We start from the raw sequence: 215,823 nt of genomic DNA on the forward strand, positions 1-215,823 counted from the left end.
TGGGAATTTGAGGTGAAATTCGTCGTGCGGCACAGTTGTTTCAACCCTGGGTGTAGAAAGTGGAGATTTCTCAAAATTTTTACAACATCCCTGCATTGAATGTTTGTAGACACAACAAAATGTCAAATCCAGCAACAACAAAATTGACTCGCTCGTTGGTTTGTTGTTTATCAACCTCACGCTAAACTTGTTCCGCTCAAAAATAAGTAGCGGGTTCACAAAATTGGCCCCTTCACATGCAGCACGTTTCCTGTGAAAATAGGTTGTATTCATTATTGAGCAATGTCTTGTAAACCAAAATCAATGAGTAAATTACGCACAGCGAAAGAACGCTCGAAATTCGGAATTCGCTTCCGTTTTTCTTTTGATTATGAAAACATGACAATGTTTAAGTTTTTCAGTTTTTTTTCTATTTTAATATCTAAAGCGGAAGTAAATGGGGAAACAAATTTCGTGAATGTGACCATCTTTCAGCTTTTCGATGAAAAAATTCCCGGTAAGAAATCATCTTACCAACAGTCAACTGTTTGCTGTCACATGGGTGATGACTGACAGTTCTATTTTCAGTGATTTGCATATAGCCAATGGCCAACATGTTTACGTATAGGCTCAAAGAATGTGTGCGAATTGCACAGATTTTTCACTTATTCAGACATTTTGCATTCATTGCCTTATTTTATGCAGATCGAACTCATGCGATGCGTGAATCTGGTTTAGCGTGCTGCTTCTATGCCCTCAAACAGTCACCGAAATCACAAGAACTCCACGAAAAATGGCCGTCCTTGTAGTTGGAATTTAATGATATTCTCAACTTTGAAATCCTTCAGGACCACAACAAATAAACCGCTGAAGCTGCTGTGGTGCACCGGATGATCCGCGATAGGTTCCTGCTCTTTTGTGGTTTTATGGCCGGCGGCAAACTGGCAACGAGGATTTCGGAAGCGTCTCATTTTTATTACCGGATATCCCATGGAAGCCGGGGCAGAATCCGAATCAAATTTATTAATCAAACAGCTCTTGCAACCTTGAAAGCGGCATTGTTACGGATCTCGAATTATGATCAAATAGCTTAAAAGGGTTTATTCACAAATTTCATAACGCCAAAAATAATCATTTTCAACACCCACCCACCCCCTCATAACGCATTTTGTAAGAATATTTTCCGAATTTTGTATGACTTGTAACATCTTGAAGACACCCACCCACCCCCTTCAGCGTTATGAAATATGTGAATGGGCCCAAAGATGTTATGCTGCCACGCTGTGAAATTTTTTGTCGCCTATTTTCCAGTGGCCTTAAAACCAGGAGCGAGTAGCACTCTTTTCGAGAATTATTTAGCTGGAGCACCACAGCAACTTCATGCGAAGGATAAGAAGGGGATCTTTCATCTGTCCACGAAGAATTTCATCGCGACGGCTCTTCCTGATGGTCCCAGTTTCCATTTGTTTGGGGTCTTGGTAGTGCATCCAAACCCGAATATCAACAAAGTTGAGACCAATGTTCTGAATTTACTTTGGTGGCGCAAATCATTGTTGTGTGCCACTTTTTCTTTCTTTTATTTTCCGGCTGACGTCACTATTTGCTCTGCATAAGAATAGCGAAAGAAGAAAAGAGAGAACTAGTGTCACGCATCAATGATCTGCGCCACCTGAGTAAATCTTGATCGTTGCAGTAAATCCAGAAGCTTGAGTGGAGACCGCAGAGGAACAGCTGATCAAAATTCACCACAACGTGGAGATAAAATCATAGGGGAAAAAGGGGCCTGATAAAAATTGGAGAGAAATAATATGTACGGGACCGTGGGGCGAATTGTCGTGCCACCAGTTTTTCATTGTTTTTCACTAGTTAGGGGCTTCAAAACATATGGGTTCCTTAGGAAAGTTTGTCCAGTAAATTGAAAGAAAGCTCATGAGCAAATAAAATTTTTTGACGGAAATGGTCTATTCAATCAGCCATACAAAAGGTGAACGAAAATATTGGCCGATCCGCTCAAGTATTGACAGTAAATGCTAGGAGAGGATTGCCGCGGAAAAACAACTGCTACAACAATAATCGTGGCAACTACTGTAACAACTACGGTAATCGCGGTTACAACCGCAACAGTTACAATAATCGCCAAAGCCGAACGAATTACAATGAGGGTTACAATCAGAGAAATCATTATTCTCCACGAGGACGCGGAAATTTTCACAATAATCGCGGATTTACTCATAATTCGACACAAAATAATCAAAGAAATCCACGCGTTTACTACACTCAGTCTAACCAACATCCGACGAATCAGCAACCGCAGCTCGTGCCCAATATTGCATATCAGCAACCAAGTACCCTACAAACCATCCCACAGTCTGGAGCAATACAACATTTGCAGCCGCACCCTTTAGGCGGAATCTAGGGGCGGGACAGCTTTTGCTTTTGAGCAACCTCTCGAGTGAATTTCAGAGCAACTCTGAGTAACTCTTGTTGCTCGATTTCATGTGTGCATAGCAACCCATGTAACAACTTGTTATCATGTGAAAACCGATTCTGCCAATGACGTGCGTTTTCGAAGCCATTTTTCTTCTTGATTCACATACGAATGGTTGGTCATAAAACCGTGGAATATATTGAAATACTATATTTATCCTTGAAATTTTTAGGCTCCGAGTTGCTTGTCTACAGATAGCAGATACAAGTGTGATGGGTTCATTTTATATTAAACTGCAAACTGGAATAATGGGAGAGAAACATGTTTAAATTCGTTTCCAAAATGTTGCAATGGGTTATCCAGTTTGCTCCTTCCAACAGGCAAAAAGGCATTGAGGGAAGAGCTTCCTTCCAGTTCGCAACCCCCAGATTGAGAGCAGTTGGGTGTCCTTCAGAACATCACACCATTTCCCAGAGATTATGAAATAAATGGATAAGAGTTTTAAACATTGTTAATGATACATTGTTTTATTATCACAACAAATTAAGGATTTTTCTAACACATATGTTATTTACTTAAATGATCCTTTCCCCAGGATTGACGGAATACCACTGCAAAATGGTACTCATGTTGGCTGCGGAAAATTTCAGCACTACACATGCTATTAACATTTGCAATATTGGCTTTATAAAATATAATTGTAAGACACTTCCACTAAGACACTCAGAATTGGAACATGGCCGAACTTCATTCACTTTTGTTGGATTGAAACACAACATTTGTTCAAATTAGCTAGCTGAAAATACGTAAAACTGCCTACGTAATGTGCAAACTCAGAATTTCAGATCTAAGTAATCGTGAGCAGTTCTGAGCAAAATGCGAGTAACTCAAGCTTGCTCTGTGTTCAAAGTGTTACTCTGAGCAAAGCTGTCCAGCCCCTTGGGCGGAATTCAAGGGCAGTTTACACAGTGAATGTACCTGCCAGTAACTTCGTTACAATTCAAACAAATGTAGCAAATCAACCCTGCACCTTTATCGTTGATACTGGAGCAGATGTATCAATCTTAAAAACTAATTATATTACCACAAATATTACGTATAATCAACAAAATCAGAGTACCTTGAGAGGTATATCAGCCCAAGAAATTTCAAGTCTTGGCAGTGTAAATATAAACTTAATTTTAGATAATTTCAGTTTACCGCACACATTTCAATTAGTGAATAGTACGTTTCCAATACCTACTGATGGTATATTGGGACGTGACTTTCTTGCAAATTTTACATGTAATATTGACTATAATTCTTGGTTATTAACGATAAATGTAAATAACTATTCTTTAGTAGTACCGATTCAAAACAATCTGAATGGTACAATTATCTTACCCGCTCGTGCAGAAACAATAAGACATATAAGCAATTTAAACCTAGATCGAGATGCTTTGATAGAATCTTCAGAGATTTTACCCGGAGTATTCTGCAGTAATACTATAGTTTCTAAGGATGCTCCATATGTTAGAATAATTAACATTAACGAAGAAAATATAATATTAACGCATTTTACACCACGTATTCATTCATTAGAAAATTTTCACGTATACAAAATTACAAATAATGATAACATTGATAGAAATAAGTCATTAGAAAAAGAATTAAATTTCGAAAATTTACCAAATTCTATTCGTACACCACTTTTTAAGCTCTGCAGCGAATATAACGACATTTTCAGTCTCCAAAATGATCTCCTCACCTGTAATAATTTTTATAGGCAAAAAATTAGACTGCAGGATGAAGCTCCTGTATACATTAAAAATTACCGCAATGCACATAGCCAACGTGATGAAATTTGCCGACAAGTTGACAAATTAATTGAAAACGATATCATTGAGCCGTCAGTATCAAGTTATAATTCCCCAATACTTCTAGTGCCAAAAAAGTCCACAACCTCTGATCCAAAGTGGAGATTAGTTGTGGACTACCGTCAACTAAATAAAAAATTGCTAGCTGATAAATTTCCCCTGCCGAGAATCGATGATATTCTCGATCAACTCGGCAGAGCCAAATATTTTTCAACTTTAGATTTAATGTCTGGTTTCCACCAGATTGAAATCGATAAAAACTCAAGAGAATTTACTGCATTTTCCCTTCAAGAGCGAGGACATTTCCAATTTAAGCGATTGCCGTTTGGTCTTAACATAAGCCCGAACAGCTTTCAAAGAATGATGGCTATTGCACTAAGTGGCCTGAGTCCCGAGTGTGCATTTTTGTATATTGACGACGTGATTGTCGTAGGTTGTTCAGTCGAACACCATTTGAACAACTTAAGAAGAGTATTTGAATGCTTTAGGCAGATAAATTTAAAGCTTAACCCTGCTAAATGCAACTTCTTTAAAGCAGAAGTCACATTTTTAGGGCACAAGATCACTGATAGAGGGATCCTGCCCGATAGTTCGAAGTTTGATGTCATTAAAAATTATCCCAAACCACAAAACGCTGACCAAGTTAGAAGTTTTGTGGCAATGTGTAATTATTATAGAAGATTTATTCCCAATTTTGCAAAAACTTGTAGTTGTTTGAATAAACTACTTAGAAAAGATGTTACATATAACTGTGTTCAAAGTGTTACTCTGAGCAAAGCTGTCCAGCCCCTTGGGCGGAATTCAAGGGCAGTTTACACAGTGAATGTACCTGCCAGTAACTTCGTTACAATTCAAACAAATGTAGCAAATCAACCCTGCACCTTTATCGTTGATACTGGAGCAGATGTATCAATCTTAAAAACTAATTATATTACCACAAATATTACGTATAATCAACAAAATCAGAGTACCTTGAGAGGTATATCAGCCCAAGAAATTTCAAGTCTTGGCAGTGTAAATATAAACTTAATTTTAGATAATTTCAGTTTACCGCACACATTTCAATTAGTGAATAGTACGTTTCCAATACCTACTGATGGTATATTGGGACGTGACTTTCTTGCAAATTTTACATGTAATATTGACTATAATTCTTGGTTATTAACGATAAATGTAAATAACTATTCTTTAGTAGTACCGATTCAAAACAATCTGAATGGTACAATTATCTTACCCGCTCGTGCAGAAACAATAAGACATATAAGCAATTTAAACCTAGATCGAGATGCTTTGATAGAATCTTCAGAGATTTTACCCGGAGTATTCTGCAGTAATACTATAGTTTCTAAGGATGCTCCATATGTTAGAATAATTAACATTAACGAAGAAAATATAATATTAACGCATTTTACACCACGTATTCATTCATTAGAAAATTTTCACGTATACAAAATTACAAATAATGATAACATTGATAGAAATAAGTCATTAGAAAAAGAATTAAATTTCGAAAATTTACCAAATTCTATTCGTACACCACTTTTTAAGCTCTGCAGCGAATATAACGACATTTTCAGTCTCCAAAATGATCTCCTCACCTGTAATAATTTTTATAGGCAAAAAATTAGACTGCAGGATGAAGCTCCTGTATACATTAAAAATTACCGCAATGCACATAGCCAACGTGATGAAATTTGCCGACAAGTTGACAAATTAATTGAAAACGATATCATTGAGCCGTCAGTATCAAGTTATAATTCCCCAATACTTCTAGTGCCAAAAAAGTCCACAACCTCTGATCCAAAGTGGAGATTAGTTGTGGACTACCGTCAACTAAATAAAAAATTGCTAGCTGATAAATTTCCCCTGCCGAGAATCGATGATATTCTCGATCAACTCGGCAGAGCCAAATATTTTTCAACTTTAGATTTAATGTCTGGTTTCCACCAGATTGAAATCGATAAAAACTCAAGAGAATTTACTGCATTTTCCCTTCAAGAGCGAGGACATTTCCAATTTAAGCGATTGCCGTTTGGTCTTAACATAAGCCCGAACAGCTTTCAAAGAATGATGGCTATTGCACTAAGTGGCCTGAGTCCCGAGTGTGCATTTTTGTATATTGACGACGTGATTGTCGTAGGTTGTTCAGTCGAACACCATTTGAACAACTTAAGAAGAGTATTTGAATGCTTTAGGCAGATAAATTTAAAGCTTAACCCTGCTAAATGCAACTTCTTTAAAGCAGAAGTCACATTTTTAGGGCACAAGATCACTGATAGAGGGATCCTGCCCGATAGTTCGAAGTTTGATGTCATTAAAAATTATCCCAAACCACAAAACGCTGACCAAGTTAGAAGTTTTGTGGCAATGTGTAATTATTATAGAAGATTTATTCCCAATTTTGCAAAAACTTGTAGTTGTTTGAATAAACTACTTAGAAAAGATGTTACATATAACTGTGTTCAAAGTGTTACTCTGAGCAAAGCTGTCCAGCCCCTTGGGCGGAATTCAAGGGCAGTTTACACAGTGAATGTACCTGCCAGTAACTTCGTTACAATTCAAACAAATGTAGCAAATCAACCCTGCACCTTTATCGTTGATACTGGAGCAGATGTATCAATCTTAAAAACTAATTATATTACCACAAATATTACGTATAATCAACAAAATCAGAGTACCTTGAGAGGTATATCAGCCCAAGAAATTTCAAGTCTTGGCAGTGTAAATATAAACTTAATTTTAGATAATTTCAGTTTACCGCACACATTTCAATTAGTGAATAGTACGTTTCCAATACCTACTGATGGTATATTGGGACGTGACTTTCTTGCAAATTTTACATGTAATATTGACTATAATTCTTGGTTATTAACGATAAATGTAAATAACTATTCTTTAGTAGTACCGATTCAAAACAATCTGAATGGTACAATTATCTTACCCGCTCGTGCAGAAACAATAAGACATATAAGCAATTTAAACCTAGATCGAGATGCTTTGATAGAATCTTCAGAGATTTTACCCGGAGTATTCTGCAGTAATACTATAGTTTCTAAGGATGCTCCATATGTTAGAATAATTAACATTAACGAAGAAAATATAATATTAACGCATTTTACACCACGTATTCATTCATTAGAAAATTTTCACGTATACAAAATTACAAATAATGATAACATTGATAGAAATAAGTCATTAGAAAAAGAATTAAATTTCGAAAATTTACCAAATTCTATTCGTACACCACTTTTTAAGCTCTGCAGCGAATATAACGACATTTTCAGTCTCCAAAATGATCTCCTCACCTGTAATAATTTTTATAGGCAAAAAATTAGACTGCAGGATGAAGCTCCTGTATACATTAAAAATTACCGCAATGCACATAGCCAACGTGATGAAATTTGCCGACAAGTTGACAAATTAATTGAAAACGATATCATTGAGCCGTCAGTATCAAGTTATAATTCCCCAATACTTCTAGTGCCAAAAAAGTCCACAACCTCTGATCCAAAGTGGAGATTAGTTGTGGACTACCGTCAACTAAATAAAAAATTGCTAGCTGATAAATTTCCCCTGCCGAGAATCGATGATATTCTCGATCAACTCGGCAGAGCCAAATATTTTTCAACTTTAGATTTAATGTCTGGTTTCCACCAGATTGAAATCGATAAAAACTCAAGAGAATTTACTGCATTTTCCCTTCAAGAGCGAGGACATTTCCAATTTAAGCGATTGCCGTTTGGTCTTAACATAAGCCCGAACAGCTTTCAAAGAATGATGGCTATTGCACTAAGTGGCCTGAGTCCCGAGTGTGCATTTTTGTATATTGACGACGTGATTGTCGTAGGTTGTTCAGTCGAACACCATTTGAACAACTTAAGAAGAGTATTTGAATGCTTTAGGCAGATAAATTTAAAGCTTAACCCTGCTAAATGCAACTTCTTTAAAGCAGAAGTCACATTTTTAGGGCACAAGATCACTGATAGAGGGATCCTGCCCGATAGTTCGAAGTTTGATGTCATTAAAAATTATCCCAAACCACAAAACGCTGACCAAGTTAGAAGTTTTGTGGCAATGTGTAATTATTATAGAAGATTTATTCCCAATTTTGCAAAAACTTGTAGTTGTTTGAATAAACTACTTAGAAAAGATGTTACATATAAATGGACAGACGAATGTCAGTCTGCTTTTGAAAATTTAAAGTCTATGTTGTTTTCACCAAAGATACTTCAATACCCGGATTTCCAAAAAACTTTCATCATTACCACAGATGCATCGGATTTCGCATGCGGTGCGGTATTATCTCAATTACACGAAAACAATGATCTACCTGTTTCTTTCGCCAGTCGCGCGTTTACAAAAGGCGAAGCAAACAAGCACATCATTGAAAAAGAATTAGCAGCTATTCATTGGGCGATAATGCACTATCGACCATATTTATTAGGAAGACATTTTACTGTGCGTACTGACCTGGTTTACCTGTTCGGTATGAAAAACCCATCATCAAAGTTAGTTCGAATGAGAACTGATCTCGAAGAATTTGACTTTGATATTGAGTTCGTACCAGGGAAAAGTAACGTCGTAGCAGACGCCTTATCTAGAAATAAATTAGACTCTAATGAGCTCAAGAAAATGAATATTCTGCAAGTGCAAACAAGGTCAATGACAAGCATACCTTGTTTAGCCAATTGCGATGAAAAGTTGAAAATAATGAAGCCTGATCAACTTCGAGTATATGACGCAATAAATAATGCGCAAGTAACAAATATAAAGAAACTTGCATTTCAAATTTTATATAATGAAAATCTACCGGTAGTAAATGTAATAATTTTCGATAAAAAATTTAAAAATGGCCTAACTCTAGCGTTGGGACTAGAACTTAATCTAAGAAACTTGAAAAATGTTTTTCAGATCATCCACATCCAATAATACTTTATCAATTTCAAAAGGTGATGCTATATTCAATTACATAAGCCTAAATGACTTTAAACATACTGGGAACAAAATTCTTAAAACAGTTCAAATTATTATTTTTGATCCACCCAAAATAGTATCAGACCCTACAGAAATACAGAGACTTTTACTACATAACCACTCTTCACCCACTGGAGGACATACTGGTATATCCCGATTGTACAAAAAATTAAGAAATTCTTATGTTTTTCCAAACATGAAATACACTATCAGCAAATTTGTTAAATCCTGTGAACAATGCAAATTGAATAAGCATTTTGTCCCTGTAAAAGAAAAGTTGATCAAAACAACTACACCGGTTAAACCATTTGATATAGTTTCAATAGATACAATCGGACCGTTCAGTTTAACTTCTAACGGCAACAGATATGCTGTGACCATTCAATGTGATCTCAGCAAATACATTATTCTTGTTCCCATTCCCGACAAATCATCATATACAATTTCCAAAGCAATAGTCGAACATTGTATCTTAGTCTATGGTCCAATGAGTGCTATCCGCACGGACCAAGGGACCGAGTACAAAGGAATTTTTGATAGCATATGTGATCTTTTAAAATTGAATCTGCTCAACGGCATATCACCCTCAGACAATAGGATCGTTGGAAAGAAATCATAGGTGTTTGAATGAATACCTACGATCGTTCATCAATGATCTGAGAACTGACTGGGATAATTGGCTACCCTTCTATAGTTATTGTTACAATACAACTCCTAACTCGCCTCACGCTTACTCTCCATTTGAAATTATTTATGGCAAACCCGTACACAAATTCGATCATATAGACCTCAACTCTGTAGACCCAATCTATAATTACGATTCATATGTACACGAACTAAAACATAAATTACAATTAATTCATAAATACATCTTTGATAAAATAGAAGAAACAAAACTATCAAGAACACAAAAACTCAACAGTAATATAAAACCAACAAGCCTTAGTTTAAATGATACAGTATATTTGAAAATAGAAGGAAGGAAAAAGCTTGATAGCATACACAATGGACCTTTTAAAATCATAAAATTAGATGGAAGTAATGCCGAAATAAAACATGAAATTTCAAATCAAACAATAATTGTACACAAAACAAGATTAGTGAAACAAAATAATTGAAAAAAAAAATGTAAACCCAAAATGATAAGTGAGTAAACGACAAAGCAACGAATTTTATTTTTCATTTTTGAATGGTTCCACCATTAGGGTGGGGCTTATTTCCAAAAATCCTCCGTAGTCAGGATTTACAAAGTGGAAAATGATCATCGGTCCCAAAATAACATCCTGTGAAAAAATGAGAATTTTTGGTGAAGGTTTAGAGGTGGCGCAAAGGGCGTATGTGCAGTTTTACCATTTTAGTGAACTCTGAAAAAATTTGGTATGCTTTTCAGCTTGTTTTGGTGATTTTAGGACCCTTAAGGGCAAAAAATCACCTCAAAATTGCGATATCTCCACTCCTTTAGATGATATTTGACGAAATATATTTTATGCATGCGATTTTTGGCCCTTAAATAAGTTACGCTGGCTGATTAATATGAACCGGAATTAATATATGAATAGCTGGGGAGAATTCCTATGCTAGTAGAATGGAACAAAGAGCAAAGAAGAATGAGAGAAAGAACAAAGAACACAGAAGAATGTAAGGTGGGGTAGGTTAAACAGGTGGGAGGGTGAAACTAGTGATGTCTTGAGCGTAACTGAGGAATCTAGAAAACGATGATTATATTTATTGAATTCATTTTTTTCATTTTTTTTTCTCGGGGATAGGATTTGATCCCAGATCCTCAGCGTAAAAGGTGTGTGTTCTAACCACTACACCAGGTCCGACCCCTTGACTTCTATTTAATATTACCTACTTCAGAAATATTTCGAGAAATTTTTCTTCAAGTAGGGGAAGAGCACCAATTTTTTAACCATCTCTAGTTTTCGACCCATGTAAACGATTTTATAGGAACTTATTGCAACTTTATTGCACTTTATGGAAAAATTTCAATAACGGCTAAAATGTCCTTAATTCCATGCGAAGTTTCATCATTATTCTCCTGGTAGGTATAGATAAATGCACGTCACTTTACTGCTTTAGTCCAATAATCGTTTGGTTGTTTTTTTTTTCTGAATGATGATAGCAATATATCGAAAGGGACCGTTGCAAAATTTACATCCTGGAAATTCAGCCTCACGCAGTATCTATTAAATTCATAACTAATTTATATAATTATTCATATATACATAGGACATCCTGTGAAAATTCCTTCATGTAGCTCTGTCCTAAAAAATATATTTCAGAACTGTGACGACTTAATTTTGGTTTTATTTGAGAGGTTTTCAACCTGAATTGCTTTATCTCTTGCACCCTATAGAAGCTCGTGCACTAATTTGAATTTTGACTACGGATTTTTTTTCCTTCTGCTGTTGTTTATACACATCGATTTCAAATACAGATGTAGAACGATGTATTGAACTTCATCTGCATTTTTGTTTGTCCGGATTTTGAGCCTGTATGGATTTGGGCCCCTCTGTAATTTCTTTCAGATTATAATAGCAAATGCTGGAGTTATATCAAACGGACATTCTAAAATACTAAATGAGTGTTAAACTAGCATATAATAACATCTCATACATCCAACCGATATATTTTCACGGCTCCATAGTTGATTCTATCATCAGTTACACCCTCTCCCCTGTTTAACCCACCCCACCTCACGTTCTTCTGTGTTCTTTGTTCTTTCTATCATTCTTCTTTGCTCTTTGTTCCATTCTACAAGCATAGGAATCCTCCCCAGCTATACTTATTCGGGTTCATAGTAATCAGTCATTGTAACCTATTCAAGGGCCAAAAATCGCATGCATAAAATATATTTCGTCAAATATCATCTAAAGGAGTGGAGATATCGCAATTTTGAGGTGATTTTTTGCCCTTAAGGGTCCTAAAATCACCAAAACAAGCTAAACAGCATACCAAAATTTTTCAGAGTTCACTAAAATGGGAAAACTGCACATACGCCCTTTGCGCCACCCCTAAACCTTCACCAAAATTTCCCATTTTTTCACAGGATGTTATTTTGGGACCGATGATCATTTTCCACTTTGTAAATCCTGACTACGAAAGATTTTTGGAAATAAGCCCCACCCTATTCCACCATTCTTCTAAAGGAGGGAGGTGTAGTAATACAACACCACAATCTCACCCGCTTCATATTTCTACGAAGCACATACTCATAAATTAAACACTTCCTCTATTTGACACAGCAACAACCTAAAATCTGACCACCCATATTTGACCTACTGGGAAAGTCTCAGCAGGCCAAGTTTACACAAACTATATTTTGCCTTCCTTATTATGATACCTCCAAATTGTTACCATATGTGCACAACAAGCACTGTCCGCATTTACGACATCTGTTTATCAAATATACCAAGCGTTGTGCTCACTCCTCGTTCAACCATTCTTTACCACATTAGGTTACCACTTAAGCCTTCTCCGAAATAAAGATTCATTCGTTAACCATCACTCAGTTAGTTAAGTCAAGTTTAATATCCGAAGTCCGGTAACCTATTACAAAGGCCCTGGTGCATTTCCGGCGAAGTATTTGGTGGAGATAGATCGGTCTCCGATTCCGACGGTGGAGGACGAGGTTCCTGATGATGAATCAGTATCTACTATGGAAGATGAAGCGGATTCTTCTGACACCGAAGGGAACTTTGATACGGCGGATGAAACGGAGGAATCAGACTTCGAAGGCTTTCGGGACGAGGAGTTCCTGCGACGTTCGCAGCGAAGCACCAAGGGGAAAGCACCAGTTCGCCTGATCGAAGAAATTAACGCAGTGCGCATTCAGGAGGAGAACGAACCGAAGACCTATAAGGATGCGGTATCGTGTGCGCAGAAGGATCAATGGAGGACGGCGATGGAAGAAGAATTCTCGCGGAACATTACTAAAGGACCTATCTAACATTGAGAGGCTCTCTTTGTTTACTTTCTCTTTCATTAATAACTCAGTCACATTAATCTCTTCTGTTGCGTTTTTTGTATATAACGCTAGTCAAGGAAATTGACTTTCGATCTATAGTGAAAAGCTTCCCAACATCTTTAGTGTTCCACTGTTATAATCGAAAGAGAACGAGAGAGGAGAGAATCTCTCATTTGTACATAGGTCCTTTAGTAATGTTCCGCGAGAATTAGCATCGCATCGTGAACTGAAGACTTGGGAGATCGTCAAGCTACCGGAGGGGAAGAAAGTGGTTGGCAGCCGCTGGGTTTATAAAATCAAACGGAATGCCAGCGGTGATCCGATGAAGTATAAAGCACGATTAGTCGCGCAGGGGTGCAGTCAAAAACCAGGAGTCGACTTTGAGGAGGTTTATGCACCGTTCGTGACTCAAGCCACTTTCCGGACGCTACTGGCGGTGGCGAGCTACAAGAAGATTTTAAAATTTATTTATTTATTTACAACATCTTCGACATTATGCCGCACAGACTGAGCTTAGGTTTACTTAATTCTATTCTTAAACACAAATTTACTAATATTAAAATCAAAAACATCACAAACGTCATTAAACAATCTACAACATGAATCGAGCGGATTATTATACCCATAGAGCGAGCGATGGGAAGGTATCCAAAGCAATTGTCGATTCCGGAGCTGACGAGCTGGCGCGTGAAACTGCACATTTGCCAGCAGACTGCTGCAATCAATGTTGCCGGTGATAACGTCGAAGACAAATAATCTCTGCAGCAGAGTTCGACGGTTAGCCAAAGACTGCACACCTATCAGCGCGCAGCGATGCTCATATGGAGGCAGGTGAGCTGGATCATTCCATGGCAGACCTCGAAGAGCGTACCTTATGAAACGCTTTTGGACTCTTTCGATATTTTCGACATGAACAGCATGATACGGAGCCCAAATCTGCACTCCGTATTCAAGCACACTGCGAACTAAGGCGCAATAAAGTGACTTAAGTGCATAAGCATCGTCGAAAAGCTGTGTATTGCGGCGTAGAAAGCCAAGCATTGCATTGGCTTTGGCTGTCATCGTGGCGATATGTTCATGGAATCGGAGTTTGGAATCAAGGATCACTCCAAGATCCTTGATGGACGATACTCTCTCCAGCGATGAGCTATTCAAAGAATAGTCAAAAACTGTGGTGGACTGACGACGGCTGAACGATATGACTTTGCATTTGTTAGCATTCATCTGCATACCGTTAAGATCACACCAATTGGAAACTCTATCGACATCAGCTTGTAGCGCGCAACAGTCCAGCAATGTTTTGATCGTACGAAATAGCTTCAAATCATCTGCATACAGTAGTTTGCCACAGTCCAGCTGATCACACAAATCGTTTATGAAGAGCACGAAAATAAGTGGACCTAGGTGACTTCCTTGTGGAATTCCGGAGGATATACCAAATATATCAGATCTCGCTCCTTGTACTTTCACAAAAGCTTTACGGGAGGATAAATAAGATTTCAGCCACTGGATGGTCCAAGAAGGCAGTCCAAGGCGGTTCAGTTTTGCGATGGCTAAATTGTGAGGTACCTTGTCGAAAGCTTTTGAGAAATCCACATATATGGCATCAACTTGGCTACGTTTCTCGAGTTTGTCGAACACAGCATGAGTGAACGTCATCAGATTCGACGTCGTAGATCGCTTTTTGACGAATCCGTGCTGAAACTCAGATATAGCGGGCTGCACAACTGGATACAAAGCATCGTGTAGCAAAGTTTCGAAGACCTTCGCCAAGCAGCAGAGAATAGATATTGGTCGGTAGTTTTCCACGTCATGTACACTCCCCGATTTATGTATAGGAGTGATAGACGCGAGCTTCCACGCTTCGGGGAAGACTCCCTCGATCAACGAACGGTTGAAAATCGATGCAATCGGCGTCGCAAGCGATTGAGCGCATTGTTTGATGAAGCTTGGCGGAATAAGGTCGGGTCCGGGACCTTTTGAAGCATCTACTTTGCTGAGTGCTGCACGTATACTATCACCGTCAAACGTGACTCGATGGAGCTGTATGTTGTACGATGGAAGGCTGTTTACGTAGTCCTGAGATATTGGAGGTGGATTTTCAACGTATACTGAACGAAAGAACTCTGCAAAGAGATTTGCGTTTTCTTCGGGTGAGCCGGCACTACGCGTGCGATAAGAAACTTCGGCAGGGATTGTGGCTGAACTTTTTCGCCTATTTATGTACGTCCAAAAGGATGATGGATCTTGCTTAAAATTCGATTGGAGGCTGTTGACGTATTCCCGGAAACGATTATGTTGTAGGCGCAAATAATCATCCTCCGCTGTCTTAAGATTACTGATCGTTGTGGGATTTCTGTTACGATAGAATCTTTTTCTGGCTTTTCGTAAACGGTTGCGGAGGTTACGAAGCTGCGGTGTCCACCAAGGTTGCCTGAACGATTTCGTAGACCGCTTAGCTTTGACGGGAACAGTTTCGCTGATGATTCGATTAATAACGTGGTAGAAAGTAGCCACTGAGTTATCAACAGAGTCTTGGTCAAGAAGCTGATTCCAATCCTGAGAAGCTATCAAGTTGTTAATAGCATGGTAGTCACAACGGGAGAAGTCATAGTCAGCACTGAGCTCAGGAGATGATTGCAGTCTTGCGTGACGAGAACGGGCGTCCAACGATAAAATGATTGGCTTATGGTGAGCGTCAATTTTAAGAAGCGATGATGGTGACTCGAAGAGATCAATTATGCATGGATCACTTACGAAAACCAAGTCAAGTAACCTATCGTTCACGTTCAGAACGTCATTGATTTGATACAAACCAGTCGACAACATAGGTTCAACTAAGGCAATCTCCTGTTCGGTTGATACGTTGGTTGGTAAAAACCCTGAAAGATCCTCATCAAAACGCCAGGTCAAACTAGGTAGATTGTAATCACCAAGGCATAAAATAATATCGTGGGCGTTGACTTCCTTCAGTACTTGATCAACAGATTCGACGTGTTTCGTGTAAATATCAGGATGACTGTTCGGTCGAATATAAACGCAACAAATATACACGGAAAGATGTGGTAAAACAATCTGCACGATAGTTTGTTCCAAATCGACAGGAGATGTCAGATTAGCGGCTTTGCAATTCAGCTCAGATTTCACTGCAATTAGAACTCCGCCACCTCTTCGAAGATTGCTGGTGGAAGAATTACGATCACATCTATAGATTACGTAGTTGCAGGTTAGTTCACTGGAAGCAATTTCGGAGTGGAGCCAGGTTTCAGTTAACACCACTATGTCGAAGTCGCAAGTAAGCAGAGAGAGAAGCAAGTTGTTTGTTTTTGTTCTCAACCCACGGACGTTCTGATAGTAAACTGTCAGTGCGGTAGGGAAGCTTTGACTACCGGACGTAGAACAAGTCGGAGACGTATTATGCGGAATTAGGCACGGTGTGGATAACATAAGAGGATTGTCGGAACTGTCTATTCGGTGAGTTGTTGATGAGGCTGATACGAGGTTGACGCTGGAGCAGGACGCAATTCTGGGTTGTTCGAAACCCCCGGATCCGCAGCCTGTCCTGGTTTCCAAAAATGTCGAACGCTAGAACTGGTTTCGACGAACTCTCGAAATTGAATTTCACGGGGCCAGTTAGAGGGATCCAATGCTCTTGATTTTAAATCGTTACTGACACCTACCTTAAACGATATGAATGAAAACGACGATAGTGGCCGCCCTTTAGGCACCAAAACCTTCGCTACCACGTTTTCGGTCTGCAAGCAGTTTTTTGCAAGGTTGACAACGTCGTCTTCCGTGACTTCGGGCGAAATTTTCGTCAGATATATCCAAAATCTGTTTTCCGACCTATCAGCGGAGTCTTCAGACGCATTGATGGCTTGATTTGTTCCACGGAAAACTTTCGAAGGCTGGTCAGGCAGTTGAAAGGTGACCTCGTCTCTATCACGTAATCTCTTCGAAGCAGAACGGTTGATGAACTGAAACCGGCCGGGCGCTGGAGACAAGATAGCGGGAGAAAGCTTGTTGAAGCCGCCTTGAATCTCCTGTTTCAACTCGGCAATCAAGCTGTCCTTAATCTCGGTTTTCAGATCGTCGACTAATTTTTGATACATATCATTTACTTCTTTAGTAGCAGCGTTCATTGAATTCAAAGTATTCTTGAAACGTGCGTTACCCATAATCTCGCGACACCCCTGGCACATCCAGAAGGTAGCGGAGTTAGTTACGATTTGACTGTAGAACGTATCCGATATTTTAGCGCACTTGAAGTGGAAAGTTGCTTTGCAGAAACCCCCACAGACGACTTCGGGAGCAGTCATGTTGACGGCACAACTGTTGCAGATTTCCATATCGGTGAAAATTGAAACAGCGGGTGGAGATGCTCTTACCGCAAAAAAAAAACTTCGGAAAATCGCAACAAATGGCAGCACTGGCGAGATGACGGATAATCACAATCTGATCGGGTAATGTATGAGTGTGCACACACAGCCTCAAACTACGCACGGGTGGGATGGTTCTGAAGCATGTAGATATAAAGACTGCCTACCTCAACGGGAGTCTCGGCGAAGAGGTCTACATGAGGCAGCCCCCGGGGTTTGCTGAACCGGGCAAAGAAGGATTCGTTTGTCGTATGCTCAAAAGCATATATGGGCTGCGACAATCCGCACGCTGTTGGAACCAGCGAATGAACGAAGTCTTGAATGACATGGGGTTCACGGCTAGCTCGGCAGATCCATGCTTGTATGCTCGTGACGTCGAAGGTAAAAGTGTCTACATCGTGCTCTACGTCGATGATGTTGTCATCGGATGCGACGATGAAGGGGAGATAGATCGAGTTCACGAAGAGATCAGCGAGCATTTTGAGACGACCGGATTAGGAGAGTTGAAGTACTTCCTTGGCCTGGAGATCGACCGTGTTGCCGGAAATTACGGAGTGTGTCTGTCGGGATACATTCAGCGCGTTGCTGAACAGTTCGGCTTGGGTGTTGCCAAATCTTTTCGTACACCTATGGATGAAGCTTATGCTCGGGCGACTTGGACAGTCAGCTACTCCCGGACAACGTGAACTACAGAAGTTTGGTGGGCGCCTTACCAAAGACAAATTAAAGACCTCCATGTCCCTTGCAGTTGCCCAAAATTTTATGGCTCATATGGTCATCTAGAATGCCGTGAAAAGTGTACTGCGATCTGTCAAACTTGGGTACCTTTTGCACTACCGAGGGACCAAATGCAGTACTAGAAGTGGTATCCAATCTGAACCCGAGTGGGACGGACCTGGCCTTACTGTACATCTCCGTGAATGCGCGACCTGATATAGTGTTGCTACTTCGATCCTTGCTCGGAAAGTTTCCCAACCGACGGAGGCAGACTGGACTGCCGCGAAACGTGTCGTCAGATATCTGCGTGGAACCCTTAACTGGAAATTGCAATTCAGTGGATCTGCACCAACGCTGATGGGTTACTCCGACGCAGATTGGTCTGGGGACCACAAAACCAGGAAGTCAACAACTGGATTCGTATTCACCGTGGGCGGCACTGCGGTAGCCTGGAGAAGCAAGCAGCAGAGCATCGTGGCACTCTCATCAATGGAATCGGAGTATGTCGCGCTTAGCGAAGCAACGCAGGAGGTGTTGTGGCTACGAAGCAGTGGCGTAGCTAGGGTTTTGGGGGCCCGGTGCGGAGGTAGATTTGGGGGCCCCTCAAATAGAGGTTTGCACAACATGTCTTATTAGCTTACACATACAGTCGACTCTCCACAACTCGATGTTCTATAACTCGATATACTCTAGAAGTCGATGGATTTTTCGGTCCCTTCAAATTTCCATATATCGATCTCTCCATAAGTTGTAATACAATAAAATAAAAAAAATTGACAGTCAAAATAATGTGATTTTTCGAGCATTTCGAAAAAAGTTTTCAAATCATAGTTTGAAGAGTACAATCAACAAAATAATATTACTTTCTTACAGAGGTGATCATAATATATATAAAATACAGAAATTTGTTCCTTAGATTTCGTGTTGTTTTTTGTTTCGGTACATTCTATATTTCGATAATTCTATAAATCGATGGTCCCTTGAAAATCGAGTTATGGAGAGTCGACTGTACCTACAAATGTTTGTCAAAAACGTTGATTATTAAAAAAACGTGATTTAAAGGTCAAAATATTTTCTGCTAGTAAAAATTAACCCGTACGAGGATTAAAATATATAATAAAAAAGAATAAAAAAATACCTTTGAAGCAATTGCTGCAGAAGTTCCTATAAATTTCTGTTTTAAAGGATCTTTAAAGGATAGACATCTTTATTCAAGAGATTTGCCGCCCGAGGCTGGCTCATCTCTTTCGATCTTTGAAGGAATTCTTGGATAACTTTCTGTATGATGTACGGTATTTAGTAGTTTGCTTACGGTTATACCTAGATGAACGCTTTAAAGGCTCGTGGAAAAATATATCAATTCATAGAAAAATAGCTGATGAAACGGCTCTATTTTAGTATTGTAAAAATCATTTGTGGTTTTTTATACAGATCTAGGAGGCAATCAAGATGAAATGTTTGATGTTATTATTGATATTATTTTATGAGGAATCCCAGCGGAACTGATAGAGGTATCCTGAGATTAAATTTTGGAATATACCTTAAAAAAACATGCAGGAATTCTGCTGAAATAAAAATGTTTTCCAAATTCTTGAAATTTTTGGATTTTATTTTTTTTTTTGAGAAACTTCTTAGAACAGAAGTCTTGTAAGGATATATAAAAATAATCTTGATGAAACTGGTAGAATCACTTAGAAGTTTCTGGGAATATTACTGCTTTTCGTTTGAAGGACTTATTGTAGTAATGGATGAATCCATGAAGAGCTCCCTGGAAAAAATGAGGGACGTATCTAAAAGGATTTCCAATTATCTGAGGAATTCAAACTTACAGTACTGGACAGAATAAAGTACGCATTGGCCGTTTTTCCATACAAAATGATCAAGTTTGGAGTCTTATATCTCGGTTTCTAGTTGTCCGATTGACCTGAAATTTTCACCGCAGCTTGAAACTAACCTCAAATTTGCTAGGCTAGAAATTCATAGTTTTTCATTAACGAACTTTTAAGTTATCGCAAATCTCAAATTTTGATAAAAATGACAAAATTTTAAAGTAAAAATAATTTTTAAATGAAAATATTTAGAGCAATATGTCCTTCTGCAAACATTTACAATTTGATAAGACACACAAATTCGCAGAACATAATTTTTCGGTAAAACTGATCGTTTTCAAAATATTTTCAAAATTAAATTTTGCAATTTTTTGCAAATTGAGAGATTTCCAATAATTTAAAAGATTGTGTTTCAAATGCAGTGATATTTTAATTGAGTAAAATCTTTGTTATATCTAGGCTGTGGTGAAAATTTCAGATCAATCGGAACACTAAAAGCTGAGTTTCAGATCTCCAAACTTGACCATTTTGTATGGGAAAACGGCCAATGCGTACTTTATTCTGTCCAGTACTGTACTTATACCAGATGAAAAATCCTCAAATAAATTTCAGAGAGTATATTTGAAATAAATAAAACAAAGAATCCCTGAAGCTAAAGGAATACTTAGGAAAACCACGGGATTTCTTGGCCAACGGTACGCCAAGAAATCCCTCTGGTGGTTTTCAAAGGGCTTCTCAGTGGAGTTTGTGGTTAAAACCTTGATAAATTTCTAGAATGATTTCTGTAGGACTTCTTGAACGATCCTTGAGGAAATCCGGGTATAAATTTTCGGATTTTCTGTGCAAATTTAATTGAAAATCCCTTCATGAATTTACAACCATATAGGAAAGCCAGATAGATTATTATTACTAGCAATATTGTAGTGTATTTTTTTCAAAAATTATTAGAAAAGTCCTACTGGCATTGTATAGAATATTATGTACAGTTCCTACATGAAAGCGCTGGAAAAGTTCCCTGGTTTTGTTGCTTGTGTTTATTCCGAAGAAATAAAGAATTTCTGCAAAAATTCCAAAATGAATAATTGGAAATATTTTCTTGTTTTTTTTTTCAACGTAATCTGTAAGGAATCTCTGGATAAGTTTAATGAAAAAAAAAAATCCATGGCATAGTTTTATATAAATTATCAGGAGAAATGTTTTAAGAAATGCCCTGATGAGTTATTCTCGGTCATTTGAGAATAAGTTTGGATGATTTTTGGTAGGTATTTTTGGATGATTTAAAAATAAAATCTGAAAAATTTCAATATACTTTCTGTATTTTATCTGTTTTTACTCAAGTTTGTGCCTTTAAGGTAGGCTTACCAGAAGAATATTTCAGAAAAGAGGACATTTTGCTTCACTGACTCTGAAAAACGAAGACATTTCAAAAACGTGTCATACCAGAAAATTTTTTTTTTTGAAGAAAAAAGAAACAGTTTTTTATTTAATTGAAATTTTTGTCATTTGTTCGAAAAGCAATAAACTAAAAATTTGCTTCCTTGAAACTGCGAAAAACCGTGTATCTGCTCTGACAAAAATTCTTAGCAGTGGACTCATTTATGACGAAAATCCTTACCAACAAACCTTACTGTTCTATTATCTCTGATACAAAACATAAGACAACAACAACCTTAAAGAAAAATATTTTGTATTGGGCTTAGAAAAGCAAAGAATTTTGGTCTGTTTTTTACCGAATTTAATTTTATTTCATTTAATAGAGCATTTTTTCCAAAAAATATGTTTTTGGAGAATAATTCTGAAAAAATAAATTAACTTGTTTTCCATACGAGTGTTAAAGTTTATTTGTTACATTATATATATTTTTTAAAAGATGAAGAGGGTTTGTGCCTCTCTGGAATAGATATTCATAGAATATCACTCAAAATTATTTTTTCTTCTTAAAATTTAAATAATTGGACCCGTGGTATGCATTTTTCAATATCAATTTCTAAGATAAAATAATAGTTATTTATGCAACAAGTTGCAAAATGATGATTTTTTCAGCACGAGTCGTACATTTATCCAACGAGGCTCGCCGAGTTGGATAAATACGATGAGTGCTGAAAAAATCGAGTTTTGCAACGAGTTGCATACAACATTTTTTGCTATTACGAAAAAATCGTTTTAATCGAGTTGTATCTAGGATCAAAATCATATTTTAGAATAACCCACGTGGTCATCCATGCGTCGTACAGGCTCAATATTTTTCAATCAGGTAGACTGTGATACATATACGTACTACATGACTGTCACACATTTTCACGCTTTATAGATAGAAGCGTGGAGGTGGTCAAGATTTAACAGATATTCGAGGACAACCAAGGTAAGATGTTGATTGCAATTTTATACCAAATTGTACACTCACTATTCATGTGCTAAGTTGTCTGCCCGCATCTGATGTTTTGGGAATTAACTGGATCAACGTTTCTTAAACCTGGTTTTCGTGACCCCCAGACCTCTCGTCATTTCGCTCGTTTTATCAATAAAAATTGGTGAGACGTTAAGGGATCGAGAAATTCAAGTTTGGGAAGCTATGAACTAGATAACTCTACTACCTCATCTTCGTCTTGCTAGACGACCCGATGCCGAAACAGAATCGCACACATGAGTGATATTCGGATCGTCTGATGGATGTAGGGCAAGTTGCTTGTCTTTGATAAATACAAAACCATTCAAAGGATGGCTGTATAAGCCATTCAGATATTTAGTTGGCGATTCTCAAAAGAGTGCTGAAAAGTGTTACTTTTCAGCACCCAAAACAGTGCTGAAAAGTAGCACTTTTCTGTTCTGTTTATTTTGTTAGGAAAAGTAGGCCATTATGTTGCTCATTTAATTGATGAAAAGTAGGCTAATAAGCAACGGAATAGCAAAAAGGTTGTTTATATGATTGATAAGTTTGTTTTTGAATTCAATCCCAATATAAGATAATTGTAATATACTTAAAATTTTAGTGCAAAAAATGTGTATTGAAAAATCCAAAAGTATTTCCACCCATTAATAAGTCCTCAAACAGCATGGAAAAAGTCGTTCAACATGCACAGCGAGGGGACAATATAGAGTTTTTAAAGGTATACTTTTAAAGGAATAATCGAACATTATTTAGATAAGACACCAAAATACTATTTCATATTCAATTCTAAACTCGTAAATTTTACTATTTGGTGTTAAAGTCAAAGATCTTTCATCCTTATTCGAAGTGAATAAATACCTAGAGATTCTAACAAATAAATAATTAGAAAACTAATTGATATCAAATTATTTATTCAATTAAGAGGAGGACATTTTCAGCGCAAAGGAGGACGGGAGGATATATGTATGATCAAAAAGAAGGGCATGTCCTCCCAAAGAATACCGTCTGGAAAGCCTACCCTAAGGGGACAGGATCCATCATTGATTTCGGAATTTTCAAAGGAGTTTTTTCGTTTAAAATCAACAAAATTTTCAGGCAAATGAGTTTACTGTATTCTTTTCTACAACCGAACCACAGTGAACACATTTTCATCGATTAATTTCGTGTTTTGAACAGAAAAACTGCTTTTGAAGTTTCGATAATCACGATGATTACGATGACGGAGCGTTGAACGTTAATATTTTTTCGCGCCCTCCGTAGTGGATTTGAATGAAAATAAATAGTCGACCTAAAGTCGTTGGCTTACTCATTCTACAAAATTCATGCTTTTGAGAATATCTCAAACATACAGTATGACCCATGAACAATGCGAAAATTGTTTGAACGTGAATTTTGTATACACAAGCATTATTTTTATTATTTTCGTTATTGAATGTAATATCTGATTGATGTACTATATTCTAAGGTTACTTTGCTATATAGGAACATTTTTGTTATATATTTTTTACTATCCAGAATAATGTACTGAAGCAAAAAAGTTTGATTGTTTTGTTCTTTGCAAGTCAGAAAAAAAATCACACTTAATCGTTAAAAATATTAGTTTTCTTGATATCAGAGGATGGAATAAGTCTAAGATAATGTGTTTTTCATGGTCACATTACAATATTTGGTCAGGGTCATGGTTTAGGGAGCATTTGTATCCTATGGGTTTGGTGTGCCTTTATTTTTTGTTTTAGCTGAATAAAAACCATATACAGATGTCCATAGGAGTTTTTTGAGAAAAAAAGTTCGTTCCTTTGCTTAGATACATCTTAGATCAGTACTGGCTCATATGTTTTAGCCAAATAATGCTGCTTATCACACTTATATGAAGTATTAATCACAGCTTTCCAAATTGAGACGTTTTTACCAAAATATGTTCAAGTCTCCGGCACTCCAGGTATAAATCCATTCTACTATTTGACATGGGCGTATGTTCAAGATAAGACCTGTGAAGCTCGTCGTTGACGTTGCAAAAGCTTTCATAACAAAGCTATTGAACTCGATGCCTGCATGATAAAATTTGTAGGTGTGCTTCCAATTCTTCTATAGTAAGAAGAAAGTAACAGTAAATATCGTATTCAAAGTGAAAAGTAGGGTCTGAACAGATCAAACAATACATATAATAAATAACAATTTTGTTTCGTTTTAATTTTACATATAAAAACTTCCATTAAACATGATATAACGATTTTCGCATTTTTAATGGGCCATACTGTATCTGTCAAATTTCTAAAATTAGTGACAATGGGAATAGCTAATATCGTAAGAAAATATATACATGTTAAAATTTCACCAATGCTCCAAATTACTGGAGGCCTACAAACTTGGTTAGATTTGATTGGAAATCTGAATTCATGAAGTATTACATAAATATAAATAATTATGAATCCAAAGCCGTAATTAGACTCAACATCTTCAACATAGGTAGTTCAGCCTACTTAAGTATCTACATCAGGGCCCCGTTTAGCTATTAGAAGACTCGGATTTCTCATGCGTGCTATCGATTGAACAACAACAAGAAAAATAACTATACAGGAGGAGGTCCCTAAAATGTGTAAAATGTGGGTAGATTTAGGTTGGGCTGTGGGCCCCGGTAGGACCTTGGCTGTGGGCCTCACATTTTAGGGGCCTCAGTCACGGTCTTCTCGGAGCCCTCAGCCCACTCTAAAATATTAAAAATAAGGGATAATAAAGGGGCCCCTGACCATCGCAGATCCAAGTCTGCTTGTCATGCTCATTTTTTTTTTGGGATCTTACAAATTGCCAGTTTTTCACAAGCTATGTCGATCTTTTAATGCTATGAGCAGGGATGAGAAAAGTACTGGAGCAAACATTTACCGCCTCTACATTTACATCTTTCTACACGACCATCAAAATCCAAAGCAAACCATGACGGTTCAAAACAAAAAAAATGTCACGGCTCTTCAAAAATGTAATCTTTTTCTTCCTAACGTTTTTCAACCCCGAATGCGAAATGACTCGAGCACAGTGGTGACACGATTTTTGCGGTTTTCGGGGTTTTGCATTTTTGCTCGATAAAGGCAGTATGAAATTGAACTTGTTTATATGTATCGTAACGGAATGATTGTGGTCTTTCTGTTAGAGCTAATAGATTTTAATTAGTTGAAAACACAAGCAAAATATTAGCGATTGAATGATTTAACACTTTTTTCAATCATTCAGCTTGGAATGGCTGCCCGAAAATGGTCATAGTGGAGAGACAAAAACAGTCAAGCAGTGTGTGAACCGTTGGCAGCGCAACGCCTGATGGTATTGATGCTGCTGCTGCTTTGTGTTTTGGTGGAATGGCAGAATCGATGAACTGTGGTGAATTGTGGTCACAGTTCCCAAGACTGGCTATGAGATATCCATATTGCGATTTTGGGGCCCCTAGAAGCTCGGGGCCTGGTGCGGACCGCACCCACCGCACCCCCTAGCTACGCTACTGCTACGAAGACCACTTGCGGATCTAGGATTCGAGCATAAAGAGCCAACGGTGTTGCACGAAGACAATCAATCGTGCATCGCTTTTGTACGATCTGAGCGGGTCGGTAAACGCTCAAAGCACATCGAGACGAAGGATATGTTTGTGCGCAATCTTTGTGAGAAAGGAGAGATAACATTGCAATACCTTTGTTCGGAGGAGATGATCGCCGACGCTTTAACGAAGCCGCTGGGAACGATTAGAAACCGGAAGCTGTCGACGAAAATGGGATTGACCGAAGATGAATTTCGTGGAATGTTCGGTAAAGATTAAGGAGGAGTGTTGACGTCATCATAAGTTCACCTTGCTAATCATTTACCTTTGTTCCATCCCTTTGCTATGACTGGCCGCCCTGCAGTCAGTCTCCAAGCTTGAGTCTAATAAAACCAAGCGTGTGCTTTATCTTTGAAGTTAATTTGACTGTTTTAAGTTGTAATTCCCCGAAATTTCCCCACCAATCTTCCGTTAGCCAATATAGCATATTTCATTTTATTCGAAGCTGAAAGCTAGGAAAATCTGTTAGTGCAATCCAATCTTTCTCTAACACCATACATTATATCCATCTTCACTAAAAGAAAGAAAAACTAATCCGCAAATTTTCCTTTAACACTTTCAGCTTCAGAATTTACTACTTCTCTTTGGAACATGATTATGACTGTTGTTCGACACGAGGTCCGACCGCAATTTAGTTCGCCATGGGTTGATCACTAACAATTTAGAAATTTGGAACACGGAAATCGACAGCATTTCATCATTGATTTCAAATCGACCAACTTGAACATGATGATCATGACACAAGATAACCATAAGTTAAACACACTGAATCCGTGTTGGGTGATGGTCTTTGCGTCCATAGGTTGATGCATACGAATTTGAAATGGAAAGCTTCAGGAACTTATGTGGAAAACTATGGAATTCATGTTGTCGGTTGATGAATCAAGTCCATGAAGCAAATGCTGTCATAATGTTAAATCCCATATACAGTGGCGCCTTTGCTTTGATGCGGTGAGCATCTGTAAAAACTACCTTCAATGATCTATTGGTCCATAAATAGCTAAGATCAAAGTCTCTAAAGATGACCATTTTGTATGGACAACCTATAAAATTTCAATTGTGTTGTTCATATATAATATATATATAATATATATAGTTTTTTTTATGTGAAGTAGGTATTACTTAGGCTTTATTTCTTTATTTATTTGTACCACCAACAGGCTTCAAAGCCCCAATGATGTCATCTTAAAACTAAACATATTAAAAATTGTCATTCTTACGATCTGTCAAAAAACAAACTGAATCTTCGTCGAAGTAGTTGGCGAGACAAGTTGAAATCAAAGAGAGCCGCAACTCTATTAAAAAGCCTTTGCAGACCGTAAATAGCGCCAAACATGCTATAATTAGTTCGTTGAACAGGTAATCTCAGCGTCACGTTATTCCGAAGGGCTCGGGGCTGCACATTTATGTTGACTTGCTCCAACAGGGCAGGGCAATCTATGTGTCCTTGCAGAATATCGGCAATAAACAAAGCTCTAGCTGTATCTCTGCGGACGGACAGGGGTTGCAGGCGAATAAGTTGGCAACGGCTTTCATAGCTCGGCAGCCGATAGGGATCAGACCACGGAAGTCTTCGTAGTGCAAATCTCAAAAATCTCCTTTGAACGGATTCTACTCTCTCAACTCCATTGTTGTAGTGAGGCGTCCAAACTACCGAGCAGTACTCTAAGACGGAACGAGACAGGGAGCAATAGAGCGATTTAAGACAGTAGATATCCGAGAAATGTTTAGAAATTCTAAAGATAAGTCCTAGAATTTTGGAAGCTTTGTCAACGACGAACGAGATGTGCTGCTTAAAGGAGAGTTGGATATCCAAGATAACTCCCAAGTCCTTAATTTGGTTAACGCGCTCTATGTCTTGACCAAATAAGGCATACTTATGGACAATTGTCTCTTTTTTGCGTGAGAACGATATCACCGAGCATTTTAAAGGGTTAACATCCATCTGGTTTAAATGGCACCAGTCAGCAAAAGCGTTCAGCTGAAGTTGAAGAAATCTGCAGTCATCAGTTGAGCGGATTCGAAGAAAGAGCTTCAAGTCATCTGCGTAAGAAAGCCGTGGTCCTTTGATCACCAGGTTGACATCGTTGAAGTAAATCAGGAATAACAGAGGCCCCAGGTGACTTCCCTGAGGGATTCCAGATGAGACAGCAAAAGTAGGTGACTGGCAGTCTCCCAAATCGACGAACAGACGACGACCGGTCAGGTACGATTGAAGCCATTGTAAGAGGCTGCCGTTGATTCCCAGCCTATCTAGCTTTGCAATGGCTATGCGGTGATTTAATTTGTCGAAAGCAGCTGTCAAATCCGTATAAATAACGTCTGTTTGCGCACGTTCAGACATGCTGTTCGTGATATACGATGTTAGGCATAAGAGGTTGGTAGCCGTGGATCGGCCAGTCAAGAAACCATGCTGATCGGTACTAATGTACGGCTTACAGTGCGAAAACAGGGGCTCCATGATAATCAGCTCGAACAGTTTGGCGATAGCACTTAATGAGGTAATTCCGCGATAATTGTTGCAGTCCCGCTTATTCCCTTTTTTGTGAACAGGAAACATATACGCTAGCTTCCAACATGACGGGAAGATACCGACGGTCACTGACCGCTGAAAAACAAGGAGCAATGGAGTCAGCAAACTGTCTAAATGCTCTTTCAGGAACGCAGAAGGAATACCATCGGGCCCAGGATTGAAGGATTTTTTTAGCTTTGAGCATGCTCTAGCAATCGCGTTTCTGTCAATATCGATAGCGTCCATGTTTTCACTGAGAAGAGGAACACTATTGGCGGCGAGCTGAATATCGTCCTCTGTCAATCTATCTTCGGTAAAGACGCTAGCAAATTTTCGTGCAAAATGTTGACAAATGTCATTCGGGGTAGAAGCTACGTTGCCATTGAGCATCATGGAGGACGGCAGGCCAGCTTCACGACGTTGTTCGTTCACGAATTTCCAAAATTGCTTAGGACATGCTTTAAGTTTTCTCTGTATTCCTTGCTGATACTGCAGAAAACATCGCTTCGCCACTCGTTTATATTCGTGATTGATTTGGACATAGCTACGACGAAGAGATGTTGTTCGATGCTTCGTGTACTTCCTAAGGGCTGCTCTTTTTCTCGATTTCAGACGACGCAGTTCATTCGTTTGCCAAGGGGAACGAGATGGAGGATGATGAGACTTTTTAGGGACGTGTCGGTCAATGACGTAATTCAAAATGTTAGAAAAAGTCTGTGCAGCTGTATCGATATCAGAATTGCCGAGAATGTCGTCCCAATTGAAACTGGAGAGCAAGTTGGCGATGTTACGGTGGTCAGCTTTGCGAAAATCGTATGACACTGCAGCGGGCGATATATTAAAGTCATGTAACAGCGTAGTTTTGATGGAAAGCTGCAGAGGAGGATGATGAAGAGCTGTTTTTACTAGAGGAGAAGGAGCTTCACATAAAAACGGGGCTGTATCCTGAGCACTCACAAAGCAGAGGTCTAAACTGCGTTGATTTTGATTGGTGACGTGGTTGATTTGAGAGAGAGTAGCTGAACTGTAATTATCCAGGAGAAACGAGGCGTTGGCATGTATAACCGAGTGATCCACATCCGGAAAAAGAAAGCCGCTATGAGACGTTTTCCATGATATGCCAGGTAGGTTGAAGTCACCGATCACGATGAGTTCATCGGTTGCATTAGCCATTTCAATAACAGAAAGAACTGACTGACAATGAGTTTCGACAAGGGCTCGATCGCGTACACGATCAGGCGGAATGTACAAGGCGCACAGAAATAACGTACGATCACCTAGCTTTATCGACGTCCACACCTGCTCTAAGCTCCTCCAAGCTTCATTCTCGAGCTCTCTAGCTTGGAATGTAGATCTTACCGCAACTAACACGCCTCCACCTTTTGCTTTGCGGCTGTTATTGGTATTGCGATCGCAGCGAAATACCTCATAATCATTACCAAATACCTGACGAGATAGAGTGCGGGAGTCCAACCACGTCTCCGTGATTACAATGATGTCGTAAACGTTATCCGAAACAGCAACGCAAAACTCGTCCACATCGCTGTTAATACCACCGGCGTTCTGATAGTATACGATAATGTCTTGTTGGCTGCTCACCCGGGATGTAAGAGGCGAAGTGTTGGTGGATCCGGCCATGCTGCTGAAATTTGAAGCGGAATCAGGCGAGGTATGGGCCAAATCGTGAATGTACTTGCCTGCCAAAGCAGGTTGGAAGACCCCCGGACTACAATTGCCATCAGGACCGAGGCGACTGTGGTGAGCGAGGGCTGGAGTAGGCACGACTGAGGCAGAAGAGCCGGGGGCTTCCAAAATGCTTTCCACGATGCGCCACGGTTGTGATGTAGAATTTCGGGCATAATTTTCGTCACTGGAGTAGCCTGAGGTTATAGACTGGTATATCCCCTCCATATCCCCAAACACAGGGCCGGGATGACTCTGCGTTTCGATATTATTCGAATGCGAGGGATCGTTGCTGAGAGCAGAAGTGGTTTCAGTTTGTGATGTGAAGCTAACACTACGATACTTGCCAAAAGGAGCGCGGTGGAAGCCCCTTTCCTCAGTCTCAACAACAGGACCAGGACGGCTGAGTTGATGCTGGCGGCGGGGCTCGACTGAGTTGGACGGGTTAGGGACTTCCATTGAGCGTCGGTTCGTGCGTCCTGGTGAAGCGCATTCCAGAGGATATGCAGCGATGTAGTTTGGATCGGCTGTGTAATGGCCGCAAACGAACGGCCGGACGTCGATACTAGAAGCGGATGTTGAATCAGAGCATGCAGTGTTCACAACATTCGAGTACTTGCCTACAAAGGCCCAGTGGAAGACCCCTTCCCCAGTCTTAACAACAGGATCAGGACGGCTGTGATGACGCTGGCGGTGGGGCTCGACAGTGTTAAGCGGGTTAGGGGCTTCCATAGAGCATTGGTTCTTGCGTCCTGATGAGTGTGATGACAGAGTAGATACGTATGCCGAGAAGTGGGCACTGATTTGGCTTTGTTCAGTTGCGTGTTGTGACGAAATGAAGCAGTCATGCTTTGCAGGAACCTGCAAACCTGGCTGATACTAATATTAATTTTCTTTTATGTCACCCCTTCTTCTTCTTGGCAATAACGTCCCCACTGGGACAGAGCCTGCTTCTCAGCTTAGTGTTCTAATGAGCACTTCCACAGTTATTAACTAAGAGCTTTCTATGCCAACATTGCCATTTTCGCATTCGTATATCGTGTGGCAGGTACGATTATACTTTATGCCCAGGGAAGTCAAGGAAATTTCCATTACGAAAAGATCCTGGACCAACCGGGAATTGAACCCAGACACCTTCAGCATGGCTTTGCTTTGTAGCCGCGGACTTTAACCACTCAGCTAAGGAAGTCACCTCCCCCCCCCTTCAAAAATCCGAAACATTTAAAGGGGAGAAAAAAAAAAAGATTCAAAATTTTTTTTTGATATCAGTTAGTACCTGGTAAAAACCAGGTAAAATAATGATCCAGATGACGATTGGAAAAAGTTTAATAACTATCGTTAAAAATAAAAATTTGAAAGAAATAACTTTTTTTCGTTTTTATTTTTTTGTTCCTTATTTATTTTTACGTACCTTCCAAGTGGTCTCGGACATAAAAGAAAATTAAAATTTGTATCAGCCTTATTATTATTACTTACCACCTTAATTCGGTTAAACTAATTTTCTAGAATAATATGATAATGACCAGTGAATAAATTGTCACCCAACACGCAGCAACAAAGACATTGTCATCTCCCATTCTTGTTGCAACAATTTTATTCCGCAACATCAGTTTATCACCACTTGAACAGAATATGACAAAGGTGCTTATTCTGCGTAGAGTGTGAGGTGAGACGAGGCGAATGAGGTGACAATTGTCGACTCGCTCCCATTTGATTAACATTAGTCGTCTCACGTCACTCGCGGTGAGAGCGACTTATCTCGACTCACACGCCGCGCAGAATAAGCGCAAAAGATCGACCACCATATGCGCAGCGATTTTCACAATATCGAACAGTAATGCATACTGTTTTTGGTTTTGTGTTCATTAATTCGCGAGTTGAACAGGTTGTAACAATGTTGTGCCCTGTGATTGTCATGACGATTTTGCTTCTGATTGTATCCCAATCCGCAACAGTATGGACAAACGGGTTGTGAGCGACTTGCTTTGTGGTTTGTTTTTCGTCTCATTTGATGACAATTTGATTCACTGATAATGACCATAACTTTCTCCCCTATTCAATGACGATGGCACTGGAACCCTAATTACACATGCAAAATTTGAACTCTGTAAGTTCTTTGGACGATTGTTCAACATAAATTTAGGACACAGCCTTCATGAGTGATCAAACTACAAGCACTTCAGGGGCAGCAGTATTTCAATCTTGGAATACATACTTTTTGAAGCAGTTCTTTTGGTATTTTGGCTCCGACATCGACACCTTTCGGAATCAGTTGTAGTTGCTCTCACTCCAAAGAAATCTCCGTCGAACTAGTAAGGGCCTGTTCATAAATTTCATAACGCTGAAGGGGGTGGTTGGGTGTCGTCGTAACATTTCGTCGTAACAGCTCATACAAAATTCGTGGAATATTCATACAAAAAGCGTTACGAGGGGATGGGTGGGTGTCAAAAATGGTCATTTTTGGCGTTATGAAATTTGTGAATGAACCCTAAACCATTCTACTGTTGAAATTTATCGATCGGAAACAAGCGGGCCTTCATCGGGATCAGGAAGCGCACTCTCCGTATCGCTGATGTTACCCATTATGATATCTGAAAGATGGTTGGATTAATCGTGATTATTTAAACGATGAAAAAACAGCAGAGTTTATGCAAAATTTGATCCAGCAACATGAAAAAGAATCAAAATAAACATAAATGCAGAAGGGCCGTTAAGCTATTATTAACAACATTTCATTTGCCGTAGCAGTTCAGAATTTTCAAAGGTGAATTAAATTCGTAAACAAAATGTTTGAAGATCAATAGCCTGTTTTTAAGATAAAGTTTTAATTTTCTATAAACAATTTGGTGCAGACATTTTATATATTTGTACATTGGCTTGAATGCTCTCAATGTGATTTTTGATATATTTTTTTTTGTTTGTCTATAGACACTATAGTGTGATTCCTAGATAATCATCATTATCAGATTTATTGAATATGCAATGTAGGAATACCATAAGTTGACTTTTGTGGTGAATAGAAAACAGAAAAATCTCCCATGTTTTGCAAGTATGAAGAAAAATTATCCAAACTATTTTACAATCTACAGTGATACCTCCATGAGTCGATGTTCCATGACTCGATATCGACTCATGGAACCATACTAAAAAGAAAATTTCATGGTTACTATGATGGTCCCTAGAAGCAGCTTTCCAAAGGATTGCTGTTCCATGACTCGATATTTCCATGAGTCGATGGTCCCTCCAATATCGACTCATGGAGGTTTCACTGTACTACAGACGCATATTTTTGACTTTTTAAATAAAAGTTCTAACTTCTTATAAATCCAAATCTTTGTTTTTGTATTTAATTAATATGAATTTTATGATTTTAATCACATCCTTATAATTATCAAATCGCGGCAAACCAACGTACATAAAAAACTTGAACGTCAGGTTACCAAAACGTTACCAATCCATTTGTCCATGAAAAGCGAGAAGCATGAAAAGCATGTTAGGATTTCACCGATTTCACTTATAGTAGTCATTCGCGAAACTGGTTACCCATGGTAACGCTAAAAAACACAAATAGGGCCTGGTCAAATTGGAAAAGCAGGAACAAGAATCGGTTCGCTTATTATTTCTGGGTAAATATTGTGTCCAAAATGTGAAAATAGCGTTAATTAAAACAAATACTAATCTTAAATATTCAATCTCTCTTTAAGCTATGGTGTGAGAAGACAGGGGTAGTCATCGTCACAAGAAGTGTTGAGAAATAGCCCACGTTTTACATCTGACAAATCGACCGATTGAGCCAAAAATGTCATCCAGTATGCGGTCATCGTGAGTATTAATGAGGAGTATTTTACTAGTTGCAGGGATTATAACAACTGGTTGCAGATAATTCTACATATGCGGAGCATTTATATATTGTGATGGACTGCAATAGGTTGAACAATACTATTTGGTAAATATTGGGTAGCAAAAGATAAAAAAAATGATTATTATTTGCATTGATGCACAGAAAATATCAGCATAGAAAGTGAAATTTGTTTATTTTCCATGCATTTTGTTTTGTTGCCTTGACAAACTATCGATAAAGTGAAAGGGATTCGTAGACTATAGAAAATAGGACATCTTTCAAATTGTGTTAATGCTGATACATCCAAATAAGCTTGAGGTTGAATTTGAAAATAGATAAGAAGCCGACCGAGAGCAAATCAGTTTATGCGTTCCTTACAGATAAAATTCAAAGAAATTGTTTTTTAAATACACAAATCTTTGTATTTTCGCAAATGAAATCTTATGTTGATGTCAGCCGGAAAAACTATAAGGCTTTCCAAATATACTTGTGAAATGTGTGGGCTTCGTGGTCGTGCGGTTAGTGTAACCAAGCATTTGGCCGCATCGAGTCAAGGATCTGGACTGGATTAACGATTCAGTTCGGAAAACATTTCGTCAGGAACGTATTTCGATTCAACCGTATCACTAAGCTTTGCATGCTAGTCCGTTGTCTACTATGGTGCCTCCTTCAAAGGACAAATCGTCCACTGGAGGCATTAACGAAGTGTCTTCAAATTTAAATTCATAACTTCACATCCTATACCTACGGAATAGTTAGTTAGTTGTTTTACAGAGCAATTCTCGCTGAAAACAGGCCGCCATCGGTACCCATCGTTAGAATTCCAATTTTGTGTCACTGAAAGCTAATTTTCGATAAAACTTAAGGGTGGTCCTTTCGGTTTTCTCAAATTGATCGTACGCCAGCTAGCAAAACAGTTTGCGAAAAAGACCATTTTTTGATAAATCTTTGGTAGTTCTTCACGTGATGTGTCTCATATTTCCCTTGAAACACATAACAAACTTTCATTTATAGTTTTAAAAAATTGGACATTTTGGTAGAAAAATCGTTTTTTAACCATTAGCGCACCGCTCGTTTTGAATTCCGAGATCACCAACAGAAAGCTGAGAAAAAAATGCGTAAGATAGGCTATAAAAACTAGGTGAGCAATGGTTATTTTATTTATTATTTATTTGGCTTTACATCAATTATCTTGATAAAGCCTCGCCAACAATATTACGCCAATTCACTCGGTTCATGGCCGCTTCTCTCCATCCTCGACTGTGACCCATGCTCTCCAGGTCCTGGTGCACCTGGTCAATCCACCTAGCTCGCTGCGTCCCACGCCTTCTTGTTTCGGTCGGATTCGTAGCGAACACTATCTTTACAGGGTTGTTGTCCGGCATTCTTGCAACATGCCCTGCCCAGCGTATCCTTCCAGCTTTAGCTACCTTCACGATACTGGGTTCGCCGTAGAGTTGAGCTAGCTCGTGTTTCATCCTTCGCCGCCACACGCCGTTCTCCTGCACGCCGCCGAAGATCGTCCTTAGCACTCGGCGTTCGAAAACCCCAAGAGCTTGCAAGTCCTCCTCGAGCATAGTTCACGCCTCATGCCCATAGAGGACTACCGGTCTTATGAGCGTTTTGTACATCGTGCATTTGGTGCGGGGGTGAATCTTTCTTGACCGCAGTTTCTTCTGGAGCCCATAGTAGGCACGGCTTCCGCTGATGATGCGCCTTCGTATTTCCCGACTAACATTGTTGTCAGCCGTCAACAAGGATCCGAGATAGACGAACTCGTCCACCACCTCGAAGGTATCCCCGTCTATCGTAACACTGCTTCCTAGGCAGGCCCTGTCGCGCTCAGTTCCGCCAACCAGTATGTACTTTGTTTTCGACGCATTCACCATTAGCCCGACTCTTATTGCTTCGCGTTTCAGGCGGGTGAACAAATCTGCCACCGTTTCAAATTTTCTCCCAATAATATCCATGTCGTCCGCAAAGCAAACAAATTGTCCGGATCTCGTGAAAATCGTGCCTCGGCTGTTAAGTCCGGCTCTCCGCATAACACCTTCAAGCGCAATATTGAACAACAGGCACGAAATTCCGTCGCTCTGTCGTAGTCCCCGTCGAGACTCGAACGAACTGGAGTGTTCGCCCGAGATCTTCCCGCAGTTTTGCACACCGTCCATCGTTGCTCTGATCAATCTTGTGAGCTTCCCGGGAAAGCTGTTCTCGTTTATGATTTTCCATAGCTCTACGCGGTCGATACTATCGTATGCCGCCTTGAAATCGATGAACAAATGGTGCGTAGGGACCTGGTACTCACGGCATTACTGGAGGATTTGCCGCACGGAAAAGATCTGGTTCGTTGTCGAGCGGTCGTCGATGAAACCTGCTTGATAACTTCCCACGAACTCGTTTGCTATAGGTGATAGACGACGGAAGAGAATCTGGGATAGCACTTTGTAGGCGGCGTTTAGGATGGTGATTGCACGATAATTTTCACACTCCAGTTTGTCGCCCTTTTTGTAGATAGGGCATATAACGCCTTGCTTCCACTCCTCCGGTAGCTGTTCCGTTTCCCAGATTCTGACTATCAGCCGATGCAGACAAGCGGCCAACCTGTCCGGGCCCATCTTGATGAGTTCGGCTCCGATACCATCCTTGCCAGCGGCCTTGTCGTTCTTGAGCTGTTGAATGGCATCCTTAACTTCCCCCATCGTGGGAGCTGGTTGGTTTCCGCTGTCCGCTGTGCTGACGTAGCCATCGCTTTCGCTGTCTTGACCTTCTGTGCCTATGTTCTCTGCGCCATTCAGGTGTTCATCGTAGTGCTGCTTCCACCTTTCGATCACCTCGCGTCCGTCCGTCAAGATGCTCCCATCCTTATCCCGGCACATCTCAGCTCGCGGCACGAAGCCTTTGCGGGATGTGTTGAGCTTCTCATAGAACTTCCGCGTTTCTTGAGAACGGTACAGCAACTCGATCTCTTGGCATTCCACCTCTTCCAGGCGGCGCTTTTTGTCACGGAATAGGCGGGTTTGCTGTTTCCGCTTCAGTCTGTATCGTTCCACGTTTTGCCGCGTTCCATGCTGCAGCATTGCAGCCCGCGCTGCATTCTTCTCCTCTATAACCTCCTGGCACTCCTCGTCGAACCAATCGTTTCTTGAGCTCCGTTCCACATATCCGACAACGCTTTCGGCAGCATCGTTAATGGCTGCTTTGACTGTCCTCCAGCAGTCCTCAAGAGGGGCCCTATCGAGCTCGCCCTCATCCGGCAACGCTGCCTCAAGATGCTGCGCGTATGCATTGGCGACATCCGGTTGTTTCGGCCGCTCGAGATTGTACCGGGGCGGGCGTCGGTACCGTACATCATTGATGACGGATAGTTTTGGGCGCAGTTTCACCATCACCAGGTAGTGGTCGGAGTCAATGTTAGCGCCACGATAGGTTCTGACGTCGGTTATGTCGGAGAAGTGCCGTCCATCGATCAAAATGTGGTCGATTTGCGATTCTGTCTGCTGAGGTGATCTCCAGGTGTACCGATACGGGAGGCTGTGCTGGAAATAGGTGCTACGAATGGCCATGTTCTTGGAGGCGGCGAAATCTATCAGTCGTAGGCCGTTCTCGTTCGTCAGCCGGTGGGCGCTGAACTTTCCAATCGTCGGTCTGAACTCCTCCTCCTGGCCAACCTGAGCGTTCAAATCTCCTATGATGATCTTGACGTCGTGGCTTGAGCAGCGGTCGTACTCGCGTTCGAGCTGCGCGTAAAATGCGTCCTTGTCATCATCAGTGCTTCCGGAGTGTGGGCTATGCACGTTGATTATGCTAAAGTTAAAGAATCGGCCTTTGATTCTTAACTTGCACATTCGTTCATTGATCGGCCACCACCCGATCACGCGCCTTTGCATATCACCCACTATGAAAGCTGTTCCCAGCTCGCGTGTGTTGCCGCAGCTCTGGTAGATGGTATGATTACCTTTAAACGTTCGCACCAATGCTCCTGTCCAGCACACCTCCTGCAGCGCTACGATGTCGAAACCGCGGGTCTTCAGTACATCGGAGAATATGCGAGTACTTCCAATGAAGTTGAGAGATTTGCAGTTCCACGTACCGAGTTTCCAATCGCTAGTCCATTTTCGCCGCTGTGGTCTTTGTCGATTATTCCGGTCCATATTCTCTCGTTGACGTTCCTGTGCTGATATGTTTTACGGATGGCTTGCAGGGCCTGACACCAACCCCCTAGATTTCCGGAGGACCATTCCCCCTAAATGTTCGGAGGGCCATAGTGCGCAGTTTAGCTTAGAGTCCTTCTCTGGCACTCGGACGATGATCAGTCGCCCCTGACATGAGGAACAGACGCTGTAGTGAGCCGCTCCTAACATGGAGTACAGACGCTCAAGGTTTGCAGAAGCAGAAGCAAAAGCAAACCCCCCCTTCCCTGTCAGCATACGACCAAAGTTCCCACCGGGGGTTGGTTACCCGATCTTCCCCAAGGTTACTCGTACCCCGGCCAGTACCACGAGGAGGTAGGGGTAGGAGTTGCTGGGCAAGAGGCTAAGGACCGCACAAAGGGGTCTATTTTATTCCTGCAGGTACGCGAGGTACCAATGGTACGCCATGCCCAGCCATTTACCGCGCCAGGTGAGCAATGGTATTTACCCTATGAAATGAACGATTTTCTAAATCATGTTCTACGATTTTGACGTATATGGTGAGTGCAATCAATGCAAACAAAATTTGTTTGTACAACAAAGAAACAAGGTTTCAATCGTTGGTGTATTATTCGAGTCAGGTGAAAAATAGGAGTATTATTTTGAGTGAAAAAATCTGGCGGCCATTTTGGATTTTGACGCCATCTTGGTTTTAAGTAATAGAATGAGCAATCAATGAGCAATGAGCAATGAGCACCCAATAAGTAGAATTTTAATGCTACCGTTACACATACTCTTCTTCTTCTTGTTCTTCTTTTTCCTGACGTTACGTCCCTACTGGAACGGAGCCTGCCCCTCAGCTTAACTAGCTTAAAAACAAATTATTAAATAGTGTTTTTAACGCTTTTATGTCACCTGAATGATTCTTCTGCATATTTTCGAGTTGATTATTAGCATTAATTCTTTCATTTATTTGGTCGGTGTTCAGACAGACCGGACTAGCTGATATTTTGGCGTTCTGAAGACACGTTAAAGGCTCTATCAATTCTGATTTTCCGATGTTTTTTTTGATTCCGATGCATTATCAAATAGACAAGTTTTATTATTACAGTAAATAATGCAAAAATTTAGGTATTTCGAATGACTGGCGTACGCTTTTCTGAGACCATGGAAAAGCACTTGGTTCAGTCTGTCTGAACACTGACCGTTTGGTCTATAGAAATGGACAATAAGTTGAACAGCTTAGATAAGATAAGATGGAAAGAATCTGATTGTTTTATTTTGAATGGAGGCCTCATAATTCATCATGAAGAGCGCTGAGATGGTGAACATTCAACTGCTAAAAACCAAGATGGCATCGAAATCCAAGATGGCCGCCAGATTTTTCAACTTCAAAATGATACACCTGCGTTTCGCCATTACGTCCGCATTAGAACAAAGCCTGCTTCTTATCTTTCAATTTTGCTTTTTTTCACATGTATGTTGGGCGGTAGTAGTGATCCTTTATAGAGAGATAAGCGGAAGTAAAATGGAACGATTTGGCAACAGACCAGCAGTGCTGATTTTGCTCGGCGTCGAGAATAATATTGTAACACGGACATGACTTCCTCATTGCTAAAAAGTGTATTTCGTTTCGTTATAGATCTTTGAGCTACATATACAAACTAATAACAGCCGAAAAATTCAACAACTAAAAATCGCATTGACAAAAATTTAAAAAAGAAAAATATTTCCGCGAATCTCTCTTATAAAGGATTACTAGGCGGTAGTAAAAACGATACTTTATGGCTCATAAAATTAAGGATTTTTTTGCTAAAAAACTCAAGATATCCATTCTAAGTTAATGTACTCTTGGTAATGTTTTAAGTTAAAACTACAGATATTACTACAAAACTTACTAATGTCCCAACGCGCAATCTATAAACTTCATTCAATGAACAACAATGTAAGGTAAATCGCCAATTGTTGAACGGTCAAAATGCTTGCTAATAGGGTCCTAAAGCCCTGTCCCAATTTTAGTGCTAAACACTTAAGTTCAGGCCAAAAACACATGTTTACTCAATTTTTTAATGTTTTTCGTTTGTTTGTTTCCAAAAAAATTGTTTAATTTTTTTTTAAGATTTTGTCACACCCCTTGGCTTAAACTCAAATTTTTGAGTGTATTTTGTTTTCCGTGTCCCTTCCGAAATGTCAGATAGGAACAACCCCCAGTGCTGAAACTAAAACCCGTGTGGTGTTTTTGTCGACTTAAGCGAACGTCAAACATGATCTTAAGTGTCAAGGTTCATTTCTGGACCCAATTTTTAAATTGAAGTTTAAATATGATATAGCCGTTATTTGAGCGGGAAAAATTGCTAAAGTAGTTGCAGTAACATGCTTTTTCGTGTTATTAAATAAAAACAAGATTTCATTAAACATTTTAGGACCCTATTGTTGAACACGTAATGTTGTGGGGGTGGGATCGTCCAAGATCTATATAGCAAACCGCGTTTGTGCTGTCGGTTAGCTTTTAGCTAAAAAAATGTTTTATTAGCCTCATATTTTATTAATTTTGCTCCTACTTACAAAGTTTGGTGACCTTTCGATTTAACGGATCGTATCGCAATTCTATTGGTACCAAATTCAGGGTAAATATTCTAATTATATCTTTTATCCGCAATCAATTCAACTAAACGGTTCCCACAGTTGCAAACTACGCTGACGCTTATAGATAGTATTTTTATCTAGATTTAAGTTACAGTAATGACCCGATTTTGTCAGCCCCCGATTTTGTCTACCTCCGATTTTATCTACCCCTGATTTTAGCACCCTTTTTGACCCGATTTTGTCTACCCCCGACTTTGGCACCCTTTTTTCCCGATTTTGTCAGCCTAAATTTTGAAATTATTTTGAATCAGAGTAAAAACGTCTATAGGGTGCCGGTACCAATGGTTGTAATGTACCAGTCAGGGTTGGGAAAAAATCTGAAATTCACTCTACAGTAGCCAAGCAAAGCCAATCACAGTCAGCGAAGCCAGTGAAACTCACGCTCATCGCTGCTGTAGGCAAAATGCCTTGAAAATAGCAAAACACCCGTTGCTAAGGGCAACCCAAAACTACTGTAGAAAAATGTTCTATTTCCCGCTGCATTTCCCGCATTTGGAGCCTTCAATGACACTCATGATTTAGAAAATTCGTGCACCCAACATAGGCTACTTGATGAGATTCACGTTTTTGAACTACTGTGCTGGGAGAGCCACCTGATTTTCGCGAAAATTCAAGCCTACTACTATTACCATTCCCAGCACTGGTACCAGTAGATTGGACTATGGAAAAAAACGTACATTTTCCGATAAAAACGACATGTGCTATTTTTGGTGGATAGATCGCCTCTAGTTTAGTCGATTTTCCAAATTTCAGCTTTTTATTTTATCAAAAAGTCATATAAATTATTAAGTTTACGCAAAAAATTTGCTCCCTTGCACCAATAGTTGCCGTTGTGTTCCAGTAGTGGATCAACGGATGGAAGCAGTTTTTAAAATGGATGTATAAAAATGAAGAAAAGTTTCAGAGATGATCTTAATGCATCATTTGAAACATATTAGTTGCTGTTCCGAGGGAAAAATGTTAAACCTATGCAAAAAATTACCATTTTGTTTATAATTCCTTGTATCATTCCCGAACGTCTACTACTGGAGCACTAGCGCAACTACTGGAACACGTGTACCAATAGTAGCTCAAGCGATTTTATGTTGAAAAAGTAGTTTTATCACTCTTTTTATATTTTTCCCATATAGTAGAGGATGAAATCTTTCTGTTGATGCCAAAAGATCTCAGTTAAGGCTTTTCGTTATTTTGTTATTGTTAACTCCGCCACGTCGAGAGATCCATCAAACCCCAATGGTCCCCTTCCAACGAGCTCCGACGGGCTTATACGGTCACACCCATGAATCAACCAAGGGATTGTCCCGGGTTAAAAAGAACAGAACAAGGGCAAACTATCGACTACGAAGGAGACAGAAACGTAAACAGAAATCGTGCATATAAAGTGATTGAGAACTTATCTTAAACTGTTGAAATTGCTCTTAAAACTATATTGAATTTACTTGAACCTACTTTAATCTATGAATTACCGCTAGTTGTTCATTGCTATACAAGGTATTGCTGGTTGACGAACGATTTATAGGAGATATCCTGGTTAAAATACTTAAACTAAGGTTATTCTTACAGCTACAACTATTGAATCTAACTAAACTATACAATCACCCATTTGTACCTAAAATTAGTTAAACTTACTAAAGGTGAGACATTGAATTCTTTATCAAAATTGAAATCACTAAAAACTAAAAAACTAAACCTAAAACACAAATTTGTACAGTACAATCAAGGTGATCAGTGCGCTGCTAGGACACATCGTCCAGTGTGAAGAATTGTTGAGGTAGCGAATCACAAAACGTAAGATTTAAGTTTCCATATTCACTATTTACGTAACTTATACCTAAAATCCATTCAGGAATTTTGTAATTCAACCCGATTCGCCGGAATAAATTATCAAAATCAACGATTCGTCTATCGCCCATCAACAATTTACAAAATTCGTTTTTGGCTAACGATGTCTGGCAAGGGATCGAAATCTGGATCTGGCCGTGGCCATCTGGTAGGAGGAACAGGTGTAACACACCTTGCAGAGACCCCGGCGGGTGAAATCATTGACAAAGCCGCAGTTGCTCCAATCAACAGTCCCACCGTAGTTGTATGTACAACAAGTACAGCAGCAGCCGCAACGAGCGATGCAGTGGGCGAGACATGTCTGGGAGCCAGCGCATCGCGCACTGCGGACACCGTTAGTACTCACTCGCCTGATCCGAGCAGGACAGGAAACCCCCTATCTACCTTATCATCCACCCACCAGGTAAATGCTGACATTGCCAATATATTAGGAGCGAAGCGAAAGCAATCTGCTTTGCTAACCGAACCGAAAACTAGTTTAGGCCTGTCAAATATACGCGAAAATGTCGTTGTTAGACGCAATCCGGATCGTCGCGCGCGTCCGCCTCGGTCAGTGTTGATAGACTCACACTCAAATCTCAATCAATACGCTCTCCCGTGAGAGCAAACTCATTAGAGATCTGCTTCGCAAATATCACGCTTGAGATTTTGATGCAAAATCAACTCAATCAACTCAAACCGTAAAAAATGATTCAGTCTCAAAACCCGGCAAAAACTCGTGAAACCCGAATATTGTTGTTTACGTTAGAAGGGATTGCTATAATTTTACCAGACTAACAAGCAATTATTGCCGTGTGTGAGTAATCTATGGAAATACGAGACAATGAGTCAAAAAGGTGAGCCAACTCATCAATGATTTTTTGACTTCTGAGTTGCGTGATTAACAACTCACGCATGAAAAATCTCAAGCGTGAGTTGTGAGAAATTGAGTTTTTCACAACACTGGCCTCGGTACAATAATTGTGAGTTGTGTGCAACTAGTGATAACAGTAGAATGGTGCAGTGTGATGGTTGCGAGAAATGGTTCCACTTCTCTTGTGTGGAAGTTACGGAATGTATAGCAGAAATCAGCTGGATCTGCCCACTGTGTCCGGTTGTAGAGTCCAACAACCAGAAACGAACGCCAGCTAACGGTACCCAAAAAGCAACGCCTGCTATTAATCCACCCCCCAAAGATAACAGCGACAAAACGTCTTCTAGCAAGAAGAGTAGCAAAAAAAGTCAACAGCGAAAAATGGAATTGAGATTACAGAAACTTGAGGAACAGAAGAAGCTAGAGCAAAGATTCCTGGATGAGAAGTTTAGAATACTGGAAGAGTTGGAAAGTGATTGCGAGACGAATTTGGACGATGAAGACCTTGAGAAGATGTCCGACGTTTCACAATGGGTCCGAGACACAGAACGCGGTGGGGCGGTCGAAGACTCTGGAGTTATAGAAGAAGACGAATCTAGGATTCCTTCTGAGCTCGTCGAAAGATTTGCAACGATCAACCTACGACAAGCAGATCAGCAACGGCGTTCGCAAGTAGGAAGGCGTAATACGTTACCGGATTTCGTCCCCGCGCAGCGTTCTACACCACATGGGCAGCCATCATCCCTTCTCATGAATCCAACATCGACACGTTTCACAGCACTCCCTATGCCCACTCAAAGACAGCAGCATCCACCTCCGGCGTTTCGTCCATCGCAACCTGAACCGATCCCTGCGGAGGAAACCATCTGTATTCTTAATCGAAGTCAAATGGCTGCTCGACAAGCGGTATCCAAAGATCTACCGGAGTTCGACGGAAACCCCGAAGACTGGCCACTGTTCTTCGCGATGTATTCTTCATCGACACAGATGTGTGGATTCTCCAATGAGGAAAACATGCTGCGGCTACGTAAATGCCTCAAAGGAAAAGCACTGGAGGCAGTTAAATGTCGATTACTACATCCTTCGAACGTGGGAGGAGTTCTTTCGACGCTGAAGATGCTCTACGGCCGGCCAGAAGCAATAGTCCAAGCAGCTATACGGAAAGTTCGTTCGCTACCATCCCCTGAGATTGACCGACTGGGAAGCTTGGTCAACTTTGCTTTAACGGTCGAAAATCTGGTCGCAACAATAGAAGCCTGCGGAATACAGGATTTCATGTACAACGCTTCGCTCAAGTTCGAGTTGGTGGAACGATTACCTCCAACGTTAAGATTAGATTGGGCAAAGTATACTAGAGGTAACCCAGCCCCTAATCTTATGGATTTCAGTTCCTGGCTCTATTATATGGCGGAGGATGCAAGCTCAGTCATACAGACGTCCATCAATGCCCCAAGAGGGCGAGGTACCAAGAAGGATGCCTATATCAATGTACATTCGGAGTCTAGCAATAACAGATCCGGATCTCCTGAAGCGCAATCATGCGAAGTACATTCCAGATTACAGGACACATCGAAAGAGTGCGTTGTGTGCAAAGGTGCATGTCCGTCAATCCCAAAGTGCAAACGGTTCATCGAACTTAGCTACGAGTCAAAGTGGGCAGTTGTACGCGAAGCGAAACTGTGTCGTAAGTGTCTTCGTAAGCACAACGGAACGTGTCGACAACAAACTAAATGCGGTATCAACGGCTGTAATTATCTGCATCACCCTTCGCTTCATAGCGAGATAAGCGAAGCATCAAGACGTTCCTCGTCTGTGGAAGCTGCTACAAATACCAGTTGCAATGTTCATCAAACGCATACGAATGATGTGCTGTTCCGCATCGTCCCAGTCGTGCTTTATGGTCCATCAAAGACGATTCAGACCCACGCCTTCATCGATGACGGCTCCGAGCTTACGCTCATAGAGCACTCCATTGCACAGGAGCTTGGACTGCAAGGATGCCCCAAAGCACTCTGCCTCAAATGGACTGGCGATACTATGAGGATGGAGAACGAATCTCAAAAGGTGGAACTGGCAATCTCCTCCACGAGGAATACTTCCCAAACGTATAGGATGGCGGATGTTCGCACAATACATGAACTCAAACTACGGCCACAAACTCTGTTAGCCTCCGAAGTGCAGGGCCGATACGCTCATCTGACTGGAGTCCCTTTCGATTCATACACCGAAGTTAGTCCACGCATCTTGATTGGCCTGGACAATGCTCAACTAGGACATGCGCTGAAAAGTCGTGAAGGAAAACAATCCGAGCCGATAGCCGTCAAAACACGTCTCGGCTGGATAGTGTATGGGAACTGCTCGCCTAGTAAGCAACTAGAGAGCCATGTGAATTACCATGCCGTACAAGTGTGCGAGTGCAACGGAGCCACCGACGAAAGTCTCCATACTGCGATGAAAAACTACTTCACACTTGACAGCATGGGAATTTCCAAACCTGAAAAGCTGCCCCTCTCCACTGAAGACCAACGTGCTATGGAAGTGCTAGAAGCAGTAACGCAACCGAAAAACGGCCAGTACGAATCCGGTCTCCTATGGAAATATGACAACGTAAGACTTCCCGACAGCAGTAAGATGGCTCTCAAAAGATGGGAGTGTCTGGAGCGGCGGATGAAGAACGATGAAAGACTAGCAGAGAATCTTCGAGCAAAAATGAGCGAATATGTTCAGAATGGGTACGCCCGAAAATTAACCGCAGATGAGCTCACAATTCGTCAACCACGTGAGTGGTATCTGCCAGTGTTTCCAGTTCACAATCCCAACAAACCCGGAAAACTGAGACTTGTTTGGGATGCTGCAGCAACCGCTCAGGGAATCTCCTTGAATTCGATGCTAATGAAAGGACCCGATCAACTAACATCATTACTGTCAGTCTTAATCCAGTTCCGAGAGTTCCGAATAGCGGTCTGTGGAGACATAAAAGAAATGTTCCACCAGATCCTAATGAGGGAAGAAGATCAGCACTGTCAGCGGTTCTATTGGAAACAGAATGCAAGTGAAGGCATGCCGGACGTATACGTTATGAAGGTAATGACCTTCGGCGCTTGTTGTTCACCCACAACCGCCCAATTCGTAAAAAACCTCAACGCAAAGCGATTTGAACGCCAGTCTCCAGAAGCGGTCGACGCCATTGTAAAAAAGCATTACGTTGACGACATGCTTGTTAGCGTCGAGACAGAGGAAGAAGCCATAAAGTTAGCTCAGGATGTGAAACGTATCCACGCTGCCGGAGGCTTTGAAATGCGTAACTGGCTTTCCAACTCACCGATCGTTTCAGCATCTCTGCAGGAAGTCACAGCTGCCGAGAAGAGTCTGGGAGAAGAAAATCTCACCGAAAAAGTGTTGGGACTTTGGTGGAACACGGCTACGGACTGCTTCACTTTCAAGGTGTCTCCACGATATAACGAGGATCTTATGTCCGGACGCCGCCGACCCACTAAACGTGAGGTACTTCGCACTCTTATGATGATGTTCGACCCGCTTGGCTTTATGTCGCACTTTTTAATGTACCTGAAAGTACTCCTGCAGGAAATCTGGAGATCGTCGGTTAATTGGGACACCCCTATCGAAGAGCCACAGTTCCAGAAATGGCTGACATGGCTAAAAGTTCTGCCAGAAGTAGCCAACGTTCAAATTCCAAGATGCTATAGAACATCTGTAATGCTAGATAACACCTGTAAAGTCAAAATGCACACCTTCGTGGACGCAAGCGAGAACGGCTTCGCAGCCGTTGTGTATCTCAGATACGAGAAAGCAGACGTGATTGAAACTTCATTCGTCTGTGCAAAAACAAGAGTGGCTCCGTTGAAATTTCTGTCTATTCCCCGCTCAGAGTTGCAAGCCAGCGTCCTTGGAATGCGCTTAGCGAACAGTATCGCTCAGTCACTCTCCATCGGGCTTTCGGGACGATATTTCTGGACCGATTCCAAAGATGTTTTGTGTTGGTTGAATTCAGATCATCGAAGATATAATCAGTTTGTAGCATTCAGGGTGAGCGAAATTCTTGAATCTACTGACGTTAACGAGTGGCGTTGGGTCCCGACAAGACAGAATGTTGCCGACGAAGGGACTAAGTGGACACGCTTTCCTGACCTAAACGCGTCTAGCCGCTGGTTTCAGGGGCCGGAGTTTCTTCGAAAGCCTGAAGTAGAATGGCCCACAGTTTTAAGGTATGGAGCGACAGATACTGAGTTACGAGCACATCTTCTTACGCACGTTCCCGTGGCTGAATCAATCATAACTCCGCAGAACTTCTCCAAGTGGACTACAATGGTGAGAAGCACGGCATACGTTTTCCGGTTTATCTGTAATTCGAAGCAATTGGTCAAGTTAAAACAACGATCCGTGGGACCATTATCGCAGCAGGAGTTGATACGTGCTGAAAACTTTCTCTATCGGTTTGCGCAGACCGATGAGTACGCCGATGAAATCGCTATTCTTTACGGCAATCGGCTAAGTGAAACGGAGAAGAAGAAAATTCCCAAGAGTAGCTCTTGTTACCGTTGGGGCATAAAATCCAAAATCATGCCTAATAAAAAGAAAAAGTCAGTAAGGTTAAAATGTTAGTAGAAATAAGTTATTAAATTATTAAAAAGAAGTCATGATTGTTAAACAGAACAAAATTTGTAAAACACATTTAGAACATTGCACACAACACACTAAAAACTGCTGCAGGGGAAACTTTCGAGGAGTTGTCGCGAGTTGAGGAAAGGACTGTAAGAAAAAGAGATGAAAAAGGGAATTTGGTACGGAAAGGGTAGGCTACTAGGGAAATTAAAAAGCTGGCTCGGTCTCTTTCTATAGTGATCTCCAAGCTTGTAAGACGCTAGATTTCAGCTAAAGCCAATTCAAAAGCTGAAGTGAAACTTTCTAGAAATACCGCCAGTGGCAGTGAAATCAAGATACCGCATTCACACGGTTAATTGAGTAAATCAGGTATGCCATTCCTCTAGAAGTAATTACCCAGCAATAAACCCAGTAGCCCATCACCTAACCCTAAACCTACCCTAACCTTTAATGCCCTTAGGACCCAATAGCGCTTAGCTTATTTCCATTTTGGAAGCGCCCAACTGAAATTAGGACCAGCTACCTCCGAAGAAGTCCCCCATTGTCGGTCGAAGGCCATTCCCGACTGGAGTTTAACCCTCGAGGACCCGACGTCTCGTAAGAGTGGAGAAACCACGTGCCGTCTCCTCGCCTCCATTCTGCCTACCAAAAACGACCCACCGACCCCAACAGCAGCAGCAGTAAGCGCCGGCCGGCCATCCCACCGAATAACACCCACACAGCCCACACAGATGTGTGAGTAATAAAATAGTAAAATTCATTTAGAGTGTTTCCTTTTATTGAGCCCTTGGTTAGCCTCTCGAAAAGCCGATCCTGAGAGCAAAAAGCTCACGCTCTAGCTCGCCGGTACTCAGGTCTTGCTGAGGGGTCATCCGACTCCCAAGTAACAATTGGCGACCAACTAAAATCGAAGCTAATCAAGAGTTCAAAAAGGTGCTACATTGTTCTATCAAGTGTGCATGGTAGGTTAGCTAGGTTACGGCAAGTGATAAGGTTTGAGTGTTTCAATGGTAAAGCTTTAGCTTTTGGGGATCGTTTCGGAGTTCATTAAGCCATCTTACTAGTGCGCGTACACTCACAAAAGTTGATATTCTTTGCAATTTTTTTACCAACCAGTAGGAGTAATTTTGCGTTTAATTGAAAGATAATAATGGTTATTGGGTCTTGATTCTTCTAAATGACCGGAGCAACGAATGTTTCGGATCAAAACGACTGAAATTGTTTGGTTTGATGAATGATTTTGTCGACACTCTCAATTTTGAGTGATTATTAGCAATTTTCAAATAGCTTCTTCGTGATAGCTCATCTAGGTATTTTTTTTAAATTGCTTCTTCGTGATAGCACAATTAGTTTTTTTTTCAATAGCTTCTTCGCGATAGCTCAACTAGGTTTTTTTTCAATTGCTTCTTCGTGATAGCTGTATCAGGTAGTTTTTCAAATAGTATCTTCGTGATTACTCAATTAGGTATTTTATTGTAATTAATCGGTATTTGATATGGATTTACAAAAGCTCTATAGAAGGATGGACGTGTCTCATCTTTCCATGGATGAGGTTGAACATGAATTACATGTGAGAAACATGGTATTCGGACCGGATGAACATGAAAGCATTAAACGGAGAAAGTTGAAAGATAGAATGAAGTACGAACGCGAAAAGAATATTTTTGTTGCCGCTCCTATTTGGAGAACGGTACCTGAAGAGATTGAGATAGTTAAGGCTAAGCTTTTGGTTATCGGAGGATTATTGGACAATCCAAAAACCGATGCTCGCCAGAGAGAGAAGTTGTGTACTCGTCTGGTGCATTATAGAGTGCGAATATACATGATCTATAAATCACCTGGATCGGATAAACTTACGAAAGAGATAACCGATCTTGGTAAACTAGCTAGTCTGATTTTCCGTAAACATTTTCCCGAGATGGAATCTAGCCCTGAAGCCCAACCCGAACCCAAACGTTTAGAATCAGAAATTGATCAAGTTCTAGAGGAAGTCAGAAGCGAAATAGAAGTTTTAAATGTAACAGCTACAGGTAATGACTTGGAAGAGCCGGTCGTGGAAGAGGGAGCAAGTGGGGGTGTAAAGAAGAAGACAATTGAGTCTAAAAAGCAGGAGCTAGAGGCATCAATGATTCGATGTGATGAAATTTTGGGGGTGTTAACAGGATATGAGGAAGGAAAGCAGGAAAGCTTAAAAGATGTAATCCAACATTTCAAAAATTTTGTTTTACACACCACGAAGCAACAGAAAGAAATGAGAGAAAGAGAAATCGCTCTGGAAGAGAAACGTATGAAAGAAGCTGAGGAGAATATAGAGCGGAAAAAAAGATTAGAAAAGCTTCTCATCAACCTAAATGATCAGATAAAGTTTAATCAGGAGAGAATTGATAGAGAGTCAGAAATAAACCCTGAGGATACGGGAAAGGGGTCATTTGAACCGAATGGCAAAAATGACCAAGTATTAAAATCGAGTAAAGAAGAAGATATAACGATCGCTGAACAGCAATCGTTTGAAGAGAGTAGTTCTGAAAGTCCAGTTGAGGTATTTCGGAAACATAAATCAGTAGAAAGCAAGGGAAGAAAAAAAAAAGAAGGAGGGGAAAAAGGAGAAAAGTAACAGGAGATCATTATCCACAAAGTCTAACAAAAAGCGCCATCGAAAGGTGAGCTTTTCCTCAATTTCGACAAGCAGTGGTACAACTAGTAGCTCACAAACTACTAGTAGCTCAGAAGATTCAAGCGAGGATACATCAGAAAGCTCGTCGAGTCCTAGTAGATCAGCAGAACGTAGACGGAAAAGGCATAAGAAGGAACAAAAAGCTAGGCAGAGTTTGAAGCGAATTCCAGTTTCCGAATGGAAACTAAAATATGACGGAAGGGATCAGGGACGAAAGTTGGCAGAATTTCTGAAGGAAGTTAAGATGCGGTGTAAATCGGAAGACGTATCCGACAAAGAACTTTTTCGTAGCGCAATCCACTTATTTACAGGACGAGCTAAGGACTGGTTCATGGAAGCATACGAAAATCATGACTTTCATAGCTGGTCAGGGTTGAAAAGGGAGCTCAAACGAGAATTCCTACCGCCCGATTTAGATTTTCAAATCGAAATTCAAGCCACTGGTCGTCGACAGGCTCGCGGTGAAAGATTCGTCGATTATATGCATGACATGCAAAAGCTTTTTCAGTCGATGACAAAGCCGATTTCAGAGCGCCGTAAATTTGAAATCATCTGGCGAAATATGAGATTCGACTATAAAAATGCTTTAACTGGAGCAGGGGTTAAATCTCTATCCAAATTAAAGAAATATGGGCGAATCATAGATGAGAACAATTGGAATATGTTCCAGAAACCGAGCGAAAGCTCAAATCGGCCCAAAACTCACCAGTTAAATGAGATCTCAGCCTCAAACAACTCGAAATCTAAACCAACTTTTAGTCAACCCGAGAATACGCGAACTTTTTTTAAGAGTAAGCCAAAAAGTAAGACCGATAATGAGCATAGCAAGCAAGAGGAGCAAAAGAATGAGAGAGGGGAGAGGAATGAGAGGAAAGAAAATCCGATTGAGGGGTCGTCTAAGGGAACGTTGAAAGCTTTAGCTGAAAAATATGTGCGCCCACCGATAGGCACTTGTTACAACTGCAGGAAACATGGGCACCATTACGGCGATTGCTCAGAAAAGAGACACAAATTTTGTAGGCTATGTGGTTTCTTGGACGTCATTACGCCGGAATGCCCTTTCTGCCAAAAAAACGAGCAGAATTCAGCTTGAGAAGGCAAGCTGAAGCTTCGACTCTAAATCCTTCAAAAGACGATCGGCTATACAAAGACCTATTGCAAAACGGTTATAAACCATTTTCGGATGACGATTATGTCCCCGAAGTGGAAGTTAACGAGCTTTTTGTCAAAGTAGATGGAGACAACCGTCCGTTTGCAAAAGTTCATTTGATGGGAAGAGAAATGATCGGGTTACTGGACAGTGGTGCTCAGCGCTCCATACTAGGAATAGGATGCAAGAAACTGATAAAATCTCTGAATTTAAAAATCTTTCCTACGGATGTATCTTTGAAAACTGTTTCTGGAACTCCAGTAGAAGTAGAAGGCTACGTACACCTACCAGTGACTTTCAATGATGAGACAAAAATCATTAAGGCTCTGATCACTCCAAATCTCCAACGTAGATTAATACTCGGGTATGATTTTTGGAGAGTATTCAATCTTCACCCCACGGTGCAGTTCGAACACTGCGAGTTGAGGGAAGAAATGGAGAGAGAAGGATTTGGGAATGAGGAAACTAGAGAAGAGGAAGGAGGAAATGAGCAGGAACTTCTAACAGAAGAACAAAAATTAAGACTTGAGCAAGTAAGGAAGTTCTCGGAGTAACTCCACTCATCTCTCACAAAATAGAACTCAAAGAAGAGTTCGAAAAAGCGCCACCGGTGAGAATCAACCCCTATCCCACGTCCCCCGCTATGCAACAGAAGATAAACCACGAACTAGACAATATGCTCAGGCAAAAAGTTATAGAACCAAGCAAGAGCGATTGGGCTCTTAGTACGGTTCCTGTGCTTAAACCTTCGGGCGATGTTCGCCTGTGTCTGGACGCACGACGGTTAAATGATCGGACTAGGAGGGACGCTTATCCTCTACCACACCAAGATCGAATATTGAGTAGGCTAGGGTCAAGTCGATGTTTAACAACAATCGATTTAACCAAAGCTTTTTTGCAGATCCCACTTGACCCTAGCTCACGAAAATATACGGCGTTCTCGGTGTTGGGCAGAGGATTGTTCCAGTTCACCCGATTGCCCTTTGGCCTAGTCAACAGTCCGGCCACCCTGGCAAGACTAATGGACGAAGTTTTAGGGTACGGTGAACTGGAACCGAGAGTGTTCGTTTACCTCGACGACATCGTCGTGGTAAGCAGCACATTCGAAGCACACATCCAATCTCTGACCGAGGTGGCCCGTCGATTACGACTGGCCAACCTCTCCATCAACCTCGACAAATCAAAATTTTGTCTGAGAGAGTTACCCTACCTCGGGTACATAATCTCATCCGACGGTTTGCGACCAAACCCCGATCGCGTATCGGCAATAATTAATTATGAGCGCCCAACATCACTTCGTGCTTTACGTCGATTTTTGGGAATGTCGAATTATTATCGACGCTTTATTCCCCGATTCAGCGAGATTTCGGCACCTCTTACCAATCTCCTGAGAAAAAAACCTAAAACGATCGTATGGAATACGACCGCAGAGAAAGCTTTCCTTGAACTAAAGGAGAATTTAATTGCAGCACCAGTGCTCGCAAATCCAAGCTTCCAGCTGCCCAGTCTTCAGAATATCCTTTGCATTGCGTTGCTTTGATCAATAAACTAAGGAGTAGGATAAAGCACACTCCTCTTTTTTCAATCCAACATTGCTTTGATTTGCTCCTATCATTTCGTGAAAATACTGCATCAATGATCTAAAAAAATATCAGCTCCTTCCGTTGAGCGAACATGGATAGTAGGCATAGCAACCGTGGAATTATCGTTTCATTGTGTGATTGAAAAGCTAGCAAAGTGTCAGACGGCAGTTGTGAGGGATTGAAAGTTTGGAAAAATTTAGTGCGAAATCTTATTTATTTAGTTTATTTCAGATTTTACTCAATTTCGTTGCTAATTTGTTTGTTTGCTTTTAGGAAACACTTCTTGGATTTCAGAAATTGTGAAAGCTGACCAATTAGGTTTTCATCTAGACCTGTACCGGTTCCATAAACCTACAACGTATCCAATGCTTTGTAAATTGCATTTCAATAAAATAAACTCCATGGATATTCTTAACACACCCTTTTACTGCCATTCCCTGGTAATGTTGTACAGAAGACCAACGATAAACGGCTGGATCTATGATAAACGTCTCACTATATTAGCTCATTGTTTCGTCCGCTACGGTACCGGATGAGACCCTTAAAACCCAACCAATCTAGAACACAACCCAGCTTAGTGAAACTTCTGAAACAGGAAAAGTCACTGGCATAAAAACGCGGAGCGGGGGGCTTTGGGAGTATTTTCTCCCTCCCTCCGAGAAAAAATAAACTCTTATGCTAGGTATGCAATTTACTTGAGGGATTGGCCATAAACTACGTCACCTATGGGGAAGGGGAGGTGGTTGTCTGGCCAAAGACCACGGACGATACAAATTTTAAAATTTGTGTATGACCATACTGACGACTAGAGATTGGATGCGTCGACTTTTCTCAATCTGCCTATAGGTATCTCAAGTTTTTTGTGCGCGTCACGTAGGTTGAAATAATTTGCTTTCATCTCGGGTGGGACGTAAAAGACATGTTAACCAGAAAGAAGCGAGTTGACTTTTGTCACTCTATTTGACTAATCTTACCTCACCAGAGTCTGCAGAATAAACTTGACTGAATGCGTTGAGGCTCTGAAGTAAAGGTTTTTTACAACATCTCTACTGCCATCAGTTTTTTATTGATGCATCAGTCTTGAAATTCTACTCTATAGGCACTCAGGAAGGATAACTACGCTATACTCTTTCGGGAGGTCGTATTCTGTCGCAAAAATAGTTCATCCAAACGTCAGAAATATTCTAATCCATTGGAGCTGAAATGATCTGCATCAATGATGCAAAACTTTTGATCAAGTGATCTCAGGAGCAATGAAATGCGAGGATTCATATTCATCATTACAAAATGCATTTTTTCAAGGCATGCTTTTAAAAACTCTCTTGTGAAATGATGATTTCGGAAGACTGCAGCTGCCCTTCCAAGTTCAGACCGATGCGAGTGACAGTGCTATTGCTGCGATCCTCACACAACAGCACGAGAGTGGCGAGAAAGTGGTGGCATACTTCTCGCAAAAACTCTCTCCGGCACAGCAAGCATATGCAGCCTCCGAGAAGGAAGGTCTAGCGGTGCTATCTGCAATCAACAAATTCCGACCGTATATTGAAAGCACTCGATTTGTCGTTATTACCGACGCTTCCGCACTCACCCATATCATGAATGGGAAGTGGCGCACGTCGTCACGCCTCAGCCGATGGAGGGTTTTGATTTTGAAATTCGGCATAGAAGAGGGAAGGACAATGTTATCCCGGACGCTCTCTCGCGTTCGATGGAGATCGCCACGCTGAGCGAAGGGGACGCATGGTACTCCTCTCTATATGAAAAGGTTCGCTCTGCACCGGATGAGAACGTTGATTTCAAGGTTGAAGAGGGGAAGTTGTACAAATTTGTACCAAGTAAGACCGAAGTCCTCGATTTTCGTTTCGAATGGAAGCTTTGTGTTCCGGAGAAATCACGAGATGAGATTCTCCGAAAAGAGCACGATGAAGCGTTCCATATTGGTTACGAAAAACTGCTGGACAAAATTCGCACGAGATATTTCTGGCCGAAGATGGCCACCACGATTCGCAGATACGTTGAGCGATGCCGAACTTGTAAAGAGTGCAAACCCACTACAATCTCTCAGCATCCAGTCATGGGAAACCCACGACTAGCTAGAAAACCGTTTCAAATGTTGGCGATTGATTTTATTCAATCATTGCCGCGATCTAAAGCTGGCCATACCCACCTTCTGGTGTTGTTAGATGTCTTTTCGAAGTGGACTGTTTTGGTCCCTGTGAGAAAAATTGCGATAGATCTTATTATTAAGATTATCGAGGAACAGTGGTTCCGCCGCTTCTCTGTTCCTGAAATCCTGATAAGCGATAACGCAACAAGCTTCCTCAGTAATGCTTTCAAGGACTTTTTGTCTCGCTATCAGGTGAAGCACTGGGCCAACTCCCGGCATCACAGCCAGGCCAACCCGGTCGAACGTTTGAACCGGAGTATAAACGCTTGTATCCGAACATACGTTAAAACCGACCAGCGTTTGTGGGATACGAGAATTTCCGAGGTAGAACACACACTGAACAATACGTCGCATTCGTCTACGGGTCTCACCCCGTATATGATTGTTTTCGGACATGAGATCGTTTCCGAGGGTACGGAACATCTTCGTGATCCCGATACTTCCGATGTGTCTGAATCTGAAAGAGCAGAGAGGAAATTAAAAGTTGATGATCAAATCCAGAGAATAGTGCGCCAAAACTTAGCCAAAGCTCATGATAAGAGTACCAGAGCTTATAATCTTCGGTTCCGGAAACCTGCTCCAGTATATCAGGTGGGACAGAATGTTTATAAGCGAAACTTTTCGCAGTCGGTGGCTGGAGAAGCCTATAATGCAAAATTAGGTCCAGCTTATACTCCATGCACTGTTGTGTCTCGCCGAGGCACAAGCTCATATGAGCTTATTGACAATCAAGGTAAGAATCTTGGGATATTTTCGTCGGCGGATTTGAAACCCGGTGTCCCCGATGAAGAGTAATGTTTGTCCAATTCCACTGTCAATTTAGAGTCTATACGTCCAGAAATTCCAATGTTGTGTCCAGAATTGTGTAGAGCCTTCGTAAGTCAACGTACGTAAATAAGATGATCGTCGGTTATTGTGAGTTGTACAGCAAATATTGTGTAAGTGAAATAGCGAATCTGTTGGTTTAGAATGTCTGGCCGTTCCGAAAACAATATATGTATTGCTGTCCCGTTTCGTCTAAAATAGAATAATAGTCCATCTTTATTGGTTGAAGCAGAAGCGACAGGGAAATTTAACCGATCAAGGATAAAAACAATAACAAATGAAAAATTTCTAAATCGCGATGTGCAGTAGCTACGGATCCAGTGATCTGCCCTGCTTTTCCAAGTTATGATACCACACTCCTAGTCAATTACCTCAATTTATCACACCACACCTAAAATTATGGTTCTCAGTTTGGCAAGAATATCATTCGTAAATCAAACCATCAGAAGATTTCGTTTTGGTAGAAAGAAAAAAATTTACCTCTTCCTCGGAACAAGCAAATGTTTCGGCCATTGGGAGATGAATAGATTGAATAACCGTTCCGCGAATATGAAATTGCATTAACAAAAGTCCTTTTTTTTGAATAAGGCAACTGTTTGTTGAAAAGATGCGATTTATATCGATTTTTGGGAATTCTCGAGAGCATTAAAGTTGCGACTCAACCCTGAGATGACTATAAATGAATCCAACATATGAAAAATTAATCCAAAACTTTGTTTCGATTAATTTTGAGGGGGGAGATGAGGTAGTGTTACCGTTGGGGCATAAAATCCAAAATCATGCCGAATAAAAAGAAAAAGTCAGTAAGGTTAAAATGTTAGTAGAAATAAGTTATTAAATTATTAAAAAGAAGTCATGATTGTTAAACAGAACAAAATTTGTAAAACACATTTAGAACATTGCACACAACACACTAAAAACTGCTGCAGGGGAAACTTTCGAGGAGTTGTCGCGAGTTGAGGAAAGGACTGTAAGAAAAAGAGATGAAAAAGGGAATTTGGTACGGAAAGGGTAGGCTACTAGGGAAATTAAAAAGCTGGCTCGGTCTCTTTCTATAGTGATCTCCAAGCTTGTAAGACGCTAGATTTCAGCTAAAGCCAATTCAAAAGCTGAAGTGAAACTTTCTAGAAATACCGCCAGTGGCAGTGAAATCAAGATACCGCATTCACACGGTTAATTGAGTAAATCAGGTATGCCATTCCTCTAGAAGTAATTACCCAGCAATAAACCCAGTAGCCCATCACCTAACCCTAAACCTACCCTAACCTTTAATGCCCTTAGGACCCAATAGCGCTTAGCTTATTTCCATTTTGGAAGCGCCCAACTGAAATTAGGACCAGCTACCTCCGAAGAAGTCCCCCATTGTCGGTCGAAGGCCATTCCCGACTGGAGTTTAACCCTCGAGGACCCGACGTCTCGTAAGAGTGGAGAAACCACGTGCCGTCTCCTCGCCTCCATTCTGCCTACCAAAAACGACCCACCGACCCCAACAGCAGCAGCAGTAAGCGCCGGCCGGCCATCCCACCGAATAACACCCACACAGCCCACACAGATGTGTGAGTAATAAAATAGTAAAATTCATTTAGAGTGTTTCCTTTTATTGAGCCCTTGGTTAGCCTCTCGAAAAGCCGATCCTGAGAGCAAAAAGCTCACGCTCTAGCTCGCCGGTACTCAGGTCTTGCTGAGGGGTCATCCGACTCCCAAGTAACACTCTATTGCTTATCTTTGTCCCTTCCTCTATGAATCGGACGTGCTGAGGGTCCGTGGTCGAACCGGTGCCTGCGAACTGATCGACTATGACGCAGTGAACCCTATCATTCTTCCTCGTAATCACCATGTAACACAGCTGATAGTGCATCACTTTCATCGCAAGTACCACCACCAAAACCATAACACCGTCCTCAACGAGATCCGTCAGCGGTACAGAATTCCACGCCTCAAATCTGTATACCATAAGATACGAAGGCAATGTCAGAAGTGCATGAACGAAAAGGCAGCACCCCAGCCACCAATGATGAGTGACTTGCCACCAGCACGGCTAGCTGCCTACTCTCGTCCGTTTACGCATATGGGGGTGGATTATTTTGGGCCGATAATAGTCTCTGCAAATCGAAAAAGGGAAAAACGTTGGGTGCTGATTGCTACCTGTCTGACCGTCCGCGCCATACACCTGCAAATCGCACACACTCTCAGTACCGATTCCTGCATTACGGCCCTGCGCAACGTCATCGCCAGAAGAGGCACACCGGCAGTCATCTACAGTGATCGAGGCACTAATTTCCGAGGTACCTGCAAAGAGCTGAAAGCCGCCTTGCAGAGCCTAGATCATGAACGTATGATGACCGAGTTCACAACGCCCCATACAAGTTGAAGCTTCAACCCGCCGGCCTCCCCGCACATGGGCGGAGCGTGGGAGCGTTTGATCCGAACAGTCAAACAGAATCTAACGAAGTTGCTCCCAGACCGCTCGCTATCATATGAAGTCCTCGAAAACCTACTGGTGGAAGTGGAGAACATCATCAACTCTCGACCACTAACCAGTATTCCCCTGGAAGACGACGAATCCCCAGTACTAACCCCAAACCACTTCTTGCTGGGTTCGTCTAACGGTCTAAAGCCACTAGTACCTCTCGACGATAGCCCTGTGTCACTCCGCAATTGCTGGCAACGCTCTCAGGTCCTAGCCAACCAGTTCTGGAGACAATGGCTCCGAGACTATCTACCATCCATCACACGCCGTACCAAATGGTTCGAGCCAGCGAAACCCATCCAAGCTGGCGATATTGTCATCATCGTGGACCCAAACCTGCCGCGCAACTGCTGGCCTAAAGGGCGCGTGATAGCTACGAAACCAGGAATCGACGATCAGGTAAGGTCCGCCACCGTCCTTACCGCTAGCGGAATCTACGAGCGACCAGCCCTGAAGCTCGCCGTGCTCGACATAGGCGCTTGTAAGAATACACCTCTGGAGGACTATCGGCGTATTCCGGGGGGGAGTGTTAACTCCGCCACGTCGAGAGATCCATCAAACCCCAATGGTCCCCTTCCAACGAGCTCCGACGGGCTTATACGGTCACACCCATGAATCAACCAAGGGATTGTCCCGGGTTAAAAAGAACAGAACAAGGGCAAACTATCGACTACGAAGGAGACAGAAACGTAAACAGAAATCGTGCATATAAAGTGATTGAGAACTTATCTTAAACTGTTGAAATTGCTCTTAAAACTATATTGAATTTACTTGAACCTACTTTAATCTATGAATTACCGCTAGTTGTTCATTGCTATACAAGGTATTGCTGGTTGACGAACGATTTATAGGAGATATCCTGGTTAAAATACTTAAACTAAGGTTATTCTTACAGCTACAACTATTGAATCTAACTAAACTATACAATCACCCATTTGTACCTAAAATTAGTTAAACTTACTAAAGGTGAGACATTGAATTCTTTATCAAAATTGAAATCACTAAAAACTAAAAAACTAAACCTAAAACACAAATTTGTACAGTACAATCAAGGTGATCAGTGCGCTGCTAGGACACATCGTCCAGTGTGAAGAATTGTTGAGGTAGCGAATCACAAAACGTAAGATTTAAGTTTCCATATTCACTATTTACGTAACTTATACCTAAAATCCATTCAGGAATTTTGTAATTCAACCCGATTCGCCGGAATAAATTAACAAAATCAACGATTCGTCTATCGCCCATCAACAGTTATGATTTTTTATAGCTTAGGTAGTCTACTAATAGCACCGGCACCCTACTGGCAATATTAAGTGCTATGCTATAGCACCTTACCATGCACCAGGAAGTATGCAACGAAACTAAGAGGGTCAATCACCACCCTAAGTACTTATCACTACCTTGGAACGTGGTTGTCGTCGAGAATTGGCATCAGGTCGTCTCGCATAGCCAAGGTATAAGAGAAAACATCGTCTGTAGGAATCCATGTCATTCCGAGCACTGATTCTGTTGTTTCTGCCCGTACGAGGGCGAATCCTTTAGACGTATTCGTTCCGATGTCCCCCGTTCGCCGGAGGACTTCGTCCTTATTGTAGAGAAAATTGCGGATTTCGAATCCGCCCCTGAAGTGAACAAACTTGGCGTCCCTCACGATCTGAACAGCCTCGTCCACCATCCTAAAGCTGTCTAAGTAATCGTCGACATAATGGTGTTCTATAATTTCAGCTGCCGCCCTTATGTAGTGTAAAGCATGTTGTTCAGCGTTCACGTTCTTGACGTACTGAGCTGACGAAGGAGAACAGGTCGATCCGAACATTGTGACGTTGACAGCATATATTTGCACCGGATCTTGAGGATGATCGCGGAACAAGAAAATTTGCGCATTCCGATTACTCGCTTGTAGCCTTATTTGAAGGAACATCTCCCTTATATCTCCGGAAACCGCCACCGGATACAAACGGAAACCACTGAGAACTCGCGGCAAAGGCGTGAGGAGATCTGGGCCTTTCATTAAGTGTGAGTTGAACGATACTCCATCGACTTTCGCTGTCGCATCCCAGATAATTCTCAATTTCCCAGGTTTTTTCGGGTTTACGACAACTCCCAGGGGAAGAAACCAGCTTTTCCGGTGATCGAAGGTGGATTGCTCTTCTTTGCTAACCTTGCGAATGTAGCCCTTTTTCTAAAATTCAATTATGTGCTCTCGTACTCGCTGCATCATCAACGGGTCTCGCTGCTGCTTCTTCTCCAAGGTTTTCATCCGCCGAAGTGCCATTGGATACGTGTCTGGAAATTCTCGGTCATCAGTTTTCCACAGAAGGCCTGTTTCAAATCCTTTTGCAGTTCGTCGCGTCGTTTCTTCAAGCAACTGTCTTGCTAGTTTATCCTCCTCGGACTCTAACTTTTCGGTCGGAGTAATAACCCCACAGTTTCTCGAATGCGAAGTAGTCTCACAACTATTCGTTCGAGTCGTCGGAGGACGGCTGTGCGGCAGTGTGAAAGTTGACTCTAACTCTTGGTACGGGGTTTGTAGACGCACTACCATAGATTCCCCATCCCAAACGGCATTTGGCTGCAATAAGATCGTATGGTCCTTCTTCACGCAACTTTAGCGGTACTCCAAGTCGAAGGTTGTCTAAACCAATGAGCAGTTTTGGTTGCACGAGATCATAATCTTCCACCGGCAGGCCTCTGAGATGAGGAAAACGGACGCACAGTTCTCGGTAGTTCAGGCTTTGGGTTGGCAATAGCAAGCAGCTAACTGCGCGTGCATGACGGAGATCATAACGGGTACCACTATTTTTTCCTGCTATTTGCAGGCTGACTTCCTGAGATTTTAATTCATCGCGTTTTATATCCTCCGTCCACTGAAGCGTGAGAGGCCTTGTCGGACCGGTAACGCCGAGCTTCTTCGCGACTTTCTACTCCAACATCGTAATTTGTGATCCTTCATCAATGAACGCGAAGATCGTCACACTTTTCCCCTTTCCGTGGAGGACTACGAGTAACACTCGAAAGAGTGTCCGATATTCTTCAGAGGAAATCTGGCTCAACGATACGTTCACCGAGTGCGAAGAACTGGGAGGAGTAGACGGCGAATGAAGAAGCGTGTGGTGTTTCAAGTGGCATCCTTCGCTACCACAACCTTTCCAAGATTTGCACCTGACCTCAATGGATGCCTTTACCAGTTTGGACATGAACTCATCGAACAACACAATTAGTAGCCCGCGGTTGTTGACCTTTGAAGACGGCCCAATCCATTCTTATTGACCCTGGAAGCTTTTCTACTAGTTTCTGTAGAAGCATCGGGTTTGAGAGATGTTCTCCTTGTTGTGCAGCTAGCAGATGATCAACGAAGTTTTGGACTACCAGTCCGAATTCGAGTATCGTTTCCGGCCGATCGTGTCGGGGTCCGGAAGTTTTCCTTATCTTCTCGTGGCGCGAACGAATCAATAGCTCTGGACGTTCATAGAGCGTTCGCAATGTTTTAACCACGTGCTTCGAACCGCCTCTCGAGCATGTCCTGTGAGGCATGAAAACCCGCATGCAGCTGTAGATTGTTCAAAGGAGATAATGAACATCGGCCAGTCGGTAGGGTTTCCGTTGAACGATGGCAGATCTTTACCAACAACCTGGCTATCTTTTGTGAGTGTAAAACGCCATCATCCAGACCCGTTTCTATGGGATCGTACTGCACCGGAAATGACTCTTTCTCCAGTAGCATTAAAGTTCAGAAGAGAGTTCCGATATGGAAATGGTAGTTCCGTAGCAGGGGTGAGAAAGCAATGGGAGAACGGTTTGGGTCCTGGTACTGAGTCATATCGTACGGGCGTGCTACACACTGGAGCTTGTTGATGCATTTGTCTGGTCTGATCTCCAGCATCGGAAGGCGATAGTCCAACGTGGTTCACCGCTGGAATAGAATATGTCCTAACGAAGTTTGGAGGCTTTGCAGGAGAAAACGATCGAGGATCACGTAGAGGGTGCGACGATGCGATGTATTACTGGAATGGCTCTTTTACCGTTACCGAATGGACTTCTCGAGGAATTACAGTTCTCGGAAGTGGAATTCTCTCATCAATTACGGGTACTGCTTGAGCCCGCAGCCCCGGTCGAAATGTATCTATGGGCCGAATATACCTTGCTTCTTGGTACGAGGGTTGTAATGGAAAGTCGTGCGTTTGGGACGAACGTATTCCCACAGACAAAGTACTCCGGTTCGTAAAGGTTGTGCCATGGCATTTGAAACCTCTCCCTGTTGTTCGTTTGTGCCGGGAGAAGGGGATCACTTTTTTTTTATTTTTTACATAATTCGTTTATTTGGAAGGCTCTGGTGCCGTAGGGCATAACAGAGCCAAACTCTTTTCTTTTTTTTTACATTGTTAAGGGGATCACTTGGTGCCCCCGTAATCCAACCTTACGCAATTTTTTCTCAGCTTTCTGATGGTGATCTCAGAATTCTAATCGAGCGGTGCGCTAATGGTGTAAAAACGATTTTTCTAACAACATTCAAAATGGCGGCCAAATTAAAAAAAAACCGCTTGAATTTTTTTAACTTCAAGTGAAAGCTATATCCTTTCTCTATACGATGTCACTAAGTTGGCTATGCGTTTCAAGGGAAATATGAGACATATGACGTGAATAAATACCCTAGATTTTGTTATTCGGGATCAGATCGACCCGTTGAATCTCGGAATGTTGGCGAGCTAGAGCATGGGTCTTAAATATCCTAGGGTCGGCTTAAATGGCTTTCAAGGGTTCTGTCCTTCAAGTGGAAAAACTATAAAACCACTATTTAACATTTAAACGATTTATTGGGGGACTTACAGCTGTGTGGGTGTATAAGGAGGAGGGAAGGGCCGGCCGGCTACGCAAGGCGGATTGGGTCTGCTGGTGAAGGTATACCACGTGGGTTGGCGACAAACTTCTAGGGCTTCGCTGATTAACGGGACGCTTCATTCCTGGTATTCGGAGCGCTTGTGATAGGCCTTTGAAGCGGAGGTCCGAACACATGGAAGGGCTCTATCTGGGGTCTCTATCTGGCGATTGCAGGCTGCCCAACGGATATGCTAGGCCTCTTCCGGGTCTGAACTCGCCAGCACTCTTGGACCGTGTGGTCAAGGTCGATGGGAATCCGGGGCTGCGTTTCGGGATACTGATCGCTTTCTGGGTACCGTATGGCTTAGGAAGGTCTCAAGGTTACTTTCCCAGAATCCTTTGGGTCCTGATCCGAATATATCCGGCAATAGTCTCCTGTGTCTGTCGGAGACAATTAACTTCGAGTCTCACTATATTTATATTTCCACCACTTTCGTTACAATAGACCGTCTTGGCTGAGATGTGAAATGGAATAGAACAAATCGATAGCTGTCTCTGACCCTAGTTGCCTTTCCTTTTCGCATATTCCCTTTTTTTCCTTGCTTGGTCCTTTTTCTCGCATGTGGCATCACCTTTTGCTATTCAGCAGTGCGTACGAGGGGTTGGATGTTGTTTAGATGTGTTTTAACAAATTGTGTTACCTAACTTAGTAATATATAACATTTTTGAGTGTGCATGCTTTTTGAACTAGTTTAACAATTTTATATGATGAATTTTTAACATTAGGGATCATATTTGAGTATAGTTTATGTATTAATTTAACAATACGCTAATAAACTTATAAAGGGTAATTTTAGCCTAGGCAAATACAGAATTTTACATCACAGCGGTAACACTACCTTCTACTCCCCCCTAAAAATTAATCAAAACTAGGTGTTTGAACATCACGTCAATATGTGTAATTACCCTACTTATATTGTACCTATACCACAATGTAGATATATATGAATAAACAGTCGCTATTGAGTCTCCGCCATGGCTGGACGATCAGAAAATTGGTTGTTTTTATTTTAACATCACTTAATCACAACGTAGGAAATAGTGTCCTGCCCAATGTCCGATCACTAGGTTTTGTATTATTTTTTTTTATTTAATTGTTAAATTCATTGTGAACCATTCCAGGGTTGAGCCGCACCTTTTGTGCTTTCGTTTTCAGATAAAAATCAACATAGATTGCGTTCTTCCAACAAATAGATCCCTCACGCATGATTGAGGGCACTTGTTTACGCAATTACTTCCGCGACTTGTTTATGTAGTCTTAAACTCTCCCAATGTCCGAAACCGTTAACTGTTTCGAAGAAGAATTAGACTAATTATTTTCAATCAAAATAAGTTAATCTTGATTGTCCGGTTTTGAATGCTATTTCTCGCTGAATTATCTAGGACTGAGTAAATTGAAAAACTATAATCAATCGGGTGGGTTCAAAGTGAATTCTGAGTTAATCTTAGTAGAAACTAATCAATTATGGTAGGGCAGCGGGTACCAACGCTTTACCGCCTCGCGAATAAGAAATTATGCATTTTAGGTCTCTTTTCCTTAATCGGTTGAACTTCTCTATCGCAACTACTTAATTCGATTGTAACCTATTATTTACAACAAAAATCACTCGTTAACATTAGACAAACACTATCAACACAGCGAGACATTATGGGACCATCAAACCAATTTTCTCACTCTAACATTATTTGCTCTACGAATCTTACGAGTCAACACAACGATACAATTACTACTATAAAGAACGTGAACGACGTAATATTGAGGCTGGGCAACAGCCAACCTTTTTTCAGTACTCTCTGTACTCTACAACAGGAAGGTTAAGCGGAGAAGTCTTGAGGAACTCCAGGCTTGAGATCAGCGGAAGAAAATATCCCTACGTTTTTACCGTTTTCATCGAGAAGCTCGTAGGAGCTCGTTCCTCGACGAGAAACTACAGTGCAAAGAGTATGGGCTGGCCCCAGTTTTGCGTTATAGGACTCCCCAGCCGAAGATAGTGTGAAGTTTCGCTTATACACCTTTTGTCCCACCTGATAAACAGGAGCAGGCTTGCGAAATCGAAGATTATAAGCTCTATTGCTTTTCTCATGCGCTTTTTTTTTAAATTTTCGTTCACAATTTCTTGAATTCGTTGGTCTACTTTCAATTTTTGAAGGTGCCTTTCAGCTTCTGTAACATCCGGAGTGATCGAATCGCGACGGTGCTCTTCACCACTGGTTACGATTTCGTGACCAAATAAGATCATGTAGGGTGTAAGGCCTGTGGACGAGTGAGTGGTATTGTTCAGAGTGTGTTCAACTTCTGAAATTCGTGTATCCCATAATCGTTGATTGGACCTAACATACGTTCGGATACATGCGTTAATGCTGCGGTTTAGGCGCTCAGCGGGGTTCGCCTGGCTGTGATGCCTTGAGTTCGCCCAATGTTTGACCTGATAATAACTAAGAAAATTCTGGAAGGACTTGCTGAGAAAACTCGTCGCATTATCACTTATTAGGACTTCAGGCACCGAAAATCGGCGAAACCATTGCTCTTCGAGAATTTTGATAATCAGATCCGTAGCTATTTTTCTTACCGGCACAAGCATAGTCCATTTAGAATAGACATCCAGGATAACTAATAGGTGTGTATGACCGGATTTCGACCTAGGCAGAGATTGGATGAAATTAATCGCCAAAATCTGAAAGGGTTTGGTAGCTAAACGTGCGTTTCCCATAATCGGATGCTGTGAAGTAGTGGTAGGTTTGCATTCTTTGCAAATTCGACACCGTTCGACATATTTTCGGACTGAGGTAGCCATTTTAGGCCAAAAGTACCTCGTTCGGAGTTTATCGAGAAGTTTCTCATATCCGATATGGAACGATTCATCGTGCTCTTTTCGGAGAATCTTCTCGCGGGATTTCTCCGGAACACAAAGTTTCCATTCGAATCTAAAATCTAAAACGTCGGTTTTGCTGGGAACGAATTTAAAAAGCTTTTCCTCTTCTACTTTATAGTCGAGGCACTCATCAGGTTCAGAGAGCACTTTATGATACAAAGTTGAGTACCATGCGTCTCCCTCATCGAGAGAGGCCGTCTCCATTGAACGAGATAGAGCGTCCGGGATCACATTATCCCTCCCCTTTCTGTGTCGAATCTCAAAGTCATATCCTTGCAGCTCAATGCTCCATCTGCTAAGCCTCGATGATGTCCGCCACTTCCCATTCATAATATGGGTAAGGGACGATGCATCAGTTATTACCACAAACCTTGTTCCTTCAATATACGGCCTAAATTTGTCAATGGCGGTCAGTACGGCTAAGCCTTCTTTTTCGGAAGCCGCATAAGCTTGTTGTGCCGGCGAAAGCTTTTGCGAGAAATATGCCACAATTTTCTCTCCGCTCTCATGCTGCTGCGTTAATATTGCGGCGATGGCACTATCGCTTGCATCCGTTTGGATTTGAAATTGCAGTAGAAAATTTGGATTTGCAAGAACCGGAGCTGCGATCAATTTTTCCTTAAGTTGAAAAAAAGCCTTCTCTGCAGCTGGGTTCCAAACAATAGTTTTTGGTTTCTTTTTCCAAAGATTTGTTAAAGGTACCGAGATCTCACTAAAGCGAGGAATAAACCGTCGATAATAATTTGACATTCCTAAGAAACGGCGCAGGGCTCGTAGTGATGTCGGGCGCTCATAATTTATGATAGCCTCGACACGGTCTGGGTTCGGTCGTAGGCCTTCAGCTGAAATAATATACCCGAGGTAAGGTAACTCTTTCAGGCAGAATTTCGATTTATCGAGATTTATTGACAGGTTGGCCAATCGCAAGCGACGGGCAACTTCCTTTAACGACTCGAGGTGGGCTTCGAATGCGCTGCTTACTACAACGATGTCGTCGAGGTAGACAAACACACTCGGTTCCAGTTCACCGTACCCTAAGACCTCGTCCATTAACCGAGCTAGTGTAGCAGGACTATTGACTAAGCCAAAAGGTAGTCGTGTGAACTGGAACAATCCTCTACCCAACACTGAGAACGCCGTATATTTTCGTGAGCTAGGGTCAAGGGGTATCTGTAGGAATGCTCTAGTTAAATCAATCGTGGTTAAGAATCTACTCGACCCTAGCCTACTTAATATACGATCTTGGTGTGGGAGAGGATAAGCATCCCTCCTAGTCCGATCGTTCAACCTTCTTGCGTCTAAACAAAGAAGGACTTCCCCAGTGGGTTTGAGGACAGGAACGGTACTCAGGGCCCACTCGCTCTTGCTCGGTTCAATGACCTGCTGACTGAGCATCTTATCAAGTTCAATGTTAACTTTGCGCTGTATTTCGGGAGAAGTTGGATATGGGTTTATTCTCACCGATGGAGAGTTTTTAAACTCTTCCTTAAACTCTATTTTATGAGAAATGAGAGAAGTTACCTCGAGAACTTCTCCCTCAATCGCTGTTTTGAAGAGCTTTTTGACCTTTTCCAACTGAAATTTTTGCTCAGCTGTGAGAATCTCCATATCATCTTCTGGTTCTTCGCCACCAATTTCATCCCCTCAAAATTTTAAAATTTTCAATTTTAAATCTTTTACCAACTTTCTACAGCCAAATCCGAGAACTGTCCTGTGAGCCCCACTATCGAGTAGTCCACATATCTCTCTCCCCAGAACCCATATAATTGCGAATGGTCTGTTATCTGCGGCGATTCGTACAAAAAGCTCATCGACCACCATATCTGAGAAATAATCCTCTTTCGAAATTGGCTCAAACCCGTTAGTTATTAAGTCGGTGTAAACTTGCTCGATTGTGGAAGGATTTGTAGGCAACACGTCAGCTTGCCTTCTCAAGCTGAGCTCTGCTCGTTTTTTTGGCAGAAAGGACATTCAGGGGTAATAACATCCCAAAAGCCACATAATCTACAAAACTTCTTCCGCTTTTCCGAGTAGTCACCATAATGGTGCCCATTTTTCCTGCAATTATAGCAAGGGCCTATTGGTGGGCGTATATAACGTTCGGATTGAGCTTTTAAAGTTCCCTTGGATGACCCCTCAATAGGGTCCACATAGCTCTGCCTCTTAATTTCCTCATTTGGCTCCTCTTGCTGTTTGCTTTTCTCACTCTCCATGTTTTTCTTGGGTTTGCTCTGAGAAAAAGTTCGTGAATTGTTTCCATTCCCTAAATTTACTTTTGATTTCGAACTGTTTGTAGCTGATATTTCGTTAACCTGCTGAACTTTTAGGCGAATTTCATTGGACTTTTGAAACATGTTCCAATTGTTTTCATCGATTATACGACCATATTTTTTTAGCCTAGATGTAGTCTTGATACGCGACCCTGTTAATGCGTTTTTGTAGTCGTATCTCATGTTGCGCCAAACAATTTCAAACTTTCGTTGATCTGAGATTGGTTTGGTCATCGATTGGAAAAGCTTTTGCATATCGTGTAGATAGTCAACGAACTTTTCTCCTCGAGCTTGTCGTCGGTTGGTAGCCTGAATTTCAATCTGAAAATCTAGATCTGGCGGTAAGAATTCGCGTTTAAGCTCAGCTACGGAAGTATCGATTCTCAAACCCTTCCATAAACCAGTCCTTGGCCCGTCCACTGAATAAGTGGATCACACCTCGAAAAAGTTCTCTATCGGAAATGTCTTCTGACTTACAGCGCATTTTCACTTCCTTGAGAAATTCAGCCAACCGACGCCCCTGATCCTTGCCGTCATATTTTAATTTCCATTCAGAAATTGGAACCCTCCTAATGCTTCTCCTAGCTTTCTTATCCTTCCTATGTTTTCTTTTTCTATACTTTTTCTTCTTTTCTTCTATTTTCTTCCGACGTTAACGTTGTTGTGTTCGTTTCTCAATTTCAGATTGTTCTGAATCATTCTCTGCACTCGATTGAACCAATTCTTTACCTACTTCTAACTTGCCTTTTGATTTGCTGTCCAAACCTTTCGTGGAGCTTTCATGACTATTTTTTACGCGTTCGTTCAGATTGATCAATAATTTCAATAGTCTTTGCTGTTCCGTAGTTTGCAAAACAAAAGTTTTCAAATGATGGATAATATCTTTAACGTTTTCTAGCTTTCCTTCTTCGTAACCCGTGAGTACCTTGAGGATCTCTTCCGATCTTCCCATTGAAGCTTCTAACTCTTGCTTCTTTGAACTCAAGATCTTTTTTCTCACTCCCCCACTTACCTCATCTAATGCGACCGCTTCTTCTAACTCCTTGCCTGAAACTGTGTCATTGAGGATTTCAATCTCACTTCTTACTTCTTCCAAAACTTGGGTAATCTCTGTTTCTAATGACGGTGCTTCTGTTGTGACCTCCTCAACCGGTTCTATTTCTGGAAAATGTTTGCGAAACATTTTGCCTGCTTGCCTTCCCAGGTCGGCAATATCCTCCAAATACTCATTCGCTTCGGGGGATTTGAAAAGCATAAAGATTCGTACACGATAGTGAACTAGTCGAGTGCAAAGTTTTTCTCTCTGCCGAGCATCGGCTTTCGGATTGTCAAGCAATCCACCAATGACAAGTAGTTTCGAACGTATTATTTCAAGCTCTTCAATCACTGATCTCCAGCTAGGGGCTGTAACAAGTCTGTTCTTGTTTCTTTCTTTTCTCATTTGATCATTTAGCTTTCTCCGCTTAATACTCTCATGTTCGTCTAGGCCATACAAAATGTTCCTAATGAGCAATTCGTGTTCCACCTCATCGATTGATAGATGAGACACATCAATCTTTTTGTATAACGATTGTATATCCATTTCTTTTCCGCTAATCAGAAAGACGAAACTAAATGAGTTATCACAAGCAATTTGAAAATCCTAGATGTATATTCCGAATTTGACGGATAATTCTTGCCGAAAATTATCGCAAAAGAAAAAAAAAATAAAATCCTAGTTTTATACGCTGAATCCGTTGAAGATTTCTGACAAAAAGTATTCAATATAAATTTGATAATCCTATTTCTATATCGCGATCCGATTGATGACCCTTGACGAAAAATGTTCAAAAGTCGAATCAAATCACTCTTCAAGATCTGAAACAGAATTCTGCTTCGAACTGTCAGTCGAATCAAGACCCAATAAACAGTAAGTAATTCAATATATACCACGCAGCAGTACTACCGTAATTTGGTGAATGCCCGCAAAAATGTTAACTTTCGTAATTGTTCGCGCACTAGTAGGATGATCCAATGAATCTTAGAACGATTCCCCAATTTACTGCAACCGTATCACCGCTACAACACTCAATCCTTTTGTTTGCCGTAATCTATTATGCACACTCTAAAGAAACTAATGAATTCTAGAACTCTTGAAAGCTTTTGTTTTTAAATTGGGCGCCATTTGTTATTTGGGGTCAGATCGACCCGTTGAATCTCGGAATGTTGGCGAGCTAGAGCATGGGTCTTAAATATCCTAGGGTCGGCTTAAATGGCTTTCAAGGGTTCTGTCCTTCAAGTGGAAAAACTATAAAACCACTATTTAACATTTAAACGATTTATTGGGGGACTTACAGCTGTGTGGGTGTATAAGGAGGAGGGAAGGGCCGGCCGGCTACGCAAGGCGGATTGGGTCTGCTGGTGAAGGTATACCACGTGGGTTGGCGACAAACTTCTAGGGCTTCGCTGATTAACGGGACGCTTCATTCCTGGTATTCGGAGCGCTTGTGATAGGCCTTTGAAGCGGAGGTCCGAACACATGGAAGGGCTCTATCTGGGGTCTCTATCTGGCGATTGCAGGCTGCCCAACGGATATGCTAGGCCTCTTCCGGGTCTGAACTCGCCAGCACTCTTGGACCGTGTGGTCAAGGTCGATGGGAATCCGGGGCTGCGTTTCGGGATACTGATCGCTTTCTGGGTACCGTATGGCTTAGGAAGGTCTCAAGGTTACTTTCCCAGAATCCTTTGGGTCCTGATCCGAATATATCCGGCAATAGTCTCCTGTGTCTGTCGGAGACAATTAACTTCGAGTCTCACTATATTTATATTTCCACCACTTTCGTTACAATAGACCGTCTTGGCTGAGATGTGAAATGGAATAGAACAAATCGATAGCTGTCTCTGACCCTAGTTGCCTTTCCTTTTCGCATATTCCCTTTTTTTCCTTGCTTGGTCCTTTTTCTCGCATGTGGCATCACCTTTTGCTATTCAGCAGTGCGTACGAGGGGTTGGATGTTGTTTAGATGTGTTTTAACAAATTGTGTTACCTAACTTAGTAATATATAACATTTTTGAGTGTGCATGCTTTTTGAACTAGTTTAACAATTTTATATGATGAATTTTTAACATTAGGGATCATATTTGAGTATAGTTTATGTATTAATTTAACAATACGCTAATAAACATATAAAGGGTAATTTTAGCCTAGGCAAATAAAGAATTTTATATCACAGCGGTAACAATTTATCAAAAAAATGGGCTTTTTCGCAAACTGTTTTGCTAGCTGGCGTACTAGGAGTCCACCAATTTGAGAAAACCGAAAGGACCAACCCTAAGTTTTATCGAAAACTAGCGATCAGTAACATAAAAGTAGAATTCTAACGATGGGTGCCGATGGCGGCCTGGTTTCTTTCGGTTTGGAACCTTCTCGACTTTCCAGTGTATCTTCGTGCTCGTCACACGATATCAAATTCCATAATGATTAATTCGCAAAGAAAGCTCTCATTAAATAACTGTGGAAGTGCTTATAAGAATACTGCAATCTGTCTTATATGGGACGTAATGCCAGAAAGAAGAAAAATAATAGATGATGATCTGAGTTGATAAAAGAGCCTTCAAGGCTAAATAAGCCAAATAAGCCAATGGAACTAAAATTCACACGAATAAACAAGCAGAAAGTATATGACAAAGTAACAGTTTTAATTTATTTTGACCAACTATAATAGTTTCCGAATAAATAACCTTCAAATATCTTTGAAGAACTGAGGAAATGAGCATATGGTGATATGCTACTCGAAAGCAAGTACCCTAGTACCTTGCATTACGTAGGCAAATCAATAATCATGCTACAGTCAACTCTCCATAATTCGATATTGAAGGGACCATCGAGTCGAATAAGGAGATATCGAATAATTGAACACAAAACCAGGTACCCATGAAAACCAACTTTTACTATGGTTTTCTAACTCGATATCGAGATACAAAATGTCGAGTAAAGGATAGTTATCTGTACTTTAATTTGAAGATTTGAGCCCAAGCATTATTCTCCGCTCGTTTAATATTCATTTACATCTCTTGTAGATAAACAAAATTGTATAGCAACGATGATTTCCACATAGTTACGGTGGGGGACTTGTATGTTTGCACATTGGTATAGTAACCCCAACCGTTACTTTTATAAGAGCGAACACAACACAGTAACTAACATACGAACATGAATGCTCTGCATTGACCTTAGTTTGCAGTAGTGAATCAGACACTGGTTTGGTAGGCCGTTAATAATTGATCAAGGACCTTGATTACAGACAGCGTGACACATCTAAAGAAAATTATAACATAGTCGTTTAATTTGTTTTCTTTGAAGATAATTAATTGCTCCTCAGCATTCAAAATGAGGTATTTTAAAATTCATGCACACACTTTTCAGTATAATTTTAATTTGTGTCATTTAATTTCTGCCTATTGCATTTCAAAATTTGTTTTTGTTTTAATAAACTGATTTATCTATTATGCAATAAATTGAAACTGAATAATCATGAATATCATATTTCAGAATTTCTATGCGAAGCATGGAAAGTCTGTACTCTAACAAGAGTTCAAACTTTTCCGCACTTCACCGGCGAAAAGCAGCCGCTGCCCGGCAACCGGCAATTGTAATAGCCTCCAGTAGCGATGTGCGACACCGGGTGATGTCGGCGCGAATGTTGCGTTTCAAACAGTTGCAAAATCAATTGGAAGTTGCTCATCACCAAATAGCGGTGAGTAAGACTTATTTTATAACTATGTTCTGTATCTGAAAAAGTTTTTCGATGTCGACAGGAGTTGACTAAGGATAACCGACTTCTAAGAGCACTGCAGAAGCGTCAGGATTCCGCCTTGTCCAAGTATGAAAATTCCAACGCGGAGTTGCCTAAACTGTTGCATTCGCATGCTGAAGAAATACGAACTTATCAGACTAAGTATCGAAATCTGCAAAACCAAAACAAAGAGTTGCTCAACAAACTGAAACAAAAAGACGCGCATATTTTGACGATAAGTGATCAAAACAAACACCTTATTCAATTGAACAAGGATAAGTAAGGGGCTTTCATGTAGAATTTCTATCATACATTGTGATTTTTTTTAATTTAACAGGCATCTTGAAGAACGCGAGAGACTTGCCGAGCGAGTACGTGATCTGGAAGCTAGGCTTATAGAAAAGGATAATGATAACAAATTGCTAGTTAGACGATTGCAGCTTGAATCTAAAAACTTTAAAGGACAGCTACAACATGAAGTATTAAAGCAGCGAGAAATTGCACAGAAACTGGAGCGAGCACATCACGAAATTCAACGACTCAACTCTGTTATTGAGGTATGTATCAATACTTGCAATGACTAAAAATCGAATGTATCGTGGTTAAGATTATATTCAATTTTCATTTAAATTGCTAATCAGAGCAAAGTGGGAAAAAAACTTTGACTTTACTTGAATAATGGAAATATCGAAATAACTGAACAGTAAAAAACTCAATTTTCAATGAATATAAGTATAACAGATTAGTTATAACAGCTTAAGGAGAAACAGCTTGGAATCTAAATACCGAAACTTCAAAAGCACAAATCAGATAAAACAAGCGGCAGACAACAACGTTTTTATAGCTTTGTGGACTAACAGAAAACTTGAAATAAGAAGATCAATAACGTTGGTTTACTATTTCTACAGCTTAGTGCCTTTTAAAACGTGAGTAGAGGCAAAAGTCGGCCATTGTGATGGACATCTTTGGATTCAGAAATGTTTTACTTTAAAAGATGAATATCTAAAATGACATTTTATCCCACTGTACTGCCTTCACAGTCGACGTAAGCGCCAATATGACCAAAATACATGTTTTCATTAATATGCATTCTTTACTTAATAATACACTGGTTGGACATGCGAATAGCGCTTATTTGTTTTGAAATTTTTGAACTGATTGGACGGATAAAACAACGTATGCGGTTGCAGATGACAGAAGTAAAAAATTATTCAAAAAGTATCCTCCAGTTAACTTTTGAATTACAATCTTTAACAAATGTACACATTATTCGACCTAAATTGTTGAAATTTTCAAAAATGCTACTGGGAATACAAAAACGCATTTTCCCGGCAAAGATAGTGTTGGTGGTTACGTCGATCATGCAAATATGGGCAGTGTATCACAGTGGGCAAAACAATTGAAAAACCACTGGTAGGGAGCAGAACCACTTGAGCTCTTCCTTGATTCACTATGGCATGGGGGGTTTTCTCGGCTTAATAGTCTGAAACTTTTCAGTAAGAAGCGCATCAGTATGCATCAGTATTGTGGCCAAATATGAGATCTGTAACTTTAAAAAACACCACTGCCGAAACGAACCAAAAGCGCCAAATATAGGATCCGGCCCCCTATCAGTTTGACAAAGTACGCTTTCATAAAGTAAAAATACTCAATTACTTCAATTCAACAAAAGTGGAAACGAAGAGTGTAGATTTACGATTTATTGGACTTTTCTACTATAAACCCAGTACCATCAAATGGAAAGAACAAAGAAATAACTTAAAAGGAAATTAACCATCATCGTTTTACAAATTTTCAAACCCAGTTTTTTTGCTCAAATTCGAAGCAATATTCATGAAAATCTATCATTACACTTGCTATCTATAATGCAATGATAGATTTCGATGAGGATTTCTTTAAATTTGAACGAAAAAACTGGTTTTTCATTTTTGATGATTGCTGATGATTGAATGATGGATTCTTGAGCCTTGAAACTCCCCATAAAGTGCACTTTCAATTTTTGTTAGATTTTAACATTTCTATGCGCATGCCACAAAATTTGAGATGGGTTCAAATTCGAAATAAAAAGTAAACGACTTAATTTTTCTATAATTTTAGAAAGTGGCAATCTTGGTGAGTTTTATAATTTTCATTTGTAATTCGCCACAGTCTTAACACAAACGAATATAAGAAGATTTTGTAAAATATTTCTAGTTTGAGTTACTATACACTCAACTGAGGTTTGAGAAGTTGGTACTCTTTCTAACTGGGCTTTAACTGTAAAGCACAGAAAATACTGATAATTCAATTTTTCGTTTGAAATTGCTGATGTTCAGTAATAAATGTTATTTTTCTGATTTACGATAGTTGTAAACACTGAACTTCGATTATATTTAAGTTTTACCGAAAAATGTCAAACGTCACTGGAATTTAATACAGAAATTTAAGCATTCACTATTTTTAAACCAAATGTAAACATGCAGACAACTGTAAACCAGAACAAAATATGCTAGTGGCACATTGAACTGTATTCTTCTTGTACTGTCTCCTAACCAGGAGGAAAAAAATCTGGAAGACTTCCCTTTTTGTTAGAATGGCCGTTTATGTGAGGTAAGCAACCTACCCCTGGATTACCCCCTGCGAAGCACTAAGAAGAAAACTTCTTTTATTACTTCTGAATCGCCGCGTAACGCTATGTAGAAAAGGGAAAAGAGATGTCAGTTTGAAGCATTCTATGAATCCAAATAAATCATTATAAATCATCGAAAGTCAAAAGCTTTTTTTCATGTATATAAGACTTTTTAAAATATTATTCGAGTTAAAAGCTCTTCAACTATTCAAGAAACGCTCCAGCAGGATTACATCTGAACGAATGAATTCCCAGTATCGCATCTACACAACTTTGTGTTAAATAGTTTTTGTTGACGTTCCAAATTGGTGAACATGTTGAATTACATAAAGATGATGCATGTTTGCCGAATAGACTTCACGGATATAATGATCAATAATGCGTTCCAGACATTTCATAAGAAAAGAAGTTAAACTAATTCATGTAAAACTCTTTGCTTCTTATTAAAATACAATGTTTATCCTGAAAGGGGCCTTCCTTAGCCGAGTGGTTAGAGTCCGCGGCTACAAAGCAAAGCCATGCTGAAGGTGTCTGGGTTAAATTCCCGGTCGGTCCAGGATCTTTTCATAATGGAAATTTCCTTGACTTCCCTGATCATAGAGTATCATCGTACCTGCCACACGATATACGAATGCGAAAATGGCAACTTTGGCAAAGAAAGCTCTCAGTGAATAACTGGAAGTGCTCATAAGAACACTAAGCTGAGAAGCAGGCTATGTCCCAGTGAGGACTAGATATGGGCAAAACGGCTCATTTTAGCGAACGGATCCGATCTGAATCACTCATTTTAGTGAACCGAATCTTTCGAACGGTTCGGTGGCTCACAAAGAAAGAGCGAACTGGACCGATCAATCGGAAAAAAGAGCGGTTATTTCCCTGTTCGTTTACATTTCGCATATTTTACTCTCTCATTCTTCATCCCTATAGATAAGAGAGATTAGCGGAAGCTGACATTTCTGTCAAAGTGTGAGCCAATGGATTACCTGTTTTGCTCTTGTTCACAGATGATCAGCAGGAGTTTTCTTTTGTATGGGGAAAGGCATCTAACTTCAAATATCTTGTGAATGAAAGCTTTAATCGAAAACATATTTGGTAGGCGTGATAGCCACAACCGGTACCAAATATTTTTTCGAAAATATTTCCCAATTTTGAGAAAAAATCCGTTAGATGCGTAAGATGAGTAATGTAATCCGCTTGACATTATTTCGGTAAAAGTTGCTTTACTTAGAGCAAAAATGTGAAATATTTGCTGGATTTCCTATTCACATGGGACAATTATGCGTTTATGGGCAGTAAAGATCTATAACGAAACAAAATACACTTTTTTAGCAATGGGGAAGTCATGTCCATGTTACAATATTATTCTCGACGCCGAGCAAACTCAGCACTGCTGGTCTGTTGCCAAATCATTCCATTTTACTTCCGCGTATCTCTCATATAAAGGATCACTATTCATCCCCAAAAACCAAAAGGCAAAATGTACTTTGGCGGCATCTACAAATTACGTAACGCTCTTGGGGGAAGGAGAGTAGGCTCAAGCGTTACGGCTTATATAAAAAATTGAAATTTGTCGCTCGTAAAGCAAGGTATATGACAAACGTTATAATAAGACCGAAGGAGAATAGAGGAAAAGAATCGGTGCTCTTCCGGGTTACTTTTTGTCTAATTCATGCTAATCAAATGAACCGACTCTCGCCAAAAAAAGAGCCACGGATCACTCGTTCTTTTGAGTGATCCGGATCTTTTGAACGGCTTCGATTCTTTTTGCCCATCTTTAGTGAGGACGTTAATGCCAAGAAGAAAAAGAAGTTTATCCTAAAACGATTTTTGCTGATCAAATCTAAAATTACCTATTGTTTAATCCTTAAAATGTGCTAACGAAGATTAAACATGAGACCTATTCTATAACTATTTGTATCGTTAAATTACAGATATATGAGAAACGAACGCCATCGACACTATTGAAAAATAGCTATCTCATGAAACCTCCCAAGCCTACTTCAGGACAGCTGATTCGTCTTTCAAATGGATCGCCAGTAAAACCAAATTATGTAAGATTATTCCCTGTATAATTTTAATACTGACATTATAATTCCTTTTATATTTTTAGCTGCAAAACCCAGCTGAACCTGCTCCGGTAACGAATATGGAAATCGCACCGAAAAAGCAGCCCGAAGAATTGGGGGATGGCGATCATAAGTCCCTCAATGTGAGTCCGAAAATGTTGAAACCGTTAGGAACAATGGAAGATCCAACGCCAGCTGTAACTCCAGCAAAATCCAGCAAGTCCAAGAAAAGACATCCAATACCAAGAGTTCGTGAAGTACAAGAAAATGCAGACGATGAAAATAATGAAAAAGATGAAGAGCATCAATTTGATGAGTCATTCTGTAAAGAATTCAACCAGTACGCTTTGCAAACAGAAACTGAATTCGATGAAGCTATTGAGCATGAATTATCTAAGCTGAAGAATGAAATCGAAGCTGATGGCTCTAGCAGTAATCTATTGCGTCGCAAAAAGCAGCATTTTGTCACCACAGAAGTGTCTTATGAGGATGATTACGAAGCTGACTCCTCTCCAGAAAAAAATCGTGGTAAAGCAACTGATCTTTTCGAGCATAAGTTGCATATAAGTGAGTTGGAAGAACAAATTCGCAATATGGGTGGTCCACTTTTGAATGGTGGACTAAGAAAAGATAAGTCACATCAAAATGGAAAAAAAGTGTCGTCACCTGGTGATACAGATGCCGACTCCAGTACAAGTACCAGCGTGAGCAGAGATTCATCTTCGAAGGAGTTTGAGTCAATGAAACGAGAAATTAGAGAGAGTATTATGAAGAAAGAGTGTTTATTGGACACATTTTGTGACGAGATCAATGGGAAGGACGAGCAAATTAAAATAAACAATGGTCGGTCCAAAGATTCACAAAGAAGAAACCAAATTGATGCGAGGAAGAAGAAGAACTTACTTGAAGCGTTGAAAGCAATTGATGGTGATAGTTTTGATAAATGATTAGTCTTTGATTCTGGATCTAATAGTGCTGCTAATAACTGTTCATAAATGTAGAGTTTTTGAAGAAAGATATGGTGGTTTTTATATTTTCTATAAATGTAACTACTGGGAATAAACTATATTTTATAATGTATACTAACTTGTTTTCATTTCAAAATACGTAACGTCTTCTTCTTGGTATTACGTCCTCACTGGGACAGAGCCTGCTGCTCAAGTGTTCAATAAGCATTTCCGTGGTTATTTACTGAGAGCTTGCTTTGCCAAAAATGCTTTTTTCGCATTCGTATATCGTGCGGCTGGGACGAAAACACAGATCTGACAAGATCTTAGACTGACCGCGAACCGAACCCAGACACTTTCAGCATGGCTTTGCTTTGTAGCCGCGGACTCTAATCACTCGTCTAAGGAAGGCTCCCAATATATTTTGGCTCCTTTGTTCCCTTTGTCATGTGAAGTTTGTAAAACTTTGTGGGCTAAAAATTAGTGTCAATATTCTTCGCATAAAGCGCACTGTCCACAAAAGCATAACTGTCCCATATAGATAAAATTGAAAATGAGAAAATAGTGCTCAAAGTTTAAGGAATGTCTTCTCATTTAAATTTTTTCCTAGTAAATTTTTGTATGACATATTCTTGATTCATCACCGGCCAGATTTTTCATTTTGCTTCAAGGGGTAACGCTCCCTTAGTGGAGTTAGCTCCTATTGTACAAGTAGTTTGTTTCGGCATATTTCGCACTAATAAATGACTCTGTGATATTTTTCTTTGATGTAAGAAGCGAGTATGATGCAGACAATCAAATAATATTCATTAAAATTATTCGTGAAGCTATTTAAAACAATTAGGTAATTTGCTAAAAAAATTGCCTCTTTGCACCTATAATGGTGCATCAGTATCCATAGAGGAGGGTTTCATAAGAAATCAATGGATTGCGCCATTGAAAGAACCATACTGAAAATATACTTTCACTAAAAGAACAGTGTTCCTATTATTGGCACAAGGATTTTTCACAGGTAAAGTTATAACGAATCGCGCTTTTCATACATTTGAATGACAGAAGGATTTGGAAGCTAACGACTGATACATTAAAATCACATATTTTATGATTTCATCAGCATATTTTAGTTGGTTTTCCTTAGATACACCACTAATGGTACATTTGCCCTGATGATCAGTAACAATATAAACTTGAACATAATCTTCAAACATTATTAAACTTTTCTCAAATTAAAACTGTTATTTCAAACACTTCCAACATTTCGTCTGCAACATGTGCTTGCTTTCAGGCGCAAGCGCTTCGCGATTTTTATAGTACCGTAAAACGGGGTAACTTTGATAATGCGGGTAACTTTGATAGCGCGTAACCCACCACATACTAAACGAAATATCATAATTTCTGTTAAACAGTTAAGCAAAACGAATGCAAAACTTAAGAACATTAGTATGACACTTCATGCAAGAGCGGTTTTCATTTGAATCAAGAACATTTTAGGCTTTTTATACGAATTTAAAAAGTTTACACAATTTTAGAATTTTCGAAACGCTTACAAACAATCTGTTCTACGATCACTATTTAATGTAGTTTTGAATAGTTGGCCACTTATCTTTGAAAGCCTAGTTATCATAGAACTTGAATACGGTCTCAAATCTCTTAGCGAATAGCATTTTCACAAACTGGGACCATTTTTGTAATCTAAGTCAGAAATTTCCATATAACGTTAAACGCCTAGAGGTATGCAATGCCCTACAAATGTTCGTTATTCATTCAATTTTGTTCGAATCATACTCCATTATCAAAGTTACCCCAAAACAGAAAACCAACTTTCGATTATATGAAAAATTATATATCCATTCAAAATAAATCTTTTGTCAATTTATCGACTGTAATCGATAGCTAGGATGCCAGTACTTGTTTTAAAAATATAAATTGTAAATCTTTGAAACAACATGCAAAAATATTCAAGTTTTCTTCGAAAAAACTATCAAAGTTACCCCGTTTTACGGTACTAATAGAAGTGTCAGTGGCAGTTTTGTTCCGTCCGTCATTCGACTGGTAGTTTTTGCTTCTCTTCCTTTCCCATGCTTGTTGTACGATAGCCAGCCATATGATTCATTCACAGCTCACCTAGTAGGTTGTCTTACAAAAATATTATACTTTTCAACGTCGAACGTGTCGGTTGTGTGTATCGCAGACGTGTGTTTTCCTTGTGCGCTCGATCACTAGTGAGGGTATAGCAGCAAATAACTTGATCGACAACCTAAGTGCAAGATTTCTCTATCTACGTTCGCTTTGTATAGTGAAAAATCTGGTGTGTGCAATGAAAAGAAGAGATTTTTCTTTATATGAAAAGAATTTCACTCTTTAAATTTTCTACGAATATGTCGTCCATATAGTGGACCTGTCTTATCAACAAGTCACAGTGTTGGTGAATAATAATAAAGTGCATAGGTTTCCAGAGGCTGGTTTCGAAATATCGACTAAGCAAGCGGAGAGGCAGTGAATCTAATGGGAGTGAAGGAAAATTTCATAGGCTTGTTGCAAATAGAAAGAAAACGGCAGCTGCCAAGAATTCGCAACACAAAAAAGCAAGCAGAGCAGTAAAGTGGAAAGCAAGTGTGTACAACTAGTGCAAATGCCGAAAGTACCGATATATCATCAGTGCGTAATCTGTTTTGGGGAAAAGGTATAATTGCGATAATCAATTTTGTGCAAAACCATCCTAGGTGTGTTGTGGGGGTAAGAAGAAAATAGATAAAACGGATTGTAGAAAATTTTTGAAGGTCGCATCTGTGACCAGTTGTAGCTCCAAATAGCAAGCAGCTAATCGCCGCAAATCCGGCAAAACAATGGCCCGGCTAACGGAAGAGATGGTCATTGCCAGGTCAAAACAGTCAGACCTGGCAGCAATCAAAAAGCTGAACTGTTGGTAAGTTGATGCATTAATTTTTTTGTAATAAGTGATATATAAAAAATCTGGGTTTTTAACCAATGTACATTGTTTTCTTGGGTGATGGGGAGGTGATTGACAAACTACTTTACAATTCTCCTTTATTTTGTAGGCATGGAAAAAGTAAACTTGTTATGAGAAGGGTCCGAGATTCCCGAAAATTGGACTGGTAGCAGGTCTCTTTTCATGGACTTGCTCACTACAGTTAACTCTCCCTTACTCTATATCTCCCCTATCTTGATGGAAAACACGGTCTCGCCAGCATATTTTGATCCTCTCTAACTCGATGCAATCTGTTTCAGTTTCTCATAAAAGTTTACTCGATATTTTGATTAAGAGTTTCAAATTTCTTTCAATTAATGAATATCTTAAGTTTGAGTATAGTCGATTTACCACAACTCGGTATTCTATTACTACATGGAAGTTTTGATCCCTTCGACTTTACATGCATCGTGCTCTCCTTATCCTTATCGATATATCCATAACTCGATCTATTCTCTAGTTGATGTCACTTGTGATAACTCGATACATTTTGAAAAACCCTTCTCAGTTGCTGAATTCTGGAATACTTCTTATTTATGAGTAAATTTAAAACATGAAAACAAAAGAATAGATTATTAATAAAAAAACATTTTTCGAGCACTTTTTGAACAAGTTGTCGAAAAAATAATTCAAAATATTTTGCAATTTTATGATCATGTTGATTTTTTTATATTATTGTGGTGGAGTAGTGTTTGATCCTTTGATCGCGTCGCTTGCTCTTGCGGGGGTGAGCGATGAACACTTTTTAGTCATGCTAAAAAGGGTAATCGAATAATGTCGCGAATCTGGTTAGGCGTGAATATATCATGGATCGCATCACCAACCACCTTGATCTTTACCTTATTACACCAACCGAATAGCCTTTCCATTAAAACTTTGGAGATGCAGAGGTATACTCGGTCTCTTGTAACAATGGTTGTCCAACTAACATTCCTTCCCTTAACCGATGACCATAACTTGAAGGAATGCCAAATATGTTTGTGAAATGTTTGATTTTAATATGACTAAGAACTAAGAACTATTTTTCCTGGCCAAGATCACAGGGGTTGACGGTGCCAAAGTAGAAGGTGCACCATAATAATATCCGTCTGTGAAACATATCACCCTCCCAATACTTTGACACACCTCTAACGGTTCATGATTTATCATGAAACGGCTGCATTCAGGCGGAGGATCTGTTAATATGTTTCGGCGTATTATCAGGTCCTCTTCGAACGGAGGGACCGCCAGGGCTCAGTAGTTACTTATAAACTAGTGCTGGTTGTTGATGTTACAGTCCGTTTACACGAGCTGTAGCATCCTATGTACTAATCAGTAATGGTGGTTAAGTTTCAAAGCTAACGTGTGATCAATCGTTTTATAATGCAACATATGAATGGGTGTTTGGTGAAACTGTGAGTTATACTCGTCGTTATAAAATAAGTGATTGTGTAGGGGAAGTGGTGGTAAAATTAACAGGGATGGTTAAATGAACACCGTGCCTTTTACTGAGAAAAAACAAATTTCGATGTATTTTTATCACGCACGGACGATTTAGAGCATAAATCTAAGTGTTCGGGTTGATACGTAGGTCAATTGAAGTGAAAATACCAAAGAAAACTAAAATTTTAGAAAACCACATTTGAAAATTAGAACTGACGTAACTTTTAGCTCGAAAGACTTGAGGTTTTTCAGTGAGGTGAATATCGTTATGATATGATGTCAAATTTGATACCTATAGAATTGTGAGGTGAATATCGTTATGATATGATGTCAAATTTGATACCTATAGAATTCTTTTTGAATGGGTTACAATCATTAATGGATGTATTTTCGGTGGGACAATAAAAATTTTCAGAAATATTTGTTTTGCTCACGTTTTTGCGTGGTGTTCATTTTACCACCAACCGCTGTTCATTTTACCCACATAGTGCAGGTAAAATGAACATTTGCATCGTTTTTTGATAGCGATGAAAATATGTGAAAATTTAGCTATTTAAGTCTGAATCCATGTCACTGCTTTAGATTACATCCCTATTTTTGATGTTGTGCGATAGAGCTATACAAATTCCTCGTTTTTCTATCATATTTATATAAAAATTATTTACCAGTCTAACACAGATTCCTCTATTATTTTCCACAAAAAAGTTCTCAAAGATTTTCGTAGGATTTCCTCTAGAAATTCTATCATCTTTTCTTCATTGGATTCCAACAGTAATGCTTACAAGATCGTCTTAGTCTCCTTCAGAAGATCCTACGTAGATTTTATTTTTCAATGATTCTTAAATCTGTTTCCATTGAAGTTTCCTCCGAAATTCTCTCCGGGTTCTCCCAGGATTAGCACCAGAAATTCCTAAAAATGTTTGGCCCTTTTCAAATGACAGTCGAGGTAGATTTTGGTAAAACTTAGTTTGTAAAGTGGCTTATTTTTGTCAAGAAATATTCAGCCTTATTCAGAAAGTTTTATTAAACACAGAGAGGGTGCTGCTAGCTCGGAATAGGATTTAGCGCGAAATGGATCCATATCATTATAATAGACAATTATACTGCCGTGAATCGCAAGTTAGTCCCATCTGCATTTTCGTCAAAATTGAAATGAGTTCAGTTTTCAACATATCTTCCAATGCTTTGTCTTGTTTGTTGATTTCTTCGGAAAAATTAAGAAAAAAACTGCAAGTTAAATTGTCCCATAATGAAAAGTAACCATATATCAGTATATCTAATACTACAGATTTCCGCATCATGTAACACAAAAAAACACAAGCCCATTTCCTCAATGCCTACTTTTTACAGATGGGACTGACTTGCGATTTACGGCAGTATAGTGCTGATGAGTCGTTTCTAAAGACTAGACAGTCTCCTGTATAACCAGTAACATAAAGTGACAATTTCCGAAAAAATCGTATTGGTAGAGGCATACATCCCTAAAAAAATTGAAAAGATAAATAAAAATAGTAATTATTTTTTGCATAATTTATGATAACTCGTTGTTTTTGAGCAAATAATTGAAAACAATTGGAAGACTTCTCTCTTTATATACCACTATTAGGAAACAACGAGCTATATATCCAGTTATTAATGGCTTTAAGGCGTCATCATAAATTGTGCGTAAGGTTTGTTCGCATAAAGATCATAATTGTTGATAGTGTCGGGAAAATAATTTCAACCTTACGAACCTTGAACCTCACGGGATCAGTATCATTTTGGAGAATTAAACGTACAGATACCGGTTTTCAATTCTCACTGTCCAGCATTGACGACCTCTTATTGTGATTACAACTTTCTAACTTTGAAAGCATGCCACCAAACTAGAGCTCATGAGAGTCTGTAACTAGCGGTACTGTTTCGCTTTTGAAATAATGTGTCTAATCTAAGCTTTGAAAGAAATATCTGCGAATAGCCATGCTGCGCGTAGCTAACTGTGTACGTTCATCTGCGATACGGCATGGTGCCACATAAAAAAGCTCGCTTTTTCGGAGCTACAATAATAGACAACATTGCTGGCGGAATGGTTTAATGTGTTATAGGCACTTTTCCTGTAGAAAACCACATCACAGAAAATGAGACCAGGTAAAAATATGTTATTGTTGTTTTTCTCTATGGGAGTACCAAATATGTGCACCAAATAGGAGAGAAGCTACACATATTGTATGTAGATTTTGCTCTACTATACGCATCACTTTCACTAAGGCACATTAAAGATCCGCAAGAAATTACGTACGCCCAATTTAGCAAAGTATGTTTTACAGCATATTGTTTCAGAGCAGGAACAATAAACTGCATCTTACATTGCTATGTATACGTTAAATTGTCATTTGCATTGGCTACAAGCAAGGTAGCAACATAGAATACCTCACATCAATAGCTCTTTTGGTTTAAAACGACGCTATGCGAAACCGGTTTGTGTTACTATACTGGTGGTAGCTTATAGGGTGGTTACACTTTTCCTAAATAAAATGTCTGGTCAGGCTTTTACGTATTTGTGATTGGTGATTCATAAATCAAGTGGAGAGACCATCTATTTGGGTAATATGCATCTTAGTACAAAGTTACGAAAAATATAATGTTATTTTTAATAGAGTTTGATGTAGAGAATTTGTTGTCACGTTCGCTCAAGGTTCATTTTTTTTTGGATCAAACAGCGTACAAAGCACCTACCCAGATCAGACAAGCTTTGTTAAGCTGTTTCATTGACTGCTATATGCAAACAAATTTTGTTGTATAATCTACCGAACCCATGGTAGAATTAAGAACTGATCCAACGATTTTCAACCGACTACAAAAATCTGTTAAGTTTACTATAATCAGGTAAAAATCACTGAGCAGTGCAGTAAATGTGACCATGTCCATAGTAGCATATACTAACAGGGTTGAGAAAAAATCTGAAATTCATTCTACAGTAGCCAAACAAAGCCAATCGCAGTCAGCGAAGCCATTGAAACTCACGCATATCGCTGCTGTAGGCAAAGAGCCTTTAAACTTGTAAAGCACCCGATGCCAAGGGCAACCCAAAATTACTGTAGAAAAATGTTCTATTTACCGCATTTAGAGCCTTCAATGACACTAACGATTTAGAAAATTCATGCACCCAACATAGGCTACTTGATGGGATTCACGTTTTTGAACTGCTGTACTGGGAAAGCCACGTGATTTTTGCGAAATTCAAGCCTACTACTATTACCATTCTCAGCACTGTCCACAACAAAGCATTGTATTTCAATCCGTGACACCCACCGAACAAGAAAGTGTGGTCAAAAGTATAATGTTAAACTTGTCAAATCAAGAATGTTTCTAGTCATAAATACTGCAATGCTGGCAAATATACCGAATGTATTTTCTTGTGTAGTGATGTTGACTATGTTTTGGTAGGGTTAACAGATTAATGTAGTCGGTTGAAAATCGTTTGTGCAGTTCTTAATTTGACCATGGATTGAGTAGTTTCTACAATAAACTTCATTTCAGTGTAGTGGTCACAGTATTAAGGGTCATCCTTTATTATGGGTATTATTTCCATTTGAATTCCATTCAGAACATAGTGACGCAAACCTCGAATCAGGATATTATCAAATTTCATTGAACCTAAAATTTTCCTAGCCTTGGTTTTCAGTTTATAATCTAACCTTTCGAAAACATCCTTGGCTCAAAGTATTCTATCTGTTTAAAATTGATAAAAATAAAGTTTTATTATTTCATTTATTCTTTTTTTTTCTTGAAATGAACGATCGATCAGATAGATTATGAGAATGTCTTAAGCGACTCTTAGCCTCTTTGAGATTCTAAAATAAAATGAAAAAGGTTTGAAAACAAATTAACGATTTTAACGATAAAAGATTTATGTATGATATGGAATAAGTTATAATTTCTATTTTAATCTTTAAAGCTCTGCAGATTTCGTCAATATTTTGCCATTGGCTAGGCATAGATATGTTAGTTTGGAGATGTACTGGTCTTTGGACTCTATCTAGTCCAAAGGCGAATTGCTATAGAATTTATTTTAACCAACAAATTATCATCGAAACAGACACAACACAAACAACAAAGCAAGCCACTACAAACCGTTTGTCCCAAGTTTTGCAGATTTTGATACAATTTCAAGAAAAATTGTTATGACAAACAGGGGCAACATTGTTGCACATTTTTCAACACGTGATTTATCAGTTATTACGGTTCTTTCGAAAATTTTCCGTTCTGCGGTAGCTGCCAAGTTCTACCGCAGCTGTCAAAGTTCTACCGCAGCCTTGAGAATCATTGTATCATTGAACGAAACCATCTAATCAAAGTATGCTAGTAGAGTCCAAAGCATTGAAAAACAGCCGAAACAAAAATCATTAGTCTGGTTTCCAAGGTATCATCGCAACCGATCGTTGATGCTTTGTGAAAATCAGTAATGTGACAGCTGCGGTAGCTTTCTGTTCAACCGTAGAACGGAAAGTTATCTCTAAAATTGCAATATTTTAAACACAAAATCAAATTCGTTCTATGGCTTTTATTCCTTAATGTTGCAATTTTTACCAACACTGAAAAACTATTCAAGAATAGCAAAGTCGAGCCTAGACGCACGCGGTGGACGATCATATTTTTCTGTTCAAGTTGTGATTAACTGTTGTTGCGGAATAAGACTGTTGCATAAAGAATAGTAAAGGGCTGAGAGAGACTCGCGAAGAGGAAAAATATCAACGTCATATGCAGCCCAGATTCCCCTCTCACGAAACGTCAAATGCAGCCCACCGTTTTAATGGCTGAAAAAGTGAAAAGTATTGTGTTCAAAGTAAATTGTTATTAAAAACCTCAGTCAGCGGAGCAGTTTTTACCAAAGTTGCTGATACATCTAAGCAGAAGATTAATTATTTCTAATGTCTGCTACGTTTGCTGGCATGAAATTTCACTCAAACGGCTATTTATGATTCGATGTGATGCAAACTCAATCATTTTTTGCTGAGAGGTTCATGTGAGGGTTTGAACGGCTTGCGCATAATTGGTATAAACACAGAGGGGAATTAGAAAAAAACTCAGCAATCACAGAAAAAGAAGACCGTCTTCGCGAGTCTCGTCTCAGGTAAAGGGCAATGTCTTTGTTGCTGCGTGTTGGATGACAAATAACTGCTATTTATACATTAGGGTGGTTCAAAATATCGTTTTTGCCCGCTCATTTGATTCTAGACCAAATTCTTACTGTTCCCCCAAAATTGAAAAACTGAAACTACACTAGTTTTTCAAAGTTTAATGGGAATTACTATGGGCAATTCGTTCAATCGGACATAGTGTTTGTCCATGTGTTCTTGCGGGTTTGAGCTACGCCGACACTGTTAGATGCATTCATCGGCTCCATCCCATTACCCCGAACGCCATTACCCCGAACGCCACTACCCCGAACGCCACTACCCCGAATGGGTCACTACCCCGAAAGCCATTACCCCGAATGGGTCATTACCCCGAACGCCACTACCCCGAATGAGCCATTACCCCGAATAGTATGAGATACAGTATAGTATCTTGTTTTGCGTGCAAAAATGCGTCTCTAATGAAGGCTGGTAATTAATGGCACGTAATATTCGTCGGTAAAATGTTCATAATATATTTTCCCTTCTTTTATATGCCAGCTATTCTTTCGAAATATCTTGATGGCAACTATATCCTTCTCATTCTTTCTGAGACAGTGTCTGTTTATCAGCTCAGTGGGCACCTTCGCAATTCAAGGGTTCATTCACAAATTTCATTTCGCCAAAAATTGCCATTTTTAACACCTACCCACCCCCTCGTACTTTTTTTTGTATGGAAATTCTACATATTGTGAATGGGCTGTAACACTTTGAGGACGACCAACCACAAACTTTTTTGCTCCCTTCAGCGTTACGAAATTTGCGAATGGGCTTTAATAAAATAAGCCCTTTATTGACTGAAAGGAATTCGAATCCATAACCCTCAATATGGTGTTGCTTAACAGATGCGTAGTCACCGGTATTTGAACTTGTTGGTGGTGTTCATATTTCAATTTTGTTTTTGAACAAATATTTTTCTTTCTTATGAATATAGGTTGTGTCATAGCATCACGTTGTTACAGTGATCATTCACGTCATAGCTGCAAACATTACACCAGAAATTTGCCCTTCTTTTTCAAATAGGCTGTTCTTTCACGATTTTGTTGGATAAGCTAGTCACTAATATTTCCATATAGAACAGCTTTTTATAAAGGAATATATCTTGAAGGCATTCACTAAAGTGATTCCTGCTATAATTCTAATCGGAAATTTTCCCTTTCTTTTATCTTCTTGTATTAAAACAGACAGGTCTCTCATGGATTTACTCACTACATTTCTGCCATCATCATTTCTTCATTATCTTGAATCAAACAAATATTTTTTTTTGTGGTTATCTCACAGAAATTCAAATTAATGATCCCACAAATCAACAAAAGTTCTTACTGTAGTGTCAATCAGAGGCCGCCGATTTTTCTAACATGTACAAGTGTACAAGTGCGATAGCGGAACGGTCGTCTATTAGGTTGTTTTTTAGGCGGGTTCCATAGAACAACACTTGCAGCGACTATCTCAGGGTGAACTTCCATTACCATCGTTTACGAAACAAACCCTTTAAGAAGATCTTAATCTTAATGCCCGACACCTATACAAATGAGTAAAGGAAGTGGCTACCGACGTCCAATAAGAGACTTTACTACATCCTAATTTTGTGCATATTATAACTATCCTTCTCATAATATATTCACCCTTCTTTTCGAAATAGGCTGTTCTTCAGAGCATTGCAATGTGGCTGTGTGAATCTTCCCAAAATTAGAGGACAAAACTTAGTGTGTAAAAATTATTTGCTGAACAACTAGCTGCTTTTTTATCTTCTTATATATGAAAAATACATTTCTGACCCAAACTCGTGAAATACTCAAAAGGAATCATACAATTATCTCCCCACTCTCTAACTAGAATATGTCTCAAAATGTTATCCATTCGGGGTAATGGCGTTCGGGGTAGTGACCCATTCGGGGTAGTGGCGTTCGGGGTAATGGCGTTCGGGGTAGTGGCATTCGGGGTAGTGTCATAGAATCGCATTCATCAGCTACAACTTTTCCGAAGACCGTATTTAAATCGGAAGTCTCAGTAATCAGTCCCAAACAACGTAATTGATGTCATGATACTCTTTTTCAAATGTTTTTGTAATATGTTGAGGAATTAGTGTCATCATTGTCGTCATTATGGTTGTAACTTATTTGAATTTTTGACATTAGTTTCAATAACAACATTTCTAGTGGACCTTTATTAGTTCATACTTAAACTTTAAGTACCATCCCAAAACTCATCAGAAAAACCATAGAAAAGTTAAAAATGTAATACTCTTGCTGCTTAAATTCTAGCAGAACTATACTGCCCATAACTGCATATTTCTAACATTCGACAAAAGTAGGTGCAGAATACAAAAAGTTCTTTTTATGACAGTATACGAAGAAACTAAAATTTGTTAAAATTACCAAGAACTCAGAAGTGCTTATTTGAAGCTGAAGTTTTGTACACCTAATATCGCATATTGAGCAAATAGTCAGAAAATAGTTCTAGAAATTTCATTGCTACTACATTACGACACTCATGCATAATTTCACTGTTTTGTTGAATGTGACAAATATGCAGTTATGGGCAGTGTAGATAAGATAAAATATATGTATTTAATTATGGATTCTACCAATCTTTCATTTATGTTGTGCAATATCTAAAGGGAATTTACAAAGGATTCTTTTTAAGGAGTTTAAAGTGGTAAACTTGTCTTGGGCGAAAAAGTAAAATTGCACTCTGCCAGAAATTTTACATTTATACAGTCAATTCTCCATAACTTGATATAAAGATAATCGAGTTTAGATGGTATCGAGTTACATAACAGAAAACCAGTGCAAATGCAGTCCCAGTGACCATCAAGGTAGCTATGAAAACCAACTTTTACTATGGAGTTTTAGCCAAGAATTTCTTTGTTAACTCCAAGGATTCTTCTACGTTTTTTTTGTTGTGTTTTGCATTTTGCAATTATTTATGGAGTTGTTCTTAGTTTTTCTTGCCACTTAACGATTCTGATATAAAGTTTGCAAATCTCCATACGAGCGCATTTGGCTTGTTTTGTCTTTTGAATCGGAGATGAACCTACCTACGAAACACAGGAATAAAGCACATGGTGAAGTATTTACTTGTTTTCATTGCAGTAGAAACAGTTTCTCATTTTGCAAAATTTTGATTTCTTGATGAAGCTAAAGTCACACTGATGTGAACCGCTTCCCAGTTCCAACTTAAAAAATTGGTATGCAGAATTTAAGGTCTACAAACTCGTTTTTTTTTTAAATAATCAAAACTATTTTATTATTTTACATCTATAATCTGTCGTAAAAATGTAGCGATTATCGACCAACACATTATTTATTCTTATGTACGATGGTCACGGAAATCTGAAGTGAGACATAAGTTGCTTTTGAAATTTCTCAATTTTCCTGGTTTCAGAGAAAACAGGTCGCAAATTAATGTCATATTCAAATTTGACAAAACTGCAGATGGTATGAATTCCAGCCCTGAGTAAAGACTGAGTAAAAAATGTATTGTAATTGTTATGTTCGTATTTAAAATTCAATAAAACGTTGTCTCTCCCAAAACGCATTGTTAAAAACCGCATACAAGAACAAAATATCTTACTGATACACTAGAATTATCAATAACGTTCAAACATGTGTACCGTACACGTAAGTAGTTTGTTTTGCGAAACTAGCTGGTATGTTGTCATGATTCCTTAACTGGCGCTCTCAAACAGGCATGCGAGTTTAGCGAATAATACGTAACAAGTTCTTATTTGGAATCGCGACACCTACGGGAAGCGTCATCGACGTGAGCCTTGATGTGTTATTATACTTATGGCACCGCAATCTGTATGTTAATACGGGAGAACACACCCACGGATTGGTTTCCATTCTTGAACTTGAAAGGCTCAGACCTTTGGCGTTACTGTTATGAGTGAATTGACATCACAACTTGGAAGAGGATTGATTTTTATTCAATTCGAGTTTTGTAATCCTCCATCGATACGGGCGCACTATGACACATACGAATACTTATTGATTCACTAATTATTCTATGTAGCATTGTGTACTGTATATTACTGAAAATTTCTTACGTGTCACACAAAATGTTTTGTCTACTGTAAAAACTGTCCAATTTATAAACCTGGACGGGGTTGGTGGTCTGATGGCTACCGCTTCTGCTTCATAAGCAGAAGGTCATGGGTTCAATCCCAGGCCCGTTCCTTTCTGGTATGTAAGGAACCTTTCTGGTAAGGAACTGTTCAATTTATAATGTGGATACTTTATCAATAATATATCTTTTTTTTATTTATTATAAAATCGGTTTTCCGTACAAAAACTTTTCTACGATGTTATAAAAATATAAGAAGCAAAACAATCTTTTGATTGAATAACTAAGATTTTTTCATTACATTAACCTTAAGAACAAAAGTCTGTACAAAAATAACATTACTTTTCGCGAAAATATTCTCTTATTTGTATTAGTTTTTTTTATATATATTTTACTTTCGAGTGCTAAAATGACTTAAAAACTACCAATAATATCCCACCATTCTTTGATGTTTTGTCACCTTAGCATTTTACTAATAATACTACATATTTAAAAAGCAAATCTTTATTGAAAAAAAAAAAGATTACCACAGTTATAAGACAATAACCTACAAAAAGGGGTTTTCCTTAGCCGAGTGGTTAGAGTCCGCGGTTACAAACAAAGCCATGCTGAAGATCTCTGGCTTCGATTCCCAGAGGGTCCAGGTTTTTTTTCGTAATTTTAATTTCCTTGACTTGGCTGGGTATAGAGTATCATCGAACTTGCCACACGATATACGAATGCGAGAATGGCAACTTTGTCAACGAAAGCTCTCAGTTAACCCCCTCCCGTATCTTCAATATTTAATCACAAAAAAATATTCAAACAGCTATAACTTTTTTGACAAGCTCTAAAAACACTCTTCTATTTTAAGAATCTGTTTCAATATTGATTATTGGTCATCTGGATTTGAAGATATTTTGATATTCCTTGGGGAACCGACATTCCTCATATACAATTTTGTTTGTGGGTTGTACAATATCAGGTTATAGAGAGCTTCTTTAAAAAAATCATACAAATCGGTTGAGTTTTCAAAATCTTTACACGGCCAGATTGGTAGAACCTATCTTACCTACCAGAATAAAAAATGTTTATTGCTTCAAAACGGCTGCGCCAATTTGCTTCATATTTTCACAACAGTCTCTCATTGAAGCATTGTTGTGAACAGTGTAAAATCGTCTTCATTAGCCGAATTGTTAGAGTCCGCGGCTACAAAGCAAAGCCATGCTGAAGGTGTCTGGGGTTGATTCCCGGTCGGTCCAGGATCTTTTCGTAATGGAAATTTCTTTGACTTCCCTAGGCATAGAGTATCATTGTACATGTCACATGATTTACGGATGGTAAAATGGCAACTTTGGCAAAGTAAGCTCTCAGTTAATAACTGTGGAAGTGCTCATAAGAACACTAAGCTGAGAAGCAGCCTTTTTCCCAGTGGGGACGTTAATGCCAAGAAGAAGAAGAAGAACCTACAATGAATATCGTTCTGATTATCTTCGCTTATTCATAAAAAAAAATCAAATACTTTGGTGGCTTTTTCAACATTATACAATATTAGTTGAACAATTTACAGGAAACCGATTGCGATTTCATTGATAAATAGAAAACATACTGGATGCACAATAGGTGTCTACTTATAAAATGAACAATCCTCAAATATGTACACATCATAGATGTAAATGAATCTGTGAAACAATGTAAAATGCTTTGCTAATGAGCTACCGGTCATTTCAAAAAATTAAATATCGATTGCACAACGTTTATACAGAGATAATATGGGAACTGAAATTGTACGGTAGGGTCGGTGTTTCTTTAGTATACAGTATGGCCCATAAAAAATGCGAAAATTGTTTGAACGTGAATATAGCATCCACAAGCGATATGTTCATTGTTTTTGCTAGGGAATGTAATTTCTGATTATTGTAGTATATTCTTACATAACTTCGCTATCCAGGACATTTTTTGTCATTTTTTCCTTACTGTCCTAAAGAATGTTATAAAGCAAAGAAGCTCAAACCACACTTTATTGTTGAAAATTTTGAATCTATGACAAAAGGTCGAATGACAAAAGGTTTATGTGAAGACAAAATTTTAAAACGAGAATCGAAATTGTAACTTCCGGATCGCGCGTCTTTGACCGTATCATGTAGGTAGACCATCTAGACACCTGCATAATAAGGTAAAAATAGTTGTAGAGACTCTTCGTTATTAAGCAGTCGTTCTACAACTTGGATACCGATGGTGAGCGTAGCACGGCTGTTTTGCTATAAATAGTTGCGAAATATTTTTTGACGTGATTTTGTTATACAAATGATCGAAAAAAAGGGTCGCTTAAAATTTAAGCTCTCTTGCACCTATAGTAAAGCTATTGTTCCTATAGTCGCACTACTAAGAGCAAATATTTTTCATCAAACAAAATAATTGATTTATTAGGTATCAATTCTTTACATCAATCAAAAGCTTTTGAGCCGAACTTTGAAGAAAGTTTTGAAGAAGTTTTGTAAAAATACGGTTTTGATTTGTGTTTTGTCAACGCCGTGCAACTATGGGAACAGAAATTAAAAATAGTGCTACTATAGGCACATGTGTTCCCATAGAGGATAATAAAAACAAAAACCAAGATAAATAGATTTCAGATGAAGTAATAATAATGGTTTTATACGAATATTTCTGTGCTGTTACTTCAATAGGGCCTAACTTACATGAGCGATTTCTCTTCATCGATCATCTCTTTCGCTAATAACTTTGCTAAATTAGATACATTTGTAATAATGATAATAAATCTTCGAGCTGTTTAGTAGAATATTTATAAGTTGATAAAAAAAAGCCGAATTTAATACTATACCATTTAATTCCACTAGAGTTTGTAATACGCGTATATCGACCTCAACTGTAAGGCCGTCTTCAGTGTACTTTCTCATATGTTTGAGTTGAAAATGCCATATTAACTTCAATTCAATTGCGCCAGCTCATGGAACGACCAAATGATCTGGAATTTTCAGGAAGTCTTCCTCTAGCCTTAAGAAATAGTTCTGAGGGGTGCCCCGTTGAATCATACAACCTTATTTTTCTCCCACACTGAGCTAGGCCAGTCTATTCATCATACAGCACAAAAATATGTTACGAAAAGATAATCAGTTTTCTGCAATAACGCAAAGAGCGCAACGGTGAAGAGAAATTGATGAATGCAGATAAGCCCTTATGAAAAAAAAAACAACACAGATTTGTTCTTACCTTCGGGGTATTGGTACATTGACACTATTATGATAACTTATAATTCAAATTGATTAGTGGCTTTAATTTTCATCGAGGGAAAGAGATGGCTGGGAAATGACTGCAATTGAAAATTAGTATCTAATGTAGGTCAAACTATCCGACGATTCCGTCATGTTTCGTCCAATATTAATATTGATGATGACAGCGATTACGAGTCAAGCGATTGATATCCTTTCTTTTGGTTTCTTTTCTTTATTCCACAGGGGAAGTGAGCTGAGCGACGTTTCCATCATAAGACGTATGCGTGGTGTTGAGGTGTTGGCTTTCAGGTACGACATAATGTTCCACGGTGCTTAAAAACGTAGGGGAAACTGGGTCTTCATTGAACTCTATAATTTATTTCTACTTTTCTATGATTTGTTGCAAAAAAAAATGAATGTTTGCCTACGTTACTCGTATAGAGAGTCTCTCCTAAATTTCATGTTATTACCTAATTCACCACAATTTCCGGTATGTCAATACGCAAGATCCTTTGAATTTGTAACCTTTGTTCCACGATCGATGATTGTCGTGGTCGGCTTCAAAGCTGCAATGCAAGTAACATGTGCAAAGTCATCAAAAAATCATTATAACATTCTCACACGCGGTTCATTTTTTCCGAATTGGGGTCATTTAATGTGCGATATGCTAAGTAGACTCTGTCCAGATGACGCAGCTAGTAGAGTAGATTGTATCGTTACTCTAAATGAAGCAAGCTATAGAATATGATGCCCACACACCACAGACCATTTCAATCTGGCTTGCATTTAATTTAGTTTCTTATTCGAGTTTCACCAAGTTTTGAGTCATCACACCAAAATGAAATTAAATTTTTTGTTCTTGTATGAATTGAATCTTCTGTATCTTAATACGCGTCAGAATGATTGTTTCATTTTTTTGTTTGATTTTCGAGTCATTCCTGCTATATACATTGCTACAATTAAGCTTCAATAATTGTTAAAAAAAAGTTCAAATAGCTTAAATATACCATTTATACATGGACATCGTTTTTATATGTTTTTACAGTAATTCGAATGTACATAAAATAACGTTTAATTAACGATTCCAGGGATGTTAAGCATTATGATGCTATTTATTTCTTGGTATGTAATTATTTTTCTCACCGATTTATTTTACATGGCCGTGCATAAAATGATTCTCTTTTTACGGATTTATTTTAAACTGACATGCATAAAAAGATTTTATACATTTTTCCGCCAAAATCTTATTGTCGTCTGATTTTTCGAGAAAATTTATTTGATGATGTTTTTGAAATTCGAAACGCAACTTTGCTGTTGTGGTGATTGAAAGCATATTTTTGTTGAAAACATTCATGCTAATCTTTCGTGTATGGTTGTACCAAAACACCACGAAAAAATGAAAATACCGTGCTGCTCCGAATTTTCGGACGCTTCGAAAGCCGAACAGTGGCCTTTTTTCGGTGTTTCTGATCTGATTCGATTTTTTTTTATCTATAATCCATCATTGCGACGTCTTCTACGATTGTACCCCGTTTGGCATAAAGTCGTTTGGCATAAGGTCGTTTAGCATAAAGCCGTTTGGCATAAAGTCGTTTGGCATAATGGTCGTTTGGCATAATGGCCGTTTGGCATAATGGTCATTTGGCATAATGGTCGTTTGGCATAATGATTGACTTAGAATGAATATCGGCATTTTTAAAGCTGTTACCGAGATCAACACCACCACCATATTAAATTGTCAAAGAAAATTCTCAGTTATTAATAAAGGGAATTTCCATAGAATATTTCGCAGCAGGTCAAGCTCTGTCCCAGTTTGAACGTAACACTTGATGAAAGTTACTTGATAAAAGAAGGGAAAATTTATTTGCAAAATATTAGAAGCTCTTATCCAAAGACCTAATATTGCAGAATAATACAAAAATAGCCTATATACGAGAGCAGATTATTTTTCATTTAAAATGTTTAAGGCTCTAACGCAAAAAAATCTTCCCACAGCATAACTCAAATGACCAACAGATTTTTATAAAAAAATATGTGTGAACGATTCACTATAAGTTTTAATTTTGGAAAAGTACGTCAAAAACACCGTCTATTATCGAAAGAAGGGAAAATTTGTGATTGAATTTTTTTTCAGCATATATCGAAAGGAAATCATGCACTTGTAAAAAAAGTTAAATATTGGCGGGTTCTAAAGTAATTATAATTCTAACAGCACGTCTTGCAAGAATTGATAAAACAACACTATATAAAAAGGGTAACATTTAGCTTTACAACATAATAAAATTTAAAACAGTATAAATATAAAGAACAGCTTATTTTTAAAAGAAGGCAAAATTTATGATAAAACCAATAGAAGATTGGACGTAAAAAATATTGTGGCATAATAAAACGAAAAGACATCAAAAATGGCGTTCAGAATCATCGGTACCCCGAATGCTAGTTCTCAGTAATAGTCTTCAGTGGTTGGCTAGTGAACGAGAAAGAACAATAAGCCATCAAAAGAAGGAGGTATTCTGTCATTCTTGGCTATACACATGTTGGCAAAAATGCTGAGGACGGTAAAACTCGAAAGAACCGTCAACTAAATAAAGAAGGGTGCATATTAGATGGTTAGTTCGTTCACCACCCTGAAATGTATAAATGTACGACAATAATGAATGCCAAAAATTTTTGGATGAAGTGGGCTAATCGGGGAAACGGGATATTCAGAGAACTGGAATTCGGGGAACTGGTGTTCAGGGAAACGACATTCAGGGAAAAGTAGCACAACCCATAGAGGTAACTGCAGTAATCGATTTCTCTTTTCGCCAATAACTTGACAAGATCAATGTTATTGGTTGCCGCCCTTTTGTCAGTTATAAAACAATATCTAAAAAATATTGCTCTAGAGAACAGCCTATGTATAAAAGAAGGTGAAATTTATTTTAATTTTAAATCAACAGTCTTTATATTAATAATCATAGTTACATCATATTTAGAAAAAAATAAAAATCATAGAATGTTTCGCAACTAGGGTTAACATGTGTATTACGGCTTAAACCAGCCGACGGTGTTTTGAAAAAACCTGAAGTTGGTAGACACAAAAGTCAATTTGGACTTCGAACCCACAATTCCCAGTACGCTAGACTGGGCGCGTTAACCAACTACGCCACTGAACGGGTAACGATTCTGCAGCGCAATCGGCCAACCTGAAACCAAAGTCCGCCACGACCCCATATTCTCCTTCACAACCCTACATCTCCATGATTGAAAGAAGGGTAAAATCGTGCTAAATATATATAAATCTTCAGAGCAAAAATCCATTCCAATAGCGAAACTCAAAAGAAGGATTATGAGAAAAAGGGTAATTTCTGGATAAATGATAAAATACTATTGGCAATAACTTTCCTTAAATGCTCTAGTTTATTCAAGAGCATATGATTTTTGAATAAGTGTCATTTTATCAATTGGTTCCAAAACAAACCTGATATCTTCAGAAAGATTCAATAGAAACGTAAGATCGAATGTCATCTTAAGAAATTATTGGTTTCAGACTCATTATGCCAAACGACTATTATGCCAAACGGCCATTATGCCAAACGACCATTATGCCAAATGACTATTATGCCAAACGACTTTATGCCAAACGACTTTATGACAAATGACCAACCACCGTCTTCTACATTCTTCATGCATAAAAGGTGAAATAATAATTTTTGGATTGATTAAGGCCGTTGTCCGGGATTTGAAAGGTTCGGGCAATTCGAATTAAAACGGTACCGCCTTGAAATGTTTACAAAAGTAGTGTGATACGAACATTTCATCTGATGGTTGCATTGAGAAATTCGAAATAGTTTATGACATACAGCCGTACTAAGGAAAAATCTAGCTGAATGATTGAAAAGGGCGTAACTGCAAATTTCAAACTAATGGTTTTTTGCTTGTATGGGTACTTTCTGGATTTATTTTTACATTCGATGATCTCTAACATTTTGCACTGTGTAATAATTTCGCTGGGCGAACGATCAATTTCGTAATACCACACATTTTTTATCTTGTGCGAGTAATGATTCAGGAATTCACGATTATTTCATAAAGTTGCTGTATTGTTAGATTATGTCAAGTACAAATATTTCGTATGGTCAATGAACAAGAATAACAAATAAATGTTATATAAATAGATGGCCTATAAATGCTTTATGAAAATTAACCCAAACTCTTTGAGGTGCAACGATAGGCGGCCGATTGCATCAATTGTCGTTCTATTGAACTAATTTGTTTGTAGATTCTCCACCTCTATATGAGCATTTGAAACGAAATTAATAGCAGATTATACATACTACCGTTCATATCTCAGAATTTAAGGTAAAGATCAATCAAAGCCAAATCTCAAATTTTCAAGAGCACAAATCTAGAGAACCAGACATCAGTTTAAGCTGAAAACTTAATCGAGTGGTCACTCGCTGGTGGTGACCAATCGATTAAATTTTCGGCTTGAACGGATGTCTGGTTCTTTAGATTTGTTCTCTAGAAAATTTGAGGTTTGGCTTCGGTGCATTTTCACCTTAATCGCATTAATTTTTAGATAATCAGACCTATATTTTAACTCAGACCAGCATACGTAACACTCGAATTATTTTCATCATACAGCAAAATAGCGATCTGTTCTAATATGTGTTAGTTAGCCAACAGTTCACTCGTGGCCCTCGAATCGTTTTCATTTGAGTTCGACGTTGGTACACTACTACCACCTAGTTTACCATTAGCGAAACATATATAGTACTTTAAGCTTTGGGCGTTTCTGTTTGCATGACTGTTTTCAATTGATAATTTTTCTAGCTGTTACGTTCGTTTGTCTGTGATTTTAAGTTACATTTTGAACCTGCGTGGAACGTGCTCCTGGAGTTGGAACATTGTAGGGTAATATAAACTTATAATATGAACTAAAATGGAAACCACATAGAAGCGGAGCATCTCGCATGAGTTGAATTTTTACTGAATCCATGAAGAAATTGATGACACAAAAAATCCTCTCGTATCGTTCAGTCCAAAAGAAACTGATGGATTTTTCCATGAGAGGAGGAAGCGAAGCAGATTTTGTATGCCTTGTGATTATTAAAATAAATAGTATAATTATGCTAAATTAATTCGATATGGAGCTTGCTTATGAAAAGATTTACTTTCACTTGGTTTCCTAAAGCTTCACGTCCATACTGCGTTTTTTTTTTTTAACATACGCTGTGTATATGGATAGGCTCTCCAATGCTGAAAATGCATTAATCTGCTACAGGCACCGTAATTTAACAACACAAACAACAACTTGTTAACGAAGTGCTTCGAGACATTGGTCTCATTTGGAAGAATTTATATCTAATCGCTCGGCAGTGGCGCTCACTTACGGTTTTGATACGCTTCAGTGCGATAAAACTCAAACAGACCGGTGCGGTGCCTATTGCAAATTGTAATTACATTTCTCATCAATTTTCTACCGACCGACGCTCAAAATGTTTAGGTAATAATTCCCATTGGTTGGAATAGTAAACGACAACAAAAGATTCATTGATTTAATTGTGGATAAAAACCGATCTATATTTATTAAGGTTCTAGAGCTGTTTCATTATCATTTTACATGATGAAAGACGTACGTTTTAGTAGTAATTTGTATTTGAGAACATATAAGCAAGTTTGACTGATTTCATATCGATTGGAATTTTATAGTACTTGGTGTAGCTTGTTACCTATATCGCGTCATCAGAAATGAGGTTTATTTCAATGCATTCGGCATCTACATTCATTGTCAAGTTCAATAAAAAACATCATTGATTTACGTAACACTTGAATATGGAACATGGCAATCTATACGTTGATCGATGCATCACACAAAACATACATAATGCTGCTTGTGGTTTCAAATTTGGTTCAATGGTTCAACAAAAACGAAAATGGTGTCATCATCAGTCAAAAGCTTGAAACGATAACGGATAAAAAAAAGTTCAAACCTTAAGGTGCAATGATACGGTTAAAAGCATAAGCTGAATTTCATTTTGCGTCACCCACATTGCTTTACTATGCCGCGCAATATACTGTTAATGTTACACAATTTTGACGTGAGGTTGTTACGATAATATGCTATGTTTATTTTTCTTTCTTTTTTCAAGGAATCGCATTCACATTGGAAGAAGTCTGTTTCTTATATTGGTGTTATTTGGGAACGTACACAGATTTTCATCAATAGCTTACCTAACATAAACGCTTCTGTGAACAAAAAATTCAGTAGAATTCGTACTTTTTCCGAGTACATGTCTTTTTTTGGCTTCAGATATAGTGTAATATTTAAAATTGAATATACAGTCAACTCTCCACATCTCGATATCGAAGGGACCATCGAATTAGGGAGAGATCGGGACAAAGAACAAATTATAAATGAAAACTAGATTAAGAATCACTCCGTTACCAGAAAAATAAAAAACAAACAGACGCAAATTGTTTTGAATCACTAAAATCTAGTCTAGTAACCTTTGATAATGGGCATATTTTCGTGTGCTCTTCTGAATTCAAATCACATAGAAAGCAAAAACTGAAATTTGAAAATATGTAGGCTGATTATAAGCAAACCGGATAAAAACGGGACAAATGAAAAACATAACCGGAACAATTCAAAAGCTATTTATTTTGCAAACTTTGCAAAAATCAGAAAATACCACAAGTTACATCAAAATTGAAATTGTTGTGTGCAAATCTCATGAATTTATTAATGTTTCTTGTTTATTTTTCTTTAGCCTCATTTGTTTTATAGCATAATTATTCAAGTTTTGAATTATTTTTCTCAAAGTTTATAATAAGAAGTTTCTGATAAATACCACACGATGTTGAAATTTCGATTCTTATAAAAATTGAATGCACTTCAGACATTTCTCAACTAGGATAGCTATCCTGAAAGAAAGTTCTGTTTATACAACTCTTTGTATACTTTTTTCAACTATTGCTTTGAAACTGCTGCGTTCTTCAAAAATAACTCAAACCCTAAAATTCGCTACATTTCTGAATAAATTGTAATATAAATGCAAAATAAACTTCTTTTGATTTAGTATGATTTTTAAATTTATCTGAGGTTTGAAGGTAAATCCTTGCTTAAATAATTCAAGTTTTTTAAGTAATGTTATAAATTGCATATGAATCATTCTTATTCTAATAATTGATGATAATAAAGATTGTCTTATACTTTAAAACGTTGACAACAAAAAGCGTTGCAAAAAGCAATTATTATTTTTTTTGCCTTTACAAGTTTTGAAAAAAAAAACCGTCTTAATCTTGACAACGACTCCAATTTTGGAAAGCGTTACAATTGATTGTAAATTTTTATTAACTCAATTTTAAATACAATTTCAATGATGATTTAAGGAGACACAGGAGATCGTGTTATTTTCCCTATCTTTCGTCTCACTCTAACAATTATCATCAAAACTTTGCGGAAGCAAATCTCGAGTTTTAATGAACCGATGGAACTGAAAATTTATTGGGTTGTGCACTACATATATAGAATCATAGTGATACATTTTTCACGTCGATATATGGAGTGGTTCTTGGGATTTGCTTCTTCAAATGGATAGGGTGATTATGATGACGTCCCGGGCGGCCTTAACAAAGTTATGTTTTTTAAATTTAAAGCATCAATGACATATTTTTCAAGTTCATGTATTATAACAAAAAATACATGAATGAAAGTTTATTTCTGAAAATCGGAATGATTCAGTGAGTGGAAATCCGCTCAATCAGTTCAATGCATTTGGCGAATGGATGCTAAATGCGTTCACTCGTGCCTCGCAAATACAAGTGTATTGGTATTCACTTCTCTTAGTGTTCCTTCCTATTCTCGCTTTTACACAATCGGTTTCGACAGCTATCACTGAATATTCGGTAGCAGCAGATTGTTTTGCTATTTTTTTTTATCGGTGGCGTTCGGGTGAGTGAGTGAATTTTCCCATGCTTGCCCACAGCTTTAAAACATCTGAATTTGCTTCAAAAGCATGTAAAAAGATCTTGAATTGGATGAGTATTCATGAAGTGATGGTCAACCAGTAAAACAGAAAAAAATAAGAGAAACTATTTTTAACTAAGACTAAATTTGATTTTAGACAAATTTATTCGACAAACTTTTAATAAATTTGATTTGGAAGAGAATGCTGTTAAGAGCTTCAAAATTGGTTTGAAAATAACAATGTTATGAAGACTTCACTGTCGCTTGCGCCACCTCCACGTTTTGGCCCAAACTTTGAGGTTTCGCTTTTTATGAGATTTAAATTTGGAAAAGCACACGAATTTCAAGTTATGGAAGCTTTTGAAAAATAAGCCGCGCCCTACAAGCGTAGATTTTTACCGTGTTCAAAAATAAGTTTTCACATAATCAGGCATACTCTATAGAATTATTTTCCTTTAAATATATGGAAACTTTTTTTTGCATGGCCGTGTAAAATTCAGATGTTTTAATTTGATTTTTAAGGAAAAAGTAAGAAAAACTATTTTTAACTAAGACTAAATTTGATTTTAGACAAATTTATTCGACAAACTTTTAATAAATTTGATTTGGAAGAGAATGCTGTTAAGAGCTTCAAAATTGGTTAGAAAATAACAATGTTATGAAGACTTCACTGTCGCTTGCGCCACCTCCACGTTTTGGCCCAAACTTTGAGGTTTCGCTTTTTATGAGATTTAAATTTGGAAAAGCACTCGAATTTTAAGTTATGAAAGCTTTTGAAAAATAAGCCGCGCCCTACAAGCGTAGATTTTTGCCGTGTTCAAAAATAAGTTTTCACATAATCAGGCATACTCTATAGAATTATTTTCCTTTAAATATATGGAAACTTTTTTTTGTACGGCCGTGTAAAAAAATCTGTGCAAAAGCAAAATCGGGTGTACTTCGGTTTGAAAACTCGGGTACCGTAAACAGGAGGCAAATTGAACACTATTTTACAACTGTTTGTTATATAATTTTTTATAATTGAAATTCATTTGAAAGATTAAATAAGAGAGCAATATCAATTTTACGTTTTATGGGGATTTAGCATAGTTAATTGCAAAGCCAACAGTACAACACGTTTACCGGGACAACTAGTTAAACATAAGATAGTTAAAAATTAGCATGAGGCCGTAATGAAATCAGACGTCTCAGTAATTAGTTATTAATTTACAGTTAACTCTCTCAATTAACCCCTCTACCGGCAGCTTCATTTTTTTTCCGCAAAATAAATATTCAAATCGTTATAACTTTTTTGTTTTTCAATATTTTAGCACCATTTATTCACAAGTTCTCAAACAACTCTTCTAGTTTAGGAATCCGTGTCGATATTAATCATTAGTGATCTGGTTTTAAAGATATTCCGATGTTCCTTGGGGGACCGACATTTTCCATATAAAATGTCTTTGGCGGCCATTTTGTTTTTGATCAATTTACCAAAAAATAAAATGTGGGCTATAAAATGACAGGTAATAAGGAGCTACTCTGAAAAAATCCTACAAATCAATTAAGAATTCTTGGAGATATCTCAAAATTACTATATGATGTTTTTTGAAGTTTTTAAGATCTTTATTTGGCCAGCGTGGTTCCCGAAACCTAAATGCTCATTACTGAAAGACGGCTGCACCAAATTGCTTATTTTTTTCACAACATACTCTCATTAATGTATTGTTCCGAAGAGTGAGTATCCGAATACGATTAAAATTCTGTAGCCTGAGAAATTAACGGGGGGTTCTGGTTACGGGTCGGTCCCCCAAGGAATTTTGGAATATCTTCAAAACCAGATGACCAATGACCAACATCGACACAGATCCTAAAATTAGAAGAGTTTTTTGAGAGCTTGTGAAAAAACGGTGCAAAAATATTGAAAAACAAAAAAGTTATAACGATTTGATTTTAAATTTTGCGGTAAAAACTGAAGCTGCCGGTAGAAAGGTTAAAGTAATGTTCCATATCTCGATATCGAGCTGAAAAACCACAGTAAAAGTTGTTTTTCATGGCTAACTCGAAGGTCCCTTGCATCGCAATTGTTCGAGTTTAGTGTTCTATAACTCAATACCTCCCTAACTTGAACTTGATCCCTTCAATATGAAGATATGGAGATTTGACTGTACCGTTTTGACTCATATTCTGAACAACTAAGGCCAATAGCGACATGCATAGGCATACATTTGTAGATATTTATGAAAATTAAAATTTCTTCGCAAAGTCTAGCTGTAAGCTGCACTAGTCGATGTTACGTGAGAGGTGAATTTCTTTCCATAATTTGATATTTATTTTAAAAACTATCTGCTTTTTGGAGAAACTTAGATTAATTCTTGTTTGGAAGTGAATAAATACTAGCAAGTTATAATAAACATTGAAAAACATAAAAAATCACAAATATTGTCAGTAAAATAAGTCGATGGTTCCTTGTATTTTGAGTTATGGAGAGCCGATTGGAATTTCGCAAATAAATGTATCTTAACTAATTTTACTTTTACTCAAACAAGAGTATCATCTCAATTCCCAAGGTATAACATCAGAGGCGTAGCTAGGGTTTTGGGGGCCCGGTGCGGAAGTAGATTTGGGGGCCCCTCAAATAGAGGATTGCAAAATATGTCTTATTAGCTTACACATACCTACAAATGTTTGTCAAAAACGTTTAATATTAAAAAACGTGATTGAAAGGTCAAAATATATTCTGCTAGTAAAAATTAACCCATACGAGGATTTAGAAACAAAAAAAACCCTTTCTTTCTTTCTGAATTCTTGAATAACTTTCTGTATGATGTACGGTATTTAGTAGTTTGCTTACGATTATACCTAGATGAACGCTTTAAAGGCTCGTGGAAAAATATATCAATTCATAGGAAAATAGCTGATGAAACGGCTCTATTTTAGTTATGCGCAAATCATTGATTTTTTTTGTGGTTTTTTATGCAGATCTGGGAGGCAATCAAGGATGAAATGTTTGATGTTATTATTGATATTATTTTATGAGGAATCCCAGCGAAACTCATAGAGGTATACTGAGATAAAATTTTGAAATATACCTTAAAAACATGCAGAAATTTTGCTGAAGTAAAACTATTTTCCTGGAACTCTGTCAAAATTCCTGAAATTTTTAGATTCTTTTTTTTTTTTGAGGAACTCCTTATAACAGAAGTCTTGTTAGAATTTATAAAAATAATCTTGAAGAAACTGGTAGAATCGCTTAGAAGTTTCTGGGAATGTTACTGCTTTTATCACTCGAAGGACTTATTGTAGTAATGGATGAATCCATGAAGTGCTTCCTGGAAAAAATGAGGGACGTTTCTAAAAGGATTTCCAATTTTCAGAGGAATTCAAACTTCTAAAATAAATACCAGATGAAAAATCCTAAAATAAATTTCAGCAAGTATATTTGAAATAAATAAAATAAAGAATCCCTGAAGGAATACTTAGGAAAACCACGGGATATCTTGGTCAACGGTACGCCAAGAAATCTCTCTAGTGGTTTTCAGAGGGCTTCTTAGTGGTTAAAACCTTGAAGAATTCCTAGAATGATTTCTGTAGGATTTCTTGAACGATCCTCGAGAAAATCCGGGTATAAATTTTCGAAATTTCTGTGGCAATTTAATTAAAAATGCCTTAATAAATTTACAACCATATAGGAAAGCCTGATAGATTATATCTAGCAATATTATAGTGTATTTTTTTTTTCAAAAATTATTAGAAAAGTCCTACTGGCATTGTTTAGAATATTATGTACAGTTTCTACATGAATGCGCTGGAAAAAGTTCCCTGGATTTGTTGCTTATGTTTGTTCCAAAAAAAGAATTTCTGCAAAAATTCTTGGAAAAATTCCAAAATGAATAATTGGAAATATTTTCTCGTTTTTTTTTTCAATGTAATCTTAAAGGAATCTCTGGATACGTTGAATAAAAAAAAACAAAATCCATGGCATAGTTTTACATAAATTACCAGGAGAAATGTGTTAAGCAATGCCTGATTCACGGTCGTTTGAGAATAAGTTTGGAAGATTTTTGGTAGGTATTTTTGGATGATTTAAAAATAAAATCTGAAAAATTTCAATATACATTCAATGTTTAAAATAATAAATTAAATTAAAATTTATAAAAAAAGTTTTTTCGTTCAAAATCAACAAAATTATCAGGCAAATGTGTTTACTGTATTCTTTTCTACAACCGAACCATAATGAACACATTTTCATAGATCAATTTCGTGTTTTGAACAGAAAAACTGCTTTTGAAGTTTCGATGATCACGATGATTACTATGACGGAGCGTTGAACGTAATTATTTTATCGCGCCCTCCGTAGTGGTCTCGGATTAAAAAAAAAATGAATAGTCGACCTAAAGTCGTTGGCTCACTCATTCTAAAAAATTCATGCTTTTGAGAATATCTCAAACATTGAATTTTGAACAAAATGTACAACTGTATATACTATTGAGAAGGTATCTGTCAAATTTCTAAAATGAGTGAGAATGGTTAAGATCGTAAGAAAATATATACAGGTTAAAGTTTCACCAATGCTCCAAATTTCTGGAGGCCTACAAACTTGGTTAGATTTGATTGGAAATCAGAATTCATGAAGTATTATATAAATATAAATAATTATGATTCCAAAGCCGTAATTAGACTCAACATCTTCAACATAGGTAGTTCAGTCTGCTTAAGTATCTACGCTTAGCTTTTAGAAGACTCGGATTTCTCATGCGTGCTATCGATTGAACAACAACAAGAAAAATAACTTACAAGACAAATATTCGTGGAGGTCCCTAAAATGTTTTTTTTTCTTTATTAGAGAGACTTTCAGCCCGAAGCTGGTTCGTCTCTATCCCTACCCCTCTATCCCTAAAATGTGTAAAATATGGACAGATTTAGGTTGGGCTGTGGGCCCCGGTAGGACCGTGACTGTGGGCCCCACATTTTAGGGGCCCCCAGTCACGGTCCTCCCGGAGCCCTCAGCCCACTCTAAAATATTAAAAATAAGGGATAATCAAGGGGCCCCTGAACATCGCAGATCCAAGTCTGCTTGTCATGCTCATTTTTTTTTTGGGATCTTACAAATTGCCAGTTTTTCACAAGCTATGTCGATCTTTTAATGCTATGAGATATTCGTACTGCGATTTTGGGGCCCCTAGAAGCTCGGGGCCCGGTGTGGACCGCACCCACCGCACCCCCCTAGCTACGCTACTGTATAAAATGGATTGGAAAACGTTAAAATTGAATTGCAATTAACTGCCATTTCCTTGTTAATCAATAACATATTTCAGCGAAATGTTTCAACCAAACTTGTCCTGAGTCTGTTGGGAATTTGAGACAAATTGGTATATTTAATCGGAAATTCTTCAACAGTGCTCATTTATCTTCTTAATAGGCAACATTGCTGCATCTTGGGCAAAAGATAGCACAAACAAATCAGTTTTACTGTAAATATCCAGCGGTTCCTGCAAAGCAGCTGAACTATTACGTCACCTGTTGGCTTTCATACAAATATAGTTCACCGGATTCGTCTAACAAATTTTAAAAATGGTCAAAATATGAAAACAAATTCAGCTTCCTCATAACATCGTTGCTCGAAGCCAAAGTAGCCATTACTTTGATTACTATTCGCATTTTTCAGAGCACACGCATACTCATCATATAAAATATCTGCAATGCTGAAAATACTTGCCCAATGGATTACCTGCTTTGCTCTTGCCCACAGTTGATCAGCAGAAGTTTTCTCGTTTCATTTTGTATGAGGAAAGGCATCTAACTTCGAATTTCTCGTAAATGAAAACATTAATCGATAAAATATTTGGTAAGCGTGATAGTCATTATCATTACGTACAACCGGTAGTAAATATTTTTTCGAAAAATAGTTCCCAATTTTGAGCCATAATTCGTTAGATGCATTAACGAGTCAGGCCAAGTATGTAACCCATTGGTGCAAACACTGTGTAGCATTTTCAGCAAGATGCGTTTAGTAAGGTGCCTAATTGTGCATAATTAGATTAGAATTTGTAAGAGAATTTTGTTACTTTTATGTAAAAATTGTATCTCCCAAGAACAATTAAAATTAAGAATGTATTGCATATTCTTATTGATTATAATTTTGTTTGCTAACTCGAAAAAAAGATCATTAAGGCTCGTCCATTAGGCCCGCGAAATGATTTTGAACGTTAGTGTAATGTGACCCGCATGATGTGACTTTATGATGACATGGTTTAGAGCAGTGTTTCTTCAACATCATGGCATAATATTATTAGCTATCCTACATGTTAAATAAGTGAATGTTTATCAGGAATCGAAATAAAATCCTCTGAAATTTCTCAATTCTCAAGTATATCTCATTCCCTCAGTCTCAGAACTCCGAAGAGGATGAATTAGTAGGATAGAAATCTGGACTGGCAAAGAAAGCACATTTTATAGATTTTTTGATGATTCATTGACGAATCTTGTTGTTTTACAGTTTCTTTGGATTTATTTTAGTTGATTGACACGAAGGAAGTTCTATAGAATTATAATCAGTATATTGAAATTACTGAATATTAAGCTTGAACGAGAAAACTGGGAAACTACACCTTTGAGTTGTTCAGTGGGGCCTTCCTTAGTCGAGTGGTTAGAGTCCGCGGCTACAAAGCAAAGTCATGCTGAAGGTGTCTGGGTTTGAATCCCGGTCGGTCCAGGATCTTTTCGTAAATGAAATTTCCTTGACTTCCCTGGGCATAGAGTATAATCGTACCTGCCACACGATATACGAATGCAAAAATGGCAACTTTGGCAAAGAAAGCTCTCACTTAATAACTGTGGAAGTACTCATAAGAACACTACGCTGAGAAGCAGGCTTTGTTCCAGTGAGGACGTAATGCCAAGAAGAAGAAGAAGAAGAAGAAGAAGAAGAAGAAGAAGAAGAAGAAGAAGAAGAAGAAGAAGAAGAAGAAGAAGAAGACTGAAACAAACAATGGGACGGACCTGGTGTAGTGGTTAGAACACACGCCTCTCACGCCGAGGACCAGGGATCGAATCCCATCCCCGAGAGAGTCACTAATAATTTCAGTGACGACTTCGTTCGGAAGGGAAGTAAAGCCGTTGGTCCCGAGATGAACTAGCCCAGGGCTAAAAATCTCGCTAATAAAGATAGAAAAAAAAGAAACAAACAAAACCGTAACGTTTTCTAGCGAGTCTATCATAGTCAGAGGCTTTAAATCCGACATTCATTTGATCGCTCGTGTTGTGGATGGTTAAAAGAAGCGCTGCCGAATACCAGCGAAATCGTTTCGGCTACCGTGATTGCTTACAACACTGCACAGTGGTCCAGGAATCAGTTTTACGCGAAAAGATGCATTTTGAGCTTTAGAATGAAACATTAGACAAAAACGATCTTCTACAAAGTTGTTTGTATTAGTTAAGCCCTTTGTTTGGTTTTATTGAAAATTAGGGTGGACCACATTTTCATAGAAATTGTGTAACTAACTTTCTTATTTGTAGAAATTATATTATACATGCTTCAGCAAAGTTATAGACCATTCAATTTCAAGCAACTTTGCCAAAAAAAGTTTTTTTGTATCTCTGGGAGGAAACTAAAATTTCTAAAAATTACCAGGAACTCAAAAGTGCTTATTTGAGGCTGACATTTTGTACAGCTCATATCGCATACTAGGTGAATTGTCAGAAAATAATTTCGATAGAAATTTCATTGCTATCACAATACGAGGCTCATTTATAATCTCAATGTTACTGTTTTGCGGTTATAATTACCAATGGGACAAAACAACTTGGTATTTTTTTTCGAATTTTCTAGAACAATCTCACAGATTTCAGTAAGTTGATCAAAAGTATTTATCATTTGATGACTCTCCATGGTATAAACTCCATTTTGTCAAAAATGTCGAATGTGACTGTTTTGCAGTTATGGGCAGCTCAGTTCTATCTCAAATGGGCGCAAAACCTCCTCATGTTTTAGTACCAACAGAAAAACATACAATTCAAATGATACAATTTAACTTAATACTATACACTTATTTTCTTAACCTGTATAGGCCTGAGTGAAAGTAAAAACTCTAAAACCCTCACCGCTCAGCGAATTCTTAATGGATTCAAATGATTTTTCGTCAGTGTACTGGCACACATATCTAGTTTCCAGATGTGGACAGAGGAACGCGGAAATATTCATGTGGCCTGAGTTATTCCGGTGGATCACTGGGTCAGGTCGGGTGAGAAGGGTACTGTGCGTTTGTGTCTCTGGAGATAGGCAAATTTCAAGTCACAGATAATTTCCGGAATCGACTATAATGTGACCACTACATGACGGAATTTTAAGAAAATTGCATCAGGGTAAACCTTTTGAGAAACAATTGAATTGGATAACTATGAGTTTTGCATTTCATGAATTCTACAAATGACCATTTTCGGGTCCCGGGACTTCTCAAACTTACGATGAAGTGGCCAATTTGTATCTGAACATGTGTGCCAAGCCTATGAGAATGCATTTTAGTGCACAATTATGTTTAATTTCAACTGTTCGAGAATTGAAACGGTTTAGTACCCAACGAACCTATAGCCTGTTCTTCCGGTCATTACGTCCGAATGGCCACCTCCGGTATATTTCAAACGGAGCAAAACTCTTCATTTATAATGTTGAATATCAGATCTTACCCAGACAACCAAAATGCACGTATAACCAAATCACCTTTTGCTTTATGCGATGCTTATATGTGCAAAGTTTCACGTATAAGATGTCGCGAAAAGGCCTTATGCGTACAAAAGTGGAGGCGATTTATGTACATATTTTATATGATGAAACATAACATGCAATGCGAGTGTGTAGATTTTCTTGCGAATTGGTCTATACTCTTATGCGACTTTATTTATGATAACAAAGTTTATTTGACAGCTGCTACGGATTGATCCGACTTACTTTGTAAAACTATGCGGAACGAAACGAAATGTACATATGAACTCATAAAATAGCGTTTTATGCGAGGAAACTCATCGATCAAACGATTTCACCCACCATTTAGTGCGGGAGTGATGCAGTTTGTACAAATAAATGACTTTCGTCGTATACTGCTATGCGACTTCTGGTTGTCTGGGTAATTATTTATGAGAATTAAAATGATTGTCTTTGTAAATAAAAAAGGTAACTTGGCATGCCCCAAAAATAGCCCTTTTTTCCCGACTTGACCCAGTGACCCACCAGAATAACTCCGGCCACATGAATATTTCAGAGATCCTCTGGCTACTGCTAGAAACTAGATATGTGGTCTAGTATACTGACAAGAAATCATTTGAATCCGTTAAGAATTCGCTGAGCGGTGAGTGTTACAGTATTTTTGCTTTCACTCAGGCCTGTACGGGTTAATATTAACATAAAAACGATTTAATTTGCTAGCCTTAAAAAGAGGTCAAAAAGAATTTTGATGAGACTCTGAAATAATCTGAGACAATTTCGTTCGGAGCGTAGTACGGGGAATATGAAAATCGAATTCATATGAACAACGATTGAAGGAACAACACATAGCGGAAAACGGTTCGTTAAATCCGTAATTAGTATGAGCACCATGAAGAAATGTGAAAGTACTAGAACGAAGAGGACGTTCTTACCAAACAATTATTAGATTTTTCAGATTCTTCTGAACCAATGATTTACAAAATTCTGGGCAGTATTTCCACATAATTCTGTGTTGATTTCTGTTAGAATTCTTAACAGGACTCATGTACATCAGGACGTTCTTACCAAACAATTATTAGATTTTTCAGATTCTTCTGAACCAATGATTTACAAAATTCTGGGCAGTATTTCCACATAATTCTGTGTTGATTTCTGTCAGAATTCTTAACAGGACTGCTGGGCAAAGAACCAAAATATTCTTGAACACAATTCCTTGGCAAGATAATTATAGTACACTGTAAGAATCCCATTACTGAATCTTTAGTATGATGCTCAAAATCCATTATCTCATATTTTTTTCCAGAATAATTTTTGATTTAAACAACATGTTGGTAACGCTATATTATTGCTGAAATGTTGCCCGCGGTACAAAAACGTATGTATGTTGGTGATGGATTCGTGATTATTGTAAACAAGTCATTACAATATTCTTCTTCATCTCGACATGACGCCCCACTTGAACAAATCCTACTAATCAGCTTAATGTTCTATGAGAACTTTCATAGTTATTAACTAAGTGTTTTCTTTGCGCAGCTATTCAGCAAGACCAAGCTTAGGGTCGTAGATTCGAGTCCCGCCGGTCGAGGAATCTGTATCCCGGTGGGGACGTAACGTCAGAAAGAAGAAGAAAAAAAGATGAAGTTTTCTTTGCCTTTGGGTAACATGCACGATGATGCCAAGGAAAATCAAGGAAATTTTCATTACTAAAAATCCTAAACCGAGCGGGAATCGAACCCAGACCTTGTACCCTTTCAACATGAATTTGCTTTGTATCGCACGTTACCATTAGGTTAAGAAAGGCCTCTTGTTACAATGAACTTAATTAATGCGATGAACATTAGACTGATGCAAATTTTGAAGTATCTGCTCCCTATGCTTAAACGGATTCTACCCCATTACCCCGAATCCCATTACCCCGAACGCCATTAACCCGAACGCCATTACCCCGAATTCCAAAACCCCGAGCAATCCATTACTCCGAATGACATTACCCCGAATTCCAATATCATAGGGAATAGTCATCAACATCATCATGTCAAGATAATAGTTAATTCGGGGAAACAGCATTCGGGGTCATGGAATTCGGGGTAATGGTACATTCGGGGTAACGCAATTCGGGGTGATGGGATTCGGGGTAATGGGGTAGAATCGCTTAAACGATGTCAATTATGATAAAAATCATTCGCCCAAAATTTTAAGTGATTTGGAAGAAATTTGGTTGTGCACACCCAAACACTGTTTTTTTTTGCTGAAGAACATAGTAGCCTGGATTACTTTGATCTATTCTACCCGCCAGGAGCACAACTGTTGCCTGCCGAGCAGTTGGTTAAGCATGCAAAATGCTAACCCACTTGATGATTATGAATAGCAATTTATCCTGACGTCCAATCGAAATGTGGTCTTCGGCAAAGTTGTAGCTGAAAGGCTTTCACATGAGTAGAGTTTATTTACTTTTGCATCAAATATTATGACGACGAGATAGAGGGCTGAACACAAAAGGTTGGTGTTTTCCGTAGTAATCTCCATATAAACTTCAAATGGCGTGTGCACAATCAAATTTCATCCGAATCACTTCAAACTTTGGGAGGATGCTATTTACCATAATGAAAATCGTTTAAGCATTGGGGAGCCAACATTTCAAAATGTTTGTCACTCTAATGAACATCGTTGTGTACTGATTAGATGGTCAGTACGTTTATGCTTGCTTGTACTGTATGTTTACATTGCAATATGATGTCACCTGATACAAAAAATTGGGGCCCAGATAGCCGTAGCGGTAAACGCGCAGCTATTCAGCAACCTCAAGCTGAGGGTCGTGGGTTCGAATCCCACCGGTCGAGGATCTTTTCGTAAAGGAAATTTTCTCGACTTCCCAGGGCATAAAGTATCATCGTACCTGCCACACGATATACGCATGCAAAAATAGTCATTCGCATAATAGGCTCTCAGTTATTAACTGTGGAAGTGCTCATAAAGAACACTAAGCAGAGAAACAGGCTCTGTCCTAGTGGGGATGTAACGCCAGAAAGAATAAGAAGAAGATGATACAAAAAATAATGTTTCTTACTTACTCAAAAACAACTTCTTCTTGGCGTTGCGCCCCAAGTGCAACAGAGCCAGATTATATAATTAGTGTACTATAAGTTTTTTATACAGTTGTTAAATGAGAGCTTTCTTTGCCAATTGGTAATTTTTTAACCTTTACAAGCAGGAAGATCTGCCCTGAAAAATCGGCAAATTCCCAATCAACAAAAGTTATTGACCACATTAAATGCGAACCCAGCACTATAGGCGTGGTCTTGCTGAATAACTGTGTAGTTACCACTATTTGGGTCCTTTCATATGAAATAGATTGAATTCATTTATCATTCTTACTGTCTCTGCAGATGAGATGATAAATTGATCTTTTTTTCTAGTTTACCATCAAATCAAGGTGGGTTATATTCATTTTATTCTCGCTTCTGCTCACACTTCCAAAATGCGAGTAAACACCACCATAGGCAAGTTCAGTAGTAGCACCGACAATAAACATAATCGATGATGATTGACCGATTGCATTTCGGGTGTGAGAAACAACGATTGAACTTGTACTACTTTCCCGTCCGTTAATCATGCCTTCAATAGAAAATCAATGACTGGTAGCGACTTACCCAAATATCAATACCACAACCAAGCCCAGCATACGATTAACCCACAATCGTTCATGGAACGACCATCCATTGGTCAGTTTGCTTTTAGACTTCGAGTCAGTTGTTCTAATGGTACTTTTGTTCATTGACGCTGTTACCCTTCGTGTTGGTTTTGAGCCTTTGAAAGAAAATAGAGCAAACGTGAATGGCGACCTTCGGTATATTAATTATGTTTACACCTTAGTTGGCTTTAGTTATGAAATTCGTTCATACATCATTAGTCTGTTTCTATCATATTGTGACTAGTAGCATTGGCGTGAGGTCAATAACTTAGAAAGGCGAAACGTGTAGCAAACGATGGGGTGTTGTGTGGTGGGTATGTTAGAATTGTTAGAACATCAGGGTCGGTAGGAGGAATATTTTTTCTAGTATTTTTCGTATATCTAATGAATTAATATGAGAAAAATGGTCATCCATCATACACTGCCGTTATACGCATAATTGTCCAAAGGGCATGAAGGTTAGGCATATTTAAAAAATTTCAAAGTTTCTTTTCCAATGGACGAAAAATATATGCTTAAGCGGATTATAATTGATTGCGATGCTGTATAGGCGGCATACACAAATTACTCATACAAAAATATATAATTTTTTCATACAAAACGCGTTACGGAAGGGGGAGAGGTTCACAAATTTTCAATTTTAGCGTTACGTTATAAATAGATGCTGCCATAGGGTTCACATTGGTAAAATGTGTTTTACGTAATTGCAACTGTACTAGATGAGATATCCTCGGTTTAATCAATGTTAGTATTTCTTCCGTAACTACGTTTTAGGGCACAGATTATGGAACATATGTAATTCATGCGAAGGCCGTATTTTTCTTACATTATTCTAATTGGTATTTCTATAGAATTCTAAACAGTTTTTTTGATAAATTTGTTTATTCTAGGACAGAATTCTCACATCTTCCTTCGCAGAATTAAGAAAGGATGCTTGGTGAGATTCTGATGAATCTTTGTGCCTAATTCTAGAGCAAGATTATTACAGATTCTTGGAAGGGATTCTTTCAGAAACCTGATATGGTAAGACCGGTGGTTAATTTAACGCAATCTAGTATCAATATTAGGATGATTTTCTGCTGGTATAAAAATAACTTAATTTTTCTATTGCTTTGAACAAGCCATCCAAAGGCAATGAATGCATGATCTTAATAATTTACATTTTTAAAACTCTATTCTGTTATTAAACTTTTTACAACAGTTATAGAATTAAAATCGTAATTAATTTTCTATGGACATCATTAGAAAATGCATGCAATACATGTTGGGTAAGCAAATGAAGAAATAATAAGAATTTCTCTAGAAATGCGGGACATTTAAATGATTTTGGCGGGACATTTCTCCGGACACTTTTTACAGGCAAAATTTCAATCATTTTGTCTATCCCCTGTACTTATAACACTATTGTGCGGAACAGATCATGTTCCATATGGTATGTAAAGCCAAAGTATTAAGATGATGTTAAGAACGATTCTACACAGCCTCTAGCACTTCAATTGAAATTGGTGCTGAGAAATACATAGTCGGACAGATATGCGTAAAGTTCAGTAGCGAGGCAGTTAAACAATGGGATAAATTGATTTGTCTTAAATAAAAAAGGTACAAAAAATAAAAACGAAAATAAAAGTTTTTTTAATTTTAAAGATAGTTGTTATTTATTTTTCAATCGTCCTCTGGATCATTATTTAGTCAAAAAAATGATGACACTCTTTATTCTCTCCTTCAAAATTTTCGGATTTTCAAAGTAGGGGGAGGGTGACATAAAAGAAAATTAATATTTATATCAGCCTAATATATATTAAAATAGACTGTTTGGCTACGCGGCAGTATAGTAAAGATGTATGTAAGTTTAGTAAGGGTCCGCAGGGATGGGGCCCAAATAGTCTTAGTGATAAGGACTGTTGGGATACCTTCAAAATTCGTCCTCTCGTCTGGTTTGATTGCCCTTCAGATGACCTTCTTGAGATGGGTAGTGGTCAACCTTGGCCAGAGTAGTTTTGGGCATGCAAGGGTCGTTCCGGGCAGCAATTCTTCTGGTACTGTTTCTTCTCGTCAATAACACACAACACACACTTTACTCAAACAAAAACTTACAAAAAGGCACTTTATTTAACTTAATTAACATTTAATCGTAATTTATAATCTAAGTAAACACACAAACGACTATCGTGCGGAGGTTCGCCCTCCGATGACCGATCGCGAGCTATTGCAGTGGACAACTGACTTCTCTCGATCTCTCCGCTACGTTCTGTCCAGTCCTATGCTCATATGGGTATGGGTAATCTGAGTGACCGCTTGAGTGATCAATACGGATCTCGCCTTGTCCGACAGATTCCCTTGCTTGGCTGCGTTCGTTCAGGGCAGATACCTTGTTCGTCAACATCCTCACCCACCCTGAAGTGTCTCGGGAACTTCTGAAAATATACAAGAAACACCCCTTTCGACGCACTGGATATCCTCGGAAGACATTCTACTGCAACGCTCCGTTATGGTCATCAATGTTGAGCTGGTAAAAGACAAATTTTGTTGATCGCTCTCTTCATGGTTCCGTTGGCGGTCTTAAGGGTAACTACCCTAGTCACACCATCAGCTCCAGGATGAAGTTGGATAATTCGCCCCATCTTCCATTTCATCGGTGGTTGTAAACTGTCAACGATTACGCAAAGACTACCTTCAACTATGTCAACAGCAGGTTTCCAATTTTTGTTTCGGGCTTGTAATTGCGACAAGTATTCTGTTCTCCATCGTCTCCAGAAATCTTGCAGTTGACGTTGTACTAGCTGCCAACGATCCAGTCGATTCAACTGAACCGAACTAAGGTCTGGATCCGGTAATGTTTGTAAGGATCCACCAGTGAGAAAATGCGCTGGAGTCAGTGGTTCTAGATCTGTTGGGTCATCGGTGATGGGAGTTAAAGGTCGCGAATTGAGGCATCCTTCGACTTGGGCAAGCAGAGTACGGAAATCTTCTGCAGACACCGGATTTTCGCCTAGAACACGAAGTAGATGGTATTTCGTTGACCGCACAGCAGACTCCCACAAGCCGCCAAAGTGGGGAGCACCAGGTGGTATGAAATGCCACTGTACGCCTTCACTACAGCATTCGTTGGTAACAATCTCGCGATGATCCTGATTTTGTAGCAGTTTGCATAATTCCAACATTCTATTTTTAGCTCCAACGAAGTTCGTGCCATTGTCCGAATAAATATCGGTGCACCTCCCACGTCGCGCGAAGAAACGTCGCAGGGCTTGGAGAAAACATTCGGTTGACAAATCCGAGACATGTTCCAAGTGTACAGCCTTTGTAGCCATACAGACAAACACGGCGACATATGACTTAATTGCTGCTTGACGTCTCCCTGCCTTGATATAAATCGGACCGAAATAATCGATGCCGGTTTTTGAGAAAGGTCGTGCGACGGTTACTCTAGCAGACGGGAGTTCGCCCATTTGCTGTTCGATGCGGGAAGGTTTTGCCCGAAAGCAACGTTGACAACGATGAACAATCTTTCTGGCGCCGTTTCTACCACCGAGCGGCCAATAACGTTGTCGTACGGTAGCAAGAAGAAGTTGAGGTCCGGCATGCAGCATCCTTAGATGATAGTGTCGGAAGATTAACTCGGTTAGATGGTGTTTCGCTGGTAATATCATTGGGTGTTTCGCTGACTCCGGACTGTTCGAGTGACTCAACCGCCCACCAACACGCAGAACACCGTCTTCAGTGATTCGCGGGTAGAACCAACGCAACGGCGAGTTTCGAGCAACAGAGTGACCTTGATTCAAAGCCTTAATTTCCATGGGAAAATGATCCTGCTGGACCTTACTTACTAGTAGCATTTCGGCCTGTTGCAGTTCTATAGTGGTTAAAAAACCCTTCTTGTGCTCATCATCGTGTTTGAGTATTGCGATTAATCGCAGCCAGTAAGCAGTAGATCTAATTAGCCTATTATAGTCCGAAAACCTTTCAACGAAATCCGAAACGAATGAAGTCTCCTTTGCTGTACACGAAGCGGAAGTTTTCCGCATCTCCTGGGGTATTTGGTTTGGGATTGGGTCTGATTTCCATTGTTCCTTGGGTGTTTTCAGCCATTTGGGTCCGTTCCACCAAAGTTCATTTTTCAAAATTTCGTTTGGAAGAATTCCACGAGATATTAGATCTGCCGGGTTAGTTTTACCCGACACGTGACCCCAGCTATGGCCTTCTGTTATAGCCTGAATCTTGGCAACTCTATTTGCCACGAAAGTAGTCCAGGTTCCAGGAGCAGACTTGATCCACTGCAGCACACATGTTGAATCTGTCCAGAAGTGAATGTTAACATCCATTTTCATAGCGTTTGACACCTTTTCCCAAAGCTGTGCAGACAGGAGTGCTCCACACAACTCTAATCGTGGTAGGGATTGAACCTTTAGAGGAGCAATTTTCGATTTCGAGGTAAGTAGATGAACGGTAACCGTGCCATCTTGTTCTTCGCTTCGCACGTAAACCGTTGCACCGTAAGCTACCATCGACGCATCAGAGAAACAGTGAAACTCTACTGATCGTGCCTTAGGTGGAATAACGCAACGTGAAACTTGAATCGTATTCAAAAGTGGAAGTTTTTCATGATAATTCCGCCACTCCTCACCCACCGTTTGCGGCAATCGTTCGTCCCAGTCCAATTTGCGATCCTTCTCATTTCCCAGTGTCCAGAGGCGCTGCATAAAGACCTTCGCAGTCGTGATCGTTGCACCTAGCAGCCCTAGTGGATCGAAGAGTCTGGCGACGATACTCAACACGTTTCGTTTCGTGAAATGCTGTCCCTCAACAAATGGTGGAATATTGAATTGAAATTTGAAGCAATCTGCATTGGGAAGCCATGTTAGTCCCAAAGTTTTGACTTCTGCATCTCGGTCCCAATCGATTCCTTCGACAGTAGGTAGTGCCAAATTCTCCTCAGGAATGTCCTTCAGCACTTCTGGACGATTAGACGCCCACTTCCTCAGTCGAAATCCTCCGCTTAGCAGCAAATCGTTGAATTGGCAACGTAGATCGATAGCAGACTCCACGTCGTCTGCTCCGGAAATTACATCGTCCATGTAGACATCCTCGTCAATGGCCTTCGCAGCCAATGGAAATCTTTCCCTTTCATCTTCAGCCAATTGTCTGAGAGTACGAGTAGCTAAGAATGGAGCTGACTTCGTACCATAGGTAACCGTGCTAAGTTCATAGGTTGCAATATCCTTAGCCGGTCCAAACCAAAGAATACACTGTAGAGGTGTGTCGTGTTCGTTGACCCAGATCTGTCGAAACATCTTTTCTACATCGGAAACCACCATAACCTGTCTGAACCGGCTCCGAAGAATGATCGACCTCAAATCCTGTTGTACTATAGGTCCAGCAAACAGCGCATCGTTTAGTGAGATGCCTGTAGACGTCTTGCAGGACGCATCAAACACCACCCTGACCTTAGTTGTGGTGCTTGACTCCTTTATAACAGGGTGATGTGGCAGGTAAACTCGTTTGACTGCTTCATCGCTGCTCACCACCCTTCGCATATGGCCTAGTTCCAAATATTCGGCCATAAAATCGTAGTACTGCACCTGAAGATCCGGGTTTCTTGATAATCTCCGTTCCACGCTTAGGAGTCGTTTCTCTGCAATTTCCCTTGATTCTCCGAGCTGCTGCAAGATTTGCTCATCTTTGGGAAGAGTAACGGTGTAGCGACCATCTGCTTCTCTTCGAACTGTACGCCCAAACTGCTCCTCACAGCGCGTTTCCTCCGGCGAATAGCTATTGACGGCTCCCACTTCCTCGCAGGACCAAAACCGTGACAATAATTCCACCAAGTTATCCGAAATTGCAATGTTGCACGAGAATCGACCTTGAACTGTACCGTCCACCGGTGGGTAGATTTCACCGGATACAATCCATCCAAAAACTGAATCTGTGAGTGTGGGCAGGCCTTCACCCAGCGATATTTCCTTCCCCGACTGGAAGAAACTGAAGAATGCTTGAATTCCCAAAACGATGTCCACCTTTCTGGAACGGAAGAACTCTGGATCCGCTAGTTCAACTTCTTGTGGTAGATTCCACCCGTTGATCTTCACCGTAGCAGTAGGCAAACATGCTGTAACATTCGGCAGGATTAGAAATTCCATGGACCTTGAATACTCCGATGTTCGAGACTTGACTGTAGCTTCAATCTTTCGTGTAACTCTCGTATTTGTTTGCCCAACTCCTTGGATTGAAATGTCGACCTTCTTTCCAGAAACCTTCATCAACCTACTAAGACCTTCCGAAATAAAATTACATTCCGAACCAGAGTCTAGTAGGGCACGAGCGGGATAGCGTGATCCTTGATTGTCTTCCACAAGAACAATTGCAGTTGCAAGGAGAATCTGAGAAGACGACATGTTGGCCATATTAGATGACATTGTTCCCGATGAAGTCTGTAGATTTGAAACTGATGAGAATTGCGCAGCTCCTTCAGTCGAAATTCCAGCTTCATTTGAACTGTGGTGTGAACTGCGTTCCTCGGTTTTGAAGCACATTACGGTATGATGCCTAGCCTTGCACTTCCGTCAATTGTATTTCGACGAACACTCCCTTGCGATGTGACCTCCTTTCAAACAGTTGCGGCAAAGAGAATGGCTTCGCAGAAAAGATTCCCTGTTGGACATCGGCAACTTCAGAAAGGTAGGGCAGATGTGTAATCCGTGGACTTCAGAACAGGACAAACATTTTGAACTATTGGACTGTATCGCATTGTGACTAGCTCTTTGAAAGAAAGGTTTACACTTATTCTGTGACGTAGAGTCATTTCTCGTTTCTGTTTTCATCGGCAATGATTCCAGAATTTGAATTCGTCGTTGAAGAAAATCAAGAAGATCCTTGACAGTGTCCTTGTCTTTATCAGACGCATATTCCTCCCAACCACGTCGAGTTGTAGGATCCAATCTACAACTGAGAAGTTCCACCAACAATAAATCCTTATATTCAACCGCCTCAACTACTTGATCCAAGTTTTGGACAGCTCTATCGAATCCTTCCACTAATCGTTGTAGCTCACCAACAGATTCCTTGGGTAATTTTAGCAACGCCTGCACTTGCCTTTTTCTCAAAAGTTTGCTATTATTGTATCGTTTAAGCAACGTATCCCAGGCAATTTGGTAATTGGCCGCTGTGATCTTTAGAGGATCTAGTAGTGCCTTGGCCTCTCCTTCAAGACAACCCTTAAGGTAGTGAAATTTCTCAACAGGTGGTAAATCTGCCTTGTGGTGAATCAGGGAAGTGTAAATGTCCCTGAAGCTCAGCCACTCATCAATGTTCCCATCGAAACACTGTAGTTTTATTTGCGGCAGACGAACATGGTCCACCGCACCATGTAGAAAACTTTCATCTCCTCGATTGGTTGGAATTTGAGGATTAACACCGCTTAACTCGTTCACCTTGTCCAATAAGAACGATTTCACATCGTAAAAACTAGCTTCGAAGTCAGATTGCTCCTTTAGGAAACTATCGCCTTCCTCAAATTCCTCTTGTGCTTGAATATCCCAACAAGTCTCGTTGATAGACTGCCACAACTCATCGAGACGTGAAATTCGAACATTGATCTGACTGACCGTTACATCTTGCTTCATCTCACTCACAAATCGTCGAATATTGCTGAACGTGGCGCGAAGTCCTCTTAATCTCGCCTTCAAAGTTTTCAAGTCCTTGGATGCCATCGTGGAGTCTCGCAGAAGTTGGATTCCAAAAAGCGAAAGGATACGTGGATGTAGTTTCAAAAAATGTCTTGCTTCGGCTGAACATATACTGTTCACCTCACCTATGAGAGAAAGCAGTATCACTTCTGAAGCCGATCAAGTCCAATATTGAAACCAGCGATAGGCTTTCACGTGTATGCGTAATGTAGTAACGCCAAACTCCAAATCGATCCAGTGACAACAAAAAAAAAAGGCAGAAAAGGGCGGATGTAGTATGCAAAAAATGTCAACTTCGGCTGTACATATACTGTAAAGCTCACCTAGAGAATTACAGATTACGCCAACAGCCAGATTCGCACGTCACATTCGCATTCGATTACAGCAGCACATTTAAATTCGTCTCGATCAAGCAATCCAGTGCATCAGAGGAGAAAAAACCAATGTAGTATCAAAGGGGGGGCCTGCCACGGCAGGACATATACTCTTAGTCTCACCTGGAGAACTAAAGATGGCGCCAAAGTACCTCAAAGCTTCGGCCAGTGAAGCATTTGAGTATAGGGCTTGCGTCCGTAAGAAATTTAAGCCAAACTCCGTCGAAAAGGGTAAAATTTATTGTTGTGGAGCATCAACATAAACCAGCTTCGGCTGGGCATATATCTAAATGTAAGTTTACCTGACAGACAGGACTATGCAGCGTTGCCCAAGCTCGAATGGTGTCGTCGATGTCCTCTAGCTTCCTTCGATCCCGTTTAGCGGTCGTTCACCAGATCGTGGCCACATTCACCATAAGTCCACATCGATTGATCGGTTCGCTCGCACATCGATTAGCACACCGGCGGTTGTTTGAAGATCGTCCAAGGGGAAATAGAAACCAGATCGAAATGGTGGTGTTAAAAAACGGATAGTGGGCTTCGGCCAGACATATACTTGTTCTAACCTACCTGACCGGTGGTAGAACAGCACTAAGGCCATCTACGTAGTCCTGAAGATCCTCGAAATCCTCGAAAGGTGTCCAAATTCGATGACGATAGCTTCAACGAAGGTTTGACCAGCAACACCACCAGCCTATCGATCCCAATCGGTTGTCCTCCAGAAGCTCGGAATGGCACGGCAGACCAATGGGGCAATGCCTTGTAGTTGAATCAGCCAGTCGTAATGGCGATGATCGTATTCACCGTGTCCTGTGATGGCGCATATCCTTTATGTTGCATAAGATGTTCTATGATGGCCAAGTTCCTTTCAGGTGGAAATAATGGGCTTTGATGATGGCGCGCGCTCTTTCAGCTTGTAAAGGCTTCCTCGGGCCTTGCGCGATGGCGGAATTAGCTTCCAGATCCCAACCAACGATTCACCGGTCGATAGAATCCGTTTCGAAGGACCAGTTTATGTTGGGATACCTTCAAAATTCGTCCTCTCGTCTGGTTTGATTGCCCTTCAGATGACCTTCTTGAGATGGGTAGTGGTCAACCTTGGCCAGAGTAGTTTTGGGCATGCAAGGGTCATTCCGGGCAGCAATTCTTCTGGTACTGTTTCTTCTCGTCAATAACACACAACACACACTTTACTCAAACAAAAACTTACAAAAAGGCACTTTATTTAACTTAATTAACATTTAATCGTAATTTATAATCTAAGTAAACACACAAACGACTATCGTGCGGAGGTTCGCCCTCCGATGACCGATCGTGAGCTATTGCAGTGGACAACTGACTTCTCTCGATCTCTCCGCTACGTTCTGTCCAGTCCTATGCTCATATGGGTATGGGTAATCTGAGTGACCGCTTGAGTGATCAATACGGATCTCGCCTTGTCCGACAGATTCCCTTGCTTGGCTGCGTTCGTTCAGGGCAGATACCTTGTTCGTCAACAAGGACTGTATCGAAAAGTACAGTCACCCCACAGTTATGGATCAACTAAGGGTCACTTTTCAGAACAAGATATGCATCAAAAACATGGTGACGCTGTACAAAACAACGTTTCCTCTCTGGCACGACAGAATATAGTTGTTTTTGAGAATACACCTCAAAATACCTGGTTATTTACGAAAAAGTGTCGATTTCGATAGAAAATGCAAACGATGTCTACCCCACAGATGTGGATTATTGGGAGAGGAGGATCCTTATTATGGATCATATCGACTCATATTATGGATCAAAACACTATACACACGATTCTGTTTTTGCACGGATTTTTTTTACACGGCCGTGCAAAAAAAGTTTCCATACATTTTTTCCACCAAAACCTTATTTTTGCATGAAACGTCGAGAAATGGTGTTACTTTTTTTTCACGGTTTTTGAAATTTTGAACTGAAAACTTTTTTTACACGGTACGCATCCCCCGTGCAAAAACAGAATCGGGTGTAACAGCAGTTTATTTCCGAGGTAAACGAATGGTGTGTTTAGCGAAAGCATACGTTTTGGCGCTTGTTTCGGAATCGTCTTATCTTTGATTCATAACTGTGGTATGGTTTTCAAAACCCCACAATTATGAATCAACGCTTCTAGGAGTACAGTTGACATTTTATTTCCTACTGACGGAAAAAATATACTTAAGCATATTAAAATTGATTGCGATGCTGTACAGATTTATGGTGCACGTAGGTAAAATGTCTAACTCTATTTGATGAGATATCCGTTTTAATCCAACTCTGATCTAGCCTTAACTGTGGGGTGACTTTAATAAGCAACATTCACGATGCATGTTCTCAAAGTTAAATGCATTTTTGTACCGACATAACCCACGGCTGTCGATCCAAGTTTATCCGATCTGTAGAGTAGCAAAAACTGAATATTGAATTTACTTCCTTTTTTGTTATTGAAATAATACGAAATAATTTCTTGATAAAATCAATCAATGTCATATCGAAGATTGCTTTAGAACGTATAGGCGTAATTTACTGAAAAAATCAACCATATTCTCACAGGTTTTCGATATTTTAACATTTGAGGCGAGTGATTTTTTTTCTGAACAATCGTAAGGTTTCGTTCAAATATTACGTAACGCAATAGAGGGAGGGGGGAGTCTAACATAGTGTTACGGTCCAAACAAAAAAATAAAATTTTCCATTCCAAAGCTGTTACGTGGGGGAGGGAGGGGGTCTAAAATTGGCATATTTCGCGTTACGTAATATGAGGTTGAATGATTTTCAAGTAGGTATTTTGACCATGGACGAAAAAAAAACCATGCTCACTATACTCAATTCACTGACATTTATGCCACCATCAAAGTAACCGCAGACTTCTGGTAATCAGATTGATTTGAAATGCTCAGATTGACTTGAGCAGTTAAATCTCAGAAATAACATGTATTTTATTTAGCCAAAAATTTACAATACTTTTTAGTTATCGCAAAAATGCAGATAAAACAGGATTTTTGACGTCTTTGCGTTAAGTTTGCATCTAAGGATTGTTTCAGCTTGTACAAAAATGTACATGAACAAGTATCTATTCGATTCAAGTACACTAATTTTTTTACGTGGTTTATTTTCGCATGATTTTATTACGCTGTGCTGCGTTATTTCAAAAACGACGTAAAATGCATTATATTAAAAATCGACGTAAATTTATTGTCCATACGAACAATGTAATGTAGAACTTATTTTCCTCCGCTGACCCCCACACAAAAAAGCTCACAACTGGAGCCCCCTGGTAGTTGACTCATTAAACACACATACAAATACATTATTAGTGTGATGACAGTGTAACAAAATAAACAAATTTACGACATTCCAGTGGAAATTGATTTTCCTTTTAAGAGAACTTATCATTCGTATAGTCATGAAACGTCTAAAAACATGAAGTCTTGTTTTTACGTTGTTTTTTTTTTTAAATCACGCGGGTTTTTACGCTTTTTTTTAACCTAAAATCATTATGGTAATAACGATTGTACCCCGTTTGGCATAAAGTCGTTTGGCATAAGGTCGTTTGGCATAAAGCCGTTTGGCATAAAGTCGTTTGGCATAATGGTCGTTTGGCATAATGGTCGTTTGGCATAATGGTCGTTTGGCATAATGGCCCTTTGGCATAATTATTGAGTTAGAATGAATATCGGCATTTTCGAAGCTTTTACCGAGATCAACACCACTGAGCCCATAGCAAAATTTTTTCGTAGTTTCTCAATAAGCGTGGTGGTCGTTCAGAGATAATCCAAGCAATAAATGTCAAAAATTGTAGTGACATTAGAGAGCATAACCAAATAAAACTCGTGACGGGTCTGGTGGAAGATCTTTTCGGAATAATAATTTTCTCCACATCCCAGAACATAAAGTACCGTTGAGTAGTTGCGATATACATATTTGAAAATAATAAATTGGCAAAGAAAGTTTGCAGTCATTAATAAAGGGAACGCACATATTTTGCTGCAGATCAAGCTTTGTCCCAGTTTGTACGTAACACTTGATGAAAATTACTCGGTAGAAGAAGGAAAAATTTATTTGCAAACTATTAAAAGCTCTTATCCAAAGATCTATTATTGCACCATAATGAAAAAAAAGCCTATATACGAGAGCAGATTATTTTTCGTTTAAAATGTTTAAGGCTTTAACACTAAATATCTTCTCACAACATAACTCAAATGAACAACACATTTTAAAAAAATATATATATATTGCAAATCTTTTGATCGATTCAATATAAATTTTAATTTGGAAAGTGTACATCAAAAACACTGTCTATTATCGAAAGGAGGGAAAATGTGTGATTGAAATAATATTTTTCCTGCATATCTTGAAAGGAGATGTTGTGTTTGCAAAAAAATGTATTGAATATTTACAGGTTCTAAAGTACAGGTTGGACTCGATTATCCGGGGACTCGATTATCCAGGATTCGATTATCCGGAATTTGTTTTTTGATGTTCTTGTTTTTCAATTATTATGCATAAATCTGAGATAATTTTGTATTGCACTATACAATTTGCAGTTTAAACCGTATTTAGGAAAAGGAGAGTTTGAAAGAGTGGATTTTTGTGTATGCTGGTCAAATTTTGTTTTTTTCTTGTTAAGACCTCTAGTTTACTAAGATCCCAGTTCGTAGAAAAAAAAATTCTGGCAGAGCCACCGCATCATATAAATAAAATAACGAAAAAACATAATATATAAGTTCTTTTGTCAAAGATTTCATTTTTTTTCTTAGTGATTGGATTATCCGGAGGATTCGATACTCCGGATAATCGAGTCCGACCTGTATTATTATTCTAACAGCACATCTTGCAAGAATTGTGAAATATAAGCTTGACTAAATAATGAAATTTAAAACAGTATAAATATAAAGAACAGCCTATTATTAGAAGAAGGCAAAATTTATGATTAAATCAATAGAAGATTGGACGCCAAAAACTATTGCGGCAAATAAAACGAAAAGACATCAAATTTGCGTTCAGAATCATAGCTCTTGTCATACTTTTCCCCGTATGTCGTTTCTCTGGATGTCGGTTCCCCGAATTCCAGTTCCTAGAATGGCTCGTTTCCCCGAAAAGTGATGCAGTTTAAATAGGTGCTATAATAATCTTTAGTGGTTGGAAGGTGAACGAGCAAGAACGATAAGCAATCAAAAGAAGCAAGTATTCTGCCATTCTTGACTATACACATGTTGGCAAAAATATTGAGGACGGTAAAACTCGAAAGAACCACCAATTTAATAAAGAAGGGTGCATATCAGATAACCAGTTCGTTCACCACCCTGAAATGTTTAAAGTTACGACAAGTATGCGTGCCACAAATTTTTCGGGGAAGTGGACTTTTTGTTGAAGCGGGATATTCGGGGAACTGGTATTCGGGATACTGGCGTTCGGGGTAACGACATTCGGGGAACCGACATTACGGGAAAAGTAGCACAACACATCAAAGTAGCTGCAGTAATCGATTTATCTTTTCGCTGATAACTTGAGCAGATCAATGTTATCAATTGCCGCCATTTTGTCAGTTGGGAACAACAAAATATCTAAAAAATAAAGAAATCTTAAAAGAACAGCCTATGTATAGGTGAAATTTGTATCAATTTCAAATCAACAGTTGCCTATATTTTGGTTACATCATATTTAAAAAAAATCCTATGTTTTAAAGAAGTGTAAATTAGTGCTATATATCAAAATCTTCAGTGCAAAAAATTATTCCAATAGCGGAACTCAAAAGAAGAATTGATTTTTGAAAGAAGGGTAATTTCTGCATAAATTATAAAATATTATTGACAATAACTTTCCTAATATGCTTTAGTTTATTCAAGAGCATATGATTGTTAACAAAAGTGACATTTTGTATCAATTATTGTCAGTTATTGACTCCACAACAAGCCTTATGTCATCAGAAAGATTCAAGAGAAACGTAAAAACGAATCTCATCTTAAGAAATTCTTGGTTTCAGACTCATTATGCCAAACGACTATTATGCCAAACGACCATTATGCCAAACGACCGTTATGCCAAACGACTTTATGCCAAATGACCATTATGCCAAACGACTTTATGCCAAACGGCTTTATGCCAAACGACTTTATGCCAAATGACCTACCACCGGTAATAACAGCAATAGAATAAGCATAATTTCAACTCATTAACTTGAGCCCACATGTATGCACCATGCTGTTGCAGACAAGAGAGTGAAAGTATTCCACACGTATAATATGCTTTCAACGATGGGAAAAGCAAACACATTTTAATCTTCTTTTTCCATTATGGACCGTCCATAAATGACGCAGCCTTTTAGGGGGGAAAGAGGGAGTCTAAGACTTTGCTACGAATCATGTATTAGGTATGGGAAAATAGGCTACGATAGGGAAGGGGGTGTCGAAAATTGACCAAAAAATTCTACGCCATTTATGGACGGTCCCTTACTAAGTATTGCTATGATCAAACTCCTTGATCATCTGCAGTTACACTCATGATCCACGAAACGGTGGTTTCCGTTAGTTCATCGTCTGTGTGTAACTATGAGCGACCTTATTGGGTAATGTGAACGAACGGATTTTAAAACTGGCTTTTGTTCGACTCTACCCACGGTATGGTTAAAGTTGGATTCGAGTGAAACCAGAAAACATGGATGAGCGCTACACAACTCGCCGTGGCCGCAGTCGTATCGCTCTTAGAACCATGACCTTGTTCTTGCATTCCATAACTTTTGTAGGTAAACGCAAATTAGCAGTAGCAACCAGCGTGGAAATCGGTAAACCTTTCACCATGTCGTTAGCGTCTTTTCCACACTCCATCAAATAGTGTTGCATGTCAACAGGCGATAAACGTACGGGGTTTGGGTTTTTATACGATTGACAATCATCACATTTCATTCATGTTCTCCTTCTTCCGTAACAGCCATTCGTCAGAGCTGGGTGGTTTTCCTACACAAGACACATCAGAAAAATTGTGGTATCATAAATTTGGGCAAAGATTGGGTCGAAATACGTGTTTACAAATTGATTGTTGAATACTATTCGTAATTTGGCTGAGCGATAAAGGATGATGAAAGGAAAGTTTTTCACAATACAACCGATTCTGTTTTTGCACGGAATTTTTTTTACACGGCCGTGCAAAAAAAGTTTCCATACATTTTTTCCGCCAAAACCTTATTTTTGCATGAAACGTCGAGAAATAGTGTTACTTTTTTAGCACGGTTTTTGAAATTTTGAACTGAAAACTTTTTTTGCACGGTACGCATCCCCCGATAGTCAATCGTATGAAAACCCAAACCCCGTACGTTTATCGCCTGTTGACAACATAAACAAAGCAGTAAAATAGACTACTAAAAGAAGTCGATGGAAATACTATATAATACTATATACATCATTAGTAATAAATAATGTGTTTTTTTATTTCCTTATTCAAAAGTTTTTCTTGGAAACTTGTGTTTTGAAAACGAAACAACACGTTTGTATCACAAATTATATGAAAACTGCCCATAGTCTTATGCAAAGTAACGATTAAGATTGGCGTGGCTGGGAATAGCAATATTCATGCCTTTGGCATTCTTATTTAAGGTTAGAACATGAATATTACTAGTATACAATCTACGAAGTATACCGTAGCTACGCTAACGCTAAAGTCAATTATATGAAAACTGCGTATAGTGGTAGAATAATAAAGTAGAAATGATAGGATAATTCTAATGAGGCAAAATAACACTAGTTTTGAGAAAGACAATATTGAAAAAAGTCAACTTTTAAGTGTTTGGAACTAAAACTTATAACTAACAAATAGCATCACTTATTAATATATCTCACCAAAATCGATGAAATTGATTTAACTGTTCAAAAAAAAAAGTGAAAAGCAACTGACACTTATCCTGTAATTATTGAAAGTTGAACGCACAAAGCAATTCAAAATATTACATGAAGGGTCTAAATAAATATGTTGGTAGTAAATGGAACCCGCCATCCTTAGCCGAGTGGTTAGCGTCCGCGGCTACAAAGCCAAGCCATGCTGAAGGTATCTGGGTTCGATTCCCGGACGGTCCAGGATCTTTTCGTAATGGAAATTTCCTTGACTTCATAGAGCATAAAGTATCATCGTACCTGCCACACGATATACGAATGCAAAAATGGCAATTTGACAGCTGTGGAAGTGCTCTTGGAACACTATGCTGAGTAGCCGGCTCTGTCCCAGTGGGGACGTTAATGCCATGAAGAAGAAGAATATGGTACCCGCAGGCATGCGTAACTGTAGATACTTGTACCGTTGTGTATCGCATAATAATGATAATCACGTGTATCATACAAAGCCGGCGCGGTGTTCTGCAAAGCTACAGAATAAATAAAACTCAAAGGAAGTTAAAACAAAGAAGCTCAAAAAGATAAACAATTAACGTGTGCCTTAACAATTCAATGAATCAGTTGTATTATACTTTGTCTTATTTTTCCAACTGTACTTATATCATCTTTGTTTTTGGTGATTTAGCTCCGAAGCAAACACGTTTTGTGCTAGGTGAACCATGTAAAATCTGTGAACAAATCAAAAACTAATTTTCATGTTGTGATGTAGCACAATAAATTAGAATAGGTGAACCATTAGTTGTGGGTGTTCCTATAGTTGCGGTAGTGCCATTTATACTGATTTCATTGAATTAGACCAGGCATTGCAATCTCATCTGATCGCAATGATCATCTTTGCATGTTCGAAAGATAATATCTTTAACCCAAGAGCACATTGAAATGAGTCAATCTTTCCATCTTGAGCATAAAATGATCATCTTGACAGTTGATAAATGTACCTACATTTGCAAGACTGAAAGCGGAACATCATATTAGGTAATTGAATACTATTGGAAAAAATGTTTCGTCCACTAAATGATGAGCTGGATTGGTCTTTGAAAATCCGTCAGTAACTTCTTCATATTCGAAGCATATCAAGTATAGATGTTCGTCTGCAGTCAAGTTTTGTTTAGTTTAGATGAAAATTTTGTAGTTTTCAGGGACTGGCGGTGGATCCGTGGCCTCAAAATTGAACTAGCATAGTGGTGTCGCTGTACGTAGAGTAATTTTCCTATTGTTGAACGGCTAATAATCTTCCCTTTTTGGACATGATGTCATTCTTATTTAGAGTCATTCTAAGCATGATCAACATTCTAAATGTTTTGAAAACAATATTATCGGAAGAAATCCACGTAATGGATGCGTGTAATTTACCTTTACTGGAAATGTGATAAGGCCACATCAGTTTTACTTTTTAACTAAATTAGTTACCCTCAAAATAAAACCCGATTATAGACAAAACATGAATCAGTTGAAATAAAAAAAATACTCAAAACCCCATTTATTACGGAATTTAAGCACGGTAAACTTATTTCATTTAATGTCATGTTGACGCTACTGATGACATATATATATATTACATGAGTACATAGTGCATGAAATTCAGATTTTGGGACGAAAGGTTCCTAGTAGTGTCCTTTGATGAATCTCCTTCTTCTTTTACTCCACTGGACGGCAAGACTGTTGTCTACTGTCAGATTATACTGCCAAGGAATCTTTTCTGAATCAATTTAATCCAAAAACATGCCATTTGAAGTTTTTCTATATTCCTTGTGGATGGGAGAAGGACTTCTTGGGTAGGAGCCTTCAATGAAGTAAAATGCTGCTTTCCTACAAATGAACGAAAGTTATGTCTATATACGTATCATTTATTCACACTCTACTAATAATTTACGAATGATGTTCCTTGGAAGTCGTGGTTATGATTCGCATGACAAACAGTGTCACTGATTGAGCATTTGTTCCGCACAGTTTGCTGAGGTACAAAGATTTGATCTATGATCAAATGAGCCAAAAATCCAGGTTAAAAATCGATCAAAGAGCTCTAAGATAATATCTTGTTATTCGATCCATATCTCGCTCAGAAGATCGAAAGATGAGATCAAATGTAATGCCTGAATTAGACACATAGCCGACACTACCAAACGACGTATGGGTTTGTTGATACACAAAATAGTTGAACGCATCGTTCAAATTGTTTCAAAATTGATGAAATACCACCAAAACTGCTAAAAAATTTCTCACCAATAGTTGCGATAAAGTGTTCCTATAATGAAGGATACCATAAGAAAACAAAGGATACCACAACTATAGGAACACAAATTAAAAATATACCGCAACTAAAGGAACAGTGTACCAATAGTGGAGGTATTATTTTTCACGGACATGCCTTTGGTTACTGTGATGAAATTATATTTCTCATTAGGTAAATGGGCGTTACTTCCCGTTATAATAGTAATATGTACATTTATTGCAGTTTTTGAATTTCAAGCAATTAAAAGAAATTGAATCGTGCTTAGTACCTCTACTATAGAAACATTTACCTTAACCCTCTAATACCCAAATTTTTATTTTGAATCTAAATATCATTTTTAGTTATCTAAAATTGTTCTAAACACGTTTTGGACAATGATTTATTTTTATTCGCAAATCTATGAATTTTGGTTTTTGATTTTTATAATTTTTATTTTTGAACATCCCTATCTTTTTTTCATTTTTTCTTGACGCCTCTTCTAGTTGCTGATTTTTGGCAATAATAAAAATTCAAGTTTTTACAGTATTTTTAAAAATATTATTTTTTTTAAATTTTTCTGGAAATATTTTTATTTTCCGTGTAATTTATGGAAAAACAGGTTTGAAATTATTTTAATGCCACCAAGCTCTTCTTCTTTGAATGGTTGATAGTAGAAAAATATAAAAAAAATACGATTTTTATATTACACGTTGAACCCCAGGCATTTGTAGGCTATATAAGAATACAATTTTTCAAACAATTTTCAAAAGTACAAAAAAGTTTCAAAAGTCATAAAAAACTTTTCTTATATGCGTGTTAAGAGTCAAGTTTAAAGCTGAAAATGAAATCATTTTGATTTCCGAACTACGAAAAAATACACAAAATTCAAAGTTTACCCCGTCTAAAGGCGGGGTTGGGTATTAGAGGGTTAATTACTATGGATTGAAATTCAAAATTTGATTGGAAGAAATTTTGTGATTCATTTGGAAGAAATTTTGTGATTTCAAATCTGGTTATTATCATAGCAACATGGTTAATTTCAGAACTTTATTGTTACATCGTTCGTTATTGTCTACTAAAACAAGTAAGCATTCGTAATTGAGAGCTCTATTTAATAGGAAATAAACTTGATGTCGTGTACTGTAAATAAGCATGTTTAGCTGAAAAGTGTAACATTTGTGCAACTTTATCGAGCTTTACAACTTTCAAGTTATTTTCATCAATGAAATAATAGTGAAAACCATTACAATCGATGATAGTCTATGAGATTAGTTGATTTTTTTTAGGAAAAATCATTCAGCAAATTGTATTGATTTCTTAAAGTGTCCAAAGTACAGTGAAACCTCCATAAGTCGATATCTGAAGGGACCATCGACTCATGGAAATAAATGCCTTGGAAAGCTGTTTGACGGGACCATCATAGTAACCATGAAATTTTGTTTTCAGTATGGTTCCATGAGTCGATATCTAGTCATGGAACATTGACTCATGGATTTTTCACTAAAGCTTCTTTTTTGTTTTTAAGGATACAAATCTAACGCTATCAATTAATTTTTTTTATTTTCAATTTTTAGGTGGATCCGCCTCATGTGTTACCCACCCATATGTTACATATGTATACAACTTAGATACAGTAATGTCCCGATTCTGCCAGCCCCATGTTGCATTTAGGGTTGACAAAATCGGAAAAGAGCTAAAATTGGGAAAAAATCGAGTGGTTTTAAGTTTTTATTCTAACTTAAGGACTTCGTTTTATTATTTTGTTTATGTTTATAGTGTCTTTTTAATTCCATTTTCTATATACCGTAGTCCGTGGTAACATTAATCATTTTTTTGAATAATTATTAAAAATTTAATTTGAATATACAAATTTTTATATTTTTAAAACAAGTACTGACATCCTGGCATCCATCGTCTGTTTCTATATACTGTATTTATGTTTGGAAAAAATGGATCGCGGAATACGACGAATAGACAATTTCCCAAGGAAATTCTGCATTCTTCATAATAAATCGTATTATTTTTTTAAATTCAAAATGCTTATGAAAATTTTTGACTACGGTACCGTTTTAGACAATGCCATTTTTAGATTTCCTTGCTTATATAATTTTCAGAACTCAAGGGTGGCGTGATTTTTTAGTAGTGTCACGTAATTCGGTGTTGGAAACCATTGTTTTGAAAAGTTGACATATTTACGCCTGAACAAACTCATAATTTACAAAAACATTATTTTTCATTAGTTCGTGTGTAAATGGAAGAGAAGAACTATTCCTTTTTGGAAAAATTCCATTGTACTCTCCAAAACAAAGTTGCGCAAAATCAGGCTTTTCTGGACCAATTTTTAAATATTATTTTAACAATTGATTGTGTGCTAATTTTTGCTTCATTTTCTTAGATTTCGCGACGCACGGTGATTTTAAGTATCGTAATTTCGGGTGAAATTGATCGTTTTTCACGGTTTTTCTGGTCTGGTTTCTGAAATGTTATCAATACCATGCAACTTATTGCAGAAAAACAAGTACGACGGTGAACCTCATCAGTTCATGCACCGAAATTTTCTAACAAATGTGATGTTAGTGCTTAAAATCATCTCCAAAAAAAATCGTTGGATCCCATTTCGGGGTGAAATTGATCACTTGTCAATGTGATTGTTGTTAGTTTTGAAATTAACTTCACATTTTTAATGTGGGCCTCCTGAATCCGAATATGGTTGCCAAATTTTTAACAAGGTTATGTATTTGGAAATAATCAATAATAAAATTTCAAGAATACCGCGGAAAGCGCTAAAATTTAGGTAATTTCCAAAGGATTGTCCTACCATTTAACAGAAATTTAATTGTTCCAACAAAATGAGCAAATTGATACGAATTTTGATCGTAAAACATTTTTAAGGGATATGTTTTAAGCATTCACACAAACTTTCAGGCTGACACCATGTCCAAATCCTTGTTTTGAACTAGAAGTTTGTGAATATCTTTTAACACTACACCAAACATGGTTCTGGAATTTTACATTATTTTCATAGAGATTAACATTTTTTGATACAAAAAACTTCTTTACTCACAATTTGACTCTATTTAAGACAAACAAAGTTCGATTACTACAGATTGTATTAATTTTGGTACGCTCTATGTATGAATTAAAATTACTTGACACGATGATCAATTTTCCCCCTACTGATCAATTTCACCCGAATTTACGGCATTGAGAAACTACTTTATGTGTCATATATTTTTGCGAAAAATGAGAAAAAATCATCCTTAGTACTTTTTTAGAATGTATTATAATTACACATTTAACTTGTACGTTCAGAAGAGTTTAATTTTGTGTGAATTGTAATCAGTTTTGTGTCGCTTAAACGTGGAATGTATTCCGGGAATTCAAATGTTTTTCGACAAACTTGTGTAGCAAAATCCCGGATAATAGATTAAATAGTGGACTGGGCTGATTAAATGAGTCTACTGATCGTTGACGTCATTTTACTTCGTCGGATCAGGAAGATCACTATGAAAAAGTTTATAGGGAAATAATGCTAGAAAAGCATTGAAGTTTTCTTGTTTTTAAATTAATTGTTTTTTTTCCTGTTTTTTATTATTATCAAATGTACGAAGAATGTAATAACTCAATTATGTATTCCGATAGTGTTCATATCTTATTGTAATTGACACAGATTCTTAAATTACAACTACAGTCGACTCTCCATAACTCGATATTCTATAACTCGATATACTCTGTAACTCGATGGATTTTTCGGTCCCTTCATATTTCCATACATTGTGCTCTCCATAAGTCGATATTTCTATAACTCGATATCTCCACTAGTCGATGTCACGTGAGAGGTAAATTTCCCTCCATAACTCGATATTTGTTTTAAAATCCTACTTTTTCGGGGAAACTTGGACTATTTTTCGTAAGGAGGTGAATAAATACTTGCTATTTGTAATAAAAGTTTAAGAGCATGAAAATAAAAAAAATATGATCAGTAAAAATATTGTGATTTTTTAACATGCCAAAAAAAAGTTTTCAAATAATGGTTTGTTCAATACTATCAATCAAATCAAATTACTTTCTTACAGAAGTGGCCAAATATGTTTTGGAAATACAGGAATTTGTTCCTTAGATTTTGGGATTTTTTGTGTCGGTAAATTCTATAATTCGATAATTCTATAAGTCGATGGTCCCTTGAATATCGAGTTATGGAGAGTCGACTGTATGTATATGATTACTTCAATTAATATTAAATGGATATTTTTATTCGTTTATTTAAAAAGACACTGACACGTTAATGCTTCCAGTGGGCATTTATGCCCTTTGAAGGAAGCACCACACTAGACAACGGACTAGCATGCAACGCCCAGTGGCACAGTCGGAAAACAGTCCTCACGAAAAGTTTACCGGCCTGAGGCGGGAATCGAACCCACACTCCCTAGCACGATGCGGCTAAATGCCTGGTGACACTAACCGCACGGCTACGAAGCCCACACATTCTTCTTCTTCTTGGCATTACCGTCCTCACTGGGACAAAGCCTGCCTCTCAGCTTAGTGTTCTTATGAGCACTTCCACAGTTATTAACTGAGAGCTGGCAAGTACGATTATACTCTATGCCCAGGGAAGTCAAGGAAATTTTCATTACGAAAAGATTCTGGACCGACCGGGAATCGAACCCAGAAACCTTCAGCATGGCTTTGTTTTGTAGCCGCGGACGCTAACCACTCGGCTAAGGAAGGCCCCTATTACACATGTTTAAGATAAAATCAATCAAACAGATAAATTTAACGAAAGAATGGTATCGAAGTGTCGTCGGATTATGTTATTGTACATCATGAACTTAACAAACGCATAATAGCAACCGTGGCAACTGTCACGATATAAAGGTTTTTAGATAATTGTATAGGCGTGGCCAAGGTCATAATTAATTGTATGTGCCCAATATTGCCAGTATAGACGTGCTAAGTCTGATTAATATAAATATAAATTTCAGGTTGACAAAATATGGTAAAAAGGGAGGCTAAAATCGAGGGGGAAAACAAAATCAGGTCAAAAAGGGTAGATAAAATCGGAGGTAGACAAAATCGGGGGTTGATCAAATCGGAGGCTGACACAATCGAGTTATCACAGTATATGTAAGAATTATCTAATTGTATCTACTATTCTGAGAGTTAGAAATCATCAAGGTTGAAGAATGTCGAAATAGTGTCAAAAGATGCCAAGAGATGAATTTTGAATAGAACATGAGCCTGACTCTTGAACAGAACACAGTTTTTGAAGTGTAGGAAAATGTCGATACCAATGGTAGGGGAAAAGCACTAATGTTCGACCCAAAGTTTGCACATACTCACGCGTTCAATTGCTTAGAACATAAACTTGAACAGATCGTGAGCAAATGCGTCTCTGCCTACTAAACCATACAAATGTTCTGATCCACTGTGCACACTTGGTTTTGAAAATAATATTAAAATGACTGGTAGTTAAATTGCTCGTTTATCATGTGTAGCAGATACAATGCCCAGGAAGGATCAGGAAATTTCTATAAAAAAAAAGATGATGGACCAACCGCGAATTTAATCCAGACACCTTCAGCATGGCTTTGTTTGATAGTTGCGGACCTTAAGAACGCCTATTAGTTTTATTTAGCCGCGGAACTTACTACTAGGCTTAGAAAGGGACATACCCATACAATTATAATACAATACAATTCAATTATCTACGCATCATTGTTTTGAAATCAGTTTGAAAATGCGTTTGAGCTGCTTGAAAAAAAAAAGTAGAATTTCAGTACTCCTAATTTGAAATCTACCAGAATGTCACTCTTTTGAATTTGGTCTTTCTTTGTGTTTGCTTCACTGATAGCTGATCTTAAAATGAATACTTATTTTTTTCTAATTGTAATTTTAATTTTCACTTCTCTTTTTAGCGTAAACCGAATAAGCACTTTGGCAGATTTTGAAAATTGCTTAAATCTACAGGAACTGTATCTCAGGAAGAACAACATTACTGACATCGATGAGCTAGTATACCTGCAGGTTTGTTAGATAAATTTTTAGGCATTTTCCCGTAGTACAATAATAATCGTCATCAGAATCTACCGAAACTTAAATATCTCTGGCTGGAAGAAAATCCTGTTGTGGAAAGTGCCGGGCCAGGGTACCGACAAATAGTTCTCCGAGCGTTGCCAAATCTCAAAAAGCTAGATAATGTAGATGTTACACCTGAAGAAGTTTCAGAAGCTATGCGAACACCAGTAGCCCAACATCACCCAAAACAAGAGGTATATGAAGACCCGCCACCTCCTACGTATAGTCAACAACAGCAACCTCAACAGCAACCACAGCAGCAATACCGAAATCAGAGCCCAGTTGTCGAAGTGAGTAAAATTTGTATGTTAACTTTTGAAGTAGAATTGAATTTGCGATTATCAAATCTAACCATAACGTGTTGGCTAAAACATAATATCATTTGATTTACACATTTAATAGTTCGTGATAGTCACTCATTTCTGTCTGTTTTACCATCCTTTCCTGTTGCTAATTGAATGTTGATACTAAAACAACATATTGGCTGGTCTCGACTAACAAACACATGCTCAAACCCAAAACACTTCCCTCGTTGTGGTCTTATCCAGCAATCACAATCAACTACCCCATCGTCCTCTGCGGCCATGTTACCCCCACAGCAGATGAGCCCGGAAAACACGGAATCGGAATGTATCAGTGATCCAGCAGATCGTGGATCCCTACCGTCGTCGCCGCTGCAGGTAATTCCATTTGTAATGCACGTAAAAGTCACATCCACTTCCTTTATTGCCTTACCATTCACTTGTCCCTCGTATATTACCTCTGCAACTTCAAGATACGTTACGTTACTACGGTAGTAGATGCAACAAAGCTAACAGCATCCCATGTACGAACAAACATTCATTCACACTAAACCACACTGTTTTATGTGCTGGCTGGCATGAAGAAGCTTCAATGTTTTATGTCGTTTTGTTTTTACTATTCAAGTACCTACATAGTTTGAAAACACTGAGCCAAAGAGAAAATAGAAACAGGAGTGTTGAGGGTAAAACGCCTTGTTGAAGCAAAAAGCCTAAATTCGTTTCAAAACAACAATCGTATTCGAATCTAAAACCATTTATTTACACCGTGTCCAGTATATTCTCATACAAATTCGAGATAACATTACTTTGCGCTTGTCTAACTGACATCATTGGTGATAATATTTTTTGAAAGTGGTTCTAATACTGATTCACTACAAGAAATATTTTGGAAATATTTCAATTATAAACTTATTTTATCAACTTGAGAATTTACGAAAAATATTTACAGCGGCACGCTCATAGGTAGAGCCCAATTTCAATCTGCAGTTATCGCACATATATTTATCAAATTTTATCACTATATATCTATTCAAAACGCAATATGATTAACTTAAAGTTTCTGAAACTTTTTTGTGAATGCTCTGATTTTCACTTTGTAAACCAGACCAATATGAACAAAAATTCATTTTAAGAGCAAAACACGACTTCAATTGACATTTCATCACTTATCATAGCAATTATTTTTTCTTATTCATAAAACAAGCTATTCTACGTTAGTATGATATTACCAGACAACAATGAAATACTACAACATTGGATTATCCTACATTCAGTAAAGTTCTACCAAAGAAAAGAAAAAGTGTATGAGAATATATTGGACACGGTGTAATATAAGTATTCTGAAGGCTTTTTTGTGAAGGAATTTAGCGAGATAAAACTTTGCGTATGTTCTGATTTTAAAACAACCTTCATAATTTGACTTGAAATTTTCTTCTTAGTGAAGTGCATTTGCAAATTCTGAACAAATATTTGAAAACTGATGAGCAGGCTCTGTCCTATTGAGGACGTAATGCCAAGAAGAAGACATTTCTTTTAAGATTTCTGACGCGTAATATAAATCATACAAATTATTTATTTTTTTATACAAAAAATCCTGCTATGGGGGAGAGGGGTCTAAAAATCGCCAAAATTGTCTTACCTAATTAATGGACAGCCCCTTATCACAATGTAGGATTGTCTCTTTTTGGTTTCTGTTCATTCTAATTTTCGTCTTATTTTAGAGTTTCATATTTTCAGACACCTAATCCTGATATTAGTTTTCCGGATATTAAACGAAACGAAAATGCTTTGCTACTTTCGAAAGCATGCTATTTTTGTTAAAGAGTTTTTTGTGTTACTCTTAAATGATGTACGTCTCTCATAATCATAATAATGAAAAGAAATATTGCTGTAGATGATATTATTGTACTATTTCTAATACCGTAGAGTAATTAGTGGAGCAAAATTGTAGCTTGAATGTGTATAAGGGTTCATTGGACACGGTGAATATATGACCTCTAAAAGTGCATTGCCGTTTCTGTGGAAGAACTGAAGCAGAAATCGGTTACGTTTTTTCAACCTCTGTTGAGTACAACTAGGTGAAGGTGTGACAGATAGTAAATCGAATCAATTCTCTTACAACTGGGGTTTCTGCAGCAACAGCGATAGGTTGTTGTTGCTTTCATAATAGTTAGAGAAAAAAGGCATCGCTTACCGCTTGACCGCTCACCAAGAGTGCTGCTCTACTTACCTAGAGGCTCAGATGTTGGCGATAGCTGACTAAAAATCAGATGTTATGCAATTTTAATAACACCTTCTCATACTCTGGATGTTGCACATCATTGTTTATATTTGTTTTGCCTTTACAATACCTTTCATCCCACAGCGAAGTCCTCCGAACCGGGATAGCTACTCCCCTGCACCACATACCCAGCACTCATCACACTACTCCAGCAATCACCGCGGTTCCTATCACCAATACGATGTAAGAGCACATTCCAAATTTTGGTATAAATGATGTTTTTATAGGTTATAAATGTTTACTGAAATTCATTTTTGACACTGTCCACAAACCGTACAAAATATTTTGTTCACACAAAATATCCTTCAATTTGTATTGATCTTAGACTTAATAAAGATAGCTTTCTCCGGTAAAGTGTGTATGGTTTATGAATAACAATTTTAAATTTGACAATGATGTTTTATGATTTTTTCAGTGTTGTTTTTGAATGCATTTTTACCATCCCCAGTTTTTGACAATTATTTGCATTGCAATAAAAGTTAGGTCGTCCCTTATATTTCGAATTATTTAAATCAATAAATTCAACATTGTTCAAGTGTATTTTGCAATATTGAATTTGATAAATTTCATGAATTCGAAAGAGAGACGGAATACTTAACATACAAGAAGTTGCTTATTGTAATATCTGAATAATTGGATAAGTGATTTAAATGTCCATAAAATAAATAATTCAAATATTATATAAATCTAATATTTTGACAGAGATCGCCTGGCTCAGACCAAGACAGTCCAGTTTCTGGTTACAGAGATCGTGTTCCGATTGCTCCCAGTATGTCAACCCATTCGATGAAGGTGAGTTTACAGTTTTATGTTTACCTTATGTGTAGGGTAAGTTATCCAATAGCGGTGGGTGTTCCAATATTAATTCTGCACTATGACATACATACCATTCCCATTGAATTTGCTACAGAATTAACACTGTCAATCGATATGTTTGATTGTTTCTATGAAATCGAAAAGCTTGTTGAAATTCCTTCATATTCAATAAAATAACACCACGCTTGTACCTATAGTTACGGTAAAGTATTCTCGTAGTGGAGGAATGAATAAGAAAACCTAAATTTGAAATTGATGCGTCATTTGAACCGTAATCTTATATTCTTTGAGAAATACTTCCGGGCGGAAAAATCTGAAAACTATTTATTAATAATAATTTATTCATTCAATCCCTCGTGCAAAATTTGGGTTACCCAACCCCTCGGTATGGTGTATGGTGCAAAAGTTTGGATTCACTAACACCTATTGAAAACACAAAAAATGTATGCACCATTATTCACGTAAAAATAAGCTATAAACAATTAAAATCGGTTGAAAACTAGCGGAATTGTTTACGAAAATTATTTGCGTGCAGCTCAGATAAGCTCAAACTTTTGCACGACACATACATACTAAGGGGCGAACCCAAACTTTTGCACGATGACTTGAATGACTGTTTCATTGATTTTAAATAGTTGTTGGAATACCTACGAAGTAAACTCATTGTCTTTCGAATACACTATATAGAGCTTTAATTAGACCTATAATCACAGAGTTATGGGCAAAACACATTTAGGTGAGTGAACCCAAAATTTTACACGGGAGTGTATATATAGGGTAAGCGGTCCCTTAGTGGAGGTAGCTCCAATAGTGGAGGCAGTTTGTTTTAAAATTATTCGCAGAAATAAATGATTATTCGATATTTTTCTATGATGTACGATGCGAAATAATACAAGTTATCAATCCAATTTATGAAATTCATTCGTAAAACTTTTTAAAACCATGATTTAGCTTGCAATTTTTGCTCCTTTGCACCTTTTTTGCATATGTATCATACTGGAGGGTCTCAAATAATTCAATGATCAATGATTTCAAGAAATCATTCTCAAAGCATAACTCCACTAAAGAAACAGTGTTTCTATTGTTGGTGTTGCTATAGGAGTGGACGACGTTTTCGGACCTCTTTAAGACAAACCCGTACTTATGTTTCTGAGTTAGCTTTAAGCTGAAATAATTTGAATTTGTTATTCAATTCATGTGTTTTACAATATTAGATTAGCTTACATTTGATAGTCCTGCATGTATAATTCATCCGTCTCGTTTTTAGCAATCGTGTATTCCAATATCTGTGCTATAATTTTAATACTTAGAATAACAAATTTATTTAGAAACAAAGTAGTCTTACTTACAATTGATCCACTTAGCATTTAACAAATTTAGAATTCAATAAGTTTAGGATAATAACGAATTTGGTATTTGGATAAATCGTGATAATGCACTTTCTGATTCGTAATAATACAAAGTATGACATTTCTCTCTCCTTGTCCTGTCGGTCGCAACCGCGGGTGGTGCTGAACCGCGGGTACCGAACTCACTGGTCCGGGTTGCCAACACGCCCCCGCTCGTATTGCTTAAGGTCTCCTGAAGCTATACTTCCTCTCTGGCAACATCCAGAACAGCAAGTTTCGTTGCGGGTCTCCGCATGACTCCTGTCGCAGTTTGAATGTCCGCACAGCGAACTCGTCCATCTCGTCCAGGGTAGACGCGTAGAACCTTTCCTCGAGTCCAACTGTTCCGCATTCCTTCGTTCACCACGATTACTAGGTCTCCGACATTGATCGGTTTAACTTCACCGAACCACTTTGGTTGACGAGCTATAACGGGTAAATATTCTCGGATCCAGCGGGTCCAAAATCTGTCTAGCATTACTTGGATATGTTTCCAATTTGTTCGCAGAGCAGCGCCCTCATCCGAAGGTCGTACTGCCGGCTGAACTACACCGTTCGAGCTTAATAGAAGGAAATGGTTCGGTGTTAAGGCTTCGTTTTCCTGACTGTCGATAGGTAGGTAGGTCAGGGGACGAGAATTGACAATTAATTCTACATCAACGACTGCAGTAATCAAGGTCTCCTCATCTGGATTCCGAGACAACGACATGCTGGAAAGACCTGCCTTGACTGAGCGCACCAGTCTTTCCCAAATTCCTCCCATATGCGGAGCGTACGGAGGATTAAACATCCATTGGGTTTGCGCATTGGTGAAAGTCTCCGCCAGATCCTGGTTAACCCTTCTCATCTGCAGCTTCAACTCAGCATTCGCTCCTTGAAAATTGGTTCCTTGATCTGAGTAGATTTCTTGAGGTGCCCCACGTCTAGAGATGAACCTGCGTATGGCTAACTTACAGGATTCTGTCGAAAGTGAATAGACAACCTCCAAATGGACAGCTCTTGTGCCCAAGCAGGTAAAAAGGGCGACCCACCTTTTTGCGCTTCCTCGACCGAAACGTACCGTGATTGGCCCAAAGTAATCCAGTCCCGTGAAGGAAAAAGCTCTTACGTACGCTGTAACGCGAGCTGACGGTAGTGGTGCCATGGGTGGCACTTGTGGCTTGGATTTATACACCTTGCACCAATTGCAGTTATTGGCGGTCCTTTTAACAGCTGTTCGTAGTTCAGAGACGTGGAATTTCTGCCTCACCTCGTTTACCACGGTTTCATTGTTGGCGTGTCCGTATTTCCTGTGGTACCAGTCAAGTACCAGATCTGTGACGTAGTGGTCCTTCGGTAATATTGCAGGAAATTTAGCTTCATACGGTACACACTCGGCTTTCTCTATGCGAGATCCCATTCTCATAACTCCATTGGGGTCTAAAAATGGAGATAGTTTAAACAAGCAGCTGCTCCTGGTGACTAACTTGCGTTCCTCAGTGCGGAGTTGTTGATTTCTCTGGAGAACTCGATATTCTTCCGGATATCTGCTCATTTGAACCAGTTTGAATATGACCAATTCAGCCCGTTTCCTCGTGTTACTGCTCGAGCTTGCTTCTGTTATTCCCGTCGTAGTCTGCCTTTTGCTGAATCGCAGGACAAACGCCAATGTATTAGTTAGCCTTTCCCACTTCGAAAAACGTTGAAAATCGATGATAGATTCGGTTGGCAGTAATAGATGCACAGAGACTACCTTCAACTCCTCTTCTGTTGTTTTTTCAATCGCTTCGTTAGGCCAGCTGCATTCAGGATAGTTGAGGAACTTTGGGGCTTTGTACCATCTACTGTCTTCATGAAAACACGGGCCGGATCCCCATTTTGTAGCCTCATCGGCGACGTTCATTCTTGACGGCACTTTCCTTCACTCTGTCACATCCGTTTCATCCAAAATCTCCGTAACTCGGAAGGCCACGTACTGCTTATACTTCCGTGGGTCAGACCTGATCCAGTTAAGAACCGTAGACGAGTCGCTCCACATAACTTTGCGTCCTATCTGCAAGGTGTGACTTGTCGTAATTGCCTTCAGGAGCCGTGTTCCAATCACTGCAGCTTGGAGTTCTAGTCTAGGAACAGACAGTAGCTTCATTGGTGCTACCTTAGTTTTGGCGGAGACAAGACTGCACCGTATTACTCCATTGTCCACAATCCGAAAGTAGGCTACAGCAGCGTACGCTGCACTACTTGCATCTACAAACACATGTAGTTCCGTCGACTCGTAGGCTCCCATGCTGTATGCCGGAAAGTAGCATCTTGGTATACGCACATTATCCAAGCTTTGCAGAAGTGTGATATACTGGTCCCACCTGGGAACTATATCGGCTGGAAGCTGCTCATCCCATCCTATGCCTGACCTCCACACTTCTTGGATTATTGTTTTCCCGTGTATCACAAACGGTGCGACTAACCCCAACGGATCAAACACACTCATAACAAGACTCAAAAGCTGACGTTTAGTCGGAACTGTGGATCCATCAACTAAGCTTCGTAAGTCTTCCCGCAGCGTCAACGAAAAAACGAATACGTCATCTTGCGGTCGCCAAACCATCCCCAGGACCTGTTCCATATTGCTGCCTTTATCCATGGTAAAGCTCTTTATCGCCTTTGTGTTCTGCTCTCCGATTGTCTGCAGTACCTCGGAAGAGTTCGACATCCAATGACGAACCAGGAATCCAGCCTTCTCGTGCACCTCCTCAACATCCACAGCCAGCTGAACTGCTTCCTCGACAGTGTCGACGCTGTCTAGATAATCGTCGACATAATGGTTATCTGTTATTGCTACAGCAGCTTTCGGAAACTCGGTGGCGTGCTCCTTTGCATTCAGGTTCTTCACATATTGTGTTGAACTCGGAGAGCAGGTGGCCCCGAATATAGCGACGTCCATGACGAATACCTGGATCGTGTCGGACGGTTGGTCCCTCCACAGGAACCACTGGGCTGAACGATCTTGACGAGTTATAAGAACCTGATGGAACATTTCCATTATGTCGCCGCTGATAGCGACTTCCTTCTGGCGAAAGCGGCTCAAAACAGCTTGCAGCGACGTAAGCAAATCTGGACCTTTGAGAAGTACAGAATTCAAGGATACTCCTTGCACGGCTGCAGCAGCATCCCACACGACTCTCACCTTACCGGGCTTTTTAGGGTTTACCACTACACCTAGTGGTAGATACCATGTTCGCTTCGGGTCCGTCTCTGCTAATTCTTGTTCAGTTACCTTATGTGCATATCCTTTAGATACGTAATCCGCTATTTGCTGTCGAACGCCATTATACAAACTGGGTGATTTCATCAAACGATGCTCCAGACACTTCAACCTCCGCTCAGCCATAGGCTTGCTATTGGGAAATTCGACGTTGTCAAACTTCCACAAAAGGCCAGTTTCGAATCTTCCGTTTTCGGTTCTTTTCGTAGTTGCCTGAAGAATCTCTCTTGCTCGTTGAACATCGGCTGATTCCCTCGCTTGCTTTACTGAAACTCCAACACTTTCCGTGGAAAAAAAGCTTTTTACCAGCTCGTGCAAATCGTCCTCGTGATTTCGCGTACCAATGTGTAGAACGCTTGGACAAGCAGTATTGGCGTTTCTTCCAGAACGGCCGTAAATCACCCAACCAAGTCTGGTTTTCGCCGCCACTGGCTCGTGTTCACGACCTTCTCGTAGCTTCAGCGTGGTTTTCAGCCAGGTATTGTCAAGCCCTATCAAGATACCCGGTTTGGCGTCCTCGAAACTCTCAAATGGTATTCCATTCAAATATGGATACTTGGTCCGCAGTTCTGCCAAATCTACGGATTGTTTCGGTAATTCAAGTCTTGTTTGCACTTTTTGCAGCGAAAATTGCTTCCCTGAAGGTGTTCCCGAAATATTCAGTTGAACTTGCTGAGATTCTTCTTCTACACGCTTGACGCCGTTAGTCCACTGCATGCACAGCGGAGATATCGGACCTTGCACTTCCAGTTGCTTCGCCAGAGAACTGTCCATCAGTGTCGAATCGGAACCACCATCCAAAAATGCGAAGGTTTTGACCGACCGGCCGTTGGCGTGGAGAACTACAGGAATTATTCGAAAAAGTACTTGATGATGATGTTGGTGCACGGAAATCACACCAGAAACCGGAGCTGAGCTTGTCGCATTGTTGATTCTTGGATCTCCTGGGTGTAATAACCGGTGATGCTTTTGTTCGCATCCTTCCATTTCGCAAACAGGGGCCTTGCACGGCCATTTTCCATGCGGATACAAGCACCGCCTACAGAGATGCTCCTCCTGTGCTACCTGCCACTTGCCCTCCAAAGTCTTCAATTTGAAAGAGCTGCAATCTTTCGGCTTATGACCAGCTACTTTGCATACCATGCAAGGACGCTGGCTTCCTGGTTGAATTGGAGCTTCAGACATTCTCGGCACGTTTGGATCTCGAACTTGAACCGTGTGTACTTCAGACGTGTGAGAATTCACCACGGCTTTCCCCTTCATCTTGTCGGTTTTGTCCGTAACTGGCGTTACACTGCTAGCTGCCGTCACAATAACGTCCATGTAGTCTGAGAAGGTTTTCAGATTTGCATCTACCACTCGTTGCTTGTATAAAGCCCAATCGAGCTTAATGTTAGCTGGTAGCTTTTCAACCAATTCTTCGATCAGAATCGGGTTCGCTAAATGAACTTGCTGATCAGTCGCGATTAAGTGGGCACAAAGATTTCGGACAGCCAAGCCGAAGGATATAATGCTGCCTAGTTTCTCAGGTCGTGGAGTCGGCGCTGCACGGACTTCAGCCAGTAAGGTACTGATTATTGCCTCTGGCCGGCCGTAAAGAACTTTCAACGTCTTGATTATATCCGGGACGTTAGACGGGTGCAGAAGCAGACTACAAACTGCTTTCTTTGCGTCCCCTTTCAAACTGCGCTGAAGTCTCATTAAGTTCTCCGCTTCATTGTAGCCACAAAGTTGCGTAGACGTCTCGTAACTACTCCAGAAGATCGGCCATTCTGTTGGATTCCCATCGAAATGTGGAAGATCCTTCGGGACAACATGGCGCGCTGCCAACTGCTGAGCATTTGGACCAAATGATGGCTGCAATCCCCCGTACTGCATGTGCATGTTCGGTACGGCGGAAATAGGTGTTTGGTAGCTTGATACACTTGCCATTGGAGGACCCAGTGACTGCGGCTGAGAATTAACCCCCCATTGTGGAATACTTTGAGTAATACGTATTCGAGAAGGAACAGCATTTTGAGTGACTAGGGGCATCAATGGATTCGAATAACAAGGGAGACTATTGTTATCTACTATTTCACTTGAGCATAATTGTGATTCACTTCCTGGTAGTGGTTGATACCCTATGTGCTGCGTCGATAGTGGAAATGTTTGTGCTTGGTGAACATATGTTCGACTGGTTGAGTCTACGGCATTTCTTCCAAGGGAATCTAAATTGGCAGTACTCACCACAGATGAACCAGGTAAAACATAAGGATGATACTGACCAACTCGAGGATCTTCAGGCATGAACCTTACGTTGAGCGATGAACCAGGGGCAGTACAGGGCACCGACGCCGGAATATGGTGTGATGATGCAATCGCTGTCGTTGGTTGATTGATGAAAGACGAAACCAATGGATTTATGTTCGGCTGCCACGGCGCGGGCGTTGTCGTTTTCACAACTGGCATATTCAATGACACGGGCGTTGATTGAAACGGTGCATGAGGTGCAACCCTCCAATTCGATACACGATGGAATCCTGCCGCTTGTCCAGTATTTATTGGAGAGATGACGTTGTCGAACGATTTCGAAACTCCACCTGGTTTGGTGGGTGAGATAACATGGTCTAACGGTTTCGAAATGGTGGCTTCCTGATGTGGTTGTGCTTCTTGGCTGGTAACTATAGTCACTGGAGTTATTTTTGAGCTGCTTAGCGTGGTGGTTCCATCCGATATCGGCACCGTTGATACGATCGCTCCACCGGTCTGCGATGTGACTCCAGTGGGAGCAACATTCCCAGTTGTGGTAGTCAGATTCGCTTGATGGCTGTCGATCCAATGTTGAACATCATCGTTGCTAGCGGTTGACCTGTGCACGCTCACTGCACTTGCTCTCGAACTCTTACTATCGTCATCCAGCTGAGCTTGAAGCAGCTTGAATTTCCGATCAAGAAACTCCTTCTCCAACTTCTTTTCTTCTTCCAAGTGCTGCATTTCTAATCGCAGCCTTGCTTCTCGCGCACTGGCTGTAGTCGATGTCGATGACGCCGCACGAGATGGTGGGCGACAGAGGGCACATTTGTAGCTCCGATCTTCTGCTGCTATGCTATCGCCAACACCAGCACATGAGAAATGGTACCATCGATTGCAGCCGTCACATTGCACCATCTTAGGTTCTGCTGTATTCGGCCGATTGCAGGCGATGCACTGAGCCTATTTCCTGGAGGTATTTCCGATAAGATATCAAATCTTAAAGTTTGTTGCTATAGGAGTGGACGACGTTTTCGGACCTCTTTAAGACAAACCCGTACTTATGTTTCTGAGTTAGCTTTAAGCTGAAATAATTTAATTTGTTATTCAATTCATGTGTTTTACAATATTAGATTAGCTTACATTTGATAGTCCTGCATGTATAATTCATCCGTCTCGTTTTTAGCAATCGTGTATTCCAATATCTGTGCTATAATTTTAATACTTAGAATAACAAATTTATTTAGAAACAAAGTAGTCTTACTTACAATTGATCCACTTAGCATTTAACAAATTTAGAATTCAATAAGTTTAGGATAATAACGAATTTCCCTCCCCTTGGTTATGCGACCTTGCCGCGATGGGAGGGCATAATCCATTAGCCCATATGATGGAAACCAAAGGCGTAACCTGTAGTGGTGGTATCACATTTTGGCATTTTTTGCTTAAAGCCGCGTCATAATTCATATGGCATAGACGCAATAATATCTCGGATGCGATCCAACGGACATTCTGCGTCATTGATAGAATTGATGCCCATTTCAAATAATTAATCTATTCGAAGTGGACATTAATACTATTGGTGACGTTCAGTTTGCCTTTTGCTAACCAGAATGATCCGTAGCCACTCTTACTATTAGCTAGCTAGATACATCGTTATCATATACGACGTAGGGAATACTTAGGAACTCTTAGGAAAATGACTAGTAGATTCACTGAGTAGAAATGAGTGGCGACAATCTTATTTTAATATGGTTTTTACATTACCATAATAAGAAATACCTCTTTTGTAACAGCGGTATAAATAATTTAATTCCAGCTTCATTTTCGCAAAATTTACAAGTAGAAAGTAGGCGTTGTGAAGCATTGCATTTGCCACCGAAAAGTGAATCTTGTAGGAGACTGTAATAGAAGCCTAAGGTAACCTCACTCTTCAATATTCACTATAAAAATGACAATGGAAAGTAAGACGTTGAGATCGATCATTGAGGTACACTTGCTAGTTTCGAAAAATTGTTGAAAAGACAAGGAAAGCGACTTTTTTCTTTAAGGATTTATGAACGTAATGACCAATAAATACTTTTAACAACAAAAAATGAAATTAACTAGAATTACTACTAAACAGCCTAATTTTGTTAAGACTTGACGACACTTGACATTTAAGACTCTTATCTTACGTAAAAGACAATAGTAATCAGAATAGCACTTGAATGACAAATTATTTAAAACCATTTCGACTAGACAGTATTAGTAATGCACTACTATTTCAAACAAATTCTACACTACTATTTCAAACAAATTCTAATGGAGCTGCTGATTTTCATAATGCTTGGGAATATGGGTACTTTTCAAAAACTACCACGTCACAATACTAATAAAAAACAGTGTTCATGTGGGCGCCATTGCCTAGTCCGTCTGAGTATTGGTCCTGGTAGAGGGGAAACTTGACAAAAGCCAGACCGAGGGTTCAGCCTTGACATTTTAAGCTGTCAGGCAGCTCCAACTGAATACCATACAAAAAAAAAAAAAAAAAAAAAAAAAAAAAAAAAAAAAAAAAAAAAAAAAAAAAAAAAAAAAAAAAAAAAAAATTACGAATTTGGTATTTGGATAAATCGTGATAATGCACTTTCTGATTCGTAATAATACAAAGTATGACATTTCTCTCTCCTTGTCCTGTCGGTCGCAACCGCGGGTGGTGCTGAACCGCGGGTACCGAACTCACTGGTCCGGGTTGCCAACAGTTGGTGCGAGGCTTTTCCCAGAGAAATTTAAAATGAATCGTGATTTTTTCTACATTTTAATGATAGAAGGATTTGAAACCTATCGACTGATACGTTATATTAAATCCCATATGTTTTTTCTTACAGGAATATTACCAGTCAGACTACCAGCGACAAAATCCACCCACTCATTATCGACACAGCCAGTTGGATCTAACGGAATGGGATGAAAGCAGTCAAAATGCACATCAAATCAACAACAACAACGGTCACTCATCAAATCATATCAACAACTACCAACAGCAGCAAAGTCAACAGCCTCAACAGTACGCCCAATCAAACTATCCCTCGAACCGACGAAGCATTGGTGCCAACAGCGAAAGGGATTTGTATCAATATCGCAATGGCAACGCTAAAGGATCTGAGCAGCGAGATGAATGGGAAGATGTGGAGCGTCGAAGGAATGAAAATAGGTTAGTCATTGAATATTAGACTCTATGTTAATCTTTAACTTAATTTAAACTAGAGCTCGATTACGTAATAAAGGATATCTTGGTGTCAGGAACAATAGATTCAGTTTATTGTGGTAATGGCATGACGTTACATATCAGATTAGCCTTTATTACGTGATGAAAGCTCAAACATATTTGAAGTGATTCTCTTACAAATTAGATCTTCATGAAAAGGTAAAAAAACATGGCCATGAGAATTTATCATTTTTTTAGTTGGGACATATCCATTTCACACATTTGAGAGTTTTTTTTATATATGTACGTTTACTTTCTTTTTAGGCGGTCGGATTCAAGATTCAACGACAATGCAAGTGTGATATCCAATGCTGTCCTCAACCATTTTGCTGGAGTTCATCGAAGGCCTGTTAATAGAGTGAGTATCAAATGAACTTAGTTTAGACCAATTAATTGGGTGTACTGTGGGGTACAGGAATAGGCACACACATTCAACGAAATTGGTCAAAACCTAATGGGCAATAGTGTGCTGCCGGTACCAGGAACAGCACTTAAGAACAAAAATGCTTACCAAGATATCTTTCCAGAACTCTAACTTGTTGTCTGCAACCTTGTGTTTGGTTAAGGAACTGGACTATCCCAGTCTAGAGGTAGTGGAACATGCTGTACGATGTCGCATCGATGAACTGGCCGAATAGTTTTATATATTAAGATAGTTTTACCTTGCTGAATGGCGTTCTAATCGTTCTCGTCTCGTATGCCGTCTCGAAGATATTATGCAAACGTTATTATAATGAATTCTTAACACGTATCTGTTCAGTTATCTACTTCTTTGCACTGTATTACTTAAGATCCTCTTATTGTTTGACTGCTTCATAAGCTAAAATGAATCGAGAGTGATCCAAACGAGATGTAAAGCTTTCTAAGGCGAACATTTGTAACATTTTTCAGACAGGAAAAGAAGAACTTACATGATATGTGATTTATATTAATTGAGAAAAGACTTAACCACATGTTAGCATGATTGATGATGTACATGAGAAAAAATAGCAGAATAGTAACAAAACAAAATAATTGTATTCAATAGTAAACAGCAATGAACAAGAACACAATAATCTGCCAACTTTGTAATAAAATTCAACAATAGATTTAGCTGTTCCAATAATAAAACTAACTTAATGTAATTTTTCTATTCGGTTGAACAAAATGCAAGATTTACGGTTAATGTATGATCAATTTATGTTAATGTATGATCAATTTTGATTCAGCGTTTTTGCGCCCTATTTTACATTATCACGACTGTTAAGACACATTCTCAAATGCCTTCTTATTTCACAACAAGAGCAGGAAAATTTTCTTTGCGTTTTTGCAATATTTTGCAAGTAAACAGTCCAATATTCAGTACAAATAGAAAAACAGAAGTCGTAAAACAACTTGAAGGGATGATTTATTTTCATGTCTTCTTCTTTAAAATTGGCATAGAGAGGTTTTAGCAGTGAAATAAGGAAAATATTTTACATTTATTGTCGAGGTCAAAGGTGCCTAGTAATCATAACCATGCAATATCGAAGGTTTGTGTTCATGTTTGCTTTGAAAAGCCTTTGAAATGCTTTTAACGTAATCTGTTCCTCGAAATAAACCAGTCATTTGCAGTTTCGTCCATTATTCAAATGAAAATAATGTTAATCCTGAATCGGGATCACCAGAGGAATACGGACGTTTTAAACGTTAACTAATGTAAAGTAAGTATGCATAGTAGATGCGAATACAGTGTAGCAAAAGGATTTAATAAATAACTACTAACAAACATGTTTTATCATTAAATATCACATTCATCACGAAATGCAGTATGAAATATATTTCAAACAAAATTGCATACAAGTTATTCTCAGCCGATGTTTCATCACACTTTTAGTCAAGTTTTCAACAACACCCTTCAATCCACCAGCCGTTGTCTGCGCGTTGATTCGAATAATATTTTCAGCCAAAGCTTTTCGATTGACTGGCAGTGTTAAGACGGTTGAGTCGCTAGTGCTTTGCGGTGGCTAGAAGCAACTAATATTTTTCACGTTGCGATATGCTTGGGGTCGGTAATGATTTATTACTAATGAATGGGTTAGATGCATGGCATTTTTCGCTACTCATAACATAATAACGCACATGTGCTAGCGTCCATGCGCGAAAATTGTTAAAAGGTAACGTGAAAATTATTTGTATGGCGAAATGCATCTAACGAACTATTTTCGAGAAATATTTGGTACCGGTTGTGTGTAATAATGATGACCAAAATTGATTATATTGTTAACTAATTTTTGTCTTGGTAAAACGTATCTTGAACATTGAAGTACAATATGATCAATATCTTCATAATAGATTCCACACTCACACAAATAGGAATCCTTAATATTGATGCGATATAAATGACTGTTACATGAATAATGATTCGATATCAGTCGTGAAAAAAAGCATATAAAATGTCTACTACCTGGTATATTCTGAAACCACGGAAAAAGACTGACCTTTGGACGAATTGAATAACACCATCTTCCTTTATCACTTGAATTCCAACACATTTGCCACTTACTAATGGAATATTGCTTTAATTTGGGATAATATTCAGAAGGAAAAATGTTACGGTTATAAATTAGCCCTCGAGCAACACCAAGTTTAGCCAATGAATCAGCCTGCTCATTACCGAAAATTTTACAATGGGAAGGGATCCATATTATTTTTTATGATAAATCCCTAAGAGTGTAAGTCAAATAAAAGTTTTTTCAATATAAATAATATATAATGAGTTTTGAAATTGAAAGAAATGGTGTTCAAAGCATGAAGACAACTCAAGCTATCAGAACAAACAATGTAAATATTTGGTGGACACTCCTTTATTAAGGTTCAAGCGAAGTATGAAGCGATTAATTCTGCTAAGAAAATAGAACAAGGAGCTTGAAATTTAAAAAAGAGAGCCGAAAATTCATTATACCATGCCCACACAGTTACGGATCACCCACAGTGACGGATCACTTTGGCGTTCAACATCGGATAACTCGCTCAAAACATAAACGTTGACCTAAAACATATTTTTCCCATGTTATACTATTTGTCTTCTAGCATTTGTAATGTTAAGCACACCATTCAACCGCTAAATAACTGTGTTTTGTACAATTGTTTAGATGGTACCACACAGCTATCATTATATGGTCGTTTTCTGTAAGAAGTGCCGTCAGCATTCATAAGCCCCCACAGGTGGTAAAATTCAAATGTTATACTATAAAACATGCTCGTTCGCTTCGATTTAGTATGAATTCCTCTTTGGGAAACATTTTTCTCGATTGTTGATTCTAAATACCGAATATTAGCACTTCTAACTAGTGATCCATAATATGGACCAGGAAATGATTGTTTACCACGGTTATGGATCACTTCCAAATAATGTAGATTTCTGCCATTTTAAGCATTGGATTCGACATGTTCAGACAATAGCACTAAGGATAAAACTAATAAAACAACAAGGTTTGAAAATATCATTTTTTAGCAGACAAAAATGGGTGGAAAACTTGGTGTGGAGCGAAAACAGTACATGTCTCACTTACTACAATGTAGTATCACAACAAAAATGGCATTTTACCCTTGTTTCCAGATCTAACACTGCTATTTTTTGCAGTAATATGTGACATATTGATAACTTCGCCAAATCATGGAATACAGATGCATTGAGTTAAAATTCTCTTGATTTTGCGCACTGATCCGTAATATGTCACAATTTGATCCATAATATGAAAATTGATCCATAATATGGTTTTCAGAAACCGACACAATTTTTAATTTTTATGCAATCCTATGTAAATATTGCACTCAAAACAGTTTACTAACCGAGGTTACAATTTGAAACGATTCAATTCGTGCTTTTAAGTTACAATTTTACGTTTTCCATGTCGTTTTATTGAATTTTATAGGTTGGACTCCACACTATTTGATCCATAACTGTGGGGTCATGGTATACTCTGAAACCCGTGGTATCTTGAATTAACGAACCATCTGTAAAATAAAATTGTGCAGGGGTGATTCCATCAAATTTACGCTCAAATAAGATATTAGCAAAATAAGGATGTAAATGTTTTGGAAATTGTTTTAATTCATGAAACAAAGACAAGTCAATCAAAGGTTGATAAGTATGAACATCAATTTTATAACTGTAAAAACCATTCAATGGAACTGGTACAATATTTTCAGTGGAGCAATTAATATAAGGTTCCAATATTTTGCTCGTCGGGTTAATTTCAAATAGTGACTTCAAAATATTGATAATTGGATGATTAGTTGACAAACAATTCATCAAAAATTTACAATTCAGTTCTTGAAAACGAATTTTGAGTGGAGAAACACCAGTAAGAACTTCTGTTGATTGAGTATGAGTTGAATTCATAAGTCTCAAACAAATTCTTAAACAACGAAATTGTATTTTTTCAAGTTTAACAAAAAATGTTTGTGCAGCACTTCCAAAATTAAAGCAACCATATTCCATAACTGAACGGATAGTAGTTTTATAAAGCGTTATTAAATCAGATGGATTTGCACCCTACCAAGTACCCGTGATTGTGCGAAGAAAATTAATTCTTTTCGAACATGTTTTTTGAATTTGTTTGATATGAATGTTCCAAGTCAATTTAGAATCAAACCATATACAAAGATATTTATACTCATCAACTTGTTCAATTTCAATTCCATTGAGGTACAAATCAATGGTTATATTAGAATGTTTTCTTGAAAATATGATACATTTAGTTTTTTGAACTGAAAATGAAAATCCATTCTCATGAGCCCATAAATCAATATTATTCAAGGCACATTGCATAAAATGTCTAATGACTTCTCTATTTTTGCCGCTAATAGAAACAACATTATCATCGGCAAACTGAAGCAAATAACAACAATTTGAAATAATTGATGCAATATCCCTGGTGAACAAGTTATATAAAAATGGACTCAAACAAGATCCTTGTGGAAGTCCAAAATAACTATATCTTGATAATTTTGAGGATCCATTATGAAAAAAAATCATAATTTTAAAAGAAAATAAATTATAAATGAAATTGGAGATTAAATTTGGAAGATTTAGATAATTCATCTTTTCGAACAGTAATTCAATAAGTACAGAATCATAGGCTCCAGAAACATCAAGAAAAGTGGAAACTACATCCTGTTTTTCATTAAACGAAAGTTGAATTTGTGAAGCCAAAAGTGAAACACAGTCACGAGTACCACGACCTCTTCTAAAACCAAATTGAGAAGATGAAAAAATGTTATTGTTCTCTGCCCACAATTCGAGACGATTCAGTATCATTATTTCTAAAATTTTGCGCAAATATGATAACAAACTAATGGGTCTCCTACTATCAGCTAATGATGGATCTCTACCAGGTTTAAGAATACTGATGACTGTTTTATTTTGAGATAAGAAATCATTATATATTGAAAGTAAATGAAGCTTTTCATCATCAGGTATTTTTTTCAAAACAATAAATTTAATATTATCAATTACTGGAGAAGTATTTTTAGTAATTGACAATGCTAAATTAAACTCAGCTATTGTAAGTGGACTACAAAGTTCAGGAAAATGATCTTGACTTCTATTTTTAAACTTAATGGATTTGGGAACAAAATCAGGACAAATTTTAGATACAAACTCATCTATCCATTTTTCAGAATATTCCAAATCAGTAGAAACAGTCGAATCATAGTTTCTTAAATTTCTTGCAACCGACCACAAAGTAGATAATGATGTTTCTTGATCTAGATTTTGAACAAAATTTTTCCAATAATTTCTCTTCTTGGATTTAGTTAGTTTTATGAATAATGCTTCAGCTTTGCAATATAAAAAATTATGATTTCTGGAGCCTGATCTGCGAAATTTTTTAAAAGCATCAGATTTTGTTTTTAGAGCTATGGAACATTCATTATCCCACCAGAAGCAAGGACGCTTTTTTTTGTTATGACTCGCTATTTTTTTATTTTGAGATTTGTGCAAACAATCAATTAGTAATTTTGAAAAATTATTGTAATTTTCAATAGGAGAAGCTAGATTAATTATATTAATTAAGGAAAAGGAAACAAGATCAGAAAATTTTGTCCAATTAACATTTTGGCAAAGGTCAGGAACATGAGAATTATATAATAAATTACCGCGACCTGAATTTTGAATTTCAATTAAAATTGGTAAATGATCGCTACCATTAGGATCATCAATAGTTTTCCAAGAAGATTTCATTGACATACTATTAGAACAAAGAGATAAATCAATACAAGAATGATGATTTGGCGGCACAACAATCCTAGTAAAAGATCCATCATTAAGAATATGTAAGTTTAAATCATCAATTAAATCCATAATTAATGAACCTCTACCATCTGTTTTTTCGCTACCCCAAGCAAAATTATGAGCATTGAAAACACCCAATATGTAAACTGGAGGAGGAATTTCATTTAAAATACTTTTAATTTGTGACAAAGAAAAACTTGCATTCGGAGGGATATAAAACATATAATAGAAAACTCGCAATTTTTTTGGTTATAGAAATAGCAACGTATTCAATTTGCGAATGCAATGCTATCCCTATCTTTTCGAATTATATTAAATTTTGGAATGCGAAAGATTTTTGATGGAGTTAGCCATGTTCCATTTAAACAAAACAAATCTATATTATGGTGGTTAATAAGCACTTGTAATCTATCAATTTTGGGAATTATACTGCGGCAATTCCAATGTAAAATATTCATGTTATTTATGGTTATAGAAGCCATTACGACGAAAACAATGACGAAATGAGGGGTCCAAATGAATTCAACTTATTTTAAAAGGAAGCCAAAATGGGTAAAACCAATTTGTTTAACTTTTTCCAAAAATCATTCAATCCTAAAAAATCTACTTTTTCCTCTAAAATGACTAGAATTTAATTATCAGAATTTTCCTTAGGTCTTTCATTTGGCGAATTGTTTGAGTTTTGGCTATTATTATTGGATGCGTCAACTTCCATTTTACGAAATCCAGGAATGTTTTTAGTTGAAGCTGAGTTATTCAAAGGGAGGAAATTTAAATCAAACGAGGTAGATGGTTGAGGTTCAAAAATTTGGTTCTGCTTATTGAACTTTTTATTGGTGGTTCTTTTTCTTTTGCTAGGAGGTTTGTAAATATAATTATCAACATTTTCCTGACATTCATCACTATCATCATCTGATAAAAATTCAAAAGTGTTAAGAGAAGCAATGTTATCTGAAGATTTCATAGCTTCAGCATAAGACATAAGGTTTTTGTTTTTAATTTTTTGATTAAATTTCGACTGATTCTCAATATAAACGACACATTCATTTAAAGAATTATGTTTATGTTTAAAATAAATACAAACTTCAGATTGATTTTTACATGCGGAAGAATCGTGAAGTTCTCCACATTTCAAACATTTTTGCTTGTTTGAACAAAAATTAGAAGTGTGACCGAACAGAAGGCATCGATCACAGTGCATAAGCTTTGGATAGTAAAGCCACACGTGAAAAATAACATTATCAACCATTACATAATCTGGAAGTACAGATCCAGAAAACGTAATCTTGATACAATTAGAATGTACATATTTTGAATTGTTTCCATCAATGAGTAATTAAGATAAACGAACACAATCCAAAATCTTAACCGGAGAAATGGATTTGTTCTTAAATAAGCCTGAACCATGATTTCTTATGTCATCACAGTTCAAAGACTCATCTATATAAATAAAAATGGAGTGGTGTTTGTATGTCACGAAATGGCTTCCGAACGGGTCAACTGGTTTGAATGATTAATTTTCCATTCTGTTCGTCATGTGTTCCGACGTGTTTGTGTGTATAAAAATCCCAGGATATTCATCGGGAAACTTGGAAAAACGAGCGTGAACGGAACTGTCATTTTGTATGGGACGATCTATAGCATTTTTCAACAGCCTACTTGATGGCAAGACGAAGTTTTCCGGGCTCACTAGTCATAAATAATTCCGTTTATTTCGCATGCATCACAAGGTGCGTACACACGATAGGAATTGAAAAATATTCTGGATTCTAAACGAGCATTCGCATCATCGCGTGATCCAAAAACTACTCTTAATTTATCCAGAGAATTTTTTTTAATTTCCTTCACAGATTTATACTCTTTTATAAACCTCTGAGGAAATAAGCAACACATTTATAGGTTTCTCTTTTTTCCTGAAATAGACAACAATGGGTCCAGAGAAACTAGAAGGGTAAACCTTCACTCGAAAAGATTTTGTCATTGAAGTGGTGGCAGAATGCACAGAATTCTCTTTTGATCCCCCCTCATCCCCATCAGTTTCCATAACGGAAACAAAAAGATCAATATTACAACAAGATCAAATGTGAGATGAACAAAAGAAAACAAAAAAAAAATAATAAAATAAAATTATACTCAAGGTTTTCCAGTAAGCTAAACTCCAGGGACGGAAAAATAAGGTGGAAACTTGAATTCAAATAACTTGAACAGCAACTCTTCAAGCAACCACACTGAGAAAATCCACAAACCACCTCGTCAAAATCGGAAATCGAAGCCTCGGAAAATTTGAATCGAGTATGAGGCATCTAACTTCAAATTCGCAAATGCAAGTATTAATCAAAAAAATATTTGGTTGGCGTGATAGTCCTTATCATTACGTACAACCGGTACCAAGTATTTTTTTCGAAAATTGTTCCCAATTTTGAGAAATAATTCGTTAGATGCATTTCACCATACAAATATTTTCCGCGTTATCTTTCAGCGATTTTTCGTGCATAGACACTAATGCAAATGCGTTACTATGTGGTGAGTAGCGAATCAGGCCATGCATGTAACCCACTGGCTTTCTGATACAAAAAAAAAATGAGAAAACTTCTGCTGATCAACTGTGGATATGAGCAAAGCAGGTCCATTCATTAATTACGTAAGACAATTTTAGTAGTTTTCAGACCCCCCTCCCCCTATTGTAAGATTTTTTGTAAGTAAATCAAAAATAATTTGTATGGCGCATAAGAAATCTCAAACCCTTACGTAATAAATGAACGGCGCGTCTAGCGGTATAACTTGCAACAGGGATGAAACTTACAACACATCGATATGTAACCGTTATTTAAGTTTTCTATAGCACTGAGTAAAAGTATTTTGAAGTAATTACACCGGTTATTGACCTCAGATTTGAAACAGAAGATTTGAGTATTGTTTCTATTTTTGTTGATTTTATAGAGGTGAGAATCATATCAAACATTTGGTCGTATTAAACAAGACTGAAAATCCTTCCAAGAACCATACAGAAATATGTCATTCTAGGAATTTGCTAAAAGTTACAGTATTCAATAGTGTATAAAAGGACTAGATAAAAGTTATGTAACTTTCACACTTGCAATAGCAATTTCAATATTGTTCGATATTTATTAACACTAGACATCATTAACACATGAAAAAGCAAAATTGAACATTTATTTGTACTTTGTTATCGTACTTTGTACCTCCACTATTGGAGCATTTACTCTAATGTTCTTGAAAATTCGATATTTGACTCTGTTGTTTGAGTGGTGCCGAATTCACTCGTTGCCATGGTCACGTAAATAACACGGCACGGCTCAAACGTCAAATAGTGAACTCGTGCATTCAATTTGAACACATTTTTTTTCCACCAGTGCCAATCGTTGTTCGTTTATTTGGTTGCTTGTAGCGCAGGAAACCATTTTCAAGGTACACACATATTTTAGCGTGCCAATATAATGACCGCACACTTCTAGGCATACTCGGATCATTTTGATGAAAATTTAATCTTGACAGCAGCCTGGCTGCTTGTTGTTTTCCAGTTCGCACCCGTTAGGTTACTAGCTGAGAGAGACTCACGAAGAGGAAAAATATCAACGTCATATGCAGCCCAGATTCCCCTCTCACGAAACGTCAAATGTAGCCCACCGTTATAATGGCTGAAAAAGTGTCGTACTCGTCGTATTGTGTTCAAAGTAAACTGTTGTTAAAAACCTCAGTCAGCGGAGCAGTTTTTTCCAAAGTTGCTGATAAATCTAAGCAGAAGATTAATTATTTCTAATGTCTACTACGTTTGCTGGCATGAAATTTCACTCAAACGGCTTTTTATGATTCGATGTGATGCAAACTCAATCATTTTTTGCTGAGAGGTTCATGTGAGGATTTGAACGGCTTGCGCTTTACTTACTTTACTTACTTTTGCTGGCGCTACGTCCTTCAAGACATGACCTGCGCCACAATGTTACGCCAACTAACTCGGTCCATGGCTGCTAACCTCCAATTCCTCGATCGCCCCACACTTCCAAGATCCTGCTCCACTTGGTCAAACCACCTAGCTCGTTGCGCTCCTCTTCGTCTTTTACCGGCCGGATTTGAGTTGAACACCATTTTTGCGGGATTGTTATCCGGCATTCTCACAACGTGTCCCGCCCATCGTACCCTTCCAGCTTTGGCGACTTTCGTGATACTGGGTTCACCGTAGAGTTGCGCAAGCTCGTGGTTCATTCTTCTCCTCCATACGCCGTTCTCACATACTCCGCCGCAGATCGTCCTAAGCACACGTCGTTCAAAAACTCCTAGCGCTTGCAAGTCCTCTTCGAGCATTGTCCACGTCTCATGCCCGTAGAGGACTACCGGTCTTATTAGCGTCTTGTATATGGTACACTTAGTACGAAAGTGAAGTTTACCAGACCGCAAGGTCTTGTGGAGTCCATAGTAAGCACGACTTCCGGCGATGATACGTCTTCGAATTTCTCTGCTGCAGTTGTTATCCGACGTTATCAATGATCCGAGATAGACGAATTCGTCCACCACCTGCCTATGCGAGCTCTATCGCGCTCGGTTCCTCCAGCCAGCAGATATTTCGTCTTCGACGTATTTACCTTCAATCCAACCCGATCTGCTTCACGTTTCAGCCTGGTATACTGTTCAGCAACCACCTGGAACGTTCTTCCGACAATGTCCACGTCGTCAGCGAAACAAATGAACTGGCTGGATTTATTGAAGATCGTGCCCCGCATGTTGAAGCCCGCCCGTTTCATAACACCTTCTAGCGCAATATTGAACAGGAGGCAGGAAAGACCATCGCCTTGTCGATATCCTTTGCGTGTTTCAAACGGGTCCGATAAAGCACCCGATATCTTCACACAGCACTGTACACTATCCATCGTAGCTTTGATCAGTCTAGTCAGTTTCCCGGGAAAACCGTTCTCGTCCATAATCTTCCATAGCTCTTCGCGGTCGATGGTATCGTAGGCCGCTTTGAAATCGATCAATAGGTGGTGCGTAGGGACTTGATATTCGCGACACTTTTGGAGGATCTGCCGCAACATAAAGATTTGGTCTGTCGTCGATCGACCGTCCACAAATCCGGCTTGATAACTTCCAACAAATCTGCTTGCCAGTGGCGATAGACGGCGGAAGATGATCTGGGAAAGCACTTTATAGGCTGCATTAAGAATGGTGATCGCTCGATAGTTCTCACATTCTAACTTGTCACCCTTTTTGTATATTGGGTATATTATTCCCTCCTTCCACTCCTCCGGTAGCTGTTCTGTATCCCAGATCCTGGCTATCAATCGGTGCAAACAAGTGGCCAACCTGTCCGGGCCCATTTTAATAAGTCCCGCTCCAATACCATCCTTTCCAGCTGCTTTGTTGTTCTTGAGCTGTTTGATAGCATCCTTAACTTCACATATTGTGGGAGTTGGCACGTCTCCCTCATCCGCCGTACTGATGAAGCCATTCCTCCTGCTGTCTTGATCTTCCTCCTCTGCGCCGTTTAGGTGTTCATCGTAGTGCTGCTTCCACCTTTCAATCACCTCACGTTCGTCCGTCAAGATACCACCATCCTTATCCCGACACATTTCGGCTCGCGGCACAAAGCCTTTGCGGGATGCATTTAGTTTCTTGTAGAACTTACGTGTTTCTTGAGAACGATACAACTGCTCCATCTCTTCGCACTCCAACTCTTCCAGGCGGCGCTTTTTATCCCGGAATAGATGGGTTTGCTGTCTTCGCTTCTGTTTGTATCGTTCCACGTTTTGACGGGTGCCTTGCTGCAGCATCATCGCCCGCGCTGCATTCTTCTCGTCCAAAACCGTCTGACACTCCTCGTCGAACCAACCGTTCCGTCGATTTGCTTCCACGAACCCAATGGCACCTTCCGCTGCGTTGTTTATGGCTGCTTTGAGACTACTCCAGCAGTCCTCAAGAGGGGCTTCGGTGAGCTCTCCCTCTTCCGGCAACGCTGCCTCAAGGCTTTGCGCGTATTCAGTTGCGACTTCGGGTTGCGTGAGTCGCTCCAGATTGTACCGTGGTGGGCGTCGGTACCGAATGTTGTTCACAACGGAAAGTCGTTGGCGCACTTTAACCGTCACAAGGTAGTGGTCCGAATCGATGTTTGCGCCGCGATAGGTTCTGACGTCGATAATGTCCGAGAAGTGCTTTCCATCAATCAAAACGTGGTCGATTTGCGATTCAGTCTGTTGGGGTGATCTCCAGGTGTACCGATACGGGAGGCTGTGCTGGAAGTAGGTACTACGTATGGCCATGTTTTTGGAGGCGGCGAAATCAATCAGTCTAAGGCCGTTTTCGTTCGTAAGCTGGTGAGCGCTGAACTTCCCTATAATCGGTCTAAATTCCTCCTCCTGGCCAACCTGAGCGTTGAGATCTCCAATAACGATTTTGACATCATGGCTTGGGCAGCCATCGTATTCACGTTCCAGCTGCGCGTAGAAAGCGTCCTTATCGTCATCGTCACTTGCTAGGTGAGGGCTGTGCACGTTGATTATGCTGATATTGAAGAAACGGCCTTTGATCCTCAACTTGCACATTCTGTTGTCGATTGGCCACCAACCAATCACGCGCCTCTGCATTTCGCCCATCACGATAAAAGCTGTGCCCAGCTCATGTCTATTGCCGCAGCTCTGGTAGATGGTATAACCATCCCTATACGTATGTATCGTCGACCCTTTCCAGCAAACCTCCTGCAGCGCTACGATGTCGAACTTGCGGACCCTCAATAATTCGGAAAGAATGCGGGTACTTCCCAAGAAATTGAGAGACTTACAGTTCCATGATCCGAGTTTCCAATCGTTAGTCCGTTTTCGATGCCTGTGTCTATGCCGATTGTTCCGGTCCGAATTTACATTGTATGCTTCCTGTACTGATGATTTTTACGGCTGGCTTGTAAGGCCTGCACCAACCCCCTGTCTCGCCGGAGAATCATCGTGCACAGCACTGTTTAGAGTCCCACGCTGGCACTAGGACGATAATCAGCCGCTCCTAACATGGAGAACAGACGCTGTTTTGAGCCGCCCCTAACATGGAGAACAGACGCTCTGATAAGCTACACCCTCAGAAGAGAGGAGCCCCCCTTCCCTGTCAGCATACGACCAAGGTTCCACCAGGGTTGGTTACCCGATCTTCCCTACGGTTACTCGTATCCCAGGCGGCACCACGGGGAGGTAGGGATAGGAGTTACTGGACAAGAGGCTAAGGACCACAAATGGGGTCTATTTTATACCTGCAGGTACGCGAAGTACCAATGGTACGCATTGTCCAGTCATTTACCACCCGAACGGCTTGCGCATAATTGGTATAAACCTGGGAGGGAGAAACCAATACAAAATTTCTCTACGTCACAGTGAGCCGAGATTTTGCTGTCACGAACTGTTACTGTGAGCCCGGATCTTAAACAATGGACAAACATGATAAAAGCGCGTAATTAGCCTAAGCATATTTTTGCATTTTATCAAAAGTAGTAAAAATCGAATTACAATCAATTCATGCACATTCAAAAGTAACGTCACGAGAGCACTGTTTATTCTAATTGAATGTAACGTATTGGAATGAGGCTCTTTTTACTGTTTTCATTAAAACTGAAAATTAAACGCATAGAAAACTGTGGCCCTTTTTCAATGTTTGTCCAGAAAGATCGAAGGTACACAACAAATGAAAATTAGCAATTTTAACTAAGCCTGCCTTGATTGCCGTTGGCAAACTGGAGTTATCTTGCAATTTGGAAAACAATTGTATGCAATTTCGTGTGTAGTATCGGTGCCTCCCTCCCAGGTATAAACACAAAGTGGAAAAAAACTCAGCAATCACAGAAAAAGAAGACCGTCTTCGCGAGTCTCGTCTCAGGTTACTAGGTATCCTCGAAAAATTAAATTGACTGCTTCTGAGAAGTTTGAAGGGAGGTCGCAAAAAGCCCTATTTTTAGACATAAGAGGATTTAAAAATAAGGAAATTTGTTTTTATCCAAATTCTACAGCTATCCACTCTTTGTTAGAATTGATCTCCTGGACGCTTTCATGTTCATACTTACACGACTATGGGTTAGATCGCCTATGTCTTATATCAACGGCTTCGAGGATCCATGGACTTTTCCATCCAGGCTTGGCTTTTTAGGTGCAGGGGCTGCCCTGTACTATCTTTTCCGCTTACTTACCATAGTATCTAAAGGGAGTGTTCGATGTTTAATAAATAAAACATTTGTCACCTGGTGTGTAGCTTAAAACATGTAATACAGTTTTTTTATTTTCCATTAAGGTATTAGTACGGTTACACATCAGAGTTTATTGTCTCAATGTCATTGCATTTTAGCGTTGTGCTCATAGTGTACAATTTTGTTTCGATCTTATAGTTTAACAGTTACGGTAGAGTAAGATGTTATTTTTGCAGCAAATTTGAAGTTTGTGTATTATCATATATCACATCAATGCTCTTTCTTATTGATGTCATTTTTGTAGGTCTGATGAGAACAATCGAAATTATCGCGAAATACTTCCTTCGGTCTTGGTTGCGTATGGTTTTCAAGTTTATTCAAGCATGTCTAAACTTCTGTATTTACTGAATTACAACATTAATTCCTAACGCAAGCTACAGTTTTTCAGTTTTTTTTTTATTTCATTAACTCTGCCTTTGTCTGTTGATCTTATATTATTTATTGTCTTTTACAGCAGATTTCAATTTGAAACGCCTAGTTTTTTATGAAGATGACAGACGTTAGTTGTTCAAATTTGATGTTTGTACGTATGTACATGTGTTGTGTTATAATGGCTTTGCACTTAAAATGGGACCTGCATTGCGTGGCAGGGAAACTAAAAGAGAGTTCCATCATTGAATTTATACTAAAAAATTGACGTTCAACAGAGATAACTCTATCGAATTGGAGTTCATGCTTTTTCCCCATCGTTAGTAGACGGCGAAGTAAGCTGTTAAGTAATAAATAATGAATTTTATTTATTATAACTAATCCACTCTAACTGGATGAGGGTTGACTATTGAGGAAATATTTTTTGATATACACAACTACTTATGACGGATATTCCTCTGAAGTGATATTTGTTTGGAAGCCCTTTGATTTGCGTTCTTCTTAATTTTAAATTTGATCAATTCAGTTTCAATACAAGTTTAGTAATATTTGTCGACCAAAATAACAAACAAAAAATATAAGTTTTACAGGAAATCAACATTGAATTTCCTTCGATATGTATTGATCTACTTTTGTTACTCCTGAATCTTCTTAAAATATGTCTTCAAAACTTGATTCACCGATAGTTTATGGTTTTATAGCAAAACAATAATAACGAAACTAAAATAAATTAATTTCCTCAAACAAATGGAGGTAAATCACAATTGCATAATGTCCCGCCTTCACCCATTCTACACCATAGAGTGCATAGTTCGTCCCAATTCGGTGTCGTTGTTTGCACGTCGGATGCAGAGTTAGGATCAGAGAAAGCTTCTCCAGCACAAGCACTGCAACCTTCGAGTTGGATGTTGGCCACCGAGCAGAAAGTAGTGCAGACACTATTGCGATCGTGGACTATGTCTGAAGAAGTCATTGGGTTACAATGGCATTTCGCAGCACCTGTTGGATAATATATATAATTAATACATGTTGAATCGATGTACTTAGAGCGGAATTCAAAGGAGAGTGGAGCCATAACCTTCATATATTTTTTAGATGAATTTCCTTGAAACTGATTTTTTGGCTTTTTTTAAATATCGACTTGTTTATCCAAAATACGGTCCAGCACCCTTCAAAGCTTAATGCAACTCTGGATGTTTCACATAAAAACAAACTCACCTAAACCATTACGGCAAAGCGTTGGACAAATTTCAGCATGACCTTCATTGTTCAATTTGATTCTACTTGAGTTGTCTGTAACGTTCTGCCGGTGTAGGCAGAAGAACCCACATGGGGGTCCTCCGTACCCTTCACTAGAATAGAAAAGGTTCATATTACTTTTTATATGAATGACATGATTAGAAAAATCTTTATATATCAATGAAGAATGAAATGTTCCGTCTGAGGAATGACTAATACCTTGAACAGAAGATCGCATTTGGATATAACACATTTGTTTTCGTGCAGTGCTTACGAAATGCTCTTACTTTTTTGATTTTTGTGTAATTCTTTGAAATTTTAACCATTAATATATTGTGTGCCATATACTGCCGTGAATCGCAAGTCAGTCCCATCTGTAAAAAGTAGGCATTGAGAAAATGGGCTGTGAAGTTTTCAAACTCGTTTTCCATACGAATATTCAAAAAATTCCAGAAGATTCAAACATGTTCAAATCCTAATGAATCTTTCACAATTTGCTTTTTAATATGATATCTTTCCGAGAAAAATATAAAGATTATCAAAACACGGTTCATTTTTGTGTTACACGGTGCGGGAATCTGTAGTGTGACTGATATGCGATTACTTTTCATTATGGGACAATTTGACTTGCTGTTTTTTCCTATTTTTCCGAACCAATCTTGTTATCTTATTAGTACAGCTGAAAAATCATTGGAAGATATGTTGAAAACTGAACTCAACTCAATTTTGACAAAAATGCAGATGGGACTGACTTGCGATTCACGGCAGTATAAATATCATTTTTAGCCTTTCTAAACCGAACTAAGCACGTCGTGGGCAATGGTTTGTTTGTATTCACGAATTTATCAATTCGATTTTAATATTATTCATATTTCCAATTTTGAACGTCGCTATGCTTTTTAGAACATATATTATGGACTATATACTTTATAATACTGTATATAATTGACGAAAAAATGCGTATTAACTTCGATGGAGCTTACCACTATTAAAGTGCGAGCGCGACAGAGCCCGCCTACGAAGCAGTGTCACGATAGACGAGGATACTTTTAAGGTGGTGGACAATCGGCTACCTCGGATCGATGCTTGCTGGTGGCTGATAACAACGTTAGTCGAGACATACGGAGGCATATCATCTGTGGAAGTCGTGCCTACTATGATGCCGTGAATCGCAAGTCAGTCCCATCTGTAAAAAGTAGGCATTGAGAATGGGCTTTGAAGTTTCCAAACTCGTTTTCTATACGAATATTCAAAAAATTCCACAGGGTTGGAAAATTATCAAATTTTAATGAAAGTTTCACAAATTGCTTTTCACTATGATATCTCTCGGAGAAAAATATAAAGATGATCAAAACATGGTTCATTTTTGTGTTATACGGTGCGGAAATCTGTAGAGGGACTGATATGCGATTACTTCTCATTATGGGACAATTTGACTTGCTGTTTTTTTTACTAATTTTTCCGAACAAATCATATTATCTCATTAAGGCAGCTGAAAGAGCATTGGAAGATATGTTGAAAACTGAACTCAACTCAATTTTGACGAAAATGCAGATGGGACTGACTTGCGATTCACGGCAGTATGGGCTGCAGAAGAAATTGCGGCCAAGAAAGATTCACCCCTGTACGATATATTGTAGTTTTTGCACCTTTTTGGACGCGACGATACACTGAGGCAAAAAAACTTAATAATTTCTTAAGGAATAATTATGATTTGGCGCCACAACGATTATTGTTAAAAAATTTAAGTTTTACTTATGATTTTGGTGAAGAATTTCAGTAATAAATTTCATAAGTCAATCAATGAAATTCGATAATAAACGCAATGATAATATCTAAGTTCGAATTATCAATCGATAACATTGTTCGCCTTTTATTTCAGGCGAGCACAAAAATTGACATGTTTTGATAACATGTGATTTGCTTTCGATTAAGTTTTACCTAACATCGAAAGTGGAGTAGTTCTTTTAGCGATTGCTATGATAATTATTTCAAGTAATTGTTTTAAGAATTCAAAGCTCTCACTTATGAAACTTTTGATCCCATTTTCGAAATGTTTAAGCGTGCAATGAAACCATAATTTGGCTGGTTCGTAAGTCATGATTTATGGAAAACCTAAGTATTTTTGCTTCAGTGTATGTAATCGTCGCCGCACACTGGGGCAGAATCGAAAAAACGCGGAAACAACCTGTAGTTCTTGGGAATGAAGAGATAGACGTTTGATGTCTTCTGCGAAAATGATCCTTCCAATAAGGCCGATGTTTTGACATGAAGTCATATTTTATAGTGTTATTCGCATAAATGACTCAAATGCCATTTCGATCAAATGGCAGTTTAGGTGTATGGTTTCTTCGGCAAAGTTAATCATTATTTTATGCTGAAAATAATTGCTGAAGACGTCAAATTTGCAACGCCTACTATTTTTAAAATAATGACATGTTTTTGAAAAATGTACCTAAAACCGAAATATTTGTTTTTTTTTTGTATTTTTGTGTATTTTTGTAATTAAAATACCATATATCGCCTATGAATATGTGATTAATTAACATAAAGCAGGTCTGGTAAAAATTTGATGATAAATATAAAATTTTGTTTAATTTTTTTAGTAAAATTTCCAAAAAACGGGGATATAGCGTATAGGCCATTCTTGCTATCGGGCAAGTTCGGGCAGGTGTTGTCATCGCCATCCACTTACGAAAGGTCAGAACATTCATGTCTAATTTTTCAAGGATATGATATTTGATATATTTTTCCTATGCGATCTGAAAGTATGCTAAGCTTATAAAAAAGTTCAAAATTATTTTACATGGCAATGTAACAGTTTTACAGTAAAATCAAAAGTTGAACATAATCATGAACATTCTTGCGGTTTATTAATAGCCAAATGTACTTACCCATTTGATTTTTGAATTGCTTGTATGTTTGCTATTAGCAAAAACGCCTTAAGCGGAAGACTCATTATATCAAACCATTTCGGTAGAGTGGATATTTAGGTATTTAGTTTCATAGGCAAAGTCGATCGTTATTTTAAACTGAAAACAATTGCTGAAGATGTCAAATTTCTAAAGTCTACTATTTTTGAAAAACTAACAAAATTTTGATAAGTTGTGCTAATAAATGAATGTATAATACGGTTTTAGCACAACTTATCAAAACTTTGTTTGTTTTTCAAAAAAAGTAGGCTTTGGAAATTTGACATCTTCAGCAATTTTTTTCAACTTAAAATAACGATAGACTTTGTCGAAGAAACTATATCCAGCTTTTTACGCTAGACATGCCATAAACTTTGAATCACCCCTATATGACATTCCTTGCCCACACTATAATTTTTCATAGTTGGATCGTAGCAATCTTTGTAGTGAAGCAATTTTTTGATGTTGTCGAACAACAAATATATTCGTGTTTCCAGGATACAGAATCCCAAAAGAGTTTCATATTTTATATTCTTGTTATATTTTGTGGTTTACTCTTATGCTGATGTTATTTATTTTAGGTGGATAAAACAGAATCAACTGATGCAAAATTTATAAAGTGAAAAAGGATTTTAAAATACAAAATGAAGTGTGAACCTGAATATTAGCCAGTGATTCCTTTTAATCGACCAAAACAAACTAATACGAAATGTCATTAGTTGTCCCGATTTTACTGTATATTATGGCGTGATAAGTAGGTGGGAATAAATGGCAAGTCCTACGTTATTCGCAACTGCGTAAGGTACTGTTTGTTTCACTGTTACCAATGCTTGGTCAAGAAAGTTTATGAGATAAAAATACCTATTAAAATTAGGGAGAGCATTATTGGATGGGCTGGCGAACCTAAGAAGAAGAAGACGAAAGTCGTAACTTGGGACATGAGGACTGCCCATACTCGCATAACAGTCCCATATTATATGGGATTTCGTATATAAATGGGACTGTTATGCGAGTATGGACAGAGGACGTAATGCACAGGGCTTTCCGTGGACCTCGGACATAATTTTTTTTAAATTTTTTATTGATGTATGGGAGAAAGCAGCTAGTTTCTATTCTCTTAGTTTGTTGGGATTTAAGCAAATATATGCATCTATCTAAATGTATTATTTCGATACCCGATTATTGAAAATAATTGGAAATCATGCGGTTTTAAAATTTGACCGCCAGATTAAAGCATAGGAAAGTGTACAATTTGCACTTTTCTAAATTTTCCAGAATGTTAAAATAATGAGCCTTCTATAACACCGATTATTGCCCATTCGTTAGCGAAGAACAGTGATGTGACGATATGTATGTATCTTTGCCTATTCGTTTCAATCTCGTCATCCAAATAATCTAAAATTCATTCACACCAGAAGAATTGTGTTGAATCCTAATAATTGAATACCTAAAATGAAACAAAATAATTAATAATTATAAGAAAATGGTTCATAATATAAAATTGAATACGAAAATGTTGCAGATTCACACATCATCAAGAGAAAATTAATGACAGTTCAATCAACAAAATAAAGTCATTGCCTGCTAAGACCTCGCTATAAAACCTGTGGGCAAAACATGTCAAAATTTAATTATCCCTTGTTGTTTTATAGCCAGCGTAAAAAGCTGGATACCTAAGTTTCCACTCGACCAAAATGGTTTGATATAATGAGTCTTGCGCTTAGGGCTTTTTTGCGAATAGCAAACATACAAGCAATGTAAAAATCAAATGGTTAAATACATCTAGCTATTAGTAAACCGCAAGAATGCTTATGATTATGCTGAACTTTTGTTTTTACTGTAAAACTGTTACATTGTCATGTAAAATAATTTTGAACATTTTTATAAGCTTAGCATACTTTCAGATCGCATAGAAAAAATATATTAAATATCAAATCCTTGAAAAAATTAGATATCAATGTTTTGACCTTTCGTAAGTGGATGGCGATGACAACACCTGCCCGAACTTGCCCGATAGCAAGAATGGCCTATACGCAATATCCCCGTTTTTGGATATTTTACTAAAAAAAAAATGAAACAAAATTTTATTTTTACCATCAAATTTTTACCAGACCTGCTTTATGTTAATTAATCACATAGTCATAGGCGATATATGGTATTTTAATTACAAAAATACAAACAAAAAACAAATATTTCGGTTTTAGGTACATTTTTCAAAAAAATGTCATTATTTTGAAAATAGTACGCGTTGAAAATTTGACGTCTTCAGCAATTATTTTCAGCATAAAATAATGATTAACTTTGCCGAAGAAACCATACACCTGAACTGCCATTTGACCGAAATGGCATTTGAGTCATTTATGCGAATAACACTATAAAATATGACTTCATGTCAAAACATAGGCCTTATTGGAAGGATTTTCGCAGAAGACATCAAACGTCTATCTCTTCATTCCCAAGAACTACAGGTTGTTTCCGCGTTTTTTCGATTCTGCCCCAGTGTGCGCCGGTGAAACCCCCGCGAAACCATCGCCAGCCAGCCCACCGCTGCAACTTTGACGTTTCATCAGTCTTACCAACACAACGACAAACTACCTCCTTTGATTCATTTGCTGGCGACAATTTTGTTGATCTGTTTGAAAGTTGGCGGCGCTTTTTGCTGTCCAAGAAACAGACAATATAAAACGCACATCAGACCGGTAGTCCTCTATGGACATGGAACGTGGACTATGCTCGAAAAGAACCTACAAGCTTTTAGGATCTTCGAATGCCAAGGTTTTAAGCCGATCTTTTGCTGCATGCAGGAGAACGGTGTGTGGCGGCGAAGGATGAACCACGAGCTCGCTTTACAAACAAAAGCTGGAAGGATGCGTTGGGCAGCACATGTTAGCGGACTTTGGGGCAAGTGTGCCATAGGGGCAAGTGTGCCACCCCTGCTTTTTTTCATTGAGCTGAACAATATGTTTCCTTATAGTTCACCATACAATAATCAAAATATGATGGAAATCGCTCTATTTTGCACGTATTTACATCGACTTGTGCAAAGAGAACCAAATTTGAGTGGGTTTTTATAAGATTTCGTTGTTTCTAAATAGCATGGTGAAAGGTAAATCATTAACAGATTTTTCTAACGTACTGTACATCGTGAAACTATTCAAATGTTTAAGTTATTGTGGCATTTGAACGAAAAAAGTATTTAGTTTTACATACGAAATCCAGTTTGGTTGAAATGTATACTTATTGGGGCAAGTGTGCCATCTATTGGGTAAACAAAAATTGTTGGAGGGAAATTTATAAAAATGTAATCATCATCAACAAAATCATAGAGTAAAGTGGGGCAAAAGTTCGAGTGGGGCAAGAGTTTCTTTTTAAGATTTCTAGCTCAATTCAAAACAAAACTTTCAAATGTCATGGGGGTTCGAATTCTATTCAAGTAAGAGACTTTCACTCCAAATATCATTAAAATTGAATGAGATTTGGAAAAGTTATGGCTATTTGTTGTTTTTCGACGTGAATATTGTAATGTTCGGTCAAACTTTCGTTGCATGGAATCATATGAAGATAAAATGTTGTTCAATATTTTATTTAGGGGCGTTTCTAGGCCTATCATAAAGATGCTTTGAGGTGAATTAGTTTTTGCATAAATGCTTGGAAACAATTTTTGGCCCATAGTGGGGCAAAAGTTCGAATCAGCGGACCAAAAGTTCAAACCATGTATTAACTCACAGAAAAATTTGCAAACTGCCTAAAATCCATACAATATCTTCAAATTTATCTGTATTTGACTGATCGTGCAACAAATGTCACCAAAATTTTACATTTCCACTTAGTTTTGCGAAGAACATCTATTTTTGAGTATATTACAATTAACTCTGTTATGGCAATTTTTCGATGAAAATTTAGTGTGTATTTTTCGGCAAACATAAGTTTACGGCTTGCTAGTTAAAGTATGCCTGTCATAAAAGTACCTATATTTTGTGTTTTAATCAGCGAACTTTTGCCCCATACTAGATTCGAACTCTTGCCCCACCGGTGGGGCAAAAGTTCGTTTAAGACAATCAAATTTGAAACTGTTATAATTAAAAATGGGTAAATATTTTGACACAAGATTGTTCAGCAAAATTACTGCCAATATGCTGAAGGTTCATTGTATGGTATTTGTTTTGTTTCAACTGCTATTGTTTTCCTGGAAACTTTGATTATACCACTAAGGTCGAACTTTTGCCCCACCTTACTCTAAATATAAACCAAAATGAGGCACCAGTAGTAGTTTTTGAAGTAAAGTAGGGAAATAACTCACATTTTTGCCCCCCAAAGTGATTTTTTATCAAAATATTCAATAATAACATGTTTTTCGGCTACGGTTTTACATAGCTACATCAATATTTTACCGTTATTTAGTGCTGATCTAGTTTAATATTATACATATTCTCGTAATATAAGGTTAATACATATATTGTATTCAATGGAGACAAAAATAACCATTTTAGTTATTCGAATTGAGCAATAGGTAGTTATGCATGTTTTGAACCTTGTTATAAAGCATCCCCTTATTACGGTAAACTTAAAACTATTTTTTTGAATTATCGGTAAGCGTCTGCTTTATAAGAAATATTATTGTTTGTTTTGTTGAGGAATAGATTCTCGTGCACTTTAATAAAAGCACGCTTCTTGCATTCAATGTACAATCCAACATAATGTGTACTTGTTGGTTTTGTTAGCTACGACGCCATCCAATATATGGCAAACATGGTGGGAGAATATTTTGGTGTGACAAAATTATTTAGGTGTGAGTCTATTAGAGGGCAAAATCCTCAATAATAGGAAATAAAGAAAATTTCATTGAAAGTAGAATAAAATGCGATGTTCCTTCGATGGCCGTCTTGCCCCATATGGGTGGCACACTTGCCCCATAGTGTAGAAAAGTAGGTTATTTTGGATGATATTTAAGAAGCTCCAAAACTAATACTTTTTGAAATTATTTTCTTTTTCAATGGCACAGTTGTTATGAAAAGATGTGAAACTAACATTATGAGGCTAAAGTGGTGGATTTTATAAGCTTTAGGCAAAGTTAGAGAGCAATTTGCTTAAGGTGGCACACTTGCCGCAAATTCCGCTATATGAATGTCGGACAGCAAGCCTGCAAAGATGGTGTTCGCTTCTGATCGGCAGGTACAAGAAGGAGAGGAGTACAGCGAGCACGAAGAGCGGACTAGTAGGCCGTCCCTAATTTTTCTACAATGTAAAATGTTATAAGTTCGTAATTGCTTTGGTAAGAAAAAAAATCAGGTAAAAATTTCAAGTCCGTACGTGGAGATAAGTAGTCCCCCAATGGCCCTAAAGGTATCAGGTGTAGATGACATCGGCAGTTATCGCGCTGCAGTACTTGAAACAGAACGTGAAAAATCACGCGACAAATGGAAGGTTTTATGAAATGAAATTAAAACTCATTGGTTGATTACACAGCGGAACAAAATTAGCATTTTCATGTGTCCTTTCAATCTCCACTAAATTTTATAAATGTTCCAGCCCATCAAAATTTTACCAAAATACCATTTTTACGGGCTTTGAATCAATTTTATTGAAGTTTTTTTATAGGTGTATTAACCAAACATGTAAAAAAAGAACTTCAACTTTAATATGTGCCATGATTTGGAAAGAACTGTCCGGTGAAATACTGGTGCAATACAATTGTTTATTATGCTTGTAGTCTCCATACAAAGTTTGCCAGTTCTATTCTGAAACATGAAACTGTAACTTTTCATATAAGAAATAATACGTACTACGTTGATCCGCATTATTCAACACATTAAGACTTTTTCTGTTGTAAATTAAATACAAAAATCGGCATACAATCTGCTAAATTTGCATGCAAGTTAACTGAAATAGATAATCAATGCAGTTTTAACAGCAAATATAGCAAAAACCTGACATGCTATGCTATTAATTAAATAACATCACAATTGATTGAAAAAAAAAAACATATACCGTGCTGCATAAATGGACCTTAGTGTACCGGAAAGCTTTGCCGACTACATTATATATCTGAAATGCTTCGTCAATATAAAAAAAATCAATAGCAGTTCGCCAACACACAACTAAATTTAGGTATTCTACTTTTTAAAATGTGAAATCATCGAAAAACACTTAGAAATTTGAATTACGTTTACTTGAATTTTGACGCTTTTTCACGTTCTGCCCTCCGAATGTGTTGGTTTTCCAGTGACAGTTAATAACAGGGATCCTTGACTTTAGGGAGCTCACAATCTAAGTCAGCTGTCTCCTCTCTCTTAGGTTTTTAGTATGGTTCCATGAGACGATATCGAGTCATGGAACATCGAATCATGGAGGATTAACTAAAAATAAATTATAATCCTTCTTATTCCATATTTTTATGGGGTCAAATAATCATCAGTTGGATTAAAACATTCTGCTCAGTATATCAAAAGTAAACCTGACAGATTTTCAGGATACCAAAAATAAAACTGTAAGATTTTCACCTAGATTTCCGTCAGAATATCAGGAACAAGGATGGAAATCTAGTGATCATGACAAAACACATGATGCATCGCAATTTTCTTTATCCTGCGATCAAAGCAACAACGATTAATCTTTTGTCGTCAAGTTATCATAAGGAACTTTGTTCAGCAAAAAATGCATCGTGTATGCTAGCGATGAATTGTTCGCGAATCAAAGTTCTAGTTGATCAGGAAGGACTTTTTCTGCGTATCATAATATTATTCTGCAGCGAGAATCACGTTCAAATCCATAGCCATATGTATGATTTCTTATGATAACTACGGTGGCTTGATGTTCTCTTTGTCATAGATGGATTTCTTAAACCGATTGGGTTCAAAATTTGCATAATTTTTCATCGCGCATCGAGTAAGGGAGTGTTACTGTAGTACTAATTTAAGTTTTCATCGATTTACGATTATTTTTCCAAGATTGCAATGTATTCGTATGCAAGAATATATTTGTTCTTTGAAAATCTTTTTAATAAATTGCCTAGATTCCAACCATTCATTCAGTTAAATAGTTTTGGCGAATTTGGCTGTTATGCAACATTTTTCCAATTTTAATGGAAATGTAGTTTTTTCCTGTTAAATAGTTTCAAGCACAGAAGCGAACAGCTTTACCAGTCGATCCACCTAGTACTTCTGAAGGTATGGGAGGATGAAGAATTGCCCACCGGCTGGTTGGATGGCCTCATCCGCCCTATCTACAAGGAAGGGCACAGACTGGAGTGTGCCAATTACAGAGGAATTACCCTGCTGAATTCGGCGTACAAAATTCAGTCGCGCATCCTGTTTAACAGACTGAGACCGCTCGAGGAGTCCTTCGTCGGCGAATACCAAGCTGGTTTTTCTTGAGGGCTGTTCGACAACGGACCAGATGTTTAGCTTGCGAATGATCCTAGACAAATTCCGGGAGTATAACTTGCAGACTCACCATCTGTTTATTGATTTCAAGGCGGCGTACGACTCAGTGAAAAGAAATGAGCTTTGGCAGATAATGTCTGAAAATGGTTTTCAGGCGAAACTAATTAGGCTGATACGTGGTATGCTGGATGGTTCAAAATCATGTGTTTGGATCGCAGACGAGGTTTCAACCTCGTTCGTGACGTTAGACGGATTGAAGCAAGCACTTTCGAATTTACTGTTCAACATTGCACTCGAGGGTGCTATTAGGAGATCTGGCGTGCAGAGAAATGACACTATTATCACAAGGTCGCACATGCTCCTTGGCTTTGCGGACGATATAGACCTAATTGGAATCGATCGCAGGTCAGTGAAAGAGGCCTTCGTGCCTCGAAGAGGGAGACAGCGAGGAGAGGCTTGACCATTAATTATACACAAAACGAAGTACATGGTTGCAGGTAGAGATAGAGTCAGGCATGGTGGTGTAGGTGCTGAGGTAGTGTTTGATGGGGATGTGTTTGAAGTTGTTGAAGAATTTGGAACACTTGTGACATGTGACAACGACGTTTCCCGCGAAGTGAAAAGACGTATTGCGGCTGCGAATAGGGCCTTTTACGGACTACGTAACCAGCTTAGGTCCCGCAGCTTGCAAACGGAAACAAAATTCGCCCTGTATAAAACATTGATTCTTCCGGTGGCTCTCTACGGACACGAATCGTGGACGAAGCGTGAAAGAGTCAGACTGGAAAGCTCTTGGTGTTTTCGAGCGTAAAGTGCTGCTGACAATACTCGGTGGGAAACTAGAAAATGGTGTGTGGCGCAGACGCATGAATCACGAGTTGTATCACGAGTTGCGAATATAATCAAGCGTGTAAAATACGGCAGACTTCAGTGGGCTGGTCACTTAGTGCGAATGTCGGAAGAAAGAATTGCGAAAATAATATTCAGCAGGGAACCAGGTAGAGGTCGGCGGCTTCGGGAAAGACCACGAATACGCTGACTGTACGCAGTGGAAGAGGACCTGGCGACCCTAAACGTTCGGGGCAACTGGAGAAGTTTCGCCCAAGACCGACGAAGATGGAGCTCTACAATGGCGTGACGCTACGCTGTAGCCATCAAGGTATCCAAGGTAGGTAGTTTAAAATATTTGGGAGAGAAAGCGATTATTTTAATGTCTATGGACCAATGCACGAGTTCACTAATTTGACTTTTGAGCGGTGCCGAATTCACTCGTTGCCATGGTCACGTAAATAACACGGCACCGCTAAAACTTCAAATAGTGAACCCATGCATAGGTCCATAAAGCTAGTCTAATCCTGAGAGAGAGCAGACAGCTGGCTTAGATTGCGAGATCCCAAAAACCAAGGAAGCCTGTCACCAACTGTCACTGAAAAACCAACGCATTCAGAGGGCAGAACGTGAAAAAGCGTCAAAATTCAAGTAAACGCAATTAAAATTTCTAGGTTTTAAATATAATTGTGCTTTGACGAACTGCTATTGATTTTTTGTATTCATATGCTTTTTAATAGTGAACAACATGAGGTACAAAATGATTTTGAGCAAAATAAATAACCAAATGACCGTTGTGAACTATCCAAGAATTGAAAAAAGGAAGTATAAGAATGCTAGAAAACATGCCAGCTGTAAGTGAGCTGTCTCCACTCTCTCAGGTCTAATCATATTAATTTTTTTGCTCATTGTTTTTTTGACTTTCAAATCTGGCACCATGAATTACATTTATGTGTAAGGCATTTATGCTCTTAGAACTATAAAGAATAGTGGAGAACTCACAAACCCGTCGGAACACTTCTCCATCACAATAGTGTAAGAATTTTAAAACAAGTACTGGTAGCTTAGCTGCTGGTTGTAGCTGGAAGATTTCATAACGATTTATTTCGCATGTAAGGTAAATTCGGGTGAAATTGATCAGTAGGGTGAAATTGGTCACTGTGTCACTCGATTTTATTTCTTCCTAATTGAGCACAAATATCAATGTAACCTGCAGTTAATGAACGTTGTTTGTCGTAAGTATGTCCAAATTGTGTGTTGTGAAGTTTTTTGCGTTCAAAAATGTTTATTTATATGAAAGATTCTATGACACTACCCCGAACACCACTACCCCGAATGCCACTCCCCCGAACGCCATTACCCCGAAAGCCATTACCCCGAATGGGTCATTACCCCGAACGCCACTACCCCGAATGGGTCACTACCCCGAACGCCATTACCCCGAATGGATAACATTTTGAGACATATTCTAGTGGGGAGATAATTGTACGATTCCTTTTGAGTATTTCACGAGTTTGGCTCAAAAATGTATTTTTCAAATATTACAATATAAAAAAGCAGCTAGTTGTTCAGCAAATACTTTTTACACACTAAGTTTTGTCCTCTAATTTTTGGAAGATTCACACAACCACATTGCAATGCTCTGAAGAACAGCCTATTTCGAAAAGAAGGGTGAATTTATTATGAGAAGGATAGCTATTATATGTACAAAATTAGGATGTAGTAAAGTCTCTTATTGGACGTCGGTGGCCACTTCCTTTACTCATTTCATAGGTGTCGGGGGGCATTAAGATAAAGATCTTCTTAAAGATTTTGTTTCGTAAACGATGGTAATGGAAGTTCACCCTGAGATAGTCGCTGCAAAAGTTGTTCTATGGAACCAGTCTAAAAACCAACCTAATAGACGACCGTTCCACTATCGCACTTGTACACTTGTACATGTTAGAAAAATCGGCGGCCTCTGATTGACGCTACAGTAAGAACTTTTGTTGATTTGTGGGATCATTAATTTGAATTTCTGTGAGAAAACCACAAAAGAAATATTTTTTTGATTCAAGATAATGAAGAAATGATGATGGCAGACCATAAGAGACCTGTCTGTTTTAATACAAGAAGATAAAAGAAAGGGAAAATTTCCGATTAGAATCATAGCAGAAATCACTTTAGTGAATGCCTTCAAGATATATTCCTTTATAAAAAGCTGTAATATATGGAAATATTAGTGACTAGCTTATCCAACAAAAATGTGAAAGAACAGCCTATTTAAAAAAGAAGGGCAAATTTCTGGTGAAATGTTTGCAGCTATGACGTGAATGATCACTGTAACAACGTGATGCTATGACACAACCTATATTCATAAGAAAGAAAAATATTTGTTCAAAAACAAAATTGAAATATGAACACCACCAACAAGTCCAAATACCGGTGATTACGCATCTGTTAAGCAACACCATATTGAGGGTTATGCATTCGAATTCCTTTCAGTCAATAAAAGGCTCATTTTATTAAAGCCCATTCACAAATTTCGTAACGCTGAAGGGAGCAAAAAAGTTTGTGGGTGGTTGTCCTCGAAATGTTACAGCCCATTCACAATATGTAGAATTTCCATACAAAAAAAAGTACGTGGGGGTAGGTAGGTGTTAAAAATGGCAATTGTTGGCGAAATGAAATTTGTGAATGAACCCTTGAATTGCGAAGGTGCCCACTGAGCTGATAAACAGGCACTGTCTCAGAAAGAATGAGAAGAATATAGTTGTCATCAAGATATTTCGAAAGAATAAATATATGATGAACATTTTACCGACGAATTTTACGTGCCATTAATTACCAGCTTTCATTAGAGACGCATTTTTGCACACAAAACAAGATACTGTACTGTATCTCATACTATTCGGGGTAATGGCTCATTCGGGGTAGTGGCGTTCGGGGTAATGACCCATTCGGGGTAATGGCTTTCGGGGTAGTGACCCATTCGGGGTAGTGGCGTTCGGGGTAGTGGCGTTCGGGGTAATGGCGTTCGGGGTAATGGGATGGAGCCATATGAAAATAATGTAAAATTTCAAAATCTTGTACGGTGCAGTGTTGACAAACATCAATAAACTTCTAGTTCTAGACAAGGATTTGAACATGGTATAATCCTGAAAGTTTGTAAGGATACTAAAGATATATCCCCAAACTAGATTTCATAACCAAAACTCGTAACAATTAGTTGATTTGGTTGAAATAATTGAATTTCTGTAATATATCAAGAAATTCCTTAGGAAATTGCATACATATTCTGCGTTATTCTTGAAATTTAAACATTCATTATTTTATAAATATTGTATTGTTAAGAATTTGGCAAGCATATTCGGATTCAGGGAGCTCAATTTTATTATGTAAAGTTGTTTTGAAAACTAACAATAATGAGAAATGAGATCTCCCGATTTTTTATTTTAGACATATATTGCTGTGTTCATTTGAAATGCAAATATCAAATGCGGGAACACCAAACGCGGTAAGATTTCCAACAAGGAAGGCGAAGTCAAAGATTGTTTTTCATTGCTAGGTTGGCGGTGATATGGATCATGGTTGCTAAGTATCCTTTGGTTACTTTGTGTTACCGCATTTGAAGCCCAGTTAGACTGGATTTGCACGTCAAACGCAAGCAGCAATATTTTAGCACTAAAATTGCATTTGTTAGAAAATTTCGGTACTTGAGTCAATGAGGCTCACCTTCATACTTGTTTTCCTGCATTCAGTTGTTTGGCATTGTCAACATTATAGAAATCAGACAAGAAAAACCTTGAAAATTGATCAATTTCACCCAAAATTACTGTACCTAGAGGTTTTACATTATAATTTTTCATGTAACCGAAAGTCGATTTTCGGGGTCACTTTGGTAAAAGCACCGGTTTTAGCCAGCCTAAGAGAAAATGTCAATAAAAAATATACGGGAAGCCGTATCTATACGACAAATATGTCAAATGCAGTTTTTCAATCCATATTATGAATGTAAAATATCGAAACTGAGCTAAAACCATTTTTTCGCTTTGAAAATTTCGTTGATCAATATAGGCCACCAGAACCAGTTTCAGCCAGAGATTTAATTTCAGTTCCTAAATTGACCAATCGTATTCATTTCTTAGGAGGGTGGCCAAATTAGGAGTATCCTAGTCAAATTAGGTGTATGGGAGTTAAAACTATGAGGAAAATTAATTGTTTTTCTTATGTTTTGAATCGATTTTGACGAGAGTAGCTCTGTCATGTGAATGTGATCTACTGAACACAAAAGGTTTCATGCTGATTGTCTATGTAAACGGTGTATAATCCACTATGGCTACAACTGGCGTATGGCCAAAACCGGTGCTTCTACCCTATGTAACCACATGGAAATCCAGAAAATATGGATTATATTTCATTTATAAAGGTGCAGAATAATTAAAAAAAACGACTATAAAATGTTTCATGTTGAAACAAACATAATAATAACCATTATAAGAATAAAAATTTGTATCAAATTATATATCTGAATAGACATCAATTAAAACTCATGTTTCGACATTGAATTGAACATGAATCAATCGTTTTTGGAATATAATCAAGATATTTTTTTTGCGATACGGGTCAATAGGTCTGTGCCACAATAAGGGAGAGAAAAAGGTATTATGTTTAACAAAATCCAATCACCACACTTTTATATTAAATATATGGAAAGGATGTAAGAAAAAAAAAATTAATTGAATTTTAACACTTCACTTTGGCAAAAGAAAAAATATAATACTTAAATCACTAGTAAAGCGAGCAAATACCTTTAAACTCTACTATGTAGCTTACCTTGACAGATTGGCCTATTTTGTCTGCGACTTACAGACTTATTCAGTGTTGAGTGCTCGACAAGTCGGGTTTGAGACCGAACCCAAGTTCTGATCTAACTAGGCTGTCAAGAATAAATAACAAACTGTTTGAAACTCCATAAAATAGTGATTTTAAAACAAATTTTTTATAAACGTTTCAAGAATGCTAAAATCTTATCAATATTTAGTTTTCGAATGTTAAGCTTTATATATTCTCTATTCCAACAAAAATACCATTGATATCAAGTATCATACTGAAACTATTGATTTTTGTATTCGTTTTGCTTTACTGGCTAACATGTTATTTCGTTTAGTATGTTGTCAGTTCAGTACTTTCGAAGCTATCCGCATTCTCAAAGGTACCCTTTTTATGGTATTTGTTTGTTTTTTTTTCAATATACTGTCAATGTAAATTTTGGTTACTATCAAGTTGTGTTTGGTTAAGGTTGAAGTAACGCGATATTATTGGATAAATTCTGATCACTGACAATTCAATTAATTCTCAATTTTCGTTGTAAAGAAAATTTAGGTTTTACTTTATTTCAAAAAAATTGTGAGTTTTTGATGATATTTGAATATTCAGTTTTCTAGATAGATTTAAACAACTATTGAAATTATTAAAATTTCCGATCCTTCCTTAGCCTAGCGGTTAAGTCCACGGGTACAAAATAGAGCCATTCTGGAAGTGTGTGGATTTGATTCCAACTGATGTTTCGGTATTTCAGACAAGCTTTACCAAAAAACGCACACAATTAGGGAGATTCAAATGATATTTTTTGGAATGACTTTGGTCATGCCATTTACCGAAACTGCCGTACTCGGTACCTAATGTTAAAGTGCTTTTCCGAACAGTTGACAATTTGCGATTTTCAACCGCCAAGTTTATTTTTAGAAGCAACAAAATATTGTGAGAAAGGAAAATCCACTGTCGGGCATCGTTGAATTGATCCAGGTAAATAAATTGAAAAAGTGTTTGCAAATAATATTCCAAATTATTATTTTTGTTGATGGAAGTTGGTTCTTGTAAGATTGAATCAGTTTGTTTTGTTCGCTGGAAGGTGCGAAATGCTGCAAATATCCCGCAGGGCTTTTGCATGAAATGGATGATAGTAAAATCGCTCACAGTGTAATAAAATTGATAAAAATAATCATATAATAAATGAATGAGGAAAAGATCTTGGATTAAATTCGACTATTTCATTAAATATCAGAATACATTGCCAGTCTTTGTTTAGTTTTGATCATCCTACCCAATTCTGACTGCCTGCAAATATGAACAATTCGTTCGGTAATTAATTTCACAAATCATTCAGTAACCATTCACGAACGATTTGTAATATTTTGACAGCTGTGTTTTGCTTTTATTTACGGATTATTTAGTCATTCTTAGCTTTACCGAAAGCATTACCGAACGCTCAGCGGTTTATATTTTGGTTAAAAAATTACCGAAGTCGGTGATATTTTCTAAGTGTGTAGAGACGTTACTGAAATAAAGCGGAAGTATTTCCGTTGAGAAACGTAAAAGTTGTACCTAGGAAAATTGCTGTTATTTTTTAAATAAATAAATTAACAATCTATAAAATACGCTTGGAGTGAGTCATTTTCTTGAGTACCGTAAAACGGGGTAACATTGATCACCCAGTAAACATTTTGGCTGGTATATTTTTTGCTATACATGATTCTATATGAATCAAATCACTCGTATAAAATGCATGAAAACGATAAATACACACCAAAGTGGAGGCCATATACGCACTTCCCACGACTTTTTCAGACTTTCCATGGTCAGCAATACGATGCCACAAAAGTTTACAGCGAGACTCGAACACCAGACCTTTGGATCCCTAACCCAGTACCGTACCACTACACCACAGACCGCTTCATGAATAAGGAGTGATTATTTGCCAATATGAATGGAAGTTTGCTCTACAACACACACGCTTTGTTGTTCTTTGAAGCCCACTGCCAGAAGATACCAACCTCGGGTGGTAAATTTCGCTAAGTTATTGCAATTTCATTTGATGCTAGTCTGCATTGATATATGATCTGTCAGTTTATACAACTTGACGCGATTCTAGATTATACTATTTACGGCATGGTTTGTTGTCAACAAAGTTTGTCGACAATGAATCGTAGTGGAGAATTAGGGGGAGATCCCCCAGTACCGGACACTTAAGCCACTAAATTCATAATTCGAAAAATATTGATTTTATGGGCTCGTGATACCCATTAATGATAAATATTATCATTTTTATAGTGTACAAAAATAAATTTGAAAGTATAAATACTAATTATGACAATGCATTTTGATGATGTATTTTAGTATCAAATTGATCGATCTTGAAAGGTGGCACCCAATACCGGACACGATCAGGAAATGCCTCGAATTCTGCAAATATGACCATCATTGAATGTGTACACTATAGTAATAGTTTATAATTACCAGTTCAATGCATTTGCAACATTTACAAGAATAATTTGCGTTTTTCTTAGTTTCAAAGATGCCTATCAAATTCCTCTTCCATATATGATGAAAAATAGCACATTTTACGATGTTGTTCTGAATGTTCATTCTTCTTAATTTTATTGCATGTTTGATACCATGATCGACGGAACCCATGAAAAATGAAAGTATTATGAGACACTGGTGCAATAATTACAAAGATATCATATAACAAATCAAGCTGTCCGAAACTGAGGGACAGGAGGTGCTTAACGAAAATTGTAATTTGTCCATATTTAGTTCAATTATGGTACAACATACATTCATGCTATCAAATAAGGATTATGTTCGATCATGCTTGCGTGATCCAAAGTATTTTTTCATATTCAAAATAACTACTAAATAGGCTCAAAATTAAGAGAATACGTCAATTTTTTAAAGATTTTCAAACTTTTCTACTTTTTTAAAAAGGCATGCATATTTCAAGGATGTGTTATTCTACGCAAACATTAGTCTACATTATAGCTTTCTCTTCTACTAATACACCATCTTGATTGGACCGTGATTTCTCAATGTTTCGACTTTGTCCGGTATTGGGTGCTGTCCGGCACTGGGGGATATCCCCCTATATACAATTTGTGTTAACATTTATTCGTTTTGATTTGGCATATTGTGCGATTCTGATTTTTGACGTATGAATATGAGATTTTTGGCACACATTCTTATACGATACGTGGTTCACTGGGTAGTGGGGTAACATTGATCAGTGGGGTAACATTGATTGGAATGCTCCTCCTTGTCAGATGTTGGAATCAACATTTATTGACGAAATATTTTCGATGTAACATTTATTGACGGATTTTTTTTTCGGAACATAACCACTGCGACCAATATTTGATCTATTGTAGTATATCCCGTGTCCTTTGTTTAGTGCATGTCGTGTTACCTTATCACTATTGAGAAGCGATAAAGTATTCGGTTTTCTTACAGTTGTTATTCCTAACTTGATCGCAGGAAAGGATTCTAATTGTAAGGTTCCGCTATTTATACCCTTTGAAGAATGTGGTGGGTACACTCTCCACAGGCGCGCCCTTTTATCCGTTAAAATCGGATCCCTTGATAAAGCCAAGAAATTACACCGATATTGTCCATGCATCAGAATCCTAGCCCTTACTCCTTCAAACTAGAGAACTAAATAAATAAAAGATTAGAAAACAAATAGTTGCATTCGACTCTTTTTTTTTCCTTGTCTCAAGATCATTCTCGACAACTGGGTTTAAAAATGTAACAAGGACTAAAAACTGTTCATTTTATTACTATAATATCCTGTTCTCTTCGTTTGAAGCAGTTAGGACTAGGGTTCACTGGTAGAGCTTTACCCCATAACGCACCACGAAAAGGTGATCTACCCGCGTTATGGGTCTCGATGTATGCATGGTGCAGCTCTTTCTTCTATTCATGAGCTAATACAAATTGAGGTTTTTATTAAATTTGAAGTTCGTTCTGCGTAATTCTTCCAACTTTTCGAAACAATGATTTTCATGTTTATGGATGACATTACATGATATAGGCAAAGGAACTGCGGTATTTATTGAAAATGGCATCGCCAAGAACGATTCCGTTGTCAACATTTTTGTATATACAGTCACCCCACGCAGTTGAATCACCCACAATTTATGAATCAGCTGACTTCAAAAGACAAAATTATCATCAAACTTGTCAAAAAATATCACAGAATTATTTTTACTGATAAGAAACTATGTGTAAAAATAATTCTGTGATGTTTTGTGACAAGTTTGATAATAATTTTGTCTTTTGAAATCAGCTGATTCATAAATTGTGGGTGATTCAACTGCGTGGGGTCATTGTATTCTCAATCCAGCAAAATTGACGTATAACTATGATGAACGTATAATTTCCTTAGGAAATTGCCTACCTATACTCCGTACCTGTACTCCGCGGTTCAAGATGTTTTTAATTCTAAAATAAATTAAAAAAGTAAATGACTTGTAAAAGTTTGGCCTTCATATTTGGTTTCAGGGGCCATGACTTCAGTAGGTAATGGCATTTTAATACAACCGATCAATGTTACCTCATATCAGTCAAATCAAAATATCGTATAAACATTTTTTAAACATGTCACGAGTAATGTGTGCCAGTGCTTGTTTCAAAAATAAAGAACTTACAACATTTGTATTTTCAAATGAAATTTTCAATAAATATCCAAAAATAGATCCATGTTACCCTGGAATACGGTTTTAAAATATTATATTTGTATCGTCGTTTATTTCGTTGGATTTTGGGAATGAAATTGTCCCACATTAAAACTATCAACTTCTTAGCTCTTATTATATTTAGTACTAACATGTTTCGACAATGAAGGATTTTTTTAATTTGCGTTTGAACTAATTTAAACTGATGTATACCACTGATAAATAATTTCTCATTATACGGTATTCATATTTTTGAATAATGTTGTTCCAAAGGCACCTTTTTAAATCAAGAATAATTAGTTTATCATTGGGCATGATACGATCAACCTACTTTCAAACTTTAGCGAATGTTATGTAGAAAGTTGAGAAGGCATTTACACAAACTGCAATCAATCAACTTCAGTCTCATTTAAATGTCATTATCACACATATTAAAAACACTTCACCAAATGAGCAGACCACTTCCTGGATGCAGAACTTTCCCTAGATACCACTTTGCTGATGATGAACCATTTATCATCCACAGACGGTTCCAATTATCCATGGTAGGGGTAGATACTGTTCTAGATTGCAAAAGCATGGTAAACTCTGCACAATGTGTTTCCAATCTGATGTCACATGATAGCTCACAAGAAAACTGTACTGCTAGCTATATTTAGTTTAAACTCACCCGCAGAGATGTTGGCAGGTCAGCTTCCAGTTCACGACTACGCTTTTTCTGGTTGAATCATTACTTTTACCGGTCGAGGCCAGGACATTCAATGATTGAGTCGATGATGCTGGATTCTCCTGTGTTGGTGCGATGAATGTATCCTGCGTGATAGCAGCAGCCTCCAACGACAGGACATGCGCAATCAGCAGTGAAAAGATTTTCCACAGCATGGTTGCCGTTTCGAGGGGGGTTGGGGTTGCCTGAAAGAAAACATATGTGCACGTGACAACTGCTGAATGTCGGTGATGTAAATAGCGATGGGAAATGAGAAGGCGTGGATAATTCAATTTAATTAAAGCCTTCGGATTGTGGGGAGATTTTCAGTGGGGTGACATTCCGGCAAAAAGTCAATGAGTAGGGAATGGATTTATTGTGGAGATGGGTTCAAAAAATGTCATGTGACGAAAAAGTACTAGGTTTTTGTATCCACCCAAATATATTGATTTTTATTTGAAATTATTGAACTCTGCTTAGAGATTCTACAAAACAAATATTGAAAGCTACTTCAAAAGGTCTACATGGTAAAAGCATCGTAACCTTTGTGTTTAGGATAAATGTTGGAACACATCCATCTGTATTCAACAAAACCTCTGCTTATATCGAATAGTTTTATGGTAAAGTATTAAATACAGTGGTTTTTCGGTTTTATTATCATATTTTTTAAGTTTTTTCCATCATCTAAACAGCAAAAAGGTTCCACATTTCGAATATTGAATTTTAAGGTTCAATTTAATTTAGTTTGGAACAAAAAGTGAGCATTTTTCTTGAAAGTAAAATCTTATCATTAAAGGAGATTTGGTATGGAAAATTCTGACTATACCTTACACAAATAAATATCATTCCATTACAAGACAACATGACAGTTTGTTTGGTGACTCTTAGGTGTAAATCGAGTTCAGCTGGATACAAAAATATCATATTTGTTTTTTTCGTTTCGTCAAATTCACAGCAAATATTTTTTGGGGTTTGATATACAATGACCCCACGCAGTTGAATCACCCACAATTTATGAATCAGCTGATTTCAAAAGACAAAATTATTATCAAACTTGTCACAAAACATCACAGAATTATTTTTACACATAGTTTCTTATCAGTAAAAATAATTCTGTGATATTTTGTGACAAGTTTGATGATAATTTTGTCTTTTGAAGTTAGCTGATTCATAAATTGTGGGTGAGTCAACTGCGTGGGGTGACTGTAATCGAAAAACTACTGTACTCTTTTTTCCTGTAGGGCACTTTTTTCCTTGAGACCAGTTATCAATACTGGCCTTGAGTTTGTGTGAGTTTTTAGGCTCTTTAATTTATTTATATAATGGATTGTGCTTCGGATTTAACCTTATTATTGTAGATTGCTCTGAAATTGTGTAAGAGTTTGTTCCACTGTTTGGGTTCTGAGCACTTTCAAGTTATTATCTAGGGAAAGTGTACCAGTTATAACCATAGTGGTTTACTTTTTGGCCATATATGATATTTTGATAACTTTCACATTTTAAATATTTTTGAATGTTTTAACATCAAGATATACCTTAAATCTAACTACTACAACTCACACAAATTTTCAAAATTTGAAGACATTAAAGTAATCACGTATGGCGAAATAGGAAACCACTATGTCCATAACTGGTACACCTACCCAAAGAGGTTTTTTGTCTAAGACATCATTTTTGCATCCGTGCATCTTTTGTGTCAGTTACCGATTGGAAATAGTTGTTTACGGAACAAGCTGCAGAATGATGATTTTTACAGCACGAATCGTAAATTTATCCTACGAGGCTTGCCGAGTAGGATAATAACGATGAGTGCTGTAAAAATCGAGTTCTGCAACGAATTACGTACAACATTTTTTGCAATTTTGTAGAGGACTACTTGAGGGTATCAGAAATTATATCGGAATGCATTCACCATTATTTAACAATTTCGGAAAAAAACTGTTGTGTAATGATTCATTGCGCAACTCAAAACAGTTGCGTAATGAGAAAGCGTTGCGTAATGAATCATTACAGCACTGGTTTCAGTTGCGTTATGATTATTCCCGCACTGCATACTTCAGTGCAGGAAAGTAGGTCGTTTCATGACAGATTGGAGTGATGAAAAACAGCCTATTACGATGAGAAATTGCAATAAAAATAATAAGATAGATATTGTGATAACAATGCTGATACATTAAAAAATAAGCAATGATGGGGCTATGTGTTTGACAAAATAAAAACAAAAAGGCAAACAATAAGGATTCGCTGTGAAAGAAAACTCATGTTAATAATTTGGCACCCATGTTATTGATACAGTGGGACAAAAATAACCTTAAGGAGTGTATCGGAAAGTAGTCGCAAACATTCAAAACAGTCTCTAAAATATTGGGTTACACCTAGAAACAATTTTTTGATCAGAAATGCTTAACAATGTATTTAAAAATTATGATGCGGTAATATGTTTTCAATAAAGTGGCATTTTGTATGATAATTTTGCAAATTACTAAAAGATGTCGATGAAAATCATGCACACCTCTGAAAAAATTGATATGTTAATAAATGTGTTAAATTTTAAGAAAAAATGATTTTTGTTTATGCTAATATATTCTGTGCCACAACTCTTATGATATAGTTTAAAAAATATTTTGAATAATACACTAACAAGCATTTGAGAGGAAATACAAAAATCAAAAAAAGTCGATTTTTGAAGGACCTCGTTTCTTTGATTTTTTCTTTCTACACGTTAATGGTAGTATCGAACGATTGTAACGAATAAAAACATATTTTTTGATTGGAAAAGTTTCTTCGCATATTTATGAAGTAACGTAAGCAATAAATGGTACTGTATATAATAACCACTGTATATGACAGAACTTCAAAAGTTGATTATACAAAAGTGACTTTCTAAAACCGACCTTATTCCAATATTTCAGCTTTCTTAGAGCAATAATTTATTTTTTTGAAATCCGTTTTACGTGCTGTGTGAAGTAAACATATTTTCCGATAGAATAAGCTTTTCATCCTATTTTGTTTGATATAAATTTTGTTCAATACAAATCATCGAATCTTCAGAAGACACTTCAAAAATGTAATTTTGTGCAAGATTTTATTTTCTATGCTTTGTAAACCTTGTTGTTTGTATATTAAGACAATATTTTTTAGTTGCTTCAATATTTGATGACATGATGGAGATTTGCGTGAAAAAAGCTTTTGAAAAGATGAACTAGGCTCTGAGATATACCGTTTTGAATGTTTGCGACTACTCTTCAATACACTCCTTATCACGCGTCTCAAGGACCAAATTATGTGCCTCCAGTGAATTCAAGGTTGCTTAATCCGTTGCCGCTCTTAAAAATGTTCCAGCATGTCCCATTTTTGGGCGGCAGGTCGTCAAAGTTTTAGGAAATACTGTTTACATACAAAATTAATTGTAGCTTCTATTTGACAAAATACAATAATTTTGTAAATCATCAAAAAGCACCATTTTACGAAATTATTACAAACCTTGCTGTCTTTACGCTTAGCTTAGCTTAGACTGACTACATAGAGGGGCAGAAAAGCGCTCGAACTACCGCAGGAGACTACAGAGGATTAGCCCTACCGAGGCTGGTTCCTTGTAACATTGTTTAAGTCGGCTAGGAGAAGCAGTTTGCCTAGGCTACTTCTGCTACACGTGTTGTGCTATATGCACTGGCCCCTACCCGAAGAAATACCGTAAGGTAATTCCGGGGAGATAAGGTTTTGAGGCCAAGAGTAATGTCAGTGCACTGTAGCACTACAAGAATTGCTCAAGTACAATGCATGGGCTGGTTTAAGTGGCTCGTTGTTGGTTCGACATGCAGATTTCCCCCTTGTAAAAAAGACTGACTACACATATTGCTATTCCGTGATTGACCGAAGTCAGTGAAGATGCACACAGAATCCACTAGAAGTTCATCAGGGATTGGCCATTATATTCTTCCGTGTGCCTCTATTTATACAGGGTCAATAACGGCGCCGGCCACGTCTCCACGTCTTAGTGTGTAACCTTTTGTATTTGGAGACCGTGTTTACCTCTGTATCTCCACAAAGGTTACTGGGAGAGATGTTTGTTAATGGGGAACCATTATGAACAATTATATGTGAAATATAAACATGCTTATACAGCCATTCCATGAAAAACTGATCTAGTGGGTAACTGAATTTCGTGAAAATTTACTATTTTGTTCCTTATTCGAAATAAGAATACACTTTTTTTTTTTTTTTTGATTAGGGTGACCACTTCCAAAATATAGTGACCAGAAAAATCGCGACTTTGCAAAATTTGTATTTAAAAAAATCATAACTTTTGAACCGCTTGACCGATTTTTAATTTTCTTGAACGAAATGAAAGCTTTTGGCTTTTCAAAAAATATGTAAAATTCAACAAAAAAAGTTTTTTACATGAAAAATTAATAAAAAAATTCTGTTTTTCGTGTTTTGAAGGTCTTAAGACCAAAGGGGCTATAGCTGTTCTTATTTTTTCTTGAATGTTCAGGAAATTTTTCGTTTACTGTCAAATTTTAAGCGATGTATGTTCTTTAGTTTTTGAGATATATATTTTTGAAAATAAAAAATCAGTCATTTTTTATCGGCACACGCTGTAGTAGCGCATTAGCTTTTTATTTTAAAAAAATCATAACTTTTGAACAGCTCAACCGATTTCCAATCTTTTTTTTATGGAATGAAAGCTTAGGATTTTAACTTTTCAAAATAGAATGAAAAACCATGAAAAAAAAATTAACATGAAATATTATGAAAATTTCTAGTTTTTAGGCTTTTTCCTAGTTTTTTTTAGTTTTTTTCGGTTCTGGGACTAAAAAGTTCATTAATATTCTCATTTTTTTCTAGAAAATTCAAAAAAAATTACGTATGCCCTCAAATTTTCAACGATGTTTGTTCTTTAGTTTTTGAGATTTATTTATTGAAATTCAAAAATCAGGTATCCCACAATGATAGATTATTTAAAAATCAAGTGAACTTTGATGAAACACAGCTAATACTGATTTGTATTTATCAATCAACTGGAGTTTTAGGAAATTCATAAATAAATGGAAGAAGGTAAAAATAGGCAGGACTTGGTTGAATTAGATACACAGGAGTTTGTTAACACTTTAGTAGATAAACTATACGAGCTATTGCCGCATTATTTTATTGCTGAACAGCAAGGAAACTATTTGAAATATTTGAAAAACAACTTAAAATTAAATAAGTGCATAATAATATGTGATTTTCAGAATATTTTTCTTTTATTATACAAGATACCATTCAGGGTTTTCACTGAGCAAATGCACAGTGCACAATCCATCCCTTTGCCATCGATTACAAAGATAAATCATTCGGATTAGAATTTAAAAAAAAATGAGAACAGCAATAGCCCCTTTGGTCCCAAGGCCTTCAAAAGACGAAAAAACGGATTTTTTTTTCTTTGTTTCATGTAAAAAACAATTTTTGTGAAATTTTATGATTTTCTTGAAAAGTCAAGTGTTTAGCTTCCATTTCGTCTAAGAAAATTGAAAATCGATCAAGCGGTTCAAAAGTTATGATTTAAAAAATAAAATAAAAATTTTCCAAAGTCGTGATTTTTCTGATCACTTTATTTTGGAAATAGTCACCCTAATCAAAAAATCAAAAAACACGTGTATCCTTATTTTGTATAAGGAACAAAATAGCAATTTTTCACGGAATACGGTGACCCACTAGATCGGGTTTTCTTTCGGGCTGAACTCGATATCTTCATAAGAAGTTTGAAATATCCTCCAAGTGTAAATTAATTCCATAATTTTGAATATTATAATTATGCTTATGGTAAAACCAAAGATCTTTACTCGTTTCAGAGTGATAAAGTTTTAATTTTTTGTTTGCTTTTCGAAAAGTGTGAAGAAGGTTCCCAAGCGATCAAAAGTTCGGATAAAAGAGCATGTTTTGGCTTAATCAGCTCACTTTTTAAGTAGTTATTCGAACTTTACAGTTTACATAATGTACGTTTAAGCTGCTTATTTACTTTCAAGTAGTAAATAAGGTCAATTCAAACTTGTTTTGAGCTTTCTAGTTGATGATGGGTTCATGAGTTACTTTTCCGAGAATCAAGTTCTGTTAACATTCGTAGTGTACTCTTAATCAGCGAAAAAGTTACACTTGAACTAGATTATACCAACAGTGAACTCTGAAGTTCACTGCTTATGTACAATCCGTCTCCGACAATGTCTCAAAAATTCTACTATTTTTCACGTTAATAAAAATTACTATTTTTATTGTATTTTGTAGAAACAACGAAAATGTCAATATTTGAAAAATATGTGTTCTGTATCTCGATGCCTTCCTAACTCGATGGTCCCTTCAATATCGAGTTAGAGAGATCTGACTGTATTTTCAATTTCCATGTAGAAGAAAATAATGTCGACTTGTGGCGGTTTGTGGCGGTGAAGAATAAACCACGAGCTCGCCCAACTTTATTTGAATCAGGGTGGCTAACGCTGGAAGGCAGGGGCATTTTGTATGTTTGCCGAATAATAACGAAATGGTATTTCACAGACTTCGTTTGTGGTTTCAATAGACCAAAGATTAATTCCTAGACAAGGTAAGAATAAAACAGCGTCACACCATGCATTAGGAGTAATAGGTAGTCGTCTTAGCCAATTGAAACACCGCTATAGATATTACACAGATATCTAGGTTGATTGGATCAACATCAACAAAATTTAGAAAATGTAGGTAGCGGACTTTGGGGTAAGTGTGCCACCCCTGCTTTTTATAAAAACGACTATATATATTTTCTCTTTGAGCTTAACAATATGTTCCATTATAGTTCGCAATACAATGATCAAAATATGATGAAAATTGCTCTCTTTTTCTCTATCGACTTGTGCAAAGAGAACCAAATTTGAGTGGATTTTTATAAGATTTCGTTGTTTCTAAATTGCTTGGTGAAAGGTAAATTATTAACAGATTTTTCTAACGTACTGTACATCGTGAAACTATTCAAATGTGTAAGTTATTGTGGCATTTGAACGAAAAAAGTATTTAGTTTTACATACGAAATCCAGTTTGGTTGAAATGTATACCTATTGGGTCAAGTGTGACATTTATTTGGTAAACAAAAAATGTTGGAGTGAGATTTATAAAAATGTAAACATCATCAACAAAATCATAATAATAAACCAAAATAAGGCACCAGTAGTAGTTTCTGAAGTATTGGTGGGAATAACTGACATTATTGCCCCGACACCCACCCCCCCCCTCCCAAGTGATTTTTTCTCAAATAATTCAATAATAACATGTTTTTCGGCTTATTAAGTACCGTTTTACATATCTACATCAATATTTTACCGTTATTTAGTGCTGATCTAGTTCAACAGTAAACATATTCGCTGTAATATAAGGGTAATACATATATTGTGTTGAATGGAGACAAAAATAATCATTTTAGTTATTCGAATTGAGTAATAGGGAGTTACGCATGTTTCCTTGTTATAAAACGCTCCCTTATTACAGTAAACTTAAAATTATTTTTTAAATTATCGATTATCGTCTGCTTTGTAAGTAATATTAAAAGGAAATAAATAAAATTTCATTACAATTTGAATTACATGTGATGTTCATTCGGTGGCCGTGCCCCATATGGGTGACGCACTTGCCCCATAGTGTCGAAAAGTAGGTTATTTTGGATGATATTTGAGAAGCTCCAAAACTAATACTTTTGAAATTATTTTTTTTTTTAAAACGGCACAGTGGTTATGGAAAGATGTGAAACTAACATCATGAGGCTAGTGGATTTTATAAGCTTTAGGCAAAGTTAGAGAACAATTTGCTTAAGGTGGCACACTTGCCGCAAATTCCGCTATTTTTCTGAATTGATATCACTTAGAACAACTAAGGATCAAAGGTTCAACAAAATACGCAAACAAAAATATGACTTTTCACCTTTTAAACTAAGTAATTCTTTTTACCACCAATAATTATGTTCAACAATTCGCAGCATTTTTCAACTCACTTAAAATAAAATCATTTTTCTACTCACTTAAAATAAAAATGCAGTTCAGCAATTGCGCAGTGCCAGCACCGGTGACTCCCAAAATTCGATCTTGAAGCAACCCGGAATAAATGTGTACTAAATGGAGTTGGCCGTTCACGGTATAATTTTGTTCTCTCTTTCCAACGGATTAAAGTGGCAGTATTTTGCTTCTGAGATATGGGTTGCCCATATCTTGTCGGTACGGATAACAAAACGCGACATGGTTTGATAATGCACGGATTGCGAGCAAACTCTCTCGCATTTCACTGGATTAAATCGATAGAGTGAGCACTTGGCTCCATATACGTAAAACAGCGTGGTTTATTGGCACGCGTCATAAAAGCTGCAATCTGCTAAACCAGCATTTATTTCAGGTAGGTAAGTAATATGACCCTCAATCAAGGCACCATATGTCGAATTAGCAAGTGTTTTGTGGTGTTGATTAGCGTGGGGAGTGATAATTTATTGATTGAAATTGATGATGTATATCGTCATAACATTAATTTGTAGTAGTTTTTAACACATGAACGATTACGAACAAAAACTTAATACTTAAGCTAAAAAATTTTTTCTATTATTTGTTATGTTTTTTTAAAGTGGGTTTTCTTGATAAATATTTTTTATCTTAAATTCCTTATTGTGTTTGGGTTGAACACTTTCATAACTATTTATAACAGATTGCAAAGCTCAAAAACTTTAGGACTCCGAAAGAAAATCAAGTTCCTCAGAATTTCAAAATCATTTTCTATCAAGAGAATGATCTTGAAAATTCCTGGAAGACTATTATTAAATAATTGGAAAATATGAAAGCCCCTGGCGGTGATAGAACTTTTAACATCCTCATCAAAAAACTTCCAGAAAGTAGCCATTCATGCTTAGTTGATATATTTAACTAATGTTTTCAGTTGGCATATTTTTATGACAAATGGAAAAATGCAAAAGTTATATCAATTTTGGAAGAAGCTTTTGGCTATCGTCCAATCAGATTGCTTTCCTCCATCAGTATATTTTTTTTTTTTTGAAAAGGTCATTTTGAACAGAATAACGGTCCACATCAATGAAAATTCATTTTTTTCCAATGAACAGTTTGGATTCCGACATGGCCATTCAGGCTAATTATCACTTCAGGTTAATTCAGCTTATGTACTTCAATGCAGCATTTTAGAACATTAACTAGCACTATTTGACGTTTACTTAGTTTGCAAGATGTCCATCAAAAATCTCTCTCATATATGAGGAAAAATAACACATTTTACGATGTTGTTCTGAATAATCATTCTTTTTATTTTTATCGCATGTTTGATACCACGATCGACGGAATAAATGAAAAGTGAATGTATTTTGAGACACTGATGCAAAAATTACAAAGATATCATATAACAAATCGAGTCGAGTCTAGTACACGACACTGAAGACGGCCTTACAGTTGAGGTCGAAATACGCGTATCTGTCAAAAGATACCCACTAGAGTGGAATTAAATGGTATAGTACTAAATTCTGGTTTTAAACTTCTTAAATCAAGCTGTCCGAAACTGGGGGATAGGAGATGCTTGACCAAAATAGTAGTTTGTCCACAATTTGTTTAAATATGGTACAAAATACATTCATAGTTTCAAATAATGATTATATTTGATCATGTTTACTTATTAATTAGGTTCAAATTTGAGGTGATACGTCAACTTTTTGACGATTTTCAAACATCTCTACTTTTTTAAAAAGGCATGTTTATTTCAAGGATGTGTTATATTACACCAACATTACTATCCATGATAGCTTTTTTTTCTTTTAATACACCATTTTTATTGGACCATGATTTCTCAATTTTTCGACTTTATCCGGTACGGGGGGATCTACCCCTATGTGAATTTTTATGATGAATTGACATCAAGGATTGTTCTGAGAATTTTTGAATATTGGCTAAAAATCTGTATCCTATGGAGAGATTTAGATTTAGATTATAGTAACCAGCATATTTCAATATACAGTCAACAACGCCGATCCTCAGTAGGCTCCGTCATCGTTGAATTCTTCTTTGTGTGAATGTTTGTTTGACAATACATGCACGAATCTGGTAGAACGTGCATTCAGTTTTTCAATTAGGGCTTATTCACAAATTTCATAACGCCGAAGGGGGTGGGTGGGTGTCCTTAAGATGTTACAGCTCATACAAAATTTGTGAGGTGTTCATACAAAAAGCGTTATGAGGGGGTGGGTGGGTATCAAAAATGGCCATTTTCGGCGTTATGAAATTTGTGAATAAACCCTTACTTTTGCTACACTAATTCTCATCCACTACTGACATTCAAATTCAATTTCACTAGTGAAAAAAATCATTTCCGTCAGTATTCCCCACAAAACATCCGCAAATTGCAAAAGTTGTATTTTTTCATTAAAAGACAATCATGACTCATCAACTGAAGGCATCACATTGCGTTTTTCTCACACCAGTAATATAAAATTCATTTGTATTTTTTTATATTCAATTTTCAATTTCAGTGCCTCTAGGTGAAACTGAATTTTGAAATGACACCAACAGTGGGTGAAACTGAATGTGTGCGTGTGTTGCACCCACTCTCTTTCTCGTCGCATTCGCACTCGAAGTCAGATTGGCTTCTTGCTAGCGGAATTCGTTTTTGTTCGTTTTCGCACTGATCGGGTATCATTCGGCTGAATTTTTACGACACTGATAGTAACATAATATTATGACTTTATTAGATTTTTTAGAATTCAGTATGTACTGAGATTCTTATGTAAAATCCGAAAATCTTACAGAAATACCTTCTCAAAGATAACAAAATAATTTCAAAAGATCAATAACCGAATCAAATATTAATATTTCCCCAAGAATGGCTTAACTATTCCCAGAATATAACAAAACTAGAATGTCTATCGGAATCCCAGAATTTCTGCGGGGATTCCGGAATACCAAAGGAAATCCGAGATTCTTGGATGTGACAAATCTCACGTAAAGTTCAGTATTACTTTCTTAATACCTCAATCCCACAGACATCCATGCTGCCCATAAAAGCATAACTGTCCCATATTGATTTTCAAACCAACACCTTTTTTCATCGCAACATTCATGTTTGAATTTGCACTTCACTAGGCATATGAAAATTTATACACTTTGTTTGAAAATGTTGTGGAAAAATATGAAGTTGGTGCAGTCCCATATTGAAAAATATGCACTTCACTAGGCATATGAAAATGTATACACTTTGTTTGAAAATGTTGTGGAAAAATATGAAGTTGGTGCAGTCCCATATGAAAAATAAAGGCATAACAGTTCATATAGAGAACTTTGAACTCCAATAACAATTGTAAAACTGGAATTATGTTCAACTATATATTTTTTACTGATTAATATTAGCAAATTGAGTATTCTGTTGGGTTGAACTAAATGAATATTGCATTCAAACATTTACAACAAAATTATATACATTTGTATGAAAATGTAAACTTCAAACTTTGAGCGCTGTTTTCTCAATGCCTATTAATTCCATATGGGACAGTTATGCCTTAATGGCAGCATGGATTTCTAAGAAACAACAAAATTATCGTAATGCCAAAATTCACGGTAATTTAAACAAAATTTCAAAATTCCTTTTAAAATCTCAGATTTTTTTTACGTATATCTCCAAATATATTTCAAAATATTGTAACTCATATCGCTTTCCAATGATTTTTACTCAAATTTTAATTATTCAATACAATTCAACAATTTCAAAGCCTGAGAAGCAACATCTGAAGCTTACTACCAGTAGCTTTGTAGTAAATGCTACTTTTATTCATACCAACGCGTTTTTTGAAAGGTGTAGCGCAGTAAAATGACACTAACGTGTTCCACTAATGTTCCACATGTAGCATTTACTACCGAGAATGAAGTAAACTCAACTTTACAACATTTTATTTATATCGCTCATTGTTTTCACATCTGACTTACCTGATTTACATCAAGGATGTTAAAAATCTTTGTTTGCGGACGACACAAGCCTCTCCGCCAAAGGACGAAGCCTGCGTGGGAGGGACGAATGACCTTCGGGTTAAAGTCCCTCTCAAACAACAACAACAACGAAGCCTGCGTGTCATCTAAAATGAAAGCCTGATTTAATTTTACTAAATAAGGATGATAGTGTTGCCAAACACAGAACACCTAGAAATAAGAACTTAAAGTAATGTTTGAATAGATACTAATAAAGGAAAGAAATGTATGTTTTCATGGCTGACCTTAAACTTTTGCCCGGGAATGTAGGTTTCAAATAGGTTATTATGTTGCCATTTTAGATTGTGAAGTTCCGAGTTGAAAAGAGCATCCATTTAGATAACACAGCGTAACAAAAATTATATTTTTGCGTATCTCAAGAATCAAATTATGTGTCTATAGTAGATTTGAGTCTGCTAAATCTGATGCCGTTCTCAGAAATGTTCCAGCACGTCACAATTTTTAGCTACAGGTCGCCAAAGTTGTAGAAAACACACGTTTTATTAACGTTTACATGAAATTTAAACAATGATTTATCTAAAAATATTATGATAAAATCTACCAAGCATGCCAAATAGGACTTTAACTATCATTTTGGATATAATTTGGTTGAAATTGCACGATTAAATTGAGGTTAAATCGATTTTTTTCTACATGCTTGCAGTCTCCATACGAAATTCTTAGTTTCTCTTATAAGGCAAAATTCAATACATTTCTAAACCAACAAAAATAAATTTTGAGCATCGGAAGTATTATGAACTTTGTTGATAAGTATTGTTAGACACATGAAGTTTGGGTTCTGGGGCAAATCAAGCAAATAAATGGCCATACAAGCTGATAAACTTGCATGCAAGTTGGCTGAAATAGTCAAATTTAGCATTTTCAACAGCCAATGTCTCAAAAACTAGACGTGCTATGATATTTCTGAAAATGTCAACGGATTCGGCAACCCTTAATTAAGTAAATAGCGGTATTTTGGTGCTTGAGACAAAAATGTGTTCCGCAGTGTAATTTATTAGATTCGATAGCTTCTATTGATGCCGATCATTTCTGGGTTTTGCTGATCTAACATCATTTTCAGCCTACATTTTATATAAAATCGTTATAGTCAATGTATTACATTGTTTATAATGGAAGCCATTACAGATAATGTAGGCCATTGAAATATAAACGACCATGTACACGTTTAGAAAGGAAAAAATACTGCTTTCCCCAAAAATAGCTTACGAAACTCTCCCATATGAAATCATTCATTGATTTTCGTCTGTGAATTATTCCAGTCCCTATATTGTGATACTGTGCCTATAGTCGAATCCGAACCTCATACTACAGACTTCTGAGAAGTGGTGCATATAACTTGGACGAAATACTTAACCATCGCGTGGGTGTTATACCCGCTTCGACCCACCTTTATATACAGCTTATATAGTGACATGGAAAATGCATTGGTAAATATTTTCAAATTTAGAAGCTACTGGAGGCAAAATACAATTTGCGTCACATGTTTGTTATACATAGATGCCTGGAGGCATTCGTTGCGTAAGAACTTACACCACTCAGAGCAATGTACTAGTATTTTTTTTTGTTGCAAAACGATGTCCCAAATCATGAACACTGTTATCGTTTCGAGGCAATTTTGTGGTGATGGCATTAAATTATATTTATAAAGTTCATCTTAATCACTTTACATTTGTTTGATGTGTTGTCAGTGTCATTTGAAATTGAATTAGGCAGTTAATTCAATTTCGTAGGATTTTGCTGTTAAGCGCACGTGAGGTACCGATCAATAATATTTGCATGTTAAAGAGGACATTCTCAAAGTAATCAGAGTTGGGGATTGATGGAGCTGAGCGGTTCCACAGAAAATATATTATATTATATTTTTTGATTTGGATGAAATTTTGCACATGCTTTCTTTTAAGAAGGGCCTAAAAAAATCCTTAATAATTTTCAAAAAATTATAACTTAGAAACGGTTTGTTCGATCAGTTTGGTGTCTTCCGCAAAGTTTTAGGTTATTGTTGGGACTATCTGGAATAAAAAATATGCACTGTAAAATGTATGTTGTATTTTTTTTATTTCGAAAATAAAGCTTAAAAATCCATTTCTTCAAAAAGCGTATTTTTGATTTTATTTTATTTTTTTGTATGTTAAAGTAGACAAAAATTGAAGTATTTTGCATAGTGGGTCAAGATGGAGAAATCATGGACAAAAAAGTTATGATTTTTTAGAAAAGGTGAATTTTTGAAAATGGTCCTAATAAACTTTTTAAATGTTTTTCAACTCGATTTTATGAAAGTACGCAAAATTTACTACAAAAAAAGGTATACGGGAAAAACAGGCTAACTTTTACCGTTTTAAAGATACAGCGATTTTAATACAAAATTATGATATAATTTTTAATTTTCGGTCATTTTCGAATGTTTTTCGAGGCTCATAAGCCTAGAAATTTGTTCATAGTCTGAATGAGCAGATAATTTTTGACTTAAATGTTTGGAAAAATATTGATTTGGTAATTTTTCATGGTATGCGATTTTTCAGAAAATTACACTTTTGTACTTCAGGATAAAGTTCAAAGTCATCACTGGAATGCGCAGCAAGCAACTATTCATCCATTTGCGATTTATTTTAAGGAAAATGGCATGCTCAATCATTTAAGCTTTGTAGTAATTTCCGAAGATTTGCGGCATGATTCTATACCCGTTAACTTATTTATCTCAAAAATGATTAATGACGCTAAGAAAAGCATTTAAATTTGAACAAAATTTATTGCATGTCCGATGGAGCTGCATCACAATATAAAAATAGAAAGAACTTTTCTAGTCTTTGCCAATTTAATAAAAACTATGATATAGATGTTGAATGGCATTTTTTCACAACATCGCAAGGCAAAAGGCCCTGCGATGCATTAGGGGAACAATAAAACGCATGGCTACAAGGGCTAGTCTAGCTAAAGAACGTGAACATCCCATCAAAAATGACAAGGAATTATTTGATTAGGTTCAAAAGCGAAAGGAGGAGCAGCCCCAAGTAACAAAATTAGTTTCATGATTTTCTTCAGAATTTTTACAAGAACAAATCATAAAACTCAAGAATAAATCGATTTATCCTGCAAAACCAGCATAAACACACGATGAAAATCTCATAAAGCTAATCTGGCCCACGCTTCAGTAGGTTTTCAAGACTATTTTTTAAGATTCTCTTAAATATTGATGCTCTTGTGACCGAAAGCCTATCATCGATAATGGGAGCATCATAAAACTATGATGAGAATATCTCTAAACCTATCGATCTTGTGATAATTTGTTTCAAAAATACTTGCAGGTAACAATAAATCATAATCATTATTATGCTTTTTATTTGTATTTGATTGAGATGGGGGATAAATATGACAACAACAAAAAATAAATGAATCCTTTGAAACGTTATTATTATCTTCACGCAAATTAATTCATTGCTAGATAATCACCCTACACCACGAATTTAAGCTGCTATTCTCAGTATATCGTAATTATCGTGCATGATTCTATCGAAAATTAAAATGCGCCACGCTTATATTGAGAAACATCCCATAAATTTTAAGAAATTAATACAGCATTTTCCATTTTGAAGCAAACATTTCTGCATTTTTTCAACATGGCCTCCAACTCAGTGATACAATTATCATATATACGCCATATTTTATTGATGTTTTCGATTAAGTGCAGCATAAGACACTATCAAATCCACTACATCTTTTACAAATCCAATGCAGTTCAAAGGAGACTATTTAGATTCATGAACGCTTCGGTAAAGAACAGTTGATCTTGATCCACTCTTATATAAAACTCAGAGGTTTCATACAGTTTCATAAAGTTTGACATTTGTTTATTTACATCACTTATCGTTCGAAAAGTGTTGTTTTATAATCAGATTTCGTTTGGTATAGCGATTAAAATCATTTCTGAACTTAAAAAATATTAAATGTAATAAAGTGACAAAAGCTTCAAGTAAGTACCGATTAAGGAATTCTAGTCAATGAACACGGCGGTGCTGTTTTGTATTTTGAGTGGGAGACGGATTACACTGGCAATATAAGGTACCATTTTTTCACCTTCCCTATACGTATATATACATCAGTTGTTTGGCCGTTTATATTACTTTAAGCTGTTGAGAATTCATTTAATTTCAATCAAAAAATAAAACAATGTTGGAATATGGAAATATTGAAAAGAACATGATTGAAAATTAGTGCTACAACTTGTTATTGGAATCAGTATTTGAGAAATAGTTCTGATTTTTGTTCGAGAACAAGGAGTTTTAAGGGTGATTCAAGAATGAGCTTAGTAAATACATTGGGTTTTATTGTGATCAGCATAAATAATCCACAAAACAACTGAATGTGCTATACTGAAGAATTTATGGAGAGCCTTGTAAAACTTACTTTTAGATAAAATATTCTCATAAAAGGTTTTATAGAGCACACTTCAAGTATTTGTTAAGATGGTTTGAAGCGATAGAACTGGAGGAGATTACTTCAACTTGTGACAAAGATGCTATGAAACTACAAACAATGATCATGCTATTATAAAACCACCATAAAAATTGAACAAATCCAAATAGAATCGGATTTGTTACTTGGGACTAACACAAATTTTCTTTTCTTATGCAACTACAACAGAGTATGAACATATCAAGGAGCAGTTTAATGAACAATATTCGAAAGCAATAACTATTCAGGCAACACAAAAATACCATTCATTTATTCCAGTTTCCGTAGATAAAATAGAAGTTAGGCAATTTTAAAACTGTAATGATAGTAAAAAAAATGTAAACATTATGAAAAAATAAGAAATCTGTATCAAAATAGGACGCTCCATCATTGTGTAAGAACATGAAATAAAATGCTTTCAGAAAAAAAATATTCTCTATTTTATCAACTCGAAAAACATCCGAAAACGACCAAAAAGTTGTGAATTTTCAATAAATTTAATTTTAAAATCACTGTATCTTGGAAACGGTAGCAATTAGCAAAATTTTCCCATAAACCTTATTTGTTGCAAATTTTGCGTACTTTCATAAAATCGGGTCGAAAAGCATTCAAAAAGTTTATTTAGACAATATTGAAAAATCCACCTTTTTTAAAAAAATCATAACTTTTTTGTCCATGATTTCTCCATCTTGACCCACTGTGCAAAAGACTCCATTTTTTGTCTACTTTAAAATATAATAAATAAAAAACAAAACCAAAAAAACGCTTCTTGAGAAAATGAATTTTTAAGCTTTATTTTCGAAATAAACTAAATACAACATTTTTTACAGTGTATTTTTTTCCAGATAGTTCTAACAATAACCTAAAACTTTGCGGAAGACACCAAACCTATCAGACAAATAGTTTCTGAGTTATAATTTTTTTAAAATTGTTAAGGCTTTTTTTCTTAGGTCCTTCTCAAAAGTAACGCTAGGGTAAAAATGGCGAACCGATGATGCAAATAGGCATTTTGGGTATAAAGAAATCATATGCCAAATTTCAGCCAAATAAAAAAAAAATAAAAGTAAACCGACATTCGAATTCAAATGTAACCACTCTGCTGCAGAAGAAAAATGAAGCAAAAAAACAAATGTGTGAGATATAAATCAAAAGGGTAATTCAGAATGGAGCTGGAGTAATACGTTCAGACTAGAGCTTATTTTACGTAATATATGCCCTCTTGATATTAGATATCTTACATCTAGTTTTAACTGCAAATAACATGTATGACATTTGGTCGGTGTACACACACTTATATTATTTTACTGGAATCCGTGAATTTCACCGTACTCTCAACAGCTGAAAAGTTCGGGGAAATAAATTAACGAAGTACGGTAATTTTTTACAGTTTTCGGTGCAATTTAGAGTGTGCATTTCCCGGCATTTTGCTCGTCCCAGGATTTGGGACATAACATGACGCTTGTCCCGGGAAATCCCGGGAGACCGGGATTTTTTTACATTTTCAATAAAACCACTATTTCTGTTGCTATGGAAACAAAATTTCAATTGTACCATGGATTTACAATTAAATTTGAAGAGAAATTATTTTACTAAGTCAAAACGTTATAATTAAATTGTAATTATACAATATTATATGATATTCATGTGTTATTGGAGCAATTGAACAAAATACAAAACCTAAATTGAGTACCGTAATCCAGGGGCAAATTGATCACTATTTCACAACTTTTTGTTGTGCTATCCTTCGGAATTCAAATATTATCAAATAAATTTAGACAAAACCAGTACTCTATTGATCTTTATCTGTTGATAAAATCGCTTTTCAATGGAATTATATTTAACATACCGTCAAACGGGGTAACTTGCAACAGGGGTGAAACTTGCAACACTTCGACATGTAACCGAATTATCGTTTCGTTCAGCATTGAGTTTAATTTTTAAAATTTATTCCGCCACTTATTGACCTCAGGCATACAACAGAAGATTTTGGCAAGGGATTGGGTATTGTTTGTTTTTTGCTTGGTTTGCTGGAGGTGAAAATCATATTAAACATTGAATTGCATGAAATTTATGCTGAAAAACGTTCCTCGTACCACAAAACCGGTTTAAATTTGTAAGTCGAGGCATTTGCTAACAGTAACAGTACTTAGTAGTTTACTAATTGACACTTTAAAAGTTTTGATAATTTGATGCTTAAACACTAAAAAATTCAAAAACCTTTTTGACTACCCTTATGGGTTAACTTGCAACAGCTATTTTGATCTCAATTGTTTGATATTTTTTTGCCATTTATCATTGAAAACACATGAAAAGGCAAAATTGAACATAAATTTGTTCAGTAACTTTAAAATTTTTATACCGCAATTAATTCAATACACTTTTGGTACTAAATATTGAAAAATTAACATGAATCGCATTATTATTAGATTTAGATTTATTTTATTCATGAAAATAATGAAAAAAAATTAAAATCTGTGCAAAAACTAACTTGCAGATCTGCCATTGGGGACTTTCTGCATGAAGTATGCTGAAAGTTGTTTTAGAACACCAATAGAGACCATTTTAAAATATACATATCAATATGTGATACGTCGCTTTGATTTGAATTTGTATAAATAATAAGTTATGTAAAGCATATCCTAAATTACAATTGTATTTGTAGAAAAGTTGCATCAAATCGTTTTAATGGTCTTCCAATTATTTTCAAGACTTATAATATGCTAGAATATCCCCGTGTGGACACCCTATGCAATATTAATGAAGTTTTCAATCATATTGGTTTAATACTCATAATTCAATCAATAATAATTAGTTTTGTAAGAGTACAGTAGCCGTTTCTAATTATCGTCATACTTTTTTTGCAGAAAATTATTATATGATCATAATAACACGATATAGGTTAAGTTTTCAATAGTGTACTTCAGGTAGCACTGTGTGTTGCATGTTACCCCACATCGGGGGTAGCATGAACAATGTATATTTTTTGTCTCTCCTGATCCCACAAAACCAAATACTGATAAAATTTATACCGCGTGGTATTCTTCACGTGGCGATTAGGATACTAGCTGGCTTTTGTCTTATCGGAATCCTCAAATTTTTCATTCATATAGCTTTGAAGTTGAAAATTGTTGCAAGTTACCCCGTTTGACGGTATCATAAAAATAGTTTTAATATCAAAAAAATTAATATAACACATAGGGGTGAAATTGGATCGATATGCAAAGCAGATTTTAGAATTAAAAATTCCTCTATCTACTAAATTTGGTTCTCCTGAATCTGTCATGATGTCAAAATTCTTATAACTCGAGTATTTAATCAGTTTATTGCAAAATTAAGCTTAAATAAAATCTGCCTTATACGCCTAAATGTAGGCAATTTCTCTTTGAAATAAGCACATTATTCGAGATTAAACGGTTTTATTAGCAAAAGACTATATTTTCTATGCTGTATGGTATCAACAATAAGTTTAGTAGTTCATACTTAAGCTTACACAACATTTTTAACACTTACAATTAATATGTATGCATAGCACCACTGGATTGTTTAGCACAGACATTACCAACTGCATTGCTAACACATTCAAAAACTGTGAATTTTTCTATGCAAAACTGATCCTAATAAAAATGAAATAGTTCAAAATCATCATTAGACATCTATTAACTAGAAAACATGGAATGTCTGTGGTGCCAATGAAACCTTCAGCATCCTTGGAAGGAAATGTTTTTTGATATCGACCTGATCAAATTAGCCCCAGTGATCAATTTGCCCCCGGATTACGGTAGTTGAGTAATGCAAATGAAAGTATGATTAGGCTTACCAGAAGAATATTTCAGAAAGGAGGACATTTTGCTTGACTGGTTCTGACAAAAGAGGACATTTAAAAAATTGATCATACCAGAACAAAAACTGATATATAATAAATACCTAAAGATTCTAACGAATAAATAATTAGAAAACTAATAGATATGAAATTGCATATCCGATTAATTTGAAAAAGGAGGACATTTTCAGCCCAAAGGAGCTGGGAAGCATGCTCTGTCCTACTTGAGACGTAACGTAATTTTACTATCATCTTGGAAATCCCAAGATTCCCGGGAAACGGGAAATCCCGAAATTACTTAAATCCCAGAATATTTTATCCCGAGATGTCCCGGGATGCACACTCTAGTACAATTTCACCGGAATCCGTTGAATTACGGTGTTTTATTTTACCGAACTGTTCAGCTCTTGAGATTACGGTGAAATACACGGATTACGGTAAAAGAAATTAAGTGTGCAGGCAGACTGGACTAAGTGCTTATGGGGCTCTGCAAAAAATGTACCTCTCCCTTTCAGGTGAAGATGAATCGAAGCCAAACTTCAAATTTTCAAGAGCACAAATCTGGAGAACCAAACATCCGTTTAAGCTGAAAACTTAATCGATTAGTCACCATCAGCGAGTGACCAATCGATTACATTTTCAGCTTAAACGGATGTTTGGTTCTCCAGATTTGTGCTCTTGAAAATGTGAAGTTTGGCTTCGATTCATCTTCACATTAAACATCAGTTTTGGCAGTGTAATAGTGAATTTTACTACAACTTAAACCGAAAATTAGTGCAAGTGTCTTAGATAAAGTGCGCAAAATGACCTTTGGCAGAAATATTGATTATATTTATGAGTACCGTAATCCGGGGTAACATTGATCAGTTTTTGGGATATTTCTTAAACTGTTCATTTGAAAATGCAAATGTGGCAAGTTTTATATTTTTAAAACAAGTACTGGTACCCACCGCTCGTGACTGTATACTGTATTTCAGTTTTGAAAATATTTATGTAAGTTTAAATAAATGTTTTAAGTGATTTTTTGATTAAGCTGATATGGGGTAACATTGATCACCTATGTAAACAACATTAAGTAATGTTGAAAATGTTGTTGCTTACTTAAATCATGGCCCTTGAAGCCGAATATGAAGATCAAACTCTTACAAGTCATATGCTTTTTGAGTTATTTCAAAAATAAAATCACTTTGAACCGCGTAATACGCCTAAAGGTAGGCAATTTCCTAAGGAAATTCTGCATTCTTAATAGTAGTTCGTTAATATTACTAAATTGAATAAACTTATTAAAGATTTGACAACGGAATCGTTTTCGGCGATGTCATTTTTAGCAACAACCGCATTTTCTATGCTCATACCATTTGCAGAACTCATGTGAGACATGAATCTTCGGTAGTGTCATCCATAGTGATAAAATTAATTGATTCAAAAAGTTGACAAATTAACGCAGAAAAGAAACGCGATTTTCGCAAAAACCTCAATTAATATTAGCTTATGAATGTAAGAAAGAGAGGCACCATTCATGCTTTGAAAATATTCTATAAATAAATGATGATTCGAACTTTTTACGAGAAGGGTCATTCTGATCAATGTTTCCCCGCTGATCAATGTTACCCCGGATTACGGTATTTCAGTCACATGAAAGTGCTCGGGATTCGAAGCAAATGTGCCCGGAATTTGAATCAGCTTTAAAATGATGTCCGGATTTCGAAGCAAGACATATAATGAAATTTTAATTATTTTGTACAGTCGACTCTCCATAACTCGATATTCAAGGGACCATCGACTTATAGAATTAACGAGTTATGGGATATATCAACGCAAAAAATCCCAAAATCGAAGAAACAAATTTCTGCACTTCCAATACATTTGAATATGATTACTACTGTAAGAAAGCAATAATATTTTGTTGATATTATTTTACAGTCATTTATTTGAAATTTTTTTTTCGAAATGTTCGAAAAATCCCATTTTTTCACCTACAATTTTTTTTTTATTATAATGTTTTTGAACATTTATTACAGCTTGCAAGTATTTATTGACTTCCAAACAAGAATTAGTCCAAGTTTCCCCATATAAGAAGGATTTTAAAATGGATATCGAATTATGGAGGGAAATTTTCCTCTCACGAGACATCGACTAATGGATATATCGAGTTATAGAAATATCGACTTATGGAGAGCACGATGTATGGGAATTTGAAGGGACCGAAAAATCCATCGAGTTATAGAGTATACCGAGTTATAGAATAATTATCTTTGCATTATAGCAAACAAGAAGCTATGATCGTTGTAAAAATACATTATAGCTAGAATATACATATGAATTTATTGATAAAACTCAAGTTTCAAGCTACACTTTTTCTTAGGTGTCTGGATTTCGAGGCAAAACGGTATACTGGTGGTCTAAAGATACGTTAAAGATTTCATCAATTCTGAATTTTCCGATGCTAGTTTCTGTGGTATCCCTGTCCAATGACAGAGATGGCGAACAAAGGTTCGATCTCACTCAAATCACATGTAATGCGTGTAACGCCATCAAACGATTTAAAACTGAAAATAAACACGTAGATGAAGTCTTTCTACGTTCAGATAGCTAACTATAAACATCTTGAAACACTCAGTATTATTCTCCGAAAGTCTGGTTCCCGATCATTACAGTTGGCGACGAGATAAATCAGTGGAATTTTAAAGTGCATCCAGAAAAAGTAAGGAAGGAGCTGGAAAAAGTATTCGTGGTGTGCCATCGCGATAGTATTTTGTGGTTGGAGTCTGGATTCGACTTGAAAGGCCACTGAATCTGGCAGATCTTTTCTTCAGAGGCTTAGGTATTTTACTTGGGTATAGGGTTGATTTCTCCCTCGACGGGGAAAAGATTCCAACACAATCGTAAGTATAGCTACGTGAAAAGTTTTGAAACGAAAGTGAAATCAAAGAAAAGTGTATGCAGAGAGAGTTGTAAGCCGACATATTGTGTTACGTATATGCTCGAGGCGCAATTTTGGGTTGCAAATCGCCATTGTGTTTGACAGCATCGCCGGCGGCATCACTTGCTTTCTCGCTCAGACGTCAAGACAAAGCGTATTGACAGTGGTATAACAAAAGCTTTTGCAAATTGAATCAAAACAAAACAGAATCTCATTCTATTTAGTTGAAGTAATTGTGCGTTTTTTTTACTAATTAAATCCAAGTAATATAGCAAGAATTTCGCCGAATTTGTTTAATAAGAGTGGTTTTTCTTCCATTTTGTGCAGATTTCAAGGAAGTGCAGTGAAAATTGTGGTTTTGGTCTGACTGGTGACGAATTCGGACGAAGTGTAATCTAGCTGCTGGGAAACAATTTTCTGCTGGACAAGACGAGAGTATCAGTTACTCCGGTGTGTTTGACTACAATTGAACCTTTCCGCAAAGGAACCTCGTTTGCGGATTGGTTTGAAAGGATTGAGCTGTTTTTCTCGGTAAATAATGTCCAGCCTGATATGAAGAGGGGATATTTTGTAACTCTTGGAGGACCCGTTATTTTTTCCGAGTTAAAGTTACTTTTCCCTACTACGAGTGTTCAGGAGATTCCGTATGAAGAAATGACTAGTAAACTTAAATCAAGGCTAGATAAAACAGAAAGCGATTTAATTCAACGTCTTAAATTCAACAATAGAGTTCAACAACCAGATGAGACGGTAGAGGATTTTATTCTTTCCGT

At 37.8% G+C, this 215,823-nt stretch overlaps 3 protein-coding genes across 11 annotated transcripts; 2 read left to right on the top strand and 1 right to left on the bottom strand.

The window, feature by feature from the left end:
- The first annotated feature begins 33,810 nt into the window (after positions 1–33,810).
- On the top strand, positions 33,811–79,653 carry LOC5578490 (lebercilin-like protein). 3 transcript variants are annotated; one of them, XM_021843831.1, is made up of 7 exons: positions 33,811–33,922; positions 34,001–34,118; positions 73,656–73,860; positions 73,922–74,178; positions 74,237–74,456; positions 78,439–78,558; positions 78,618–79,653. In XM_021843831.1, exons 2-7 carry the CDS (start codon positions 34,096–34,098, stop codon positions 79,518–79,520), a joined length of 1,728 nt encoding a protein of 575 aa, XP_021699523.1. In that variant the 5' UTR covers positions 33,811–33,922; positions 34,001–34,095; the 3' UTR covers positions 79,521–79,653. The 3 variants fall into 3 exon arrangements, with proteins under 3 accessions (XP_021699523.1, XP_021699524.1, XP_001663879.2); XM_021843832.1 differs by lacking the exon at positions 33,811–33,922 and adding an exon at positions 34,176–34,242 and having other exon boundaries at positions 34,004–34,118; XM_001663829.2 differs by lacking the exons at positions 33,811–33,922; positions 34,001–34,118 and adding an exon at positions 73,106–73,498.
- Positions 79,654–81,639: 1,986 nt separating this feature from the next.
- On the top strand, positions 81,640–156,175 carry LOC5578486 (putative uncharacterized protein DDB_G0279653). Of its 7 annotated transcripts, none has more exons than XM_021843833.1 (11): positions 81,640–81,828; positions 81,914–82,446; positions 96,611–96,676; positions 140,762–140,870; positions 140,927–141,211; positions 141,470–141,601; positions 143,589–143,687; positions 144,207–144,296; positions 154,049–154,374; positions 154,693–154,786; positions 154,956–156,175. In XM_021843833.1, the coding sequence occupies exons 2-11, from the start codon at positions 82,367–82,369 to the stop codon at positions 155,064–155,066; spliced, it is 1,392 nt and encodes a 463-aa protein (XP_021699525.1). In that variant the 5' UTR covers positions 81,640–81,828; positions 81,914–82,366; the 3' UTR covers positions 155,067–156,175. The 7 variants fall into 7 exon arrangements, with proteins under 7 accessions (XP_021699525.1, XP_021699526.1, XP_021699529.1 ...); XM_021843834.1 differs by having other exon boundaries at positions 81,969–82,446; XM_021843835.1 differs by having other exon boundaries at positions 81,642–81,748.
- A 12,737-nt stretch (positions 156,176–168,912) lies between these two features.
- Positions 168,913–199,973, bottom strand: LOC5578489. The gene is made up of 4 exons (XM_001663826.2): positions 199,862–199,973; positions 191,809–192,050; positions 170,505–170,638; positions 168,913–170,285 (listed from the first exon to the last, which is right to left on the bottom strand). The coding sequence occupies exons 2-4, from the start codon at positions 192,018–192,020 to the stop codon at positions 170,026–170,028; spliced, it is 606 nt and encodes a 201-aa protein (XP_001663876.2). The 5' UTR covers positions 192,021–192,050; positions 199,862–199,973; the 3' UTR covers positions 168,913–170,025.
- Positions 199,974–215,823: the final 15,850 nt, after the last annotated feature.

Source organism: Aedes aegypti, chromosome 2 (assembly GCF_002204515.2).
Source record: "Aedes aegypti strain LVP_AGWG chromosome 2, AaegL5.0 Primary Assembly, whole genome shotgun sequence".
Lineage (NCBI taxonomy): Eukaryota > Metazoa > Arthropoda > Insecta > Diptera > Culicidae > Aedes > Aedes aegypti.

Bases quoted from the DNA above. Each gene is read 5' to 3' on its own strand.
- LOC5578490 (XM_021843831.1), top strand. From the start codon at position 34,096: ATGTCATCCAGTATGCGGTCATC. The intron at 73,861-73,921 runs GTGAGTAAGACT...CGATGTCGACAG, and splicing joins TTGCTCATCACCAAATAGCG to GAGTTGACTAAGGATAACCG. The intron at 74,457-78,438 runs GTATGTATCAAT...GTTAAATTACAG, and splicing joins GACTCAACTCTGTTATTGAG to ATATATGAGAAACGAACGCC.
- LOC5578486 (XM_021843833.1), top strand. From the start codon at position 82,367: ATGGCCCGGCTAACGGAAGAGATGGTCATTGCCAGGTCAAAACAGTCA. The intron at 140,871-140,926 runs GTTTGTTAGATA...AATCGTCATCAG, and splicing joins ATGAGCTAGTATACCTGCAG to AATCTACCGAAACTTAAATA. The intron at 143,688-144,206 runs GTAAGAGCACAT...ATATTTTGACAG, and splicing joins GTTCCTATCACCAATACGAT to AGATCGCCTGGCTCAGACCA.
- LOC5578489 (XM_001663826.2), bottom strand. From the start codon at position 192,020: ATGCTGTGGAAAATCTTTTCACTGCTGATTGCGCATGTCCTGTCGTTG. The intron at 170,639-191,808 runs GTGAGTTTAAAC...TTTCTATTCTAG, and splicing joins ACCTGCCAACATCTCTGCGG to TGAAGGGTACGGAGGACCCC. The intron at 170,286-170,504 runs GTGAGTTTGTTT...ATTATCCAACAG, and splicing joins GCTTTGCCGTAATGGTTTAG to GTGCTGCGAAATGCCATTGT.